Consider the following 288,358-nt stretch of genomic DNA (forward strand, 5'->3'; position numbering starts at 1 on the left):
TCTTCAGTGTAATTATGTGAAAGAACCCATAGGAAATGATGATTGTTTTCCACATATAGACTTTTCACTTCTTATTTATCCAGGAACTAAATAACCACATCAGAAACCACTGTCATGGGGTAGTAATATCCATTGGAGTTCCCTCTAAACCTGACCTTCTAATGACTTCTGAATTGCTTCTGTTGCTTTTTACATTGACCTGCAGCTAGCTGCTCACGCTGTATTATCCAAGCTCTCATTGCTCTATGCATAAAACCTCTCTTTCCTGCTAGCCTCAGTCACGTTCCTGTGTGTGTGAATTATCATTGCAAGGGAAACTTCTCTCAAGAACAGATGCTAAATGTTTTCATTCCTTTATTTTTGTCCATCAAATATGTATTGAGAACATATGAGTTTCCAATGTTCCCTGGTGACTAAATACAGTTTCTGACCTCAGGAATTTATAATACAAGAAAGACAATCACCATTTCACTGTACAAACAATCACTGGAGGTACACTTACCTCAGCAGAGGTAAATACAGGGCAGTAAAGGAGACATATAAGGAAACATTTAGTGCAGGCTGGATGGAATTCTGTTCCATCTCTTTGCATGGGATGCCCTTGATTCTGCCTTATCACTGTTATATATTACATAACTCAGATTACAGAAGACAGTTTCTTGTTGTGAATCTGAGTAAGACAGGAACATTCCTTTGGGATGGTAACACAGCACATACCCATCAGTGTGACTTCACTGAATAAGCTCTACATTTCTCACATATCAGTGGACTTGAGATTGACGTGTTTTCTGAACCAGTCACTCCACTCCAAGAGAAAAAATTATTTCTGTTAATGCTTATAAGAAAATCTGTCTTGTTTAATCTCTCAACAACTATTCATCACTGTATCACATAGTAGGTGTTTCATGAATAGAAGCAGGGGAAGAACTCTAATGAGTGTTTGCTCATTTATTATTCAGATGAAGGAGTTGGATGAGATGGCCATCAATTCTTACATTAACTTGGAAATTCTTTAGTTATGTGTCAAATAAGGCTTTTAATAAGAATAATGTTTTCTCTTCTCTTTGCTTCAATTTGCCCTCAAAGAAGAGGCATAAACAATGTGTTAAGTAAAGGCCATAGAACCAAATGCATGTGGGCCAATGGTGATAAAGAGTAGACATGGGCTTTTGGTCATATGGGATACGTTTCTTGTTCTGATTCTTCCATGTTTTAACTGTGAAGCCCAAGAGTGATTCAATAAATTTCTGGGCTCTGTTTGTATTGACTTCAAAGAGTAGCAATATGTGCATGACATGTTGGAGGCATTCCCTCCGTACATATTTAATCAAAGAATAAACTCACCAGAAACCTACTGGAAATAATCTATCTATTTCACATGGTATGAGTTGTTCAGGTGTTCATTTCCCACTTTCAGACAGTTTATAATTTAATACAATGATAATTCTTATGATTTTGCAAGAAAGTGCATATCTTATGAAATTTTCAAAGAAATAAAATGTTATGACTTCCCTCCTTTTCCCACAGAATTAAAAAAAAAGAAAAAATTAAATGAGCTAAACAATTCATTAAATAATTTATTACTTATTTATTTATTCACTTCACAATGGACTCATATTACATTGTCTTTGAGATCTTTCAAAAAATAAAAATTAATTTCTAAGCCCACAAGTTGTTGGCACATTGATAGACTCCTTAATTACAGGGTCTTTGGTTTAGAAAATAATGATTGATTATTTTAGCCTACATTTCACTTAGTTATGGATGAGACTCTGAATATTTGCACAGAGAAATTATTTCAAAGTTATTATGATTAATAAGTGTTATAGACAGAATGTCTCAGTTATTGCAAAATCTGAGAGAATGAAAATAATATTCTAGAGTGTCTGAAAGATTTGTTCTGAAGTAGGTTATAGGGAATTTGGGAAATGAATTATGTTTCTATTCATTTTTTCACAAATATTTGTATTTGATAATTTCTAAGCACCAGACATAGAGTTGGACACTGTTGATAAAAAGTTAGAAAAGATTACAAGATGGTCACAGGATAATGTAGGAAACCAAGCCTCATATAAACAAATTTGCTATGGTAATAAAGGTGCCTTGTTAGGATTCAGGTAGGAGTCACAAATGTGCAATTTTATCTAATATGCTAAAACAAAAAAAAAACACATAAGCTTTATCCCAGAGGAGATGACATGACCTGAACCTGGATAAATGTACTCATGGATAAGGCAGAGTAACAGGCCAGACTACAGAAATAGACTGAGCAAAATTTTGGAAGATGCAAAGCTTGCATTGTGTTCAGAGACAACTTCCAGGCTCTTGGTCCTAGAGTAGAGGGTCACAGTTGATCAATGGCAAGGGTGAAACTAGTATTGGAGTAGTCCCTCAGGATCAGTAATCAAGCAAGGGAAATAGTTGCAGTCATATTGGAGGAGACCATTTTTGGTGACAACATGGCATCCTAAAGATGACTTATCCTGCATATATGAGGGTTTTTTTTTTGAGAAACAATAGTGTGTGTGTGTGTGTGTGTGTGTGTGTGTGTGTGTGTGTGTGTGTTGTGTGTGTGTGTGTGTGTTGGTGGGGATGGATTCTTAGGTAAAAGGGGGAATATAGTGAAGTCAAGAAAACCCTCAGGAATCCTAATAAAGATATTGGTTGTGGGGTCAAATTTGAGGGTATTCACAGAATGCCCAGAATGTGGTAGAAGTAAGACTTATGGACAGGATCAGTTTCCCAATATGTGAGATCATGGGAAATCTGTAATTCAGGTATTTGTTTTACATTCTTTAGAGATAAATAAGATTTAAGGAAGCATTTGACTAAGAAATTCATTTTACAAAGGAGGATTTGAGACTATCTCAACCCCTTGTTTTAAATCTAAGAAAGGTATAATGTTTTAAACTTTACCTTGTCCATAGAAAAGGAAAGAAGCTAGGTTCACAACAATTTCTGTGGTTGTTATATAAAAGGAAGAAAGACTTAGACTTCATTCACATCAAGAACAACAGGAGACTGTTCAGTTAGACTTGAAGAAAGCTGTAGTGAAGAAATATAGCTTCTCTTAGGATATGTTTAAAACTCATTACAACAGAAACTTTTTTATTTATAGAATAAAATGTAGTGTGTGTTATGAAGTGTCTTCCATCTTTCAGTGGCTAATCCTTGTGATGTGATTGTTCCTATTTGATATGTTCCTTTCTTGCTCCATTTGCATCAGATCTTTGGTAGGAATGTTCAAAGAAATAGCAATGAATAACAAAGATGCTGGATGCCCAAAGAAGAGTATAATGGAGCAAAAAATAGGATAAAGTTAAAAACAAGTTAACTACTATGTGTATGTGCACTATGAATTAGGGCCTATTCCAAGAATTGAAAAAAAAAAATAGCAAAAGCTTAGAGAAGTGAATATCATGCCCTAAGAAGGATGGTACTTCTGTTTTTCATTCTAAACACATGGCACAACCTTAGTCTATATTCCTGGAAAGACAGCTTCATGTTCTTAGACCCTAGAAAGTGAGTAGAATCCAATTCAGCCATTTGCTACCTGTATAGCCTAAGAACAAATTGCTAAGTCTCTCTGATCTTGATTTGCTTAAACACTACTCATTCATTCATGAAGGTGAAATAGCACAATTGTCATTAATTTGGCAGTGCTCCAGTGAAAGAATGAATTCACATTCTGCAGGTAAGGAAATTAAAGGACCAAGAGATACCATGGAATGTTTATAGTGGAAGCTAGATTGGATCTTGCTTCCTGGAAGTTTCCATTGGCCTTTGCCCAAGCAGATGGCAAAGGAATATATAGTTCTGTTTCAGAGGGGAAGGGGACTATGAATCTAACTTGGGTTCCGTGGAATTAGATCAGCACTTTCCCTGTGTCCTTAGATCTGTTTAGGGTAGCAGGGCTTTAGGAATAATATAGGCCAAAATATCTGGATAATTTATCACCCCTCCACTATTTATGCTGCCGGGGGGGGCCAGAAACCAGGAGCCTTGTTCACCAATAAAGTCCATTACTCATTCAGCCCAGTCTTGTCCCCAATCCATAGAAAAAGAGCTGGAGTAGCTATAGGGAAATGTGCTATCATGTAGGGAAGAGTCAGCCCATAAATATGGCCATCTAAGATGCATGCCTTTAAAAAAAAGAAATTGTTCTGCAATAAAGAGAAGTCATGATTATCAGGGCAAGAACCATGAAATAGATTGAAAATATTAAGTCTCCATTTCTATGCTGCAGAAAGGAAAATAAATAACAGACCACAGAGCTGGGGGCTGAGAACATATTGCCAAGGGTGGAGTCTAATGACTTGACTGAAACAAAGGCCCAGCTTTGGAAAGAATTAATATATTGGTGAAATCAGAATAAATTTTCAACTTTTCAACTGACCTGACATGTAATGATTCTTTATTCTTTGACTTTTAAGCTCAAGATGGACCTTTAATATTTTTTTTATCTCTTTTGTCCTAATCTCTCTTGATTTCATTTTAAGAAGTACTTAGCCATTGTTAGGCTCAAATAAATCCTCTGATTCATTAGGATTCATTGAGATTCTATAATATGGTGTTTTAAATAATACCATAATTAACATTCTTTGTGCTCATGCTTTTATTCTCTGTTAATCTCTCTTTTGTTTCACCTCCATGCTCTGCCTTGAAGCTATCAGAGTCAATTTCATAGAATATGTATGCATACATATGTATGTATTTATATGGTAGGCTGTGCTGGCTGAGGTTCTGACTGCTTTTATTTTGTAGGTCACTGCAATGTCACATTCACATGGAAGTCTTTAGTAAACTGTGCTTTTGTGCTAGAAAAGAAGTGTGTTAATTTCGTCTTCTCTTATCGTTTCAAAAAATCCACACACTTCTAGCATCCTGATGAATTTATAAATCAGGCTTTAAGGTTTTATTAAGTTTCAGGTAATAGCAAATTAAAATCTCATTCACAGATGCTCCGTTAATTTCATTTGTTATCAATAAATGCAGTTACATGTCTAGATACATTTGAATGTGTCTTACAAATATGGATTAATAATAAATTCACAGCAAAAAATATAACACATTGTTGTGTAAAGCATATTATAATGACAAGTATTTTTAAAGTATGTGTTTAATACATAATTTGAATTATCAAAATGTGGGTGTATAAATTGTAGCAGGATTTAGAAATGAACTTTCAATTTTGTATATGTAAATTTCTCACAAGAATTGTTCTATTTTTCCCTGTGAATGTGTGGGTTTGAATAATTACTTGATAGACATCCACACATATTAATGGGTTCCAAGCATGCCATAATTAATCTGTCCTCCTAAATATGTTGCAAAGATATTCCTTTATCCTTTAAATAACTGGAACTGCTATAGTAAGTGTCACGACTCATGTTTATCTGATAAGTTTCTTCTTGAATCAATGAGTATTTCCAATGTTGACTATGGTAGGCCATTACTTTTGCTTTTATGCGACTTATGCTTAAAATTGTTCAGTGTGAAATTTTCCCTGAAGGATAAAAATAGCCAGAAATACCTAAACTGCCTTGCTTTCTAGACTAAGGATGTCAAAATAAGAATCTTCAGTAAGAAAGACACTGACCAGCTCTGAGCAGCTGATAACAGCTCACACTAGTCATCAAAATGAAGTCAGAACTGGTGGGTAAGAATAATTTACCCAACTTCATTATGTGTGACCAGCCCAAGTGTCTCACCACGAAAAAGATAGCCTTGGAGGAAAGGAGTTCCCAGCCACTGGTAGCATATATGCAAAACCAAGAAAGTAAATTGGCAAGGAAGGCAGTTTCCTCTATATAATCCCAAAAGTTTCCTTCAGTCTGGACATTTTATAATTTGCTCCCTAGGTTACAAGCTTATAGAAAAATCAGTAGTCCCTGTGAATTTTTAAGACAGTGTGTCAAATCTTTTTGGTCTCTAGGTATTTTCTTTTTTTTTTTTTTTTTTTTTCCTCTATGAATATAACCTACATCATAGTATGTCAAGATCTTAGAACTGTGAAGCTGGAGCAAGTCTGGGCACTTGGGTAGAGAACAATGTCAAGTTACAGAAACCAGCATTGGAGTTAAAATATCAAAAAAGAATTTTATTAAAGTCACATCAGAAAGATAATCAGGCTTCTTATGTATTAAATAGTATTTCTAGAAATTCATATGTAGAATTGTAACATCCGCTATGTCAGATTGCAAACTTATTTCAAATAGGATCATTGTAGAGACAGTCAAGATGAAGTCACTATGGTGGACCTTAACCCTAAATGACCAGTGCCCTTACTCTTAAAAAAAAAAAAAAAAAAAAATATATATATATATATATATATATATATATATATATATATATACATATACATATACATACATACACACACACACACACACACACACACAAACACATAAATTCAACTTTTATTGATCAATTCAAAATGGTCATGCGATTATGCATTCAATTATTTTTAAATTTTTATTGTAGTGCTCCCAAACATTTTTTTATTTATTAAGTAAGAAGTTGTATGAATACATCATCTGTTAGTCCCATCATTTCCATTGTCCCTCCCATTCAGCTGAGGGCCCTCTTCAGTGGGGTTGCAGGTATTCCCCCTAGGTTTGAGGAGTATAGATGTGAGAGCATGTCAGTCATTTTAAGGGTGTAGGGCAATGCCTCTGCACATTCCCTTCCATTCTGTGGCTCTTACATGGTTTCTAGTCTTTCTTCTGCCAACTTCCTTAAGATATTGTGGGTGTGTTTTAAGTCTACTGCTTTCAGCATATCCTTGATTTCTGCTTTGGTGAATTTTTAGTGTCCTTTGTGTCTGTCTCCATGACCCTGGTGCAGTTGACAGTCTTACTATTAAAGCAGCATTCTTGTTTATCTCACCCATTCCTCTGTGGTTTCACCTAGAACCTAGCTGATGTGTGAAGGATGGTTATCTCCTCATTTTTGCTGCCTTCTGAAAAAGAAAACAGATTCTCCAAAAGAGATTGAGGTCAGCATAGGTTCAGTGGGATAAGCATTATTAATTAAGGGAGATTTAGGTGGGTGTAGCCACTTTTTTGGCTAAAGACTAGTGTGAGTTGCTTGTTGGAGTCCATGATTTTGGTCTCTATAGGATTCTGACTCAAATCTCAGGTCCAGGTTAGGATTCTTTTTTACTGAGTGGATCTCTTAGCCAATCAGAGAGCCATTGGTTACCCACCTAGGCTGGGTACCACTACTGCATAGACATGTCCATCTTGTCAGGCTGGTTCCTTTGGTATAGCAGTGTCCCCTGTTACCACACAAGGTTGTTGGCCATTTTCCCTCAGCTCTCCATGTAGACTTTCCAGCACTATACACCATGCCCTTATTCTTTATTCTTTCTTTCTTTCTTCCTTTCTTTCTTTCTTTCTTGCTTTCTTCCTTCCTTCCTTCCTTTCTTTCTTTCTTTCTTTCTTTCTTTCTTTCTTTCTTTCTTTCTTTCTTTCTTTCTTTCTTTCTTTCTCTCTCCCTCTCTCCATGCCCTTATTCTCTCTCTTTCTCTCTCCTTCTCTCTCTCTCTTTCTGTGTGTGTGTGTGTGTGTGTGTGTGTGTGTGTGTGTGTGAAAGAGAGAGAGAGAGAGAGAGAGAGAGAGAGAGAGAGAGAGAGAGAGAGAGAGAATGTGACTTGAAGCAGGTCTTACTCTGTAAAACAGGCCAGCCTTAAACTCATAACAAACATCCTGCATCAGTCTCCCCAATGCTGGGATTACAAGTGTGAGCCATCATGCCCAGAAAAAAAAAAAAAAAGTTTGTGGTTTATTATAGTGATAGTAGTAGTTTGATGTTCTCCTGCTGCCCAGTATGACTTTGAATTCAATATATATAGGTAAGGATAACCTTGAAATCCTGATTCTCCTGCCTGTTCCTCCTAAGTGCTGGAGGTATTACAAGTGTGTGGCAACATACTTGACTCATGTTTTTCATTTTCTAGGCCATGTAGTTTGTGATACTTTCCTGGTGAATCATAGTGGTTAATAGAGGCCTTAAAAAAACAGTCCTGACTCCTGATTATTGCCTATTGCATACTGTCTAAGATGAGATCAAGAGAAAGTCTTATGCTAAAGAAGCAGCTCTTCTTCACTAATTGAATTGAATATGGAGAAGTCAAGCTTTGGGGCCATACAGAGCAAATCCTTACTTCTGTTGCTGCTCCATAATGGAGATTTGCCACTCTGTGGCCAAGCAGGTCTCCTTTCCAAATCAACCCCTGGTCTGAATGTTTAAAAAGTCTGAGGACATCTGCCTCTTGGATCCCATCAACTTTTATTTAAGAAGATTTTGTTTGATTTACTAAACACTTTCATACTTTCAATACCTATCAGTTTCCTCTCTCCAATTGTAGAAAGTTTTCAAGAAGGCTATAAAGTGGAAAGAGTTTGCTTCATTTCAAATGAAGGAATGAAATAAACCATTGAGTAGGGTCCAGGATACTAGGATTTGGCAACAAATTATTTTCATCATGACTTCCGCTAATTCTCTAAGGTTTCTGCTTCCTATGAGATTAGGGAGGCTCAAGTTATATCTGCTTGGAAAATTTAAATATTATGGACTCATCATCTTCTCATTTAGCCATTTAATGCGAATAGGAGGATAATTACATCCACATTTAATCAGATACTAATTTGTTTTTATTGTTCATTTGTTTCTGGTCCAAGGGATTAAACCCAAGGTCTCACACATGCCAGGTAAATGCATTCTGCTGCACCTCACCATAAGTAGATATTTTGTCATTTGTTATTTGGTCCTGAAATACATGGTCCCTTTGATATAAAAATAGTAATATTTCTAGTAGAAATGGCCAGATTCAGGCCACACTCAGCATGTAAGGGTTATGGGGACTGAATGAGAATAATCCTTGATTGTAAACAATTGAGGGTTGAAGACACTTTCTTAGCACAATGCAATTTTAGCCAATCTGACTCATACTGACCTCAAAGAAGTTATTGTTTCCATCCTGCCTCTGGAGTGGAGAAAAAGTTTTATTACTTCAAAATCAATATTGTAAAAATGGATAGTTAATGCATTCCATTTGGGCCCTGTACAGATATTTAATTTATGATGTGCGGTAATATCTTAATACAAATAGATTGAATTCCTGTTTGATAAGAACAAAAATTTACTGAACATATATTATGTTTTTAAGCATTCTGTGCCTTATTATCTGTAATTTGCACATTAGCTTTAAGGGATGAGAGAAGGCATAATTATGAAAATTCTAACAAATCCTTCCTCATCCTGTGCATGCCTTTACAGTGCTACTGTAGATTTTCTATATGAGAAAAGAACCAGGAAATGTTTAAGTAAGCGTTTCCTTCTTTTAAAAATGTAAAACTTAGATCTAAATAAAGAGAAGACACTTATTTAAATGACTTATTTAAAGTTTTTGACAAAGCCTCCACCAGGACCCAGGCACTTTCTGTATCAGTGTTTGCATAGTTGACAGTCTAAAATTTTCTAAAGAGTTGGTGAGATTCTTTTATTTTCTGCTCACCTACAATATTTATCTGCAGTTTTCCTAGGTCTAGAATGTAGATATTCTACTATCATGCATAAAAAAATTTAATTTTGAACCACTTTCATGACTGATATCATCTGGGCTTAAATTGCAGACTGATTTTATGATGTGTAGACAAGAATGGGCTGAGAAGCTTAAGCAAACTGTGGAGTAGAAATGTTAGGCAGAGTGCTCAAGTGAATTCTCAGACATAAGGATTTTTTTTCCGGTTTTTAAAATGACCTTTGGGCTTTTTTAATTTTTTTTATTTTTGTATTTTACATGTGCATTAAAGAAAACTGGCAAACACAAGAAGCAAAACACAAAAGATTGTCATCTATGTCTTCAGATATATGGATACAGATCAGACTTGTGGTACATTAGAATGGAAACACTAGGAGACCCATGGGGTAAAGTCAAATTTAGTAGATTGTCCTGGAGGACAAAGATGGCCAGGATAGCATGTTTTGTTTTGTTTTTCTCTAACTGTCTTCATCTCTGAATGTGGACACTAATGGAATGTATGCCTGTGTCCATCCGGAGTGTGGAGTTGTGTCCTATTTTTTTGTTATTGTTACTTTTATTTACTTGAGAGCGACAGACAGAGTGCGAAAGAGGCAGAGAGAGAGAGAGAATGGGCATGCCAGGGCTTCAGCCCTGCAAACGAACCCCAGATCATGCACCCCCTTGTGCATCTGGCTAACGTGGGTCCTGGGGAATTGAGCCTCGAACCGTGGTCCTTTGGCTTCACAGGCAAGTGCTTAACCACTATGACATCTCTCCAGCCCTTGTGTCCTTCTATTTTTAAGAAGTGAAGCAAAGACTGGAGGCTATAGATTTGTAGTGGCATAAATTTAAAGGTCACTACAAGTGACCTATTGTGATAGATTTGCCACACACAGAAGTCAGTATGAGACATGTCTACAGCCATCACAGTGGACTTTAAAGAGGACTGCGAATGAGACACCCACGTTCTCCACAGAGTAAACAATGCTTGCAGGAAACATGAGGGAACTGTACAGACTCTCTGAGGTCTGCCACCTAGACTTTGCCACATAAATCACTGATAGAGATTTTTTGGGGATGAAAAAGAAAACTTCCAATGTTTCAAAAAGAATGAAAAGAAAATAGCCAATGATCCTCTATATATCGAGGTGAATCAAAGTTAGAAGTTAGGAAAATATAAAAGGAATATAAACATGTTTCTTAAGCTTAAGTACAGAACAGTAAGTGTGTGGTGAGTGACAGAGATAGAGAGGAAAAGAACACAAGTAAGCATGCCTATGAGGGTAGGTTTGCCAGAAGTTGGAGAAGGGATTGAACAGTTAGGCCTATGCCACCTTAATTATAATCACTTGCTTCTGCATCCTTTCTTTTAAAATCATGGTTCTTTCTAGATAAGCCACTAGGGAAGATGTGTATAGTGAGATACACTGAAAAAAGAGGCATTTGCAGGAATCTTTTGAGCCCCCTGTGGCTCTCCATTCTAATGAATCTCACCACATTCCCTAAGTGGAATCCTAATGACCAAAGCCTTTTGACTCTCTCTTTGAACATTTTAAAGCTTTACTGAAGTGTTTGAAATTTCATTATACTTTATTTGACACCCCTCCCCTTTTCTCCAGAAATAAGGAGTCTCCACTGAAACACTGGAATAGATGTGTTTCAAGAATATACCTAGCAAAGTGGAGGAGAAACTGTCAAAATAAAAACCAAAATAAATAAATGATAAAAATAACTAACTAACTAAATAAATAATGCTCCCTGGACAAAAGATAAGCCTGTATGAATGAATAGGTTTTGGAGGCACAAACTTTGAATGTGCTATGTATTCATAAATTGAAGCATATGGTCACACATTTTCTGTTAAGCCTGTACCTTGAAATGAGGTCTACTCATTTTTAAAACTGAAGTGTGCATGTAGCAAACTGCATGGGGAAAACTAAAATAACAAAAGTCAAAAAAAAAGCAATTCAGAAGGGTAACAGAACAGAAAGCTGCAGTTAATTATGATTTATAAACTTATTAACTTGCTAAGCATTGTAATGAACCAAAGAACAAATTTAATTTTAAATAACATTAAGGTAGTAAAGTTGCTTAGATGAAAACATGAGCTTAGGAAATGTATAAAGACTGGGAAATCATATGTTTTAAAGGAAATAGCCTAAATGTCACCTTTTAATTTAGCTCACATTCATTTAACATGAATGCAAGTAGAACTAATACAAAAGCATAACAATTCAACATTTCCCAGATAATTATTAAGTGTAATGTTTATGTTTTTCTTCTTTGACACATTTTGTATATATTTTTAAAGTGTGGTACTGATGTTTACATTTTTGAACTCTAACTTCTTTGTCTACTTGCTCCATGCAGATGATGATCTGTCAATATGTTATACATGTACAATTAAGCAGAAAATGAAATGACCTACCCTGCTTTGATATTTTTAAAAAGCCATGTAGGTATGTTGATTTTTATAAGCATCTGCATAATATGGGATAGCAGAGACATTTGTTTTATTTGATTACACAGTGGTACTTGAATTACAACTCCCTACTTCTCTAGGGTTTGCTCTGGCATGCATTCCAAGGGCGGGGTTGCAGTTGGACAGGACTGTGACGGCTCCTACTCAGCTTCACCCTGTTCAGGAGTGCCTTAGTGTGCAGGTGGCAGCTCTGTTCCTGCGCCAGTCACTCCAGCTGTAAAATGAATTGATGATCACTGACAACAAACAACTGTGCATTTTAAGGGTCTGAAAACTCTCCATACCTTTTACCCTTTTCTTAGTGACAAATTTCTCCCTGGGTTTTAGGCTGACTTTCTTTGTGGTGCTAAGCTCACCAGGCAGAGCTCATCTCTGCCCCTGTAAAATCTTGCCTTTTTCTTTATAAGGAGTATAATAAGCATGCATGTAGTGAGAGCTTCGCACAATGGTTGTGTAAAATGCTTTACAAATAGTATGTGAGCCATCCACTAAAGTAGCATTAACTCCATATCATGGACAGAAGGAGTGATTTTGAAAGTTTTGGAACCCTTCCTAAACTTATCAAGCTGAGCTGGAGATACCTGGACTGGTTCTTAGGCAAGCAGGTTATATAAGGTATCTATTACAGTCAGCTTCCTCATTGCTGGCAGAAAGTACCTGACCAAAAGCAATTTATATAAGGAAAGAGTTTAATCTGGCTTACAGACTTGAGAGGAAGCTCCATCATGACAGGAGAAAATGTGGCATGAGCAGAGGCTGGACATTACCTCCTAGCCAACATCAGGTGGGCAGCAGCAGGAGAGTGTGCCAAACACTGGCAAGTGGAAGCTGGCTATAACATCTATAAGCCCACCCCCCAAAATACATTGCCTCCTGGCTACCCAGGATTCAGAACACACAAGGTTATGGGGGACATCTGAATCAAACCACCATGGTGTCCTTTAGTTTTATAGGTGTTAGTGTTGGTGGAACTGGATTGGTGGGTGGTTGCTGAGCTCCTAGAATTCTGAGTAGGTTAGCTAGTTTGCATAACTTATCCATGGGAGCTTCTCAAATGTAAGATAAACAATTACTCAATTATTCTCGAAGCACTGGTTACATAGTACATCCTATTCATTATTCTGGTAATTGAGTTATAACAAAGACCAAAACAGAAAATATAGCATGGTGTCTTGGAACTCACTTTTTTGAGAGAAGATAAGGCAAATACAAATTAGTATAAAGTGTTCCTGGTTTTATCAAAAGTTTTGTAGAAAGCTAAGCCTGGAAGTAGAATTGGGAAGAGTACTGGTCAGGAAGCAGGAGAGTTATTGCATAAGTAGTGCATAGGAAGGCTTCAAAGGTGATAGCCACTCTAGACAAATGGGCAGACACTGCAGAAACCATTGTGCACAAGCATATGAACTGTGCTGAAAGAAATGCCAGCCAGATCCAGGTGACTGAAGTTGAGTGACAGTCTGTGTGGTGGTACAGGAGAGGTCAGAAAATAAAGTAAAAGAGGTGATAACCCGGCAAACCCTCAGGCTATTTTAATGGTGTCACTTTTGTTGTGTAAAATCTGCAATGGTACTAATTCAGTGATTATATTTTACTTAAAAAAATTGACTTTGACCTTGCATAGGGCACTTCTCACTCCCTGATGTTGGAATCTGTCAACAGGTAAGTGATAGGACTTATGATGGATTTCTTAGCCTCTGCATATCTGATTGTAAGCTTTCTAAATAAATCAATAGAATTATGATATATACATATTCCTTAATGACTTCTTACAATAATAAATTTTAACCAAGGTCACTTAAAACTCTTAAAAAGAGATAACTCCTGCACTGATCCTATATCACTGTGTTTAGGTTGTGACTTTAGAATCTGGCCCTTAATTGGGGTAATTTAAGGTGTTCTGTGTAGAATTAAACCTTATCTGGTAACATAGGCTTATAAGACTGAATAGGGCAAAGAGAGAGACAGGGAAAGAGAAAGGTGGAGAGAGAAAGTAGAAGAGGAAAAGGGAGAAGGGGAAGAGAAAAGGGAGACAAAAGGAGGAAAATTGTGAAAAAAAGGATTGTTCCCAAGAAGAGAATCTGGACTTCAGAATTAGTCAGGTCTGGGTTCCAATCCCAATCTTGGATGTGAGAGATTGGCTTCCTAAACTCAAGTAGTCTGACTCCCCTTCTCCCTTGCTCCACTTGATAATTATCTTCTGAATCATTGTGTCCTCAGGAAATGGAGCTCATCTTGGCTTCATGATCTAAATCTCCCTAGATATAAGGGCATGTCTCCGTCTCCTTCCACCAGTTGCATGGTTCAAAAGCATGAGTGGATCTACAGTCAGGACCTGAAATAGCTTCTCTGATGGTTTTCCTTAATCTTAAAGTGACACAAATTAAATTACTTTAGTTCAGCCTCTAGAGTGAGCCAGTTCCAGGTGCCAGGCTGCCACCTTTGGACAAGCTACAAGTTAAATGGTGCAAAAGGTGAAGGGGATGAAGTTCAAGTTAATGTAAACAACATCATGCAGTTAATCAACCAGCAATGGACCTCAACTATATGTATAATCACTTACATCACCTTAGATGGATTTCTTATCATCTGCAACTGATGCTGCCTAGGAAATCAAATTCTATGCTACGTAATCTCTCTTCACAAAACTGAGAAAACTAGGAACCATGTAGGTACTGAGTGAACAATGCTGATCACATTTCTTAATCTTGCTAAGCTTGAATTTACTTATTTATAAAGTGGTGCTATTAACACTGACCTCAAAATCTTGCCATAGAGATTAAGATATTATTGTTAATTTTGAGCTTTAGGGACCTTAGAAGATTGGCAAAAGGATTATTATTATATTTATAAGTTGAAAAGCTAGGTGGATGCATCTGGCCCTGAATTTGCCTGGAATGCTGACATTGCCCAATAGGCATTTCAAGGACCAGACAATAAGGAGGGTGGGGTGGGAGGCAAGGGTAAGGTGTGTGTGTGGGGGGGGTACAAAAGGACTCAAATGGAAATGGTATCATAAAATTCTATATTCTGAAAAACAGACTAAAGGTTGAATCTTCATCAGGTCCTTAGAAGGAACACCTGAATCAAAGGGCCCTGGAGTGGATATTATGAAGACTAACATTAATCTTCTTCTATTTCTCTCTCCCTACCTCTCTTTTTCTTCCTTCTTTTCCTTTGGTGCTGGCCTATAACACCCAGTACCAGGATGTGGTTAACTTCCACAATGAGCTGTTGACCAGAAAGACCTACAAGGTTTCCCAAAAGAAGACAGATTTCTGTCAGAGCACTTGATTACTGACCAAAGGTTAATGGTAAGGCCAAAATGCCAAAAACGCCATATTCTATCAGTACAGAACATGAAGAGACCTGGCTGGAATCTGGAAGAGAATAAGTACCCAGACAATTAGCTTGTCTAGTGCCAGAAGGTGCTACCTGAGAAACTGGGGGTTAATGACCAACATTTGTCCAAGAAACTCATGGACTAATTTACTCAGCAGCAAACAACCTGTTGTAATGCTCATCCAAATGCAATAGTGGCACACAACCATGGTGGGTAACCAACTGCTCTTGAATTGGCTAATGGTTCCACTCAGTGGAACAGAACCCATAGCTGGTTCTGGGAAACAAGTCAGAACCATATCCAAAAGTCCAGTCCACTCTCCAATATCAAGCTCCCACCAATCTTGGGCTACAAGAGAGCCTACACCTATTAAATTCCCTCTAAAAATAATAATTGTTATTCCATTTATCTGGTGCTGGCTTCACTCTCCATTAGAGTATTTGCTTCTCTTTTTTGATTGGATGCCGAACCTGGGGAGAGATTTAGCCCTTTGCACTTTACCAGGGCCCCAGCTTAAACCACAGAGGAATTGGGGAAATGAGCATGAGTGTTGCTTTCTTGGTGACCCTGGTACCAGCACAAGAGTGAAGGAGATAGACACAGAGAACACTCAACTCCTACCAAACCAGATATCCCGAGTCACAGAGGCTCCCAAGACCTCATCACTGAAGTAGGCTTAAAATGAACCCAACATGGCTCAGGTAAATTGGCAGAAGAGGGGAGGAAAGATTGTTAGAGCCACATGTTGGGACATTATGACAGACATTGCCTCTTCCCCATAACTTATAGCTACCGCCACTATGCATGACCAGCAACCCCCAACAAGGAGGGTCCCTTCAGAGTGGGGAGGACAGGAAGGAGGCTCACAATGGTACTAACATGGCTGTATACACATTGAGTATGTACATAACTAATAAAGAAAAAAAATGATTCTAATATGTTTAGTACATATAAAGTGAACAGTCCACAGAATATCAGTGCTAAGTGAGAATGTCTAAAATATAGATGAGTTTTAGTCTTTTGATTCAAAGAAGTAAGGCAAAGCCATTGCAAGGTCACAGAAAGAATGTATTTCACAATCCAGAACCGAGAAGGCTTTATGATTTATTTCCCTAGAACTAGGGAAAAGAATATAATTTCTCTTAATTCACTGAGAAAATAGAAGCTATATCAGAAGAAAAGCTCCACCTGCGTCCATCACCAAATATGGCTGCATCCCTGCCTCTACATCCATCTGATCTGTATTTGTTCTGATAAATGAATCCACTTATCTACTATGTCTTAGGCCTTTGCTCATGGATGGAAGGGCATTTTATTTTTGTTATTTTTGCTCTTTCTTGCATTATCTAGTTTCTGTAATTTTCTGTAAAATTACCTTTTCATAAAAATGCATTTTATAAAAAGCTCTCCCTTTACAATAGAACTTCCTTAAACCACTGCCCAGAAACTCTGTTTCCTTCAACAATAACAGTCTCAGGTGTGCACTTCTGTCCTGACTTACCCCTTCCACACTGTCATTTGAACTAATTCCAGCTGGATTTTCAACATAACTTCTCCCCTAAAGTTATACTGTCAACAAACTATTATGAAATACAATGCTTATTCATTAGTGGTTCTCACAGGTTTATCAGAAGTAATTGATTAAAGCTCATTTTTCTTTGAGTATTTTATTTGGCCTCTAGAACATTGCACAGTACTCTTATACTCCACTTTGATGTTTCCTTTCTTTCTCCCCAGCTATACACAGCGATGAACCCAGGCCTGAATCCTTCTAATTCCTCCTTTTAAATGTTGAACTTCCATGTTTATCTGTTTATTCAGCCAAACATCTTAATATATCTCAGACTGGAACTTTCTTTTTTTTTTTTTTTTTTTTTTTTTTGTAGCTGTTGTTCCATCAGTTCACCAAATCAGCTTCTTCTACAACTGTCTCTGTGTGAGTAGATGACAACTTAGTTTATCATTGCGTAGAACTGAGAAGCAAGACAAGGCTCTTAGCTTTTCATATGCCACTTCCCATTCATAATTAGATTCGACTCTGAAATACTTAGTACTTAGAAACTAAGTAGCCCTCATTGTTTTCTCTTCTGCTACCTCCTAGTCCAAGCTTCGTGCATTTCTTAGCAGTTTCTGTTTTGCCTGCTCTGCTCCCAATTTCTTCTCACAGCCACCAGAAAGAATGCCTCTTTCAACAAACCATGCCATACCTTTGTTCAGAATCCTCCTTTACCTTTCTGTCTTCTTTAATAAAAGAGCAAGAGACCTAAACAATGCCCATAATGGCACCTGATTGCCCTGGCCACCAGCCCTCTCCGCTGGACAGCTCCTGAGACTACTTGACCCTTCTCACTGCCTTCCTGTCAGGTTTACTTCTTTCTTCCCCCAAACGTTCCAAACCTGCCCCGACCTTTGCGTCTTGAGTTCTCTGCCTGAAGGCTCATCCATAGTTACCAGCTTGGACATAGATAGCTCACCAACTTTCTTTTCAGAGAGGCCTTCCCTAGCCAACCTATATAAAAAGTCCCACTCTTTAACACTTGCTTCCCATATCCTATTCAGTCTCCACAAGAGGTTTTTTTTTTTCAACTTTTTAAAGATGTTATTTCCCCCTTTTTGAAATTTTCATACATGTATAGAATTTATTTTGATCTTATTTCCTTCAATTACTCTTCCTTATCCCAGTCACTTTCATGAACACACTTCATTTTTCCTCATTATTCTCCATCTTATTTCATGCCTTTTTTAAAACCCCAAATGCTAAATTAGGGTTGCTTGCATGATCATGGCTGGAAGGTTATTTATTTTAAGATACCAGTGGCTATACCATTGTTGATCCTGACTCCCACTCTCTTAGCAAATATTAGGTACCATTAGCTACACTGGGAGATAAGAAGTTTAATCCAGTTAAACTCATATGTCCTCACCCATTCTAATATAAGTAGTGGTTGGCCAATTTTATATGCTGGCATACTTGTATCTACAATGATATGGTCTTTTCATACATATCTCCAGGATAACAATAATCAAACAATGTAATAGTGATCTATAGCATAGAGACTCTGTGCCATCAATACTGGGCCACAGAAGAGTATATTTTATTACTCCCATGCATGCATTTCTTTCTGATCTTTTCAACTCACACATATAACTATGTTTGTTTCTCCATCCATTAATCTGTTTATATTCCAATTATTTCAGTTAACATGAAAGCCAAACCACCATTATTAGTTCGAACTTTTCACAAATTAGTCTTTGAATAGTGGCATAAGGGGTTTGGGAATATCTCAACTGAACAGCACTCACCTGGCATGCTTAAGGCTCTGAGTGTGATCCCCAGCACTGAATAAATAAATGAATAACTAAACAAATAACCAATCAAAAATATTCCACCACAAAAATACAGTAAGGATAGCCTTTCTTTACCTACCTATTTGCCTGTGATTGAGTAATTATTTTTTCAACCTTTAATTTACTTACTCTCACTAATAGCACGATAAATCATTTTTGTCATCTTCTTTTACTGTTTCTGATGATGTTCTTATCATAGGAATGAAACAGAATGAGGGTATGGTGATTTCTCTGCATAAGATTGTAAAGACTGTTTACATAACTATGCAGAGGGTGAGTTTCATCACCTGATTTAGACTTTAATATGAATACAGTGTGTTACTCAGATTTCCTTAATTATTAATGAATTCTTCTTATTATTTTTTTCAATTCTAACCATTAATATAAATTCACATTTTAGTCCTATTTTAAATGCTACAAAATTTACTTAGGCTTTTTAGGATCTCATTTTGTATCTTAGGCTTGCCTCACACTTGAGGTCTTTCTGCTTTAACCTCCCACGCTCTGGGATGACAGGGACTTGCCACCCTGCCTAACCAGAACAACACTTTTCGCAAAGGAGCTTGTGGACTCTATGCTGTTGGTCAGGGAGGTTCACACACTCTTTCATGTGGAAAATGCAGACTATGTGCAATTCTTAGGGCTTTACTAGCATAACAGTGTTTCTAGCCTGTAACCATTTCTATTCACCTTTGCATATTATGTTTTTTTTAGTCTGTTTCATCAGTTCACATGGATGTCTATACTGGGTTGTGTCATTAAAAAGAGGTTTCAGGCTGGAGAGATGGGTAAGAAGTTAAGCTAAGCAGTTAAGTGATTAAGCTTTGCCTGCAAAGCCTAAGGACCCATATTTGACTCTCCAGACCCCACATAAACCAGACATACAAAAAGTACAAGATCACACATGCCCACTAGATGGAGCAAGTGTCTGGAGTACGATTGTAGTGGTTGTGAGGCTCTAGGGTGGCCAATTCTCTCTCTCTCTCTCTCTCTCTCTCTCTCTCTCTCTCTCTCTCTAAAATAGTATTTAAAAATTTAAAAGTTTTCATATATGTGTCTGCAGGGGAGCCTGGGAGTCACTATATCATTCTGAGAAAAGCAGTGAGTTGACGAGAAATGGAGTCAAACATCAGCTCTACCACATACCTACTCTGTGATCTCAGACAGGCACCTAAATCAGCTTAAATTCAGCTTCTTCACCTAGAAGAAAAATAGAAGTGCATGTGTCTCAAGGCTGTGGTCAGTATTGAGTTACAAGTAAAAGGGAACAGTATACAATGCTCTAGGGAAATTATGGAGAGGACATCTCTCTTTACCTTCTTTGTCCTTTTAAACTATTCCAGTTCATTGCTGTTACAGTTACAGAGCTCTTCCTAAACGAGAATTATATACACCCACCCTGTTGAAATTGGGAGCAATGTGAATTTTATTTATTTATTTATTTATTTATTGCCCAGGAAATATGAACAAAGTAGTATGGCACTAGTGAGCAGAAGGCACTTTGTTCATCATACAATTCTATACCCAAAGGTCATGACAACCAAAGGACAGTGCCTCAGTTAGCATTGGTCCCAGAGTGAGGATGACAGCAGGTATTTTATAGATGACTTGAAAAGGACATGTAGTATGAGAACAATGTGTCTCTAATTATTTTAGGTCACAAGTACATGGACGATGTTTATTATCACAGGTTGATCTCACCTATCCTGACTAACATTCACTACCCTCTGCCTACCAATGAAAAAGAACCATCTAGCCTGTGCCACTGAAAAACACTAAAAAATCATGCATACTTAGAACCTATTATGGCAAAGGCTCTTTGTGAGTTATTAAAATTATTTATAGATGTTATCTGCCCTAGAAGAGATCACAGTCCATTATCTCAGCATATGTTGTTATAAATTCTCTGTCCAATTCACGAAGATGTTCTGTGACCTGGAAACATGAAGGAGATGTCACAAAATGTCCTTCTGCCAAAAGGGTGTGGAATGAAGAGAAAATTTGCTCATTGTATTGCCATCGTATTCTACATATGTCCCAGAGTGACTAGCTCACAGCAGTGTCTGTTATTGTACAAGGAAAAAAGCAATTCCACAGCTATTTTAGTTCTCCTAATGGAAAAAACTAGATGTGCAGATGAAAGAGTTATTAGAAAAATAAGTCTTAGCTTTGCTATAAAAGCATCCAAAATGTGCTGCACGTCTTGGTCAGTCCATCAGTACCGTGGAGGTGTACATTAACAGACAGGATCTCTAATCAAAATATATCTTACTTTCAAAGACTTTTCCCCTAGAAAGTAACCAAAGAAAAAGAAGGAGATCTAGAAAAGTCTCCCAAAGTTGAACGGATGTTTGTGCCTTATTTTCAATGCTGCTGGTTCCCATGACAGGTAAAAGTCTTGAGGCTAGAGTTCAGGTGTATGACTCATCCATCCTCTGTGTTTGGTCCTCCTTGTCCTGGTTCTGCTCCATTTTCCACTTCTGGTTTTGGCAATGGGCATTTCTGTCTCTGAACTTTTTCATTTAATAAATTTTTAATTTGAAATCTTAATAAATTTAATGAAAAATATTAAATTGTAGAGGACTGGGTGATTGGCTCAGATTCTGAAGTGTTTGGCATTCAAGCATGAGGACTTGAGGTCAATTTCCAGCTCCCAGGTAAAAGGCAGGCATTGTAGCATGCATCAGTAATATCAGTGCTGGGGAGGCAGAGACAAAAGGTTCCTTAGAACTTGCTGGCCAGCAAGTCTAGCTGAATACATGAGCCACAGGTTCAGCTAAAGACCCTCTCAACAACAACAACAACAGCAAAAGATGGTAGCGTGATTGAGGAAGACATTTGACATTTACCTTTGGCCTCCATATCCACCTGCACATACATACATACAAACCTCCATACACACATGTATGCCTATATCAAATACATACATATACAAAATATTACAATTTGGCAGTTCATATATGTATACACACATATATAAATGGTGCTTATGATATTAATCATTTTTAAAGATACACATCTGTAATAAATATATGTATATTGTTGTAAAATCAACCTGAAACTTTGATCTTGCAAATCCCAAATTCTTTACACTTTAATCAACAGTATACTATTTCTCACTTCCACAGTCCCTGAAAGCTATCAAACTTAGTGTTTGTTTCTCTAAGCATGACCATGCTTGATTCCTGAAAGATGTGAAAGTATACAGAACCTGTCCTTCTGTGGCTAGATTATTACTCTGAACATAATGTCCTCAAGGCTGATCAATGTTGCAGAATGTGGTAAAATTTCCTTTACCTATATATGTATACCATACTTCCACTCTTCTAATGATAGGAATTTGGATTGTTTCGACCTTTTAACTGCTGTGAATAATGCAGCTGTAGACTAGGTTGTGTCATTTCTTCTTGATCTTGATTTTGTGCAGAACCTCAGCACAAGAAAAAATATCTTTCTTCTTCCATCTCATTTGCAAATGGGCAGGAATCCAGCTACAGAACTGTAACTGGACAAAGGATATGCTTGCTTGGTTATAAAATTTCAGGGGCACCCCAAAATCTAGAAATCCAATCAAAAATGTTTTGATAGACCATTTTAAAATATCAAAAATTCATGTACAAATTTCATCATAAACAAAATAACATGGTTTTAAAAAAGGAACATTATACAGAGATGTATTTGAGACAAATGAGAAAGAAACAAAATTAGTAATAATGAGACTGCCTTGTTTAGAACAGGACGTTTTACATTTTTAAATGTTGAACTGAAAGATTATTTGTCTTGATTACTGAACCTGTGTGTGTGTGTGTGTGTGTGTGTGTGTGTGTGTGCCTGCGTGTGTTGCTAAGGAAAGAGTTCAGGGCTTTATGCATAGTAGGCAAGCTTTCTAGAACCATTGAGCTGCATCCCAAGTCTCTTGAATTTTGAGCTTGTCTGCACCTCCCGACATGATGCAGCACCTGCTCTAAATGCCTCACTCTTCTTGCTCCAGCACCATCCCTGTCAAACAGATCCCTGTGTTGTGTTTATGTTTCCCACTGGCTTTATAAAATCAGATCAGATCAAGCTACAATTCTGTTATTATTACCTTTCTAAACCTGGGAAGGCCGGGAAACATTCAGCTCAAGTGCTCATCAATCCAGCCCACAATTCCTCCAAATATATCACTCTTTGAAATACCCTTTTTTGTGAAAATAAATTTTTATGACCAAATTAGTTTTGTGGGTGATCAGCAGAACAGAGCTAAGCAGACATTATTTGAGAATGCCTAGGGAAATTCACTGCATAAGCTAATATATACTGATGTGTCAATATATGTTGTGAAAGTCTGAAGTAGGTAAAGCTTGCATTATTTTCATATTGGAGCTAGAAAGCAACTTTTCATATAAGTATACCAGGATAGCATTTCATGCAAAGCATCCAGGGAGATGTCTGTACCATGATGGGGAAGAGGTCTCAATAAAAGGCTCTTAGAGAAGGTTTACATAACTTGTGGAGAGATAAATTGATAATAGGCATGCTGAAACAACCTAAAAACAAACAAAGGAATGGTGTCACAACAGAAAGTTGAAAATAGCTCACTTGCCACTTGAGGGGAAGAGAGTTTATGTTGCATGATTTCACATTCTTATGTTGTTCGATTGCATGTAGGAGAGAGTAGGAGAGATGTGAACTATTGTTCACCACCTTTAATATAGCTGCTAAACTTTCATTGATAGAAAAAATACCATTTTACTAATTTCATTGTAACCTCCAAGAAATAATCATTTAGGGTTGAAAGATAGGGTCAAAGACTTCTTATTAAGGAAGTGGAGAAATGAATTGAAATTGATTAACTTGAAAAAATGGAAGAGAGCTTATCTCTTAGCATATAATGGTGAAATCCATTTCTCTGGATGAGGCAATACAGAGGCATTTCTTTTTTATTACATATTGGCAGATCAGCAGTCTTAAAGACATCCCATTACAAAATGTAGACAAAGTTTATTGGTTGCCCTCTGTATGCCAGAGTCTGCTAAGCATTTATGTGGAGTATTGTTTATGATACTATGATAGGTCATGTGATAGAAACTATAATTACTCCCATTTCATATGAGAAGATATTAGGTTCAGAGAGGTCAAGTCATGCACTAACTCACACACCTAGGAAATGATGAAGTTTGGAGCTGAAGTCAGGTAATTTGACAATAGAGTCTGTCTTAACCACTAGGGGCTAAGACTGAAAACAGACATATATGCAAAATGTGTGCTTTTTAAATTTTGATTTTTACATAAGATAAGGTTTTACTATGTATCTCACAGTGAACCTAGGACCTTCCCAGCTCAGCCTCCAGAGAGTGCTATAGTTAAGGGCCAGCAGCCATGCCCATCCAAACCTTTGCTTTCTGATCATCCAGCTGACAGAAGGTTCCAGTAGGAATTCAAGGCTCTCTGACTGTGATCAGCTTACGTCATGGCAACCCAATGGAATGAAAGAGCAAACCTGTAATGGTTAGCCTTGCCTGACAGCTTCATGCTTCTCATGCCAACTTTACATCAGGTGCATCAAAGGGAAGACCAGTAATGGCATTACAAGGCAACATGGAAAACATTTCAGTGTCAAAGGCAAGGTCAAAGAATCAAGGGTTGTCACTGCAAGAAAGTCATGGCCTCTGGAAGATGACCCAAATTGTAGCTATGATTCTGACATTTCATGGCTAGTTTTTAACCATGCTTTGCACAACCTATCTTGATGCATGGTGACTATCAGGACCAATAAGAACCAGGGTAAAAATATTCAGATGATGGGGCCAAATGAGTCTAGTAATTTTCTATTGATTGGTTATAACACACTTGCAAAGTTATTCTGATCATGAGCAGTTTTGAAAAAATAGTGTTGATTGTAACCCTTATTCCACTTAACTAATGTCTAATCTTCTTCTATTTTTCCTCTCTCTCTCTCTCTCTCTCTCTCTCTCTCTCTCTCTCTCTCTCTCTCTCTCTCTGTGTGTGTGTGTGTGTGTGTGTGTATGTCTTGTCCATATACTCTACAGATATGCAAAGCTTTGGGTATCCTGGTGGAGTGTGGTCAGAAACATGGATTTGACTAACAGTTACTATGTACCCCTGGTGTACATTCAGTTACATTATTTAAGTCTTCTGAGATCATTTATAAAACTGGAGATTAGCACTAAAAACAGTTGCTACTTCTTGGTGTAGAAATGTTCTTATTTTAAAATTTGTAAAATTTTAAAACAGCAATAAGTGTATCTCACGAAATTTATTTATTTTTATAGACAGTCCTTTCATGTAATTCAGGCTTGTTTTGAACTCTCTATCCCCTTTGTTTCAGCCTCTTCCATTTTGGAATTACAGGTATGTACCACCATGCCCAGATTCAATGTTTTATCTTAATAATAATAAATTAGTACCTGTTTTGCAAAGGCATTGTGAAGATGAAACCAAATAACTATGGATACCACTCAGCATAATATCTGGTAAAAGAAAATTCTAATAAAACAATAGCTAGGGCTGGAGAGATGGCTTAGTGGTTAAGCGCTTGCCTGTGAAGCCTAAGTACCCCGGTTTGAGGCTCAATTCCCCTGGACCCATGTTAGCCAGATGCACAAGGGGGCGCACGTGTCTGGAGTTCATTTGCAGTGGCTGGAAGCCTTGGCGTGCCCATTCTCTCTTTCTCTATCTGCCTCTTTCTCTCTCTATCTGTCACTTTCAAATAAATAAATTTTTAAAAATAGCTAATAATATGATTATTTGTGATTATTTATTATGTATAATTATAAGAAACCATCCAAGGTTACAAATACATTCATTCATGGTACATTGAAGAAGCTGGAGGAAAACCAGAGATTATTTAAGGTTGCAAATTATATTTTAAATGTGCATTTCATGTTTAAGTGCAGAAGTTATCTTTATCAAAAGTATTTCAGAAAACAAATTTTATACTTACTCTGAGAGATTCTTGAAGAATGTTTTGGATTCATACCTCAGCTTTCCATAACTCATAATTTTACAAATACTGCATGCTCTAACTCACACTATATATTTTGTTATGCCTTTGCTATAATTAATCAAGCAAAAAATGAGTATTATATTTCCTAATGATGAATTTGTGCCTGCAAAGGAAAACCTTGCCAAAATGCTCACATAGCTATATAGTTGTCTGCATCAAAATGTACAATAGTTAACTCTAATTTTAAGCTTTAATTGCTATAGGCCATAATAACAAAATATTTGTTTTTAACAAATATGCTTTCAGTAAGTTTTCTCTTTGAGCATGCAGCATGAAATAATGATATGTAACACTGGAGAACAACAGAATAAAGAATGCCAGGCATTACAAATGTGTTTGCAAAAAGATGAATTAGCTTGTTAGAAATTGTAATTTACTATAACCTGAGAAAATGCATTTAACAATAATATACTTTAAGAATAAGACAAAGAATTTTATTGTAAGAAATGTGCAAAATATAATATTGATGATTCCATCAGAAATACCACAGGATATAATAGAATGTTAACTGAACCCCTACTGTGTGCTTGGCTCTCTCCTAGAAATTCCTGCTCCCTTATTTTCCATCCTTCTATCTTTGCCCAATTGTTTGTGTGGACTCTGGAGATTCAAATTTAGTTTAAGGCTTCTTCAGGCCCTTATATTTGCCCAAGAAGTATACTTAACCACTGAGCCATCTCTTCTGTCCCCCAATTTCTCATTTTGAAAACATGTACATTTTCATCTACACAAACTGATCTGTTCTCATGCTTTTGCTAAGTAGCCCTTTCTTTGAAGGTCTCAGAAAGAAATGGCTTTATCAGAGAATGAACCAAACAAATAAATCTCCCAATTTTATTGCAAACTATTCAGTTGGCCATGTTTAGTGAGAGATGACAGAGATGACAAAATTTCAGGAAATTGGCTTAAATTTAAAACTATTGTATATTCTTCTTCCATTTTCCCTTCTTGTCCACCTTTCCTATCTTTCTCCCTATCCTCTCTAAAACAGAAATAGAATCAATTTTGTGCTCAAACCCATATTGATTTTGGTGTTACTGTTTGGCTATGAACTCGTAGTTCATTTCCCCTCCCACTGCCTAAGTTCCTTACAACTACAAAATGAGATTGGTGACATCAAGCATTCAGGTTGCTGTACAGGTGAAATAGAATGATGTTTACAAAATTAAAACTGTCAAACAGAAGAAGTATGTACCAGGTACACAGTAGCTACCCTGCAAACATTATTTATTACGTGACTATTAATCATAATTTTAGTAATAGTGATCATGGTAGGCATAAGCGTTTTGAACATTAGTGGGAAATATAAAACCTTTGTATAAAACATATCCTCTAAATATACTTGATGGAATATTCATTAAAATTTATACTTAGAAGAGATCATGATGGACCTTTAATATTGCCACTACCCAATGCAGAATTCCCCTGTGAAATATAACAATACCTATCAAGTGGACATGCAGTCTGAGTCCCCATGCTGAGAGCAAACCAAAGCTCTTTATTCCCAGGAGCACACAATCTAGCAGCAGAGACATTTGTTCCCAGAAATCCTTCCCTAAGCTGAACAGAGTTAACCCTCCCTGAAGTTTCCATCCATTAGTCCCCGTTTTGCACCCCCTGGGGCTGAACAAAATGAATCTAATCACTCTTCTTCATGACAACCCTTTAGATATTTGAACAAAGTGACCATGTCCCCGCAGAGTATTATCTTCTGCAAACTCTACCACCTCCAATCATTTCTCCATGTGACTAGTATTCCAGAAGCTTTCATATTGTGAATTTCAGTATGACACCAAGACTGAAAACTTAAACCAAGACCAGGGCAGAGTACAGAGGATGTAAAGCCATGAATGATATATATTATGCATTTATTGATGAGCTGAATAAGTTGCTAGTTTCTTTGCACTGAATGTTATCAGGTACATGATTCTATAAAATCCCCAGAGCTATGATATGTGTATGTATATGATAAATTGCATTCATATTTCTCTCCCTTCTCCCCTTGCCCCTTTCTCTGCCAAGAAAAGACCTTTGACTATCCATCGGATGTGTCTGCTATGAGAATTAAATAAATCTGCACGTTAACTCTTTAGAACCACACCTGGCCAGTGTAGCCATTAAATGAGTGCTAGTTGTTATTCATGTATCATCCTCCCATGCCTCAAGATAGCCCATTCTTCCAGACCTCTGATAGATCCTAGGGAATATAAATGTATAAAATATGCCCCCCACACTTACTTATTTAAGAACCTTTGGGGAAATAATTGAAATTAATGGAGTTACCTCAGTTAAGTACAGGGTGCACAAAAAAAGGAAATTTTTTGTTTTGTTTTTGGGTTTTGAAGGTAGAGTATCACTCTAGCCTAGGCTGATCTGGAACTCACTATGTAGTCTCAGGGTGGCCTTGAACTCAGCAATCCTCCTACCACTGCCTCCCAAATGTTGGGATTAAAAGCATGGGCCAACATGCCTGCCAAAAAATGGAAATATTTTAAGGAGAAAAAAAAGGAATAGCAAAAAAATATTTTGGGTGATAAGAAAAATAGGAATAGTTTTTTTTTTTTTTTTTTTTTTTTAAGAATAGACTGAAGATTGCAAGAACACAAGGTAAGAAGCTTGTCTGGGGCTAGGAGAACAGTATTGCAATTATGCCCTTGCTGCTCATGGGACTTTGGAGACAACTTCAACCCGGTAGATTTCCAAGATTGTAGGAAATTAAGATACTATAAGATCTAACATGTCTGTATTTCAGATGTTATCATTCTACAGGATTGGATGCTTAGCCACTTAAATTTTTACAGGTATCAGGGAATACTGCATCTGAGTAGATTCCTTTTCTCCTTCATGTCTGCTCTGAGGTTACACTGTAGCTTCTTCAGTAGCAAGTGGATGTGATGATACTCAGGAGTGATACATAGTGAGAATCTCCCTTGTAGGATTTGACCAGGATGCTGACAGTCCAGCTGCCACAGCTATTTCCTGTTTATGATGTAATATTTAAGACAGACTTTGACCACATGAAATACAAATGTTCTAGAAAGCACCTTGTTATCAAAAGTAAAATCAGGCTTTTATCATTAAAAGTGTGATTAAGTGCTGGGCATGAGGACAGGGAGTTAGCTAAAGATTGACAGCTATTTTTGGCTCCACTTGGCTTTGAAGTAATACCTCTTTTGAAGGGATGATTTGTCTAAATTTTTCTATTACCAGAATCTTTAGTAAATAGGAAAACTTTTAACTAAAAAAAGAACAGAACCTCACTTCATTTTATACATCTGCTGAATCCAAAACAGTTTTATCTGATGATTGATTATTTTCTAGCAAATCTTCTGAATGTTTGCTACCATGACTCATCTGACTTAAAGGAATTAGACAGTCTGGGTGCCTCTCCCCCTTCCATTGGAGATGCAAGCAAAACTTAAGGAGCATAGCATTTCAGACTAGAATTATACATGGCTTCTTTCAATAAACATTTCCTGTGCAACCCAGGATTGTTTGTACAAAAGACAAAATGAGAACTGTATGTCACATTGTGGCGAACTTGTAATCTAGTTTGGACTAGTTAACCAATTCTGCATTCACTATTTTTTCTTTATATTCTATAACCAAATCCATTTTTTCCTTTTCTCTACTTATGTCTATCTTTTAGAGTTCCTACTTTCAATAACATTTGGCAGTAAAGGTTAGGAGACATTTATTTAATATCTACTGTATGCCTTCATGCTTGACATATAGCAATAATATTAAAATAATTCCAATAATTACTGACTTCTAGGTATATCTTTCACCAAAGTAGGATGAGACTTTAGCATAAGGGCAATACTCACAGAGAAGACCAAATTATGAACAAGCCTCTGTGGGAAATGAAAACATCAAGTGATAGATTTCTGAAATGTCTAATTCTTAGTTCTATTTTGGAAGATAAAAGAGAACACAGATAAAATGCATGATAGAGTAAAATATAATCACTGGTCAATTACTATAGCCAAGGTATTATATATTTTCATATTTCCAATTCAATAATTCTCAGAATCAACTACCAAAGACATCACCACTTTATAGATGGAGAAAATGGAAGTGCACAAAGAGAACAGTTGGTTAATTGCAAGTCAAGGAACATGGAGAGCTAAAACCAGGAAGCTGCGTGTCATGGAATTCTGTTCTTTCTCCTAATAAAGGCAAAGATAGGGGAGAAGATGGTGGGTTGAGCACAGTTTGAACCCCCACTACCAGCTTGGGGCTATCATCCATAATGAGCTTTGGATCAGAGAAACCTACAAGGTATCCCAAAACAATGACAGACTTCTGTCAGAGTACTTGATGACCCACCAAAGGTCAGTGGTAAGACCCTATTGCTGAAGACTCCATACGCAGCTGACACATAAAATGGAAAGGCATGGCTAGAAGCCAGGAGAGAGTCAGTCCCCAGACAGTCAGCGTGTCTAGTGCCAGAAGGTGCTACAGGGGCGACTGGGGGAAACGACCAATATCTGTCCCAGCAACTCATGGTCTAACCTACTTAGCAACAAATAACCTGGTGTGATGCCCACACAAGTGCAACAGTGGCACACAGCCATGGTGGGGAACCAACTGCTCTTGATTTGGCTATCAGATCCCCTTAGTGGTACGAGACCCATAGCTGGAGCTGGGAAACAAGTCAGAACCATACCCAAACATAAGCCCACTCTCCAATATCAAGGTACCATCAATAATGGGGTACAAAAGGGCCTACACCTATTAAACTCTCTATCAAAAAAGTAAGTGTTATCTCAATTTTCCAGGTGCTAATATAATCCCCGTTGGAGAATCTGCTTCTCTTTTTCAGATAGATGTAGATCCTAAGGAGAGAGCTGCCCCAACATATCTCAAAAGGGGCCCTACTGAAACTAAGGATAAGTGGTGAAACAAGCAAGGGTGCTGTTTTCCTGATGAACCGGATACCAGCAAAAAAGGGAAGGAGACCAACACAGAGAAAAATCAACTCCTACCAAATCAGAGAGCCAGAGCCTCAGAGGCCCCCAACACCTCATCACTGAAGCAGACCAAAAATGAACCCGACATGGCTAAGGGAAATTTTGAGGAAGAGGGGGAGGAAAGAATGTCAGAGTCACATGTTGGGTCATGATATGCAGAGACATTTATCTTACCAATAACTTTGGGCTAACTCCACTAGGCATGAGCCATTTACATCAACAAGGAGGGTTCATTGGGAGGGGTAGATCATGGATTAGCCTAAACAATGGTACCAAACTGCCTTTATTTGCTGAAAAAAAAACTAATAAATTACATTTTTTTAAAATTTTTATTTATTTATTTATTTGAGAGCAACAGACACAGAGAGAAAGACAGATAGAGGGAGAGAGAGAGAATGGGCACGCCAGGGCTTCCAGCCTCTGCAAACGAACTCCAGACGCGTGCGCCCCCTTGTGCATCTGGCTAACGTGGGACCTGGGGAACCGAGCCTCGAACCGGGGTCCTTAGGCTTCACAGGCAAGCTCTTAACCGCTAAGCCATCTCTCCAGCCCCTAATAAATTACATTTTAAAAAGAGAGAGAGAGAGCAGGTGATCACCCTTGGGTGTGGAGAGCAATGTGCCTTTGATTTTAAACACCCTGTGTAGCAACATTAAGGGACCCAGGATACTTGCATTATGTGGTACAAGTGGCAATTCTTTTATTACTCTCCTTAGCCCTGCATTGTCTGTCCTTGTATTATACTGCAAAGTTTATTTATCACCAGCTATACTGATTCTGTTTTAGAGTCTTAACTACTCCACAGGCCATTTTGCCTCAAAACCCTTGCATGCTCTATTTCTTCTGCAGGAAATATTCTGTTCTGCATACATTCTACTCCTCTGAACATTTTAAACTCTCACCTGAAAAATACCATTACAGGGTCCTTACCACTTTTTAAAATATAATTTCAGTCATATAATGTCCAATTACTTCCTGTAATTCTTGGACAATAAAAACAATATCTAATTGCTCATTGATTTAGCAACTGTTGGTTAGACTTTAAACAAAAGTGATCAGTTGTCTGAGCTTTTCTATTCCCACCTCTGAAACGGGCATAATACTTTGTAGAGTAGTAAGAAGTGTTTGAATAAAAACACTAAAACATTATATAACAGCTATTAACATGTTGTTCATGCTCTGGAGGTAGAATGCTTGTCTCACATGCATTGGGCCCTAGGTTCCTCACATGTTCCTTAAGTGTGTGCATGGCTCAAATGCCTCTGCAGTGTGGATTTAGTTATGTTTAACACTCAGGACTAAAGTGACTATCAGTAAGAATAGAGAGACATTTCTGCAATACTGTTTCCATGAAGAAAGGCCTGGAATTACCATTGGTATAAAATGCTCTGATCTTGACCCACCTTGTATTTTTATTTATTTAATTATTTTCATTAAAGAGATACCACTCTTATTAGCTCTTGAGAGTGGCAAGTGAATAAGGACAGGGCAATACATAAAACATCTAGATTAGATGTGGAAATGGTCACCACCTATGCTGAGCATGTCCCATCATTTTAACATTACATTACAGAAGAAAGTTTTATGCTTAAATACCTTTTCTGTTGGATAAGAATGGTTTCTGCCTTTCACTCCCCAATACTGAAAGGTGAAGGCCATGAAAATTGGAACACAGAACTCTCCAAAATCCTGTTGTCAATATGGTGGACAATTTTCCAAGTTAGCCCATCCCACTCTTGAATACACTTCCAGTGTTTCTTCTGGAGAGCAAGCACATTTAAATTCTTCTATTCAGGAGTTTTAAAAAGAATATAAATGCATGCACATATGAACATTTAAATAGCCTTGCATGAGGCATTTCAATAAACCAATCTCACAATCCATACCACAAATAAACTGGAATCAAAAAGCAGTAGAAGAATTGTCATTATGCATACCTGTACATTTCATTTTAGGAAATTCATATGCTCTAGGAAACTTGTCTGTATACCATCATTTTGTAAATTGGATTATATTTTTAAAAGCACTAAAGGAGGTAGCTATTTTAACCAGCTTCCAAATGAAACCTGTGGTAAATTGAAGACTCATTTTTGTAATGCGAATAACTGGAATCATTAAATTCACTTTGTAAACAAGGGACACTTGCACTGTGTTCATATTCAAGCAGATGATCCATCTGCTTTAGGTTTGGGGACTCATTCATTCGGCTAGCATTATTCATGCATTTACTATTCATGAATTCAGTCTGCAAATATTTACTGAGTGCCTACCATATGCCCAGTACTGTGTTACATTTTCAAGTTATAGGAGCGAACAAGAAAGAATATGCATTTTACCTCCTGAAGCTTGTGTCTTAGTGGGGCAAGACAGCCAATAAAAAGAAGTAAATAAAAATATACAATGTGGTTTCTAGCAGATACATATGCATTATGAACAGAAGTAAACCTTGCTCAGGATGAGTGATGATGGTCAAAAGGGGATTGGAGTATTGAGTAGGTGCTGGAGCAAGTCAGAAAAATTCTAAATAAGCAAAGTGAAATTAAGCAAGTGAAATAATAGAAGAAGACAGAACAGCAAATCCAAGCATATTGAATCTAGAGCACTTATGTCCAAACAATTGCAAAAAGGTAAGTGGGTCCTGAATGATCAAGGGGGGAATCTGTGAGTTAGACATTGGCACCTTGCAGGCCATACAAAGGAAGTACATGTGAGGCTATTGTTCTAAGAACCTCTATCTAATTCATGGCCCTCAGAAACACAGATTTCTGCCCTACTTGGAAATGGATGGTTTCCAAATAAAGCTCACTTAAGTATCTTCTTCCTTATATCTTCCTTCTTCTTACCTTCTCGATTACTGTTGTCCTTCCTTCTCTGTCTTCCTTCTTTTCATCTTTTTGATTTTATACTCTTCAGTGAAATTTATTATATACCTACTAGGGGTTAGGCATGGTGCATAGGAATATGAAAGATGCTCTCTTCCTTGGGAGTGTAGCAGAAAACTCTTTCCCTCACTCCTGATTTTATTAAGACTAAAATCCACTGCATGACCTTCTCCATTAAAAATCAGAGGTGCTTATTTGAAAGTAAAATGTACCCCCATAGCCTCATGTATCTGTGTGATTAAGCTTTATACTTTACTCCCAGCTTGGAGATTTGGGAAGTAGAGCCTTGTTGGAGGAGGTGTGTCATCAGGATAAGTCCTTGAGCCATTATATCTCAGCCCATTTGTTGAACTTAAACCACCCTTTCTACATCTTCCCTGATGCTGAGATGTGCTATCCAGCTGTCTGCTTACCCACCATGATGAAATTTCCCCTCAAAACTGTAAGTTGAAAATAAAAACCTGTCCTTCAATAAGCTGCTTTTGGCCAGCTGTTTTTGTCCCAGAAAAGAGAAAGCAACTGCTACAGCTAAGGTGACAACTTGTGAGTCATATACCCATATAATGAAATGCCAGCTCTCCTGCTTACCAGCGGTTTTCAACTGGGCAGTGCATATATTTTCTTTGTCTCAGTTCCCTCATCTGTAAAACAATGACAATAATACATACTTTGAAAAATGTGTTAATGATATTATATACATAATATGTAATATATAATATTATATTTAATTATATACATTTAATGTATATATAATTTTTATAAAACATAAATCAGGTTTAGTAAAAAATATGGTCATTATGATCACATTATTGTTTCAACTTGCTTTTGCCTTTCCATTTTGAACCTTGACAAAAAGAAGGGCAGAATCACAATAATTCTTGGAAACTGAATGGCATTTAGTCATCTGTCTATAAGATGTTAAAAAATTATATCCATGATTATACAAAAATAACTCATGGAATCTTAAAATTAAAGATAGCTTAGAGGGAGAGATGATATGCATCCACTTCTGCCTGTGAGAACATACATCAGTGACCCCTGCACTTCTCTGTGAATGCATGATACCACTCAATGCTGAAGTTCTTTCTACTGAGTAATTAGATTATAGTTTTCCATATATTTATCCATCTGGATTTGGTCAAGAGAGTAAATCAGAAGGGATGCTCTCCAATTCTGAACCTCGGGACTCATGGAAAAATAAATTATATATGTGTGTAGAGGGGTAGGGGGTTTCCATCATCATGTGACCATGTTCACATTGGTCCCGGAAAGAAGATGAAGACAGGCCGACAAACTGGCTTGCCCTAGCTCTGCCCACTTTAGACCAGGTAGCCCCATCTAACTCACAGAAATGAGACTCAATGAATAGTATTTCAATCCATGTACTGCTGAGCTCACTCATAATTTGATATTAGTGTGGTGATGTTTGACTAATACACTGGTTTTAATGCACTCAAAAATATTTATTAGTTCATTCAAAACTGCTCATTGGATTTCTTTTTGATATGTCTGTCAGTAAGCTAGAAGTTAGGGATGCAAATATAAATGAGTAGGGCATAATCTTCGTTTGGGGAAATCTGGCAGTCTTGACAATGGTAAAGACGGACAAAAATATCACTGATACCTGAAAAAGGTTATATTTTGTATATAGGGTTACTACCTTGAGTTAAGATTTAGTCAGAAATGGTGGACTGGTTGCTCCTAGTGGCAGAACGGGGAAATGCATCTTTTATATGTTTTAACTTTAAATTTAAACTGTGGAAGGATCCTCGCCAGAGCACATGTTGAATAAACTCTTCTTTATAGCTAGGGAATTGAAACTTCAATGAAAAGGAATGACACAATATGGCTTAAGGAATTTGTTTCCTAACTAAGGATGCACTCAGGGCCTGTGCCTTCCAAATAAGCCTTAGAACGCCCATACATTTTTGAACTGCCCTAATATTCCAGGTCAGAAGTTTTGTTCCTGATCACATTTAAGACAAGCTCAATCTCCATAATCACTGTAATTGATAATGATCATGTCTTAAGTCTTTCTTGCCCAAGTCAGTTATGGTAGGATAAACATCAGTCTAATAAGAGTAATGAGGAAATTCTGTTTATTTACTTTATGCCCTAGGCACAGTCCATGTGGCTTCAGGCAGGTGGGCACCCTGAATCTCCACAGCAATTAAGAGACAGATGATAACTCCATTTTATAGATTTTCCAACCACACTTAGAGATAGATAATGGGTTACTCAAAGGCTTATGGTTTCCCCATTGCTTTCTGCACACCCCACTGTGGGAATCATCACTTAGAACACTGGCTCAAAATGGTCTCTCCCATTTTGCTTTCTACATGTTGCTGTCTGCTTGGGGAAAGAATGGCTGGAATCTACCACAGTGTGAGGAAAGTCACTCCGTACTTGGGGATCTTGCTTCATTTTTGACACTAGTTAAGTTAGCAATAGAATCCCTCCAGAGCCAGTTTCAATAAGGCCTGAGGCTTCTGTGTGGAAACCAAGCCAGCAACTACAGGCTCTGATTATCTTCAGAATCTAAGGGAAAACTCTTCAAAGAGACCTGCGTGGTCCCTTTGATGAGGGAACTGACAGGAAATTATCAGCTCCGTGACACAGACAGGGACAAAGATAAGAAAAGGTCCATTTTGGCCTCATCTGTGTCTGGATTAGAACCTGCAGGAAGTAGAAGGGGCTATTTCATCCTGGCTCCTGAACAACCATGAGCCCTGGCTTCTTCCTGAGAAGAGTAAGGCAATGGAAAGGTGAAGCGAATTAAGATAAACACCCACACTTTGCCTGTCTGGCTGAGCCGAATCTTCACGTCAGCTGTTAGGGAGTCCCTTCTTTTTCCTTTCTTTCTATTTTTTTTCTTTTTATATTTAAACTGACAACTCACAATATTCCACCCAAGTACTTGATATGGATCTCCAAGACAGATCCTAACATAGTCATAAAATCCCCCCCCCCCCCAAATGTGCACTTTGTACCACGTCTATGTGTAGGTGTGTTTAAAATGTCACGAACTGCAATGCCTAGCTCTAGTTCCCAGGAATTAATCACTTAGGAGAGTGAAAGGGGCAAATTAACTTGCTTTAACACTTCGAAGGCTCTCCAGTGCAGTTGCCAAAATAGAACGAGGCTGAATAGAAGCATGGCTGTCTTTCCAGAAGAACTAGACTTCTTTTTTTTGTTGTTGTTGTTCCTTTTTTTTTTTTTTTTTTTCTCTCTCTCTAAAATTGCCTTGCTTTAAAAAAGTTTCCCTTTGGGGTTTAGCTGCAGGTCATAGATTACTCAAAGAGTGTGTGAAAGAAATACTTCTTGCACTTTTATTACAATTCAATGATTTTTAAAGCCAATTCGCACAACCATCACCAACTGCTCTTTAAGGTTAGAATATTTCCTTACCCCAACAAAAAGCATTCTCATACCCAATCTTGGCGATACCCTTAGTATTGATCTGTTTATTGTGTACAAATTTGCTTTTTCTAGTTTTTACATATTAGTGGAATCGTGCAATATATTGTGTGGCATCTGGCTTGTCACATGTTTGTGAAGTTCATTCGTATCAGAAGCTTCAGGTTGCCTGTCTTTTTTTTTTTTTTTTTTTTTTTTTTTTTTACTGCCAAATAATATTCCCTTGAGTGAATACGCCACCTTTTGCTTATCCACTGATAAGTATCTGGGTTGTTTCCAGATCTAAGCCGTTGTGGCTAACATGTAAATGCAGGGGGTTGCAGGGCGACCATGACCACCGCTAGACGCCAGACTGCTTTGGCTTCAGCGTCAATAGAAACCTACCAGACAATTTTTAACTTAGTTTTTAAAATGTCATGGGACAGGTGGTTTAAAAGCCAATTCCTATTATTTGGTGAATTCTGAACAGAAAATAGAGCAATTTCCCACTAAAATCGAACCACAAGTGTCGAGGCTTTGCCTCAGATGTGCTTGCAAAACTAGATATCGTGAGACTTTGCTCATGGGGCAAGGGGACTCTACCGATTACGCACCTTAAACATCACTCTAGCATGTAATTAGATTGACAAAAAGCTGTTAGTTCTGTCCCTTTGTGACCATATAGAAACGATGGAAGAATCCAATTAACCATTTGTAGCGAGATCAGTACAAAACTTAAGAACTGAGACCTCATTTGTAAAGTGGAAGTGGGACTGGACACCCCACCGCGCCCCTATGCGTGGTTGCAATGGGGACTTCCGGAGCGGTGCTTTGGACTGAAGTTTGCGGGGTTAGGGCCGACACAGTGCTTATTGAAATGAAGAGGCCAAAGAGATCCGGAGGAAGGTAAAGCAGAGCTGTAGAAAGGGCTTAGTTTCCCCAGCGCCGGATGACTGCGCTATCCAGGAAAGCTCCGGGTGGCCTGTCACGTCTGTGGCACTAGACGTGTGTCCCGGTGGTGGGATGTGTTGGTGGCTTGCATCTTGGACACCTATTGAGGTGTGAGGAAAGCGGAGGACTAAGTGAACCGTGTAGCAGGAAGCTTAGCACCCTCCTTTCCCGGAGAAAGGGTGGGCAGTTGAAAGGCTACGTCCGCACGTCCACATGGAGTGACAGGCGCATCCATCCTTCCCGCACAAGATGCAAGCAGGGAAGGTGGCAGACAGAGGTCTGGGAGGTGCCTGGAGCAAGGCACGGACTCCCGCAGCCTCGCCTCGCCCTGGGTTCCCGTTCACTTTCCCAGAGCCCAGTGAGGCCAAGGAAGTTCTGTACGCTTAGGGTCGCTGGGGCTGCTGGCCCAGAACCCGAGCGCAGGGATCAGCCACCCCTCCTGTCCCCCCGTGGGCATTCGTGTTCCTTCCCAGTATGCGGTGAGTTCCAGGCTTTCTCTTCCTTTGGGGCCTCTTCCCTTCTAACTTCAGGTCCCTGCTCTTCCCTTCAAGCTTTTGCGGCCAGCGCCCACCTCAGCACCCGTTTTCCCCCCTGTGGTCGCCACTCCTCCAATTCCGTTCCCAGCCTCTTCCTTCTTCTCCTGCAGAGTCCTTTTTCCTATTTGCATCTCCCTTTCTCTCCACCTCTAGTCTTTCCGCCACCTCCCACCTTGAAAACTTGACCTAGCCACGGAATCCCACAGAGGCATCCTCGGCCCCAGTCATTGTTCCTGGCTCACAGTGCGGGGACCCTCACGGCTCTGGGTGTCACCAACGCCTCGCCGAGTCCCTGGAGTGATTTAGAGACCCGGCCGCTCCTGCCCCTTGTCTCCGTGACTCTGACAGGAGGGCATCTGGCCGTCTTGGTCGGTCTTCCCCCTGGTAGAGTCTTCTGCTGTGCGGGGTGGGCGGGATGCCGAGGCCGGGGCGGCAGTGCCCCGCAGAGGCCCACCCTCCCGCAGAACCGTACTCGCCTTGGGGTTTTGGTCGGTCCGTGGTGACCAGAGTGGGGAGGTAACAAGTGATACTACCCGGGGTAGGGTGTGCTGGTATCAGGATGGGGCACAGACCGTGGAAGCTTCCCAGCGGGGCAAGCCTTGGGGAAGCCTTCCATGCGTCCTCCTCCAGGACCTTGAGTGTGGGGCGAGGAGAGCTGGCAGAAAACCCGAGACCGCGCTCTTCTTCCCAAGTCCCAAGCCCAGATTTCTTCACCTATCGCGCAGCAAGCCGACTTTGCAAGGGAGGAATGTTGGGGGCTTTGAGGAGTTGGGGCTGGGCCCACCAACCTGGAAATATTTTCCGAGGGTGGGGCGGTAAAGTAATAAATAACAGAATGGACTCCCTCATTCCGGATTGCCTGATTGCCTTCCCCACTTGGGCAATGCCATCCACCCAATCTACCATCCCGCCCGCGCAGGCGAGGCGCCAGCTCGGTTAGGCTGGAGCGGATTTGAAGAAAAGGAGGAAAACGGGGGGGGGGGGTGTCTTCTAACCCTTCTCTAGCTCCCCTGTATCGGCCTCCCTCGTGGTGCCCCTCAGAAGCCCAACTTCAGTCACTCCAGACTCTCCCGAGCCCCATGGGAGTCGGAGCCCGGCGACCCGGAGCGGGCGGGGCGGCCCCGGATCCCCGGCTTGACATCTCGCGGTCCCCGGGGGAGGGGCGCGCACAGGGTCGGCCCCCGCCGCCTCGCCGAGGCCCCGCTGGCTCGCTTGCTCGCCGCGTCTCGCAGCCCCGGCTCCTCTCCGCCCCCCGCCCTCTCCTTTCCTCCCGGCGGCGGCCTCCCTCCCCCCCCCCCACGTCCGTCCGCCCGCCACCTCCCCCCGGTTTCTCATTCCTGCCACTAGCGCGCTCGGCGGCTCATTCCGCGGCCGCCGCCAGCCGAGGGGAGCGTCGCGGGCGGAGGCGCAGATGCCGCGGGGGCCGCTCGCAGCCGCCGCCGACTTGTGAATGGGACTCCGACTAGGGCCCGGGCTGACACCGCCGCGCTCGCCCGGTGCCGGTGCCGGGGACCCACCGCCCGGCGGTCACGTCCGCCCAGGTGAGGCGCACAGTCCGCTCCTGGCGCTCGCGGGGATGGGGTTTCTTGGGGTGGGAGGAAGGATCTCTTCTGGAGGAGACTCTGGGGACGCGAGAGGCTGGAGTCTGACCGGAGAAGGGGTTCGCTAATGCAAAGCAGAAGGGCTTGGGGCGGGGGTGGGTAAAAGAAGATTTGTTTTAAAAAATCAGGAAAGGAGAAGGGAGCCAGCTGTGGACGCGGGCAGCGCAGGGGTCAGAGGCGCCAGATGTGCGCTTCCCCTCGCTGTCCCCGGTGCCGGCCTCCTCTGGGGTCTGCGTCCGGGCGGTGGCAGGAGGGGTTTGCTCTCACGATTGGGACCAAAGACTGTAGAGCTGAGCTCGGGACACGCCGACTGCCCCCGGACGTGTCTCTTGGGAAAGTGGCCCACTGCGCTGTGTCCTCCCGAGCTGCGCCTGAGTCCTAAAGCCTCGATCTAATCGCTCTCTGCGGGGTTCCTTGGAGGTCCCCTAGCATCTACGCGGAACGCTCCCCAGGGCTCAGTCCCTCGGGTGCAGACTACAAGGAAAGCCTAGGGTTCAACGAAGTAGCCGGGCTTGGAGCAGTGATACTCCGCACTTTAATAGCCTGGGTTTGGGTCCTCTGACTGCGGCTGCGGGGCGCGCTCCAGCCTCAGGTTCCTCCCGAGATCCCGCCGCCTGGCCCCGATGCCAAGCAGTTGAGGTTGCTTTGAGAGCCGCTCAGACTTGGGCTGGGCTGGGGCTGGGGCTCGGTGAAGCCTGTCGGGGTCAACGTTAACTTTGAGAACCAAACCTTCTCCGAAGCCTGCGCCTCCCCTCCGCGCGCGCCAAGCCTCTCCTGCTCCGGCACGCGCGGCCTCCCTCCCTGAGCTTGGCCCCCAGAACACGAGACTCGAGGTAGGAAGTGCCTGAGAAGGGATCGCTGCAGGAACAGCATCCTTTTCCTCCCTTGCTCCAACCCGGTGGAGTCTCGGCGGGGACGTCTTGAGATGGGAAGCAAAGAGTCACTGGAAAGAGTGGGGTATGGGAGGCCTGCGGGTCCAGCTTCCTGGTCTCTCCCTCTTTCTCTCTCTGCCAAGGCCCTGCTTTCAATCGGGCTCCGCTCGCCTGCATCCCTCGGGTGAAAGGTTTTCTGGCTGTTAGAAGATGCCCTGTTGCTTTCGCAAATAATACAGCAGGAATTTCACAGGGCACAGCACTGCTATGAAGAAATTGCATCTTTTAATTATTTAATAATGCCATTTCTGCATGACGAAGGGTCATCCCTAAGGGGTGGAAGTGGGATTTGTTCCAGAAAGCCTGGTGCTGCAGGGGCGTATAGATTTGCCTAAAAATTTCCCTTCCGCTTTCTATTTTTCCTCAAGAAATCTTGTTCTGGTGGGTGTCTCTCAAATCTTTCCATTTTCTTCTGAAGGTACCTATGGCTTTAATAGGAGGCAGTAAATTTTGGTTTTAGTCACAGGGAAGAAGCGACCCTCTGGCCAGAGAATGTATCAGTTTACTTATAGCTTAGGCTTGCAGCAGACATCCAGGGCTTGGTGGGGTGTCTGGATTTTCTGGGGACGGGGGCTGCAGGTATGTTCTCAGGAACAAGGATCCTGTTGTCTGGGACCAGCATATTTGCCAGGCTGGGTTCTGAGCGCTAGAGCCTTCAACTAAAGAAGAAAAGACAGGGGTCTGACCTTCATTTCAATCATCTTGGAATTATTTTTTTTTTTCCTATAAACAAAAAGTGCACACACTGGAACGCATAAGGAACTGAACCCTCAGCCTCTGGCAATCTAGCCTTTTTCTGTAGGACAAAGGAATAAAAGTTGCAAAACAAAGGGGAATAGTTGTGGCCATTACAGTGAGACCCTGAAGCCACAGTCAATTCTAAAAGTACCTTCGCTATAAGCTCCATGTCCAAGTTTTAAAGTTGGCCAGTTAGGCCCTGGAATCGGAATGCTTTTTGCAAAACTGCAACCTTGCTCAGTACAAAGGAATTTGGCCCATTCTCAGTGGACACCAAGCAAAGGCATCCAGAGCCCAGGAAACTTTGCTGAAGTGAGAAATAACTTTGCATCTTGCTTTTCTGAGACCATACAAATTAATCCATTGACTATATCTGGCAGTGGCATTTTATCATTATTAGCAATGTTTACTGCCATCATTTTAGTTACTTCCAAGTCTGCACACACTGGACAGTTTGTTATACGGTTTGAGGAAAAATAAATCACCTTCCCCACCCTGTGAGGGAGAAGGAGTGAACAAATAAATGCAAGAGAAGGAGAAATGGGGGAGGTCCAGACATGTGGGTTTATTCAAACTGGGTTTATTGCAAGCTAAAGAAATGGGCTTTAAAATAGCTCTAATGGAAGCTGTGGAGCATCTTGATAGCCCTTCAGAACTTTCATTATGCTCTGCATTCTTATCAGAACACCAGACAGGAAAATTACTAGAAACCTAAATTCTATTTTCAATTAAGATGCAATCTTTGGTTAATTTGAAAAAAAAATTAAAAAGTTACAGCTCTTTTCTTTTAAATGCTTCAGAACGTATATATTTCCTCTTTACTGTGGTAGCTTCAGAGGTATAAGTTGGCCTGTTTATTTGTGGGAGGAGGGTGTAGCATCAGACTGTCATTTTTTTGGGGGGAGTACAGATCAATTTCATGCTCCTTTAATTCACATGTCTCCATAATTCATGGTTTTTCTTTCCCTTTGAAGGGAATTACATGGCTGTTTTGTTGAGATTCTGGTTTGGGGACCCTCATATGGGAAATGCCATGACTTTGACTTCATGACCTGATTTACAATGCCAAAAGTACACTCCCATGAGCTTGGTGTGTCCTGGAAACTTGCCCTGTGAATGGCAGTGACTTAGGAAACTGATAGCTCACATAAACTTCTATCTATACTGTTTAAATCTATTTTTCAGAACCATCTAAAGCACATCTGCAAATCTGGTTTGTTTGTGTTCCCAGTACATTCATGTAGCAAGAAGTGTGAGAGGCATAATCATTTAATTTGAGCTTGCTTTCAAAAGTGATTTATTTTTCATTTTGGGTATAGACATACCTATTTATCAGATAATAATAATAATAATAATAATAATAATAATAATAATAATAATGATAGAGGGTGCTTTTTAGAGTTGAAAGTAGACAGTGAAATTTTATCATAAAATTTACAGGATCGCTCTAAATTCCAAAGTCTCTCTTCAGAAAGTGTGAGCATCTGGGTGTATTCACTATTCAGTGATATCAAGGTATCAAAATATATTTGGGATGAATTTCTCCTTTACAAAATTAGTTGCTGTTGCATAAGAAGTTAGCTAATTTGCCAAGTGTTCCCATTCTTTACTTTAAAGAATTGTGAGTTCTTTCCTATCGAAAGTTAATGCTTCTGAAATATATAAATATATCTGGCCTATATATCTGGGGTTTAATTTATTAGGATGAAAGAGAACCAGACATCAACAGGTTTGCTAAAACAAAAATGCTGTAGCGAGTTAACTATCCTGAAACACTGGGAGGAACCTGCTGTTCCGTCAGGATTTCTGGGATGACCATCCAAAGCTTCTTCTGTGAGCAGGAAGGACTGAAGAAAATACTGGAGGAGGATAATTAAACATCTTTCTGCTGTAATTTTACCATGACATCCAGAGCCTTGTGCATTTCTGGAAATGGACTCCTTTGCGGAAGATTGTACTTCTAGCCACTAGAGGGCAATGGCGTTCTTCTCCAGCTTTCTACTTGGGGCCCATCTGCTTTTGAGGGCATCATGAAAAGCGGTTTTGTTACCACCAGGCTTGTCTGGACCTCTGGGGAGAGCCCAAATTCAATCTCGCTGTGGTTCGGGCTCTTGCTCCAGTAGTTTGTCGGCATTAGCATCTTTCTAGTGGGTGGATCCGGTTACCTGCAACCTCTTCTTCCCACCTAGGACTTTGCTAGAAAGTTGGGAGATCTTGTGACTTGGAAAACTGAGCAGAAGCCAGGGTAGGGGGCTGGGCTCCAGGATAAATAAGGTTAGCTTTCACTTAGGCAGCGATTTGCGAGATTTTCTGGATATATTTTTTTCCCTGTCAGGAAGTAAGGAAGAGCCGTTTTCTGACTAACTCCAAGGAGAATAAAATGAATAAAAAGGAGAACTATGAGGGAGACCACGATGATATCATTGCCTCCTCCTTCAAGAGGCTTTAAAGACATTTGCAAGGCATTTCTAATTTGCAGAAAAGAATGGCAGTTTGATTTTCAGTAAACACTTTGGAGTGTGGAGCTTTAGTATAACAGTAAATGTTTTACTATTACCTTTAAGTCATTCTTGACATTGCTATAAAACCCAACTTTAGCAGAGAGTACAGTTCAATGCAAGATTGGTCCTCAATAATCAGAGTTTAATCCTTTGATCTTTTAAAAATTTCTTCAGTGAATGGAAATTCTGGTTTATGATTAAGTCACATTTTTCAAGTTTCATTTTGTTACAATTTTATAGTGTCATTATGAATGCTCAGACAAATGAAAGAATAAATGCTATAATATAATTAAGGAGAAAGTGCTGTTAAAATAAGTACTGTCTTGGACTGGAGATATGGCTTACAGGTTAAGGCTCTTGCCTGTGAAACCTTAGGAACCAGGTTCAATTCCCTAGTATCCACATCAGTCAGATGTACAAGGTGGTGCCTACATCTGGAGTTTGTTTGCAGTGGCTGGAGGCCCTAGCTAGCCCATTCTCTCTCTCCCTCTTCCTCTCTCTCTCTCTGCCTTCTTTTCTTTCTCAATAAATAGATACATAAATAAAATAAAACTATTGTCTTAAGCTTAAGTGGACCTTATTTGTATTCTTATTTATTTATTTTAATGAGTGGAGGAGTTGCCTCCCTGGTGCCTGGTGGTGGTTCAGCAACAGAGGCTTTGTTTGTTTGTTTGTTTGTTGCTTTTTTTTTTTTTTCTTTCGTGGCTTTGAGCTGTGTTGGAATGTGTGGGCAGTTGATGAAGAAAGAATCAATGTAAATGGATTATGGGAGGGCATATTAGGTCAGTTGGTGCAAAGTAAGACAAAGTGTTTTGTAAAGTGATCCTAAACACTGGGCAGTTTATTTAACTTTGAAACACAAAGCAATTTTAAATTCTAAAAGCTTGCGAATTATGTACATTACATAGAACTGTGGCAACATGTCATTGTTTTGCATTTTAATTAGTTAGCAGAAGAGGCAAGTTCTGGGGTTCTTATTGAGATAAAACATTGTTCCTTACTCTGACAGGTTAAGGATTAGGCTCAGGAAGAGAATGTAGTATATCAAGATTCTACATGAGATAGGAGTGTGAGAGAGGAAAAGAAAAGGAGGTTTGATTGGCTGATGACGATGTTTCTAATGTAATCCAATTTCAGGTCCTCACTGCTCTCTCTTTCTCAAACTCCTCTTGAAAGGCATTTGGGGTACTGAGCCTAGGAAGCAGCCGAGAGCAGCTTTATGGATTAGAAAGGGACAACGGCCAGAGACTCACTCTACACCTTCCCTGCCTGACTAGAAACCTTATTTGTGAATGAGCATGGCTCTACCCCAGAAGCTTCCTGGTTACTACAGGGGAAGGAAAGCCTTCAGTGCCTCCATTTCCTGACCTGCTCCGTGAGCTGGAGGGATTTTCTCACATTAAACTTACTTACCTTTCTATATTCGATTCTTCTCGAGAAATTGGCTTCCGGCTTGGTTTTGTCCCCACTATGGAGGTCAGCTAACAAAGCAAGTGGAAAGGTAGGAAGGTCTTAGTTTCATGTGCACAGAGATATTTCTTCAGCCCTTATTAAGCTCCACCAATCAGAGCAAGGAGGAGGAATCTGAGTGGAGTCCCTTCTAACAATCAATGCAAGTTTGTTGTTCTCGATAGGAATAAGCTTAGTAAAAGTAACATGCAGCATGGGGGGGGTGGGGGGCGGGGGTGTTCAGACTGTGGGGATTCACTCCCACTGTGGACTTTGAGAACTTCTTGCGTGGAGACATTGTGTGACATTCAGGCTGGCTCTTGGCACCACTGAGACTTGGACCACTCACTCAAACACGGAGGCAGAGTTCCTTCATTGCACAGCTGTGACAAGTTGAGAGAAGTGACGTCCAGGCAAGCATATGCAGTGTCAGACCACGTCCAAATTGAAAACTTTTACATTTCCTCCTCATAGATGTCCCCCACTAATATGGCTTTAAGATATGGCATTAAATGTTTTCTTCATTGATGAGTTGCATTTGTGTGTGTGTGTGTGTGTGTGTGTGTGTGTGTCTTTTTATTTTGCACTCGTGGAGAGTGCACCACTCACCTTACCCTAATCCCACCTCTGTTCAACACACCTCCTCCATCATTGAAGCTCCTTTTCTTACACAAGGTCTAAGCTACAAAACCACACAGACTCAGAGGCCTCTTCTGCAAAAAATGGGAACTCATTGTCAGAACTGTGTGCTAGGACGGTTATAAAAGTGAAATCAAAATAAGAGTCCAGCCGGGCGTGTTGGAATACACCTTTAATCCCAGCACTTGGGAGGCAGAGGTAGGAGGATCGCCGTGAGTTCAAGGACCCCTGAGCCTGCATAGTGAATTCCAGGTCAGCCTGGACCAGAGTGAGATCCTACCTCAAAACAAAACAAAACAAAACAAAAAAAAACAGTCCAATGCCTAGTTCATGGGAGCATTCAATGCATGCTAAAGTCAATTGCCCTCTCCAAAAACGAGCCTTGGGTCTTAGTTATCTAAACTCATAGTGGCTGCTGATTAAACTCAGATCCATTGTTCTCAATTGGAACATCTCCCAATATGTGATGACATGTTCATTCATGTTTGCCGTTTTTGAATGATTTCACAAGTTTAAGTGATCTATCCCTAATCGATGTGAAGTATTCAAGTGGCTGTAGAGATTTTAAACATAATTGTAGCTTCTGAAGAGAGCCTGCCTCTTTCTGTCCACTGTAAGTTTTGTCCCCTCAGCTCATATAAGAGTTGCTGTGAGAAGTTGCCTGAAGTAATGTCTTACTGGAAAAGCTGGCTGAACATGTGATGTGGTGATATCTGTCAAACGTCTGCTTTCGTGTAAAAGGGACTCATTACTATTCCAGACTAGCTTAAAAGATAATTAGTCTCTTGATAAATTGTCTCAATTTCATGACTGTTCCTGTTTGTTTTTCAGGTAAATGTAGTGTAGTGTTTCAATGGGTTTGAGTAGTGACAGGTTTAATTCATGAAGAGATGTCAGCTGGAGTCCTGTGCCCTGCTGGCTGGTTTCTGACTTTCATGGGGCCAGACAAAAGCACAGTGACTTGACTTCTTAAAAATCATGGGTGTTCACTTTGGGTAATTAGGGAGAGGGAGAACAGAGGTGAAGGACTAAAACCTTTACGGGCTTCTGAAGGTTAAAATAGGGCTTAAGTAGTGGTTGAGAATTGGTTTTTGCAGCTTGGATAATTTATTAAAAGTTGTGACAGACAGTATAAAGAAAGAAACCTTGAAGGTTTCATCTCATGAAACTGTTTATTATTATTATGAGACATCATGTTTATAAAAATTCTATAAATCATTTTGAATACACACACACACACACACACACACACACAAATCATGGGGCCTCATCCTCTCAGGACTCTACTTGCTGGTTTCTCACTAGTTACACTATCTACACATCCCATATGACCTCTACACTGGGCTTTCCAAGACTTCTGTCCTTTCCAATGCCCTGCTGTCTCCCACCTGCAGTCCACTTTCAACACCCATTCTTGCCCTCGGCCAGAGTTCCCTCTGCCCCTGCTGGGCAGTGAAGGAGAACACTGCTTGCATTGTCCTTGGAAAAGGGGTAGGAAAGAGAGGCAATGTTTTGAGATCCTACTGTGTGTTAGATGCTCTCCCCCATCCCTCATTCTTTCTACACACCCCCTCCAGAAGGGAGGACTATCATGTCTATTTACCACAGAGGAGGTGATGCTTAGGAAAAATTCAAGATGCTTGTCTCAGCCCCTGAGTCCGAGATGAAACTGAGCATGCACATCTGTTCTGAATCCCGTTATCTGGGATGTGAGTTACATGCCTGGGCCTTCCTCATACTCAGAGACAGAGTTCATGACAGAAAAGCCCATTTGATCACTCCACCCTAGTTCCTTGTGCAGTACCAGATCTCAGCCAGAAAATGAACTTTCAAGATCTTTCAGTGTAACCCTGATCCCGGCAGGTTTTCTTCTTTCACCAATCATAGCTGTCCAGATGGCAGGCTGATAACTGCTTCTCGGGGAAGCAGGGAAGTGAACCATTGATTCATTACTCCCATTCATGAAAATGTCCCATCTAATGAAGGAGGAGCTAAAACGCCCAAGTTGTATAACTGCACCCCATCACTATTTTTTGCCATTCCTGACACTCCTATAGATTCTAAAAGTTGGAGTTAGATATTTGTTAATATCTAATATGACCTTATAATATTTAATATTTGTTAATATCCAGGATGTATGGAGCATTTAGCTAGTTTCTGGCACTGTACTATACTAAAAATGCTCACTATAATATGCAGTTTATTACCAACAACACTGTGAACTTCTAAGTAACCAGCCAGTATCTTACAAGGGGTGAAAGTAGACATTCCTGATGCCCCACAGCTGATACTGAATAAACCTAGGATTCCATTCTAAACATTTGACATCAAAGCTTAGCTACTACATTAGGATGCTCAGTGCTGTAACTTACCTGAAAAGGTGTGGGTTCCATACTTCTTACCATGCTCATCTCTGTCACCTGCTTCCACTCCTTCCATGAAATCTATCCTATTAACACAAAGGATGCCTAATGAGGCTTCTGTCTGCAGACACTGAGTGGACCCCTGTAATCAAATCTGAGGACTTGACTTTATCCTGTGGAACTCCCATGTGTCCAGTGTATGGAATCACCACATGAATCACTGGTTATTCTAGACAGCCTTCCCATAAAGACTTGGGAACTATAAGTTGTCTAACATTGCATAGTAATTAAGGAATAGATAGGAGAAGAAAAATAAAATTTCTTGGCACTTAGTTCCATTTCTTTTTACTATTCACAAGAAAAACCATGGTGTGTCTACATATTCATGTGTGTGTATGTATGCATAAAAATATTAGCAAAGGCACCTGTGGTATGATTTTTCTTCTTAAACATTGATTAGTTCAAGGGTATATACTCTTCTGTCATCCTCTCAGCCAGTTAAACTGAACCTTATGTGAGGTTTTCTGTGAATTTATTTGAAAATCCATAGTCAATCCAATACTTATTGATAAGCCATTTTTGTAACAGTTTGAAAAGTGTACCACTGACCCTGGCCTTCAGCTCTATCACCCTCTGTGGCGCCTTCCCTGAAAGTCTTCACTCTGAGCTTCTACAAAGGGTGGTGCCAATGCCCGCCAGCTTTCTATCGCCAGAACAAAGTACCTGTGGTACTCGATTTGTAAACAGAAACTACTTATTTGCCTCACAGTTTCTGTCTTTGATTAGCTGTTTTGCCCTAGGCATATGTGGGGAGTAAAATCTACTAATTTATTAGCACTAAGCCAAAAGGTGGAAGAGGAAGAGGCCCAGGCTCTGCAGTTGGCTTTGAGGGCATAACCCTAGTGATCTAGACCTCCCACTAGGCTCTACTTCATGAAGGTCCCGCCACTTCCCAATAGTGCCATTCTAGGGACATTCTAGGTCTTTAACATGTGAGCCATTGGGGATATTCAGCATCCACTCTTACCACAAGCCTTCACATGGCTTCTGGAATATGTTGATTGAAGTTATTATTATTATTTTTTGTCCCTAAAGGCTTTGAGTTGGATACACAGATAATTGAGGGACTTTTTTTTTTTTTTTTTTTTAAATCAGTGAACAGATGACATCAATAGGACAAGCAAGTTTTAGGTCTTGTCTATCAAAACTTAAGGTTGCATGCAGTAAGTGCTGCTAGGAAGTATGAACTCATCGGGCCACAAGAAGGACAAAGCATAGCGGGTCAGTGAGTAAAGATTGTTTGGAGGAGCTCTTATGGAATGTCACTCCTGCACATTAGGTAGGGATCCCAGAGGCCACCTACACCAAGGCACTGTACCAGCAGATGCTCCAGCCATTGTTATGGTACTCTAGAGGTGATTATGGTACCTTTGGTGGTACAGATCTCATTATCCCCTTATGCAAACCATTGGCCCACTGGGAAACTTCACTCTTAGAAATGCTTCCTTAGGCTGACTTCCCAGAGTTGCTCTTTGATTCCCCTGCTGTGCAGAGTAGATGTAATTCTCTCGACATGTTGCAACTGTCTCTCAGAATGGCTTCTCCCCCTTTCTACATGTACAGACTGACCCATTCAGTTTTATTTTCTTTAACCTTCTGCATAGGATATGACTGAGAACAGAAATCTAGGCAGCAAGACTCTAGATTTTCAACTCCCTGCTTTATACTTCTTTTATTATAGCCCGAGGCTACATTACATTAGCTTTTATTGCCAGACACATCACCCAGAGGACTTATGCTCCACAGTTTATTTGTTTATTCGTTTTTACTTATGTGCTGATGTTAAGCCATGTTTTCTCACCTGTCCCTGTGCCCATAAGACCTGATAAGGCACCTGCTGTGGAACACTGGTGCTGGAGTCATATTTCTTTGCTTCAGATCTTGGCCCCAAGGCTTACCAACTCTTCAAGTCTCTTGTTCTTAGTTTACCTACCATGTGGGGAATAAATATCAGCATCTAACTTAAAGAGTGGATATATGCTAAACTACATTAACACATAAAAATTCTTGTAGCAGAGCATGGGATACAGTTGCTGTTATCATTACTTTTATGTTCTACATTGTTAGAGTCAGTATACTGATCTGGTACAACACACTATTTTAAACCTTGAATCTTTATTTTTCTGTGCAGAATAACTTCCATCCCTCTTAACATCATTCTCCAGGTGTTTTATTCAATTACCAACCATGCTTGGCAAAAGGAACTAAACAACAGCAGAAAAATACCCAGGTGCGTGCAGGGGCAGGGTCACATTAAACTGTACAAGATTTCTAGTTGAGTGATTCATGCCAGGGAGATGAAATTCTCTGTGTTGCACTCATGTCCTGGAGTGGACATTTGTCATTTTGTTTGCTTCTTCTTTTGTTGGCCACATGGCATCAAGCCACTTTTTTGTGTTTAGCAACTAAACTTCAGTAAGATTCTCAACAGAAAGAAGAAACTTTCTCTTCCTAAGAGACATGAAGAACCAGAGAGTATTTTCACTAGTTTCTTTGTAAGTTAGGACAATTCAGCACCAACTTCACAGTTTTTAAAATCTGCATTCATTATGTTACACATGTGCAAACATGCTTCCATACATGCACGTATGCATGTACACACACATCGCCATTGGCCATGGAAAGTTCCTCCTGGTCATTGTAGCCATGATTGTACCAGCACCTGATTCCCACAGGTCCTTAAAATTGGTGAAGCCACCATTTTATCGAAGAAATAGGCATGGTGCCTTGACCAGTTGGTTTCTGTGGCTGAATCTGGTCCACTCTTGTTATCCAGCCTTCTGAGATTCCTAGTGGTTTCTGAGATTGTTCTTTAGGCTTCCTACAAGAAATGTGCTACTCAGTCCATTCCTATTGTTTTCACCTAAGAAACCCTAGAAGGTTCATTTCCTCACATACCTTGTACTTATGAGGAATGGGTCCACTGAACTACTGGTTGACGAATTTGGCTTTTACATTCTCTGGAAGGCTTAATAGAATGCTGATAGTATGTGAGGGTGGAGCAGATGTAATCTTTGTTCAACAATGATTACTTCACTTTGGATTAAACATCAGTATGTTAGTCATAGAAGTAATTGTCAGATCCTGGTCAGAAGCAACTTGGTCCATCTCAGCTGATTAGGCAGAATAGGTCGACCTGTGGATGACCAATGGTTTCTTGAAAGTAACAGGAATTGTTATATTAGAAAATGATTCACATATTTAAGCTGTGGGGCTATTGTAGAAAAGTTCCCAAAGCCAGGATTCCCAGAAGGTCTCGAGGAATTAGTGGGCATATGAAGGTGGCCTGACATAAGAACAGAGAGGTAGCTTTAACTCACATTTCAGTTCCTGGAAAGCTCACCATGCACACTTTCCATAATTGGCATTATGTCAATTTATATATTGGTTCTAAACAAGTGAGAATTACCAGTGCATGTATCTGTGAGAATGGGAAGGACACACAAGTGAAAATTTCCTCTGGAGTTGGTCTCATACTATCCCAAGATATCTTTCCTTAGATAGATGAACCACATGAGGACTTTGTATTTCACTGAGAGTGCTTCTTGCCTGAATTTATTCACTTGTTGCTAGACTGCTTGAGGATCTTGGAGCCATGTCTTTCATTTACTATGCAGTACTATCTGGTCGCCATGGACACAGACTACCATCCATGGGTGACTTGTCTAATTTAAGTGAGGCTGGATAAGTAGCTAATATCAAGTTATCAATTTCCACTTATGAAAACAACATATTTAAATTTCTCTTAAAAATATATCTTTAACAGCCATAGCAGAACTAGATTTAAATGTGAAGACAAAATGAAAGATGAAATTGATTCATGATCATCATTTTAATTTATAAGGCCTTTCCCTAAAATATTCCTGGAGCAGAGGGATGCTTGTGTTGTCTTCCTCAGTCTATTCTGTGCTTCAGAGACAGACACAACCATGGTGTGAGGTACTGTTTTCATTTTCATTATGATCTTTGAAGACCTAAAGAGAACTATATCAATGAAGTGTTATATCATCATCATCATGTTTGCAGTGTAGCCCTTAGAGTTGGGCATACTTGCCTTCCAAGTAATGTATTCTTGACTCTTGCATTTTATTTATCACCATTTCTACCACAGACATCCCAGAAAATGTTCAACTTCAGCAACTTTCAGGGGTATGTTTAGGAGTACTAGTTAGGAACTTAATGCAGTTTGACAGACTATGTGTTTGAGTGAAAGATAGATCAGCGCATAGTAAGGGATCATGTGGACTCACTTCCCAGAACCGGCACCCCCTTTGATCCTCACTGTAATCTGCTTTGTTATTTGCAACTGCTTTGCGCAGGCAAAGGGAATCTGTGTGGTGTGTCCTGGCGTTCTTCACAGCTCCTTCTCTAAAATGCTAAGCTGCAAAGGTCAGAAAGAGCCATGTCAAGTGATTTGTGAAGATCAGAGTGCCAGACTATCTTAGAGCTGGAAAAGACCCAAAAGGCCACTTTACAGATGAGGAAACTGAGGTTAATTGGTTTTCTGAGGCCACACAGCTATTTGTCAGCAAGACCTGTTCTGTACCACTGGCCTGCCTAGAGAGAGGGAACCGCAGGGCAGCCTAATAGGGAAAAAAAAAAAAAAAAAGTCAGAAATTGGCCACAAACTCGCTGACACGTGATCTTTGTCCATTTGTGGAAAAAAAAAATAAAAAAGAGCATAAATAATGAAACCAACAAGAACAGAAGGCATGCCTTATTGTTAGTGAGCCTCAGTTATATCTTCCACTTACACAGTGTGGGGTATAATAGTTGTGGGGACAAGGGGGCGAGGCTGCTGAAATGAATACCAACATCACTGCTTTGGACTTAAGTCTTACTTCTAGGATACGGAGCAAGAAAATACCTGACTCTTTCATTAAATGATTTGAGACCAGCAATGAGAGAAATGGAGAAAAAGAGACAAAAATCCTGTAAATAAGTAAACCAGAATGGAGGGGCTCTTAGTGGATATGCCATAGCTAGGACCAGGTTACTGGCATTATTACAATGGTGGATGAGTCTTGAGCAGTCACTGAAAGTACACATTGTGCTCAGCATGTCCCATGAATTATCTCCATCCATCATCTGTACCACCTAAATGACATATAAGCTATAATTACTGACATTTAAAAATGTAGAAACAGGTTGGAGAGATTACTAAATTGTTAAGGAACTTGCCTTCAAATCCTAAGGATCCAGGTTCAACACTCCAGAACCCATGTAAGGTGTCAAATGCATACAAGGTGGCACATGTGTCTGGAATTCGATTGCAGAGGTTAGAGGACTTGGTGCATCACTTTTTTCTTTTTCTCCCTCTTGTTCTCTTTCTCATAAAAAAAAAAAAAAAGTACAAAGATTAAGGATGCTTAGGCAACTTTCCCCTGTGTTGCGTGGTTAAGAAGTGGATACGCAGAGAGAATTCTTGTGTGCTTTGTAGTTCTGTTCTAGATGAACAAAGTGCTTACAGGGGCAGGTTGATGAGATTTACAGTTGAATGCCCATGAGTCCTTGTGAACTCCTTATGCCTGGGACTAAACCTCCTGTATACCACCTCATTTCATCTTTCCAATCCTAGAAATGAAAGTGTGAGATTGTTTATAAATAGTTGGAAAGGATTTGAGTTCAGGACCAAATGATTCACAGAAATTTCCATGTGACTTTTCCACATCCAAGTTTGATGGATTCCTGACTGATCCCCACCCAGGATGTTTTAAAGATGATACCAAGTATTGCTATATCTTTTCAGATGGGTTCCTACTACCTAAATATATAAAAAATAATGTGTTAATAAGAAGTAAGCTATGTTTCTAAGATTCAAATTCTCTCCTGAAGTTTGAGCTCCTGCCAGACCCTATCATAGATATGTGTGTCATATCCCAGCATGCATTGTGTACCCAGGGCTTATAGAATATTTTTAGGGGTTGGTGAGAAAAAACACATATACTTGGTCTTTACCCATAAGTAGGTGCTAAAAACCTATGAAGTAGCACAATGAATTTGTAGGATGTAAGTAACTGATGAGAAAAGAGAGCCACATTCTAGGGGCTTTCTTCACTGTTGATAGAACCAAAGTTTTCTAAGAGATAAAGGGATAATCAAGCCTGGGTTATGCTGCCATGGTATTGTTTTGGGGTTCTACATTTGTATGGAAAACAATTTAATAACTTCCCATCTCAAAGGTGATTTTCTTTTGACATGGTGACGTTGGTCATAGCCGGTAGCCCATGGTGCATGTTTTGTTATACAAGGATGATTTGGATCCAGAGCCAAGCAGAGCTGGAGATAGGAACATCAACTGCTATTGTACCTCCTTTCAAGCCTCTGCTGGGTTTACTGAGGAATGTTGATGATGCCATTCACATGCTCTCAAATGCGAGGCAATTGTGCTAATCTGACTTTAATTTCTCATAACAAATTGAACAAGAAGTGCATTTGTCGGAAATAATTATGTCGACTGCAGAGGTGCCAGGTTGGATGGTTATGGAGATTTAACTGTTGCTCTGTGAGGGGTCCTTCTATAATGGGGTGTCCAGATGGAGGTCTTCTAGTCTGCTGGACCCCATTATTTCCACTGTGGAACTCTCAGGGAACATTTCTGGCTGCAATCTCATCCAGCTAGGAGAATTCCTGATCTCCCTCTCTTTTTGCTGCTACTTCTGTTTAGTTCCTGCTTTCCTGCTAGGATCCTTAGAAAACAAACCAACAAACAAACCAAAACATTTAAATCCGCTAACCTTTATAAAACTCCTTCAATCTTCATGAAATGTATGCTTTAACTTTTATAAAGAAATCACAGCTTTATTGGGTTGTAAAGGTGAGTCCAGGAATCCAAAATAGTTTGGAGGGGAGAACTGGGAATACCCTTAATATCTGTTATATTGAGCATGCATGAATTGATTTTAAGTTATTAGTTAATTTACAAGCCAGAATTTTTTCCCAAAGCTCCATCTCTGAAAATTGCTGTATGGACATTAAGTCTTCAACACTTGAACCTTTGGAAGACATTTCAGATTCAAACAGTATTTATTAAATGGTAGCTATAATCCTCAGATATAAATATATTTAGTATTTCTGTCCATATCTTCTACTCTGGATTGGGTACTCAATCTCAAAGACTCTGGTGCATTTAAATGTTCCTCTCCATGCCCCTCACTTAAGTTCTCTCATCTAGTACCTCTTCCACACTAAACTCCTACCTAGAGTTTAGAAAGCGGTGCTTCCCTTATGTGTAATACTTTCATGCTTTACTTCAAAAAGAAATTGATGTAAATCATGCTTTCACTAAAGCATGAATCATATTTCCATAATGCTCAGAATGTTATAGACTCATCTTTTTCTAAAACGTTTTCTTTAGTTGACAGACACCGAGAGAAAGAGAGTGTGTGTAGGCACGCCAGGGCCTCCTGCCACTGCGGATGAACTCCAGATGTATGTTCCACACTGTGCATCTGGCTTTACATGGGTACTGGAGAGTTGAACCCCAGCAGTTCAAAACCTGGTGTTCAGAGGGAATTGAACCCTGGTGGTTTAAAACCTAGCAGTTAGGCTTTGTAAACAAGTACCCTTAACTACTGAGCAATCTCTCCAGCCCCAGACACATTTTTTTTTTAACCAGTTCCTTTGTTTCTGAGCTTTCATATGTTTGTAATTGAAATTTCCAGTGAAGTCTACCTGGTGCTGCCAATGGAACTCTAGTAGTAGGCAATAATGGAAATCACAAAGGTAATTTAAATATTTCTGGGAAATTTTTTTAAAGTAAAAAAATGTGGCATTAATTTTATTTAAGGTCATATGTAAGTGTTATAACATAATACAACGTATAATATAAATGATGAATTTATAGTCAACATGGTGTTTTCACATGACATTACATTTTTGTTATATCTTTGCATTGTGCTTTATTTTTATAACTCAACTCATTTGGGTTATACACATTTTAAGTGCTAGATAGCGATATGCACTTTGTGGATCCTGTATAGATGGTGTATATCTCGGCAATTCAAGGAGCAATTTATATAACAGTTTTGTTTTTTAAACTTCTCTTGGTGAGGGAGATATTCTGTTGAAAACATTGTCATGTTATCTCATTTCATAGTCAAAACATCTCTGTACTTTCACCTATATCTTTCAGGCAAGGAAACATAAATCTCAGACACCTAAGATCCAGCTCATCACTGTACAAGCTGGTAAGAAACAGTACTTGAATTCAATCTTACATATTTCGTCTCTCTCTGTGCAGATATCTTTCTACCATATTATAACCAGCCAGGAGCAAAGAGGACAATGACAGTAACAATGATGAAGCAACAGTGCTAACATTAACATAACAACACAGGGGATGCATGACATTAGTATGTTCATAACATTTCCTTTCATGCTGTCTCCCATACCGTGGTTTTACTCACATGTCATACCATGCCCTTTAAAATGTCGGCTCATACTCCAAACAAGCTCTTAGCAAGCCACAGTTTTCAAAACTGACTAAGAAGTAAGAAGACATAATAACTCAATAAACTATACTACAAGTTTGTTCAAGAAAGCAGACCTCTCAGAAGGTCAGAGATATTCTCAATGAATCACATGAACTATGAAGCTGAAGGAGGAGTGCTGTGGTACTTGGGACATGCAGTAACTGCCCTTGGGTTGTTTAGAATTTTGTAATTAAGGCACTGTTTCATGGAGAAACCTCATGTCTGTTCCATGTGGTTCCTGTGATGAAGCAGGAGAATCCACTTCTAAAATAGCTCAGGGGAGGAAGACAAGTTAGTGCCCCTTAGTAGCCAAAAGACTGCATGGAACTTGACTAGCATCCCAAGCTCTCACGCCCATGGCCTCTTGGTGACATAAAGAATTTCTAAGAGGAAACATCCGAAGGGTCTAGGTCTAAAACAGAAAAATCCTTCTGTGCAAATCTTCATGGATTGATTTGCTAATGTTTGTCATTATCTTATTGGGCAAAGGCTATCATAAGGTCAAGCCCAGATTCACTGTAGCAAGATGTTGATATAAAGGCATGCATAAATCAAGGAGCTTATGTTTAGTTTGAGGCATCAGATGGCAGCAAACAGACAAGTGACAAAAACAATTTTCAGTAGCCGTAAGTATGATGAGTAAAATGTGACAACAGTATGTTGTTATGAAGGACTCTGACATTTCAGATTGAATGAAAGCCACCATCTCTGTGAGCCCCCACTGAGGAGAACCTTGGCATTCATGTCAGTGCCCATGACAGTGAGGAAGAAAACAGTAATGACATGTACTAATACTGGGGCCCACAAAAGTGAGAATGCAAGAGAGAGGGATGTAGAGAGGGCTTAGCAGTTGAGGTACTTGCAAAGTCAGAGGACCCAGGTTTGATTCCCCTAGACTCATATAACCAGATGCACTGGGTGGTGCATGTGTCTGGAGTTCATTTGCAGTGGCTAGAGGCCCTGGTGCACCCATTCTCTTCTCTCTCTCTCTTTCTTAAGTAAAGAAATAAATGTCTCGAAAGGGGAAAAAAAAAGAGATTTTCTTGAAGGGAGAAACTAGAGAATAAGTAAGCATGGAAAACAGAAAATGAATAACAAGAATGAGGATAAGATAAATTAAGATAAATGCATGGTATTTGTATTGTGGCTCACATTTTCCATGAATTCATAACCTGGAGTCCCCATGGTTGTTTTAAGAGTTGACTCCCCACATGTCAGAAGACAACCCCAGAGGGATCACAGAGGCAGATCAGTGGGTCACAGTGAACTGCATGAGTGTGCTCATCTTTTCTCATGGTTATCTAATTCCTTCATGACTGGAGGTCCACATTCACAGTGATGTATTAGAGAGTCATACACATCTCTTGGTATTCTGAGAGGCCAATGAGAGTGAAAAACAAGTCTATATAAGTAAATAGTTTGAGTGAAAAAAATGTATTAGAATATAGCTCCTCTGAGTAATGGATAACAGCTTTGAGGCGATGCCTGGAAGACTCTAACCTGCACACATTTGAGAGGTTGCTTTGAGGGAAGAAGTTATCAGATTTTCACCTCTGACAATATAAAAAAAGCAAAATGTGAGTCTCAGAGTGAGAAATTTAGATTAAATCTGAACGGCTCCCTTGATAAGAGGTGTTAGCTATAAGTGGAAGGGCATGAAATTGTTTGCTCAGAGGGCATTCAACTCAGCAATCGCTCATCCATCTTGGACATCACTGACGAATGCCATTCTGGTAGGGGGTGCCCCTGGCAGCCTTCTCACTCTAGGTTCCTCAAATGCACTGTATTTTCATTTTTCCTTTCTCAAGAAGATAGACTCTTTCTCAGTGTGTTAGTGAAATGTTTGACATAGGCTGATTATGAGAAAGAGTTTTATCTTGGCTTATGTGTGGCTGTTAGAATCCTATTCAGTCAAACACACACTTTGGATCTCCTGACAAGCTTCATTAAGGCAGGGTCTTATGCCTGTTCTATATGTCTATGTCCACTCAGGAAGGAGACAGAGAGAAGAGAGAGAGACAGAGAGAGAATGATGAGCAGGGGCCTCAGATTCTCTTTTCAGGGCATATCCCTAAATTGCCTAAGAACCTCCAGTTGGTCCCACCTCTTAAAAGTTCTCAATACCATTCAGCCTAAGGACTAAGGTTTTTCATATGGACCGTTGGGGGATACTCATTAAACCTTATTACTTCATTTTTTTTATGGGCTATTCATCTGAATTTATCTTCTTATATAATGGAAATTCTAAGTCCTTTATCTCATACCATTTTCTTCTAGACATCTCTCATTTCAGATTAGCCCTATGGCCAGGGACGACTTAAATTTCTGTCACACTGACCATCCTAATGCTAGCTAATGCTCTGGCTACAAACCCTTAATTAAGATCATATTCTTATATCCACAACCCGATGATGTCAAACATGATCCACCCAGTTACCCATGCACTCAGAAGCAAATGAACAAAACTCAACTTTGGGGACCCATCTTTTAGACCTCACATCCGATCCTTTGTCAGCTACTCTATATTTCTGAAAGTTCTTTCACTATATGAGAACTTTCCTCATCTAGGGACTTTGTCACAGTTCCATTCCTTCTCATTTTATTTTCCTGAGCTTTGTCCTTACATTCTTCTAACTGTTCTCTTTGCCTATGACCTTCAGCTCTAACATTTACTCCACTCTTCTTCATGTGAGTGTGACATGGTAAATCATATCACAGTTGGTAGTGGTGCCAGATTAAATAATCCCAGATCGAAGAAGTTCAAGGAAAAAGGAGACACTTTTCACCTAACTTTGAGTAGCAGATGTGGCCAAGCCACTGGCAATACGGAGTACAGGATTTCAACTTCAGAGTTCTATCCCATGATTACATCTTCATCTATTATCTGTGCTGATTGTCAAGTGCCAACCCCAAACTTAATTGCTCCTGTGTGGTCTTCCCTATGTGACAAAAACAAGGCTATGACCACTGAATGTCTCAGAACATAACTTTTGTGGATGAACATCACCAAAGTAAGAGTAAACTATACTTCTGCCTCTGTGTGAGTAAACCTCAAAGAAGTGAGATTGCCTTGCCTGAGCACACATGTCTAATGTGTTGTGAGTATGCTGGAGGGTCCAAAGTTATGTTTTCATCCTTATAATTAACAGTGAGGTTGGGATATAAAAAAATGCTCAGTTACTACATAGACACTCAAAATGGTTGAAACTATGCATGTATTAACTACTTGCCTTGGCAAGATTCTCCCTGTGTCTTAACTACTCTGTACTCATTTGTATTGTTGTTATTCTATTTTTTATTTATTTATTTTTTTTTTGGTTTTTCGAGGTAGGGTCTCACTCTAGCCCAGGCTGACCTGGAGTTCACTATGGAGTCTCAGGGTGGCCTCGAACTCACAGCAATCCTCCTACCTCTGCCTCCTGAGTACTGGGATTAAAGGTGTGTGCCACCACATCTGGCTTGTATTGTTATTCTTCTTGACTGAGGGAATTCATGCCCCTTTCTATGCAGAATTCATTATGGCACAGGTTCATCAGGTTTTTTGAGTACTATAAGTGCTGAATTAGTATACAAATTTACAATTTGTGCCACCTAATTTTATATCATGGGTGAAAAGTTAGTAGTTGATTGAAAGTATTAATGAGTTCATGCATGAAAAGTGTGAAAGAGTAAGACAATGATTACAGGGAACTTTTCCAATTGTATACACTCTGTTTCAGTAATTGAATTATAATACACCAATATCTGAAAATTACATTGAGGATCATTTTATTTTTACATTTCTCACTATAGTAGATTAGGAGATCTTATTGAGAGAAATTTATAATAACTCAATTTTATCATATGCCTTAATAATACAGAATAAGACATGAACAATTTTGTTTAGTTATTTTATCAGATAGGTTTGTCAATAAGCTGTTCATGTTAGCTTTGATCTCACTATCTACATGCTTTAGTCTCCTGAGAGGCCTTCAAGTATAGCTTTACTAGTACCTATAAATCACTGTGAATCATAAACTTCATTATACAATTCCTTGTCTCAACAAGTTTCTATTAGATAGAAACCTGATAAATCCAAGAACTAAAAAGAAATGCTCTGTAAGATACTAGAAATAAAAAGACTGAACTGTGGTTCAGCAGAAACTCACAAATGATGTGCCAGAGAAAGAGTGTCATACTGGTCAGATGATGCATTTTTTTTTTTCTCTTTCCACAGTAGTACTTAAACTTATCATGAAATTAAACTATGTGTTATTTTACAGATCATCTGAAAACTTTGGCATGGTAGCTTTTAATATCCTAGTACTCTGGGGATTTGAGGATAGCAGAGAGAATTATGTGATAACACCCGAGAGAGTTCAAAGCTAGAAATGCCCCAGTACTCATATTCTCTAAAGGCACCATATTGACAGGGTTGAGGCTTCCTGATCTTACTTTATCTCTCATGGCCTTCTACTTCCCCAGTTCATCCTCTGATACAATGTCTTTACTATGGTGAGCTGAAAAACTGAAATCAGCAGTCAAACAAAACAATTCATGTTGTATCTTATGTTACCTCAATAGTTTAGACAATCTGTATTTGTTAACTTTTGGTTACTATAACAAAATATCTGGTGCAGTCTTCTTCATAAAGAAAGTAAGGACTTTTTTTTTGGGGGGGGGGCATAAGTTTTGGACATAAAAGGCAGGATGGAAGCTGCACACAAGGCTTCTTTGACTTCACCATGCCGTGGTGGGAGCACTTTTATTCCTCTATGTCTGTGTGATATCTTGCCTCTTTATAACACCTCCAGAATTTAATCATGGGGCTCTAACATAAATAGCTAGTCCAATCTAATGCTCTCCATAGGCCACATCTCTAATGAGCATAAGAGAATTCAGCTTCTGCCCAATCCTCAACTGGGTTTGAATGTTTTCCTTGCTCTCTTGTGATGGCTTCTGGGTAGATTATTGTTCTCATAGAGATTTCTTGTTCCAGTTACATCATATAGGAAGCCTGCTTACCAACTCACAATTTGAATTTCCTGTATGTTTAGTTTATGTTGTAATCTTCCAGCCAAGAATCCCCAGTAGTGACTGGAAGGAGGGAGTCACAGACTTCCCATGTGGGGAGGGCGTGATGACAGCGCTGTGCTCTTTGTTACAGGACAGGTTACACAGAGTGTTTCCTTAGTAAAACATATCACAGACATACTTTTCTCCATACATGTTATACTTACAACTTTCAGAAAAATAAAGAGCAAGTAGTACTTGAAATAATTGTACCCTCAAAATACTGGAATGTTTTCCTTCAGGGGACATTTAGAAAGATGTAGAAACCTTTGTTTTGTCATAGCTGTGGGGGGTGGTGCTGCTGGCATCCAGGAGGCAAAATCCAAGGGTTCTGTAAACATGTAAGACATATGACAGCCCTCTACAAAACATTTCCTTACCGAAAGTGTCAATCATTGGGGTTGAGACGCTGGCTCCAGAGAATGAGGATCAAATTGAAAGACTCATTGTTAAGAGACCGTGGCAACTACCACTCACAGAAACATACAGTGCAGACCATGTCTTATTTTCCATGTGAGGAATCTGAAAAGGATGGGTGCTAATTTGTCTCAGGGCATACAGGTAGAGGCTCGGGTCTTCATGAAGCACAAATTCTTTTTTTTTCTTTCTTTTTTTTTTTTTGAGGTAGAGTCTCACTCTAGCACAGGCTGGCCTGGAATTCACTATGGAGTCTCAGGGTGGCCTCGAACTCATGGCAGTCCTCCTACCTTGGCATCCTGATTGCTGGGATTAAAGGTGTACACCACCACGCCTGGCCCAAATTCTTAATCTTTAAAACTAATATAGTATCTTGCCTAGTGTAACTTCTGAAACACAAAGTAGTTTGTTAACTTACAAAGGAAAGTGTTTATGTGTGTTTGTGTGTGTGTGCTTGTGTGTGTGTAAAAGATATCCAGATTAAGGTAATGACCAGAGGAAATTTTACAAAGGTATTAACCGCATGGTCTCCTATGATAATGTCTTTGTTGAAACATAACAATAACATAATAATAAACCACTGTGGATCACTGTTGCCAAGAACTTGTCAAAATCTATAAACTATGGATGGAGGGATGACTTATCAGTTAAGTTTAGCCTGACAAGCTAAAGAACCCAAGTTCCATTCCCCAGGGCCCATGTAAGCGAGATACACAAGGTGGTTCATGCTTCTGAAGTTCATTTCTAGTGGCTGGAGGCCTTGGCATACCCATTATCTTTCTCTATCTGCTTCTTTCTGTCTATCTCTCAAATAAATGAAATAAAATAAAATAAATAACTATAAACTAGAAACCTAGTATTCTCATTATTGAGCTAGTTGAAATTTGACTTTTGGATACAGAAAAATAGCTGTCATTCAGAGAAGTTAAAATGTGTTTCTGGATGCTATCAGGAGACTGGATGGCCTCTTTATGTGTTCTCTAGTTGTTAATTTTCTGAAGTTTCTATTTGAAAATATTGATATATTATTACTATGTTAGTCATGCTTCTAATAATAAGAAGAACCAGTAGGATGCATACATATAAGGATATTTACTTCAAAGAATATGTACATTAAGATTTTCATTGCAAGAAATTGGCTTAAATAACTATGATGTGTCTTATTCCAGTTGGAACATTATAAGAAAATACACCATTCTTGGAAATTTAATAGAAATTTGCTGAGTACTTTTCTATTTCCTGGAAAGTCAAAAAAAAAAAAAAAAAAAAAGGACCAGAAGATTTGGTGTCTAGTGAATGCCTTTTATGCAAAGATGCTTCACATAGTGCAAAAAGACACAAGCATCCTCAGATCTCTTTTATGAAGGCATTAATGTCATGTCTGAGGGCAGAACACTCCTGACTTAATCACTTCCCCAAAGTCATTCCTCTATCACTGCATTATAGAACATTCCAACATATGAATTTATGGGGATCATAAATTTATGGGGCTCAGACCCCAGCATGGAGTTTGGCTAGACAAGTCTAAACTACTTAGGGAAGGTAGGAAGGCATGACTGAAAAGACCTGTAAGGCATGACATCAACCTGCCATCCATGGGAGGAATTTCATCTTTCCCAGAGAAGCCTCACTCTGATCTTATGGCCTTTCAACTGTTAGATAAGAATGCAGATTACCTAAGAGGATTCCTCACTTGACGTAGACTGAGAATGGATGTTTTATGTAGCATGCCTGGATTCATACTTGATTATAACTGACAATGGTAACCAGAAAACTTGACAGATAAAACTGACCATTACTCTTGTTGTGGATGCATAGATCAGTGGCTGAGTGCTTGTCCAGCATACTTGAAGCAATCCCCAGCACTACTGACCAGCATCACACATGGTAAACCTTTGTTCTCTTACCCAAAATTTGTTTAATTTGGTGGAGTATGGTTACAAAAATGCCTAAGTATAAAGTAGGGCACACTATCTCTCAGCAGCATAAAAATATGGTTGGCCATCCCCAGTTAATGTGACCTACTCTTTAGTTTGGAGACATCTGTATGTACAACTAGTTATTTGTGATTTTATCTTTAAGCTTGCTATGGTATCACACTAATTAGCAATGTGACAAACTGGAAAGAGGCCGGCTTGAGGAGGTCCTGGCTATGCTAAGTGAGAATTGTGGCAAAGTATCCAAGACTTAATGGGAGGGAGGTATAAGTACTCTGATAGATGGGTTCTGGTAAGATTTACCCATGAGATGCCAGGAGAGTGTACTAATAAACTAAATACATTTACAGATATGTGTGCAAAACACACATGCACATAGTACTGATTTTATCCAGTACCTGTTTACCCATGCATCTATCTTGCTGTGTTATAGGCAGACTGCTAGAGCCAAGGCCTACAAAGAGAAAATAAACCCAATGTCCAACTGCTACTTGCAAGTCATCTGCAGGATGGTACACTTGAGTTAGGCATTTTGTCCTGGTGCATGCAATAATGCACACATTTGGAGCCATAAAAGGACCTTGTTGAATGTTGAATAACTGAAAACACAATTATTTGGTTCAAAATCTATTTTCTGAATGTGCGCTGCTTGGATGGACTTAGCTACCAACTCGACCTAAGCAAGGAATTGCTGTTTCGGCTTAACTACGTCTCTGCAGGCCCCCCGGGCAAAGAGGACTGGATTGCCAGCAGTTTGCCATGAGAAGAGTTCAAGCATCAAGGTCTATGCATTTGTGTATTTATTTACAGCCTTCTCTGCTCTTAGGAGGAATTGAAGTGCTTTCACAAAACTGGCAATGAGCTGAGACTTCCACAGATGAAATTTTAAAGAAGTCAAGATGAGAGAAAGAGAGAAAAAGTGAAGCTACAAGGTGTATGAAAAGCTTTCAACAGAAAGCAACCCCTTTAGTTATGATATAGAACATTTCTCCTAGTAGCCAATGAAACACCAGTAGTGATAAAACTGCCACAAAATAAAAATGCTTTTGTGTTCAAGTAAATGCTTAGATTCTATCAATGGCAGTAAAGTTTCTCCCATGGGAAATGAGATGTCATGGTCTATAGATAGAAGAGTAGAACTCAGAGGCAGGCCAGGATGCCTTCTCTTCTGGAATCACACATTGGTCAGCTTATTGGACTCAGATCCCCAAGATCCTGAGTCTCAGTACCCTGTTGCCTGTCTCCTCTGATAATTTTAGACACAATCGGGATTTCCCTCTGTTTGCAAGCAGGAATAGTCTGTTTTCCTAAGGCTCTTCAGGTCTAAGAAATAGTAAATATAGCATCCACATTGGCTTTTGGCATTTGGTTTTCTACTCTAACTCCTGAAATTAGTGAAATTTTATGTTTTCTTTTTATAATGACATTTATTTTAACAATTTCAGTTTAACAAATTTTTGTTTTAACAACTTTTGTTTTTTAAAGGTATATCAATCTCTATATAAATTACTTGATACAATCTTATTTTTATTTTATGCTTTTCCTCTGGGTAAAAGTAAAAACAGAGACAGTTATGGGCAATATCTTCCAAGATGAGGGAAGTTTCAGCATCCTAGTGTAGAACCATAGTTAGTGAGTTTGTGCACAGATGAAACAGAGAAGCTAAGATAGCTCAAGAAGCAGAGCTCTGAATTAAGTGAGTGAACACACGGACTGCACTTGATCATTTGTCAGCACACACATTCTTAGGCTCTGTTGTGTCCCAATTGTCCCCATGAATGATTAGAAGACAACACCTGGCCCATCCTGGTTAAGTTTGATATGGGAATGGCCATGTAAACACAGTATTGTGCTTAATAAGGCTGCATAGTGTCAAGAGTACAACCTAGTAAAGAAGTTCCTATCAATTTGGTCCAGAGGGCTCCCCCTGAAAGCCTGCAAGCTCAGTAACCACTGTGGGTAGCTGTGGAAAGGTACACTGCCCTAAGATTCTGGAATTTTGTGTTCTCATTTGGATTCTGTCTTTTTTTTTTTTAATTAAATTTTGATCAGTTCATTGTCTTTTGTGGGACATCTGTTTGAAATAATGGAATTACACTTGTAGCTTCTAAGAACACTTTATAGGGGCCGTAATGCACCAGTCACAGACCATGGGATGGAGGTAAGGCAGACAGCATTGTCACACCCATCTGTGAGCACTGCATTTCCTGGGAAGAGACATTGGTTTATTCCTGACCAGACAATCTCAGAAAATGGAACTTGTTTTAAATGAAATGAGTGGGAGTTAATAGATGAGGGGGGAAATAGCTTTCCGTAGCTAAAGCAGCCCAGATAGACTTCAGTGAGGAGAGGATATGATTTGAGCTTTCTCATCTTCACAGCAAACCAGCTAAAATGCATCTGAAAGAACAGCTTTGTCCTATGTGAAATAGTCTTAGCAGAACCAGACAGAATCAAGTTAGAGAGAGGTTCCCTGCCCTGAATTCTTTGTGGGGGCTGTCTAGGCCTAAATAAAGGAAAAGAAATAGTGAAAAACCTTAGCAATGGCAGCAAGAGACACATTTCTATACTTAGAGCAAGGGTGGGTTTTATTACTACTTTTCAAGGTTCATCGAGTCAGTGACCATTTAGTGAGCATCTACTAAGCACTGACATTAAGTAGGCTAGTTTGCTTAATTATCTAGAATCTTCCTTAAACAAGGCATAGTCTAGAGAGGGCAGAGGCCTACATCAAATAATCACCTCTCTTCTACTGTGACTGAAGGAGTATGGGTAACTCCCTGAGCTATAACACAAGAATGTATTGGAAATGTAAGTGTTTAGGTGAGAAAGAAACTAACAATATTATTGAGAAGTAATAATATTATTTCTGCAGTTACTTTATAACAATAATGCCATGATATCTTGGAATTGACACTAAGCAAATTACTATAAATGTTTATAAAACTAGGTGTCCAAAATATCCATTTAGCCTAAAAAAAAAAAAAGACATGAAAACAAATGTAAATGCCAAATAGAAGACATCAGTTAAATTGTATTCTATTCTTATGACTGACTGTGTCACTGAGTCACTGGAATTACTAAAGACACCTGTGGACATATGCTTAAATGAAAACCTTAAGTAGTATTAAGTAGGACATTGAATCATCTGTTCAATCTGATTCAACTTTATGACTCATTTTTTTTTCTACACACACCAGTACCAAGTACCAGTAGCAATTATGTAGGGGTGACATAACTAATTTTTCCATTTTATTTTAAAATTTTATTATTTCCCATATTTCCATTACTGAATATGAGTGCTCAAGTAGGAAATGTCACTCCAGTCCTGAAGTATTTGGAGAAAATGGAGATATAATCCCTCTCAGTTTTAGTATAATTTTGAGGAATTAATCATGAGGTCATTGGAACTGAAGCTAAACCTTGGATCTATAAAACAAACTTACATTTTGTCTTTAATTTGAAGAATTTGTAGCACTGTCTCTATTTTATTCCCCAAATGAAATAAGAACATAAAGCATGCATTAATTTGGAAAACTTGTTTTTATTGTGTGCTTCTGTAGGCAACTTGGGAAAGGCTGGCTGAGCTGTTGGAAATGAAAGGAGCTCAGAATAGTTCTTTCATAGCTGAGAGCATTATAGAGGAAGGCAGCAGTGGGCTGGGGATATGAGTCAGTAGATAAAATACTCACCATGCAAGCATAAGGACCTGAGTTCAGATCACAAGAATCCACATAAATTCTAGTCAGCTGTGGCAGCACTTAGCAGGCAAAGACAGAAGAACCCTAGGGCAAGTTGACTAGCTGTAGTAGCCAGATTGTGTGCCCTAGGCTCAAGTGAAAGTCTGTGTCACAGTAAATAATGTGTGGTTGAGTAATGTATATGTGTGCCCACAAACATGTAACACTGCATACAAACATGCATGTACCATATGCACACACACACACATACATACACATGAAAGGCAGTGGTTTCCATATAGTTCATGGCTGGCTTGAAGGGACATCAGATATCATCAATATACCTGTGGGGAAAATTCAGATCCATCTTACTTGGTGATTATTGGTGGTAGTCACAACCAGTATTGGTGGTGAGATCAAGGCATAAAAAAGGAATTTGGCTTCTGCCCAGATGGAAAGAAAAATATGGTATATAATATAAATACAGAACCTTCAGACATTCTTTTCCTAACAGAAACACAAAGTCAGTAAGGCAGTCATATCCTCTTTCAGTCATGTGGAATTTATGGTCTAGGTTTAAGTTTTGGTACTCATTGAAAACTTAGAACATGTCAGTTTTCAGAGCAGAAATGTTTATCTCCATATCTGTTTTAAAATTCCTCATGCATATGTTCTGTGATTTAAAAGTAACAGTCTTTCCCATTTTTTCTCATTCGATTGCAAATTGCCATCACACCATGTCATCAAAAAGTTATTTAGTGACAACTTATGGGGAGCCAAAAAGTTTCCTGTAATTTGCATATATTTTCTACATTCAGAATGTTAGTGATTATGATTTTTCCTGTGTTCACTTAAAATAATATATTATTATTGAAAATAAATATAATAATAAATGCAAAATGTTGGCTTTAACGGCATATGCTAAACATTTTCACAGTGCAGCACAGCATATGCTTAGTTCTTCATTAAGAGATTTTAAAATAACTCATATTTAGCAAGAATACATTATCTTTTATTCAGAATTAATTATATGCTGTTTTGTGTACCATAATTTAAAGTGCTACCCACTTCTAATATGTAATCCCCAGAAGAAACTATGGTTACAATTCATTAGAATTGGCTGCTTTCCTTTGCAATTCAGTAGCATAATGAATACATAGAGCTGAAATGCTATTTGTTACTTGAATCAAAAGTTACATGAAGTGCTGATAACTAACAGTTACAAATCTTTTATTATTTTTTTAAGCACAGCATGCCTCAGGAGAATGGGATAAGTCATGAGAGTAATTCCTGCATAATTAGTTCTTTTAGCATTCTTTGATAGTTTTAAGAATGCATTTTCACAAGAACCATTGGAATTCAGGAAGAGAATAACATTTTAAAAACATTTTGCATTGTTCTAACACAAGATGGTATTATATTAGTTCATGTGCTGAGACAGATACTTTGTGGAAAGCAAGCACTAAATTTTGTTAAGACTTTTTTATTATTATTATTAAATCAATGTGGCCTACCTACTGTACAATGAAGGCACTACTCTCAAACAATGACATGGAGATATACCTACTCTCTTTTGGGAATCTTAAATTGATCAGCTCCTACTTGAACAACAATAGAAATAATAATAATTATTATTGTTATTAATATTATTATGTGTTTGTTGGGATTGGGTGTTGTGTGGCACCCCATGTGTTTGCCCATAGTTGGGAATGCTGTCTTAATATGGCCACAGCAGAAAGTCCAGTGTCCTGTCCTTTCTTCTGCCTGATCTTGTTTTATTAACTGGAGTCTCTTTATTAGTTCCACAGCTTGTGGGGCTCCAGTGATTCTTTGGTCTCTGCTCCCCTGTGGGACTGTAGCTATGGGCATACATGGCAATGCCCCCCAGCTGTTTAAGTAGGATATGGAGGTCTCAGGCCCTCATGCTTGTGCAGAAAGCACACTTAACTGCACGCCATTTCTCCAGGCCTACTACTATTATTATTTTTTTAACAGTGAGGCAAGTTATGCCCATGGAAGCTAAAGTAACATAGCACTTGACTGACAACCTGCGTATAGAGTTGAAGGTTTTTTTTTTTTTTTTTTTTTTTTTGATGCAAGCCCAACAGACTGGCCTTTTTATGTGAGAGAATAAGAGGGGGAGAGAGCATTGGAGCACCAGGGCTTCCATCCACTGAAATCAAACTCCAGATGCATGCACTCCCTTGTGCACATGTGCAACCTTGCACACTTGTGTCACTTTGTGCATCTGGCTTATGTGGGACCTGGAGAGTCGAATGTGCGTCCTCAGGCTTCTCAGAAAAGTGATTTAACTGCTAAGCTGTCTCTCCAGCCTTGGCATTCCGTTTTGGCTTATAGTTGAGCTATATCACTTTTGCAGTCAGGTTCACATTGCTAGTAGAAATCACCTGACCAAGAGCAGCTTGTGGGACAAAGAAGTTTATTTTGGTTTACAGCCTCAAAAGGGAAGCTCCATTATGGCAGGGATAGATGATGGCATGAGCAGAGGGTGCACATCACTCCCTGGCCAACATCAGGAGGACAATAGAAACAGGAGAATGTGAAAACACTGGCATGGGAAAACTGGCTATAACACCCATAAGTCTGCTCCTAAAACTACACTCCCTCTAGGAGGCCTTAATTCCCAAATTTCCATCAGCTGGGACCCAGCATTCAGAACACCTAAGTTTATGTGGGACACCTGAATCAAATCACCACATTCCACCCCTGACCCCTATAAACTGTTATCCACACATGATATAAAGTATAATGCATTCAGTCCAACTTAAAAGTCCCCATAGTTTTTACCAATTCCAATGATGTTCATACATCCCCATATCCAAAGTCATTTTTTTTAAAAAAAAATTTTGTTTTATTTATTTATTTGAGAGCAACAGACAGAGAGAGAAAGGCAGAGAGAGAGAGAGAGAGAGAGAGAATGGGCACGCCAGGGCCTCCAGCCACTGAAAATGAACTCCTTACATGTGCGCCCCCATGTACATCTGGCTAATGTGGGTCCTGGGGAATCAAGCCTCAAACCAGGGTCTTTAGGCATCACAGGTAAGTGTTTAACCCCTAAGCCATCTCTCCAGCCCTCCAAGGTCTTTTACTGAGCTATACTATCAAAAAATCCTTCCAAAACCCATAATGGTGCAGAATAAATATTCACCTTGCAAAAGATGGCAGTGGCCATAGCAAAGAAACATTTAGCCAATATAAGATTTAAAATGACCAGGGCAAACATCAAACTCTGTAGCTTCAAGTCCAACAACTCCAGCTAGTGACAACTCTCCAGGAACAAGTCTCTGGTATAACAATTCCACCTCTCCAGCTAGGCTACTCACAGTCCTGGAAAACTTCATTGGGGCCAGCAACTTTCCTTGGCAGCCATCTTGTGGTCCTGGCATTTTCACTGGGTCTCCACTGCAATCCGTGGTTCATCCTCATGGCCCCATGCTTCACAGTGCCCACTGCCATTTCCAAGACACAACACCATGTTGCAAACTCAATGATCCTCTCTTTCCTATATTTTTTATACTCCACGATACCAGGTGTGTTAATTTGTTAATCCATGGGGGAATAAAGCAGACTTTGAAGAACAGGACACTCCTTGAGCACTCAGGCCTCTGCAAAAAAGTCTACATCCTTCCTGTTGCCCCAGTGCAAGTCAGATGGCCCAATCTCACTGGTTTTAATCTCTCAAACAATTTGCAGGTGAATGGGCAGCATCTTAGGCCCAGAGATTTCATTTTTGTTGTTGTTGTTTTGTTGTTTTTGTGCCATATCTTCTGCTCACACCAGTTCATTTCTATGCAATGCAATCCTGCACCACTTCTTAGGACACGGACATAACAGCAAATTTCTCGCACAAACTACTAGCCCAGTCCAAGCAAAGCTCTTTCCCACCCCCATAAGCCAAACCTCACAGTCCACAGCTCTTACTGCATTCAGGTTTTTCACTTCTGACCAGAATAGTCCACCAAGCTTTACTTACGGCACTACAAGTCATCTCTTAGGCCAAGATTTCAAATCCTTCCACATTCCTCTTGAAAATCAGCTCCAAAAGGCCAAAGCCACACAGTTGGGTGTTTAGCAACAATCCCATTACTTGATACCACTTTACTGTTACAGTCAGATTCATGTTGCTGGGAGAAATCACCCAACCAAGAGCACAGCTTGTGGTAAAAGGAGGTTTATTTTGACTTACAGGCTTGAGGGAGAAGCTCCATGATGGCAGGGGAAATGATAGTATAAACAGAGGGGTGGACATCACCACCTGGCCAACATCAGAAGGACAGCTGGAACAGGAGAGTGTGCCAAACACTGGCATGGGGAAACTGACTATAATACCCATAAACCCATTCCCCCAACACTACACTACCTCCAGGGGGCGTTCATTCCCAAATCTCCATCAGCTGGAATCCAGCATTCAGAAAACCTAAGTTTATGGGGGACACCTGAATCAAGCCGCCACCATCATCTTGATCATATTTTCAATTTTCTACTTTAATTATTAGAAGACTCAATGAAAATAGTCCATTGAACACTGTGCTACCTCAACTTAGCAGGAAGAAAACCATGCAGTAAAGTGAGTTAAAAGTGAAAACAAAACTTGTCATGATACTTTCCATTTTTTTGGATTGTATGCTGACATTTTGACTTTTTTATTTTATATACTTTTTTATTGATATTTCCATAATTATAAAAAATATCCCATGGTAATTCCCTTCCCCTGCTTTCCCTTTGACCTTTTTTTTTTTTTTAACTGATTATACTACTAATTGTGACCTGGCCAGAAGTGAGAGGAGTTGCTGATGGAGTCATAAATCAGCACTAGAGGGTATATTGCAGTTTGTCTTGAATCTAAATATATGCAGGTCATTTATCTTAGCTCATTTATTTCTTGTATCTAGGTTTTAAATACTTTATGGAGCACCCAAAGATAGAGACTCATAAATAATATTCATTCATGTAATTTTATGGTTTATAAATTGTACCTCAAAAAAGCTGTTTAAATTGTTCAGCATATGTTTATTTAGTAGGCTTAAAAGTGAATGCACATTAGATGCCTATCCCTTAGAGGAAATCTTTAAATACTAATCGCTCATTTCTACATCAACTTGAGAAGCCATGTTTACAATTATGAAGATACTTTAAGTAATACAGTGAAAAACATATGGTATATATCGATCATAACATGTATGAGGAAACTTGATTCTAAACAATAAAAAGAGTAAAAACTAGCATTTTTAACATGATTAGAAGAGCCAGGCATGGTGGTACACATCTTTAAATCCAGCATTTGCAAGACAGAGGCAGGAGGAAGGAGCCTTTTGACCAGTATGATTTATAACATGAGAATCTATCTGTTGCGTGAACAGTTTTGGTGGGAGAAGCTCTCCATCCCTTGATCATCCACCCTCTGCATGTCCTATCACTACTTAAACAACCAGACCGCATGCATCCTTGCATACAGATGGCACAGGGGTTGCCTGAGATCTCACTTAACAATCTGATGACTCTTCCTGCCCTCTTCTACTAGAGAACATCACCAGGCCCAATCTGGAGAGCCTTTTGTGAGCATTCATAGCTGCTTCTGATGGAGACAGTAACAGCAATTTGACTCTGTAAAGCTTCACAAAACACTATTTCAAAAGACAGAACAACAACAACAACAACAAGAAAATGATTGGGAATAACATACCAGCCTATTAACCATAAGGTGCCATTGTGGGTGGCAGGATTATCGTTCATTACCTACTTGGTCTATAATCCCTGGGCTATTATATAAACATTCCCCAGGGGAAATATGTAAACAGCAGAGAGTTTGTTGGTGATGGTTTCAGAAGCTAGGAGTTGCAAGATCAGGCAAGTTGATATCTGGTACTATATTCCCCATAGATAGCCTCTTTGCAGTCTTTCCTGGTCTCATTGAAAGAGCATGAGTCAACTCCAGAAGTCCTTACTTCTTTATACTATCACATTAAATGTCAGGTCCTAACATCTGAATTTTGGTTGAACACAGAATATTCATACCATAGCACTGATCCTTAGTTTATCTTGTCAGTATTATTTTTGTTTTTCAATATACTCTTTAATTTTGATATTTGGAAAAATAGGAAAGGGAGAAGGAAAAAGAGAGAGAAAGAGAGGGCAAACAGACACATAGAGAGAATGGGTACATCAAAGCCTCCTGCTACTGCAAATGATCTCCAGACACATGTGCCATTTTGTGCCTCTGGCTTTATGTGGGTACTGTGGAATCAAACCTGAGCTTTTAGGCTTTGCAAGCAAGTGCCTTTTACTGTTGAACAATCTCTCTAGCTCTCATGTTTTATTTTCTCCATTATTGCATTTTTGGATCATCCCTCATAATATGCAGAACAAGTTGCATTACAAACAGCTCACCTAATGTAATCCCATTTGATAAATCTTCCTCTTAATATTTAGCACACAGTGGGCTTTTTCATTTCTATTATTTTATGAACATGCATGAAAATGTTAAGAGCAGGGATTTTTCCCACCACAGCTGTACATGGTGGGTGATTTGCATCGTAGTCCAGTTCCTACTGTGTCAACTCTTCTTAGAGTGAGAACCTGGCTTCCTCTCCAGGAGGTGAATATGTTCTCTATAACTTGTTAACTCAATTACATGTTCCTCTGAATTGTAGCAAACATTGCTTATTCAAAGCCACTTGTGTACTCTCCATGGTAGCTGACACTTCCAAATTCCTATGGGGAGGCATGAAAAATTAGACTAAATTTCCTAGATTGAGAAAGAAAAGGAAAGTGATTAAGATGTTGAAATTGCTTGGGTTATATTTCTGCCATTGCTGGAGGAAGTAATACCTCTGTCAGGTGCAAAATTTAATAGCTCTGATTACCTAGTACCTATCTTCTGGGACATTTCTCATTCACACCTAATTCTGAAATCTTTCCTAAATCGAAAGATTCCAGAGAGTGCTGGTGCAGACTTTTTTTTTTTTTTTGTAATTTCCAATGCTATCATTTTTTTCTCATTTAAAATTCACTTTGAAGGTCCTGAAGTTGAATACTTGACTTAGATGTTTCCATGAAAGAAAATTAAGTACATTTATTATTTCTTACCCCCCACTGTAGAATATGTAGGATTATATAATTTTGAGTGTCCAATCTCCTGATGACACCTGAGCCTTCAGAGTGAGACCTGTAGGTCCTATCTCCTTCCACGTCTTGACACTTGTCTTCCATGTATAAGAGGTGGCTCTGCATCATCTGCTTCAGAGCCGATTAGAGACCTTTCTCAAGGAACATGTCTAGATACTTACCCTGCACCTTCTGCATCTGGAATGTTTTCTTAGAACTCACCTTTGGAACATTTTTCAGAATGATGGTGAGGGTCCTTAAATTTGAGAAGTGCTGAATTAATTCTTTTTCATTTTCAAAAACCTTTTACCTTGGTGATCTGCTTTACATCATAACAAATAGTTTTCTTTATAGAATGGCATATTCAAACAACAAGAAAAAAAAAAAGTTAATCAGAGTATCCCTTCAGTGACAGGGTACCCAAGACAACAACTTAACAAATTATAGGATGAAGGATTTGTGTTGACTTTTAGTCTCAAACGATCACAGCCTACACTCAGCTGGCATCACATGTGGAAGGAAAAGTTATGCTAAAAGAAAGTTGCTCACCTTCTGGAAGCCAGGATGCAGAGGCACAACATGGAAGAAGGGAACTGAGAAAACATATAACTTCTAAGAACATTACCCCAGTAACCTTCTTCATTCAACTATACCCTCCCAGTCACCACTTCACCCACCTCATAACTCACAAAAGTCCATTCAACTATAAATCTGTCAGTGGGCTTATCCATTCACTAAGTCAGAGACCGCGTGGCCCAATTACTTCTCAATGATTGGGTTTACCAATAGCGACCAAGCCATTGAGAAAGACTTAACATCTTTTTTTTTTTCCCTCAATTTTTATTAACATTTTCCATGATTATAAAAAATACCCCATGGTAATACCCTCCCCCTCCACTTTCCCCTTTGAAATTCCATTCTCTATCATACCCCTCCCCATCTCAATCAGTCTCTCTTTTATTTTGATGTCATGATCTTTTCCCCCTCTTATGATGGTGTTGTGTACATAGTGTCAGGCACAGTTGGGCCATGGATATGCAGGCCATTTTGTGTCTGGAGGAATATGTTGTAAGGAGTCCTACCCTTCCTTTGGCTCTTGCATTCTTTCTGCCACCTCTTCCGCATTAGACCCTGAGCCTTGGAAGGTGTGAGTGAGATGTTACTCGGCACTCCAGTCACTTCTTTCTAGCACTATGATACCTTCTGAGTGATCCCAAGGTCACTGCCATCTGAAAAGAGAAGATTCTCTACCCAAAGTGAGAGTAGTATTAATATAAGGGCATAAATATTAAGAGAAGTGCTTACTGGACAGTTTGATAAGCATAGTATATACACTTATCCAGACATCAGCAGATGTTACAACCCTAGGGCTCATGACTACCCCTGTTTTAAGTTTTCAGTATCAGGGATGTATTCCCCCCATGGAGCGGGCCTCCAGTCCAACTGGCAGGCAGTTGGTTTCCACCATGACAGATGTGCCACTATTGCACCCATTGGCTCATTTGGGCTGGCTGGCCAATTATAAGGCTTGCAGTATCCACTGTTGAGTATCTTCACTGGTGGTATCTCTTTCTCCCATTGAAATGCATGGTAGAATGGCTTTTACATGTAGTTCAAAGTAAGGTCAGGGGAAGAGATTGAGTAAAGGAAAGGTGGAGGGAGGGCTAATCAAAATCTAAGAGGATGCAAATAAATCATATGGAATCCTCTGGTTTCAGACAATGGAACACCCAGGAGTCATAGATTGTTGTTGGAAAATTTTCAGTGCCAGAGATGGGATACCTCCAGTGAGTTGTTGGCCAGGGAGGTCCTTGATGCCTCCAAAACAGTATAGGCCATTGCCGAGGCCCTTGGTTTCCAACCAGGAATCAATAGTAAGACCCTATTGCTGAAGACTTTACATACTTGGGCTTCAAGGCTACTGAAAAATCCTGCTGGAACTGAGATGGTAACCTCCTCCATGTAGACCAGCTGACAGAAAGCTGGAAGAATCCATTTGACTTAACATCTTAATTGCAGTATAGAGGCACAGTGCACTCTTATATCACAGAACAAATAGAGGTGGCTGTAGATAGGGTCTTCCATATGTACTTCCTAGACAAATAGCACCTAACTTCCCAGGGAATATGTTTAAGCTTATTTCTTAGGTTCATCTTCTGACTTTCTGGGCCAGAAACCCTCGAGGTAGTTTTGCAAAGCCACTCAAGGGATTAGAAATATACCTCAGTCAGTGGTTCAGCACTTGCCTAGCATGTAGGAAGCCCCAGTTTCAATCCTTAGCATCACAAGAAGAAAATCCATCCAAATGACTGACAATTTTTAATGCTTGAAAATGACTAGAATGAAAGATAGTTTTGTAGCCCTTAGTGCTAGCTGCAGGGCTCCATTTATTTGTCTACCTCACCAATTTCTGCAAAGGGAGAGACAGCCCTTTCTTCACACCACAATTCCTGTTAGAGAATCTCCCTGACATACAGCTCCAGGAGAGATTTTAGAATCAATGTCACAAGCAAATAATGCCTTTAAAACAGGTAATGGTCCTACTAGGAAGGTAATGGCTTAGTCTCTTAAAAGCAGCATCAAAATAGCATGACAAGACCCATTGGGTCTCAAATTAGATGACAGGTTTCTCAGTTAAAGCTAATTGAATTGAATCTTGGTTTGACATTTACCAGCTGTGTAGCTTTTAGGAAAGTTAAAGAATATCTGGGAGCCTCACTTTTTATACCTGAAAAGTAATAATACTGGTGTCTTCCTCTCCCATGGTGATTTTGAGCACTAAATGAGACGACAAATGAAAAATGCTCTTTTGAGGACCTGGTAATGAGCAAATGCCCCGTGAATGCTCTAAGACATGTAACCATGGCTATACATTGCAGCTCTGTCACCCTCATTTCCCTCATCTTAATCAGGGAGTAATTGCATGCATAAAAGTGGCAAGATTCAATGCCAAAACAAAGTGGATTTCAATGAGAATAGAATCTGCAGTGTTCTTATGAAAGAGGAAAATATGTATTTCAAATAGCCCTATGCAGAAGGTATGGTCACTTATCTTATTTACAGTGAAGAAAGCTCAAGCTGAAGCAAATTGGTGAAATTGGAATGGGATGACTCATAGGTTATCTGACTTCAGGGCTCCTGAACTTAATTATTTTTTTGATACTGCTCTGACTTCTCAGTGACTTTCCTGCCTGGTTTCTAGCCATAAGCAACAGGGGTAGACAAGGAGAGGAAAAAGTTCTTCAGCAATATGGGGTAAAACAGGAGAAAATTATGCAATTTTATGAATTAGTAATAATTCTGTATTATTTATAATTCTCTACCTATATGCCAATTAGCTCCTAGCCAAAGTAGGAAGAGAATGCTTTATAGTTTGTTGTTAGTAACATTCTAAGCTATCTTTCTGTTGATGATAAATCATGGAAAACCACTGAAACAATTTATAGCTGAATGACTTGTTGCAAATTGAATATGGTTAACTATCCTCAAGCCACCATCACTTTACCAAACATTCAGGACACCTTCATCTCTCCAAGCCTTTTTTTTTTTCCTCCCTCTTGTATGGAAGGGTATTGTATGTAGTATGTTGCATGTATTTTAGACATGCATGTATACAGTTGCTCTTAATTTATGCAAACTCATGCAGAGACCTGAGAAAGAGGTCAGGGTTATCCCTGTATAGGTCTTTTACCTGTTTTCTAAGACAGATTCTCTCACTGAATCAGGACTAAACTTTGGGACTAGCAAGCCCCAGAAATCTTTCAGCCTCTTCCTCCATTAGTGCTGGGGCTGTTGTCATGCATGGCCATGGCCAAACTTTTCTGTGGGTGCTGGTGATTGTACCCAGGACCTCATGCTTGTGAAGCAAGTGCTCTTACCCACTAAATTATCCTGCAATCCCTTACCAAACCTTCTGCACGAGTGACCACTCGTCACCCATATGGGACCATAACTTCCCATGAGTGCTTTCACAAATGCAACAATTCCATCTACTTTTGTTTTAAACTTTTAAGTAGGCCTTTTACATTTTATTTAATTAATCTGTACTCTCATTATCTTCCCTTATTAAAGAAATGAAATCCTTTATGCTATAATACATGTTCTCTCAAATTCAGGATTATTTGCCTTCTGAGCAGGATAATTCTTAATTGGGGAGGTGGTTCTGTGCATTGTAGGATAATTAGTGGCATCTTTGATGTAGTAGTACACCCTTCCTTTGTTTTGATAATCACAAATATCTCCAGACACTACCAAATACCTCCTGGGAAACAAATTTGCTTCCAGTTAAGAACCATTGCTTTAGAGTATCCCTCTGGCCTTCTTAATTTTCTGAAAACTGGAGCACCGATTTACATCTTAATTTAGGTTCAGTTTTTATGTTTACATTATTTATTTATTACTTTATTTATTGCTTTATTTATTATTCCCTAGGTGGTTGTGTGAAATAAGTGGTTACGTGAACTTCCCTCTGGAGGCATATAAATTTGTAATTTCCCCCATTGTCATATAAGCCACCATGGGTACCTGACACTTAGATCTTTTGTAAGAGGATCCTTGGCAAAAAGATGGGTATTCTAGTTTAGTATCCTCTTCCATTGAATTTTTGAGCATCTTTGTATCAACATATCTTATTCGGCTATGTTTTCATAGTCAGAATGGTTTGAATAGAAAGCCATCTTAAAACTTAAGAGCAACTCAAAAATATTTCTCTCTTGTAACTTGAGGACACCCAGAATGTCGATTTGTCTCACTTGGGATGGGGCAGGAAGGACCCACTGCTTGAGAAGAATGAGTTTACAAAGATTGCCAGTTGAGTGAAAGAAATCCCAGGAAATCGGCTTCTTCGATAGGCTGTTGATGTGATCTGTGTGCTCTTGCCAGCTCTCAGACTCTTCATGGCACTGTTTCCAGCCAGTGGTTCACTCTGCTGCAATACAGGGTTACTGAGATATTCAGTCCTTTGAGCATCAGAGTGTTCTGGTCAGGCTTATATACCAGTTGCCTCCTCTCCACTTGCTGGTCACTTGATCATGCATGAACTTTCTATTTGTCATCTGGTAAAGAATGAGCAGAGCTAAGCCCACATGTGACCAGACTTCAAGATATCACTGGCAGACATTTAAACTGTTATAACTTGAAACCAAATCTCTTTCAAAAGATGTAGGTGAGCAAGGGACTACTCTGGGATTTATTTCAGGGTTGGAGGTGGTATCTCTTGATCACAGCCTCTGAGTGGAACTTGAGGCAGATGAGGCAAGTGAGTAGTGTGTGTGTGTGTGTGTGTGTGTGTGTTGAGCTCTGACTAAAATGGATTCTGGGACCTATATAGGAACATTGATAGACACTGAATCAGTCAATGTAGGGTTCCTCTCTCCATGTCTCATCTCCCCTTTGGCATGACATTTTCTCAAATCCATTCAATGTCCACATAACAAGTCACACCTATGCTTGCAACACCAACTGATTTCAGGAAATATCTATCATCCATCTATCTATCTGTCATCTATCTACCTATCTATCTATATTACTATATAGCTATTTTAAATTGACAAGTTTTATGTTAATATAAATTTGGGAGGAAAGCTTTCTATTGATGTGATGTTGTTATGGTTTAGAGAATACAGATAAAGACTCCTCATATTCTGTTTGAGGTGTCCTGAATCGCCTGTTTATAGATTATCATTATCTTTTTACACTAGTTTTCAGAACATGTGGTTTAAATATTTAAGAGAAATGTTGAAATATTAAATATATTCCACATAGTTATATGCACATAAAATATTAAAGAATAATTTACTAATCAGAGAAAGAACTTTGAGGAATTCATTTTAATTTTTAAATGATTATTATTATGATGATGAGAAAGAGATTGTGAAGAAATTTTCATTATAATGGTGGGGGTGTGATAATTAAAACATCATTTCTTGAAAATAATCTTAAATATGCACACAGAGATTTAAAATCCCACCTCTTTTGACCCAGCAATTTTCTTCTAAGCATCTATTCTAAAAGCATAAGCAGGAACATAGACAGAGATTAATGTGCAATTATGTTTGCTATATTGTTACTTATAATAGCAAAATTTTAAAACTACCCAGAAGCCCAGTGGTAGGGGGCTGAATAGTTACATAGTTTGTTATTTGTCCTGGCAGGTAATTAGGCAACCACTAGAAACAAGATTTCCAAAGTCTGTTTAATCCTCTGTGCATGAAAATGCTCAGGGTATATGTTAAGTTAGCTAGAAATAAAGAAGAACAAAAATCAATTGTGATAAAAGTAGGAAAGTAATGTTAATTTTCTCATTTACACATTTTATTTTCTAGAACATTGTACTGCATATGCATTATGTGGTAATCAGAACAATATTTATAAATAAAACCTAAAAATTATATTGATGCTGGTAACACCATGTGAGGTGAGATGTAAACAAAAGGAAGAGATTTACTGGGGATTGATCACTGAATTCTTCCAGATGATCCAGAAAGAAAAAGATAGAGGAAAAAATCTGGATGGATTTTAAAGACAGCACAGAGTTTGCACAATGGACAAGGAACAAAGGTCATGGGAAGGCTGTCAGGAAGATGTCTGATGACAAAGCCCCAGCACCCATGGCATGAGGATAGTGTGACGGAATGGGAACTTCACAGGGAAGTTGCTTCAACTGAGTTAAAAGAGGTAGAGAGACACAGGCTGTGAAAATGTATTTTATTTCCATGGCATGCTAAGAAGTTTAAGTAACAAAACCTAATCAGAGAGTCTGGTCTCATTGCAGAATGCTTATTGGAAAGCATAAACACATGCACGTAGACATCCATGCACACATACACTCACAGGCAAAGTCCAAGATATATTTCATTGCAAAGATCAAAAGGAAATTATCTATCTATCTATCTATCTATCTATCTATCTATCTATCTATCTATCTATCATCTATCTATATAGTTTTCTTAAAAAAACATCTTGAGGGCCAGGGGAGATTTCTCAGTGCTTCTAAAGCCTGCTGGCATCTGGAGTTTGTTTGCAGTGTCAAGAAACACTGACATTGTAATTCTATCTATCTATCTATCTATCTATCTATCTATCTATCTATCTATCTATCTAATCACTCCTCTCTTGTATCTCTCTTCTTCTATCTCTTGTGATTAAAAAATATATCTAAAATATCTTGAGGGGTCAAGAGACTGGGAAGAAAACTGAGTTAGTAAAGTACTTTCTGTGCATGCATGGAATCTGAGTTCAGATATTCATAACTTATATTAAATGTTGTGCCTATAATCCAAGCAACAGGGATGCAGAGACAAAAGGAACCAAGGAATCTGCTACCTAAGTTGTCTAGCAGAATAAATGAGTGTTGAGATTACTAAGAGACCATGTCTTTTAAAATAAGGTAGAGAGAAACTGAGGAAACAACCCATGTTGACCACTGGCTTACACACACACTCACACATGCATTGGCATGCTCACATGAATACATGCACATATTCCACACACCTATCATATTCATTCACATGTGCACAACGACCATCTTGAGAAGGGACTGACAGTGTAATTCTGTGGCAGATTGTTAACTTAGCACTTGGTTCAGTCCCCAGAAACCTATAACCTCACCAATCCGATCCTCATACAAAAAGGAAAATATTATTATTTTTTCTCCATGGCAAAATACAAAGCAAACCATGGTAGAAGGAAAGATACTTCAAAATATGTCTTTCTCAACCACATGAACTCTTTTTTCTCCTTCAAAGATTTTCTTTTCCCCTTTCATATTTGTGCTGGGTAGACTTTTGTTGCAGATTGTCCTTCCACCTGGTATCCCCCAGGAATCACGGTATATTGCATATACCGTGCAGACAAAAACCCACTGTGTGCATTCTTGTGTCCCCAGTACCAGGTATACAGTACATGCTCATTAATAGCTGGTCCTAAAATGGGTTCTCCGATATCTCTGTACATGATAGTCTTTGCCAGAATAAATGATATTAACTTCTTTATTAATTTCCACCATGGCTCAGAACACTCACAGTCTAGGAATCAACACAGGCATATTGTGCTCAGATTTAACTTTTTAAATCCAAATTATATTTAATTTTGACATTGTGGTTAAACTTCAAGTCAAACAACTAAATAGCTGTATTGAACATTGCTTAAGGTGAGGTCACCAGTAGTCCTGGATATTCTCTCTCTCTCTCTCTCTCTCTCTCTCTCTCTATATATATATATATCTATATACATATATATATATATATATATATATATATATATATATATATATATATGGCTTTTGCCTCAGGGTTTTTACACAACATTAATTCTAATTCTGCTTGTTCCCTTCAGTTTTCTCCTGTGAAACAATGAGAATCAGGAATCTATTTGGGTTACTGGCTTTAGGAGCCTATGCCAGGAATTTTCATTTTGAAACCCTTTTTATAATTTCTAGTGAAAATCTAATCTGAAAGTAATATTTCATTGATGCTTGATGACTATATAAGTTACCTTACATTGCTGGGACAAAGTGCCTAACAAAAATCAATTTTAAGGAAGAAGGGCTTATTTCAGCTTACAGTCCAGAGGGTTAGGTCCACCCTAGTGAGGAAGGCATGGGAAGAGCAGGAATTGTCACTTTAGCATGGAGACAGGAGAGCAACTGGGGAATGCTGCTGCTCAGCTAACTCTCTTCTATATAGTCAAGGAACCCAGCCCATGAAATGATGCCAACCAGTTAAGGTGGATCTTCCCATCTTAATTAACCTCATGAATATAATCCTTCACAGATGTACACAGAGGCTAACCTCATGTACATAATCACTCACAGATGATTCTATGTCCCCTCAAGTTGACAGTCAACCTAAGCCATCACAATGACTTATATTTAAAAATAACTACCAGATTATACTTCTTGGTAGTGTCAAATGAAGCTTATGCCATCTTATAGCATTTCTGGAAAGTTCTGTGGTGGAAAGTTAATATAATAGGATGGGAAAAAGAGTTACATTATATTAAATAGATTTCATATTTTATATTTAAATGAGACAGGGTCTCATGTAGTTCAGGCTTGCTTTGAATTTTGTATGCTGCCAAGGATGAGCCCAAACTTCTGATCTCCCTGCCTCCTACTTCTCAAATGATAAGAAGTACCACCATGCCCAATTTATGCAGGGCTCAGGCTCAAATTAGCCCTTATATTCTAGGCCAGTACTCTATTAAGTGAATTGTATCCCCATCCTTCTATATTTTAATGGAAGAAATTTGTTTTCCTCTATGATCTCCATATCTTTTTTGGGGGGGTTATTATTTGTGTTTATTTATTTGAGAGCAATAAACAGACAGACAGAGAGAGAGAGAGATAGATAAAAAGAGAATGGGCATGCCAGGGCCTCCAGCCACTGCAAACGAACTCCAGGTACATGCACCACCTTGTGCATCTGGCTTACATAGGTCCTGGTGAATTGAGCCTCGAACCGAGGTCCTTAGGCTTCATGGGCAAGCACTTAACTGTTAAGACATCTCTCCATACCTTTATTAGGTAATTATATGATACAAAATTCTGTCTTCTCTAATGCAGTTCTTCATGGTATCCTGTTATCACTGATATATTGAGTACACCTGATGCCATTAAGAACACCAATGCATCACACCTCAAGTGGAATACAAAAGACTTTGAGCTCAGTAAATACCTGCATATTTGTTCACTAGAGATCTGTGGATCTCCCCCTTCATGCACACACACAGGAATAGTGTGGAAGGACAAGAAATTTGGGCTGGAGAGATGGCCTAGCGGTTAAGCGCTTGCCTGTGAAGCCTAAGGACCCTGGTTCGAGGCTCGGTTCCCCAGGTCCCACGTTAGCCAGATGCACAAGGGGGCACATGCGTCTGGAGTTCGTTTGCAGAGGCTGGAAGCCCTGGCGCGCCCATTCTCTCTCTCTCCCTCTCTCTGTCTTTCTCTCTGTGTCTGTCACTCTCAAATAAATAAATAAATAAAAATTAAAAAAAAAGAAGGAAACTGTAAAGTCCTTGGACAGGTACTGTCACATATGTAAACCCTCTATATTTCTCTGTCAGCATCAAGGAGAGTTATTTGACTTTTCTCTATTGTTAGAACAAAGGAAAAAAATCTCCAGCACAATGAAGAGGTGATGCATTTCATGGGGTGGGTAGGGCAGTGCCAGAGATAGTGATTATAGTCTGAGAATCAAAGGAGCAACCACATTGCCACTTTTGCTTCAGCCACATGTGGCCTAAGTTTTTCTATGTTTCCACATCTGTGGATGAAGCCAATGTAGGCATTCAGCACTAGGGAATACAGATGCATTTGTGGCTAATACCAATTGAGGTGAAGATATTTGATAAAAAAATAATATCATTTTTATGATTAGCAGGTAATACAGTGAAAAGTTTTGAAGATGAATGGAACAGGACGTGCTAAAATGATGCATCCTGTATCATATCCCAGGAAATATTTGGGGGCGTGATAAGGCTGAGTTCTCTAGTCGTACCTTAATATTTAATTTAAAAGGATTTCCTCCTTTAAGTATATGTGTTGATTGACTGTTAAATCCTAGGTATAATTGCTTTTAAAGTATCTCATAATTCAATTTTTCATTGTCTTGACTAAAAGGAACATATTAGTATATTGTGTGGGTGAGTTATAACACTTGTTAATTTTATTGTTTCTTTTTCTCAGTTGCCATTATATTTTTACATTAGAGTACCAATGTTATAATTGGAAGGGGAAATACTCTCATCATCATTGTTTTAGTTTTTATACATTAAATGTTTAATTTTCTGCCACATATAACTTATAATAAAATAAAAGCTAAGGAAGGACTCTACATTTTATGAGCTTCTAGACAAGGCCCTGCTCTGTGCTCTATTATGGCATTTTATCCATGTGTAATCATTGATAAAGATTCCCATATCATTGTGCTTTTCATGTTTTAGATAAGAAAACTGACATTTAGAGAGATCAAGTGATTTTTAGGTGTTCATATGTTGGCGTGGTCAAACCACAAGTTAGACAGGCCAGTGTCATCACAATTTTGTGACCTTTGCATGCAGCCTTGCTAACAAATGAAAACTGACAGAATTTTATTCCTCTTTTGAAATAACTCCATGCAATGGAAAGTGTCCAGAATGTTCATCTCTCTACCTGCCTTTTGAAGAGTAGAACTCCCTTAGGTCACCATCACTCCTCAGAAAAATGACTTGATCAAATCTCTTTTTCTCATTCTCTATAGGATTAGAAATCCCATATGTCCCCAGCATAAGCTGCACCAGGAAAATATAGATTTGGTCTCTTTTTCTCTCCCAGTCTCCATTTTCCCAGGAGTGTAAGACGAGGTCATTGCTGTTCCATGTAGATACCTCTCTTGAGAAAGAAGTCTTCTTTGTCAGCATCCCTGGCAAAGAGAAAAGTTCCATGCTTTTCATGTAGAATTGCAGGAAATGGATAGACATTTATATGTAAGAGATAAATCAAAGAAACTTCTTTGAAATGGCTTCAAATGAATCATGAGTTTCACAAGTGCTGGAACCGAGAGGAAGAAGCTGTACTGCACATGCTGAAGCTGTTTCCTCCTGTTCAGGCAAATGGGCACATACTAGGGAAGCATAGGTGCACTGACTTCACTCTGCCTGGACCTGCTACTCAGACCCCTCCCAAAGGCAGAGCTCTTAGCCATCAGTTCATGCTCCTTCCTTCTTTCTTTCTCTCTCTCTTTTTTTTTTAATTAAGAAGAAACTTTGTACGGATACATCACATGTCAGTACTATCATTTTCCTCCTCCCTCCCCATTCCACTGAAGACCCCTCTTAGTGGGATCTCTGGTATTCACCATGGAGTTTTGAGTTGTGCGAGCAGCAGTCATTCACTGCATGTGTGTGTGTGTTGGTGGGGGGTGGCAAGGATATTCCCTCCCACTCTGTTGTTCTTCCATTCTTTCCACCCCTCCTCTGCAAAATTCCCTGACCCCTGGTGGATACTTTAAGTCTACTTTAGTGTTGAGCTTTGAGCAGCTTCTGGATTTCTGCTTTGGTGCACTTTGAGTATCCTCAGAGTCTGTCTCCATCACCCTGGTCCAACACTGTCAGGCTCATCACGGCAGCACAATTCTTATTCATCTTGCCAGTTCTTCTGGTTTTACCTAGGCCCTAGCTGCTGTGCAACCGGTGGTTCATTTCTTGCAAGGATGTTGGCTATCCTTGTCTTGTTGATAGATTTTGGTTGTCTTCAATTCTCATTGCTTCATGTTGTTTCTGTCTTGTCATACCTTCTTTGTCAGAAAATAATGGTTCCCCGTATCAAGCCGCACACAGAAATCAGGTGCAAGTCTATTGGGTACATGAGTCCATTGCCAATTTAACCTTCCTGACATCCCAAAGAGAACACTGTCATTTCTCTCTAATAGCTTAGGTGACTTTGCAGAGAAGTTTTTCCACTTCTTGTGTGAGAAAGAGCTGGCTGCTGGTGCTGGCACTCTACCCTGTGCTTTTACTGCCCACGCACGGGCTCCGCAGCATCCTGGGAGCATCGGGCAAAGCTTGCTTCGACATAGAAGATAAATCTTCAGGACTGTGTTGCTTGTCAGAGGTAGATTCTCCTGAAACACTCTTTTGGCTGTCCTGTGAAAGCCAGTGATTCACAGACCCTTGCCAGGGGATCATCATAAATCCTGTTTAGACAGAGAAATCCCTAATGAAAGAAGGGGTCTTTGCAGTCGCCCACAGCCTTGAGCAACAGTGTCAAGAAGAGGACTGTTTGTAACAATGCTTGAGTGGAAGGCTAAGGGCTTGCTTACATGGGCAGGGACACAGATGGCTTTCTAAGGAGGATTTGATGAGAAGAGCTCCCTCACCCCACATGGAGGGTAGGAAAGAGCTTTAGAAAAGGGTCATCTGAGAAGCTACTGCCATGTGTGAATCCTTGTACTCCTCCATCCGAGTTTCTATGCCTTTTCAAAACCAGAACTGTCCGATATTCTCTCTCATTTCATGGTGAAGTTGCAGGCATGCTGTCTGCCATTTTTTCCTGACCTTATTTCTCCCTCTTTCTTCTTTGGTGGGCTGTCCAGACTGCCAGTACTCACTCCCAAATGGAGGAGTAGTGAGCACATTACCAGCCTCAGGAACTCCTGGAAAATAGCCAGTTCAGATTTGCCCAGAACTGACGAGCCATGTTTGGGACACAGTGATGGGCTGGAGGGTGAGGGACTGCATGTGGGACAAGGGGAAGTATGCAAGTGTTCACGTGAGCAGTAAAAAATACATCCTTCCATTTGGATGAATATTTCCAAGTCTATGCATTTTAATTAAAAAAATCATTTCTTCCACTCCAGGATGTTAGATGATTTAACAGTACCCTGATAATGGTTGTGCGACTCTGCACGATAATTAGAAAGGATTTAAAAGAAAAAGGATATTTTTTAAAATATTTTATTTATTTATTTGAGAGAGACAGAGACAGAGAGAAAGCTAGATAGAGGGAGAGAGAGAGAGAATGGGCGCGCCAGGGCTTCCAGCCTCTGCAAACGAACTCCAGACGCGTGCACCCCCTTGTGCATCTGGCTAACGTGGGACCTGGGGAACCGAGCCTTGAACCGGGGTCCTTAGGCTTCACAGGCAAGCGCTTAACTGCTAAGCCATCTCTCCAGCCCAAGGATATTTTAAATAAGAGTATTAATATTCAAACCTTTTATTGTTGTTTCCATTAAATTGATTCCATTTGTTTTTCTTCACTTTTCTGCCTTTTCAACTCTCCCTATGCCCATCTTTTTGAATCTCTGTGCATACACACTCATACTCAATGTGAAAAGATGCTTGGGCCCGACAATAGGGAAAATGACAAACAAGTGTATATCCAGGGCATTTATTTTATACAGTTCATATTATAGGTGATTTTGGGGATGGACTTTGGGAAAGGTGATATACATATATATCACCTTTACATATATATATATATATATATATATATATATATATATATATTTTCAATATAGAGCATACATATAGTATATTCAATATTTATATTTCACACACACACACACACACACACTCATACACACACACATATATATGTATGTATATATTCAGTAATCTTGTGAGGAAGGCACTATTAGGATCACACTCCCACAGCAAACAAATACACCAAGTTTCAGAAATGTTTGCCATGTGTCTGCAAGCAAACGGCTTCCAAGTTCTGAAGCTTTCATCTGAGCACCAAGTTCCTAAGGTGCAAAACTCCTGGAGTTTTCCTGAAGGTCATGGAAAAATAGGTAACTCAGGTATTTTGAACCTGAAGTTTTATTTTTCTCATCCGTAGCTCATTACCTTTGGAGTTTCTGTGGTTTTGCAATGCAAACAGGTGCACACACAGACCCTCCTGTGGCATTTCCACCGCTGCTTCCTCAGCCAGACAAAGGAACAAGGGAAATAGCAAGTTAAATGAACTCCCCAAAAGGCAGTCACCAGGCGTTAATGGGTATTTGCTTTATTCTGTTTGTTTGATTTAGAACAAAACAAAACAACAAATGTTCCCACCTCTGGGTCCAAGTACTTAGCCACAGATTTAACAACAGTGGTTCCATAAATAATGAAAGAGTTTCCATCTTGTTGGAAAACAGCCCTGACATCAAAGAGACACACCAACATGAAGCTCAAGTGTAAACTGTCCCTCTCAGCATGCCAAAAATCAGACTCCTGGAGGTCCCTGCTCCTAGAAGCAATGACTTGGACACAAATGGGACTGCTGGATGTCAGTTTCCTGTCCAGACCTGTTAAGAAAGAACCTGCATTAAAAAAAAAAAAAACTAAAGATTTTATTTTTATTTATTTATTAGAGACAGAGAGAGAATGGCACACCAGGGCCTCTAGCCACTGCAAACAAACTCCAGATGCATGTGCCACCATGTGCATCTGTCTTACTTGGGACCTGGAGAATTGAACCGAAGTCCTTAGGCATCACAGGCATGTGCCTTAAACTCTAAGCCATCTGTCTAGACCAAACCTGCATTTTAATAAGGTCCTCAAGAATAATGACACAGGAAAGAAGCCAGAGACACTCTCAGCAGAGAAGGACCTTGAACCCAAGGCCTGGGCAGTGAGAATAGGTCGAGTGGGTGAGCCACTAGCTGAGCACAACCTTCAAGTAGGTGTTGTAAAGTCAGTCATAGACATGAGCAATAGTGAATGAGACATGTAAAGTATATCCTACCTGTTTAGCAGATTTAGACTTATTTGCTAATACATTAGCAGACACCTACCCCCTCCACCACACACACCCACACACATGCCCACCCCTTGGGCATCTGTAGTCTTCCTTTTTGAAAATTAGAGAGAAAAAGCAGAAGTTGCTGACATTCTGGGAGTTTTGTTTCCTTGTTTTCCCTAATTCCTCTGAATTTTTAGCCTGTGAAACTATATTGAGTTCATCCATTTTTTAAAAAGGTATTTTTATTAATTTGTTTGAAAGAGAAAGGCAGAGAAAGAGAGAGAGTATAGGCATACCAGGGCCAGGACCTCCTGCAATTGTAAATGCACTCCAGACACACATGCCACTTTGTGCATTGGTCTTTACTTGGGTTCTGGGGGATCTAACTGAGGCCATAAAGCTTTGCAAACAAGCACCTTTAACTGCTGATCCTTCTCTCCAGCCTCAGTAGCCTTAGTAAGCTACACACTGGTGCATTGCATGAGTTAACATTGTTCAGTTTCATAAGGAACCCTATGTGGCAGGTGTCATTATAACTTCCAAGTTATAGATGAAGAGATGTTAACTGGTTATCCAACTGGTAACCAGAGAGTGAAGATTCAAACATATGCAATTTCAACACTCCAGAGCCCGCTCTAACCCACAGTTCTTAATCATCTTCAACAGAATCCTGTTAAGTGAATGTAAATTTTATTCAAAACTTTAAATCAAAAAAAAAAAATAAGCATTGGTTTTCCCCTTCAATGTTTGAGTATTAATTTGCTAAGCATCTTTCTTATTCTGAATATTATCCTTTGACATGTTTAGATTAAAATAATCTGTAAAATACTAAAAGGGGAATAATGGGTAATGTAGTTTGCTATTTGGAATTGTGGCTGCCATTTTCCTAATCACTGAGCTAGGAGGGGAGGAAAATACACGTTTTTAGCAAGATGAAAATGGGTATTTTCAGTCATTGCTACTATGTGTGTTGTGGGGGGGTGTAGCCTCTGTGGGATGGCATCCTGGATACCAGGTAAGCCCCACTGCTGCCTGGAGTTTGCTTCTCTGCTGTGCATCTTCTGCCACAGCTTCTGTACTTGGCCTCTGGCTTGTGTCTGTGTGGGGCTCATTAGCAGTGGGTGTGTGTCTCACACAGTGGCTCATTCACAGCCTTGCTAACCGTGCCAGGGACAGGAGCTGCCTCCCAGGCTATCACGAACAAAGCTGAGCTTAGCCCTCTCACAGCCTGTGGCCCTAGGTGTCGGCACATGAAGTCTCCCAATGTCTCAGAGAAGGTGCTTCCTAGGGATGACATCATCATGACTGGATACTGCTTCTGCAGGAAGACTGTTGGTGGCCAGTTCCTGCCTATGACCTTCGTGATGGTGGAGTGAGTAGGCACTGGATTCATCAGGCCTGGCCTCTTCATCTGCCAGCCAAAGTGCAGGTGCCAGTTACTCTGCCCAGCACAGGCAGGCCAGGAATGGAATGGTGGTGTGTATATCCTGGCACAGGAGACTGGCTTTTGTAGAAACAAGCTTTAGTTTGGCAGTGTTGCTTTATTTATGTCCCGCTTGTGCCGTTACAGCTGCCGGCTCTGTGCCTTTGCACTATTTCTGTCCTTTTTGCTTGGGTCATGATCATAGTTTGATTCAGGGTTTGTTTTGTTTCAACCCAGGTGGCTGTAGCCAGAGCTGTTCCTCAATGGCTTGGCCGCGACTGCCGATCCTCAGCTTAGGAGTTTCAGAAAGTTTGGTGTGGCATCTGTGTGAGAGGAATAGTGCAGACTAGGTCCCACTGCCGGCTTGCAGAGTCTGGGGACACGTGCTTGGGGCACTGTTGCCCTCTTCTGTCTTTGGTTGCCTCCTCATTAAATCTTCCTAGGTCTGTGGAGTTGACTACCAATTGGTGTCTGACCTAGTTACAGAGAACCAGTGTGTAACCCCTTACTCATCCTACCAAATGAATAATAATGGTTGGCTCCTGTGATGCAAGTAGACACTATTTCCTTGGAGTTTGTGTACCTGTATGCATGTGAAAATGTGTGTGCATGTGTGTGTGTGTGTGTGTGTGTGTGTGTGTGTGAGAGAGAGAGAGAGAGAGAGAGAGAGAGAGAGAGAGAGAGAGAGAGGTATGACACAATTCCCTAAATGAAGCTAATATTTAATGTTACTATATTGGAACTCTGCTTTGGGGAAATGGGGCTGTGGCTTTGTATGTAATAATTAATGGACTTACTGGTTTATCTGCCTTGACCTGCTTTTATGTTCCACTGGGAACACTTTCTTTTGAGCAATGGTTCTAACATTCTGTGCTCTTAGTGTAAGCTCTGTTTGCCTGTCTTCTGCCAAAGGGAATTCTGTAGTTACTCAAAGGGTCTTTTGGATGGTCTATTTAATTCATGAAGAGTTTAGTTGGGCAAATTGTATGTGTGTGTGCGTGTGTGTGTGTGTGTGAGAGAGAGAGAGAGAGAGAGAGAGAGAGAGAGAGAGAGAGAAAGACAGAAAGAGAGAGAGATGGGGGACAGCATATGGCTCCAGTTGGTCCATTCCACAGCATTGCTGGATCACGTATGACTCAGTCATTTAGCTTTGGCCTCTGCTGATCTCATATGCTAATTGGGAGGTTGGTTGGTTTGGTATATCCCAGCATCTGTGACCTTTTCCATTTTTCCATCACTGTTATTTCATGCTTTGTAAAAATTACTTTCTCCAAGCAAGCTGTATAAAGGAATAACTAATTTATTTTCCCATCTTAAATTAATTTTATGTACCTAATTGCCAATCAAAGCTTCCAATCAGCATGAGGTAATCAGAGTTAGCATTTACTTATTTACTGAGCAATTCCTATGTGCCTGACCTATGGCAGGAGTGAGGAGTGGAAAAATGAAGATTCAGTCTTTATAGGTGCTGCCAATCTTAGTATTGTTAACTCATTTTAATTAGGACAGTTTATAGAAAGCCTACTGGATGTTCAGAGTAGCACCTCAGTATACTTTATTATACTTTCTGCATATTATATTTTCTTGATATTTCTTGACATAAAATTGGTGAGTTAGGCATAAAAGAGAACCTATTGTAGATGTGGAAACTGAAGCTTGAGTTTAGTCATTGTCTCAACACATTCTATGACATGGCAGAGGTCGGGTTTGATTCTCCTACTGTTAGAATGAGAAACTTACCCAAGGATGTTAGTCACCCAATCCCTGTGCTGGTTTCTTTTCTTTGCTACTCGCAGTTGCTTGCTTGTGTTAGCAGTGAGTATGTGCCCCATATTCTTCCCATGTTTTGCGGCTTCTGGGATAGTCTGAAAATTCTGGAAGCAAATGATTTTGTTGCCCCTTATTATAGCAGAGCTTCAAGCTGCCTTAAGCATTTGGCTAATACTATGAGGACACCAAATCTCTGAGTAGCAAAGGGGTTGAGTCTTGGCTGAAGAACTGGGCTTGAGTTCAGCAACACTGACCTACAGGCTGGTGGGTGAGTCACAGTGTTATTCCCTAGTTATTAGCCATTCTGAGATTTGGCCTATTCCGACTGTTCCCAATGGCAATTCTATCAAGGCTGGAGTAAGAGCCGCCACAGGTAGACATGAGTCTTCAAGAACATCCCTCTCATGCTCATGCCGTCAGGATGGTAGCTGCTGACTTCCCTTCCTGGACTCTCCCAACAAACGTCAGAGAACATTTTAGACTCAAATTGATGTATCAATATTTAATTTGACACTTTGATGATTCAGGCACATAGTGTTGTGAACTATTTGCCTGTTACTATTTTGGAATAAATTGGCCTGTGATATTTGGCAGCTCTAGGTGGAGTGCTTCTTCCTGGCCATGTGAGAAAGCAGTGGAAGATGTTTAGTCCTCGGCATCCCCATCCACTGCATATGCTCAGAAATCCACCCTGCAGCGAGATGCTTCAGGTGGCACGATGGCGAATTTGAACATTCCACGTTGCTCTTGCAGGCAGTAATACTTTAGCTTTGAGGAAGAACAAAGGGAAAAAAATCACGCACATTTTATTCACTCTGACTCATAAAGTGTTCTTTTCTTTTTTGTTTCCACTGGTGCACAACTTAGGGATATTTTTACATTAGTCATTGGAGAAGATTTTTTTTTTTTTTCATGATGTGCCATACCAGAAGAGCTCAATGTGTTCTCCATGTTGCTTTCATTTCATAGAATTGCAATATTGGGGAAAGCTTGTTGTTCCATGCAGGGTGCATGGTATACTTTACCTGAATGTTCTCTCCTTACAACAAGGCACTTCTTATTTTATGTGGGTATAAGAATATAATAGTTGTTAGCACTTTTGGTGAAATAGAATGAGATTAATAAAGAATCACAGTATCTATGTGACCCTTAACTTCACATCACTGGCTTTATTCTGAGTCAGACCATCAAAGTATCACTGCTTTATTTCTGTAATCACAAAAAGGTCCTCGAAACATGCAGATGGAAATGCATCAGAACTCATTTTTTTCATATTCTGTAATTTAAATAATTAAGATGGCTTTGAATTCAAGCATCTTTTCCAACTGCGAGGACCATTTTTCTCATTTCTGACAATGGCTAACACTTTAGCTGGAAGCCAAAATAATACACACAGTGAAAAATTAAACAAACTGTATTGCAAAGTTAACCTGGTCTTCAACGTCTCCTTATGAAAAGTGACTGCTTATGTGAATGTCTTTGCTCACTCCCAGGTTAAGCCTGTTATGATGAATCCTCTAATGAGGTGGTAGCATTTTAGGCTATGAGCAAGAGGAAAGGACCTGGTAATGGTCTGGCTTCTAAGAGAAGGTGGAGAGAGCTTTCATTAACTCTGTTTGCATCATAATTTGGCAAGGTCAATGGAGAGAGTCTTCTTAGGCCACTAAAAATAGCAAGTCTCATAGATCCAATCAAGCTGTCATCTCACCTTTCCTTTCCTTTTGTCAAGTCTTATTTATAGTAGTCATTCTCATTCTTTTCTCCACCTGCCCTGGGTAGCTCTATGTGTATTTTGGATAAGACACTGTTTGTGGTGTATTGGCGAAAGGAATGCAGGAAGGACATTTCAGGACCACCTCCCCCACTACTTTACTTTTCAGTCTCTCTCAACATTTTCTCCTACCTGCCATTTCTCATTTTCTTTCTTCCTCATCTCTTTCCCTTTTCTTCTCCCGTCTTTTCTTTCTCCACGTCACCTTCTATGGTCCTTATTCTGTGTTTTCCTTTGCAAAATGACTGTTATACAGAAATACTTCATGTATGCTTATTGGAAAAATCAATAAGGGCATGAATGGATGAGTGATTAAGCAGTGTTGTAGGCAGACAAAATTCCAGTGAATAAATTATTGGCACTGGTAAGCTTTTGCATCACTAGAGAGCCCATCTCTGTTTTACACTGGTGTCCCACTCTCCCATCAGTCATGCTTTCACACCCTCTCTCACCTTCATGTGTGCACTTGTCTTACTTCATGCACTTACTGTTTCCATGCCCCATCATTTTCCTATTACATGCAACTGGTGAGGTGTAAGTATATGTGTTCTATCAGAATGAGGTTTTGTAAAAAACCCAAAGGGATCATTTCACTCCTACATTTATTGCTTCTATTTTCTCTTTTTGATTCCACTGGTTTCTGATGACTTTTATCTGTGTGATCTTACCCAAGGTGATCTGTGATAGAACAAGATTCTAGGACATGGTATGGATGTGCATACTTTTCAAGGGCTCTTTAGAAGGTTTAACATCCAGAATAATTGTGTATTAACAGAAATAGCAAGTAAAGGCAAGGCCATTTGAAGTAGAAGCACAGTGTACTGTATTGTCACCACTGCCTTACCATGCAGCCAAACTGTGACGAACTGAGTGAAATATAGCTAAAAGCCAAGTTGAGAGTGAAAATTAAACAACTCACCCCAAATACTGACATCTACAAACAGGTAATGGAGAGGGCACCTGTGGTTAAGGTAGGAGAAATGGGTGAGTACCTTAGGTTCCCTCAGCCGTCCCAGCCCTACCCCAGCCCCTGCAGTAGCCTGTGGGAAGTACCCAGGCTGCACCAAGCTCAGGTAAAGTGACAGGATTAAGTCATCATGAAGTTGCCATTTGATTCTTACATCCTGTGATTTGTGATGTCTTTGAAATCTGTCTGGATCTCTGTGTTCTTGTCTGCAGCAAATGCAAAGCGTTATGCAATAGATGTTGTGATAGTTAAATAATGCAGAGAGCAGAGCTTCTTCCCATCCCAGGCATGGGGTAGGGGAAGATGGAGTGGGAAAGTGAGATGTTCAAGGACTCAAATGGCCGACTAACGTCGTGTGTGCAGGGCGGGCATCTTTCTACTTAGGAAATAGTGGGATGGGGAAGATCTCATTCCACTATAGTCACTGAAATTCTGTCCCTTGCTGAGGACATGTGTTCTGTCTCAAAGGGGTCATAAAAGAGAAGATATTGTCCACTGTCAGTAAACTTTATTATGTTCTGTATGTCACTGATCACTATGTTATCTAATTTCTGGTTTTTTACCTCATAGAGGAAAACTATGAAGGAAAATTAACCAGTGTCTGACACAAAGTAAATAGGATGAATGTTTGACACAGATTATACATCAGTGATGTGTGTGTGCATGTTTTCATAAATTTCCAAAAATGCTATATCAGGAAGTAACATTGAATCAGCATCTTGAGGGAAAAGAATATTATGAAGAAGAGGAGAGTAGATAGCATTCTTTCTGGAGACAAACATAGGGATGAAGGAAGCAGTGTGAAGCCAGTGATAAATTGAGGAACACTATTGGGTTTCTCTCAGTGTGGCCTCAGGCCACATGGAAGAGCAGATGAAGCTTGCTCAGGGTCTCTCCTGAGAGAGTTGCTGAGGTGTTTACTCAGAACAAAAGCCATGCAGTCATAACTGGGAAAGCAGTGGGCTATGCAACCCTTTCTTTCAGACAGTGACAATCAGTGGCAGGACCAAGAATTGTAAGAGGTGGTGCTGAAGAGATATCAGGAGTTTTGAAAGCAGGCATGATCTAAGCAGTCCTGTGGCTTGAGTGTGCACTGGCTTTTTGAGGAAGGGATCTCTCATGTTCCCCTGAAAGAACACTGCTGCTGAGAACCCTTCCTATTCTTTCCACTATGCTCTCATGTGTTAATTCTGCTGTCCTTTGATAAACATTAACTTGTTATACTTTATAGTGACTATGAGTATATTGCTTATTGCCTCATGCTGTGTTGTCTGTGTGGGAAGGAAGGAGGTAAATAACACTCCCTTACCATCCAGGGTAGCTATAATCTGAGGCATGTATCCCTGTCACTTTGTGTGACACAGCATTTGCAGCTGTGACTTCTAAGCTAGAACTTTGCATAGGAGCCTCCATTCAAATTATATAATGATGTCATTTTTTTTGCTTGTTACATTCATATTATATAAAACAGTACCATATGTTTTTGTAGTGTATGTGCCTTTGTAGGTGGTTTTAAATTCCCTTTAGAATAAAATGGGGGATAGGCAAAATATGCACTGTGGACTTAGGGAAGGTGCTAGGTCAATGCTAGGCCTGGTGAGTTTCAAGCTTAGTTTCTTTTTCTGTAGTGGTTTATGAAGATCCTGTGTCTTGGAGTTGTAGGCCTCTGCTTCCTCCTCTGTGACCACATCAGAATGACATTTATATCTGCTTAGAATTCTTTTTTCTGTTAATGGAAACAAAACTGCCTTCCTTGCTCATGGTTCCCTCACACACCTGACCAGACATGTGTTGCTGAGACCAGACATGAGGCTGAGGCACAGAGATGCTGGGATTCAGGAGGCAGAGCTTCAGCTGCTGAGATGGGTGCACACCCTGCTTTCTGCACACTGCCCCTTCCATTCCTTGGTTTCTGCCCCTTCACATTAAAAAAATGTATATATATTGGTACCATTGTTAGCCTCTTCCCTTTCTTTTTCCCCCAACTTGACTGTATTCACTGAGCACAGAACTAATTAATAAAAAAATTAAATTAAAAAATGAGCAAGAAAACAGAAACAAAAATAAGTATCCATGTTTAGCACTCTTCTGTCATTCACATTTGTCTTTATGATATCTGGGTCTTTTACATTATTTTTTTATCCTTAAACCTTTTGCTAAATATTTTGAAGGAATTTATATTATTGCCATTAGTGGCAAACCAGTACTTCTTGTCATAAAATATGAGGTAACCCAAACCTAGATATAATTCAACTGAAACAATGTGACTGAATCCACTCTGACCTCCAGACTGCCTTCTCTCTTTGTTAAAAATAGTAATTGCCCAGAAATCACTGAAAATAGAGATGGTTTTGCTGAGATCAGGATAAAAAGAATTGTTATCATTTAGTATCAACAATTACTGTAGTGGTTTATGAAGATACCCTTGCTATGTTACTGCATTTGCCTTACCACATCTCTGAGGCTTAATGATACCCATTTTATAAGTAAGGAGTCAGAGTCCCAATGGAAACTTGTCTGCTGGAATAGGAGTTCCTCATACCAGGAGGGTTTCATCTTCTCTAAAGATCTAACACCATAAATCAGGCCCTTTGCTTGCTCTCTGCTTGATGATAGCAAGTCTAATTTTTTTTTCATGTACTATTTTCTTTTCTTTTCTTCTTCTTTTTTTGCCTGATGGGGGTTCTACAGGCTTTCTTTGAGGACGTCATCTCGCCAAAGACCCTAAAATCTGACTGTGCCTACACATTGCCCTAGAAGCTGAACCATACCACCCTGACACCTTGCCATCAAGGTCCTCTGCATGTTCAACATCCCTTTAAACATGATTTTCATTGTTATGTCAGGTTTGACTCATGAATTCCTAGACTCATATTGAACACAAGACAGGCTCAGGCTTGTAAACTCAATTTTTCCTGGAGCATACTGCTGGTCAATTTGGGATATCTTTAGCCAGAGGAACTGACTGGGAACTGAGTAGTAACAAAACTTCCTGTCCAACACACTATCCTGGTATCCAATGCCAAATTGATATTATCAGTTACTGCATTAGGAATATGATTTACATATTTCCAAACATTAGTAAATAAACTTGTGAATATACTTGTGAATGACACTTGTACATGTGTATGTGTAAAAACACCTACAAATTATCTACCTATTTATCCATCCATCTATCCATCCATCCATCATGCACCTATCTCAGAGAGTTACAAATACCAAAGATAAGAAAGCATAAGAAAGGCAGCCTGACTGCCCTTGGTTGAAGCTATGAAATAAAGGGTTAAGTGTACACTTCAGCATCAGAAGTTGAAGAGCCTTCAGGTTTCTGCTTTAAGCACAGCTCTTGGTAGAAGAACAAGATTGCTTTTCTGCCATTTGCACAAAGAAACTCAGCCCTGTCTGATGGGATGACCCCACTTTATACAACTGCTGAGAACGTTTCTGTTCATTTGTTTTTATTTCCCTCTTCATTTTCAGTTCTTCACAATAAACTTGTTCAAAGTAGACACCACTTTAAACTATTCAAAGATTTTTTTAAAAGACAAAAAGAAATGTCAAGTGGACATTTGACAATGCCTATGTATGCACATATGAATACTGGAGGTAAATCTTGGAAGACCAGTGTAGATAAAGCTTCTTATGAGAATATTTCACTTTTTAAAATTGGGATGTGACATTTCCCAGCCCCTTTAAGAACATCAAAATGTGTGCATACCAGTGAAGAATGTTTTTTCACCAATAAAGTGCAGCAAACTGAAACTGAAAGATGTTAATGGCCCTGCTTCTCCCATGGACCCTGAATGAATCCAGTGTGCTTAATGAGGTGTGAGGAGGATGCTGAGCATCCACTGGACTCGTTCCCTGGCTCACGTCAGCCCCTGTGTGGCCAAATTCATAGTTGTGCCTGAAGAAAATTACGTCTTCTCACTTCTGCCCTTCCAAAGCACATGTTCCTCAGTGAGGCTGCAATGTCAGGAACTCCTTTCTTTATCAACTTATTTGCTCAAACATTGTTCTGGAACATTTTGTCAGTGCCTTTGTCAACCTAATATACAGTAAACAATAAAATGTTCAAGCTTTTTGCCCTTGTAGATTTTACAGACAATTGGAGTTTCCATAACTTGCATCTCCAAAATGTTTTAAAGAGATAATTAACAATACACCCACTTTCTTCTTCATTTTACATTGCAAAAGAAGAGCCCCATTTAATTTTGAGAACCTTCATTATGTTTCTTTCTAAGCATGATGGCTGCAGAGGGAACTCTGTTCCAGTGTATCTTGTGAGTCACATCACTGTGGATGGTGCACCTTTCGTACCCTGAGAGGGTGGTGACAGGTTGCGGTCACTTGAGCACATAGCACACGGTGTGGCCATGTATGTATTCGCAGTACTTCTCTAACTGTGGATATTTCAATCTGCATTCTCTAGAGGTTTGGAAATGATGTGAGTTTTAATTGTGTGGATATTGTCCATACTGGACTGGATGTTAACTAGATGTTAAGCATGGTTAAAAATCTCTTCTTTGTTCTGGGATGCTTTCTCTATGTATTTCAGCAACCTGGAAAAAAAATGATGCAATTCTTACTTATTTCTTACATCATTGAACTCCTTCTCTGAATTGCTGCCCTAATTCATATCAGATGAATACTATTAGATATAACAACTAAGTGAATTGCTATAGATTAAAGCAACCTATGTCTGGATCCTGCTCACTAGTTATTGGCTTAATGATTGATGGAATTTCTTTGTACCTCAATTTCCTAGTTGCAAAATAAATAAAAACATAGTACCTGGCTTAAGGCTTGTTAGAAGATGAAATTATGTATTATAAGAAAGTACTTCGTACAGTATTTGGTGTATTGCAATCGTTCAATGAATGTTAGTAATCGTCACTGCCTATTTGGGTTTAAGTTGTATCTAAATAAGACACAGCTCCAAGGAATGTAGAGTTTCTGGGAGAATTCTTATTATGTATGCGTGACTGTGATCATGTCTTAAACTACGAAAGTTGGTAAGATGCTTCATTTGTCATATGTATGAACTATTAACAATACTTTTCTAAACTCAATACTGACACACACACATAAATTTAATGCCTGTCAGAAAATACCTGTTGTTTGCCTATATTTTCTTGCTAAAAGCTGATTGTTTTGCCAAATGATAACATACTTCACTGGTTTCAATTATTTTAGGAAACAAACAAAGGATGCCACATTGTATTATCAAGGCTGAATAATTTGGGACAAGTGAGTACATTATTGCTTTCCTTGAAAACAAATCCAGAATTATATCCATCATTTGACTTCAAATAGTTAAAGTGGCATTATATAGCTTCACTATTAAATTTTATGTACACACAGGTTTTTGTGGTCATTCCTCTTTTTAATTATTGTCATTCATCAATTAGCACAATAAACCAACCCAGGAAGAAGGTTAGCAGTCTCCTGATCTAGATTAATAAAAATGAATGTCAGATGGACTTCAATCCTCAGGTAGGTCATAGCTTACCTAGGTGCAAAGATGGGAGAGGAATAAAGCTATAATAACACAGAGCTTTTTCCATGAAAGGAGTCAAATGCAAGAAAGTATAGTAAGGGAATCCCACATGATATACTTAGGATATGCTAAAGCCATCTGAGTGAATATAGGATAAGAATATTTATATATATATAAGAAGCTCCAAGGTGGTTATATACCCAGAGAGTAAAAAGGTTGAAAGGATGAAACAGTCTGTGGAAAGAGTCACAGAAGCACTCCACCTGCCAGATCAGTGAATGACAAGGATTCCTGGGGCAGGAGATAGAAAGTACAGTGGATAGCGAAGGGTGAACAGGCTGAGATGGCATGAATGTGCTGTATTAATGACCTCATCCAAAACCACAGTTTTAATAATACTTTACTTCTCATTGTGGTCATATGTCAAGCAGGAAGTGTCTGTTCTCCCATGTTATGTTTTCAAATATTTTTTTTCATGACAAATAAATGAATAAGCAAAGAATAAGATGAAACAAATCATACATAAAAGGTAAATGTTATCCCGGAGGATACATGATTATATTCTATATGATTATCTCAGTAATTCTTCATAAAACCTTAAAAATCTACTGTATGGGTCACCTAAATACTTTCCTATAATTTGCTTTTATTACTTGTTGACTTTTAGCCTCCATGCACACTTATAAAAAATGCTAGCATTTTAGAGCGAAAATAAATCACATGCTTTTAGACAAAGGCATTTAATTTTCATTCTAGAGTAGATGTGCTCAGGTTAATGGTCTCCACTTTGGGCAACTTTAACAAGGTGATGCTCAGATTCAGTGCACCTACCTACTGTGAGTTTCTCTTCAATTTTTATTTAGTAGAGAAGTTGTTAGGGCACAGTTAGAGATCAGGGTCTTTGGAGCCAGGGAAACATATACTGGAATTCCCATTGAGCTAACTAGTTATCTGGGGCAAATTCTTGAACTTCTCTGAAGTCTATGACCTTCCTCTTTTGGGATGTTAGGGTGGGATAAACAAAGCCCCTCCCCTTTCTCTTGGGAAAATTAACTAAACACAAATGCACACAGAGGCTCCAAGACAATAATATCAGTGATATGTAGTAGATGGCAAATAAAACCATACCTTCTGGTGTCATAGTTGTTAATATGGTAAAGAGAGAAAGGGAAACTCCACAATTTGGACAAGAAGTTGGGATAAAATGTAGAGTAGCAGGAGGCTTCCTCATATGCTACATGACCGTTTGTTTATTCACTTTCCAAAGATATTACAAAGCCTGTGAATATTTATTTAGTTCTGCTCCCAATAGCCCTTCTAATAGGGAATTATTTGGGTACAATGAAAGACATTTGTAAATGCGGCTGATAAGACTGCCATTGGACAAGGAGTGTTTTGTTGGACACAAGAATTCTATTATCCCTGGCTGCAGTTGTCAAGTGCCCGGGGAACCCAGAATTTATGGTGGCAGCACAATGGGCCTTTCAGGACCCAGCGAAAGAGCTGTGAGATCCTGCTCCCCGGCTTTTCAGGGCTTCTAATCTTTTTATCAGGCCAGGACAATGCCGGATTCAGCTGCTGCCTCAGCCTTCTGACTGTCCATTGGCCGTCAGGTATTGTGTAGTAATTACCATGGTGACAATGGACTCTCTCTATGCCCATCCACCGACGCCTTGGAAAACGGCAAAGGTTGTCACTTTGTATTAGGTGCCTCTAAAGGCATGGCTTACTTAGGAAAATGACTAAAAGGACATAAAGATAACCGTGTTAAGAGTTTCATTTTAAAGGCCACTATGTCAAATCCATCTGGAGGCCAGGAGCTCTTTATGGATGTTTTCTTGTAATTACAGTTAGACTCTGGGCATCATCCCCTGTTCAGGCAGCGAGAAGCCAGTCTGCAAGGCTTTTCAGGGGAATATGAGCTTTGGCCTGCTGGAAGCCCTTGACCATACAGTGGGAACAGAGGTCTAATCTGAAACAGTGAACGTCCAAGCACCTCTAAACTTCTTTGAAACTCAATTTCCTCATATAAAATGACACAGAAAATACTTGTAGATAAATACTAGGTATTGCATAATTGCATATTAGTGTAAGCAAATCTATATAAATCCTTACACATCTACCATTGGGTTTTATAAAAAGCAAACATAGAAGGAAAAATAAAAGATTCATTGGGCTGGAGAGATGGTTCAGCCATTAAGGCATCTGCCTACAAAGCCTAAGAATCCAAGTTCAGTTCCCCAGTGCCCATATAAAGCCAGATATACAAGGTGGCACATGCATCTGAAGTTCATTTGCAATGGCTAGATGACTTGGCATGCCCATTCTCTCTCTCTTTTTTCTCAAATAAATAAATAAAATATTTAAATAAAACATATCAGGGGATTCTATTACAAGGAGCTGGAGATGGGGGGATAAAATGCAGAATCACACACAATGCATATCTTGTAATAATCATGTTCAGTAATCTCAATTAGGCTTTGCATTTAATTGTCACTATTTTTTATAGTAACCTTCCAAAATTGTTATTATCTCTATCTTATAGAAAGGAAAGACTATCAGAAAATTCCTGCTTGTGCAAAGTCAATCTAGTTTAGGAGAAGAAAGGCCTGAGTTTAAATACTGTTCTCTCTCACATTGCTTTTCTCATTCTTTTATAAATTCATAATCTATAAACTTATTTTACAAAATATGGTTCACCATATGGTTTTGGAAGTTTGGCAATAACAGGAAAGAAAAACACCCAGTAATGATTATTAATTGAGCTTAATCATCACTTTGACAGTGTTGGGAACATGTAACACCCCAAAAAGCTGTAAGCTCCCATCTGTGGACACCCAGGGTGTGCTTTGCACATCTACCCCCTTCTGCGGCTTGCAGAGCAATAAAAATTACAGAGCAATATCAATAGTATTTTTACTTAGGGCTTCTAAACCATCAGAAATACAGATAGCCATTGATCAAGATCTGCAAAGAGAAAGAAAACTCTCAAAGACATAGATATAATTCTGTATATACCAAGTCTTCTGATGGTCTACAGAGGGGAGCTATCCAAGTCTAACCTGGCTCCTTATTGTGATTTATTTGCTATGAACTTGAGACAGAATATCATTCTGTAGCCCACACTTATGATCTTACTACTTCAGCCTCAGAGTGTTGGGATTTCAGACATGCAGCATATGAGTATACTAGGTAGCTTTGATTTTTGCATGTGCAACATTTTCACCATTTAGCTTTATGCCTTGGGCCTTGTATCTTGTTCCTGATTTCTTAGTAGCTTTGAAGTAATGTATGACATTGAATATCTTTGTCCCCAAAAAGTTTAGTCTTCTGGGTGTCCGTGTTTAGCAATGGAAGGGGCTGCTTGGATGCCAGGCCATTGCACTGGAAGAGGCTCATGATGGCACATAGACCTTACAGTAGGGAAGGAGTGGACAGGCAAGGTTGGTTTCCTGGCTCAGACAGGCACATGTGATTAAAGGTCAACATGTAGCAACATGGGTGCAAATGAACAGTCTAACCAAGAAGGCTTGAGCAGAGAAAGATGACCAATGAACTGTACAGGCCTCTCAGACTCAGCAACTTTGCTAAAAGCACTAAGAACAGCTTAGAATGCTTATATTTATCTTCTTCTTTTCCAAGATTAATTTATAAAGGCCAACATATTCCTCCAAACTCATACCTACTATTTTACTTATTTGCAAAATTTTAGAAAACAGAATACACAGGTAATTTGCCTCTTAAAAAACAGTAACAACAACACAGTCTTTTCTTCCCAGACAATTCCTCTACAACGTTTAGGTGAACGAAACTTAGAAAACATTTTGCTGTGAAGGAAAGTGAGGGCTCTGGTTTGCTTTTTATAGATTCAAAGTAAACTTTTACAAATATGCCTGCCAGAAACATAGTTGAATCATTGATATTATTAATCTAAAGGAGGAAAAGCAAGAAATATGTGCTTTGAAGTCTGATAGATTTTAACCCTATTGTGAGTGTTATTGGGTGGGTGTATATGCTTTCAGCAAGAGTTTTATCCTTTTGGGTTGTGAATGTGTATAATGGGGAGAGGGTTCATGATACCTACGGTGTTTATGTGAAGAGAATACATTGTAGCAGTTCCTAGATAATGTTTCATTCATCCTTTTCTACAACATTCTAGTGATCTACTGGAACAACTGGAGATAGAAGTGCTCTTGCCTCCCCCACTCATCTCCCTTCTCTCCTTTCTCTTTGTCTCTTCCCCCTCCTTCCCTTCTCCCTCTCATCCTCCGCTTCATTCCTCCATGTTTCTCTTCTCCATCTGGCTAGTTGAATCTTCCTCGTAGTGTTACATTGCAGAGTGATTAAACTTCCAACATCTTGATAAATTGCCCAAAAAAGGCAAGGTTTCTGTGTTATCTTAGGCAGAAATGGAAAAGTGCCACAAGATGAGCAGATTAAACAATAGATATTTCTCTCACAGTTCTGGAGGCTGAAAATGTCAAGGTTAAGATGCTAGCTGGTTTGGTTTCTGGTGTGCCCATTTTCTAGATTGTAGATGGTCATGTTTCATCTTTCGCTATTTCTTTACATAGTAGTGGTTCAGAGAAAGAAAGAAAATAGAGACAAAAGAAAAGAGATATATACATGCAGAGAAAGATAGATAGATAGATAGATAGATAGATAGATAGATAGATAGATAGATAGATAGAGAAAGTCAGAGAGAGAGAGGGAGACAGAGAGAAAGTGAGAGAGACAGAGACACAGAGAGAGAACAGACTGCTTTTTCTTCTTATGTGGATGCTAGTGCCCTCACAGAGTCCTCATCTTTCACCTAGTTACATTGCAGGTGCCTCAGTTTCCAAAGGCTAGGAATTCAACATATGAAATACAGGGGTCATAACCATTCCACCCACATCTCACTCTGCCCATCCAATTCATGACACCTTTATATGAAAAATATAGCATTTCCATCTACTCAACCTCCCAAATCTTATTTTAACATTAAGTTTGAAGTTCAGAGTCTCATCAAAATATCATTGGAATCAGTATAGACAAGGCTAAAACTATGATTCATCCTGAAACCAAATCTCCTGTAGCTATATAAACTTGCAGAAGCAGATAGATTATATGGTTTCACAGCATAATACTGGCTGGATGTAGGGTGGACAAGAATTCCTATTTTCTGGATGGAGAGATGGCTTAGCAGTTAAGGGACTTGCCTGCAAAGCCTAAGTGCCCACATTTGTCTCTTCAGATCCCACATTAGCCCAACGCATAAAAGTGAGTCAAATGCAAGGTCACATATAATCACTGGGTAGTGCAAGCATCTGAAGTTCAATTGTGGTGACTGAGGCCCTGGTGCGCAAATTCTCTCTGCGTGTCACTCTCTCAAAATAAAATAAAATAAAATAAAAAATAATACAAAAATAATTCCTGCCAGGTGTGGTGGCACACTCCCTTAATCCCAGTACCTGAGCAGCAGAAGTAGGAAGATCGCTGTGAGTTTGAGTCCACCCTGAGACTACATAATGAATTGCAGGTCAGCCTTGGCTAGAGTGAGCCTCTACCTTGAAAAAAAAAAATTCCTAATTTCAAAGAAAGGAAGGGGTCATGGGCCCCACTTAAACAAGTCTAAATCTAGCAAGGCAAATGAATTATATGTGAAGGCACGATAATAATTCAGTTTAGTTTGAAGCTGTGACCTTTCAGACCAACTGTAGCAAAGGTCCCTCTCGAATCTCATGTAATGTCACTTATGCTACATCTCATTTGTCATCCAGTGCTAAGATTCACATGGTTTGACACCAGGTTTTGAGGCTTTAAGTGTGTTGTTTACAGGTGGATCCTTTTTTTTTTTTTTTTTTGCTGACTGGCTACAATGTGTCAGGTGGTTGCCTCATTAGCTCTGTACTATGTGAACAGCTCCATGGGTATTGGGTCATAATCCTAAATAAGTGGTTTTGGTATCTTGGAAATAAGCAATTTTGCTGTTCTCATTATTACTGCCTCTGGAAGACATTTCAGAAGATTTAAATATCATCTTCAGCCTTTAAAGAGATTATCTATTTGCTTACTTACCTTTTTCTTATTGTCATCATTTGTTTTATTTTACTTTGAGATGATACTGTGCTGAGGACCCATTGGGTAGAAGTAAGATGAGGCAAGAAAAAGTAGATTTTGAAAAACACAAAGTGCTAATGCAGTATTAATAAAGTTAGTGAAAGATATCAATCACACCTTTTCTTCAGGCTGCTGGCCTAAGAAGGATGGTAGGTACCACAGAGATGAAGGTTGTACAAGAACTTTGTGAAGCTGCTGTTTTAGAGATTCTTTGCCAGATGGCACCTTCTTTGGTTCAGTGCCTCCATTTTTAAAGACTACAGCTGTTTAGACACTCCATATACTTCATTCATTCAACAAATATATGAACAGCTGCTCTGGCTATGGAACGTGTGAGACACTTCAGGAGACTTGAAGTTGAATCAGACTGAAATCCCGGCAGAACACAGAACCCCACACAGAAAATCCAGACTGCGTGTAGTGGCAGCAGTCAGGGGTGAGGGTGGGGGCAGTAATGCAAGCTTGATGAAGACTTACAGCTTTGTCAGTTTGACACTCTGGTGTTCTGGAATGGGGATGACATCTCCTTTCACTACCACCAGTGTTTCTTGAAACTATCCTTTAACAAGATTTTGTTAGCTACAGAGCTTCATTTCTTACTTTAGGAGAGGATGCATGGCTTGGATTCAGAATATCATGTCTTTCAAGACTTACTGTTTCTCATGGCAGGTATATTATTATTTCTAGAGCAAATAGATATGAAATTCACAGCTTAAGCACTTGGATATTAGGCTGATTTTACTTTTGTTATCAAAATACGATGTCTTATATTGTTAGTAAACTATTGTGGCACTTCTAGATCTACAAGGTTTTTTTGTTTTGCAGCTTTTCACACTGTTGTAATAATTTGCTTATATTTTTCTTTGCATACCTAGGCTGCTATCTTCTAAGAGAAAATTCTGTCTTATGCAACGATGTCTCCTATGTGTCAAACAGTGAGTCAGTTTACTGATTCACAGCATATCTAAGTTACTAATGATCCTTTCTTGTTTTGCAGAAATCACCGTGCTTTTGGCTTAGTGACCCTGTGACTACAGTAATTCCTGTTGTCTTTTGCTGAATGATCAATCAGATGGGTGGAGTGTGTTACAGAAATTGGCAGCAAGTGTCCAATGGGTGAAGAAGGTAAGATGGCTCGGTGTTCCTCAGCAATTACCATGTTACTGTGCATGTGAAGACAGAACTATGCTGACTGTGTCCATACCTCAAATCTGACTTGATAGGAATTTTGTTTTTCAAATTTAAAGTGTAATATGACAATAAACTAAGGCTCAAATCCTAGGACTCAAATAAAGTTGGTTATTCTATGTTGTTATTATTGAGTTCTTTTTTATCATATACTTAGGAAGTGCCAGGCATGGAATGCAATATTTCGGACTAAGTCAAATAAGGAGGAGAGAGGAGACAATAGAAGAGACTGTGATTTTTGATAAGGAATGTCATCTTGACAGATTGAGGATCCCAGTGCTTCTTTTTTCTCCTTTCTTTCTTTTGAAAATAATTCTTAAATTCAGAACAAGATTGTTCATATCCCATAAGGAAAAGAGATTATTAGGAGGCTAGAACTTATAGACCCCAGAAGATGGGCACCTTGATCAGGATCCAGGAGGTCTGATTTTAGCCCACGGCCCAGCTCAGCCTTTCCCTGACTGTGTGCCCTTTAGGTTAATGAGCTCTTTTCAGAGCCACAAGGGTGATTGAAGCCAGGGTTACTAACAGCTCTTTAAGTTTCAGAATGCTTCAGATTCATTTACCTTCTTCCTATCTATCCAGTGGTAACTGACACCATCATTACATGTAATCTAAATATTCAGCTAGAAGTTTTAGCTTTAATTCTACTGGTATGACTTTCATACACTTTTGGATTCCAGATCTTCTCATCTAAGTGTCTGTGGCTCCTGCTCACATGTACATACAGCAGGTTTTATGAGAGCACAGGCCAAATACAAACCATTATCTGCCTTCTAAACACTACTTTCAATGGTGATATAACAGTTTGTCCAGACCAGAAGCACAAGAGTTTCCCTCATGACTCTCAGTTCCCCATTTCCTGTAGACATTGATTCTTATAGCTTCCTTTTGAATGCACTTTCAGTTATCTCTGAGGTACTTTGGTCCATCTACTCCTTCTGAAATTATTCAATGTAAACTAACCATTTTTCTAATATTACTGAAATTTGCAGTGAACAAGCCTTTTGTCTTGCATGGCTATTTTCCCTTCAGCTACATTCATTCACAGGGCAGTATCACTGAATCCCTGAATCCTATTACTCTTGTAATTCATCTTTACTAATGATAGAGACCTGAATTCTGTGACAAGCTCCTTAGGACCTTTAATGAGGGATCTACTGTTTTACTGGCCATACTTGCTCCTCAGGTACCCTTCCATACATACATTTATTATTACATGTCCATTGTGGAATGTACCCATTGAGATTCAGATTCATTTCAACAAAACCACGTGATTTTCTTTTGTTAATTTTATGTTAATCTTGGACATCACCATCTCTAACAGTTCTTTCTGATTCTGTAAGACTAAGCTATGGTTGTTTCCTTGGTAACATGTTATCAGTCAGGAATTATACTATTAAACTGTTTTCCACATTGTGTCATATTTATCTTTATATTACCTACTTTTCTCATTACTTTGACCAAATACCTGACAGAAGCAACTTACTGGAGGAATGATTTATTTGGTCTTATGGTTTGGGGAAATTTAGTGTATCATGATGAGAAAGGTATGGTGTAGCAGGCTTATGACAGCAGGAACATGTAGCAGAGCTCTTCACAATTGTGACCAGACCAGGCAGCTGATACCTCTAGGAGAACCAGGGACAGATGAGACCCTTAAGGCCTGCCCTCAGAAGTCCACTCCTGTCAACTCACCACAGGGTCCAAAGGGTCCACAGCCTCTACAAGCATACCGTGCTTTTGGCTTAATGGCCCTGTGACTACAGTAATTCCCGTTGTCTTTTGCTGAATGATCAATCAGATGGGTGGAGTGTGTTATAGAAATTGGCAGCAAGTGTCCAATGGGTGAAGAAGGTAAGATGGCTCGGTGTTCCTCAGCAATTACCATGTTACTGTGCATGTGAAGACAGAACTATGCTGACTGTGTCCATACCTCAGATATAACTTGATATGGATTTTTTCCAAATCCAAAGTGTAATATGACAATAAACTAAGGCTCATATCCTAGGACTTAAGTAAAGTTGGTTATTCTATGTTGTTATTATTGAGTTCTTTTTTATCATATACCTAGGAAGTGCCAGGCATGGAATGCAATATTTCGGACTAAGTCAAATAAGGATGAGAGAGGAGACAATAGAAGAGATTGTGATTTTTGATAAGGAATGTCATCTTGACAGACTGAAGATCCCTTTATGAGTCTGTGTGGGACAAGGTGTCATCAAACCCTGGGTCTATCTAATGTCTCTTTCCAGCTAAAACTCTAGGTTCTTGGGAACATGATTTATTTTTGCATCATCATGTTCTCTATTGTAAGCACTCTCTCTGATTGCATTCAATGGGTACTTATTAAACAAATAAATACAGTTTATTTTTAACGGAAGATGAAGAAAGGAGGCTAACATGGCCACAGAGAGACAAAGCATAAGAAGATCGGCTGGCATGCATTGCGTGTTCACAATGTCAGCCTGACACAGTCTGTTATGGAAAGTGTCACCACCCTTCATCCTCGGAAAAAGCTTTGTTATAGGTGCTGCTATTACTCCAAGTTTCCAAGCGAGAAAAGTCAAACTTAGAGAAGATAAGTTGCCTGTGGCAATATGCTATAATTGTTAATCTTTTGAGTTTGATTCAGTGGAAAGTATGGCCTTTTCTAAAACTGTGTCTTTTACCAGTTTCCTCTTCTGCCTTTCCCCTGAATGAATCTGCTAAATTATGGACAAAAATATTTCTTTCACTTAGGGCTTCTTTTACAGCCTTCAGAAACTATTTTCATAAAGATAGTCATCCATTCCCCATGACTGGAACTTATAATTTTTGGAGATTTCACTGAGATTTGATTCTTTGTCTGTTTAGGGAGGGAATTTCAATTTGGGAAGTTCCTAACTTTGTCCTTCTGTACTCTGGTCAATGCTTATTAGGAAAACAAAACAAACAAAAAGCAAACAAACAAAACCAGAATATTTCTTGGAAACTTCCTGAGGAGAAGCAAAGCTATCTTCTCTGCAGATGTCTTAGCCTGACTTGAGAATTGCGCAACTGGGAGTGGGTACTCTCTTGCTCACGCTTTGTATTCATTTGCTCTGAAGCCTGGTTCCATGGCGGAGGTATGTTTCACGGGTGGATATGCATGTGAATGATGATCATCTCATTTCTGTCAAGCCGAATGGACCTCTTCATTTCACCAGCTCTTTGAATTCTTTAATAAGATGCACGAGTGATATTTCCTATTTTTCTCGATAATAGGGGCAATTAGAAAGAGGCATCAGTAAAACAGAGTCAAAAGTTAAATAAAAGCACTTAAGTTTAATTTCACTTCTAGTAAATCTATTAGCTTTTTTTTCCCACCTAGAAATAAAGAATAATCTTTCTTTTTTTATTTCACATTTTTTTGTGTGTATATAATGCATTCTAATCATAATTCCTTCCCATTACCTTCTCTTGACTCCTTCCCATCCTCCTTCTGCTGAACCCCCTCCTTCTTCCCAACTAGTCTGTCTGCTGGTTTTCTCCCTGTGTCTTCTCTTATATGTGAGTATATCCTATTGAGCTTACTTGGCTTTGCCTGCATGGGCACAGGTGAGAGATTGTTTACCACAGCATGTTGGGCTTATCAGTGGATTCTTTAAGAGTTTTACATAGCTTTTATTCCAAGGAGAGAGATTAAAATATTCCTATGTTTGCAGTATAATCAGTGTGGTCAGGAACTGCTAGTCACCATTAAAAATAAACAAACAAACTAGTACTGCTAGTCACCATTAAAAATAAACAAACAAACAAAACAAAGCAGAATAAAACAAAACAGAAAACATGATTCAGCTGTAACAATCCTTTATAATTCAGGATAGGATTTTTTGTTTGCTTGTTTATTTGTTTTGGGTCTATTATTATTATTATTATTATTATTTGAGGTAGCTCATTCTGATTGTGATTTTAACAAGAGAAATTTCACCTCTGGTGGAGGAAGCAGCTTATCAATGTAAGATGTGGGAAGAACAAATCAGAAACTTTGACCTCACTTCTTAATCTCTGATCACTTCAGATCTTGGAGTTTCTTGACTGTGTACCTATGACATGCCACAGCCACAGCTGGAGATGAAAACACTTTCCTTCTTCTACGCATGCTTTATAATCAAGTAGGTGTGCACACAACAGTCACAATCTGAGTGGGAAGGAAGAGGGGGAGATTTTAAGCAGATGATTGTACAGGGGCCTGAGTTCACTGGAATAGCTCTGTGGCTAACTTCCAATAAAATAGATTTGAGTTTGAGCTTCCACTTCTGGCCTAACTGTCTAACTTAGATACTTCTCAAATCAGGGGAAGAATTACCTGGGTGGCTGCTGGAGAGATCTGAGCCCTGTGACCATGCTGGGCATTGAATAGGGCAGGGAGACTGAAAATGAATGTCTTAGAGAAGGGAAAAGGATGTGCCCTTTGCAAAAGAAGAACCTACATGCACTGATACCCGCTGGGTCATAATCAGCAGGGGCTGCTGGTCACGGGTCACCCAAGTATCTCTCATTTGCATAGAAGTCAATCCCAGAAAGATGCTTGGAGGCCAGCTCACCTGTGCTAGCCAATTCACCAGGCTTTGCATTATCCCTGACAGTTTAAGATGTTAGCAGTCTGCTGCTGAACTCTCTGGGCCTGCTGGAGGTATCTGAGAATACTCACTTCCTATTTTGGGGTATACACCACTGTGGAGGAGGACATGTGTCTGTTGGTCCTGGAATCACACACAGATATTCTACTAACTTGTTGACCATACACTGTGCCCTTTATGTATGATGTGATGGCCTCTCTTGCATTTAATGCATGATTCCATGCAGCTCTTATACCCTCTCCTCAAACAGTACTGAAGGATAAAGTTTAAGGAACTTTGTTGTAATTTGGTCTTGCCTTATTTTACTGATGATACACAAAGAAGACAGGCTAGTCCCAATGGCAGCAAGGATAGCTGATAGTTACAGAGCATGGCTACTTGGTAGGTACTATGTTATGTGCTTTGTTATCCTGTTTAACATCACTGAAATTTTGATCGCTGTGTGTAAGGGGCATAGATGTCTTGTAGATGGGGACACTGAGGTTCATAGCAGCTAAAGAACTTGCTCATGGCCTGGAGATTTTCAGTGGATAGAAAGAGGCTCTGCTCCTCAGCACAGCAGTGTAGCACCTCCTATTGGTCATGAGCCTGTTCCAATTCATTAAGGTTTGGTCTTAATTGAGTAAGATGAGAGAGAAATTTCAGGCATTTTATTACTATTACTATTGTTTTTGACATGGCCATGTTTCATATATCCATTTGAGACTAAAAGGCTCTAGAGTGGCTTCAGACTAAGGCACCAGTGTGCAGCTTTTTACTTTGGAGTCAGACGCGCTGCCGTTGCGCAACGAGGCCGGCCCAGCTTTTTACTTTGAATGAAAGGTAAAGAAAGGTGCTGGCATGTGTTCCCTCTTCAACCATGTCTTAGAAACCAGGCTTTTTTTTTTTTTTTTCTTTTATATTTTAAGCTCCAAACTGGGGATGCAGTCAGTCAAATGCTGAAAATATAGCAAGGAAAGTAAAGCTGTGTCTTTGAAAAACTCCCTCCCTCCCACCCTTTCTGGTGATGGAGCCATACTTGTAGCATACAGCCATGGTAGAGTCACTTCTAGGACAACTCCACAGATCCACAGGAATAAGGAAGGAGTGAGGCTGCCAGAAGAGATCACACAATTTGGAAAGACATCATCGGGTTTACATTTGAGCATGGGTGGGACAAAGAGATGAGGAAGAGTGTTTGAAGCAGAGGGACTGGAATAGGACTTCTTCAGCCATCTGTGCTACGACTCATATAAAGTATGATAAAATGCTTGTTCATCTCTAGGAAAGGCAATTAAATATAAATGATTCAAACTTAGGGCTGGAGATATGGCTTAGTGGTTAAGGCACTTGACTGTAAAGCCAAAGGACCAAGGTTCAATGTAAGGTTTCAATGTAAGCCAGACACACAAGGGGGTGCATATGTCTGGAGTTTGTTTTCAGTGGCCCATTTTCTCTCTCTTTCTCTCTCTCCCCTCTCTCTCTCTCTTTCTCTCTGCTTGCAAATAAACACATAAATAAATGATTCAAAATTAAAATGTGAAAAATAGTCTACAGAAATGTTTTATTTTACAACCCCCTTCCCTAAATCTTCCCTCAAGATAACCTCTTCCTTCTTCTCTCCTTCCCTTCTTCTTTCTTTTCTCTTCCTTTCCTTTCTTTTCTCCTTCCTTCCTTATTTTCTTTTTTTTCCTCTCTCTCTCTCTTTCTTTCTCTCTTTTTTCTTTTCCTGTGTGACTTTCCAGGGAATGTCTAGGCAGTTACAGAACCATATATTCAAATATCCTCTTTGCTCTTTGTTTTTGGAAATGGAGACACTAAACTATAAAAAAAAAAAAAGTTCTGTATACAGTTATATACCTCAATTAAAAATATAAATGAAGTTTCTCCCCTTGTTTTTCTTCTACCTGATTGAGTTATAACATTTCTTTGCCTTTAAAACATTGCAAACCCACAGAAGAATTTTTTTTAATAAAGTGAATCTTTATGAACTCTTCCTCTGCAGTGAGTGTATTAAAAAAAAATTATATGGCTTAGGAGATGGCTCAGCAGTTAAAGGTGCTTCTTTACCAAACCTACTCACCTGGCTTCAATTCTTCAATACTAGTGAAAAGCCACATGCACGAAGTGACACATGCCTTTGGAGTTCATTTTCATTTGTGCCCCTGCTCTCAAATAAATAAATACATATATGTTTAAAAAGCCCATCATATTCTGTGCAATGATGGTGTGAATTGTCACCTATAATCAAAGCACAGCTAGCATAGTGCTTAATTAAAGAACCAAGCAGGTTTCTTATTCCCACTTATTCGGGGAGATAACCAGATGTATTGTCAACTGAGAACACATTCCTTTCAGAATCAGTTTCTTGAAATGCCAAACTTAGCTTACCCATCTGAGGCAGGAGGAGGCCATCTTTGGTTCAGTTGACCTTTGAGAAAGGATTTGACCCTGTCTTCACTGCTCAGCAAGAATAAGCACTTTAGGTAAGACCCCATGGTCCCTATGCTTATCCAGTGTCCAGTGTTCACAGTAGCCAGACAGTTCAGCAGAAATCCTGGCACTTCATTTCCGGCCATTTAGATGGCATTACCTCTTCTGCTCTGCTTGTCAGAATCAACAAGACATCTCAAAGGCTGGTGTAGGATTCCCTCCTTTTTAAAGATCAAAGTGCTTCAGTGCTGCTCAAGTTATCTGTGCACTTCCTCTATGTACACATGACAAGGGATAGTGTGTTCTCAGAGTGAGAGGGACTTTGATTACTGGGACAGGCAGGAAGTAATCTAATAAGACAGTGTGATCAGGTTTTGCAGTCATATGTTTTGGGTCTAAAACGACGGTTCCCAGGTGCTCATTCATTCTATCTCTCACCAAACAGTTCCTGAATGTCTCCAGAGCACTCTTCCATGCTCTGTGCCAAGACATGTCCATACTTTCTGCAGCTGAGTCTTTAGGACCTATGAGGTGAGAACAAATAGAAATATCTCAGCTGAAAAACAGCAATTGAAGCTGAACATGATGAGATGAGATTTCAAATGGATGATTTCTTAGGTATTCCTTCATTAGTTAATTCATTTATATATTAGATACATATTAATTGTGTAACTGATCTGTATTTAACATATGTGCCTACCAAGAAGACCCTTGCAGATTTTAGTCTTATGGAATTAGGTGTCATGGAATTCATATGTTGCTGAGGGTACTTTTGAACGTCTTTCAAGTTTAGCCAAGTTGGACCCATTGGGAAGTTTTAGCTCTCTCCAGAGTGGTATAGGGGAAAATCAGACCATTGTCGATCTGTTCCTCCTGACCCTACATGATTCTTAAACCTCAGGATTTCCATTTCCTTTGGAGGTTAACAAACCAAATTTCCCTATTCCCTTTAGGGAACTTGTAGCTCAAGGTAATGAAAGAATAGGGAGCAAGAAAAGAGAGGTAACAAGCCATCTTCAAATCTTCCACCAGCTTACTGTGTCTGCTGAGCACCTAAGAGGTTACAACCAGACGCCTGGCAGATGCCTCCATTTGGAAGCTTTTGAGAAATTGTGAAGAGGCCAGTGAGTTCATGTCTTTGAGAGGCTATGAATTTTATTATCTAAGTACCATGCCAAATGCTTTATGTTACCATAGCAACAGTTCCTATGCTTCTTATTTCAAAGTAAAAGAATTTTTAAAATATTGGTCACATACGTGCCAAGGCTAGTGAGTAGGTACTTCTCTATATGAATGTCTAGCAAGTTTCCAATTTATTGAGTATCATAGTTCTGCCTATAGCAGACACTATATAGAATCTTTAAACATTCCTAAGAACATCACATGATTTGCACCAGAGGCTGGGGATATAGCTCAGTGCTGGAGTACTTGCCTAGCATGTGCACAAAGGAAAAGTATGCATCATTCTTGAGCAATGAAATAAAAGGCCTTTGGCTTTCATGATTTCACCCTCATCAGGGCTTTGCAGTGGAACACCTGCCCTGTGCAAACCCCTTTACACCTGGAGCAAGCAGCTTGTGTTCACTCAGAGCAAGCCTGGATGGCTCATTTTCAAGGTCATGAGAGCATGGCCCTCCTTCAGTCCATCTCTTCTCAGCCACAGCACATTTACTTTATTAATCCATATTGTATCAAGTGGCCTCTGTTCAGTCTGGGACTTAAGCTTCAGAGCTTTGCAGTCATATATAGAATGCATTGCCCAGTCTTACCTAGCTTCATAGATTGCCTTTATCCTGCAGTCACTTTCTCTTCAGAGAGCATTCTTCCTATCATTTTACTCCCTCTTCATAATGTGTTCCTGGCAGTTCCTGAGACATATGATGCTTTGCACCCGATTCTTTCACACACAGCTTTAGTCTCTGACCTCAGTCTAGATTGGCACACAGAAATCCTCTCCTCCAGGGAGGGACTGCTTATCTCATGAGACAGCAGATCAATTCTCTCTGTTCACAAAGACCTTTTTCCTCAGGGTTTCACTAAAACTTCCATAGACCCCATGCACTTTTTTTTTAACTTTATGGGCATTTTATTCAATTAATATATTGAAAGATTAAAGTTGCAATTTATAACTATTCATATATTATAATCTTCCACTCTGAGAGTTCATTTTTCCTTCTGACTTTAAAGAAGTTGAAACTTTCTTGTGAGTTCTCTAAAATGATCATGAGCCCCAGGCATTGTGCTTTCTGTGCCTAATGGAAAAGTTAGTGCTTATGTGTTTATGTTCAGACATTTTATCATTTATTTCTCTTCAAGTCTGCAAGATATGAAAGAAGAGGTTTTAAGTGTCAAATGGCATGTAATCTCCTACAGTGGGGATATATGTATGTTTATACACACATATGTATACATATAAATATATGTATATATATGTGTATATATATGTGTGTATGTGTATATACACACACATATATACACATATATATACATATATTTATATGTATATATGAGAGAGAGAGAAAGAGAGAGAAAGAAGATTTCACAGGGATGATATATGATCATCATCTACCTACCCTTTCAGTACTGAGAGTTTTGGCAGACTCTTCCTGTTAGACTAATAGTTTCAATTTCATTTACAAAAAGAATATTCCCCCCTCCCAATATTTGAGAGTATCTTCAGAGATATTCTGTTAATTATCTACTCTGATTCCTTGAGGTATACATACATTTTTTTCCCATTACATGGAGGAATAAACTGAAGCTCAAAGAGGTTATACAGAAACTACAACATAGAAGTTCCTCTGCCCAGGGAAAAACAATATAACGCAAAGCCAGAATCATGGTTTTACCCCTACCACTTTCCAAATAACAATGGTATTTCCATCAGATCATAGAGCAACTAAGTTAAATCAAAGCAGGAGTTGTTTTATGTTCCTCTACATATGTTGTAAGTTTGAAGAACTTTAAGAATTAGTATATTGCAAACTGGCAAGTTTGCTTCTAAACTAAACAGCAGATGTGTTAGCTTTACTTTGCTGTTACAGATACCTGAGCTAAATCAACTAAAACATGGATGGTTTATTTCCCTCACAGATTCATAGGTTACATTCCAGTCCCTGGCCAGCTGGCTCCATTGTTTTCATACCTATGGTGAAGCAGAGCATTTTGATGGAGACTCACAGTGGAGCAAAGCTCTTGGCCTCATGGTGGCTGGGAACAAAAAGCGAGAAAGGGGGAAATGAAATCCAGGCATAAACAAACTCTTGGTGACCTATCTTCTTATCATAAGTCCTACCTCCAAAAAGTTCCATTACTTCCCTATAATGCTCAGCTTTTAGCATGAGAGCTGTTGCACTCAGGTTTGCATTGCTGGCAGAAATCACCTAAGAGCAGCTTTGGGAAAAAGGGGCTTATTTTGGCTTACAGATTTGAGGGGAAGCTCCATGATAGCAGGGAAAGCAATGGAATGAGAAGAGGGTGGACATCACCCCCTGGTCAACATAAGGTGGATAATAGCAGCAGGAGAGTGTGCCAAACACTAGCAAGGGGGATCTAGCTCTAACACCCATAAGCCCGCCCCTAACAATACACGGCCTCCCAAGGGGTGTTAATTCCCAAATGTCTATCAGCTGGGAACCTAGCATTCAGAACACCTAAGTTTATGGGGGACACCTGAATCAAACCACCACATTCTGACCCTGGTCCCCACAAACTGATAACCATACATGATGTAAATTACAATAAATTCATCCAACTTTAAAAGTCCCCATATTTTTTATCAATTCCAATGGTGTTCATACATCCCACAATCCAAGGTCCTTTTTTTTTTAAATATTTTTTTTTTAATTTTTATTTATTTATTTATTTGAGAGCGACAGACACAGAGAGAAAGACAGATAGAGGGAGAGAGAGAGAAGGGGCGCGCCAGGGCTTCCAGCCTCTGCAAACGAACTCCAGACGCGTGCGCCCCCTTGTGCATCTGGCTAACGTGGGACCTGGAGAACCGAGCCTCGAACTGGGGTCCTTAGGCTTCACAGGCAAGCGCTTAACCGCTAAGCCATCTCTCCAGCCCAATCCAAGGTCTTTTAACTGAGCCATAATAACCAAAAAATGACCTCAAAAAACCCATAATGGCCCAGAATAAACATTTAAACTACAAAAGATGGCATTGGGCATAGCAAGGACATGCTCAAGCAATACATGATTTAAACAGGGCAAACATCAAACTCTGTAATTCCATGTCCAGCAACTCTAGTCAGTAACAAATCTCCAAGTCAGATAATTCTAATCAGCAACAAGTCTCTGGAGTTCCAGTTCCAACCCTCCAGCTAAGCTACTCACAGTCCTGCCCATGGTCATTTCCAAGACACAAGACAGTGCTGCAAACTCAATGACCCTTTCTTTCCTGTATTTCTTATACTGCACAATATCAGGTAGGATGCCAATTTGTCTATGGCAGAATAAAGCAGACTTTGAATAACAGGACACTCCTTGAGCACTCAGGCCCCTTCAAAAAGAGTCTACATTCCTCCTGTTGCCCCAGTGAAGGTCAGATGACCCAATCTCAATGGCTATAATCTATCATACAATTGCAGCTGAACAGGCAGAAGCTTCAGCCCAAAGATTTCTTTCTGTGCCATATCACTCTGAACAAACCAGTCCATTTCTATGCAATGCAATCCTGCACAACTTCTCAGGACATGGACATAACAGCAAGTCTTTCACACAAACTGCTTGTAGACCAGTTCAGGAATGCTCTTTCTAATCCTCATAAGCGAAACCTCACAGTCCATAGTACTTACTGCATTCAAGTCTTTCAACTCTGACCAAAATAGCCCATCAATCTGTACTTACAGCACTGCAAGATATCTCTTAGGCCAAGGATTCAAATCCTTCTACATTCCTCTTGAAAATAAGCTCCAAAAGGTCAAAGCCATACAGTTAGGTGTCTAGCAGCAATCCAACTCCTCTGGTACAAACATTACTATTGTGGTCAGGTCATATTGCTGGCAGAAATCACCTGATCAAGAGCAGCTTTTGGGATAAAAGAAATAAAAAAGGTTTATTTTGGCTTACAGACTCAAAGGAATGCTCCACAATGGCAGGAGAAATCTATAGCATGAGCAGAGGGTGGACATCACCCCCTGGCCCACATAAGGTAGACAACAGAAACAAGAGAGTGTGCCAAACACTGTCAAGGGGAAACTGGCTGTAACACCCATAAGCCTGCCCCCAACAATACACTGCCTCCTGGAGGTGTTAATTCCCAAATCTTCATCAGCTGGGAACCTAGCATTCAGAACACCTAAGTTTATGGGGACACCTGAATCAAACCTCCACAAGGGCCTTTGAGATCACACTGAGATCCAAAACCAGTACAACATTTTCTAATACCGTCTTCACTGTCAGATTCATGGTCTGCTATTTTGGGAATGCTATTGGCAGATAACCTTCAACTTGGCCATTCAAAATTTGCTTCATTGTCAGCTTCCACCTTATTTAAAGACATGCTATTTCCATTTCCTGAATCAGCCCTACTTGGGATGGCTTTGCAGAATAGTCTCTAGCCTAGAAGACTATACTGGGTGGTCTGAGCTATTGTTGGACTACTTATATTTCACTTTGTCTTTAACAGTACTTCTACTTCTCTTACCTTTCCTTCCCTGGATGTTGTTCTGAAGGGCACTTTCTAAGATTGCCCCCCTCTGCCAAACTCCATTTCAGAGTTGGCATCCCGGAAAATCCAACCTGTGACATCTCTACTGAGTCTTTTGCAAAATGCCTCTGTGTGTTTACATGAATACGATAGATTCACTTGATCCTCTTAATTTTCACTTAATGCCTGTTCATCAGATGCTTAGCAGTATGCTGGTACCAAGATACAGTAGTGAATATGATAAAAAGAACCTCTGATCACATGCAGTTTACAGCCCATCTACTTAGAACATAGATTTTTAATTCTGCTTATACACTATGTGCCTCCTAGAGCATTCTGGCTACTCAGATTTTTGATGAGAGGTTAAGAGAGATCTCCCATTATCTGGGCCCTAGTAATTGTTTCACAGACTAAATGCTGCTTTGAAAAGATTGGTAGCCATGTCTGAATAACCTTTCCCTGGACTATTCTCTGTTATCCCTACCTGCAGGTCCAGAGTGGGGTCTAGGTTGCAAGGGACTTGGGCTGGCACGGGAGCATGTAGACTGGGACAGTTGCCCAGAACATGTTTGAAGAGGCATGGCTGAAGTACGGATGAGATGCCCAATGGGAACCATTTGCCAGAGTTAAAAGTTTAATTGAAAAGATAGAATTGAAGAGCAGCTTTTGACTCATTATGTAGCCGTATGGAACAAGAGGTGGGATGTGAAGCAGATCATTCCTTGCTATTGTCACAGTCCTTATACAAAGCACATAATCACATACTTTTAAGTCAGAGCAAAACCCAGCCCCTTGCTATGCCGCTGGTGCAGTCCTTATCGTGGCTCCCCCTTGCCTGTTGCTATCATCCACGCACCTTTGAGGATCAGTGCTGCTTCATAGCCGATCCAGTTTCTTCATGGCTGGATTCTACTTTTCCTGAACCCTTAGTTTTGGCAGACTCCTGCCCTGGCTTCTTGCCACTATTTAGGAATCTGCTTAAATGTTTCCACTTAAGAATCTTTGTCTGGCCTCACAGTTAAAAAAAAAACAAAAAAAAACATCCTTTACCTACCCTACAGGTCCACTTTTCACTGTTTGGTCTAATTCTTCAGAGCATTTACCACATTTGTGAATATGATGTCTGTATCATTTCATGGATGACTTATATATTGCCCATATTCCCTATGAGATTGGAAGCCCCAGAGGTTCTGGGAAGATTTGGAATTTGTCTTGTCCTTCTCTATGTCCCAGGGGCCAAAAACAATGGCATCCACAGTAGTAGTAGGTTGGCAAATACCCTTTCAGTGAATGACAATACATGCTAAGCTTGGAATGTTTCCCTTCTCAGTGTACAGGAATAAGTGACTGGGCTGGCTCACTTAGGAAAAGGCCCAGAGCTCGTGTTCTTCCATACTGCTGGCAGGAATAGCATCTTCAGACATCTCCATCTTTCGGTTCCTCCTCAGACATCACTCAGCTTTGAGTAGCACCCGTTCCAAGAACATTCCACTTTCAGGAAGCTGACAGCTGCATAATGGTTTCCCTGTGTGCAACTGCGTATTAATACAGCCTTTTGGGCCTGTTGTGGCTTGCCTGACCCATCTTCCTGCAGGAAAAACTGCATCTGTAATACTGTGGAAAATTGGGACTGACATGTAGCATGGTACCAAAGTGGTTTCACTCAGACAAACAGAGAATAATAGCCATGCACTTAAATGCTTGAGTAGGTATCAATCAGAAGGACGTTCCTATAATCCATGTTTGTAAAGCCTATTAGCATGAATTTTTGAAGTAGCACTTATTCCACTTTATTCTTGACAAATGGTGTTTGTAGCCATTGAGATATTTTATTTCAATTATGTGCTAGTGTTTTAGAAAGAAGGTTTCTAACAATAGCAAGCCATAACCATTTTTATTGTACTTCTATCACAATTCACATTGCTAAACTCAACTGGACAGTTCATTAAGATGAAAAATTAACTGCACATGTTTTGGGGAGAATAATCATGGAACATGACAGCTTGTGAAAACTACAGCATTCAGGGAAGCAGACGGATGGCAAACGTGCTGGTCTTCAGGAGAAGTGGCATTTGTCCAGTCACTCCTTACCCATGTACTTACACCAAGCACTTACTTGTCTGTTCAACATGGAGATCAGGTGCTGAGGAATATACAGGAAAAATAATCATTGCCAAGAACCTCTCATCTCTTCGGCAAGGCTGGAGAAATTATATCTGTCAATCTGGGAGACCTAGAAGGGTATATAATAAGTGCCTTACATTTTGGACCAAGTGTATGGTAAGGAGAGATAATTTGGCCTGGACTTCAGAGGAAACTTTTTAGACATTGATTAGTAAAATATCTTCTAAAAATAGTAACTGTTAATGGCTATTCCATGCTGCTTTCAAAGGAGGATGAAATGTTCTTCTAGAGTTCAACAGTGAGAGATCTATATGATACTTGAAAATGTACTGCCAAACACCATGCTTTCAAAGGGCAGACTCTGTGATGTTTGAATTACCTCTTAATTAAATACTATTTTAAAGTATGATGCACACTATCGTACTGGTAAATACAATTAAGCTTATATGAGCAAAAGGAACAAAGCAGACTAAGTTCAGCTGAGGACTTCCCTCAGGTAGCAAATAGAGAGGGACTTAGATGGTTTGTGCAGGGGAGAACATCAAAAGTGATGTCAGCTTATGCCTCGCCCAAGAAGCCACAGAGAAGGAACATATTTCTAGCCTCTGTGGTTCTAATGTTCAGGTGCCTTGTAGCCCACCCTACTGGCTCCTGGAGAAGATAGATCCTTGGTAATAGGAACATGGATGACCACAGCAGTAACAGGATTTGCCTGTGCAGAGTATTTTAACCTTTAGGAAATTCTCTCACCTCTCTCCTCTCTTCTTTTCATATAATACCTCTGTGAGATAGGTGTATATACCCCTGCAAAGATGAGGTTTTCTCAGCTGTAAAGATGATGAAAGGAAAGGTGAATACTTTTCTAGGCTGTGTAAAAGATGTTACAGTGTTTTTGCCAGACATGCAAGTGTCTTGCGTGTGTTTTTTAACTCCCCTTTCAATGCAGTTTCTCTCTAAACGTTTCTATGTATCCTATTTCTCCAAGGCAAAATAAACTTTCAAGTGAAACCCTAGAGATGTGGGACCCATAGCTATTGAGAATCAAGAGTCAGGATTGGATGCACTGGTCTTTGACTGTGGAAGCAAATGCTGCTTATTTCCCCCCTTTATGAAAGGAGAAAATACATGTCAAATACATTGTCAACCGTGTGTTTAGATTAAAGCCACTTAAAATATTATCTCCCCTGTGTTCATGTGAGGGTTTCTGATGTTATTCTCAGCTTACTAGCATTGATAATAGGTCATATTCCCATCCTGTGTGACAGGATGGAAATCTGACTCAGGATTTGTATACGGCTGCATTTCGTTTTCTGTTACAGGGGCATTTTCTTCCCCAGCAGACAGTAGACTAGCAGCATCCCTGGAAACAGCTGAGGAGTCAGGATGCATTAGCCTAAGCAATGAGATCAGAACAAAAGCTCTGTTTGCGGTCCATCAGAGCCCAGTTGAGATAGCCCCTGCTGGTTGGTTGTATTCAGGAAGCATAAATAAAATTAGATCTTCCAAAGTGAAAAGGATGTGGACTTAGGAAATGGAAATTTTAGGCATGGATAGCCTCTTTGCCATTTCTTTGGTTAGCTTTAAAGAGTTAAATGTTATATACATGATTCCTGAAATAAATCCTGGTAATTATGGAGTATCCACACTACAGAATTTGGACATGGGTTGTGATACTGGCTTCTAATCTTTATCATACCAAAGAGGTAATGGTTACTTTGTGTTTCCTCTGCTCATTTATTAAATGAGGTCCACACTGGGGTGAATTATAGTCATCCAATCATCAGTGTCTACACCGTCAGGATTTTGTGACTGTTCAAAGAGGTGTGGCCTCTGATGTACCTAAACCAATTTTATCACATAGGAAGGCTCCCTGACCTGGGGCAGAGTGACAGTCATTGCAAAACAAGAATTTGTGTAGAAAACGGTCAGGTCAACTCACTGAAGTTGTGTCAAGGCTGGTTTTGCTTTCACAATTTGTGATGGATTGAATGGCAGGTGCTCCCCACCACACATTGATGTCTGCAGCTCCACACACTGAGTGTCATGGGAAGATTGGCTGAGAAAATACCCACAGAATTCAGAAACAGAATTGTGTATGGGAACAGCAAGGAACTGTGGAAAGAGCCAGTGGACCTGAACAGTAATTTCATGTGTGTATCTCACAAGTAAGATTTTGGACACACTGCTAGCTCTCTGGAAACCGTGTTTTCATTTTGGGTAAAGAGACAGGAGGAAGTAATGATGGGCTTCCCCACCTAGTAGGGCTGAGGACAGGTTTGCAATTTTTACACTGTGACACTGAGTTTATGTTCCTCATTCCCCAAGCACATGATATACTCATAGGAGGGTGAGCCATGGAACACACTGCCATCATGCCAGTTTCTTTGTGACTTCAGCCCAGCAATGGAATCCCATGGAGTTCCATTTGTCTTGTCTTTGGAAAGGCTGTATTATTTTCTATTTGTTACAGTAGCAGACTATCACATCTTAGTTTATCTTAACTTTATGTTACTATTGGTGGTATTTGATGGGTCATTGGTGCTAAAACCAAGTAGTAGGCAGTGCTCTAGGGCTGTGTCCCTTCTGGGAACCTTAGGAGAGAATCTATCATTATGATCTTATCCCTTTCATATCTTACAGCCCCCACCCCAACCTAGGCTTATGATTTCTCCCTGTCTTCAGAGTGTATTACTCTAAACTCTCTTCTATCATCAGCCCTCTGCCTCTGATCCTCCTGCCTCCCTCTTGTAAGGATCCTTGTGATCACATTGAGTCTGCCAGGCTAAATCAAGAGAATCTTTCCATCTGTAGATGCATTTAGTTTTCTTGAGATAAGGTCTTAATGTGTAGCCCCCAGTTTGAATTCAAACTATCTCTATCTTCCAAGTGCTGAGATTCCCATATTGACGACCCTTTATTCAACCCTACGGACAATGTCTTCCATTTCAGGGAACATACTCAGAGGTTCTGGGAATTTGTTGTTGAATATCTTTTGGTTGTCACTATTATTTCTAAAATGGGAACATAATAGTACCAACATATGGGCCTGCTGCAAGGTTCAAATGAGATATTGCACACACAGTACCTGGCACAGTTCACTGGCACATCATAACCACACAGTAAATGGCTATTCCCCTGGGGAGATTAGTGAAGATGGCATTTGCTTGCAAGCTCACTATAAGCCTCTGCTCTGGCAGGACTGTGATCCTGTTCAGCAATGACTGGAGGTTTCCATTCATTTCAGTCCTGGTGGGAAGCTGGTCCACAGAGAGGATGTTGTCTGAATGAGTCTCCACTCACAGTGTCAGCTTTGCCAAGTGTTCCCTCCTTTCTGCATCCCAGCTTTCTTATTTGTCAACCAGGGGAAACTGGGAGGAGGGCCTCTAGTTTGTTTTTTTTTTTCCCCCCTTCCATTGAAATATCTTTGAACTATATAGTATGTGATACCAAGTGAATCAAAGGATGTGTGCGTTGGTTTTATGTCATGCTGACTGGCTTCCTATCACAAAATAATGACAAGAGCATATCAAGAACAACTGTTTCCCTAGTCACCCACTTGGAGAGTTATTAATAGAGTTCCTAATCACAACAGTTTCTTTCTTCAGGCCAATCTAGGCAATAACCTGCAAGGGAGGCTAGGATTGGGTATAATTTTGCATAGTGTTGGTCAAAAGACAGTTGAGGTGATGAACTCAGGATTCTAAAGTCAAGGTCAAAGCTGGATTCTTCTACTCCAAATGATATTGGGCATAAATGAATAATTAAATAGGAAATGGGAAAGAAACTTAATCATGTGTCTAACATATGCTGGATCCTGTACTTATATTATTTGATTCCTACAATTTTGCCTTGTGTAAGCGGGGCATGTAAAGAAAGATTCCACCATTTGCCTGAATATCCACAGCTGGTGAATGACACCAGAAGGAATTTGAACTGATACTTCACAGCCAACATAGAGCTCCTTCGATCTCACAGTGAGACTTGCCTCAGTTCATGCTTTCATGCTTTCTTCCTGATAGGATGATACATATAGCTAGTGACTATGATTGAGCTCAGCTGGGCCTTGTGAAGATCTCTTCTTTCTTCAAAACTGGTTGAGACTCAGCACATAGTGCATTCCATTGCAAAATTTATTTTACTTTTTAAAAATAATATGTTTTGTTTTTATTTATTTTTATTTTTTTTAATTTTTATTTATTTATTTGAGAGTGACAGACACAGAGAGAAAGACAGATAGAGGGAGAGAGAATGGGCGCGCCAGGGCTTCCAGCCTCTGCAAACGAACTCCAGACGCGTGCGCCCCCTTGTGTATCTGGCTAACGTGGGACCTGGGGAACCGAGCCTTGAACCAGGGTCCTTAGGCTTCACAGGCAAGCGCTTAACTGCTACGCCATCTCTCCAGCCCTATGTTTTGTTTTTAATATTTGCAAGGAGAGAGAGAGAGAGAGAGAAGAGGGGATTAATGCACCAAGGCCTCCTGCCAGTGTGAATGAACTCAGTGCATGGGCCAATTTGTGCTGGCTTTACATGTGTACTGGAGAACTGAACCCATGTTTTTAGGGTTTGTATGCAAGTTCCTTTAACCACTGAGCAATCTATTCTGCCCCAAATTTTCTTCTTCATTCAGATTTTCTAGAAAACATCTTCATTTGCTCTGCTGTCTTCTTCTTGCCCTTTGTCTTTACATCTTAAATTTCTTTTTGTTTTCCATAAGTTGTTCCAAGCAGAGTCAAAAGTAGGGTGTCTGCAACAAAAGACAATGATTTAAGCACCTACATGTCCCTTGTTGCCTTCAAGATCCAACTGCTGATGAGGGTAGTCAGTACCTGGCATATGACCTTGACAATGAACACTGTTTGGGGTCTGCCATTTTAAATAATTAAGGAATGGAGAATACACAAAGATCCTGATGATACCAGGGATCAACAGGGATGCATGATCCAAAATTGTGCCAGTTAACATGGGTCATGGTGAGCAGTTGTCCTTTACTCTGATGAGGAGGGCCTAAATGTTCTTTGTCACTTGGAAGGTGTTTCCATTGGGATATGTGAATATATGGTTTCCTTCACACCTATAGTCTGAGTCAAGAAGGAACATGGCCAGCACCTCCTCCTAGCACTGGCGGCAGTACCAATTCTGGTGCCTCTAGATTCCAAAGCATTCAAGAGCCAGTGCTCTGGATCAAATCACAAATCATATTTCTGACGTGGCACAATCCACAAAGATAGTCACAGGACCCTGAAAGCAGACAGCGTGGAAGGAAGAGCACAGTGTGAAGGAGGCCCGTAGCAGGGGGAGCACAGCGCGAAGGAGACCCATAGCAGGGGGAGCACAGCGCGAAGGAGACCCGTAGCAGGGGGAGCACAGCGCGAAGGAGACCCGTAGCAGGGGGAGCACAATGTGAAGGAGGCCCGTAGCAGGGGGAGCACAATGTGAAGGAGACCCGTAGCAGGGGGAGCACAGCGCGAAGGAGACCCGTAGCAGGGGGAGTACAATGTGAAGGAGACCCGTAGCAGGGGGAGCACTGCGCGAAGGAGACCCGTAGCAGGGGGAGCACAGCTCGAAGGAGACCCGTAGCAGAGGGAGCACAGCATGAAGGAGCCTGTGTAGCTTGAGCCTCCTGCCTTAGAGCTGACTCACTACAAAGGAAAGCTCTAAGACCAGCTGATGAAGGTCAGTGTTACCACCTGATCTTAGGTGAGTGATTCCAACCCTTAGAACTTCAATTCTTTCATAGAGATTAAAATCCTGCAAAGCATGTGCCCATCAATGAAAGCCATGCATTGGGTACTCAGCCCAGCACTGAGTACAGGGTGCCTTGGTAACTTTAAAATGCTATCACCACTAGCTATGGCCTTCTGGGGAAGAAGCATGGGAGAAACTGGAAACTGAACTGAGACTGTGTCTTGAACTGAGTAACTACACATGGAAACTTTAAATGCATCTGGGATGTGTTTTCCTGGGACAGAACTTCCAGTCTCAGCTCCATTCTTAAATAGAAATTGTCACCTTCAGTAATATCTGAATACTCAAGACCATGTCTGGCTTTTTCCTTCATTTGTCATTAATAAAATGAGGATAATCATAACCCTCACCTTTATCAGTCAACTGATGTATTAAATGAGCTAATGTTCATAAAAAGCCCTTTGTAAATTACAAAGCACTTTACAAGCATGAATTATTATCATAATTGCTCTACTGAAGGTATTCCATAAACAATGCAGAAAATTAAATGCTGATAGGTACTACTGGTATTCAAAAAGCATTTATGCCTTTTTCAGCATTTAGCTATAAACTGTCAGCAGATGGGGCTGGTAATGCAGTCCACAGATTTCAGCATCGGTATTTGTCCATCAAGAGATACTTTCTATCAGTGACCAGGCTGTGGATTCCTTAGCAGAGCATGGGTTACAGTGGTTAACTGGGGCATCCTATGATTCTGCTGGGTTAGCCGTCCAACTATTGATGTGCTTTGTGAATTTGAGAATCTATGAAGAGTAAAAAAGATACTGATCACACATTGCCTAGTGCAGGGGACAGGAAAACTATCCAATTATAACCCAGTGGCTTCTGTGATTGGCAGATATTCTCTCCTTTTAGGCCAGTTAGTGAGACTCTAATCAGGGTTAGAACCTTCCCCTTCAGCTGGATTCTCAGGAATCTAAAGGTTATAGACCTTCAAGTTTTGTAGCCCCACTCCCAGAAACTGACTGGCTCTGCAGTGATCCCTTAGGTCTCCAGGATTAATTTCAACATAATGAGATATTTGGAGATTCTATTGGCTTTTCTTGATATATTGGGGAATGAAGAAGAGAATGAGAATGGAAGAGAAATGGAGCAAAGGCTGTCTGCATTCTGCACTGTAGTATTTATTCCTCAGAGGATGAGCCTACCTTGACTCTACTGCCTTGACTAGCCAGTTCCTTCTATGTACCCTAGGTACAGCCACATCCGTGTTATTGGGATGACTAGGCACATTAGAAAGATGTAACACCACTAAATTTTAGAGGCCAATGAACAGCATTTGTTGAGTACTTCCTAAACACTATACAAAATATTTAGCATATTAAAAAGAATTGCCTTATTTATTTCTCATATCTGCTCAAGTAGAAATATACTTAATTATTATCCACAGTTTTCAAATGAGGCCACATGATAAGGAAGAAAAAAGTAGGTTAAGAACCTAGGACTCTTGGCTGGAACACTTCCAGTCAGGTTGCAGGAAGTGAGTGTCCTCTGTGCAGAACAGGACATAACTGGCATCAGGGCACGAGGCTGTTCTGCAGTTTAACTCAGTCTGCACTTTGGCCTTCCCTGCTTTAGTGTCTTATGGTTACCATAGTAACAAGATCTCTGCTTAAACAACAGGGAAATGAACTGGCTCCCAGCTGTGAATGGTAGAACTACAAGATCAAGGTCTGGACAGAGATGGTTCTTTCTGTCGACTTTGAGGAGGGTCTGCTCCTTCCTCCTCACTTCTGGCAGACTTTGCCCCATGTCACAACTTCTTCTTTCTAGCAGTTATGTTGAATTAGAGCCCTTCTTAAAAGCTTTATCTTGACATGACCATCTGAAAAGATCTTATTCCCAAATAAGTTCACCCTTATAGATATTAACATCTTTGGAGAAGAATTTAACCTGTAATGGCATCCAAGCCAATTTCTAGGATATCCCTTCAGTCACAAATGAGTTCTATTATGTCTTTTTTTTTCACACAGTTGTTCAATGAGGACTTTGTGGAATGGTGTTTATATGCTCAAACTACCTACTGAAACCAAGACATGCCCAATACCTTTCTGATACATATCTTTGTGGAGCAACTGATGCACTCAGAGGATTTTAAATTGATCATAGTTCTATAGCAACACCTTTTATCATTAATTCTAAGTGGCTTGTTTTAAGGGGAAAAGTAAATGTAGCTTCGTTGTTCTGAGTAAATCTTAAGTGAGAATAACCAGAAGACAAATATTAATATTTGATTAACTTTATTTGCATGTGCACAGCTCCAATTCTTCCATGAATTTGCAGTGTCTTGGTACTTCTCAAAATCTACATGTGTTTTTCTCTAGTTTACTGGTGGGGTGTCATCACAGATCTCTCAGAGCATACCTTGCATGCAGGGTGATTTTAACCAGGGTGAATCACTTATTAGATGGAAGAGTGATTAGCTTGTGCTCTGCTTAATTAAGCCTCACTTAATGGGCAAATGTTTCATTTAACAGGCTTGCTGTCACTTCATCAGTTATTTAAGGCAGTTCATTTCACAGCAGGGGGGAAAAAGTAAGGGGAAATATTCTCATTTGCTCAAACTCAATTGGTCTGAGGAAAGCGTGGTTGTCTAGAAGGTGCCTAATTGCTGCTGTGATGGTGTGCTTATTCTCTGTTTAGTCTCAGCCTTCTTATTGAAATGCTAATCAGGCTTAGGTCACACCTCTTGATGAATGATTTTGTAAAAACTTGATATTCCTCATCTTAGTTAGGAATGTCTGCATGCAAGTCTAATGCCACTGGGACTGAATGGAAAGATAACTAATGCCCTTAACTTTGCAAAGAGACCCATGATTTGGAACATATAGTGTATATCAGGGGAAATCAAAATGAAATTAATTTCCTTCTTTGCATATGCATAACCTCTGTTCTAATAAGAACTATTTTATTTGGCTGTGTTTTCAAAAGATTCGAAGAACGCTTGGCAAATATGTGTGTGGGCTGATTACTTGTCATGGGGTCAATTTTAGGTTATGCTCTTTTATGCTATATTAGAAGTTGAACTTAAAGTTCTCTAATTTTCTCATATTTTGAGTTAGGGATAATGATCCCTCTCTCCCAAGATTGCAAGGGTTGAGTACAGACTGATAGCTCAGGGTCTAACATTCTAACATAATGGGTATACAATATAATGCATTTCTCTTCTCTCCCCTTTGTTCCCTATCTACTCTTCCTACAACTCACAAAGGTAGGACAGAGTTTTTTTTATTTTTTATTTATTTATTTTTTTAATATTGGAGTGGTTTGAATAGAATGTCTCATACCCTCGGGTGTTTGTGATTAGGTTTCTTACTTAGCCCACACCTTAGAAGAGTCTTTTACAGATGGAAGCCTGCTGGAGGAAGTGTTTTACTAAGGGCTGATTTTGAGTAAAGACCAGCCCTGTGTTCAAACTCAGCTCACATTTGTCGATGCTCACTGTTGTAGCTTTACTATGAGGAAGTAAGCCAGCTTTCTCCATCAGGATGAAGCTGCCCCTGTAATGCTGAAATAAAACTTTTCTCCGATAAGCTGTTTCTGGTTGACTGTACCAGCAGCGAGAGGGTAAGTACAACAGTGATTCTAAAACAGTCACAGATCCATCATAAATTTGAGATATTGGTGTTGTGTTCATTCTAAATTCTAAGGGCTAAATCCACCCAAATAGAAGGTGACTGATTAAACCAGGCTTCCACTCCATTTGCCTGGGGACACCCAAGTGATGGACATTTGACTTTTTCTGCATGTTTATCCAATGCATTTCTGACATTCCGTCTTTAGGAAGCTTTGGCAGCAATATGAAGCTAAACATTTTGTTCATTTATATTGGACAGACGGTTAAGACCCTCAATGTTAGAATTTTACTCATCATTTTATTATTCATGCACATGTATTCTGAGGATGTGTTCTACTGCCCATCAGCACACTCTGTTTTCACCCCTTGCCTCTTTCTTGAGCCGTCAGTCCTGGTGTTCTCATAGCCCCAAACTCCCATGATTCCTGGACACAGGATCTCTTTTCATATCTTAGGTATGTGCTCATGTTGTTTGCTTTGTCTGTGTTACTGTTCTTAAGCTTGAGCATTTGTTTTATTCATATATCAAACATTAATTCAAACTTCCTGGTCTCTTTCCTGACTAAACACCTATTAGTATCCTGGCTTGCATGACTCTCCTCTGAAGCCCGTCATCTCTAACATTGCCCTTTTTGCACTAGGTTTACATTTACCTATGTTCTGGGCTGCCTCCCAGCCTGCAAATGCCCCCACTAGTCTATCTTCTTAATACCATGAAAAGATCTCTGCTTAACACCATGCTAGGTTCTCAGTCTAGTAGCCCAAGCTTGATGCAAGTTTAGTGAATATGTTTTCACTAATTTTCAGATTCTGTGAACAAATGTCTGTGAGTGCTGCCTTCTGAAAATGTCTTGAAAGTTTTCACTAATCCATCATGTTGCATGTTGCATGTAAATGAGTCTGACTCCAAATTCCCAGCATCAGTTGTTTTCTCAACGATGGTGTCAACTCAAATGAAAGAGAACATTAGCCCTAATTGTTCAACCAATTAGCATCACAGATAATCTTTTCATCCTTAGGCCTTTTACATTGTAGGTCACCTGTCAATATTGAAGTGCTATTCTACTTTCCCTGGGGAAATCAGAGATTCTAACCAGATCTCTCTGACCTCAGTTATGTGGATGTGAAAGTTCCCAAACTGTCAGCATTTCTCCATGTGTGATCACTTCTGAGCAGCAGGCTTTCTCTTTGGAGATTACACAATCAATCTAAGTTCACAGAGGTGAGAGCTGGAAAGAAAGTGTCTAGGATTTAGGACTGTAGTAATATGGAGCCTGGTGGCTGACTTACATAGTTCAGATCACTATTTATCAACAGATTAGTCTCCAATAAAGTTACTGGACAAAAGACATGGTTCTCTTAACATTTGAATTCCATATGGAATTCAATAATAATAAATGTTTTTTTTGAAAATAAGTCCTCCAAATTGTATGAGGTATAGGGAATTACAAATATAACAATAAAACACTATTAATTCTTACCTGAAATCCAGGTTTTATTAGAGGTAATACATCTAAATTTCCTAAAACTTGTTCTTCTAACTCCCACATACTTAAACATATACCTTTTCTTGTGAGAGTTTTCTTGATGTATGTAAGATTATGGAAGAGTTTGAACTATTACAAGCTTTCCAAGCCTCAAGCTAGCCACTATGTATTGTTAAAGCCTCGTAATTAGGAGTGCAAGTTTCTCCACCCCAGTACAAAATGCTTTCTTCAAGTTTATGGTCACAGCTGCTAGAAATCCCTTTTATGTTTAGCAAAATAAGAGTTGTTTAATGTGATGCCCAACTCTAGAGAAGTGAGCCATACTAAGACAGTTTTGCATCCAGAATATTTATGACATTATTGTATCAGCAATTCTAAGTGCAAAAGTCAGGGGCATTTGTTTGGGGAGAGTCCCTCTTTTAAAGTAATATTGGGGTTTTTTGTTGTGAAGAACACTGAACCAAACAGAGGAAAGATACTGAGGATAACTAAAGTCACAAAGCATGGTAAGAACACACTATCACTCTAAGTTTGCCCACTAAATAGTGGTTTAAATATTCTTTAGTCAACTGTGTGTGTGTGTGTTATGTATATATGCATGTTTGAATATATCTGGGCACAAGATGTGAACATGTTTGGAGGTCAACATCAGGTGTCTTCCTCAATCACCACCTTATTTTGTTTTGAGATAGGGTCCCTCACTGACCCTGGGATTCATTGATTTGGCTAGTCAGCAATTTGCAGAGACTCAGTGTCTCTGCCTCCCCAGCACTGGGATTTCAGGGGCCCATCACCATGGCTGGCTTTGCATGTGTGGGGAATCTGATCTCAGGTTCTCATGCTTAACAGCTGGCACTTTCCTGACTGAGTCATCTCCCCAGCCATATTCTTACATGCTTTTCGTTGATAATTGAAAGCATTGTCAGTATTTTTCTGTGTTCCAAATATCTCCTCCTCATTCTTTCCTTGTCCCTGGGTGGTTTTATTATAGGAGTTTGGAGGCTTGGGAATCACATTGCTGTAGCAATATTTTATTAGTCTTTTACAGATTTTTTTTCATCTTTTCTTGTTTGCCTGAATAAAACTCAATGTCACTGACAAGGTTTTTATTTGTGCTTACATAAAAAGGATTTTGCTTCTTTTAAATATGTTCAACAATGTGTCTGCCTGAGTTTGCTTCTGTTCCCAGGAACATTTCCTCTGGTTTGGGCTTATATTTAACACTGAGTTTGCTCAGTTTCACCTCTATCCCCTTCATTCTCTGCTCACTTTCTGGCATTTAAGATCTTGTGTAATACTCATGCTTTTCTTTCTCAGCATGGAGGAAGCCCCAAAAAGATGTCTTGGTCTCATGGTATCCTCTAAAATGTTTTCCTTTTATAAAAAGTGTTTTGTTCTGTAAGAACACTTAACATTAGCTCCAGATTATTACAGTTTATTTTGCATGTGCACAGTACATGAGTTGTGGCCTGTGTCTGTCATTATGCACACACATGTACCAGTAAAGCGTTCCTTGCACTTGCCTGCAGTGCACTGTGGACTTACCTGTGCTGACTAGAGAACACAAGGTGTGCCTTTCTGCCTGTTTTTCCTTGCAATGAGGTCTCCTACTGATTCTTCAGCTTGACTTTCACAAGCTCCAATGATTCTCAGGTCTCTACTCCTCACAGAACTGGTGTTAACAGAAGTGAGTAGCCACACCCCAATATTTATGTAAGTTCTGGAGATTCCAACTCCAGTGGCCCTCATGCTTGAGCCGGAAGTACTCTTAACCACTGAGCCATTACTGTAGCCTTTACTGCTTTTTCAGCTGTACAATGTAGTATTGTTATATTCTCTATGGTCAGCAGATGTCTAGAATGTATTCATCTTGTCCAACTGAAACTTTGTACAATTAGTGGCTCTCCGTGCCTCTGTCTTCTGTTCCTAGAAATTGTCATTCTTTGATCTTTTCAATGTGAATATTTTGGATACTTTATAGATGTGGGATCTTGTAGTGCTTGTCTTTGTTTTACTGACTTATTTCATTTCCCACCATGAACTTAGGCTTGCCTATTTTGTTGCATATTCTGCAGGAAGATACAAAAGGTTACTAAAGCAATGAGAGCTAGGCATCTGTTTTAGGGCTTTATTCAAGCTGGGAAAATACTGACAGAAGAACAGCACTGAGATTGCATGGCTATAGAATGTTCAGTTAATTCTGTGCAGTACAAAGTGAGATTCAATAACAGAATACAAAGATTCAGCTCTAGAGTGAGCTGACGAATTAGGGAAGAGAAAGAAGATGAGGCATAGACAAGTGTATGTTTATGTTTATGTTTAAGGGGATGTACAGGTATAAAAACTATAAAGCTATAAATTCTATTACAATCCAAGAGTCCTTTATCTGGGTTAGTCTATGCAATGTTACATTATGCCTAACCATACTGAAGGTATATAGATAGAGATAAGAAGCTGTCTCCTTTACCATCTCCTCATGTCCAGAGAGAAATGTCACTTTATGCCACAGGTAAAATACACCAGAGGTAGGGACTGATTCCAGGAAGAAAGGCTTGGCATATCTTAAGCAGAGTGCTAACCTTCAGAGGGATAAGCATTATAACTGGGCTTCTCAGCAGAACAGCAGTCACAGTGAGGACCAGGCTGTGAATTTCCCAGGAAAGAAAATATGAACTTGTGATAAGGGAAGGATGGCCATAGATGAGAATTTGAAGGTGAGTCTTCCTTTTCTATCTTGCAAAAGTCTACCTCTGTTTACCAGATTTGGATTGTATCTCTTCATGATATGACCATTCCATCCTCATGTTTCTAATGCTTATATGTGATCTTCGCTTCAATGGAGTGCAGTGCCTTTCTCTGGAGCTGATAGTCATTTCCTCCATGTGTATATTTGTCAAATCAACTATCTTTCAATTATTAAATTTCTTTTCCCTTTATGAATAAATGTTGTCTGAGATACATTAGAATTTTGGGGTTAAAATCAAGGAGACATCCTGAAATCATGAGGAATGGAGGAGATACAAGTTGTGCCTTGGGTGTCAAGGTCAATATAATGGTTACATTCAGAAGTAGGAATTGTCTCTGAACCATGAGACCAAGACATATATTTAGTGGTGCTTAGGGTAGCCATCAGTGAGATACAAAGGTGGGCATTTCTACTATGGATGTTTTATCAGCAAGTCAGCAAGTCCTGGTTGGCAGAATTTGTTGTTTATTGACCTTTCTTAATCTTCTCTCTGGTTGACTAGGACATGTTTGGTTCTCAGTTTTCCTTTAGGGAATAATGCCAAAGGGTACTTTCTACTCCAATAAATGGTACCCAGGACTCTAGAAGAAGATACAAATGACCAACGATATATAAGACTCTTAAAATCAAAACCTAAACTTATCCCTGGCTGAAAATACTTTTCCTAGGACGATACTATGCTTCTCACACCAGCTAACTACTTCTTCTTGAGTAACATACTCAGTCTCTCTGTCAATGATTAGCTCATGATGTCTCACAGAGTTGTTTCTTCTTGTGCCTCCAGCTCCACTTGCTAAAAGGTATTTATCATCTGGCTGCCTTCCTACAGTTCTTTGTACCACTTGCATTTCATTACTCATTCGTGCCTTCTTTAGAGACTTGGGCAGTGGAGGATGCACAGTAAAATTTTGTTCTAATATGAAAATGGTATGGGAGAGACTGAAAACCATGATTCACTCATTGAGAAACTATTTGAAAGAGAGGGCTAGGATGAAGAGCATCTAGGGAAGAATGGGGAATTCCTGTAAACACGTGTGGTATGGCTTAATGTGGAAAATGTTAGAGCCTTACAGAAATACTGACTGCCTAAATTTTCTTGGAACTTATAAGCTTCTTGATCACAAAAATGTTTCACTATATTCTTAGCACCTAACTATTGCAGAAATCATGTTCATTGATACTTATTAAGTATATAAAAAAGCTAGCTGTGTTCTGTGCACCTTCAGTACAGAATACTTTAGAATTACTAAGAAATAGATCTTAACAACATCTCAAAGAGTAAATGGGAAAGAGCTTCCAAGCATAATGTATATAGCTTTAAGTCCCATTTTTGTACACTAGCTAGCCATAAACTGGATAGAAACTGAGTTCTCCATGTCCTTGTTTCCACATGTCGGTGTTGGAGGAATTGGTATTAATTTCATAATGAAGCTGGAGAGAAACAGTTCATCAAAAATGTATGCAAAGCATGTGGCACAGTGACTAGTACATAGCAGATACCTAGTAGAAACAAAGCTAATTGGTATATGATAATGTCCTAACAGAAGTGCCCACCAATAGATAGTGCTGTTTCACACAAAGGTTTGATAGAGAATGAGTGATTTGACAAGATGACCTTATCAGGACCCAGAACTTACCTGGCTGACTATTAAACACGCCGAAAGTATGAGAGGAGTTTAATAAACTGGCACAGAAAAAAAAAGTTGAAAGAAATAAGTCCCAAAAGATTTTGTAGTAAAAGACAAATTCATGCATTCAAGAAGCTCAGTGAAATAGATTAGTATAGATTAACTACACATAATATATTATAGTTGAATTGCTAAAGCTAAAATGGCATATTACATTCAGAGAACATGAAATCAAAAGACTGCTGACTTCTCATGAGAAAAATTTGAGGCCAGAGATAATAGAATCATATCTTTAAAATGCTGAAAATTAAAAAAAAACAAAACATACACTAAAAACTAAAAATTCTACACTCAGGGAAAATGTTCAGAAAAGAAGGTGAAATACAGATGTTTTCAGTTCATAGAAATTAAGAAAATTTCCTGCCAGCAGACTTGCAGCACAAGAAATGTGCAGACAGGAGTTCAGATTGAAGGACCTGAAGGAAGATAAAAATGAACATGTGTAGAAAGAAGTGGATGGAATGAGGACTAAATGTAGGGACAGATGTAGAATAAAAGACAAGTTTTTCCTTTCAGTTTCCTTAGGGTATATAGACTACTTGTAGCAAAAGTTATAATACTGTCAAGTCTCTACTGTGTGCATACATGGTAAAAATGATAAGTATTTTAACATGATGAGCTGCATTATAAAATAGATCAATGCTGGGGCATGTCTTATATGTGATATACTGTGCATCATGTTTGAACTATTCTAGAATTTTTGTTACATAACATAACTAAAACTTTAAAATATAAACATTGAAATGTAGGAAGATGGCTGGAATGTCACTCAGTTGGTAGGGTGCATGCATAATATGCACTAAGTCCTGAATTTGAGCCCTAGAGCTCATACACTGGGCACAGCAGCACATGGCTGTAATCCTGGTGCTTGGGAGATAGAGGCAGGAGAATCCAAAGTCATTTTTCTGTTATATGGTGAGCTGGAGGCTAAACTAAAACAAAAGCCCTACATCTGGCCAAGATAGCTCATGCCATCATCTGTTTTGTGCACCCGACTCATGACTTCTCCATTTTCATCCCATACATATCATGGGAAAATGGAGTGGCCCAGAGTTCTGCAGTGTAACTTCTGATCTGTATCATCACCTAGTCCGTGACTCAGGTATCACAATTTTCCTTGCTGGGATTAGATCTCCACCCTGTATCCACCTCATACAGCATTTCCTGCCAAGAAGTTGAGGTCAGAATATGTGGATTCTACAGAGTCCCCTTGAAACAAAAAATGTATTCTACTGAAAGAGACCCACTTGCATCATCTGGCTGATTATATATCCCTGCCAGATAAAATCAAAGAATCACATAACTTTACTGTAATAATAAAAACCTAATTTACATTTATCTTAAACTCAAAATACTGAAGGTTAAGAGTCAAAGCTTTTAAAATCAGCTAAAGCAGCCTAAGTTGCAATTATTTTTGGCCTTTCTTCCTCCTTATCCTAACTTTATAGAGCCCATATTATGCTTTCATAAAAAGCTTCCCAAACCATTATTTCATTTGACCCTCAAATTAACTTGGAAGCAAGCAAGATCAGGTACCATTCATCTTGCTCTTCGTGAGAAAAAACAGACTCAGGAGAGGCAGAGTGAATTGTCAGTTGTCAGTGTTCCACACTCTTCTGAGTGACATCTTCCTTATGCCAGGAGATTATGGGCATTGAAGCAGGAATTTACTAACATATGGTTAGGCTCAGAAGAGTTAGGTATCAAGACATCATAGGTAGTTTTGCTTTTCTCTGTTTTTTATTATTTATTTTTTAAATACAGCAGAACTACTATTTCAAAGAGAAATGTTATTCTAGCTTTCTGAACTCTTCATATGTAAGGTCAGTGGGCTCAGACATCCCCAACCTCCTGCAGCCCTTCCTCCCTGGGTTTTTCAGGGTGTTCCTCTGATTCCCGTTGGAGACCCACCCACTGAGGATTTTATACAAGACACAGTGACTTAGTGGTAGACCATGGATGCTGAGTGCAGAGTTATCTGTGCATCTTCATTCAGAAATAGATGTGGCATGATTCTGAGGGTGACTTTTGTCACCTCAGTTAGACAATGGCTGATCAGACATTTTCAGTGACTGAAGTGAAAATGCATGTGTACACTGAGAACATGACATAGAATTAATATATCAAGATGCTTCCTACTAAAAAATGTAAATCTTAAAAGCTACATATGTCTATTTGCTATCCAATTGGCTAGCAAAAAGCTAAACTACTATATCTCAATTATGGGCATACAATAGAATTATCTGAGATATTAAAATATATATGCTAAGGTTGGCTTGTACTTGATTTAGGGTAAGGATGACAGAATTTTAAAGATTTCCAGCTAATTCTAATGTCCATTCAAAGTTGAGCCACATGAGTTTAGATACTCAATCCCATGAGGTAGAAGAGACCTCAGCTATACATTCCATTGTATCTAGTAACAAGGAATGTGATGAGCAATTGACCACTATATACACTTCTTGAGAATTCAAACTTACCTAGGGAAGAGGAAAATGCATGTTAGGGAAGAGAAGTACAGAAAGTACTCTGTTAAATTTTATAAGTGGAGAGTGTGATCAAAAGGAAAGAAGATAGTCTAGTCACTTGTACCAAAGTGGTTATATTCCAGCAGAAAGACAGGGGAGATATCTTTGTGTGTGTGTGTATATATATATATGTATATATATATATACATACATATACACACACACATATATATATATTTATATTTCAGAAATGCATTTCAAACAATGGATGATTCTTTCAGACAAGTCAAAATTCACATCAGTAATTCCAATGGGGATTAACCTGGGATTATGGAACCTGTAATTAAGTGAATCTTATCATCTGTGATCCACAAAGAATGTTTCACATTGCCTTTGACAGTCCTTCCTCACTGGAAGGGCTAAGCCTTATTGGCTAGTTTGCAATATCCCATTGCTTTATTTTTACTGTGTTAAAAATCACATTCCTATACATAAATCACATTATTCCATTAAAAAGAGAGAAATTTTCTTTTTTCCTAAAACAGCCCTTCTGTTGAGGCTAGAAACAGCCCTTTCCTCCTCTCCTTCTCCTGTCTCAGTACCTCGTCCTTTATTTGTTGAGCTCATGAAGCTCTCCACAGCTACATAGTTTCTAGAAAGGACCCACAACCCTAATCTTTGGGTTCACCATTCTTCTCAGTTGGACTAGTCCCTTGTCTCCAGAACATCTCTCTTGGCTACACTTATTCCTCCATCAAGAACTTTAAGGTTCTCTGATTCTTCATCATCCACCCATGGTGACTAAGCTCTTGAAGTATGGCTATTCTGAGCTGTGTTTTAAGAATGAAATAAATATGGATTCAAAATTTGATTTATTGAAATAACACTGAAGTAATTATGAAATTTTATTTAAAAAATAACAGCAGAGGGCAGGTAACACATCCTCAGTAACATATGTTGATATATAGGAAAGCCATTTAAACATGTGGCAGGGTTTATTCTCTGTGCTCCTGGAATGATGGTGTGGACCCAGGGAGGAATGCTAAGAAAGAGACCTCCAGAGTAGCCCACACACACTTTGGTGAAATTCAGTCTTACTGAATGCAGCTTGACTGGATTCCTCAGTCCTCTTCAGGGTGATCCACACACACTCTATCAGTAGGAGTCAAGGAATGTGCTTATCTGAGTCCTACAGGCTCGGGGCACTGGTGATTTCAGGCACCCTCTTCCCTGAGATTAGCAATCAATTCAAGAGACTACATCAAGCATTTTCGGTGATTAAGGCCACTTTGAAACAGACCCTTCTCCCACTGTTTATATGTAAAAAATAGCCTGTCTGACAATGACTGTCTCTGCAGGACCTCATAGGCAGGGAGAATTTGTAAATTAGTGTCTCTAGTCCCTTTATTCTCTGACAGTCTTGAAAGCTCCAAGTTCTCAGGTTACTTATGAATAATTCTCCTCTTATAAACCTGGGCCAGTTGTTTGTGTGTAAGTAGCTTCAGAGGAAGACATCTTTAAAGCCACATTTGGGGAAGAGAGGAAAAAGTGGATGCTGTGAAAACCATCTTTTTAAAAAAAAAAATTGGGGTTTATTTTTACTTATTTATTTGAGAGCGACAGAGAACGAGGCAGAGAGAGAGAGAAAGAGAGAGAGAGAGAGAGAGAGAGAGAGAGAGAGAGAGAGAGAGAGAGAGAATGGGCGCGTCAGGGCTTCCAGCCACTGCAGATGAATTCCAGATGTGAGTGCCCCCTGTGCATTTGGCTAATGTGGGTCCTGGGGAATCGAGCCTCAAACCGGCGTCCTTAGGATTCACAGGCAAGCGCTTAACTGCTAAGCCATCTCTCCAGCCCAATGTAAATCATCTTTTATCTCATGATATTTCTGCCTTTCCTTTCACTTCTACTTTATGACCTAAGTAGTTGAGGTTTTGTTTACTTTGTCTAGTTCTGGGTAAGTTAATTATCATCTCTTTGTCTCAGTTTTCCCCTGTCTTATGTTTATCACCCAAAGCCTCTACCTCATTGTCCAATTCTGAAAGTCTAGAATTTAATAAAATAAAAAGAAAAAAATTCCTAAGCCTGAAGCAGAAAGGGCTGCATTGGTTATACCCCTGGAAAAGCTTTGGGGCCTACCTTGGCTCCAGAAAATTATAATGCTGGCTGGGCATGGTGGTGCACGCAGCACTCAGGAGACAGAGACAGGAGGATCACATATGTTCAAGGCCACCCTGAGACTACATTGTGAATTCCAGGTCAGCCTGAGCTAAAGAGAGACCCTACCTTGAAAAAAAAGAAAAGATGCTTAAAGCCTCAATTAAGTGTTTTTTTTTTTTTGTTTTTTTTTTGTTTTTTTTTTTTGTCCAAATAAGCCCTTCTGTTGAGGCTAGAATCAGCCCTTTCCTCCTCTCCATCTGCTTTCTCAGTGCTTTGTCCTTAATCTATTGAGTTCCTCAGGCTCTTTCAAGTTGCACAGTTTCTAGAAATGACCCTAAACCTTAATATTCTGTCTCACCATTCTTCTCAGTTGGACAAGTGCCTTGTCTCCAGGACATATTTATAGTAACACACATTCCTCCATCAAGAATATTAAGGTCTCCTGTTTCGGCACCGTCCACCCATGGTGACTAAGCTCTTGAAGTGTGGCTACTCTGAACTGTGCTTTAAGACTGAAATAGGCTGGAGAGATGTCTCAGGGGTCAAGGAGCTTGCTTACAAAGCCTAAGGGCCTGAGTTTGATTCTTAAAATTGCCAGATGCACAAAGTGGCACATATATCTCAACTCCATTTACAAGGGCTCGAAGACCTGGCATGCTAATTCTCTCTGTTCATCTCTGTGCCTGCAAATAATAAAAAATTTAAAAAAATGCATTGGACCCAAAACTAAACAAATAATGCATCAAGATACTTCAATAATCTATATATTGAGTGCATGTTAAGCATGATCCAATTTGGGATTTTAAGTTTAAAAATGTGTCTCAGAAAATTCAAAACAACCCATACAATTTGTTATATCAGTTATGTTCTCATTGCTGGAGCAAAATACCTGAGCAAAAGCAACTTATTTAATTTGACTTACAGTTCCAGAAGGTAGAATTCATCATGGCTATGAAGACGTCTCTGGGGCAGGAAGCCTATGTCACACAATCATCTTAGCAGAGAGGAAATAAAATGAAACAGAGAACAGCAAGCAAGACCAGGCTGAAACCTCAAGGCCTGTCCCCAGTGGTGCAGCTCCTCCAGCTCCACCTCCTAAAGGTTCTACAGTCTCCCCAAACGCCACCACAATGCTGGAACTTAGTGCTCAGATGCATGAGTCTACAGGGGTGTCCCATATTTTCACCACCGTTGTGTGCTGTTTCTTTTGGAGTTTGCTCATCTATTTTAATCTCACCTTTGCACGATAAATTAACATTTAGCAATGCCTGTTAGAAGTATTGGCTGCTTGCTCCTGTTTAATGTACAGTGAGCTCCTGCCACTCTTCACGAGGTGAGCATCATTTTGTATCACTGTGCTACCGCTGGGACTTACCAAGCGCATTTGCTTTCTTGTAGAAGGAGCCAGATCCTTAATTGCTTTTATTCACTTGTTCTGGCCTGTGACTGTGTTCTGGTGGAGAACAGCAATAAGAGGCCCCTTGTCTTCACAGACTTTGTGTATATATATTTGTTATTTGCCCGAGGTAAGGTCTCACTCTAGCTGTACTTACTTTTATTATTATTATTATTATTGATCATCCTATGGTGTGTGCCATACAAAGTTCTTTTGATATAATTAAATTTTTATTTTTCTTTTTGTCTTGGCGCCCTTCTCACACCCCATTGAAACTGGCCCTGTTTATTATGCTTTCCAGTTTCAACAAATGACATGAGGGTTCACAGTAAGCACCACTTCATCTCCAGTCCTCCCACCCCTCGGAGAACTCGCACTCTTAACAGCTGCGCCACCAGCTTCCACACCGTACTTCAGGTTCTCCAAACACCTCTGACACTTCGGATTCTCATCAATCTGATGACTGGAAGCCATTGGTGGATTCCCACTGCCCTTAGGGAAATCCTTATTGCTAATGTGATTCAAGGTGTTGCTAGTGGGCTTCAGCTTTGCATAGCGCCGAGGGCGCAGTGCCCATTGGTCTCTTAAGGAAGCCTCATGGAGTTTCGCAGAGAGGTAGCAGCCTTAAGTAGACAGTGGCGATGAGAATGAAGCCCACATCCAGGCAAAACTGCCCTGTGTCAGTACAGCAAGTACGGACAGACTTCTGCCGACAGGAATATTTCAGCCCGGTTTTACAGAAGGAAAACCTTGGTCACAAGGAAGAGGTCTTTGAAAGAACTTGTCCACGTCTTCTGTCATTTGTTTAGCTCGGGGACAGATGCCACATTCTTTATCTTCGGTTTGTAACTTGTTTGTGCATGGCTTGATTTCAGGGATTGGGTTGTCGAATTGCACTTAGTGGCTGCTTTGCCCCTTAGGTGCCGGATAACCTGTCTGTTCTAGGTCCCTCGCTAACCACAAAGGCTTTCTGCTTCCTCTCATTCAGTTCCTAAGAAAATTTCCTTTCCCCTGGCTTATCCTGGGGAGCCAGTTCAACATGCATTGTAAAAATCCATGGTCAGTTTATGATTTGGTTGTCATAAGAGTGAGAGTGTTTCAATCAGCCCTGGTTCAGAGTGTGAATGGAGGCTATGGGTAAGGGAGTTAACTTGGAAGAAGTGGGGATGGCAAGGATCTCCAAGCATGGCTAAGATATTACTAGTTCATCTGCACAGATAGTCACAGGTTCTCTGTGATTTAAACACCATGCACTGAGTTCATCATACATTGCTCATGTGCATTTACCAAGGATTCATCATTGTTTCAGGACAGTCTAGAGATCAGGGCTGCATTTATATCTATGTATCCTCAATGTCTCACCAAAGTCTGGTACTTTGAGAAAGTATTGCTGAATGAAGGAAGGAGCAAATAAAGAAATTTATACATATATATATATATATATATGTATATATATATATATATATATATATATATATATATATATATATATATTGCTTAGAGACAGAGGTTTATACACATGCCTTTCATATCACAAACGATGTTACATTATATTAAACATCTGCTTATCATTGCCACTTTGCCCTGATTTTCCCTCAGGTAGTTTAGAGCTTGCAAAAGAAAAATTGAAATTGAAATCCATCTCTTTTCGCACATTCATCGAGAACATTTATTCATAGTGTGATATGGTACTGCTGACAGTGTTGTTTCCTGTATGTGCTGATAGATTTTATTCATCTTAATGATTATAACATCTAAAATATTACAGTGAGAATAAAGACTGTCTTGGACTGAAGAGAGTATGAATAATAAATTCTTCATATGCTTATACATAGTTACCTTATCACTCAAAGATGACTTAATTATTGAAAAGATTAAGAAAAATCACTGAATGATTCTGCAAGTATGAGGCCTAGGGTTTTGACCTGACTCCTGTAATATCCTGAGGCCACAAACCCCCCATAGAAGAGAAGCTCATGGTACAGAATTAGAGGATAAATGGAATTCACACTAACAAATTATTTTCAATGTCATGTAAAATTTTATATGATCACTAGAGATGGGTTATTGGAAAATTAGGAACATTGACTCTCAGAGCTTAGGAACCAGATAAAATATTCAAGAGCAAAGTATGGGAATTTGTGATCATGCAACTTGGAATTTCAATAACAATGTTACCAATGATTCATTTCTTTCAAAATACTAAGTTATGATAAAACTGTAGTGAAAGGGTGGGTCCCAAGCTCTTAGACTGTTGCCTAATGTTACAAAAACCAGATGATGTAAATAGCAGTAAGGATACTGCTATTATTATTAGTTACTTACATGTAATTTCTAACTGATGGAACTAGAATTCAGACCAAGCTTTGCATGCCATGAAGCTCAGCAAATGATATTCCTACTTCCAAAACTGGGCTCCTGTGGTTAAGTATTTCTGCCAAAGTAAAGAATCAGACTTCTTCTAGGAGCATTGTAAAATTTCCAGTCACCTGCATAAAATATCCTATTCACTGATAATTTGCTACATACTATTTGAATTTGGCACTAGAAAGTGGAGAATATATATATATAGTTTCATGACACTTTTGTCGTCTTTACACTTGAGAAATAATTACTCTAAGCTTATGCCTTGCTCCATAAGTAGAAATCAGGGAAGAAGAAATGTGACTCAGTAATTCTTGAAATACTTCCTTTCCCCTTTCTCTCTGATTTTCACAGACAAGGCATAATTTCTGTGATTTGATTTGAAATGAGAGACCAGCTTAGTGCTGAGTGATGAAATCTGAACGGGGAATAAAATATGCTTGAATTAATTTGCATAATAGAATCCAATCGGTTACAAAGCTGTGTTTGTTGAAGGGGAGTCCAGAGCCCCTGAACTCACCAACAAGAGAACATTGCAGACATAGAAATAGGATTTTGGGTTCTGGTGGGAGCTCTGATAACATCCTTAATGTAATGATACCCTGTCTTGAGCTGTAAATTAGCTACCTGGAAATGAACAGGTCAGCCTGTCTGATCCTTCCAGCTCTGTGGGGAGGAGAAAGCTAAAAATCCAAATGTGCTTGCTTTCTGCTAAGCATTTTCGTTTTTGTTTCTCTACCCGATAACAATTTCTAACATGAGTCCAAATATACTTAAACACCCATATATGTCATTTTCTTTTACGGAGACAAAAGCAGACACAGCAAGAGAGTTTTGCTCTCAAGGCATAGTAGCTTATGATGGACTATCTGCTCTCAGGATAGAGGAGTGAGCCTTCCACTTAGAGCTGGCGGTTTTGCAAATCAATTTTCCTGTCATGTCATCACTCCTATGACTTTCCACAACATTTACTTTTCCCTTCCAGCAATGCGCTCCCACCATAAAATAAAGTCTTCTTATATGTGTAAGTGGAACCCCTTTGCTTAGGCATCCAGTCATGGTGCTGGCAAGGGCTTGAGGGGAGGGTTGCTGAGGAACTGCCTTGGGGGTCTTTATTAAAACTAATTAGAATGTTGATATATTTCCCTAATTATAGGAGACATCAGGGTCTCCATAGGAGGGCAGCTTCCTATTAATTTCCATATGTTATTCTTGTAAAATCTTTACACTGGATAGATACATCAATCAATCAGTTCTCTAGATTCTAGAGGTATATCATAAAAGAAAAACTAAGTAAATATCTCTAAACACATCACTTAACTTATAGATGTAGAGCTGAAATGAGATTTAATGATTTAGTACAAAACTTAACTATATCACATGGTTATGTTGCTTACCTCTAATTCATCTTCAATTTTATCATGGCTAGGAAATGTTTTAACTTTCCTTCTGCTTTGTTTAATAATTTTTTTCACAGTACATCTACTCATCCCATGTTATCAATACTGAAATTTTATCATGATGAGGTGATTATGCAGAAATGGGAATATGTGTCTATAATTTGACCTTTGGCCTTCTCTTGGAGAAGTCAGAGCAGGTAGCATGCTATGTGCTAGGGATGCATGTTATGGAACCACAGCCACTGTGTTCAGTCTTGGCTCCTCCACTAGCTGGCTCTAAAACCTTGAGCTAGTTATGTAGGCTTGATGTGCCTCACACTATGTACTTATACAGCAGAGTTGACAGTATTACTATGCTGTAGGGTACTTGTATTGATTGATCAACTCATGGAAAGCTTTCCAAGAATCTTTGGTAAATAACACCGACAAGTCTAGCAATCATTATTTTCATCATAGACATGTTTCTATATCCCATAGTCCACTGTTGGCTTACATATCACATTCAGGTAACTACTATGCTACCTTTTTTTTTTGTAAATCATAGTGTCTGCATCATTTCTTTACGTATTTCACAAACAACAAAAAGCAAGAGATAGCATTGTTCATTGGTTCAGACTAGACCTTACATCCAGAGGACTGGGTTCAAGTCTCAGCTTTACTATTCCCAGAATTATATCCTAGTTGGTTTTGGGGACCTCAATTTTTCTTACCCATTCATAAGTAAGAATATTCATGGTTCTTATTCATAAGATTATAATATTAATCAATGTGACTTAATTATTACAAGTTGTTTTAAACAGTGGCTACAAAAACCAGTTTGCTAAAAGAACTTTTTATTCTAAAAGTGAATAAGTAGATGTAATAAAATTTAACTTATATAAAACAAAGATTAATCATTAAAAGAACTTGTAGATGGCATTTGTTCATAAAAGCATATAAAATCAGGAACCAATTAATTTCTTCTAAAAGAAAGTAGGTTTTGCTCTTCTTTTCAAGAGAAAAATCTATGTCATCTCTTTAACAAAAGGTAAGACTTATTGTTTATTGGTCACATGGAAACTTCCTCATTAGTATTAAGCTAGATTTTTTTTTTTTTATAAGGAGGGAAAGTTGTCATGATGTTTCAACACTTTAGTGTCAGAAATAATTGTGCTTTACAGCAAAATGGCAGCCAGAAAAAAAGAGGTGCAGAAATATCAACTTTAATTAAACCCTCTCTTTCAAATACACTTCACAGTTTATATGCGGGAATAATTTAGCACCGTGTGAATGAACACTTAATACTTGGCATGGTACAAAATGGGCTGGGATCCTGTACCATATGTTGTTTCCTTTTTTTACTTCTAGAATCTCCACGAGAGAAGAATTAAGTCTGAAATTCAAGTGTGTTTTAAATTATATATTTAGATTTATGGATGGCCTACTCTGAACGTAGGTCCTAGACATACATAATGAACAAGTGAGGCTACAAGCTTAGCTTTATAGCATCTGAATCATAAGAAATGTGCTGCACCTTCTCACAAGAACTCCAGCCACGGATATGAAATGAGAATCCATGGTTAGTCAAAAATTTCATTTTACACTGAATGAGGCAGAGTCACACCGAGGGAAACTGAAGAGGTTCCATGACAAATTAGTAATGCCTTTTTAAGAGTAAATTTCAGGCCTCCTCAGTTGAGCCAAAGGTCTTCCTGTTGCTTTTTATATTTAGTTTTTGGATCTTCTCTCTCCTGTTGGGGGGAGGGAGTGTCTGTACTTTTTCCACTCAGCCCATTTAACTTTCTGGAAACAGCATTTGATGTATTATTAAAATAATGAATGGTGAGGAGGAAGCTGGGAAATGACAACACTTCCTTTATCCTCTTCCTCCCACATAGCCTTTTACACATTCCAAGGTATCCATAAACAAATTCAGAAGGTTCAACTCCCTAGTCTTTGAGAACAGACTAACATAATATTACAAAATGTTATTTGGATGGTAGTGGACAGATGGATTTAACTATGCAACTGTAGCCTCTCCACAGACCATTTTCCACATTACAAAGAAACTAAAGGCTTGGCTGATCAAAGGCTCATAGAAAGGAGTTTGCCTCAAATTTTACCAGTTTCTTTATTTCTTAGGCAATTGAAGCCAAATGGCTGCTGCAGCAACCCCAGGAATTCTTTGTACTCAGCTCCTCTCTTAGAGAAAACACCTCATCTTCTTTAGGGCAGCTCTATCTTCAAGGAAGAGCCATTCCAGTGTGGTAATTGAAACCTACAAGCTTTGATTTTAGCAGTCAATGGAAAAGAGTAAGAAACCCATATACCACACCTCTGCAAACCGTGCTTTTCCCTGTGTGGATGCACTAATTCTGTTCATTTACCAGAAATCACAGAGCCCTTGAGTGGATGACATGAGGAACATGAGGACTGCAAGATATGTACATGAAGGTTTATCTGCTAAGTCAGATTAAATCAAGTTACCTTCCAGGTTGCCAAGATCCATATTGTCACTTTTCTGCCCTTGTTTTCCCTTCCCACTTCATACAAAATTTAGATAAAATAAGTGATATTAGTTATTTCTTCAGTGTCAAGTCAACTGGAAAGAAATGTCACCTTCATTGCCTATGCATACTGCTCCTTGCACAATGGCATTCTGAGATCCCTGAGGCTGGTGGGAGGGATGATCATATGCTTACCTTTTTCTGAAAGCTTAGTGGTGCCTCACCTGGGGTCAGGGTGTCCTCCACAAGGAGAGGAGGTTTTGCCACAAGAAGAAGTGGACTTTGAAAGAGAAGCAATCAAGAGAAGTTCCTAAGGGAGAAAATAGGTTTCTGGTACCAGAAATACTAAGACCAGTGTAGAAACTGGAGGGATTGGAGGTCAAATGTTTGCAAGGAATTTCAAAAGGTGAATGACTGATGTGGATTTTCATGATGGCTGGGAGTTAGAAGCAACACTGGGCCAGTCACAGGACCTACTGTTTTGTTTTGCATCTTCTGTTTAGAAAGAACTGGTAAAGTATCCCATATAAAACTATCCAGCCTCCTGAATTGATGCTGTAACTGATTTCTGTAACCTTATATGTGGTTTGATGGAAATCTTTTCTATCATTTGGCACTGTTGTATTAGTCACTGTAACTTTAATAGAGCCACTAATATCTCAGTGAAAACTTGACTTATTTTTCTTGCTTCTCATTTATTATTATTTATTGTGTGTGTGCATATGTGTAATAGATGTGGTGTGGGGGATATATGCAGGGAGCAGAAGAGAATGTCAGATGCCACTCCATTGCTCATAAGCTGTTATCTGGGAGACAGTCTCTCACTGATTTCAGAGCTCTGGAGGTTCTGTGAAGCTCAGCGATTCTCAATTCTTATCCTCACAGGACTTGGGTTACAAATGTGAAAATTATTATTGTAGGTTTTGAGGAATAGAACTCAGCAGTTCCAGTCCCCTTCAGGCCTTTTTGTTTGCACAGGAGTCATAATATCTGAGCCATTTATCCAACCCCTTGACCTATTAATTTTTCTTCCTTTTTCTATCCCTTTATTTCCTTTATTTTTTTTCCTTTGTGAGAAAGGGTCTCCTCTGTCCCTGCCTGACCCTGGAACTTGCTGGTATTGGTCAGGTTAGACTAGAACTTGTGGCAATTCTCCTGTCTCCTTAGCGCTGGGATTACAGACATATACCACCACGCCTGGTTGGAATTTTCATTTCTGCAATGACTATTTCAGGGACACATATAGTTCCCTGGGATCTGTAGTCTTCTCCCTTCTCTAGCAGGGTCTTTCACATACCTTCCATTCATGCTAAAGTCTTGGCACATGCTGTGGTTATGACCCCTTCTAGTGTTTGAGATACTTTGTTTCCTCTGTGTGGGAACCCATCAGCTTCCTTCTTAGCAAAGTAACTCTAACTTCAAGATTAAGCCCCACCTCACACTCTTTAAGATGTCTCTCTTAATTTTCTCGTCCTCTCCTATCCCACTGTGGAATTTCTGTTTCTCTCTCGGGCTTTCTTAGTAGCCCAAGTATCTTTGCTATATGAACATAGCCAAACATGTCTTTGATCAATTATAGCAGGTAATTGTAGACTATTTTTCATATTCTAGGCATCATGTTAAGAGACTTACATTCATTTTTCATTTAATTCTTGGACAACTTTGTAATGGATACTATTTTTATCCCCTGTTCAGAAATGAGCAGTATGAGATCACGGAAATCAATTAGCTTTCCTGAAGCTGACAAATGGTAAACTGATGATCAAACCCAGGGATTTACTAAGTGGAAATGAAACGATGTAAGAATGAAGTTTCCAACTAACTCGAACTCTCCCTTTGTTTGCAGAAGCTGACTGGGGAAGGCGACAACCCCGATGTGATGTGCTCAGCGAGTGAAGACATTCTGCTTCTGGGGAGGTCTGCTTGACACATCTGGGGGCCACCGACAGAAATACTGTGACTTAGCTGGTGTAAGGGGCGACAGCTGCATTCTCCTGTGCCTACCCCATAACCAAAAATGAAGGAGAACTACTGTTTACAAGCTGCCCTGGTGTGTCTGAGCATTCTGTGCCACAGTCAGACATCCGCCCTGGAGCGGCGAAGCCACCTGCACCCCTCGTTCCACGGAATCCATGAGAAGGGCAAGGAGGGGCAGGTGCTGCAACGCTCCAAGAGAGGCTGGGTCTGGAACCAATTCTTTGTGATAGAGGAGTATACTGGGCCTGACCCTGTACTCGTGGGCAGGGTAAGGCTGCTTTCACTCAATACTTATCTGTGTTTCTCCACCCTTCGAAGAGTAGAACAACAACAACAAAAATAAGTAAAATCAGCAAGGCAAATCAAAGAAGAAATACTATAATTGTGTACCATCAGCTAGGACACAACCTTACTGTACATGTAACATTATATTGTTTCCCCACTCTCTCTTAGAGTTATTAATGCTGAGAATACTTCTACTTTCAACTTGCTATGCCATAAAACGTCACCTATGATGATTGTTTAATAGTCTAGTGAAGGGAAAATGACATAAATTTGTTTGATCATTGAACTGGAGGAATTTCTCTCACTACACCCTAACCCAATTTTGACAGTCTCTACTTTCTATCTCTGCACCATTTTGTCATAACTTTCTTTTTGTTTTATACATACCTATTTGCTTGTCTCCCTCACTAGACCCTACACTTATTTGCTTCAGGTACAGGGTCACTCTTATATGGCCTTGGTCTTGGTAACAAGGTCAGCTATGAACAGATGAGTGGAAGACTATGATAAGCATGGGGGTGATTTTATCCCTGTCGATTTCAGGATGGTAAAAACCAAGCGAGGTTTCTCTCTATCCCTACTTATATTCAGGTTCAGCATTCTTTGTGCAATCACATTAAAAAAAGTTGTAAGCATAGAGATCCAAAAATCATAATTGGAAAACTGATTTCCCACTTCCATTTGTGATAAAACATGCAGCTATCTTCTAGAGGATACTGACATAAACTACTTGGAAATAACACTTTATACACACTAAATTAAACTGTATTATATGAAACTACAGTGCTAGGTAGATGGTTAATCAGGTTATAATAATCCTGAAAATGTTCATAGTAAAGGGGAAAGAGACAGACCTATGCAATTAAAAAAAAAAAAAACATGAAGAAAACAATATTCAATTCAAATGCTGTGAATTTGCATGCTAACAGTTAGGGCAAATTAAACCATATATCATGGAGAATATAATAATCACTATGCTCTGAAAGATCAGCTGGGAGGAAAGGTAAGACTAGATGAAGGTACTCACTTCCAAACTCTATGGATGCTAACAAGGTTGTTTCAGTTGTTCCTTAACATGCAAACAGCACTCTGTGTTTGTTATATTTAGAAAGAATATCCACACTAGTCTTAACAATAAGGTTTAGGGAAGGAAACAAGTATTCTGGAAAAGATTTACCACAGAAAGCCATGGGAGAAGTCTTGGGAACATGGACAGTGGTCGACCATCAGATTTTCCTAACTAGAAGGAACGAGAGATGTGTACAGGGAGAAAGACACTTCATGCAGCCAGGGACAGTTATACATGAAAATCTTTGCACAAAAAATCCTTTTCTTTGTGACTTTCTTTATTAGGGAACAGCATGCTTGTTCGACTAGAAGTTTGCAGAGTAGACAGGATCTAAAAAAACAAAACAGTTTGTCGTCTCTCTGGATCAAGTATTAATTGCCATGCCTCGGAAAGGGACTGTAGGAGTAGGGTGTGATGGAGGAAAAGCCTAGCCTTTTGAAGTGTGACCTTGAAACAAAATAGGCTGCTGGAAATGAGTCTTGGGTTGAATGTGGGATGGGGATGGGCTATTTGGGTCCTGTGGGCTTTCCTTTTGAAACAATTCTGAAACAGTTCCCCCTTAAGAAGGAGAAATAGTTGACTTGTTCTCTAAAACCTTTCATTTAATTACATTCAAGGTTGAATGCTTTAAAGTTCCCCCAAAATGTAGAACTTGGCAAAGTATGGACTTTCAGATTTCTTGTAGAAAATATGAAGTGTGTCTTGCTGTGTTACACAGGAGGAGAAGCCATCCATCCTTGGAATTAGGGATTGGCTGGGCATGCCTCAGCAACTGGATGTCTGATAGCTTTGAATGGTTTCCAAACTGCTTGGTCATGGAGCCCAGTGCATAGCATTGTCAGTGCTACCGATCATGTTTTAAAGGTCAAGAAAGGGAACTTATAGCCTAATATTAAATATTCAAACAAAGCAGAAAAGAACATGTGAATGGTTGGTAAATGCTCAGTTATTTGATGGGTCATGAAACAATTAATTTTTACGTGTCTGGTCCATATGTAGCATATGGAGACTAAAAAACACTCAGTTTCCCGGCATTCTTATTTACTTTATCATTCCTCATCTGTAGAACTAGGTCTGTTAAGTTTTGACAGGTGTGGAGCAGGGAAGGTAAACACAGTAATTTCAGAAAGGTCAGAGTGGGAGACAGGACTTCAACTCTATTGCAGAAACTTATAAAAAAGTTGGGATAAGCAGCTGAGCATGGTGGCATACACCTTTAATACCAGCACTTGGAAGGCAAAGGTAAGAAGACTGCTATAAATTCAAGACAGCTCAGCTTGAGACTATGCAATGAATTCCAGGTCAGCCTGAGCTAGAGAAAGGCACTATCTCAAAACACAATGAAACAAAAAGTTGGGATAATTCTAGTTGTCCAATGAAAGTCATTAAACAACTTTATATTTCCTATCACCACTGGGCTTCTTCTTAAGAAATATATCAGCTATATTTCATGAAAAACATGAGTTGTTGTGAATAACAAATTATGAAAGAAAACATATCAACCCCCCTGCAGTGTGAAGCTCTGTGATGCTCAAATAAAATGACCCATAAAATTTATATATATGTATCTCTCTGAGCTGAAATATTTTGTGTTTTGACAAAGCACTACAAATCAATTAGATATCTTTTGGGAAATTGAAACAATACAATCATTTAAGAAAGCAGCATGTTCAGTCTTGTTTGGTAACTATGGGCAAAATTTCATAACATATATGAATTTAATAATGGTAATAATAAAATGACATCTGCAATATTAATGTTATAAATATGTGAAATCAATAATTATTTTTATTATGTTAAATATTTGAATGAACTGTTCATTAGTTTGCAGTTGGTTTTCTTATGTAACAAGTAAAATCAATGGGTTTTTTATTTTATCACTTGGCTACTTTTCAGTGATACCATAACAGTGGAAGTAACATTTATCTTTTCCCACCTAAAGGGATAACAGCAGCCAAGAAAATTAGAACAAGATGATAATTGCAGGGCTGAGGAGAGAACTCGGTCAGAAAAGTGAGACTTTGCATGCGTGAGGACTGGAGTTCAAGCCTCAGTACTTATAAAGTTAAAAAAAAAAACACAAAAAACCAATCTGAGCATGGTGGCAAGCACTTCTGATCCCAGCACTGAGGACACAGCAACAGCTGAATTCCAGCACTCACTGTCTAGACAGTGTAGCCTAATTGATGATCTCCAGGTCTATGAATGGTCCAGACTCAAGAAAGGTAGATGGTATGTGAAGAAGAATACCTGTGGCTGTCCTCTGGACTCTATATGCATATGCACACACATATGCGTACGTATGCATTTACGTGCACATTGAACACGTGCATACCCATAGACATGCCATGAAAACTATAGAAAATTCAGATTGGGTAACAAGGTAGGGTAAGTTCTTAGCCACAAGAGAATCAGAAAGGTGGCTACAGTGAGTTCTGAAATGGAGCATCATTAGTACATAAAAAACACAGAAATGGTAGTTAGGCCCAAGCCCAGCAAGTGTGTACTTAGATAAGTGTCACAGGTTTTCTGAAGATGTGAAAAATGTAATAATTCTAAGGATTCTTCAAGGGTCTGGGGATTGTACACCTGTCACCCTGCCCCGCCCACCCTGTCCTTCATGAACAGAATGGGCTCTTCTTCCAGGCAGATCAGAGCCCCAGGTAATAGACATTGTGTACTATGTAGTAGGGTTTCTGGAAAACTCTGAGAGTTGAACTGCTTATACTAACAAAAATCTGGAAATAACTGAAGTGTCCTTTGGAAAGAAAAAAAAAAACCTGCTGGAAAAACAGATAATAATTTCCAGATGGTGGATGAGGGTGGGCCTACATGCACAAATGTGGAAGAAGTGCTTGGATTTACTGTCAGAAGAAAGAAAGTGGCAATGTAAACAATGACATATAATTTATGGTCATGGATTATGTAAAAGTAAACTGAAGGCACTTATGAATCTGGGTACATATGATTGCAGATGTGTAGGAGAGAATAACTCTTAGAGTAGTCACAAAAATGTTAAAAAGTATTATTATTTAAATGTGAAGATATGTATATGTATATATATATGTATATATATATATATATGTGTGTGTATATATATACATATATGTGTGTGTGTGTGTGTGTGTGTGTGTGTGTGTGTGTGTGTGTACACATATATATGAGAGAGAGAGAGACAGATAGAGAGAGAGAGAGAGAGAGGGAGAAGAACCATGAATCTTAGAATTCAAACATTGTTCGTTTTGTATGATTAGTACCCTGATGTCTAAATATCTAACCTTAGCTATGATAATGATCTCAGATTCTATGTATCCACTTGTTAAATGATGATGAAAATGTTTCCATCTCATGATGTGTGTGGAAGACAGTGTGTGCATTTACATTATGTAACAATCTGCCTGTAAGTTTTACAAATTTTAATTTCTCTTTTTCCAGCTGCATTCCGATATTGACTCTGGTGATGGGAACATTAAATACATTCTCTCAGGTGAAGGAGCTGGAACCATTTTTGTGATTGATGACAAATCAGGGAACATTCATGCCACCAAGACACTGGACCGAGAGGAGCGAGCTCAGTACACATTGATGGCTCAGGCTGTGGACAGGGACACCAACCGACCACTGGAGCCACCGTCAGAATTCATCGTTAAGGTCCAGGACATTAATGACAACCCTCCAGAGTTTCTGCATGAGACCTATCATGCCAACGTGCCAGAGAGGTCTAATGTGGGTGCGTAGATGGGGAACACCTGCTTACTTCTGGCCTGGGGTCTGCAGACGGACAGGCTGTTACCTGTCCTCCTGATTCAGAATGTAGAATTTATACTGCATCATCTATAGTACATAAACAAAGAAAAACAATCACATTGGCTTAGCTGGTGTTTCGTAATATTTATGACAGATTTGAAATTGTTTGCCCAAAGCATGTAGATTATGAAGAAGAGTGAAGAGGAAGTGGGGAGAATGTGATTCAAGTTTGGATAAGCCCATCTTTGTACTGTCAGCATGACTTGGAAACTATTTTACTTCGTTTTTTTTTTATTTTGGATTTTTGAGATAGGATCTCACTCTAGCCCAGGCTGACCTGAAATTCACTCTGTAGTCTCAGGGTAGCCTTGAACTCACAGCGATCCTCTTACTTCTGCCTCCCGAGTGCTGGGATTAAAGGCATGTGCCACCACACCTGGCTAGGAAACTGTTTTCTTAAACACAGTTTATATCTAACTCTGCTTTTCCAAGAGTAGTGATAGTATGCACCCAGTCATTAAGGCATACTGATGTTCAATAAGGAACAGCCATGATGTTGCTTTGTGCTAATTGCATATTTACATGCCCCATTTTATTTAATTTTATTACAATTAAACTTTGCAATGAAGTAGATCCAATGGCCATATTACAGATAGGAACTCAATCCCTAAACATGTTAACTATTTGCCTAAAATCATTTGTATGATTAAGTAGAGCCAGTGTATACACATATACCATACACATACAGCATACCACCATAGCAGTGAGGCATTATCTGTTGATGCTGAAGCTGGGGTGACTTCTCCATGCACTTTCAGACACTTACACTGCTAAAGAATAAGCCTGTGATAATGTTCTTCAACTAGTCATCTCCTAAAAGTCCCTAACACTTGGATTTCTAGAACATGCATCATTGTGATCTTTTGAGAGACACGCCTCCTATTTAAAGTCCTAGTCTTCCACATGGTCGGTGGGAATGCCTCAGACCAGAGAGTGTATCTGATCAGTCCCTCTCTAAGGACCATTGTTCATTTTACAAATAACAGAATGAATCACTAGGTATGAAGACCATCTTATGCAAGAAAGTCAACAGTATCCCTGAAACCCTGAGGTCCTTCCATTCTGCAGATGGAGCTTCTTATGCTAGAAATTATGTCACTGTCCCCAAATAAAGTCCAGGTCTTCTCTCACTCTATGAAAGCCAGGCTAGCCATTTCCTCTCCCTCCTTTCTCTTTCTCCTTCCAACTCCTTTATTTTCTGCATACTACCATGTGAGATATAATGAGAAATAGCAAATAGGAAATAAAACCATATAACTCGAGGATGGCAGGAACTGAGTGAGGTAGGTGGCATGGCCAATGATCTACAATAAGAATCCAAGGGAATTTTATGATCTCTCCTAAGGGGTTTTGCTATTTATGTACAACACACAGACTTTCCATTGTGGTAGGTAAATATATAGTTTTCAACATATGGTACTGGACCTGAGTCATTGCTATACCTCTCACAAGCCATGTGAACCCAGGTTACTTCTTCCATCTGTCTAGGTTATCATATTGTTATTTATATGAAATAATGAGGCTACTGTTCACCATGCTGAGGATTATGTAAAATGGATACAAAATATGATCAGTTGTAAAGTACTTAAGCAGAATTCTGAAAATGAATAACCTCTTTGTCATACCAAGTTAACTTTCTCCTTTATGCATCTGTTTCCTACAAAAGTACCTGGTCTGTGGAGAGGAACTCAAAAAAGAATAATAGCTTACAAAAAACAATGATTTTCAGAAGAGCAGTTAGGAAACAGTGATATTTGTCTGCACACCCAGTGGACGTCACAGATGATACTGTAAACTAAAGAGTAGTTTCTTAGGGCTGTGGAAAGGGTCACAGTGACTCTCATGTGGAACTCTGCCTCTCTGCTGAAAATGTCACAGGAGGAATTTGTGTTTCATTGCTTTCTGGATAAGGATTAGACTCTTGATGCTGGCAATAAAACACTTTATGAAAGAGACTTCAAAATGTCATGTTTCGCACACCACATTTTCCACAAGTTAAATTAATGTGGGAAATGTTCTGCAGAGAGCTATTGGCTGTGTACATGGAAGGTGTCCCAAACATACCTAGCACAAAGAAACCAGGAAATTATTGCCATTCTCCCTGCAAAGGTTCTCCTTTGTCTGAGGCCCAAAGTGGCATGACCCATATACTTAGCACTTGTGGCCCACCAGGAAATTTTTTTGTTGTTGTTGTTTATTTTTAAAGAAAAAATGGAATTCTTTTCTCCTTTAATTCCCAAGGTCACAATGTGTGCATATCTTAGATCCCTTCCATGCTTACTAGTACTTCCTTTTACATGGTTACTGGATCCACTGGAGACGGGAAGATGCAATTTTCATGCCAGTAGAGATAACATTCTGTATAGTATTTATAGCCATAAATAAAATGCAGTATTACCAGCAAGTTTATTACATTCAAAGCAGCAATAAAATGATGTATTTATTGCCCTACTACAGATGGGAGATTGCTCACTGTCCTTTCCTAAGAAGCAGTTCATCATTAATTATCATTTATTATACTTTTTGGGAAGATTTTTATTTAATTATTTGATATTCTGAACACTTCCATCACATAGGTCTTAGAATGTCTTGGAAATTATGTTCATATTATTATTTTAGCTATCAAGTTTAGCAGGATGCATTAGAAGTATAGAAAGTTTAGCTTTAAACTATGATAATTAAAAGAAAAAAACAAAGAAATAAAGAAGAAAGGAATGGAAGAAGAGTTTTACATCTCAACTGTAGGAAGGTGAGAACATACTGAATACTTATAACACTCTTCTTAGAGATTAATTTAGAAATGGGCCTTTGTAAACAACAAAGCAGTTTGTGGGCTGGAGAGATTGCTTAGTGGTTAAGGCATTGCAAAACCTAAGGATCTATGTTTGACTCCACAAATTCCACATAAGGCAGATGCACAAAGTGAAGCATACACAAGGTCACACATCAGCACAAGGTAGCATATGCAACTGTAGTTCAATTTCAGTGGCTTGAGGCCTTTTAGCACCAACTGTATCTCTATTTCTTCCTCTTTCTCTGTCATAAAAATAATTAGAAAATGAAAGTAATGTGAAAAGCTGAAGGGGTATTGCTAATAAATTTATTCTCCTTTTCAGGAACGTCAGTAATCCAGGTGACAGCCTCAGATGCAGATGACCCCACCTATGGAAATAGTGCTAAATTAGTGTACAGTATCTTGGAGGGACAACCCTACTTCTCAGTGGAGGCACAGACAGGTAGGGTGCAATGTCTTTGCCATTGTCATTATCACTGTGAGTGGTGACACCTTGTTAGTAGGGAGTCCATGCCTACTCACTTACCCAATTTGACACTTCATCTCCTCAAATATAAAGAGGGAATGAAGAGAGCCAATACAGAGGCTTAGGATGAGAATCAAACACCCTATGCATGCATTGGGCATATGGCTGGCATGCAGTGATATCTATTTCTGCTCATATTTTCCAAGGCCACAATAACAAGTATCTTTAAAATTTACTTGAATATCCAAAAAGTCTTGAACTGGGGATCCAAATTAAAAGACCCAAGAATTTGATGTCTGTTATAATATGATCAACTTTCAAAGCCTACTTGGGAGGCCACTAAGTAAGCTCAGGGGTATCAGGGTATACATTAATATTCATGTTGTTGTAGAAGGCAGCACATTACCAACCTCTCCTGCTGTGCTCCTGAGTTCCCAATGGACATTATAAAATAAAGAGCAAAAAGTGTGGATCAATATAACAACAAAAACCACACCATGTTTCACTTCATTTATACCAAATGTGACTCTCAGTAAGAATAAACACTAAAATCCTATGAAACTGCTCATCCATAGTATTATCTCGGGGACCATTTTGCTTTTTCACAGGAGTTTCCATAGATGTTTACAAATAATTTAAAGTTATTGTTATTAAAATTTCATATTTGTGTGTATATACAGTGTTCCAGTTGTATATTTTGCTCATTTACATGATGTGACCTCCATTTATCTATGTGTTCATTTGTTTGTAACCACCTTGTTTCACAGTATGAAGTCACTTTCTGATTTAAACAAAGGAATTTGTCATTAGTCTTTCAGTTTAACCAAAGATGAATGTGGGATTTTTATCTAGGCTTTAAAGGTGTTAAAATTCTCAGCCTTATTTGTCTCAAAGAATGATGACTACTTAAGCTTACCAAATTATCTAATAGAGAAGAAAAAGAGGCTTTCATGAGTTCCACGGTATTGTAAAGAAAGAGATTAAACACTGTGTGTCTGTGTGTGTCCATGCATGATCAGTGGAAGGGTTGAAGAGGGTTGATTCCCAATTTCTAGTACAAATAATCCCTTATCTACCAAGAAAAAACACTTCCGTATGATCCTCACATTTAAGTGAGTATAGCTTTTATTCTTTATAATGTTCCAATGTGCAGAGATGAGGAAGAATTCAGTCATTAATTTATCATTGTTGCCAATGATAGGTGATAGGAGAAAGTGAATCATTGTACAAGCATCATGCATGTTTCTAATTCATCAGCTCCTGCTTTAAAAAAAAAAAAAATAACAGAGCCGGGTGTGGTGGCATACACCTTTAATCCCAGAATTCAGGAGGCAGAGAGGTAGGAGGATTACTGTGACTTTGAGGCCACTCTGAAAATACAGTGAATTCCTGGTCAGCCTGAGCTAGAGTGAGACCCTACCTTGGAAAACAAACAAACAAAAACTTAACTGTTTAATGCATTGCACGATATATGTTTCCTACTTTAAGTTTAACATTAACTATGAAAATGTTTCTAGTAGTTGAATGTAGGAATGCATTTCTAAAGGTTCTGCTAGAAGTCTGAGTGCAGTTTTAACGAGGACTATCCACCAGTGAACACTCAGATCTTTCAGTGTTTAGGATCCCTGTACATGAAGAATGAGTGTATGACTTGCATGAACAGTGAAAAGTATAATGCAAAATCAATGCCGTGAAAGTAGCTTTTATGATTTTGTTGAAGCTACAGTAATGCTTTACATATGGTTTCTTTTAGTTAAAAATCATCATATTGAAATGGCTTCTTTGAGGAAACAGGCCATTCTGTTCATTTTTTTCTTCCCTAGCACCCAAAGCACTTTCTTTTGATGTCATAAATTAATATTTGTGATGCTTTCCTGCCACCTGTTTAGGGATCATCAGAACAGCTCTTCCCAACATGGACAGGGAAGCTAAGGAAGAGTACCATGTGGTGATCCAGGCCAAGGACATGGGTGGACACATGGGTGGACTCTCGGGGACAACCAAAGTGACGATCACATTGACTGATGTCAATGATAACCCACCAAAGTTTCCACAGAGTAAGTAGATGGAGGGCTGGGCCTTCACCAGTCATCATAGAGTAAGTAGACAGAGGGCTGATCTTCACAAATCACCACAGAGCAAGTAGTGGGAGGGCTGGTGTTCACGAATAACCACAGAGTAAGTAGTGGGAGGGCTGGTCTTCACGAATCACCACAGAGTTAAGTAGCAACAAAAAAGTTTTGTTTGGCATACAGAAAGGGAAGATCAAGAAGCATTATTTATTAGTGGATTGTCTTTAATGCTCTTGCTCATAATAAATCATTTAGTAAGGTTATATCACTTCTTGAACTGGTTTTATTCAGGCATTCTCTGTGAATTATGAAGTCATGTGTTCTGAATTCTTAGTTCCTAGTTTATGGCAGTTTGGGAGGTGGAGCCTTGCTGAAGTAGTTGTGTTGCTAGGGAGGACCTTGAGATGCATTAGCCCTAGATTGCCAATGTTAGTTGTCCTACTGTTGTCTACGCAATGTTAGCTGGAAGATGATGCCCAACCTCTGCTCTTGTCATGATTTCACCTGCCATCAACGAGCTTTCCCTTGAAATTGTAAACCGAAATTAATAATAATAATAATAATAATAATAATTGGACTGGAGAAATAGCTTAGCAGTTAAGGCATTTGCCTTTGAAGCCTAAGGACCCAGTTTCAACTCCCAGAACCCACCTAAGCCAGATGCATAAGGTGGCACTTGTGCCTGGAGTTGGTTTGCTGTGGCTGGAGGACCTGGTTTGCCCATTCTCTCTCTCTCACTCTAGAACTCTCTCTCTCTCTCATAAATAAATTACAAAACAAACAAACAAACAAACACAAAAACACTTTCTTCCCATTAGCTACTCTCAATTGGGTGCTTAGTCCCAGCCTTGAGATAGTTACTACAACACTAAGGTTCTGGTTTTACCAGTTTCATAGCCTTGAATTTGAGTGACATTAGGAAAATAAAAATAACAACAACAAAAAAAAACCTTAAAACAGGTTTTCTAAGCCTTTTTATATACCTAGCTTTATGTGGGTATTGGGGAATTGAACCTGGGTCGTTGGGCTTTGTAGGCAAGCACATTAAAACTGAGTAATCTCTTCAGCTTTTAATTTATTTTTAGTTAACATTTAGAGTTTTAAGTGTTATTATGGCATTTTCAAATACAATTTGCTTCATCAGTTCTCCCTTCATCTTCACTCCATTCCCCTCTCACCACCTACCCCGATATATTCTCTCCTATTCATTAGTATGTTGTTGCAGTCAGGTTTACACTGCTGGCAGAAAACACCCGACCAAGAGCAACTTGGGGGGGGGGTGTTATTTTGGTGTATACACTAGAGAGGAAGCTCCATGATAGAAGGGTAAAACGATGGCATGGGTTGAGGATGGACATCACCTCCTCACCAACATAAGGTGGACAAAAGCCACAGGAGAGTGTGCCGAACACTGGCAAGAGGAAAGTGGCTATAATATCCATAATCCTGTCCCAAAAATGCAGTGCCTCCAGGAGGCATTACTTCCCAAATCTCCATCAGCTGGGGACCTAGCATTTAGCATACCCAAGTTTATGGGGGACACCTGAATCAAACTCCCACACATATCACGTGTGTTTCATTTTACCCTTTCTCCCTTTCCTAGTCATCTCTTTGAACAGGTACTACTTTACCATTCTAGCTTTTAAGGTTGTACACACATAATGCAATTATTTCCAGATCCATATCACTAGGGGAAAAATCCTTTGGAAACTTATTTCAGAAAGGGAGCTAATAAGCAGAATTTATAACAAATTATAAAAATGGGATACTAAAGAAATGACTAAAACTGGCAATCACCAAGTGAGCTACAATGAGAGAAAAGACAGATAACAAAACAGAAACACAACTGGTCAATAAATGATTTTAAAAGTGTTCAGTATTCCCAGTCATTGGGGATATGCAAATTAAAATCACTTTGAGATACAGTCTCATTCCAGTCAGAATATATACCATAAAGAAATTGGACAGCAAATGCTGATGAGGATGTGGTGAGAGAGGAACTTTTATTTACATGTTTATTTACATGTTACAACCTAGTACAGCCATTGTGAAAATTGTTATAGAATTTACTCTAAAACTTAGAAATAAAACTGCTATACAATCCAGTTACACCTCTTCTGGGCCTATACCCCAAGGACTCCACACATTACTACAAAGATACTTGCACATTCATGCATATGGCTGCTCTATTTACAGTGGCTAAGACATGGAATCAGTGTAGATGCCCATAGAGAGATGAGGGAATAATGAAAATGTATATATACACAATGGAATTCCATTCATCAGTAAAGAAAAATGAAGATATACTGCCTAATTTTAGGATATTCATACTGGTGGAATTTTTTTTTTTTTTTTTTTTTTACATTTTCTATTCCTAGCCCTTTAAACGTTATTCCTGTTTTAAAAGACAACTTTCAGTGTTGTTTGGATTCCTTCTAAAGGAGATCTTGTCTTACCAGCCTACTCAAACATAATGTTTTTCTGCACCTTATCCACAACTATTTATCAGAAACATGCCCATCCATTAACATTCATTCATTCATACACACAAACACACACACACATACACAGAAAAACACACAAATATGTGTCTTACAGTTTATATAGCACTCCCTCATGGACAACGTGTTCATATCCATAATCTCACATTCAACCTTTCACACCAACTTATACAATTCAGACACTTATTCACACACACCACCACAAACACACACTCATACACATATACAACCAACCACACTCTCATTTTTTCCCTTGACCTCTTAACATAACTCATTATTTGGATCTATAACAACAAAAATGGGTTGTATATCTGTGGGTATTTCCTTTTTTCTTTTCCAAGTTGCTATTAATCTTGTCTGTTTTGCTTCTGTTGATATCTTGGTGCTACAACAGTATGTGGTATATATTAGGTCCCCCCCAAAAAACATTACATCAACATAAACACAGAGGAACCATACTGTGGGAAAGCTTCCAGAAAATTCTATATTGACCTAGTTGGAAGTAAGTAAAATTAAAGAAAGTAGATAAATATAGAGCTAGAAAAGACATGCCTTTAAATTATAAAATTTGTAGTTAACCCTAAAATAAATATGGTGATCTAGAAGAGGTTTAAATAGAGAAGTGTGATTTTTCCCCCTTGGCAATTAGCAGTGTTTTAAGGAAGCCCTGAAATTAGCTTCCAGACCATTCTGATAGCATGAATATATTTGGCTCTTTGTATGAACATCTGCATGCTCTTCATAACTCTCTAGGTTGAAAAATGTAACTGGGTCCCATTTTCTCATATGGCAGGTGATACCAGCATCTCATCTAGCACCCCAATATTATTTTAGTATCTTTTATGAATGCAACATTTTGGCAAGCAGACCATCTCAAACCATTCACTTGCCCTATGTTTTCAACCAATAGAATGTTCAGTTTCAATTTACAGGGAATGATTGAAATTTGAAATATTACAGCTGTCAAATAAGAAGGGAAATAAAATTACCATGTCTTCTTCTTCCAGGCGTGTATCAGATGTCTGTGTCAGAGGCAGCTGTCCCTGGGGAGGAAGTTGGAAGAGTAAAGGCTAAAGACCCAGACATTGGAGAAAATGGCTTAGTCACTTATAATATTGTTGATGGAGATGGTATGGAATTGTTCGAAATCACTACAGACTATGAAACACAGGAGGGTGTAGTAAAGCTGAAAAAGGTGAGTTGGAGCCATGATATGTGCCAATGGTATGGCTTGATTTACCAACAACTATGCAAGAGAAAGGGAGTTACACATAAGAAATGAGAGTATGAGCAGCAGGAGGATTTACTCACTTTACAGCCAAAGTAGGAGCTAATCTGTTTTGGAACAATTCTCTGAAGAAAAACTAAATCAAGCAAATAAGCCTTGATTTTTCAGGCACATCCCCTAGATTCTTGAGCTCTGCTTAGTACACTCTGTTATTCAGACTATGTCGAGATGCTCAGAAACTTTTCTTTATCTCACCTATACACAGTATTTGTTTTGAGACCCTCTGTGAAACTTGAACCAGTCCTTTCACTTTTTTCCCTACACTGAACCTGCAGAAACAATGAAGAAACCCCTCTTATTCAGACCTTTTGATTAATTCACTGTAAGCAAGACCTTCTTTATCTTCTTCTCTTGTTGTATAAATTCCATATTTAGTCAGGACTAATGATTAGTCAGAGATAGTCATCCTCCCATTTATTTTATACATGAAATAGTCCTATGAATATAATATTGTTCCAATGCACAATGAGATCTCAACTTAATTTTGAGACTGAGCCTCAGAGACACTCAGGAGATGATTCTCCAAAATGCAAATGGAATTCAAACACAGACTGTCTTGGAGATACTTCCTTCTGAAGACATTTTGGAAATAACTTAGCTAGCATGTCAGATGAAATTCACTGTCAAGTGAAGAAATAGTTACGGTATTTTTCTAAAGCAGTTTCCCCCCTGATTTACCACTTGAGAAATCAACGTCTCTCCATCATCACAGTGTATAGAGCGTGAAATGTGAATTGAATGATGGGATTACCTTGGTTTTAATCAAGCATTCATTTTCTACTTGGATTTGTAGCATGAATATTAAGTTGCTTGGCATGATGAGAAAGATTAGACTGTAACCCTGATTAAAAAAAAAATTAAATTGAAGAATCAATACAGAAGCCAGTAGCTGGAGGGGAGGAGGTATTGGAGTAGGGAAAGATATCCTGGAGGAATCTTTCAGCAAGGGCAGCATGAAGTGATGCGCCCTGAGAAAATGGCCTTTCATTGCACTGGAAAGCATATTGTATTGAGGGAAAATATGTAAGGGATACAAAGCAAAGAAAGGAGAGGAAATGACTATCCTAAAACTAAAGAAAAGGAGGGGTGTAAAAGTCAGGGTGAGCCTTGGGTACATGGTGCAAAAGTCTCTAGTGGTGACGATGGATTGGATGACCAAAGAAACCTCATTATCAGTCACAGGAGGATGAATCCTATTCCTTCTGGTGCCTCCTTTGAAAAGTAGCTCTGTGAACTATATGTAGCCTTATGATATCAATTTACTTTGTTATTCAATATGACTATTCCTCCTGCTTGACATTAACACATAAACACTGACATTAGCAATTCTGCCTCCCATATTCTCACTGCTCAAGTAATTGGATAGTGGATTATGCTAAGGTTGTCACCTATTATCAGGGCATAAACACACACTCATATCTAAAATCCTGAAACATTTATATCACTCCTGAAACTCACACATGGCAAATGAGCTCTCTGCATATGATTAATTTGGGTACTTTCCTCCAATTCACTGTTTATTATAGGCAATGGAATAATCCTCTTCAATGAACTGACATTTAGCTTTAAAACAATGTGCAGTATTATTTAATTTGGAAGTAAACACTTGCCTTTACTTATGACACAGTATTTCAAATGTTCACCAGGAAAAAAAAAAAAAACAATCAAAATAGAATTAACAGATTGAAAATATGAGTCTTTGTTGAAACTAATTATATACAACTTAATGATATAAAAGCATGTACAAAGAGCTTGGAAGTATCTTTTTTTTTAAGTTATTCTTTAATACAGGGTTTTCATTATTGTAGTTCTTGAGTTCTAATTATTTGTCAGGCAGGCTGTTAGAGAAAGCTGGGGCTCTAAACTATAGGATATTATATATATATATATATATATATATACACTAATATATTATATATATATATATACACTAATATATTTTATATATATATATACATATACACTAATACAGGAGATCGCAGCCTAACAGGAAATCCCAGTGAAAATATAGTCATAGTAGTGGGGTTTTCCCCAGCTTTCCAATGATGATGTTTCCAGCTGGACAATATGCACAAGGGGTTTCAAAGTATCTAGACATGTTAGATCCATGTTCAATCACTGCGCCTCATCTCATTGTCATGATTACAGTTAAAAAATATAGCTCTACTTATTGACAAAAATCCTTGGAATGATTGGGAGCCAATTCACTCTTGATTTTAAAATAGGTGTATCGTTGTAATGAAGTGTCACTGCATACGGACCATGAATGACTTTTCATAGGAGCTGATCTTAAGTTGAGTCTTGTTAGTTTAACAGGACTTTTCATGACAGACAAGGAGAACAAAAGAACGAAAGACAGGAAATCAAGTCCAGAAAGTGCTTTATATCAGTAAAAACAGAATGTGATGGAAAGACTGTAAAACTTTCAGACCTTAGAGTTCTGAAAATGTTTAGTAAGGCCTGTTGAGAGAGTGTTGTTGGAATTCAAGGGACACATTTAGAAGAACTGAAAGGCAAGATACTTGGGGAGGTAGTGGGGAGGAATAATTCAAGATATAACTTGTAGACAGATTCATTCAGATTTTGAATACTTTGTAAAATATTTTTTGACTTCTGGAGTTAGGTCAGAATTTCATAGCAAACAAGAAAGATTCTGCTTTCAGAGTATGAAACCAATGTATATGCAGTTAGCTAAATAACAATGTAAAATAAAGGTGAGACCTTGGATGTCTTGGTAACAGTAGGGGAGAAAAAAAATGTGTCCATTGCAACATCATCAATTTCTCAGAACTCTGAGCATACTACTTCCAAAATAGTGCAAAAACAACCTTATGAGACATTTGCTTGTTTTAATGAAACTAATTTATATTTGATATTTTAATATTTTGTCTATATATATGGATGTGACAACATAATGTTTAGTATAGTTATAATCATTGGGTGATCTGATTTGTTAACTTAATGTCATATCATAAGCATTTTACATGCTGTTATATAATATACATAATCATTTTTAATGACTACATAGCATCCTGTCTTATTGAAAGACCATTATTTCCTTAATAAAATCTCACAGTTGGAATTTCTGCTTCGTGTGTGCATTTTCCCAGATTAGATATAACCCTCTATTATATCTAACAAATCTTATGCATTTTTGAATATTGTTTGTGTGGCTTTTCTGTTGAATGAATCCCTCAGGGAGAAATTTCAGAGGTGGGGATTAGTGAGTAAGGGGCATTGAGATTTTTATGGCTAGTGCTGTATGTTGCCTCATTTAGCTTTATTTCAACTGTTCATAACATGGATATAAATGCCCACATGGGGAACTACCTCAAATCCTTTTTGGAAGGAAAAAAGGAATAAATTGTAAATAAATGCTAAAATGTTAGCCATTCATCAGCACTACTGTCCATTCAATCAAAATGATTGATTCACACAGTCACACAGAACTGTCATTCCTCGGTATTAGAGGGATATAGATTGACAAAGATCAGGAAGACACAGAATATTCTTTGGGGATGTTCTGCTCCATCACAGAAGAGCAGCTAATGGGGCCCTATATACCTGCTTGGAGCAGTCGAAGAGGCAATGAGGCTGAGAACACTTAGTAGAATCTCACCAGTGTGGGAAAAGAAGTCGTAGACAAACATTGTAAGCACCTGTAGATCTTAGCTTGTCATGATATACATTAAATATTTCAGTGAGACTATAGCATGGCCACACAATTCCCAACATCCATGATGCTTTCCAGTGGGAACATCGCTCTGGGTCCTTACATGTAGGCCTCTGTCAATTTCAAAATATTCTGCTCTGGGAATGTCATTAGGCTGAGAAAATCTCTCTTTTCTTGTTTGCACATTAGTTGGTTTCAGAATCACGATAATTCAGTTTATTCTTTATAGAAATTACAGAGATTTCTGAGAAGTCATAGTGGTCTTATATTTCCATTCTATAAATATCATCCCTTCCTGCTTTTCAGCAACACACAGTCAAGGACAAGGGAACATTTGGATCTTATCCAATATGATAGATGTTGGGGAGGCTCAAGAAAAGTTTAGCTTAAGGAAAAAGAAGTGTTTTTTTTTTTTTTTTTTTTTTCAGGGCAATGGAGGTGAGAAAATGACATAAAAAGTATTAAGGGTGCATAACAGGTTTAACTGTTCTGTTCTGAAATTGTGTTTGTCTATGGTCTGGAGCTATGAAGAAGTAGGTCAGCCCTTTCATTGTGTGCCCATTCACAATACATCTGTGTTAGGCGAGTGGCAACAGTCTGGCCTGCAGATGCCTACCTTAAAAGATGAAGTTTTGGGCTGGAGAGATGGCTTGGCGGTTAAGCGCTTGCCTGTAAAGCCTAAGGACCCTGGTTCGAGGCTGGATTCCCCAGGACCCACGTTAACCAGATGCACAAGGTGGCACACGCATCTGGAGTTCGTTTGCAGTGGCTGGAAGCTCTGGCACGTCCATTCTCTCTGTCTCTATCTGCTTCTTCCTCTCTCTGTCTGTCACTCTCAAATAAATAAATAAAAATGAGCAAAAATTTAAAAAAATATGCTTGTTTTCAAGGAAGACTTAAAAAAAAAGATGAAGTTTCCTTCAAACATTTAGTGCTTAGCATCATACACATGCTGATTTGAAAGTTGTGTCCTAGGCACAGACTCTTTTCTCTGTTACAGTTCACTTTCTCCTTTGCTGACTAACTCCTTGTGTTTCTTTTTCTTATTCAAAATTAAAGGGTACTTGCCATCAATTTTCCTGTAATTGTAGCAATTCAAATGTTACTTCTTCTGTGACATGTTTCATATTTTTGTAAAAACCTATACTACTTATACTTATTATTCCTTAAATCACCCAATATTCATACATGTATTCTTTAAAAAAGGAAGCACTGTTTTCATTGCCTTAGCACATACCTCTAAGAGTATGCAACTTAGAAAATGAATGTAGTCAGAAAAAAAAAAAAAAAGCAACTATGTCATTACATTTTACTTAGGGAGTATGACAGATCTCTCTCTCTCTCTCTCTCTCTCTCTCTCTCTCTCTCTCTCTCTCATACATACACACACACACACACACACACACACACACACACATACATACACACACACACACACACACACTGCGATGTTCAGGACTGAGAGAATTAGAAAAAGAATAATTATACCAATAAAGAAGTTAGTGTTATTTAACAACCTCCCCTACCAAAATGTGTTCATAAGCTATAGTAAGTAATCTCTTGCATTTGCTAGTAAAGGGTACTGTCACAGATTTGGGAAATAGAATATAGTCAGAAACTTTAACAATAAAGGTGAAAATGTCATGAAGATAGATGCATAGTATGTTTGTGGCTAGAAGCAGGGGCCATCATCAAATAAGGAACATCTTTTGTCTTTGACTCAAATTCAATGGATGTTCTTACTATCAAGAATTTTAGTACTTTACAGAATAGGCCAAACTAATAATCTATTATTTTTGTTCCCTTCTTTAGATAGATTTTATTGACTGATTTAGGCAACCTTAGGACACTGAATAGAATAAGGTTTGTTTAGTGGCAGGGGCTGGCTTTGTCCTGTCATTTTTCTAGAATTACCCATGAAGCCCCATCTACAGTCCAATAATTGATTTGTCTGAATTTCTGGCCAAATGACTTGTGTAACTAGATATTGAAGAGACACTAATTTTCCCTCTTTAAGAAACTATTTATGTTGCCTTATGAAATGATCAAGTCTTTGTTTTCATTAGTCTTTCAAGGAATCAGTTGTCAATCTTCTCTCCATTCTTATCAGCCTGTAGATTTTGAAACCAAACGAGCATATAGCTTGAAGGTAGAGGCTGCCAATGTGCACATCGACCCGAAGTTCATTAGCAATGGACCTTTCAAGGACACTGTGACAGTCAAAATAGCAGTAGAAGATGCTGACGAGCCTCCTATGTTCTTGGCTCCAAGTTACATCCATGAAGTCCAGGAAAATGCAGCTGCTGGTACTGTGGTTGGGAGAGTACATGCCAAAGACCCCGATGCTGCCAACAGCCCCATAAGGTACAAATGGATGTACTGTAAGAACTTGGTTAGCAACTTTTGAGACAAAAGATTTTGGAAGAGTCTTGTGGAACCAGAAGCTTCTGTGTCAAAGTGGGTCCAACCTTATCAGGTTCAATAAAATTCAAAGTTAAGATTTTTAACACATGAGTTCCACTTTATCTCTGTTATTAACTTTTGGAATAGACTGGCTCAAACTATGTTACTTCCCTATGCAAATAATTTCCTATTGTATATTAGATGATATAACCATTAGCCAGCATTGTCCTGTCTACCTTAAGAGCTATGATAAGGAATAAATAATGGTTATAAAATAATTATAGTAATTATAATTTGTTGAATATCTTTCTATGTTTCAGTCACTCTTGTAGGTGTGTTAGATATATGATCTAAATTATTCCCTTAACTTCATTGTTCTGTGAACTGTTATCACTGAAACTGTGAGAAAGTTGGGATCAGGAAGTAGAATGTATAGTTTGAGATAGCTGGTCTGTCTGAACACTTTGACAAAGGCAGCAGCATGTAATGGGGTTTTATTATGATTAGTTTTTGTTGCACAGAAAAGCAATTAAGAAGGCCTGATACCATACTCTCATTCCTGATCTTGTGTTAGTTAGTGAGTGGTGAGGCTGATAACAAATGGGACTGAGTGATGAGATGAGGCTGGGAAGGGACTGGACCACAAATTTAAGATTTTTTAGAGTGGCGATTTCTAGTTATCGGAAACCCAGTTCCATAGACCTGATTATTATTTTTTGTCCTTGTTTTTGTTTTGTTTTCCTCCCTGTGGCCATTTCCCTAATTCCTCTCTTCCTCCCATCTACCTTGCTGGGGTCTCCCTGCTTGCCATCTCCCAACTACCGTAGTACCATCAAACTTGTCACAAAAATGACTATTTTTTTAAATAAAATGTATACCCAAAGATAACACCATAGCTCCATTAAAAAAAAAAAAAACAAATTCAATGATTAATTTATCTTCTATTAATCTTCCTGTGAAAAATAAAAATAATATCCTTGACTTAGTTTAAAGAACTTCTTTAATCCCGCCCTCAAATCCAGTCACATTCTGTGAAGTCCATGTCTATTCTCACTCACTCTCACTCCTCACTCATCGTGTCTTCTATTTTCATGTTGCAGCCCTGCTGTTTCACATGGCTATACAGCATTTGCTTGCTCTTTGTCTCATTTGGGGGTCACTTCCTTTAAGAATTCTTTCATAGCTCTCTGAAGTTGGAGCAGATGTCCTTCTCACTGGCTCTCATCTAACCCCAGTTCACCATGCTACATCATGGCGACAACTTGGGATGTACATTGTTATCACTGGATGACCCACTCGAAGCCAAATGGGGATATGTCTGTCTCATCCAGGGGCTGACAAGTGTAAACCTGGAGGTCAAATCCAATCAAAACCTCCTCTTTCTCTCCATCCTCCCTCCCTTTCCGTATTCTCTTTCGTCCTTTTCCATGAAAATTACCAAAGCATATAAAATTCATTCTTTCAAAGAAAGCAGTTCTTTACTTTCAGTCAAATGGACTAATGCCTTATGGAACTGAAGTTTTCCATGTAGTATGTTGTTGAATTTCAGTGCTGCTATAGGATGCACCTGCATTTCATTTTTATTGCCAAATATCTTCTCATTATACAGCTGAAAACTACCTTGTGCACCCATGTGCCATTTGCATGCATACTTGGGTTCTTCTGGCTGTGGGCTTTTACAGATAATGCTGTGTAGATGCAGCTACATACAATTTACCTACATGGGTTTTCCTTTGCCTTAGAGATATAACCGCAGGTAAAATTGCTGAGTCATATAGTATCCTTGTGTTTAACTTTCTGAGGAAATTGCCAAAAGGTTTTGGCAATAGCTATAACATTTTATAATTTTGTCAGCAGTTTTTGAGGTTCTAGTTTCCTCACATTCTCATCAAAATATGTTGTCAGTGATGTTTTATCTTATTATAGCCATTCAAGTAGTAATAGATAGAAAAAGATGTGCCATTATGGTTTCTGCCTGTGTCAGTAATAACTTTTGACAAAAAGTATCTTTACAGGTGTTTATTGACTATCTGTACATCTTCTTGGTGGAAATGTCTGTACATATCCTTTGTCACTTCTGTACTTGGGCACTCTGTCTTCTTATTGTGGAATTATAAGTGTCAATTATATATTCTAAAGCTAAACCCTTATCAGAACAATGGTCTGTAATTTTTTCTCAATCTATAAATTATCTTTTTATTTTTTTGGATAGTATCCTTTGATGCACAAAGGTCTATTTATTTATTTATTTATTTATAAGGTGGGGGAAATGAGTGTGCCATGGCCCCCAGCCACTGCAAACAAACTTCAGACATATGCACATTCTGTGTATCTTGCTTACATGCATTTTGTGTGATCCAATCAAATCCAAATCCTTTGGATTTGAGGCAAGTGTCTTAAATACTAAGCCATCTCTCCAGCCTCACAAAAGTTTTTAATTTTGATTATGTCCACTGGTTTTCCCTTTATTTGCATATTTTAGAAATAATTGCTTAGTCTGCACAAACTCATGAATATTTATACATTTTCTTTTGAGAAATGTTATGCTTTAGATATTTTATTTAGGTCCTCAGTTTAACTCAAATTGATTTTTGTATGTGTTGTGAGGGAGGAGCTCATAGTAATTACTTTGTATGAGGATATTAAGCTGATCACAGAAATCTTGTATTATTATTTCTGGACACTGAATTTCAAACATTGATCTATATGTCAGTATCATAGAGTTTTGATTACAGTAACTTTGTAGTAAGTTTTGCAGTTAGCAATGATGAGTCTCCAAACTTTTTAAAAAATATATTTTATTTATTTATTTATTTGAAAGAGAGAGAAAGAGGGAGGGAGGGAGAAAGAAGAGACACAGGGAAAGAATGGGCCTGCCAGGGCCTCCAGCCACTGCAAATGAACTCCAGATGCATGTGCCCCCTGTGCATCTGGCTTACGTGGGTCCTGGAGTGTTAAACCTGGATCCTTTGGCTTTGTAGGTAGATGCCTTAGCTGCTAAGCTATCTCTCCAGCCCCCCACTTTGTTTTTACTAAGTTTTTTTTTAACATTAAGTTTTATAGGATGGTGGCAGAGACATTCATTTCTGTGGTCTGTGGATACTTTCCTTTTTATATTTTTAAAATTTCATCAGCATACAAAGAATTATTTTTCATTCTGGCATTTTCTTTTTATTTTTTCAGGTAAGGTCTTGCTCTAGCCCAGGTTGATCTGGAATTCATTATGTAGTCTCAGGGTGGCCTCAAACTCATAGTGATTCTTATAGTTCTGCCTCCCTAGTGCTAGGATTAAAGGCGTGCCCAACCACTCCTGGCCATTATGATATTTTCAAAAACATTTTTTAATTATTTTTCCCTTCCCCTCCTTCCACGCTACAAACAGAGCTTAGGTTATTTTGACAGAGACCTTATATCCTCCACAGCCTACAATGTTTATTAACTATCCTTTGGCATGAGATGCTTGCTGAATCCTCTTCTAGCTCATTACTAAATCCTTACACTAAATACAGTACATACCCATAGCAGATGTCTAATAAATATTTATTGAATGAATAAATATCACAGCACTGACTTGGCTTAAAAATTCAGGCTTACAAATTTGTTGTAAAAGGTCTGGAAGTAATGTCATCTCATTCAGGCATTTATCCCTCAAACCTTTCCCACTGAGGATTCCTCATCTATAAGGGAAGAGAAATGCTTATAAAAAGACCTGGATAGATGTTTTTTCCATTGAAAATATACAGGCAGCCAATATCTACTTAAACTTTGTATAACATTGTTAACCATCAGGGAAGTGAAAATCAAAACAACAATGAAAGTTATCCTCCTTCCAGTTATAAAGCCTATTACCAACAAGACAAAAGTAAGAAATGCCAAGAAGGATGTGGGGGATAAAAAAACGAAATGGTGCACATTGTTGGTAGAAATTTAGGTTAATATGTTCATGTGGAAAATTGTACAGAGAGTTTCATAGTATACAAAAAATCCGCCACATGACCCAGCAATCTTGCTCTTATGTGTATACCTTAAGAAACAAAGTCCATGAATAGGATGTCTACCCTCCTATGTTTATTGCAGCACTACTCACAATGAAATTGAAAATAAATAGAACCATACTAAGTGTCCATCCACAGATGAATGGATAAAGAGAATGTGATTACATCCACAAAGCAATACTATTCAGCAATTAAAAAACATGAAATCTGTCATTTGTAGCATATGGATTGACCTGGAGGAAATAAGCCAACCCAAAAATAAAATAAAAAAAAAATCAGAAAACAACAACAAGAAAGCATAGAGCATGATTTCACTCATATGTAGTCTTAAAAAACAAAATGTCTGGGGAGATAGCTCAGTTGATAACGTGGTTGCCATGTAAACATGAGGACTCCATATTAATCCCCAGGGCCCCTATAAGACAAAGCTGGGCATGGAGGACATCTTGTAACCCTGGTGCTGAGAAAGTGGAGACAGGTTAATTTCTGAGGCTTGCTGAGCTAATCTAGTCTACTTTGCATGTTCTAGGCCAGTGACAGATCCTGTGTCAAAAACAGTGTGTTTGTTCTTGACGAATGACACCTGATGTTGACCTCCTGCAACACACACACACACACACACACACACACACCCTAACACATACAAGTAAATAAATAAATAAGAGCTGATCTTATAAAAGTTGAAAATGGAATGGTAGTTACCATACATTGGGGAAAGTAGAAGGGCTGAGAACACGAGGAAAGGTTGGCCAATAGATTTAACATTAGCGTTAGATATAAAGAGTAAATTGTAATGTCCTGTTTCATAGTACTGTGTCTGCAGCTAACAGTAAGATAGTGTATATTTGGGGTAGCTCCATAAAAAAGTACTGGATGTTCTCACCACAAAGAAATGGTAAATTTTGAGAGAATGGGTATAACTCTACTTTGAAAATTGTGTAATAGAAACATTTACTGAAGCTTCATACTATCTATCTATCTGTCTATCTAATTTCATTAATAATCATATATTTATTCAGTTGCATATGTGAGGGCCGGGGTAGTGCCAGGACCTCTTGCTGAAAGCAAACACAGAACACAAAGTACCACTATTTGTATCCAGCTTCATGTGGGTGGCTTGGAAATTGGACCTAGGTTGGCAAGTTTGCAAGCAAGTGTGTGTAACCATTGAGCAATCTTTGCAGTCCTCTATGCATATACTTATATGAGAACAAAAATAAATTTTTTAGTTGTAGTCATAGGAAAAAATAACTAAGAGCAAGGTCTGAGGAGATGATTAAGCTGGTAAATAGCTTGTCACACAGGTGTAATGACCTCAGTTTGGATCCCTAGATCACATACAGTGCTTGGCATGGTGTTGTGTTCCTTTAATCCTAGTACTTGATTGGAAGGAAGAGGAAAATCCTTCAGGCTAATTAGCTAGCTAGCATAGCCAAACCAGTGAGCTCGGGATTCAGAGAGACACTACCTCCAGTAACTGAGGCTTGTGTGATAAAAGGAGATACCTGAAATTAATCTCTAGCCTTCACAGGCACATATGAACATACACACTTGCATGACATAAGCATATACATAAAAAAGAGCTGTAAAGACAAAAAGATTACTTTAGGCATGGAATATAGAGTCTATTCATTTCTACCTAGAAGGGTGGTAGGGCAGATGGAATACCAATCTCAGAGAGGTGATGTGACGTCCTCAAGGCTGCCTGACTAGCATTGGAGACTGGATTTTAGCTCAGATTACCTTTAGGCCCACTATAACTCAATGGTAACTACTAGAAACATTTCTCCAGGAAGGATTGACTCTCCTAATGTTATTTGTGTGGGGAGAGCCATTAGGTAAAGACGGGGGATACTTGTAATTCCATTAAACTACTTAAAAATATTCATGGTGTAAATTTTATATGACATACCTGATGTGAATGTAATATGATTTATATTTCATGTACAATATCAAAGTGCATTACAGACTTTTTAGAGTAGCAATGACATAAAGACACTTTGGAGTGACTCTTATTTTCCTCTGCACTTTATTGTCTCCAAGGGGCCACATCTGAAATTAATGTATCTGAGTCATATTTTCAGTGGTAGGTAGTTTTATTTTTCTGTGCATGTAGGCAACTTTCAAGTCTGTAATTGTCTATGAATATTCAATATCCTACTAAAGCCACCAGCACCCTCTTGAGTGCCTGTTCTTAAAATTGTCAGACAAACTATAAACCACAACTTCTTATTCTCACTGTCTAATTTCCTGATCATCACTTTAAGGCAATTTATGACTTTGGACATGTATGGAAGGCCGTATACTATAAAAATTTAGCTGCTCAGATATTTTCATATCTCTCTTCTTGAAATCCATATCACTTGCATATTTTGTATTGCTTAGCAATTACATCTTTCTTAAATCTACTCTCCCCTTGGTTTCCTGAATACTTATTTATCCTGTCTCCTACCTGCTGTCTTGTTAGGTCTTTGATGACCATTCAAATACTGGAGGCTCCCTGAGACTGTGTTTTGACTTCCAACTGTGTGTGCTTATAGGGGTTTCTGTCATGCTACTATTGGAATGTCTTGATGATGCACTCTCTCCCTCTAGGAGAAATTTCCTCCCTATTCCTGTCTGTCTGTCTGATATTGTGTGCTGTGCAGTCTTGTCCCTTCATTGCTGTTTCCTTCGCTGGCTCACTCATTCACTCTAAAGATATTTGTGGGTTGGAGATGTAGCTCGGTGGTAGAGAGCCTGATGAGCATGAGACTCTGAGTCCATGGCCTTTACTGAAAAATAATAAAAATATGGTATTTGTGAGCTCATATTTAATGTCACATACTTTAAAAATAGTTAATTATATCTTGTCTACCACATAAAGTTTTGCTCCCTCAATATTGCAGCATACGCAAAGTTGAATTTCAACCTTTCCTGTCTGCTAAGTTAAATTTACTTTGTGTCTCCCCATATCTCCCACTCAGACACTCAGGCTACTAACTACCTAGTACGCTCATGACCTTTCGTGGATATCCAGTGATTCACTAAATCATGTTGGTACTTTCTCTTGGGGGTGTATATCTGCATATTCATATGTGTGAATGTGGGCACACATGCCACAGCATGCTTACAGAGGTCAGAGGACTTCACTTTGCTGGCCCTCACCTATCTCCTTGCTTTAGGCAGGGTCTTTCATTGCATTGTTCAGCACTGCGCTCTCCAGGCTGACAGGCATGTGTGCTTTCAGGTGATTCTCCTGTTTCTGTCTCCATTATTTTTTCCTCTTCGCCACATTTTAATTTATTTATTTTCAAGCTGAGAGAGAAGAGAGACAGAGAGAAAATGGGTGTGTTAGAGCCTTAGCTGCTGAAAGCAAACTCAAGATGCATGTGCCACTTTATGCTTCTGGCTCTATGTGGACACTGGGAAATAGAATCCAGGTCATTAAGTTTTGTAGGCAAATGCCTACAAAACTGCTGAGCCATCTCTCCAGCCCCATCTGTCTTCCTTCTTGCTCCAAGAATATTCAGATTACAGGCGCTAGTGATATAGCATCTGACTCTTTACGTGGGTGTTGGACATCCAAATCCAGGTGCTTGTTTGTCAAGATTTTGTCTACTAAACTATTTTCTTAGTCCTTTCCCTTCCCTTCCAAAACTGACACTTGTTATCACATGGTTTTCTCTCTCTGGAACTCTAAAATCTACATTTTTTTTTTTTTTAGAAAAAAACTACACCTTGCTTTTAAACTTTTGCTCAGACCATCTTTCTACCCTACCTTATTAATTATTTGCTTCTCTCCTCAAAGATCTTCCATTATTAGCATTTGGCCACAGGATAAAGGTCACCCACAGTCATTTGAGGGCTTCTATAATTTGTCCTCAGCATAATAACGGCAGGATCAATGCCAAAAGTGATAGTCATTTTTGTTGAGGGGGGGTATTTTTTTAATGTGTGAGGCATGAGATAACATGTTAAACATCTATTGCTTCATTTAGTTCTCAGATAACATACAAGTAAGATACAATTACCATTCCAGTTTAAAATATAAGTATGCTGAGATCCACAGATTGTAAGTGGCTTTTACAATAAAATATAATTCAGCTGATATATAATAGAACATTACAATATCTAGAATTTTCCAAAATCAAGACTTTACAAACTTCACATCTATAGAGTATCTTTAGTTATCTTTCTTACTATGGATGTGTTATGTTGTCAACTAAAGAGCAAGCTCACTTCTGGCAGGAAATAAGCCTTCCATTATTTTTCTATATCGTACTGTTAGCTGAAATCTCAGTCAATGAGCCTCTACTGACATTGATGAGATGTGCAAGCAAGTTCAGGGTCATGACTGGGCAGTGGGAGAGCCATGTAGTCAAGAGTCCAGTTTGGATGACCCCAGGCTTTGAATAATTTAAAATACTGATATATGGATGGTCTCTTTTTCCTAGAAAGGACATGACTTGAGATTGGAAGATCTGGCCTTCAACATTAGATTCCCTGGAAATAAACAATGTACCTTTTAAAAATTCCCATCTTATTTACATCAAGGAGAATAAGTTCCATGGTATCCAGGGTTTTTACTACCTGTTATTCTTTTATTTGTTAATTATCAATAAATGCCTTTAAATTTGTGCATTCTACAAGTTTTAGGAAAATACTAACAAGACCTCGCAGAACTGGAAACTATCCACTTTTGGATCACAGCATATGTGAATTAATACGACTCATCTTTTTTCTTCCACGTTATAGAGTTGGTAGAGTGAAGTGGTAGCAGCTTTTGAGCTCACTATTAAACCAAGGCTCCATTGCTTTCCAGCTCTGAGTACCCTGTCCAAATCATCTCACCTTGCTCTCCCTTAGTTAGAGGCCACACTTCTTTCCTCATCTCCAATCTGCTCATGCTATTGTGTTTGTTTCTACTATGCCATGAAACCCAGCCTGAAATGAGTAATGTATGGGCAGAATGAGCTACAAAGGCAAGTCTGCTTTGCAGTGACACCTTGGAATTCAGTAACAAGGAACCTCTTCATCCCCAAAACAATTATAATTTAAAAATCCACTAAAATCTTGTTCATGCTCTTCTTTAAATACAGAGATTTCTGATGTGTAGGGCTGTAAATGGTTTTGATGATGAGTTTAGATAAACTTGAAAGTTTAATATTTCATACATAAAAATTTGGCAAATGTTTGATACATGTGTGACTTTCTGAGTAATTTAGGAGCAAGACAAAAATCACTCCCCAAATGCAAATTCACAAATATTCAAATGCTGGGTTATGGTAGTAAATATGCAAAAATATGGAACTCATTATTATACTTCTCAATCAAATATGCTAAACAGCATTTTTATTCATTGTACTGAAGAAGGAATCCCTATGTAGGAAAATGTTTTCTATAAAAAATTCATGTACAATGTTCAAAAAATAAATTTGATTAAAAAGAAAACCTAACTCAAGTGATTGGTTGAAAAAAACATGTAACATGGAGAAAAATATTGAAATACTAAGCTGCTCTGTACGTCTTGGTCTAATTGCCTTATTTACATTCTGCTTAGGTATTCAATTGATCGTCATACTGACCTCGACAGGTTTTTCACAATTAACCCAGAGGACGGTTTTATTAAAACCACAAAACCTCTAGATAGAGAGGAAACCTCCTGGCTCAACATCTCTGTATTTGCAGCAGAAATTCGTAAGTAGTCTCCTAAGGGCTTTGATTCTACTTTAACAAATATTAATTCTTGAGGCTCTATATTCTGAAAAAATGAAATTGCTAAGAGAGACTTTTTATTTTGGTCTTAAGGATATTTTTTCAGTCTTTAAAAATGAGAGATGGCTTAGTAGATAAAGAATCCCCAGCTGAAATTAGATTATCTGAGTTCAATCCCTGGGCCCCAAGTTAAAAACAGTAAGTCAGAAGAAATAGCAACTTTCTGTTACCCCATTGTGCTGACACTGGTATCAAAATGGGAGGCAAAGTCAGGAGAGGTATCTGGGAGCACAGGATGTGGCAGAATGTAGACAGAAACCCCTTCTCTGAAATCTTGCTCCAAATGAGGTGTACAGGTATGAACCAGCCCACAGTTGTCTTCTGACCTCCTCATGCCATGGTATTCATGCATGTGCCCACAGTCACACTGTGCATGAGTACAGTACACTGCACTACACACACACACACACATATGCATGCACACAAATAATAAGCAAAAAATTATAGGACATAAAAATATTACTTTCCTTTATCTGCCTATGATGTTACATAGACAAATGAGGTTGTTTTCAGTTTCTTTGGAGGATTTGGGTACATGCTCACCAAGATGGCTTGTACCCCTCATCAGTTCAAAACTCATGATCATCATATAGTATAAAAATAGCATACCCATAGACAAGATTTTGGGATTTTGCTTACCTAGAAACCATTAGTTCTTGAACTTGGCCATCAAGGCCTGCTTGTATCTCAGGGATGGCTTATTATATCAAAGACCCCTAGACCCATTCTCAGAGCCCGAACCAGTAGATTTGGAGTATAGCTAAGAATTATATATGCTACAAAATCTAGATGGGTCTGACACTACTCAGGACCTTGCTTTGAGAACCACTATGATCACCTGGTCTATGGGTAGGCTACACTCCATTACAAACCCTTAGAATTAAAATAAACCTCAGCATCAGTCAGCAAATGTGAAAACGTAGTTAACTTCTTACCTAAGAGAGACACATTAGGGACTCCCCCTGCACTGAATTTAGCACACATCACATCCACGAAAGGTGTTGTGCCACCATTGCTGAGGTTAGTCAGCTCTCCATCACTGTGACACGTACCTGAGAGAATAGGTAAGGGAATAACACAAGTTCAAGGTTGCAGTCCATGACTGGTTTTCTCTGTTACTGTGGCCTTATGATGGGGTCAGACAATCATGGAGGGGAACACATGGTACAAAGCAGCTTATTTCCTGAAAGATAGGAAGACAGGAAGGAAAGGAGAGAGAGAGAGACAAAGAGAAGGCAGGATGTATCTTTACCTCATTCCAGGACATGTGCCCAGCAACTCCCTTCCTTAACCTGGTCCCACCTCCTATTTTTTCACTGCTTCCCAATAGTACACTAATGTTGTGAATTCATCAATTGATTAGTCTATTTATGAGGTCAGAAGCCTTTGGATTCACTCACTTGCTAGAGCTCATCAGCTGTGAATAGAATCAACCTCCCCCACAAAAGCACAACCCAAGGGATACTTTCCTATTCAGACCATGACCGTGCTTTCCCCTGAGCTACCCACATGGGGTGGCGGGTGCTGAAAGTTATTCTTTCCCAAATTTTACACTGGACCAATGTATATTCCTACAAGACATTCATTTACTGTCTTCATTTTCTCCTTCCAGACAACAGGCATCAGGAAGCCAAAGTCCCTGTGGCCATTAGGGTCCTCGATGTCAATGATAATGCCCCTAAGTTTGCTGCTCCTTATGAAGGCTTCATCTGTGAGAGTGATCAAACCAAGCCACTTTCTAATCAGGTAAGGTCACTTTGCTCTGCCCAGGCTGTAAGCAGTGCCTTTGGAAATAGAGTTTGTTTTTTAAAGCATTTCCTGGAAATCTCTCCTGCTGCCCAAGGAAGCTCCTGCCCTAATTTTGCTCTGAAGCTTTGTTCTTATTGAAACTAGCTAGGAAATCCTGAATAAATGAAATGCCAATGTCATTATGATTTGTTTATGGGCCACCTTTCTCTTTCAGCCAATTGTTACAATTAGTGCAGATGACAAGGATGATACAGCCAATGGACCAAGATTTATCTTCAGCCTTCCTCCTGATATCATTCACAACCCGAACTTCACGGTCAGAGACAACCGAGGTTTGTACTAGTGTTCCCATGCAGTCAGAGAAGTAGAAATGGAAAACAAGTGGGTTTTCTATTGCGCAGTGCATGCACTTTCATTAATCTAATAGTGCCTCTCTTTAAAGAATAAACAAGAGATAATAATGCCACCTCCATTTTGACACATTGGTTCATTTGGCACATATGCATAACAGAGTCTAGTTTTCTTTATTTTATTTTTTCTTTCTTTTTTTGTATTGGCTTTGCTATTCATTAAACTGGGCAAGCTAATTAGGAAAACTTACAGGGTCAGTATGCAAAAAATAAAAAAGCCCTTCATTTATCCTTTTGAAAAGAGATTGATAAGCCCTTGGGGGAGAAGAATATGAATAATGATATCAAGTAAAGAGATTAGTTCAACTTTGTAAGGCAATATAATCTTTGAGACACAGGCCTCCTTTCCCAGTATAACTGTAATGCAGTGCCAGTGAGAGTAGACACTTCATATCTAAAAATACCTACAGAATGGTTGTTTACAGGAATTAAAATAAGTCACTGTTTGTCCATTGTTAAATGAAGTCTAGCAAAATTTACTATGAATCTTGCTTATTGTTTTATCAGCAAAGGAGGTTGCAGACTTGCAGGATATTAGATGTTTTGTTGGCATGGCCTTACGGTGATGCCATCCCAGACAAAGTTGGTGTCACAACCAGAGGCCAAGGACGATCTTTTGACTCCCAGCTATTTGTCTCAAAGCATTTCTCCTTAGTGCAAACTGTGCATATAAACCTGTGGCAGTAAAGGTCTGAAAACAGGAAACTATCACCATCATCTAGAATGGGAACAAAAAGTAGACCATCTGAAAATACATGTTTTCATTAGTCCCAATTCCAAAGTTATAGATGGTTGCTTTCCTAGTGACTGAAAGAAAGCTTATGGGATCATTAACATAATAAATATTTTCTCTCCTCTATCACTGCTATGACTATCACCAATACCATAAATTCTAGTAGCTACAATTCAAACATCATGCTAAGATTCCTCACCTGTTCTAATCAATTTTCTTGTCCCACCACATGGGGTGTTACTACTATTACCTTTCCCATTTTACAATTGGGAAAAATAAGGCATTAAAGCATTAAGTGCCTTAAAATCAAGTAACCAAAAAGAATTTAAAGCTGTGTTTTCAACCCAAGCACTCTGAAGCTTGATGTTATTGCCTAAACTTAATGCTATATAGATTTTGAGTGAATGTGATTCAAATTTGTCTAGTATACATGAGGCCCTAGGTTTAATCCCGAGTAATGAAAGAGAGGTTAGTTCACTAAATTGTGTGGGAGTTCTCTGCCAAGAGTACACACACTTCGGGTGGTACACATATTTAACATAGGACTTTCTTTCATCATGTTATGTTTACCTGAAACAGGGAACCTGGTATGTGGACAAACATTTACTGCTTTGATAATAGTTGAATTGAACAAGGTATATGTGAAGATTTTGTAAGGCTTTCTGCAATAGGTGTGTATCTGTATTTTAGCCCATCAGAATCCTTGCAAATAGAGCTCTTAAGGTTTTCTGTCTTCCCAAATTCACTTCAGTTTCCACCCTGGATATACAGCCCTGTCTATTGCTCCAGCCTAGGTTTACATCAGTTTTCTGATGAACAAATCCTCACAAAAATGTATGTGTTAATATATTTATCTTCATCTATATTGAGGAAACTTGTTCAATTGTCCACAAAATTTTGGGGATCTCTTACGTTTACTATGCTACTATTTCTTTTATTATCTGCTTTCTTAAATATATGTACTCACTGCTTTTTATTTTTTTTTTGTCTCTCTTTGTTGACATAATTCCAAAATTCCATTTAATGTCTGATTCATGGTTCAGTTCTGATCATAATCACTGCTTGTGGAACCCCTCCTGCAAATAGCAGGCTATTCCAGGCTGTTCTCAGTGGGCCAACTGCATCTCCATCACCTGCCCTCTTTTTTTATTTTTTTAATATATAGTCATCATTAGTCGCCTTAGCCTATAACCATCCAACTACTTGTTATTCACTAAGGGTTTCTAAGTATTTATCTTTATCTCAATACTTCTCTGATGCTGGCTGCATTGTCACAGAATTTTTATGACCACAGATGAGCCGACCAAACAACCACCCAATTCCTCTCCCTTCCCCTCCCCTCTCTATTAAGAGACTAATCATACTGTTGAGCTATACTTTTCCAGAGAATTGCTTCTTTTCAAGAAAAATTACTTTATTAACTATGGCAAATAGTTAATGAAAACTCCCATGTTTAGAGCTATTATAGAACCTTAAAGCAAATACAGTCCTATAATTATCATTTAATAGAGTTTCTTTCTACTAGCTCCTAGAAGTAATTACATATTGAAGTAATCCAAAAGGAATAATCACATTCTACATCCTATTAATAGCCGACTGAGTTACCAAATTTCTCGGCCGAGACTGTTTTCCATAGAAAACATGAGATAATGGTTTATATCATGCTGAGTAAAAGCATCAAGTTGCTTTCTCCTTGAGTGTTTACTTCCATTATGCCATGTAAATAATCACTATTGTGTTTGCCTACACTCAGCATAAGCATTCCGTGTCTTTAGAAATAATAAGAGAAAAAGACATCTTAATACTAATCAGCCTTGTATTGCATTTTATCTTCCTCCATGGTACAGTCTGTGCTTCAAAGCTGCCTCAGCAGGTAGCAAGAAAGTAGAACACTGGATGACTCCTGGACATTTAATTCCATCTTGGCTTATTAATATCAGGACTGGTGCTGTTTGGACAGATATAGAGCTGTTCTGTCCAGGTTTTGTGATGCATTTACTTTGAAAATATTCGACTTGTGACATCTCTAAAATCACAAGAAATGTGTAATGGATAAGAAAAGTGCAGGGGAGGGAAAAGACCAAGAATAATCCCTCTCATCTATCCAGCTCTTTGCTGGCTTATAAAATCTTTTCAGAACTAGTTCTACTTGGTTCTTCAAAGAGCCCATATGGTATATATGTTGTATATTTTTATCCCAATTTCAAACATGAGACTTTGCATTTGAAAAGTCAATAAGCTGTCCAATGTCACATTTCCAATAAATGAAAAAACCTAAGTCTGAATGTTTAGGGTCTTATTTGGTACATGAAACATGCTATAAGCTGAATGTGAATCTCATGTACTTTATAGTTAATTCTTTTTGTCGTTTTTTGAAGTAGGTTTTCACTTTAGTCCAGGCTGACCTAGAATTCACCATGTAGTCTTAGGCTGGCATTGAACTCATGGTGATCTTTCTACATCTGGCTCCTGAGTGCTGAGATTAAAGGCAAATCACCATGCCTGGGAGGCTATTTCTTTGTAAGCAGTCTTTGTTTACTGCATACATGGTTAAATAAAAATAATACTCATAGAGGAATAGTTTCAATTCACCTTACCAACCTAGGATTTGGAAAAGGTATGAACAGAAATTGAAAAACTGCTTCAATTTCCATTTTAATCACAGCCATAATAATAGTACTAAATATAGTTGTAAATTTCTTTATAATTTTCTTCTATTGAATAATTGCTACATATCCTCTATAGTAGGAAAATTAGAGCACAAACAAGTAGAAACAAGATTGTTTTAAAAAACTAATAAAATAACTTGATAATGTATTGCCCAGAAATCATCAGTTATTTTGTTTTTCTATCCAGAATTTTTTGCATATAATTTTTAAAGGAAAGAAATTTTAAGCTATATGTCCATTTTCCCACTTAGTCTGTGATATACATTATTCTGCATCAATATACTGATGTCATTACCTTCTATTTATCATTCTAACTTTGAACAGACAATATCAGTTTACATTTGTCTTTATAAATATATTGCTTTCATACATCATTGCCAATTATGTGATTATTATTCTGGGACAAATTCCCAAAATGTAATTACTAGATCAGAAGCTTAGAAAGATTCTGTCACAGTCAGCCTCACCTTGCTGGGATAAAGTTTCAAGTCAGGCACAGTTTATGGAAGGAATGGTGTTTATTTGAAGTTTACAGATCCAGGGGAAGTTTCATATGGCAGAAGAAGCTGCCCCCTCTGTCAGATCACCAACAACATAAGCAAGCACACTCCAGAAATCCCAGGTAGAGCTCAAATACTCTGAATGTCTTTGGTGCAAATTCAGATCTACCCCCAAACACACCTTAAGGCTGGACTCTAGGATCCACCCACAGTGACATCATGTTAATAACTTTAATAAAACTACTGAATCTATCACAGGACATCCATTCAAACTACCATAGGCTCCCTCACCCAGCCCAAAGTAATATCAGCATTCATTTATCTTTCCTTCTTCCTTAAGTATCATCTTTCTCTTTCAGCCATTCATTCATGTGAATCATACCAACTACCACATTTTTCAGGTATCCTCTAAGTATTACATGGGAAGAAATCAGCCATTCCCAAATACTTTAGAAAGCTGTCATCATTGTCTTCTACATTATGTGTGATTAGGAGTTTGGGAGCTTCCTATTCTTTTCATTCTTTTGATTTACTCGAGTTCTAATACATTTTTCCTTAATGGATAAATACATTCACCTGCTGAAACTTGACAGATAATGTCTGCACACTACTGTTATTTTATTGCTATTTTATAAATTTTGGTTTACATATTCCTAGAGAACTAATATAGAATTATTTTTTCAGGTGCCTCATGAATACATTTATGAACTTTATAGCATTCATTCTACATTTATGGATTAATTTACGGACTAAAATGCTAAAATATTCTTCCATCCAGAAATTTGGTCTGCCTTTTTGCTGAAATAATTCTTTTATTATCTTTGAATGGATTTGAGGTTTAGATTTGAGGTTTAATTAATTTTGTTGTATGAATTTCTTAAGTTTATGGCTAGTTATTTTATATTTTGGATGCTGTTGAAAAATCCATGTTTAGGTTATATTTTCAATTCCTTTTCCGGATTTTGTGTTGTCAGTTTATTCTTTTATATGATCTCATCTTTTCCTCCTTTTTTGTTTGTTGTTTTTCAAGCAGGATCTGTCTCTAGAACAGATTGGCCTGGAATTCACTGTGTAGTATCAAGGTGGACTCGAAGTCACAGTGATCCTCCTACCTCTGTGCTAGGATTAAAGGTGCATGCCACCACTCCCAGCTGCTTATATCATTTTACTTTATTTTAAATATTTTCCACTAAGTTTGAAATAGACATATACAATAAATCCAACTTCGTTTTCAAATAATACCTCATAGTTTTATAAGTTAAGTTTAAGCATCTTATAATAGCAAAAGTATCCTAGCTCCTTTTTTCTATTCTTGGTACCATTGAGATAATTCATTTCTTTTGTATATAAGCATGCATGTGATGTGATAAAATAATTAAACCGAAATATCCTAACTCTGTGGCTCACAATTTTACATTTCAAATCTCTTGTTCCAAATAGTGATCATTTGAGAAAGGGTAAAGACCAAGCTTTGGGGATTAAATTCTTGCCTTTGCTATTCATCCCTGAAAAAATAGCAATATCACAGTAATACCTGAGTGTTTTACACATAATCCTGTTCATACTCTAGGAAATGTCATCAGTTGTTATACCATACCAAATTTATAAATTAAGCTGCTATTCTGGGAAATAAAAACACTGATATACCAGGTGCTGAGAACAAAATTACAGTATATCTCATCCTAGATCCTCAAGAGTGCAGGCTTGGCAATGGGCAGATTCAACTAAAATTGAATTTTATCACATCATAAGGAATATTTGATTTAGTAATTGTTGATTTATGAATAGTGGTACATGCCTGTAACACTACTAAATTGGGAGGCTGACAGAGGAAGAGTTCTAGAGCCACGAGTTTGAGCCAAGCCTGGGCAACATTCTGAGATGTCATTGCAAGCTAGAGAAAAGGAAATGTACATTTTTTGGTCATTTGTGCAGTGGAAGGAAATTTCACGATCTTATAGTAAGTTTCTATAAGAAGAACCATGCATATTTGCAGGATTTTTCAGGTGAAGCAATAGAAAGGGTAGATCATTGTGCTTTACAAAGTGCCATCCCTCTTCTATTTTGATTCCCACTGTAGCTGATGTTTCTTGCAGTTTGCCTTTGTGGCTTTTATTAAAACTAAGCATTTACAATCTTCACAATCCTAATCCTTTTTTCTATCCTTTCATAATCATAAAAGATGAGCTGTTCTCATATCTTTTGTTCAGGAACTATCCAAAGAGTAGGCCTACATAATAATGAGTAAGTAAAATTTTGGTGTCAAGGAGTCTCCTAAAGTACATCCAGAAAAATTAATTCTATAATAAATGTGAACCTTATTTAGACATACGTGTGTTCATCAACTTTCTAAGTTACTATAAGAAAATAACTGGTTTACTGACCTTTACAGTAAGACAGGTTATTTTGGCTCACAGTTTTGGAGCTTTAGGTCAATGGTCAGTTGGTCTATTGTTTTTGGGCCTCTTAGGATGCAGCACTTCCTATCTGGAAACATCTGTTAGAACAAAGCTGCTTACCTCCTGACTTACAGGTAATGAAACAATGTATTTCAAGGACAATTCCCCAATAGTCCAACTTTCTTTCTTTACACTCCATCTCTTAAGTGCTCTGCCACCTTCCGATAAAGCCAAACTGAGCATTAAGACTTTAACGCATAGGACTCGGGGACATTCTAGGTAGAAACTATAGCAAATGGCTTTGCTAGAATTATTTACAGAGGAACTATGACTATATGATGTTCTCCAGATTGTTCTGACTACAGCATTGCCTTTGCTTTACTAATAATGACACCTCCCAATTGCTGACTGTCGTTTTTATGTTTATTATTTTATTATTATTAACAATATATTTTACATGGATACATCATATATTGGTACACACTTTTCCCTCATACTTGCCCCATTCTTTTGGGAACCCTGCTCAGTGGGGTTGCAGGTATTCTCCATGGGGTTGTGGTTTATACATTATGGGAGCAACAGTCAGTTATTTTGGGGGATAGGCAATGCCTCTGGACATGATAACTCAACCTGTGGCTTTCACAATCTTTCTGTCCCTCTTCAAAAAATTTCCCAGTGCCATGGTGGGTGAGTCTTAAGTCTACTTCAGTGATGAGCTCTTACAACCCTCTGGATCTCTGTTTTGGTAGGTGTTGAGTATCCTCAGGGTCTTTCTCCTACACCCTGGTGCTGGTTATAAGGTTCAACATGGAAGCAACACTCATGCTTATCTCCCCAATTCCTTTGTGGTTTTCAGCTATGGCTTGGCTGGAGTGCAAGGGGTAGTTTATCTCCTTCAGTCTCACTACCTTCTGAAAAAGAAGAACAGATTCTCCAACAGAGAGTGAAGTCAGCATAGTTTAAATGGGATAAGCATTATTAATTTAGGGAGAATTTGATGTATGTAACTTACTTTTTAGCCAAAGACTAGAGAGAGCTTGACACTGGAGAACATAATCTTTATCTTCATAAGATTCTGATCTGGTTCCCAATTCCAGATATGTGCTTCTTTACCCTGAGCAGATCTTTTAGCCAAGCACAAAACTATTGGTTACCCACTGAGGCTGTGTGCCACTATTGCACTGCTGTGTACAGTGTATCAGGTTGTTTGCTTTTGAGTATCTTAGACCTCTGGTTGCTCAGACCAATGGTGGCCATTTTCCCCCAGTAGCTTATGCAGTGCTTTCCACACTAGAGGAACTAACTGTGTAGGGGATGGCTTTCTTATGAATTCTAGCCAGGTCTCTCTGTACTCTGTGTCAGTAGCATATGATGTCAGCAATAGGGTTTTAGCTTCTGCCTCAGGTGGGTAATCAAGTGCTTTGACCGAAAGTTGTCTTAATTTGGAGACCACATAGGTCTCTCCAATCAACAGCTCAATGTCGGTAGCAACCAATCTCTGGTACTGGGAGTTACAGGCCAAAGACAGGAAAAAAAAAAATCTTTTAAGCTCAGGCTTCATCCCACACTTACCAGGGCCCTACTTCTCAGGTGCTCCCCATTTACTCCTGTTGAGGGTTATATCTTTTAGGCTATCTCCAAAGATAAAGGTTTCTATGGTATCAGCTCATTTTGGATTTAATTTAGTGTTACTTTCTCTCTTCCTCCTCTTCCCTTCCCCCCTCTCAAACCCTTCCATTCCTATCGTCTGGGCCTTGAGTTGCCTATCAGGTATGTCATCAACTCGAGCAGGTCCAAGTTTGGAATGGCAGATACTTGACAGCATGTTGTGTTTGTCTTTCAATGATTATTTGAGTTCACTGAGTAGGATCCGCTCTCTGTCATTTAAATCTTTTCTCTGAGTTCTTCTATTCTCTTAAACTGTAGTAAAACTTCAAAGCACAGAGAACCAGACATTCCATGGCTACTTCATGTGCAGTTTGAGTACATCATTGTCTTTCTTTCACTTACTTTGGCCTTAAACACTGGGAACTTCAAATCATTGTCTAGCCAAGGAGGTGATGATGCTCTCACATGCTCAAGCCTTCCCATAGCCTAAGGTGAACTTCCCTTCCCTGTTTCTCCTTTATTTATTTGTTTATTTACTTATTTATTTATTTATTTGAGAGTGACAGACAAAGAAATAGGCAGAGGGAGAGAGAGAAAGAGAGAAATTGGGCATGCCAGGGCCTCCAACCACTGCAAACAAACTCCAGATGCATGCGCCCCCTTGTGCATCTGGGTAACGTAGGTCCTGGGAAATCGAGCCTTGAACCAGGGTCCTTAGACTTCACAGGCAAGTGCTGAACTGCTTTAAGCCTGACATTTAATGATGGATTCTCATAGATGAAGCTTTCTAGTCATCTCAGCCACAATGGGTTTTTCCTGCTGTGTGTTCTTGGCACACTGTGCTAATTATTTTTTCTAATTCTTCATTCTAATTATGTATTTCTTTTTTTTTTGCAATAATATATGAGCTTTCTTGTGCTGTGACTGGGCAATGCCTCACAGTATACTTTCACATCCTGTGGCTTTTATGTTCTTTTTGGCTCCTCTTGCACAATGTTTCCTAAGCCTAGGGGTATATTAGCATTCTTCTTTGGTATTGTGCTTTCTGATTTTATGTTTGGATGAGTTTTCAGTCTCCTCAGTATCTACCATCATGTGCAGAAAGTTCTATGGGTAGAACTGACTGGTGCATTCATAACCCCACTGTGATATGGATATCCTCAGTAATGAAGGCATCAGTGCAATGGGGGTGAGGAAGAGGAGATATAAGAGGCTAGCCTGATGGGGATAGGATCGCTTTGTAATACGTTCATATTTTAAACTTTAAAAACATAAATATAGGGCTGGAGAGATGGGTTAGCGGTTAAGCACTTGCCTGTGAAGCCTAACAGCCCCTGTTTGAGGCTCAATTCCCCAGTACCCATGTTAGCCTTTGGGGCACATGCATCTGGAGTTCATTTGCAGTGGCTGGAAGCCCTGGTGTGCCTATGCTGTCTCTCTCCCTCTTTCTCTCTCTGTAGCTCTCAAATACATAAAAATAAACATTTTTTTTTAAAAATAACATAAATATAGGGGTGGAGGGATGGCTTAGTACTTAAGGCATTTGCCTGCAAAGCCAAAGGACCCAGGTTCCAATCCCCAGGACCCATGTTAGCCAGATGTACAAGTGGGCACACATGTCTGGAGTTCATCTGCAGTGGCTCGAGGCCTTGGCACTCCCATTCTCTCTTCTCTCTCTCTCTTTCCCTCTCTCTCTCTCTCTCTCTCTCTCTCTCTCATCCCCTGCCTCTCAAATAAATAAATAAATAAAAATAAAATAAAAACATGAATATGTACATCCATGTATACCATCCTCAGTTACTTTGCAGCGGTTTCATGCCCTAATGTACCCATATTTATTCTGTGTGTGTGTGTGTGTCTGTCTGTCTGTCTCTCAAATATATATATTTTTAAATATGGACTTTTTGAGGGCATCATCTCAACTTTTAAGAAAAGTACATTGATGGATTGCATGAACTATATAACAAGTTAATGGAAAAACATTTTAGAATATGTAATATTTTGTGTAATAAAAATATGTAAAACCAGGAATTTCAGGGATTAGTTATCATGGAAAATGATAATATTATAAAATAAGCTTCAATCAATGAAAGACACCATTTTTGGTTGTAAGAATTTCTAACGAATTCACTATCACATAACTCAACATTTTCATCTATTTATTTGTCTGTTTTTCCACAAAGTGCTATCTGACACTTAGGATTTGGAGCCAAGAAGACATATCTTTAAGTTTCTTTATTTGCAATTGCAATGTTATCTAAGATAGATCGTGTTACACTTCAAATGAGCCCTGACACTTTCAGAGTTAAGTTTTCATTGCTTAAGCAACAAAACCAAACAAACAAAAACTTTCTGCATGGAAAGCAGGGTTTTCTGAGTAATATAGCTAAGATTGATTCTCCATAGATAATCCCTTCCTTTCTTTCCATTTTGATTAAAACTAAGGACTTGTTTTTATGAGCAGCACCAACTATTATACAATTAGATAGCCAAATAAATTTTTGTGGAAAGTATTTTCCCTTTAATTGGTCAAATATGGAAGATGATCTTTTGGCAGATCAAAATGGCAGATGTCTTTTAATGCCTTGCCATTTTCACTTGTGTAAATAATTATGTTCTTTTCCTGCCTAAAATTCATGCTGTACTTTGTTCCATGCAGAGAAATTTACTGGTGCTTATTGCTTTCTCAACCCAATAACAGCAAAGGTAGTAGGTGCTCTTTGTGGGCTAGACATACTATTGTTTCAAAATTCCTTCTTGCTCCTGGTTTTAATTTGCTTGCAGTATCTATATGCTTACATATGTCTATGTCCCAGTGAAATCCTCATCACTATCCTTATGATAATCACAGAGAAATGCATATATATAGCATGTTATTTTCTCTATTTATACCTTTTTCCAATTAGAAAGTTCAAGTTATAAGGGGTTTAACCACAAGGGATGTAATAAGCTGCAACAATTCAAGCCCTATCAATGGTACCAAACAATTCACACTTACATGTTCTTATATACATGCTGAATTTCACAAATACAAATAGGCAGTTATTACTGCATGTATTTTTTGTTGCATTTTTTATTTTGCAATCCACAGCATAATTCCCCAGTTGCATGTTATTTCTTGTTTTACCTAGAAGATAATAGTTGTTGGTGAAACAATCTTTTAGACTAGTATTTTAAGGTTCATCTTTTTTAGAATTCAGTTCATGGTAACATTTCCTTCACTCAAAAACATTAGGGAAGCAACATTTCTCTCCTTTTTCGTTAAGGGACCTGCATGTATGTGTCTGTGTGTTTCTGAGCAGGCTATGGGAACAAAAGAATTAAATGAGTGTGCTTGATTCTTTGTGAGTTTCCCTACCACAAGAATCCTAGATGTCTAAGAGCTATTCTTTTTTTTTTTTTTTCTAGAATCTGAGATTCTTTCATTCTATGAGTAAATGGAGTTCACCTAATTTAACCATGTGGGAACACTTGGTTAAAAAGAGCTATCTTAATTGGCATGCAATGATATCAGCATTCTGGGATTAGCTGTGTGCAAATAAAATTCAGTGAAGCCTAGAGAGCTTAAATCCTAATTCAATTTCTATTTCCTGTGTTACTGTGTGAAAATTGCTTCTTACTTTGTTTCTCAGCCCTCTTTCCTTATAAAAAAGATAAATTCTATATTCTAATATATTTTTTTTTAAAAAAAAAAAGGTCTAGAGAGATACTCAGAGGTTGAAGGTGCTTGTCTGATGGCCTAGGTTAGATTTCCCCAATATACACGTAAAGCCAGGTGCACAAAGTGGCACTTGCACCTGTAGTTTTTTTACCCTGAACTACCCAGTACCTGTCTCTCATTCTCATTCTCTTACTCTCTTTTCACCCCCTCTGCTTGAAAAAAAAGACTGCTAGAAAGAAACCCTGTATTCTGCACATAATTTGAAATCTTCTTTTATAACATGTGAATGCAACGTGGCACAGAGTTTGCCCATATTAAAAGCTCAAATAATATTGTGTATGTGATTCTAATGCAATACAAGTAAGAAAAATAAAATCAAGATATGATACTTATCAAAGTCAATATGTACAACTGAGCATAGTGATACAAGCATATAAGCTCAGCACCTGAAAGTGTGCATAAGGAGGATTGCCATGAGTTCAAAGCCATCCTGGTCTGCACAGTGAGTTCTAGATTTCAGAGGGGTACCTTGTCTCAAAAATAATTATTATAAGAGCTGGAGAGATGGCTTATTGGTTATGGTGCTTGCCTGTGAAGCCTAAGGACCCAGGTTTGATTCCTCAGTACCCATATAAGACAGATATACAAGGAGGCTAGGGTTTTTTGCACACCTTCTCAACCCCCCATCTCTGTATCTACTTTTTTATCTCTCTTCTTTCAGATAAATCAACAAATAAAATATTTAAGTTAATGATACTTATAAAAGTAAAGAAAAAGAAAGAACTAAACAAAAGGAACAGTATCTGCCTAAAATTCGCAGGTTGGATTTCAAACTATACAGGGTGGGAAGATAGAACGGAGACTAGAAAGTTGATGCAAGCTAATGCATCAGGAAAAGGTCACTGTGAAAGAAAAGCTAGATTGATGTGAGATACATTCATCCTGCCCACACACAAAATGTGGCAGATACACAAGGATGGCAGAAGACAAGGCCCCTGTGCTCATAGAGGTGGCTGTTTTGTGGAGAGGATGGACATTCACAGAGTTCCTGAGGGGTTTGAAGGGTAAAATGGCTACTTGTAGGTGAATAATTCCTAGTGTATTTGGAAAGTCAAGTAGCATTTTAGCAATGACTTTATAATTCTGTATCATAAAACAAGAAATTATTGACAATTAAAAATTTCTCGAAGACTTTTTTCAAATACATCACATATATCAAACATATCTTTATATATATATACACACATATATTTATATATTTGAGAGACAGACAGAGGCAGAGAGAAAAAGAGGGAGAGAGAGAGACAAAGAGAGAATGGGTGTGTCAGGAACTCCTAATGTGCCACCTTCAGTATCTGGCTTATGTGGATCCTAGGGAATTAAACCTGTATCCATTGGCTATGCAGGCAAGCACCTTAAAAGCTAAGCCATGTCTCTAGCCTTGAAACACATCCTAATATGCATTTTCTATTACATTAACAGAGCTATTGCAACATTCCTGGAAATTGGAGTGAGCATAAAGGGATATAATAAAATAAAGATTTGTTGATGACTGGATAACTAACTGTGTTCAAGGGTGGAGGGGATTTTGCTGAGGTCTCTGAAGTTGTGAGACAGTGGAAGACTAGCTGTATTTAAGCGAGAATTTAAGGGAATATCTTCCAAGGAGCAAGTCTTGTCTGATACTATCCACATCTTACACACTCTCAAGACAGAAGACCCCGACTAGTGCACCTAATGAATTCTGTAAGCTGACTTAGGTGGCTCTGATTAGGAATGTGAAGAAGCACACTTTCAGGCCAGATGGACAGAGGACAATGGTTTGCAGGAAAGTACAGCCCAAGGAGAGATATTCAACTGCTGGAGTAACTGATTCCCACAGTTTTGATGACTCCTCTCCTATCATTGTAATGATAGCAGAATGTTCTAGTCCTTTGCTATAGGGCTTCCATTTTTATTGTACTTCAACATACAGGAACTAGGTTTATTTTCCCTGTAAAAACATTTTTATGCTAATGCAAAGTTAGCACCAAGTGCAGTGCAATTATCAAGGACTGATTCTCCATCACAATTTACCCTTTTAGTATCGGATTTTATCTATGTCTTTGTTGGGCTCCATCATGGCAAGCCTTATATTTGCATCACCAACCTGGTGCCATGGAGACCATCATTGTTAGAAACCTTTGTATTTTGTTACCATAGTGAAAAAAAAAAAAATATATGGCTAACAGCAACATGTGATTAGGCGTCCAAATTTTAGGCACAGAATAATTGAAACCTGAATTCATTTTTCCACTAATAGAAACACTACCATCTGTGCATCTACACTAGTAATTAAGGGCTCCATTTGCAAGTTTTGCCTATGTGGGGGAAAAAAATAGAACCAGTCTGTGTTCAGAGATGAAAACCTAGTGTATCCAGACAAAATCCCAAAGTGCTTGAGAGACATTTTTAATCATGGCAAATACGTAGTTTAGGAAGAAAGAGTGTGAACTATGTTCTTACTTCTGGATTATTCATGATTCTATGTAGGCAATTGCATCTGGAAACTTGATAACATTGTCCAAAAATTCACTTTCCTCTCCTTGCCAATGATATTCTCTTCCTCATTAGCATCTTGCTCAGATGGGAGAGTTTCCAGACAATAATTAATATTTGCAAGGAATCTCCCACAGGCTGGCTCCTAGACAAGAGTGTGTAAGATGTGATTCCCTTTGTGAATGGAAGCAAATTTAACCCTAATATATGTCTCATGTATGAAATTAGGCAGTTTAATATGCAGAAGATCCAAGATGCAAACCACTTGCATTTGACCCTCAAGAAAGTAGTGGTTTTCTCTTTAAAGGCTTTTAGTTAGAAGAGCTGAGATGTCTCTTGATGCAAATCATAATAAAATATTCACCTTGTTCCTTGTTATTCTGTGTACCGTGGAGTAAATTTAATGCTTTCCTGTAAATATGGCTACATTGAGTCTTTTATTTTCTTTTACTCACAAGCCCTAGTCATGTGAATATACAACCTAAAGAACTCTCAAAGACAGATTAGGGAGTGGCCAGCTACTTAGGATAATTTACATGAAAGGGAACTGTCACACTTAGGATGTAAACTCTTTCCAGACAAAGGATTGTGCTATTGTCAATTTGCTTGTTTACCCACTTGTGTGTTTACATTTCTTTTTCCCTTAATTCTGAACATGACTGTCTTGATCAATGTTCCAGATGAATCACACGGATGATGTTGATAGGCTATGATGCCAGTGCAAAGAACTGCCTCTCCTGGAAAAAGCTCACACTCTCACTGTTCATAAGGCAAAGACCGAGATTAAAAAAAGAAAAAAAATAAATCTAAATACTGTATTGATTCAAGCAGCAAGGCCACCTAGGTATTAGGCCAAATAGATAGACAAATCTCCTATCAATCACTTTGAGCTTCCATCAAAGGCCCTGGAACTATTCATTACTGCCAGTTGTCTTGTTTTTGGCTTTCTTTTCTTTTGTTTTCTTCTTTCCCCTCCTTCCTTTCTCCTCTCTTTCTTGCTTTAGTGAGCACGTGTGGTGGCCATAGGACAACCTGAGGCTCCTTCAACCTTTTTTTTTTTTTTTGTTACACAAGAGTCTCATTGGCCTGGAGTTTGTCAAACAGGCTGACCATTGGGCTCCAGGGATCCATCTATTTCTACGTCTCCAGTGGTATGCGTACAAGCATGTGTCACAATACTTTCTGTTCTACATGGATACTAGGGGATAAAACTCAGGTTTTTACACTTGCAGTAGAACCAAATGAGCCCTCTCTTCAGCCCAGGGGGTTACATTTTTCTGATAGATGAATTCTGTGGAGGCAAATCTCAAAAGACAATCACTGGAACTTGGCTTGTTAATAAGTACCAGTTAAGACCTCTATTTTGCCAGTTTTAAAGATAAGCAAGAAAGACTAAAGACAGAGAAAAAATGAAAAGGATTCATTGTTCAAGCCTGTAGATAGTAATTTTGGAAAAGACCAATAGTCCATTACTTTTTCATCTCTTGATCTTAAAGTCTATATAAAAACTTGTTTGGGGCTGGAGATTTGTCTTTGAGGTTAAGACACTTGTCTGGGAAGCCTAAGGACCTAGTACCCATGTAAACCAGGTCCAAGTTGGCACATGGGTCCAAAGTTTATTTGCAGTGGATAGAAGCCCTGGCATGCCCCACTTTCTATCTGCCTCTCTCTCTCTCTTTCTCTGTGCTTCTTTCTCTATTAAATAAATAAATAAATAAATAAAATCTATAAAAAATCATGTTTTATCAGAAGATACTTTTAAGATTTTTTCTTAAGATTCTACTGCTCTATCATTGAAACTACAAATGGTCCTGTCAGCCAAGTACTTTGATAAGTTTTTCTGGAATAATTTCCATGTGTCTGAGAAGGTGTGGTCTTGGGAAAAATGAAGCATATTCAGTTCACATACTGCTGGCAGGTTCTGATGTATTTTTGTATGAGTACATAAATTATCACTGCCTTAATGTGAAATCCTTCCTACTATAATCTGGAAATGTAATCTTAAATAGATGGCTCATTTATGAATTAAATCATGGCTTCCATAGCTTCATAAACAAATACTGCGCTTCCATTACCTTCAACCGTGATACCATAGGTACCAGAGTAGGATTTACTAAATAAACTAACTGAATGCTCCACTGTGGAGTTCATTCTTATTATCGTAATGTTTGACTAAGGAACCTAATTTATTTTAATAAATTTTAATATTTATTTTATTCATAATGGCCTTAATGCCATTTAATGCCATTAATATGGAGTAAATGTTATAACTTTCAAGATGTGAAAGTCTTATCTAAATGCAAAAATTGGGAAAGGATTGATACTATATTATTAAATAATTTATTATAGGTACATGACTTTAATTTCTAAGTGAGGGATAGTGGCAGCATCAAAATTACAAGATATAGTGGTCTACTGACTAAATTTTATTTGACTAGTGTACTTTTCTCTCTACTTTCTGACACACACACACTGTGTATGTATGTATGTATGTATGTATGTATGTATGTATGTATGTATGTGTGTAGGGTTGAGAATCTGTCATTGTAAAGATTGCCAAGTCACTGAATACATAGGGCTAACCATCTGAGTTATTTAGAATATTTGGTCAATCTTACATATATTATCAAGAATCTCAAGAAAAATAAATTGCATTTTCTTTTACCTAAAGTATATCAATTTCATTTTGAATGTGTAGTATATTTTTTTTCTTACTACTGCAACACATTTATGGCATTATCAACCTACTTTAAGCCTACCAGCTGTTGGGCATTGATGTTGGCTATAGCATTCATTTAGCTATAAATTATTCGTTCTTATCCCACAAATATGCAGGGCTTACCAGAGGATAAGTGTGTGTGTGTGTGTGTGTGTGTGTGTGTGTGTGTGTGTGTCTATGTTTGTGTATAATTTGATATAGCATGTTAAAATTTTCCATTGTTTCAGTTTATCAGCGTTGTCCTTCTAGAAAAATGCATCCTGAAAAATATTTTTATGTTGTAGAGAAAGTATGAGGAAGAAGCATTTGGGGAGCAGAGGTTGTAAAACATGGACAAATATATGAAAGCCAACATCTGGTATTCTGGTTCTACTTTTCCCAGAACATAGTTATACCATTTGTTCAACAAATATTTATTGAATGTCTACTGTGTGTCAGGCACTAGGGGGCCTGAGATGAATCAGATAAAATCCCCTGATCTTTAAGTTTCCCAATCTCATTGAGGTTAAAATAGATATGTTAAGAAAATCATGAAAAATAAGTGTGATAGCCATTTCTGTAGGACGAGGAAGATGTAGTGTGATGTGTCACAAAGGATGTGGATCATGAAGAGGTCTGGGAGGACTCCTTGAAGAGATGAGTTTGGAATTTAATTTTGAGCTCTGAGAAGTCAACCTGACATGACAAAAGAAATAGCTACTTGGAGCAAGGGATGAAAAGCTAGGTCAGGTGGAAAGACAATGTGTGCTTTGGAAAAATAAGTGAGTTCTCCACTTCAGGCTGAACTGGCTCATGTGGAAGAAGGCAGGAAAAAAGCTGGAACACAAGGTCAAGTCTAGGTGAAGAAAGCAACTGATGGCTCACTGTGTTGATTTGGGCTGTGTTATGTGGGCAACTGGGAAAACAAAACTGTTTTAAGCATGAAGGGTTGAAAAGTTCAATGGGGTGTTTAAGGATGCTTGTTTGAATTTCAAAGAAACATGAATATGCTGTAAGGTCAATCAAGTATTTCCTTTAAAAAGAAGATATTTTCATTTGAAACATGACTGGAGCAATATTTGGGCAAGGTTTGAGAGGGGATGTAGACTGTCTTACTAAAAATATTAACACTGGTTTGTGCCAAAGTAAGAAAACCATTAACATTGCTGTGTTTGCACTCATTTAAATCTTTCTTATATGCTAGACTGAGAAAATCTATAGCTGAAATATATTATTATGAATGGTCCTGATGAATGTGGGCAGCACCTAGAATATGGTATGGTTAAGTTGCCAAGGGAGTCATTTAATATAGAACAAACAAGAAAGAGCTAAATTTTTTAGCTTTTTTCCAAAATGCATAGATATTGTTCTGTGATCCTATTGTGGCAATGACCTCAGCTTCTGTAGATACCCAGATTAAAAAAAAAAAACAAAAACAAAAAACAGGTGGCAAAGATTCAGGTTGCTGAACCCAGCACTGATTCAAATGACCTTGGTATGACAGCACTCCTTGTTTGTCCTGTCCACAGATAACACTGCAGGAGTATATGCGCGTCGTGGAGGGTTCAGCCGGCAGAAGCAGGATCTTTACCTCCTACCCATTGTGATCAGTGATGGTGGTATCCCACCTATGAGTAGCACGAACACCCTCACTATCAAGGTCTGTGGGTGCGACGTGAATGGGGCTCTGCTCTCGTGTAATGCTGAGGCCTACATCCTGAACGCTGGTTTGAGCACAGGGGCACTCATAGCCATCCTGGCCTGCATCGTCATTCTCCTTGGTAAGGAATGCCCTGGCACCTGGGACAGCCAATGCACATCCTTGGAAGAGGCTTTTCAGTACAGGCAGGGTATAAGAACCATACTGGATATTGTGCACGAAGCTTATCAAACGAGATACGAGGAGGGGGACGTGGATTCCAGCTCTCACAAGTTCTGTGGAACAGTGGTTGGAGGGAACAACTTAATGAGCAATGCTAGAAGAATCAGGGAAGTTTATGATGAACATTTTACATGATATCACAGCCCTAGAGAGCAGAAGCCATCTGGGGACGAGCAGGAAACTACCAAAGACTTTGCAGATGACTTTTGGCAGGAATCTGGTATATAGAAGAGGTTTAACTCACAACAAGAAGGTGAAGGATTAGGGGCAGAAGGAGTAGCAATAGTAACAGTGAGGTAATGGACCCACAAAGGAACAGGAAGTGTATCAACTAGTTGAAGCTGGAACTTGACCTTTCTCTTAGCTAGTATCTGACATATCCATCTGAGTGACTCAGCTTTAGGGACCCAATGAGCTTCTGCGGCATTTGTCAGCATGTGGTCAGTCCCCCACTTCTGCACATATCCTGATATCTCAGAATCAGTTAATGACTAAACCAAGCATTCCTGACACCAAATTTATACTTTTTCCAAGATATTTAGTTCTCCATTGATCCAATTAACAGGACTTACTCCATAAGAAAGCTGTAGTGAGTTAAGGTTCAACAGTTATTCAGTGAAGTATAAAGAAAAGAATTATATGGATTGTGCAGATAGCTAAGTGGGTAAAGGGGTTGCTGTGCAAGAAGTGCAGACATAAATTTATATCCATAGAACTCACATACAGCTACACATAGCACATCTATCATCCCTGAACTCCCACAGTGAGATTAGAGATAGAAGACAAATGACAAGAGCTGTGTTTCTTACTTGGTTCCTAATCTTATCAGGTGGATGACAGAAAATAACCACATCGGGTAGTGTGAACACAGTAGGAAGTGCCAGACATTGCCTGAGAAGGTCACCTGTTCCCAGAGGATCTGTATAAATGTTGGATGCAGAGAGAGCATTCTAGTTTGTGAAAGAGGCTGAACCAAGTTGGTAATTCAAAGACAGGGAACAGGATAAGGGGATCCCTACAGAATTAATGCTAGAGAAGACAGATGTATAAACAAAAATGCAATGGTCAATATCATGATGTTGGTATGAAGTAAGGCCATGAGAGTTCATGGAGGAAGTGTCAGGATGAGACACTAAGAAATACTTTTGTACTGAATGATTAAAAGAGAAGAGCCAAGCAAAGAAAGTAGAAAAGAATTGTTTAGGACTGTGTGAAGGGGCTGCAAAGGACCAGCCACAAAGCTCTGGGACTCCACAAAGTGCAAGACAAGGGTAGTTTCTTCTCCGCATCGCAGAGTGATAAGGATGTAGAACTCTGGATCCTCTTGCCAAGTGAGGCCACACACATTGTTCACAGCATTTCTGTCGTGTGAGATGGTCTTCAAATAAAGCATGGTAGAAGCCTCCTGGTGGGGTAGAAAGAAGGACACAAGGAATGGAAAAAAAAAAAAAAAGCAGTGTCTCTTTTGCCTTATAAGTGACTCTGCTCACTCCTCCAAACTGCCCAAGTAGAGTGAATATCTTCTGTAGAACACACACACACACACACACACACACGATTGCTTCATTTCAGAGGACACTCTTGTTTATGTTTAAACAGATAGTATATTTTGCTTTCTTCTGTGGGTTTGTATTCTTTTTCTGCCCTCAACCTTATGATAAAGTCTGGGTAGGGTCTAGTTTTCACTTCCTAAGGGAAGGTAGGTTCTGAGTTCTCTGAATGTCCTCACTCTTAAATCTGAGAAAGGCAGCTGCTTTCCCTTGGAAGAAGAAACAGATATTGTTTTCTTTTAAAAAACTGCAGACCAACACATTTGGAGACTTTGGGATTATTAGAATATTATTAGAATAAGGTTCCCAAATACATTGGTATTAATTAAGAAAATGTTCAAAATAGCTCAAACCTACCAAGTTTTTGGATTTGAGGCTCCCATGATAAAGTCTTTAGAGTAATGAACATAACAATTTAAGCATTTTTTGTGGATTCTGAACAAGATTTCAAACTCCCAGGTATGAAGCATTTTCAACATTGACTGGAAGTAGAGTTCCTCTGGGACGAGATTCCAGGGAGTCTGGGCTTATGCTTAACTATGTTCTCCTTCCTTCCTTCCTTCTTTCCTTCCTTCCTCCCTTCTTTTCTTTCTCTCTCTTTCCTTCCTTCCTTCTTCCTTCCTTCTTTCCTTCCTTCCTTCTTTCCCTCTTCCCTTCCTTCCTTTCTTTCTCTCACTCTTTCCATCCTTCCTTCCTTTCTTTTTCTCTTTTCTTCCTTCCCCCTCTCTCCCTCCCTCCTTGCTTTCTGTTTCTCTCTCTTTTCTTTCTTTCTGGCAAGCCTAACAGACTTGCCCCCTTTTTATAGGAGTAAGAAAGGGAAAGAAAGAGAGCCAGATAGGGCAGGGGAGAGAATTGGTATGCCAAGGTCTCTAAAAACATGCACCATCTTGTGTGTACGTGTGACTTTGTTTGCTTGCGATGTGTGTATGGTTTATGTGGGACCTGGAGAGCAGAACATGTGTCCTCAGCCTTGTCAGCCAAGTACCTTAACCACTAAGCCATATCTTTAGCCCTTAACTTTCTTTTTCTTTCTCTGTAGTCATCGTGGTATTGTTTGTGACATTGAGGAGGCAAAAGAAAGAGCCACTGATTGTGTTTGAAGAAGAAGATGTCCGTGAGAACATTATCACCTATGATGATGAAGGGGGTGGGGAGGAAGACACAGAAGCCTTTGACATTGCAACCCTGCAAAATCCCGATGGAATCAATGGATTTATCCCTCGCAAAGACATCAAACCTGAATATCAGTATATGCCTAGACCTGGGCTGCGGCCAGCACCCAACAGTGTGGATGTGGATGACTTCATCAACACAAGGATACAGGAGGCGGATAATGACCCCACTGCCCCTCCCTATGACTCCATCCAAATCTATGGATATGAAGGCAGGGGTTCAGTGGCGGGGTCCCTGAGTTCCCTAGAGTCCGCCACCACAGATTCAGACTTGGACTATGACTATCTACAGAACTGGGGACCTCGTTTTAAGAAATTAGCAGACTTGTACGGTTCCAAAGACACTTTTGATGATGATTCTTAACAATAACGATACAAATTTGGCCTTAAGAACTGTGTCTGGCATTCTCAAGAATCTAGAAGATGTGTAAACAGGTATTTTTTTAAATCAAGGAAAGGCTCATTTAAAACAAGCAAAGTTTTACAGAGAGGATACATTTAATAAAACTTCAAGGACAACAAAGTGGTAAATACTGTGAAGTACCTTTTCCCACAAAAAGGCAAATTCTGAAGTTGTTTATCAACTTCTCTAAAGAAAAACCACTTGGCATACAAAATATTTAAGTGGAGAAGTCTACAGTGAACTCAAAGTGAAGGGAAATCCTTTATGTGTTATGAACATCTAAGTCTTTCTTCTTTTGTTTTTTAATTTGTCAAAGAAGCTTCCATAAAATTAGAGAGGACAACAGTTCTGAGCTGTAATTTCGCCTTAAACTATGGACACTCTATATGTAGTGCATTTTTAAACTTGAAATATATACTATTCAGCCAGCTTCAACCCATATGATGTATGTACAATACAATGTACAGTTACGTCTCTTGAGCATCAATCTTGTTACTGCTGATCCTTGTAAATCTTTTTGCTTCTACTTTCATCTTACACTAATACGTGCCAGATATAACTGTCTTGTTTCAGTGAGAAGCACCCTATTTCTATGTCATTTTTAATGTATCTATTTGTACAATTTTAAAGTTCTTATTTTAGTATACATACAAATATCAGTATTCTGACATGTAAGAAAATGTTACAGCATCACACTTATATTTTATGAACATTGTACTGTTGCTTTAATATGAGCTTCAATATAAGAAGCAACCTTTGAAATAAAAAATAAGATTCTTTTTTAGTTCTGGGTTTGATTCTTAACATTGAAAATCATTAAGGATTTATAATGATCCATTTATATTTTAAGTTTAATTGTGATCTTTTAATAACCCTATTTATGATATGTTACAGTATGTCTGTTGCTTTTAATGTTTATTTATAGTCAAATATGCCTTTTTTAGATCAGATTCTGTAAGATCATGTAAAACTTTTTCTATATGTCCTAGTGTAAGCCTCCTGGCTTCTCTCCACATGTCTTCTAAGGAAGGGCACTAGAAAACAAGGTCAGTTATGATTCTGCAACATGTGTTACATAATATGAATTTACATTGTATAGCAGTAATCTCATAGTTATGGAGATAAATCCATGAGGGAATGAAATTGATCAGGACCCTTAATGTTCTAGATAGAGATTACATGCCTGATCCTTAGCATTGTGGAGTTGGAGGACTGAAGAATCAAATTTAAGTTTGCCCAAGATTCCAATGCTCTTCTACTTTTCTTTATGGAGTTTTTATCAAGGAGAAATAAGTCATAGACAGCTGAAACTGCTTATTATTTTTCTTCAGGTAATTTTATTTTATACTGAAAAGAATGTGGCATCTTAGTTTCAAATGTAAAAGGGCAATTCACTTGAAAACTTTTAGGACATGTGTTAGACCATATGCTCATGGAGAGAGCAGGGACCACATTGAATACTGAGGGATTTTGTCATTTGATCTGTGAGTATGCAGATAGCTGACTTTGAACTTCCTGAAGACTATGTGTTCTGTGAAAGACATTGCACTTGTATGGATGGGCCAAAGGTCAAAATGAAGCAATACTTGGGGAAAGACCACATAAAGTTATGCTGCAAACACTTTCCCTCTTTATACCTAAACACAGGGTACATCATTTATCTTGAATTGCAGACAAATTTTAGATTATTATTTCTCTTATTTTATTGTGAAAGTTGATTTCAAGCATTTCTTGATATCCTGTTATGCTATTTGTATGACTCAGTCAAAATGCACACAAAGAGAAATGTCTTTATGAAGTGTTCACTCCCATTTTACTTTGCATTGAAATCAAATTGGCTGAACACTTCAATAGAATAAATTCTGTGGACAATGTCACTTTAGAATCTTTCATTCTGGGGAAGAATTGCACATTCTCAACACTTCCATAATTGCAGGTTGTGTTCATTTCTCTATGGTTTTTGTAATCCAAAGAATATTTTGCTAGATTTGAACAGGTCTCCAATTGAATTTGAATTGAAGAAATAACTTAAAAGGATATGAATAGTACTTAAACAACTATACAGCTGTAAGTAACCCAATCACAGTGAACGATCCTTTTTCTAGAAATGGATTGGGAATAGAGTTGAAAACTACATTTTCACATTTTCATGTAGGAGATTTTTTTCAAGGCTGTCTACTTTTCAATAGTTGAAAACACTCATTATTTTTTTTTGTTTAACCCTCTTATTTTCCTTTTCTTCTTTATTTTTTGAAACTTTAAGGCCCTATTGTTTGTAGAACCTTCATAGAACCTTGAAAATAAAGTCTTTTTCCCAACTACACTAGTGGAGTCCTTTTTTATTTGGAAAATGTTGCTTTAAAAGCAACTTAATTTTTTTTTAATAAAGTAACCATTGCATTATGATATCGGTGTATGCACAAATAAGGAATAACACTGAGTTCTTCTTGTTATTTAATAATGGGGGTGGTAAATGTTCACCATTGATTTTTATATTCATTAAAATGTTTATTTATCAAAATCTTCCTTTGCAAACCCTGAAGAAACTGCTTGGGGATAAGAATGGCTTGTTCTCCCTTCTTTGCCATGGTTCATTCTTCCCAAATCCATAACAAAATATCTATTTCATTGTCTTGCATTCACCTGTTTGCCTGTGTGCCCACCTTGGCCCCAAATGATTCAAGAAGGATCATAAAAATAAACAACATGAAAGGCATAATAGTAGAAGTAAGGCATTGGGCAAAGATGGAGTATGAGTCTGTTCTAAGCAGAGTTTGTGATTAGTTAAGTTGCATCCCCAGGATTTCTGAAAATGATGGGGAAGATGATAGAAGATAATCTGCATTGCGTGGAGAATGTATTAAAAATGCTCTTTTGTGGTTGCTAGAAATTATGGCTCTGTGGGTCAGGTCTGACCTGGTAAGGAGTATTTGAAGTTACTCCTTAGTATTTTGCTACCTCCTTCAACCATTTAGAGAACATGTACAGCTCTGTCAGATGGAGCTTGGAGAGACCAGGTCTGTGATCAGAAGTGTGAGAAACCATTTTGGGCAGGAAGCACAGGACAGGTTACAAGAATATAAGCCTAGAGATGAGCCAGGAGAGATTTTGTGAAGATGACATTGAAATATTATGAGAACCTGAGATCATTCAGTAAATGCAAGGAAAGCTTCCTTGCTTCTTCCCAGCCACCAGACTGCTCTGGGCCACTGCCCTCTGTGGTCTACAAGACTGAAACACTCTACTTGTAGTTCTAAACCTCCTAATTCATTTTTTTTTTCCAATAAAGAAACCAGACATGCATTTTTAGAAAACAAATAATGTCCTATGGTTCCATAATTTAAACCTTTGTTTTTTGCATTCCCAATGAAATAAGATAAATTTTGACTAGTTTTCTCTATTAGGTTAAATGACCACATCCCTGAAAACCTGTGCAATTTAAGCTTACTTTATACTGCCATTCTTTAAAAAAAAATTTTTTTTTGTTTATTTCAATTTATTTGTTTGAGAGCAACAGACAGAGAAAGAGGCAGATAGACAGAGAGAGAGAGACATGCAGAGAGAGAGAATGGTCGGGCCAGAGTCTCTGGCCACTATAAACAAACTCCAGACGCATGCACCCTCTTGTGCATCTGGCTAATGTGAGTCCTGGAGAATTGGGCCTTGAACCGAAGTCCTTAGGCTTCACAGGCAAGAGCTTAACCACTGAGTTGTCTCTCCAGCCCTATCCTGCCATTCTTTACAATGCATCAACCATATTATCCATATTTTATTCCCTTGTATCATGAAATATGTCATTTTTATAGCTAAGCTGGCTGGTTTCCTTTGCATGAATGATCATTGGTTGAAGTTATTTTACTTGCTAGCTTTTTAGATCAGGGAGGGTGTCTGATCACCCTATCAGAATGTAAGCTCCAAGAGGGTGAGGCCTTGTTACCTTGTTCTGAAAAAGACAGTAAATATTTGTTGCCTGGATGCAAACATACTGACATGACAGTTTTTTTTTTTTTAATGTTTTTATTCATTTTTATTTATTTGTTTGAGAATGACACAGAGAGAGAGAGAGGCAGATAGACAGAGAGAAAGAATGGGTGCACCTGGGCCTCCAGCCACTGCAAAAGAACTCCAGACCGGTGTGCCCCTTGTGCATCTGGCTAACATGGGTCCTGGGGAATTGAGCCTCAAACAGGGATCCTTAGGCTTCACAGGCAAGCGCTTAACCGCTAAGCCATCTCTCCAGCCCCTGACATGACAGGTTTTGATGGCTACTTAAAGTACAACATGGTGATTATAAACTTCCTTTTCTAAGAAATTGGGCCTACTGATCTTGGTACCAATTACATCACTGGAAAGATAAACTGGATGAGATAAAAGAAGATAAATTAAATTTATGGAATTATATCATTTAGAGATCTCTGTGTTACAGCCAAGTCACTCCCCAGTAGGAAATCCTAAGTACAGCCTTGCAACTAGCTTTCTGGAGAAATATGATCAGAAATGTAAAATGGGAGTAACTAAGTGGGCTCTGAGCCTTCTAATGGTGTTTTCATTGTTCACTCTCAACTTTAAAAGAGCATTTCAATTGGGAATTCCCTCTGGTGTTGAAGAGTAAGACCCACTTTAGGCTTATTAAGGATAATTACTTAGCATAAAATTTATCCTTGGATGCCAGCTGCTTTGAAACCTAGGAAAAGAATTTAATTAATTCAATAAATGTCTTAAATTTTTGAGACTTTTTTGAAGTTCATACTGTATGGAAGGCACATAAATCCCATTCCTGTGAGAAGATAGAATACGTGTCATAATTTCTGTAATATAAGGATGGATGTTACAAACCAGAAGGGCTAAGTACTTCTTCAAAGAATGCACAGAAAATGATTTGAGTTGGATGGAAATGATTCCATTTCCCCCACTTGGATCTTATCTTCTAAGCATAGGATGAAGAAGCCAGTGGGAGGTGACTACGTATCATCATCAGTGTGATAGCAGAAATCTGAGAAGGGAGAAATTTGGGGAGGATGGAAGCATCCCTGCCTCCCTATTGCCAGTTTATGACTTTGAGGACCTTGTTGTCAGAGGCTCAGCTGACATCCAAGTCCAAAATGACATAGGAGACAGAATAACAAATCTTATTGCTGGAGCTTACATCTTTCTACATTATAAATTTTGAAAATCAAAGAAGACGTAAACCAAATGGAAATTTTGTAGAGATGTTTGATATATCACTCTCTTGGTGGTATTGAAAACGTATATATACAAAATAGATCACTGAGTCAGGCTTTCTTGAGTTCTCAGTGGGTAGTGAGTAAACATTGAACTTCTTAAAGTTCATTTGTCTCCTTAAATAATACTTTGTAGTTGTTGGTGGTTTAAGAATGACTTTATTATTCTTCATAACTACAAGAAATTATTGGCCAGAATTTGGCCATCCCTCATGCATTCAGAGAGACAATATTACATAATGCTCAATATGTACAGAACTCAATTCTTCAGTTCATATATACAAATGATACATCCCATATTGAGTGTGGCATTCAATGTATTCCTTTTCATCAATGTGTGATACAACATTTACTAGATGTTTAAGTTTAAGAAGGATCTTGAACCTTATGAATGTCATCTTCATCTATGTGCAACTGTGCAATGTGAATAACCCCACTTTGTCAGAAGTGATAAAGACTGTTATAATTCATGTTTGTAGAACCACAAAGAGTTAGTAGGAATTCCTGGAAGACAGCATTTTATTCTTGCTGCTCATATTGTATTCCCAATCCCAGGCTCCATAACAATGTGATGGATATTAACACCTCATGCCTCAGGTTTGCCCATGTCTTCACAAATCAGTTCATTCTTTCTTCCTCTCTCCTGATCTCAAACTGAAGTCAGAAGTCTTATTGCACTATTTCTTGGTTTAAACAGAAACCTGACTGTCATTTTTCCTTCCTACAAAGATTAAAAGGAAACATAATTATTTGATCAGTAAATTTATAGGAGTTTGTGGAAACTATGTAGCCTATAACTGGCATAGCCAGATGAAAAGAAGCTATTTTTTTCAGAATACAAATAAACTTACATGATTATGAATTAAATAATATTAGTGTGTTAATTTTTTTATTGCTAAGAAAAAAATACTCAGTAGAAACAATTCAGGAGAAGGGAGATTGATTTTTCGCATGGTTTCAGAGAGTCCAATCTATCACCCAGAGAGGGTGTGGTGGGAAGAACAGTTTACATCACAACAGGGAGAAAGCAAAGCAGAAGCTCCTGTGGAGATGATTCATTGGATAAAGAACTTGCTGTGCAAGTGTGAGTTCCTGAGTTTGGATCTCCAGAATTCATGTCAAATGTTTTACTGGTTTTCTATAATACTGGTATGTTTATGGAAAAAAAAAAAAATGGAGGTTGAAAAAATAGAATCTTCTGGAAGCATCCAAGACAATTAGCCTGGTGAATTGGACAGCAAACCATAAAAGACCTTTAAAGATGAGGTAGAAGTTAAGAACTGACACTCAAGAGCTGTCTTCTGACTTCCACATGCACACTGTGGCATGAACACACACACATACCATACACATACTCCATTTACTCCCAGAGATGCACTTCACTAATCCCCTAAGAATATTTTAGACCGAATTAAAATGACAATCAAGATTAGTCATTGCAATTTGATTGAAATTACGGATAAAGTTATATCTGAAATTTGAAGGAGCATTTCAAGAATTGCACACATTTTTATTTATTTATTTTTAATTTTTTAATTTTTATTAACATTTTCCATGATTATAAAATATATCCCATGTTAATTCCCTCCCTCCCCACCCCCACACTTTCCCATTTGAAATTCCATTCTCCATCATATTACCTCCCCATTACAATCATTGTAATTACATATATACAATATCAACCTATTAAGTATCCTCCTCCCTTTTTTTCTCTTCCCTTTATGTCTCCTTTTTAACTTACTGACCTCTGCTACTAAGTATTTTCCTTCTCACGCAGAAGCCCAATCATCTGTATCTAGGATCCACATATGAGAGAGAACATGTGGCGCTTGGCTTTCTGGGCCTGGGTTACCTCATTTAGTATAATCCTTTCCAGGTCCATCCATTTTTCTGTAAATTTCATAACTTCATTTTTCTTTACTGCTGAGTAGAACTCCATTGTATAAATGTGCCGCATGTTCATTATCCACTCATCAGTTGAGGGACATGTAGGCTGGTTCCATTTCCCAGCTATTATAAATTGAACAGCAATAAACATGGTTGAGCACGTACTTCTAAGGAAATGAGATGAGTCCTTTGGATATATGCCTAGGAGTGCTATAGCTGGGTCATATGGTAGATCAATCTTTAGCTGTTTTAGAAACCTCCACACTGTTTTCCACAATGGCTGGACCAGATAGCATTCCCACCAGCAGTGTAGAAGGGTTCCTTTTTTTCCACATCCCCGCCAACATTTATGATCATTTGTTTTCATGATGGTGGCCAATCTGACAGGAGTGAGATGGAATCTCAATGTAGTTTTAATCTTCATTTCCCTGATGACTAGTGACGTAGAACATTTTTTTAGATGCTTATATGCCATTCGTATTTCTTCCTTTGAGAATGCTCTATTTAGCTCCATAGCCCATTTTTTGATTGGCTTGTTTGATTCCTTATTATTTAACTTTTTGAGTTCTTTGTATATCCTAGATATTAATCCTCTATCAGATATATAGCTGGTGAAGATTTTTTCCCATTCTGTAGGTTGCCTCTTTGCTTTTTTCACTGTGTCCTTTGCAGTACAAAATGTTTGTGATTTCATGAGGTCCCAGTGATTAATCTGTGGTTTTATTGCCTGAGAAATTGGGGTTGTATTCAGAAAGTCTTTGCCAAGACCAATATGTTGAAGGGTTTCCCCTACTTTTTCCTCTCGCAGTTTCAGAGTTTCAGGTCTGATGTTAAGGTCTTTAATCCATTTGGACTTAATTCTTGTGCATGGCGAGAGAGAAGAATCTATTTTCATCCTTCTGCAGATATATATCCAGTTTTCAAAACAACATTTGCTGAAGAGGCTGTCTCTTCTCCAATGAGTATTTTTCTGGGTTCTCTATTCTGTTCCACTGATCTACATGTCTGTTTTTGTGCCAGTACCATGCTGTTTTTGTTACTATGGCTCTGAAGTATAGGTTAAAATCAGGTATGGTGATACCACCAGCCTCATTTTTGTTGCTCAGTATTATTTTAGATATTCGAGGTTTTTTGTGATTTAAAATGAATTTTGGATTGTTTTTTCTATTTCCATGAAGAAAGCCTTTGGAATTTTGATAGGGATTGCATTAAATGTGTAGATTGCTTTAGGTAACATTGCCATTTTCACAATATTGATTCTTCCAATCCAGGAACAAGTGATGTTTCTCCACTTTCTAGCGTCTTCTGCAATTTCTCGCATGAGTGTTTTAAAGTTCTCATTGTAGAGATTCTTTACTTCCGTGGTTAGTTTTATTCCAAGGTACTTTATTTTTTTTTTGATGCAATTGTGAATGGGAATGATTCTCTGATTTCATCCTCTGTGTGTTTGTTGTTAGCATATATGAAGGCTACTGATTTCTGTATATTTATTTTGTATCCTGCTACATTGCTGTAGGTTTTGATCAGCTCTAACAGTTTGCTAGTAGAGTCTTTAGGGTCCTTTATGTATAGAATCATGTCATTTGCAAATAATGATAACTTGATCTCTTCCTTTCCAATTTGTATCCCTTTTATGTGTGTCTCTTGCCTTATTGCTATGGCTAAGACGTCCAAAACTATATTACATAAAAGTGGGGACAGTGGACACCCTTGTCTTGTTCCTGATTTTAGTCGGAACGCTTCCAGTTTTTCCCCATGTAGTAATATGATGGCTGTAGGCTTGTCATAAATAGCCTTTATTATATTGAGATATGTTCCTTCTATTCCCAGTATCTGTAGGACTTTTATCATGAAGGGATGTTGGATTTTGTCAAATGCTTTCACAGCGTCTCATGAGATGATCATGGGATTTTGGTCCTTCAACCCGTTTATGTAATGTATTATATTTATAGATTTGCATATGTTGAACCATCCCTGCATCTCTGGGATAAAGCCTACTTGGTCAGGGTGTATGATCTTTTTGATATACTCTTGTATTCTGTTTGCCAATATTTTGTTGAGAATTTTTCATCTATGTTCATGAGGGAGATTGGTCTGTAATTTTCTTTTTTTTTTGTTCTATCTTTGCCTGGTTTTGGTATCATGGTGATGCTGGCCTCATAGAAGGAGTTCGGTAGAATTCCTTCTTTTTCTATTTCCTGGAAAAGCTTAAGAAGCAATGGTGTTAGCTCTTCCTTAAATGTCTGGTAATATTCAGCAGTGAATCCATCTGGGCCTGGGCTTTTTTTAGTTGGGAGATTGTTGATAACTGTTTGGATCTCTATGTTTGTTATAGGTCTATTTAAGTGATTAATCTCATTTTGATTTAATTTAGTTGGTCATATAGATCAAGGAAATCATCCATTTCTTTCAGATTTTCATACTTTGTGGAGTATATGCTTTTATAGTATGTCCCTATGATTTTTTGAATTTCTCTGGAATCTGTTGTGATGTTACCTTGTTCATCTCTGATTTTATTAATTTGTGTCTCTTCTCTCTTTCTTTTGGTCAGATTTGCTAAGGGTTTATCAATCTTGTTTATCCTTTCAAAGAACCAACTCTTTGTTTCATTAATTCTTTGGATTGTTCTTTTTGTTTCTATTTCATTAATTTCTGCCCTAGTCTTTATTATTTCTTCCCGTCTACTGATTTTTGGTTTGCCTTGTTCTTCTTTTTCCAAGACTTTAAGGCGAATCATTAGGTCGTTTACTTGCGACCTTTCTAATTTCTTAATATAGGCACTTAAGGCTATAAATTTACCTCTTATAACTGCCTTCATTGTGTTCCAGAGATATTGGTATGTTGTGTTCTTATTATTATTTGACTCTATAAAGTTTTTGATTTCCTTGTTGATTTCTTCATTGACCCTTTCATCATTTAGTAGTGTATTGTTTAGTTTCCATGATTTTGTGTATGCTCTATAGCCTTTCTTGCTACTGATTTGTAGTTTAATTCCATTGTGGTCAGATAGAATGCAAGGAATTATTTCAATTTTCCTGAATTTGTTAAGATTTGCTTTGTGTCCTAATATATGGTCTATTTTAGAGAATGTTCCATGTGCTGCTGAAAAGAATGTATATTCTTCAGCCTTTGCATGAAATGTCCTGTATATATCTATTAAGTCCATTCCTTCTATGACCTCATTTATTCCAGTTGCCTCTCTGTTTATTTTTTCCTGGGATGACCTGTCAATTGTTGAGAGTGGGGTGTTAAAGTCACCCACCACCACTGTGTTTGGTGTTATCTGTGACCTTAGTTCTAATAGTGTTTGTTTGACGAATTTGGGAGCCCCCATGTTAGGTGCATATATGTTTAGGATTGTAATGTCTTCCTGCTGGAGTGTGCCCTTAATCAATATAAAGTGACCTTCCTTATCTTTCTTTACTAACGTTGGACTAAAGTCTACCTTGTCTGATATTAGGATAGCAACCCCTGCTTGTTTTCTAGGCCCATTTGCTTGATACACCGTCTTCCAACCTTTCACCCTAAGATAATATCTATCCTTTGTAGAAAGGTGAGTTTCTTGGAGACAACAAATTGTAGGATCCTACTTTTTAACCCAGTCTGCAAACGTATGCCTTTTTGTTGGGGCATTGAGGCCATTGATATTAAGAGATATTATTGAAAAGTGTGTATTTATGTTTGCCATTTTTTTTTTGTGTGTGTGTGGTTCTGGTTCTACCTGTGCTCTCTTCTGTTAACTAGTTTTTGAGTATTGTTTGTTTTTTCTAGGTTCCTTATATGTGTGCTTTTCCTTTTCTTCAGCATGGAGGATTCTATCAAGTATTTTCTGTAGAGCTGGTTTTATCTTCAAATACTCCTTTAACCTGCTTTTGTCATGGAATGTCCTTATTTCTCCATCTATTTGAAAGGATAACTTTGCAGGATAAAGCAACCTTGGTTGACAGTTGTTATCTTTCATAACTTGGAATATATCACTCCAAGCCCTTCTGGCTTTAAAAGTTTGTGTTGAATAATCTGCTGTAATCCTGATGGGCTTGCTTTTGTAGGTAACTTGATTTTTCTCTCTAACTGCTTTCAATATTTTTTCTGTGGTGTGTGTGTGTTTGGAAGTTTGATTATAATATGGCGAGGAGAGGTTCTTTCCCGGTTTTGTCTGGCTGGGGTTCTAAAGGCTTCCTGTATCTGCATTGGCACCTTTTTCCCAATTTGGGGAAAATTTTCTTCTATGATTTTGTTGAAGACCCCTACTATGCCTTTGGAGTGGAATTCTTCTCCTTCTACTATGCCCTGAATTCTTATATTGGATCTTTTCATAGTGTCCCGAATATCTTGAAAATCCCACTCATACTTTTCTATAAGTTTGTCTTTCTCTTTGTTGGCCTGTATTAGATCTGCCACCTGGTCTTCTAGCTTAGATATTCTGTCCTCTCCTTCATCTATCCTACTGGTGAGATTTTCTACAGAGTTTTTTTTTTTTTTTTTTTTTTTATTTCATTAACTGTGTTCTTCATTGCTAGTAATTTTGACTGTTTTTTCTTTATTATTTCTATTTCCTTACTTAGGTCTTGTATTGCCTTCTTTATTTCATTAAATTGGTGTCCTGCATCTTCTTTGATTCCTTTGATTTCCTCTTTGATTTCTTCATTGATTCTTTTTATTTGTTCTTTGACCTCTTTGAACATATTTATAATCATTCTATTGAACTCTTTCTCAGGCATTTCCTCTAACTCGTTCTCAGTGGAGGACATTTCTGATGCATTAATACTTTTAGTTGGATTTATATCGTCTTGCTTTTTAGTGTTTCTTGTGTTATAATGTATATATTTTTGCATCTTGGATTAAGTTAATGCTTGGATTTTCTAGCTAGCTGGGTATTCTTAGCTGTATCAATTGATTTGATGTAATGTATTTTCATGGTAGGAGCTTAAGGTGTTAGGTGTGGCTCTTAAGACTCTCAGAGTATCTACATAGATGTTCTTAGGGGTTGAGTCTCCCTGCTATAGGAGTATTCAAGCAGGCTGAGTGGAATAAAATACTGGTAGATTCTAAAATTTAACTAAACACTGTACACATTCAATCAAAAACAGCCCCGAGTATGTATGCAAGAGTAGTTATTATAACGACCAGATCCTCTATCAACAAAGAGGTTAAGATTTCTGGTCTGTTGAGGGATCCAAGTTAGCTTGCGACCAAGTGAGACCCTTCCCTGGTGCAATCCCAGTTACCTTGGATGATTTTGGTCTCATTCAAGTTGCTGCCTGGGTTGTCGGGCTGCTGTTCTGATTTCTGGAGCTGGGCACTGGCTTTTCCTGTGGGGCAAACTGAGCCTGGCAAGTGTGGCCTTGCAGATCAGCATCCCTGTTGCTGGAACTGCTGCAACTCAAGCTGCTGCTGCTGGGTCTGTAGCCGCTGCTGCTGAAGGTGCTGCTGCTGGACCCACCACTGCTGCTGCCTCTGCTGCTATTGTAGCTTCCACTGCTGGAGCCACCACTGCTGCTGAAGCTGCTGCTGCTGTGTCCACTGCTGCTGCTGCCACTTAAGCTGCTGCTGCTGGGTCTGCTGCTGCTGCTGCAACTGGATCTGCTACTGCTGGGGCTGCTGTTACCGGTGCCGGAGCCACTGATGTTGCTGCCAAACTCTGCTCCTGCTTGGGTCCCACCGTTGGCTCAAGTTAGTGTTGCCGGGTCCCAGGACACTGCTCTGTTCGCCAGAGCTGGGCTCAGGCAGTGGGGGAGGGGAGGGAGCCGCAGCTGCTCTGGTTCTCTCGCTGCTCCACGTGTTCTTCTATCTTGCGGTCTGCTCCTCCGTTGCTCACTGCCGCTCTCCCTTCACGTTTCCTGAGCTGCGGAGAGTGCCGGTGTGAGGGGAAGCTCCCGCACCTGGCTTTTCCAGCGGCTGAAGCTGAGTCTGGCCGCTTTATGGTGCACCGCTGCGGCAGTTGCCGGAGCTGCCGGAGCCACTTTTGCCGGTCTGTGCGGGCTCTGGATGCTCTGGATCTCTCCTACTTCTCCGCTGCCACTTCAATTTCCTATACACCTCACTTTTTAGTAAAAGTTTGTATTTTGTTTTTTTGGTCTTTTTCCCCCCTAGGCTGCTTTGGTGTGGTACCTACGCTGCCATCTTAACCGGAAGTCAAGAATTGCACAAATTTTGACAGATGTGATATAATTAATTTCAATGTGGCCTCATTATTTAAAAGTATTTCTCTTTTAAGAGAACTATCGTTTGCTGAAAATATTTAGACATGCAATTAGAATACTATTTTTTTAAATATTTTATTTATTTATTTGCAAAGAGAAGGAGGGACTACAGATGGGTTAACCAGGGTCTCTAGCTATCATAAATGACTTCCAGATGCATGCACCAGCTTGCTCATTTGGCTTTATGTGGTTACTGAGAAATCAAACCCAATTCACTAGGCTTTGTAGATAAAACCCTTAACAACTGAGGCCAACTCCCCAGGCTCTAGATTGCTATTTTTATAATAATTCTAATGATTTTTACTATAATATTTATATCATCTCAACACTCAGGAAGTAGGAATTTATTTTATGCCATAGTAATACCCCTCTTCTCCTTATTCCCTATTCTAACTCAGATAAGAAAAATATAGCTGTGCTTAGAACAATAATACTCAAATTAATTTCTTTTATCAGTTTTTAAAGCTTGTCATTTTGATAATGTTGAGCTAATGACATATTTGAATGTGTCAAGATTTAGCAATGGCTTCTCTTCAAACATACATCTTTTGCTTTTTTGCATGTGCATAGTATAGTGTATGTATGTGTGTTGTTCATGGTCTATGTGCCAGTGCAGTGCCCTGTCCAAGCACCTGTGGAAGTCAGAGAAGAAAATTAGAGGAGAAGGTTATATAACCCCCTATCACTCACCCACCTATTTGTCCTTGAGAGAAACTTGCAGTTTGTGCCAGAGTAATTTTCTGGTCTTTGCTCCATACAGAAGTGGGTTATACAATGGCCCTTCCTAGCTGTTTATCTGGGAGCTGGGGGAATTGAACTCAGTGGTCGCAGGCTCTTTCAGGTCCTCATGTTTGAATAAGAAGTGTGCTTAGCTGCTGAGCCAACTCTCTAGCCTGTCACATTCATTTACACTTTAGATTACTGACATGGAACAAGTGCCGAGTAAATATTAGAGAGAAGAATTGAGGGATGGATGGATAAAGGGAAATAGGAAATGAGTTACTTGTTCCATGATCTAGGTATTATAGCATTCCCAGCTGCTAGATATGTCTGCTGATGAATTACCTTCCCTCCTCTCCCTCTCTTATTTTGTTAGCACCGTTATAATGCCTTCTTTAGATTTGACACAAGTAAACATCCTTCTTGGATATTTACTCAACATACCCTCAGAGGAAATGAGACGCAATGCATTGAGCAGATCCATGATTTGGCATTGAATAGTCTCTGTAACTTGCAGCCAATGAGAAAGTCACCATTTTTGTGGGTCACCATTTCTATGGGGTGATATGATCTCTGTCTGGAATGCTTCAAGGAATTTTAAAAAATATTAACAGGAAATAAAATTAATTATATTACTATTTGTAGTGATTTGAGTATGAAATGTCCTCCATGGGCTCAAGTGTTTGTGATTAAATTTCCCAGTTTGGGGGAGCCTTTTTATGTCACTGGGTATTCAGAGCTGGCTCGCTCCACAGAATAGGTTCTGCCCTGCATCTGATGTGTGACAAGATGTGAGCCAGTTGACATGTTTTCTTTTGCCACGATGAAACTGCCCCTTGAAGCTATAATCCTGATATAAAAGCTCCCCTCCCGTAAATTGCTTCTGGTGTAGTGGTAAAGCTAATTGTTACACTAACGAGTTATTGTTCAGCTATTACATGGGGTTTTTCCTGCTGTAAACCAGGTTTTTCAAGAATCTTCCAAGGGTTCAGATTCTCGTGTACTGATGAGGGACATCCATCCAGCTTCTCTTTTGAATGCTTTGATCCAGTAGTCCTAGGGGAGGCTTTCAGCAGCCTTGGGAGTAGGAGACTTCCATCTTGCTGTGTGAGGATGTTGATTCCAGCAGTTCTCTCAGCCCAACTCCATTCCTTCTCATCTTCAGCACTGAAATTGGTTTCCCAGGTCTAGGCTGGGGGGAAGGAATCTCAATCCTGTGGTTCAGTGTTTTTCAAGTTTGGAAAGTATCTACATCACTGATGGGAGAAATAGTTTCAAGTCACATTTCACATTATTGAGAAAGAAAATATATCTCCTTTTGATTACTAAGCAGGTAATTGCACACAGCTCTTCCTCCTGTGGAGGCTGCATCCCCTTGTGCTGGTTCTGCTCTGACCACCCAGTCCAAGCAGCCCTCTAATCATCACAATGTCTTCTTACAATTTTCTGGAGAGTACAAAACTGTCTCTAAATCTTTTTTTTTTTTAATTTGTTTTGTTTTTATTTATTTATTCAAGAGCCACAGACAGAGAGAGAAAGAAGCAGAGAGAGAGAGAGTGAGAGAGAATGGGCGCTCCAGGGCCTCCAGCCACTGCAAACGAACTCCAGATGCGTGCGCCCCCTTGTGCATCTGGCTAACATGGGTCCTGGGGAATCGAGCCTCGAACCAGAGTCCATAGGCTTCACAGGCAAGCACTTAACTGCTAAGCCATCTCTCCAGCCCTCTCTAAATCTTTTTAATGTTTCTTTTTGTTCATGTTCAATCGCATCTCCAGGACATAAGCAAAGATTTTAAAATTGGACCAAAGACTGATTCTTTTCACAATGTAATCTGGAACCTAGAACAGAATCTGGTGGATTGTAGATGCTCAGTGAGTAATTATTGGCCACTTATGGATATTGGTAAAATTTTCATTGGTCCTTCTGATTGGGTAAGTCTGGATGTACTGCCATCTATATAACTACTATAACAGCCTCTTTCTGAGGAAGGGGGGTAAGGATTTATACTTAAAAAATTCAGTAATAAACATGTACAAAAGGAATTCATTAACATTATTTTCTTTCCATATTTATCCAGTTACTTTCCATGTTGTGTGAAAGCCTTCCATCCACAGAAATAACAGCTATGGGGTGATCTATGACCTTGAACTCTTTATCCTTCTGCCTCCAACTCCAAGGCACTGTAATGATGACAGACTATGTTACTATGCCTGGCATAAGCTGACTGAAATTCACATGCCACACCCATGCCTCAGTGCATGTGTGAAGGTTGGAACACAACCTAGGAATAATGATCCTTGCTTTCTACCTTAAGACAAATTCTGTCAATGTTTACCTTCTTGAAAATGCCAAGCTAACTGGCTAATTAGGCTCCAGGATTTGCCCAATTCTACCTCCTATTGCCATAGATAGGTGTTTTGAGATGACAGATATGTGTGTAAGATTGTATCTAACTTTACTGGGCTCTGGAGATATAAACTCTGTGAGTTATGTTTTCACAGCAAGGGCCTTTAACCACTGAGCCATATTCCCATTTCCCACTGCTTTTTCTGTTCATATGTCTACTAGAAGCAACTTGGAGCAGGGTACTTCTTATAGGTATTGTCAGTTTCCATGAAGATCAGATCACATATTTTATTTTTTTCCTGTGTCTACAAGTCCTGTCCTATGTGTGGTTTTAGACTAATTTATAATATTGTTACTCTTTTCCTCCAAAATAACCCATTACAGATAAAAATTACAATAGTTGTCCTACTGAGTACTAGGTTTCCAGTGGTCCATGGAAACATTACTCATGACTTCACAAAGGTGATTTGCCTCCCCTAAGATGGAAGGAAAAGGCTTTAGAAACCTTAATCTTAGGAAAATAATCTACCATATATCAAATTTGTCCCCTCTTTGCAGCTTTAAATTTTAGTGCTGATTTTAAAACGAGTTAAGCCACCTTCCTGAGACATATTGATATTAAAAATAAGAAATATATGTTGTGTCCATATTCCTTACACATTTTTATTTTTTGTATATTACATTCTGCATGAGTATGCTGAGTATTAAAAACTAATTTTTAACCCTTAATTAAATTGCTGCCTAGTACTACAATGTGTGGATGAATCATTGCTTATTTGATTATAGAATTACTAATTGTGTATGAAATAAAGATTGGGTTTGTAATAAGCTGTATTCTAGTTAAGGGGCAGGGAAATAGTAACAACTTGAATCAACTCCTTCTTTTATATGAATTAAGTTCTAGTGGGATGTCCAGATAGAAAATTAAGTACTGACACAGGTATACGACTAAAACCAGTAATCATGAAGGACACAGAAGGAAACAGTTATCATTATAATAGAAATTAGACTGCTTCCTGGTAGTGCTGTATATAACATTTAAATTAATATATCTGTACATAGAGCAATGTGTTCAGCTCTGATTATTTCCTTTGGATGAGTTCCAAGAAGTGAGATTCTGAGAGGCAGAGTTGGGAATCAGAGCATATGAGCATCATTGTTTTTAGAGCTTTTACATATATTTTCAATGTCTTTATAGAAAAAAAAAAACTGTTCCCATTTATAATCTCACAGCAACACATATGAATGACTATATTAAGGAAGTCATATTTTATCTTTCCCATTTTTAAGTATATATTTTTATTTATTTGATTTCTAGTGAAACTTCATATTTATCATGTTTATTCACATTCTTCAGTTATCTTCTGTGAGATAACACCTTGTAAGTTATCTTTGATGAAATCTCACCTTGTAAGTAATTTCTGTGAGGTGTCAGATTATCTTATGGGAGCTATCACCTTGTACTGTTGTCTGATCATTTTGATGTATGGTAGGTTATTTTTCTTTTAGCTTTATGAGAATAACTTCTGTTAATATTATGGAAATTATGTCTGACATTTGATAAAAATGTTTTCCAGTTTTTATGTTTAAAATTAAACCTGTGTTCTTTTAATAACATATACTAAGAACTATGCCATGGAACTACTTGTGATGTGTCCTTTTTGATTTGCCCATTGATTCTACATTAAACACTTCATGTATTTTTGTGTGTGGTGTGACATGAAAGTCAGAATCTTCTCATGCAAATATTCACTTAGTGAAATCCATTTACTGAAAATACTTGGAAAAGTTATACTTAGTAAGGATTGCATTTAAATACTGTCTCTTCATTACCTAATAAGTGTGAAATCTTCATTGACAATGAATATGTTTGTGGATTTATCTATTCTATGTTGTTCATTTTTTATTAGTTATGGACATACTTAGTATGTAACCAGCATATGTTGGTACCATCCTTTCTCTCATCCCAAACCCCTTTCCGAAAAGAACACTCTTCATTGGGGATGAAGGTCATCCCCATGGGGATTGTGGGGCAGCCATCAGTTATGGGGAAGAGTCAATATCTCTGTGCATGATGTCCCTACCTGTGGCTCTAACAATCTTCCCACCCACTCTTCCATGAATTTCCCTGAGCCATATTGGGTGCATGTCAAGTTTACATTAGTGATGATCACTTAAGAGCCTCTGGATCTCTACTGTGGTAGGTATTGAGTGTCCTCAGTGTCTATCGTCTTCACCATTAGGTTTACCAAGAAAGCAGCACTCTTGCTCATTTCCCCAGTTCCTCTATGGTTTCAGCTGGGGCCCTGGTGAAGTGAGATGGGTTGTTCTCTCCTCTGGTCCTGCTCCCATCTGGAAAAGAGAAGCAGATTCTCCAAAGGAGTGTCAAGTCAGCACTGATTAACTGGGATAAAATTTGAAAAAAAATTCTGATGAGGTGTAATGTGTGTAATGTGTTGTTTCTCTATGGCTGCTTTTAGGACTTTTTCTTAGTTTTCATTGTATAGAAGAGCTGTTGTAGTCTAGTTCACATTGCTGGCATGAATCACCTAGCCAAGAGCAGCTTGTGTGTTCCAAAAACTGGCAAGGGGAAACTGACTATAATACCCATAAACCCACCCTCAACAATACTCTGCCTCCAGCAGCTGGGATCCTGGCATTCAGAACACCTAAGATGATGGAGGACACATGAATCAAACAACCAGAAAAGTCTTAATGATAATATGTTTCAGAGAGTTTCTCCTTTGGTCCAGTCTGTTTGGAGTTCTCTTCGCTTCTTCTATCTTGATCAAATCTCTTTTGAGAGCGTGGGAAAGTTTTCTTTGATAATTTTGTTGAATAGGTTCCCCATGCCTTTGGTCTGAATGTCTTCCCCTTCTGGTATACCCATTATCAGAATGTTGGGACATTTAAGGTATCCAACAGTTCCCTCATATTCTGTTCACAAAATATTTTGAGCTTATTTAAGCATTTGGACTTGCCAACTGCTTCTTCAGTCTCGTCTTCCAGTCCTAAGGCTCTGTCCTCCACATGACTGACTCTGTTATTGAGGTGTTCTAGAGAGGTTTGGACTTGTTCAATTTGGTTCATATTTTCTATTGCCTTTTTCTGTATAGTAGCCAACACTCTGTCAAGTTCTGTTTCCACATAAGTTTTGGATTTTCTTAATGCTGCTTGGAATTAATCCTTTCATTTATTTATGTTTTCATTGAGCTTACACAGCTTATTATTGAGGTCTTTTGTATTTTGGCTTTCCTTCAGATCATTTAACTCTCTTTTGAAGACTTTCTGTTTTTTTTTGTTGTTGTTGTTGTTTGTTTGTTTGTTTGTTTTTTCCCCTTATTAGGTCCAACCTATCAAGGAGAACATTCACACAATTGTTGGTCTTTTGCTGATTTTCTGCAAGTTCTGCCAACTACTTGGTCAAGGCCACATATCTTGTGTCTTCATTTGGGGTTCTGATCCTGTTGTCTCATTTATGTTTTGATTGGAGACTATCCTAACCTTTTTGGGGTCCCTTCCATTTGATGTTTCATGTTGTTCCTTTTATGCTGTTGTCTGCCCATCACAGTGTGGGAATCTTATTTAATTCAGGAGGAAGCTGTAGTTTATCCTTGAAGTATCTTCAATGATCATTCCCTTTTACATTTGACTATATTAAGCTTATGATGAGATGGGAGTGAGGCTCTGGTGGGAGGAGTGGGTATGGCACCAGTGGGCACCCAGACACCCAGTGGCCTGGGGAGGAGAGGAGAGAGAGAGCAGTATGGCACCAGTGGCAGGTGGCAGGACTGGGAAAGGGAACAGTGAGGACCTGGTGGTATGGCAGGATTGGGAGAGAGAGTGGTGCTGATCCAGTTGTGTGGTAAAGTAGGGAACCCAGTGGTGAGGAGAGGGAGGAGGAAGGGAGGAAATGCATGGGAGGGAGGGGAGAGACCAGGTTGGCAGGAGGAAAGGTGAGAGGAGCTTAGCCCCAATCTTAGGCACATACAAGTAGCACAGCAGAGAACCTGGGAGGGGCTGGCAACTGGGACAGATGCTTGAGGGCCTGGGGGAATAGTGGGCTACCTGAGAACATGGGTATCAGTAGATTCCCTCAGTAGATTCCCTACTGTGGTCCTTTACACCCTCTCACAATGGGTTGACAAGGACCTGCTAACCCTGGAACCACACAGACCTTGCCTAGTATTACCCTAGGAGCTGAAACATGGTTACACCATCTTGACTAGATACCATCTTGACCAGAAGTCCTGTGTTGTTCATATTTGTCTGGAATATTATCTTGATAATTACACTTTATACAGTTTTGTTGTTAAGCAGTGTTATGAGTTAATGATAGGAGACAAAAATTGGCTATGTGGCTTAGGGGTGATAAACCTCAAAGTTAATGGCTTTCTTTTGGCTAAATTCTGGAATTGTCCTTGGGTCTGTAGAGAAAATCTAGGTCAGCACACTTCACTACAGGTCAGAAACATCAGAAGAATCTGGCTTTTTCTTATTTCTTTCCCCTTAAGGGGTGCTTTCACTCCCTAAAGAACTAACAGAATTCCTGGGAATTAGTGACCTTTTCCAGAGATCTTTACTGCAGATTCCTGATGCCAGGACTAGATTAGCTAAGCCATATGCCCATTTGTGGCTCACAAAAATACCCAACCTGAGTCTCCTGGGAAGCTTCACAAAGCCTTTCTTGCCTCCCTGGCAAGAGCTTTCCTTGTGTTAAGTGTGGGACTTCTCAAGACCTCTTTTGACACCATGAGAAAAAGCTCTGCCTTGCTTCTTTCTCTTAAATTTAGGACTTTCCAAATTCATCTTGTCTTCTTGACCAAGAGCTGTCCTCCTTCTTTTCCTTAAACCTTACTTCTGTTAAAGCTCTCCCTCCTTACATCTCTGAGCTATAATAAATCTTTCTGAATCTTATTCTCTGGTCTGTGGATTTTATACATCAAATTCATAATACAAGGACCCAGGAACACCCTAAATATCAGTGCATTAGTGCATTTGTACATTAGCATAGGAACCCCAAAATGTCTGCATCATTACTTTCCTCATTGTATGAAAAAATACCTGATAAAAGCAACTTAAAGAAGAAAGGGTTTATTCTGGCTCACAGTTTTAAGTCACAGTCTTATCATGGCAGAGATCACTTGGTGTCAAGAGCCTGAAGCAGGTGGTTATATTGTATCTGCAATCAGAAAGCAGAGAAAGATGAAAACTCATCCTCATCTCTCTTTCTCCTTTTATCTTGCATGGCGCTTTGGCTCAAGGAATGGTATGGCTCACAGTGTATGGAACTTTCTCTCTTATTTATATATTCTCAACCAAAGACAGACAAACACACACACACACACATACACACACACACACAGAGAGAGAGAGAGAGAGAGAGAGAGAGAGAGAGAGAGAGAGAGAGAGAGAGAGAGGGAGGGAGGAGAGAGAGTGAGAATGGGCATGCCATGGCCTCCAGCCACCACATATGAACTCCAGACATGTGTGCCACTTTATATATCTGGCTTTACCTGGGTACTGGGGAATCAAACCTGGGTCATTAGGCTTTGCAGGCAAGCACCTTAATCACTTTGCCATCTCTCCTGCCCATGAGTAGATTTTTCTATCTCAATTAAGTAGCATTCTATCACTAAGGTATACCTGTCTCTTCTTGAGTTTTAGTTTATTTTCATTGTGGCCACAGACAATACTTTGTGTGAACTTTAAGTTAAGAATTTGTTGGAAATATGTACCAATATTACTCTACTGTAGTCCATTGGTACATACTGCGCTTGTGCCCAGGAGCATGCGGTACTACCATCAGTGGTGGATATTAGACATATGAAATTAACTAAAATTGGGAGAAAATTTCCAAGTCTCCTATTTCCTGCTTAATACTGTCATCAATTATTGAAGTGAGATAGTGGAGTTCAGGAGGGGTCTCCAAAGCTTGTGAACCACACTTTTTGGCCCATATCCTGTTTATGAAAAGTTTGATAAAATTGACGCAAGAAGGATAAGTTATGAATTATTGCATTTATTTGCAGAGAGATCATAATTCATGAGGTTTATTTAGGGGAAATTGATATCTAGGAAAAGTCTGGACAGTTACACACACACACACACACACACACCAGATTGGTCAGAGAATCCCCTTCAAATAACAGACCAGAGACATTTAAGAAATAGTGAAGGACTCAGAGATTAAAGAAAAAAATTTCACATATGATCAAAGTGAAAGGTACACCCAAAGCATGACACAGTAGACAATATATATATATACATCTCCAAGCTAAGAATTCTCCCCCTCCCATCCCATGTGTGTGTGTATCTATCTATATATATATATATGCATCCCATGTATGTATGTATGTATGTATGTATGTGTGTGTGTATATATATATATATATATATATATATGTGTGTGTGTATATATCTATATCTATATCTATATCTATATCTATATCTATATCTATATCTATATCTATCTATATCTATATCTATATCTATATCTATCTATATCTATATCTATATCTATATCTATATCTATATCTATATCTATATCTATATCTATATCTATATCTATATCTATATCTATCTATATCTATATATACACACACACATCTCCAAGCTAAGAATTCTCCCCCTCCCATCCAGCCTTGTCTGGGTACTAGAGACACGACTCACCAGGTGCTCAGGCAAATTTGAGGTATACATGCTTAGGATAGTTATATATTTTCTTAGCCCTTTTAGTAGTCTATACTCTGAAGTATAATTTTTCTAAGGTTAATGTAGTCAGCTTTTACTCTTTGTGCCATACAGCATTTTGCATAATGTTTCATTCTTTAATTTTTCGTCACCTTGACACAGACACAGTTTATGAGAAGAAGGGACTTATTTGAAGCTTACAGATTCAGGGGGAGATCACTGAAGGCAGAAGGAGCCAGTTCTCTTTCACAGGTCCAAGCAGAGAGACAACCACACACCAGCACTGCAGACAAGCATAAAACTCAGAGAACTCAGGCAGAAGACACTCTGGATACCTTAGGCTAGAATGCAGATATCCATCCCATGACAATCCCCCACCCCCACAGCAGGAGTCTGCCTGCCAGTGGCAGAAGCTACAAGCTCAATTTTAATACCTGAGACTATTGTGAGACAAATATTCAAACTACCACACCTGGTGACCCTGCTTTCCTAGCCAGTCACAGTCAAATTTCTGTTTTTAATCAGTGAGCCAACGCCAGTGATTCTCAGTTTTCATTTGCCTTAGAATGCTTTTTTTCAGTATTAAAAATGATGAACCTGGACAAGCTCTTGTATCTGTTACATATGGATTTTTTAATATATTTTTTATAAAAATAAATTTGATTTTAATTATTAATTTTAGAAAAATGTGGTTTAAATCCTTATATACCTCATACTAAAATATTTTGAATTTACTAATGATGTCTAAGGACCTTACCTTATTATTATAATGAAATATTCTTGTCAAGCCCATGTTTAGGGAAGGAGTCTCACAGAGGCTAATACAGAGCATCCTCTCTCAAGTTCAAACCAATTTAGCCCACTTCACTAGCATAGTTCCAGTTCCTTCAGACTCAACCGAAGTCTAACCTTTGATCAGCTACCTCAATTGGACAATACACCTCTCTGCCTTAGCCAAGAGTAAAACTGGAACATTAAATGTCTTCCCATTCACTAGTATTACCTCTTCCTTGGCTTTAATCTTGCAATGGAAGCCTTTGAAAAGCTATTTGACTTTAGGCTATGACTACTTTGTGGAGGGCAAATACCCTCAAGGCTAGATACTGAAAATATCCTGGCAGCCTTCTGAAAATGGAAGATACTGAAAGAGAACACATAGGAAAAATCATCTTAACAAAAATATCATATCATCTGGTGGGAGACAACAGTTATGTAAACATATATAGAGTGCTAGTTAAAATTATATGTAGTCTAATGTAATGGTCGTTAGTAAATAGGACATTTAAAACAGTTAAAGTGGAAAGAGACTATCAGGGAGAATGCGCTCATGTTTTATATAGTTCTCCCAAAGAATACTTCCATATTTGGAGGAACATAGGCCCCAAACAGGCTTCTAGAGAAAGAAAATCTCAAGAAAGAGGAACAGTAAGGATAAATGTAAGTTAACTAAAAACATGCAATATATAAATTCAATGCAATTCAAATCAAAATCCCTGGAACAACCTAATAGAGTTAAGAAACAAGTCTCAAACTTCATATGGGGGCTAGAGAGATGGCTTAGTGGTTAAGGCGCTTGCCTTTAAAGTCAAAGGACCAAGGTTGATTCCTCATGACCTATATAAGCCAGATGTACAAGGTGGTACATGTGTCTGGAGTTCCTTTGCAATGGCTAGAAGCCTTGGAACATCCATTTATTCATATTCTCTCTCTCTCTCTCTCTCTAATAAATAAAAATAAAATATTTTCATCTGGGCATGATGATACACACCTTTAATCCCAGCACTTGGGAGGAAGAGGTAGGAGGGTCGTCATGAGTTCATGGCCACCCTGAAACTGCTGAGTGAATTCTAGGTCAGCTTGGGCTAGAGCAAGACCCTACTTTGGAAAAAAAAAAAAGCCTCAAAATTCATATGGAAGCATACACAAAAGGTGTTGACTAGACAAATATGTACTCAACAACAGCAACAAAAATACCTGTGGTGGTATCACCGTACCTGATTTGAAGTTATACTAAAAGCATGGAAATAAAAAAGGTATGGTACTGGAATAAAAACAGGCACATGTATCAATGGAATAGAATTGGAGATCCAGTATGATTTTGAATAACAATAGGTACCTAATATTTGACAAAGAGCCCCAAAATGGGCACTGGAGCAAAAATAGCATCTTAAGAAAATGGTCCTGAAGAAGTTGGATAACCACATGTACAAGATCAAATTTAGACTTCCACCTTTCACCTCACCCAAAAATCAACTCCAAATGGATCAAGGACCTCAATATATTCCCCAAAACTCTGGAATGACTATAGTAAGATAAAGGCATAGGGAAATTAATAAGATCCCAGTAGGCCAGGGAATTATGTGCACACTCAACAACTAGGACCTCATGAAGTTAAAAAGCTATTCTACAGATAAGCAAATCATCATCAATGGGGTCAATAGACAACCTACTGAATGGTAGGAAATCTTCAACAGCTAAATCTCCAACAAAGGTCTAATATCTAGACTCAACAATGAACTTAGAAACATAACAAAAAATAATCAATCACTGCACTCAAAAAAAGGGACAGGTTATTGAACAGAGAGTTCTCAAAAGAAGAAATAAAAATGGCATGACCATTAGACACCTAAAGGAATGTCCAACATTTCTATTCATCAAGGAAATTCAAATTAAAATGACCGCGAAATTCCATCTCACTGAAGTCAGAATGGCAGCCATCAAATCGTCAAATGACAACACATGCTGGCAAGGGTGTGGTGAAAGAGAAACCCTCATCTACTACTGGTGGGAGTGAAAACTCGCACAGCCACTATGAATATCAGTATGGAAATTCCTCAGAATTCTGAAAATAGGGCTGGAGAGATGGCTTAGCACTTAAGGCACTTCCTTGCAAAGCCAGTGTACCAAGGTTTGATACCCCAGTACCCATGTAAGCCAGGTGCACAAGGCTATGATGCACCTGAGCTTATTTGTAGTGTCTGGAGGCCCTGGCACATCCATTCTCTCTCTACATGTCTGCCTGTCTCTCAAAATAAATAAATAAAAATTTTAATAAGTTTAAAACAATCTGGAAATACAATTATGATAAGATCAAGTGATATTTCTTTTGGGAATATACCCTAAATGCTACTATGTGCCACAGAAACACATGCTCAACCATTTTTATTGCTGTCCTATTCACAATGGCCAGGAAATTAAATCAGTTCAGATGCCCATCAACAAAGTAATAGGGAATGAAGACGTGGTGATACACACATTGGTATTCAAGTAAATTGTAAGGGAAAATGAAACCATTAAATATGCCAGAAAATGGAGGGACTTGGAAATTACATGCTAAGTGAGGTCACACAAGTTCAGAAAGACAAATGTTGCTATCTGTCTTTCATATGTGGTTCCTAACCTGCAAGAGCTTCAGTTAATTGTATGGTAGAACAAGTATCCAAGTATAGTCATGGTACTAGAATGAAGCTCAAAAAAAGGGACATACAGAAAAAGGGGGAAGAAGTGCTACTTAACAACAAGTCAATGCTCAACAAAAAGAAGAGAGATATGGAGAGATGGAAAAGAGAATGAAGAATTATTGGGGATAGAGGGAGGGTGGTGGCTAGGAACAAGGGATACACAAAACCGATGGCAATGAGTCAATTCTATCGAAACCTTTCTCCTGGAGAACCTACATGTAATTACCCTCAACAAGGGGAAGGAGGACCTGAACCATGGGCTCTGGCTGGTAAATCCCAGGGCCAGAACTTGGTTTCCTCCCACAGTGAGATATTGGTCAGGGGGACACATGAGGCATCCCCAAATTATACAGGCCATTGCCAAAAGATTTGGGTACCTACAAGAACTAAAAAATAAGACCCTATTGCTAAAGACACCTCAGTCTGTGGCCCTAGGACATCAAATACATTTTCTGGAAGTGAGAGGGAATCCATTTCCTTCCTGGCTAGCTCTCATGGTGTTGGGAAATGCTATGAGACCTGCTGGAGAATGCCAGTTGCCAGCAGAGTGAATAAGCAGGAGATCCATTCAGACATGAAATCAACCAGCCAAGCAAAAAGCACACCCTTGTGCAACAGTGGCACATACCTCATGCAAGTGACAAAGTGCTCCCAGATTGGACATGAGATGTTATCTGTGAGAAAGAACTCATATCTAGTTCCAAGAACCAAGCCATACTACCTAGGACAGGTAATCAATAGGCTCCACAGAGAACCCCCATTGCTCTTGGACTGAAAAGAGTGGACATATATAGCTATAAGTCTAAGAACTAGGATCATCCCCTTAAATTCAAACTACTCTTACTTTTGGGTGGAGAATCTTTGCTATATTACAGATGCTGGAGAATACTGGCGAGGTCCAGAATACACCAATTTATCAATAGAGAGCTGACTCTCTAAGATGACGTGGGTCAGCTCCATCTCATCTGCCCAGGCCCAGAAGTCATTACAGAGAAAGTGATGGCATGAATACTGCTCTTGCTCCTAGCTTGAAAACCTGTTCCAGGAAGATGGTAACAGACACTGTGGTAACTCAAATATCATCATAACAGAGAACCAGAGGCCACACTAAATTAGACTTGATCACTAAATAGCAAGGAACATTGTGGAATAGGGGATGGAAAGATTGTAAGATCCTCAGGGTGGGTGGAAATATCCAGAGCCACTGTGCTTCCCGTTTCCCACCTCCTTCTGCTAGAGACTGACTGAGGCCTCTTGGTCCCCACAATGAATACCAATAGCACCACCAAAGAAGACCCTCAACAGAATTGATGTGGGGGTGAAGAGTTATAAGATTAAAACCTATGTTTTACATTAAAAAATAAATGAAGAAAATTAAAAAATAAAAAATGATAGAAGAACAATATTTGCATAAAATAGAGTAGGAAAAGAGATTCTAAGCAACAAGAAATATGTTATATATGTACAATAAATATATTGAACTAAGGTATCATTTCAACTGACATAATGAAACAATATAAACAAAATAAATAAAAAAATACACTTAAAATTATGATAGTTGTCCTGGCTGGCAGGAATTCAGAGGAAAAAAAAAAAAAAACACTTTATTTACTCTTTTGGTGTCAGAATGGTAAATTAGCATATTTGTTTAGAAAAGCAATTTGACAATGTGCGTGAACAGCCAAATTATTTCAAGCAATCATTATACCTCTAAGACTGTATGTATTCAGGAATGTGATCCAAATATACAATAATACCTATGTGTCTGCATTCACAAGAGTGTCCAGGGATATAGAATGTAAGTTAAATATTCAGTATCATGATGCCACTGAAATAATTGTAACATATGCTTTCTTACCTTTGATTCATATGTAGTTATTGAGTGATGAGTCAAAATAATTTAGTAACATGGTAGCATAGAAAATGATCCTAACATGTTATATCAATATATAATATATAATATATATATATATATATATATATATATATATATATGTGTGTGTGTGTGTGTGTGTGTGTGTGTGTGTGTGTGTGTGTATGTATAAGTGTTTGAGTTCAAGCTCAATTTTATAAACTTGTTTCATATGTACATCTTCATATTTCTGCCCTTATGTGTGATTAGTTTTTTCCTGTTTGGAAGAAATGATGACCTCTGTGAATGTGTGCATGTGTGTGTGCTCACGCATGCATGTGTCTGTTTGTGTGTGTGTATACCTATAAGTATATTATAAATATATGCACATATTTCTCCATCTCTGAGAAAGAGAAAGAGAGAGGAGAAGAAAGATTAATTAGCTTGTTAGGTTATGGAAGTCTAAAACCTCCTGGGTAAGCTGGCTGGCTGGTTATCTAGGTACAAATTTAAATTCAAGTGCAAAGGCAGACTGGTTGAAGAAAACTTTATTTTCCAAGGAAGATTTTGATTCTAATTAAAATCTTCAATTGTTTATATGTAATTTGCTTTATTCAGATTTTAAAGATTTATGATTTTCATTTATTAACCTATTTGTTTCTTTTCAGTTTTATACATTTTTTTATATTTTCCTTTTCAATAATTAATTTTTAACATAGGTTGCAGTATGTCCCCTTTCCCCAGACCTCCTTTCCCTAAGGGCCCTTTTCAGTAGGGTTACCGGTGTTCATTGTGGGGTAATTAAACCCTCTGTCTCTGAGAAAAGCTGTTCCATAGGGTGTTTCACCCTGCCTGGTGGTTCTTACAATCTTCCCGCCTCCTCTTCCACTACAGTCTCTGAGCCTTTTCAGGTGTGTTATTGGTTAATGTTGACTTCTCTGCAGCCTCTGTATTTCTTATACGATGTGTTGATATGCTTTGGTTCACCACCATGTTAAGATTCTGTTTTCCTGGATATGGATGGAGGGCTAGTATTGGGACCTATACTCATGGTGCTGCTTCCTCTGCACCTCTTCTGGACCCTGGTAAATATGGTAGAGATGGCATATCACAAGGCTACTATTTTGCTCTCTTTCCTTGTGTTGATGGATCTTGGATCTCCCAGTACTGTCTGCCATCTGTAAGATAAAACAGATTCTTGGACCAAGGGTGAGAGAAGCTTTGACTAAAGGCAATATGCCTAGCAGTTTGAAAGACATTATGATGAAGATATTTACTCAATTTATACAGGAAGCTAGGAATACTGGGAGTTTCACTCTGGGTATGGGGATTGTCCTGATTATGGAGTTGTGACTCAGTTCCCAGTACAGGTTATGAGTTCTCGTCCACTGAGAAGGCCTCATGATCTATTGGAAGGCAGTTGGCTGTGTGTCACTATTGCACAAGTGAATAGTTCTTGCCCAGCTGGTGGATTGTGTGGCGTACAGGATCTCCTGCATATTCCTGCTGTTGGTGACCATTGTCACCCTGTAGCTCCCCACAGCACTTTCTAGTACCACAAAGGTTTTCCACATGAGAACTGTTTTCCCTTTAGGTTCGCACATAGTCTGACAGTGTCCTGAGATTGCACCCTGTGATGTCTTTAGCAATAGGGTTTTATATTTTAGCTCTTCCCCTGGACAACTGCTCACTGTGGGGTTAACCCATGTCTGGTCCTGAGATCCATAAACCAGAGCTCATGGTTTAACGATTAAGCTTTCTCCATCTCCTCCTGGGCATTTTGGTCTGGTTCATCCATCTCCCTTAATTTTGCATAGTGCTTTCCAGGAGAAAGGCTCCTATTGTACTGACTATGTTAGTCTTTGGCTTCATGTTGTTCCTTTTCCCATTCACCCTTTACTTGAATGCTCCTTTCACCTCCCCCCGCCCCCAATATTCTTTCCCTCTACTGGTTTGTATGATAAACCCTTCCTTCATCTTTCCCTGTTCCCATAGTCCTAATGGTTACTCCCTTTTAAACTTCCTTTCCACTGGTCCAGTTTAGGAGCCACATATGAGAGAAAACATGTCATTTCCCTTCCTTAGTCTGTGACCTCACTTAGGATGGTATTTTATAAGAACATCCATTGTCCTATGAAATTCTTTATTTCATTTTTCTTTACTTATGAGTAGAATTTCATTGTGAATATGTACCACATCTTTATTATCCATTCATCAGTTGATGAGCAACTTGATTGATTCCAATTCTTAGCTATAGTGAATAGAGCAGTGATGAACATAGTTGAGCAAGTATCTCTGAAGTAGAGAATGGAGTCTTTAGGGTAGTTACTGGGGATTGAAATAGCTGAGTAAGATGGTGAACAAATTTTCATCATTTTCAGGAGTTTCCATACTGATTTCCATAGTGGTACAAATTGGCATTCCCACCAGCAGTGAATAAGAGTTGTTTTCCCACAGCCTTGCCAGTGTTTTTGTTAATGGTTGCTATCCTAACTGTAGTAAATGAGATATCAAAGTTGGTTTGAATTCACATATCCCTTATGGCTAAGGATGTTCAACAATTCTTTAAGTGAGTATTGGTCATTTGTATTCACTTTTTTTTCAGAATTGGATTGTTTGATTTTTTTATTGCTCAGTAATTTGAGTTCTTCATAGAATCTATATATTAGGCCTCTGTCAGAGGTAGAGCTAGCAAAGATTTTCTCCCATTATGTGGGTTGTCTGTTGACTCTGATTATGGTATCCTTATCTGTACAGAAGCTTTTTAGCTTCATGAGGTCCCACTGGTTGAGCATTTGTTTAGTTTTGTGATCTCCTTGAGTCATATTCACAAAATTCTTCTCCACTCCTATATCTTGGACTGTACTCTATATTTTATTTTGCCCTATTGATTTTAGATTTTCAGGTTTTATATTGTGGTCCTTAATCCATTTGGAGTTGATTTTGGTGCATGGTGACAGCAGTGGATCTATTTTCATTTTTATACATGTGGATGTCCAATTTTTCCAACACCATTTTTTGAAAGTGCTGTCTTTTTTCCAGTGTGCATTTTTGGCTCCTTTGTCAAAGATCAGGTAGCTGTAGTTATGTGAACTAAGGCTTGAATCTTCTAGCCTGTTTCATTGATCTAAATGCCTGTTTTTGTGTCAGTGACATTCTCTTTTTATTACTATTGCTGAGGAATATATTTTGAGATTAGGTATGGTGATACCTCCTGAAGTGTTTCTTTAGTTGAGTATAGTTTTAAATATCTGAGACCTTCTGTATTTCCATATGAATTTTGAGACTATTTTTCATATCTCTGTGAAGAAGGTTGCTGGAATTATTATAGGTATTGCATTGAATTTTTAATTTGCTTTTGTTAGAATGCACATTTTTATGATGTCAATTCTTCCAGTCCCATGAGCATGGGAGATTTTCTATCTTCTCTATCCTCCTCAATTCCTTTTTTCAGTGTTTTTATGTTTTCATTGTATCAATCCTGGGTCAGTGAAATTCCAAGATATTTAATTTGGTGGTGGTGGGAGGAGCTATGGAAAATGGGACAGATTTGCTGATCTCTTTCTCCATGTGATTGTCTTTTGCATATAGGGAGGACACTGATATTTGTGTGTTGACTTTATATCCTTCGATTTTGCTGAAATAGTTAATCACCTGTAGAAATTTAGTGGAGTCATTGCGATTAGTTATACATAAAATCTTGTCATCTGAAAATAGGGATGATTTTGACTTCTTTCCAATTTGGATCCCTTTTATTTCTTTCTCTTTTCTTATTGTTTGTGATAGGACTTCTAGCAATATGTTGAAGAGCAGTGGTCAGAGAGGGCACGATTCGAGTTTTCCCCCATTTAGTATAATTTGGGCCCTTGTTGTATGTTGAGATACTGTCTTCTCATCCTAGTCACTTTGCATTTTGCTCAGGAAAGTATGCTTTATTTTGCCAAAGGCCTTCTTGGAATCAATTGAAATGATTATATGGTTTTGTGTTTAAGTTTATTTATGTGGGTTATTATGTTTATCAATTTATGTGTGCTGAACTACCCCTACATTCCTGGAATTAAATCTACTTAATTGAGGTGGAGAATGCTTTTGATGTGTTCTGGAATTCAGTTTGCAAGGATTTTGTTGATAACTTTTGCACTTAGATTCATCAGGGATATTGGTCTACATTTTTTTTTTCCCCTTGCTGTCTCTCTCTCTCTGGCTCTGGTATAAGAGTTATATGGGCTTCATAAGAGGAATTCGAGAGGATTCCCTCTTTGCTAATTGTGTGAAATAACTTGAAAAAATGTGCTTTTAGTTCTTTGATGAACTTTCAGTAAAATTCAGCTGAGAATCCATCAGGTCCTGGACTTTTTTGGATTGTGAGATTAAAAAATAACATGCTCAATTTCATTCGATGTGATAGGCTTGCTTAGGACGTTTATCTCCTGTGTCTTCAGTTTTGATAGGTGATATGTGTCTAAAAAATCATCCATTTTTTCCAGATTATACATTTTGGGGGGAATATAGGTTTATAAAGTAAGTCCTCATGATTTTTCCAATTTCCTTGGTGTCAGTTGTAACCTCCCTGTTTTCATCTCTGTTCTTGTTAATTTGAGACTTCTGTATTTTTCTTTTGATCACATTAGCCAGGATTTTTATCTATCTTGTTTCGTTTTATTTAACAAGTCTTTTTTTCATTCAATCTATTAAATTGTTTTCTTAATTTCCAATACATTAATTTATTCTCTGATCATCATTATTTCTTTCCATCTAGAGGTCTTGGAATTGTAATGTTCCTATTTTTCCAATGACTTTTGGTGGTTATTAAGTTGAAATCTTTCCATCTTTGATATAAAGGCATTTAGTACTATGAATGGTTCCCTTAGGATTTCCTTCGTTTTGTCCCATAAATTCTGGTAAGATGTATTTTTACTATCATTCATTTCTAGAGATTTTTACAATTTTCTTTTAGATTTCTTCCACAACCCATATATTATTTAACAGTGAGTTGCTCAGTCTGTAGGAACTAGTGTGTTTTCTGATGTTTTTCTTGTTGATTTCTAGCTTTAATGCCCTGTGGTTTGAGGGTAATGTCAATTTTCCTGAATTTGTAGAGACTTGCTTTATTCCCTAATATATGATCTATTTTAGAGAAGGTTCCATGAGCTGCTGAGAAGTAAATATTCTTTAGAATTAGGTGAAATGTTCTGTGTATGTCTGTTTGGTCTGGTGGATTCATGGCATTAAGATTGCCCTGCTGATTTTCTGCTTACCTGATCTACATTGGGGTATTGAAGTCCCCTATTATGATGGTATTGGGATTCTATTCTGGTGTGTTACCAAATAGATTTTGCTTTATGAAAGGTAGTGCTCTTGTGTTTGGTGGATATAAGTTTATGATTGTACTATCCTCTAGTTGGATCATCCTCTTTATAAGTAAGAAATGGCCGTCTATGTCTCTTTGATTATTTTTGTTTTAAAGTCTATTTTCTTACATATCAGTGTAGCCACATATGCTTCTTTCTTATATTTGTTGTTTGGAATGTTGTTTTTCATCTTTTCACTCTGAGGGGCTGTTTATTCTCAACAATGAGATGTGTTTCTTGTAGATAGGAGATAGATGGAGCGGTTCTTCTTTTCCAGCCAATTATGCTTGTTTTTTTTGATTGGTGAATTGAGACCATTGAAGGTCAGAGTTACAATTATGGGGATCAATTTAATACCTGTCATACAGAAGATTTTGCAAGTTTTACTGCTTTGTTGAGTTTTATACATTTTCTCATGAGTTCCAAGTTTGTTTGTTTTTTTTTTCCTCTTGGGGGGTCCTTGAGGTTGGTTTTTAAACTTTTCTATGTGGAATGTTTCCTGTAGAATTCTCTGTAGGGTTGGATTTGCATTCACATATTCATAGAACTTGGTTTTAACATGGAAGTGTTCTTCTCACTTTCTATTTTGGGAGATACTTTTGCTGGGTTTACCCTGTTTTGTCTTTGCGTCCTGAAGTTCTGTCCACAACATGATTTAATCTGCTTGTAAGGCTTTCTAGGGCTGTTTTAAGAGGGCTATTTGATTTTTGTTCTCTGTTGTATTTCTCTGAATCATTTTCAGTTCTTAGTTTGATGTTTTTTATTGTTTATTGGAATTTATGCCTGGATTTTATTGTTTCCTCAGTAGACTTAATTCACTGGTTGCTAAGGTCATCTATTTACTGACTCCATTTCAAATGGTTTATCTGTACAAAGAATTCTCTGATCTCTCTGAGGGCTGTGTGTTGTTGATGGGTCTCTTGGATTTCATTTATGCGATTATTGGTTCTTTGATGATTTTCTTCTAAATCTGCATTCCATTGATTCATGATATTATTAATTTTACTTATTATATTTAGCATTTATTCATTATGGCATTCTATGTCTGAGTATTCATTGGAGGCTTCCATTAAGAGGTTAGGCATTCTTAGTTGGGATCTGTTGATTTGAAGTCTTTCATTGTTTATTTTGCATTAGGGTTTGCCCATCTTGTTGTTTGGAGAATGTAATATTTGTTCCTCTTGTGGCTCCGGAGTTTTATTTCCAGGTTAGCTTTTGTTAATATGGGAATGTGGGGAGTTTGTTTGCCCAGTTTCTTGGGCTGGGTGACCTTGGAACTTAATGGGGTCCTCCTTGTGTCTGTTGCATCCAGGTGGATATGAGTGTGACCCTACCTTGTTTGGTTTGCTTACTGCCCAGGCAGTGTGCTATAACCTTGTCAGAGTATTGCTCCAAATATGCTGGCACTCCTCATGCCTCACTTTCCTCCAGTGAGCTTCCAACACCCTGGTGTTTCTCATCTGCCTCCAACCCTGTCTCCAAGCACACCTCCAGTTCTACCTCTCCTCCATCACAGCTCAGAGCACTTCTTACTGTCTCCCAGTGCAGGTCTAAGCTCATCACTACTCTTCACCATTCCCCAAAACAGCCTATACATTTTATTTGATCATATAATATCCATCCTGGTTATCTAGAATATGTAAAGAAGTAAAAAATGTAAACAACAAGAAAATAAATAATCCAGTCACAAAGTGAGATATGGAACTGAACAGAGATTTCTTACACAGCCTATACATTTTATGTTGATCATAAAGTATCCATTCTGATTATCAAGAATATTTCTTAGAAGAAATACAAATGGGACTTCCAGTCAAGATGGCATCTTCTTAACCGCACTACTACACTAACTACACCTCCCAGGGAAAGAAAGGCAAGACATTAAGGGTTCATTGGGTATTCTAGGGGAGAGCAGTCTAATAGACCTCCAGTGGGATAGTGCAGAGGGTCAAAAAAGGGAATTGGCTGATTCCCACTCTCTTGGGTAGCCTACCAGTATCCCAACCATAGTCCTAGACAGAACCTGTGCTAATTGCAGGCAAGGGGACATAGGCCAGTGTTGCTCCACCTAAACCACTGCGAATGGGCGATTGCTCCGAAAGTCATCCACTTCCCCTGCCAGCCCCAGGTGAAACCTGCCCCAAGCAAAGGCCACCTGCTCCCACCTGCCCCAATCGAAACTCGCCCTGGTCCCCGGCCCCTTACAAAACCATTTCTGCTCCCCCAGCCCCTTGTGAAACCCACCCCATTGCCCCCACCCCTTGCCAAACCCATCTCTCTCCCCCTTTGCAAAACATATCCCAATCACCCTGCCCCTCCTGAAAGCCACTCCATTCCCTCCTCATGAAAGACACCCCATCCCCCAGCCTCTGCCCTGGATGAAAGCAACCCTGCTCTGCTCCCTCTGCCATGCAAAAAAAGCCAGCCCTTTCCCCCACCCTGCCCATTGCAACCACCCATTGCAACCATAGTCCCACTCTCCCTGCCCATACACTGTGATGGGCAGACCACAGTGCAAAAGGAATAAAATAAAAAATCAAATGCATGTAAATCCAATAAGATTTCCCAGTCCCACAATGGATGTCTCTAATCAAAAAATTGAAGAGAAATTAGGATCAGAAACCCCAAATTAAGTTATGAACAATGCAACCCTGACCAAGCTAATAGCAAAACTTGCAGAAAAGCAACAATGGGCTGATAATTGTGTGGATGCTTTCCACACTAGAGTAGACCTAATAGATAAGACAATGGAAAGGGTCAAAAGACAGTTAAAGGATATGAAGGAGAGAAAATAAAAAGGACCTCAAAAACCGGTTGGCTAAGCTAAATGAAGACATAAAGAAATGCAAGAATGAATTACAAGAAGCATGAAAAAAGAAATCAGAAAGATTAGATCTCAAAATTCCTTTGCAGATAGGAATAGTGGCTAGGCTTCACCCTTCTGGAGGAGGTAATGATAATTAATAGTGGTTGGGGTTAGAGAAGTCATTCTCTTCCATGATGTAGACATGGGAAAATACTGAAAAGGTGCTCATTAGGAATATTTTTTCTTTGTTAAAAATATTGTAAGCATTTATGTTATAGAACATTATGTTTTGATGGGTATATACATAGGTCAATATTACTATATTCAAACAAATTTACTTATTCACCACCTTTATCTGCGAGGTGGTAGTAGTAACACCTATGATCTATTACATTAGAAAATTCTCAGTACATAATGCAATATTATTAATTATAGTACTCATGTTGTGCATTGTACTTCTGGAGTTACTAATTCTACTTGATGCAAATTCTCATTACTTGACCTGCTTCTTCCTGCTTCCTTCCCTTTACACACCTGATAACTGCCCTTCCATTACATTCCTATTTATTTCATTTTTTAGATTCCACTAATAACATTCAATGGTTTTCATTTCATTGTTTTATTTTGATTTTTATTCGTGTGTGTGTGTGTGTGTGTGTGTGTGTGTATGAGAGTGAGGGAGAAGGGGGTAGGGAGGAAGAGAGAATGGGTGCACCAGAGCTTCCAGACACTGCAAATGAACTCCAGATGCATGGGCCACCTTGTGCATCTGGCTTATATGGGTCCTATGAAATTGAACCTGGGTCCTTTGGTTTTGCAGGCAAGTGCCTTAACCAGTAAGCCATCTCTCCAGTCAGGTTTTCATTTTTAAATCAAATTTAATTTACAATAATATTCATACAGGTTAACCCATCTTGTCATAAAATGTCAGTCTCTATTTTAAAGTCTGCATAATAGTCAGTGTTGGCCTAGGCCACATTTTCTTCTCCACTTATCAGTGAGTGCATGGTTAATTTGTTTCTACATTTTGGCTCTTGTGAACAATGGCAATGAAAATGAACCTGTAGATATTTCCATGAAGTTCTGATGTAATTTCCTCTTGGAATATGAACAGCAGACATGGAAAGGTCATGTGGAGGTCATAATGTTAATAATTTGAGGATTCTTCATACCATTTTCCACAATGACTGCAGCAATTCATATCACTGCCACCAGTGTTGTTTCTTTTTCTCCACATCCAAGACGACACTTATCTTTCATCCTTTTGCTAATACACTTTGTAATAGTCATGTGATATTATTTTGTCATTTTAAGTTGCATTTTCTAATTATGTTGGAATATTAGTTGTGCTTTTTGAGAAATGTCTGTTATCGTCCTTTTTTCCTTTGATTACCACTTATTTTCTTGCTTTTGAGTTGGCTATTTTTTATGTATTTTGAATATTAACCACTTATTAGATTTGTAAGTACATATAGTTTCAATTATTTTCTCTAAATTGTAGACTGACTCTGCATCATTTACTTTTAAATTTTCTTATGGAAAAAGATTTGATGTGTTTTATATTTGCTTATTTTTGTTTGTATTGCCTGAACTGTTAGTACACTGTCCAGAACCACAATGCAAGGTCAATGTCAAGCAGCCTTTCCTTGATGTCTTCTCCTGGGAGTTTTGCAGTTTCATTCATATTAAGTAGATTTTCATGTGTGGAAAAAGATAAGGGCTTAGTTACCTTCCTTTGAATGCTTTCCCATTATCACTTATGGAAGATATTATCCTACCTCCCCTACATCTTGTTGGGCTTCTGGAAAATTAGTTGATGATGTATTTTGGGGATTACATCAGAGATCTCTACTCTGTTCCATTGATTTCTATTTCAATTTTTAATGCTAGCATTGTGCTGGTTCATTGTACAGTATTTATATATCTTATTAGTAAGCCTTTATAATACAATCTCTAGTTAAGAAGGACCATGCTTCCAACTTAGTTTTCTTTCTGAAGTTTGTTTTAGATTTACAGGGTGAGAGATGCTAGTGTTTCTGTTTGTTTACATCTATAAAAATGCCATTAGAATTTTGAGATTAAACACACAATTTATGTTGTGTACGTAGCCTTGGTTAGCTTATATATACCTCCACAATGAAGACAATATGAACATAAATATTCTCCTATTTATTAGTTTTATTCAATTTCTTTTATCAACATTTTATAATTTGCATTGCACAATCTTTCCTAGTTAGACCTGTTAGCATATATTTTTATTTTCATGCTATTATAGATACTTTTCCATTTCATTTTCAGATAAGGCTCCATTCAACTAATTAAATTATCTGCCAGTTAAAAAAAACAACAAAAAAAAAAAACTTCAGAGAAACATCTAGTCTATATTTTGATTAAATATGTGACTACCATGCCATAGTCATGTCAACACATCAAACTATGACTGCTCTATATTTACATAATTCTGCAAGTGAAAGACACAGAGAATAATAGCACCTCTCTCTTGGAGGTTCCAGAAAGTTCCAGGAAAAGCTTGGCCTGGATTAGAGTCCTGAAATCTCTTAGACAAACCTGAGAAAGGATGTGAGTGTTATAGTGGGGCCAGCCTAAATTACAGAAAGGGAGAGACAGGGGCATGTACAGTTGGACCATGAACATAAGTGTCTTAGGAAAAAGGGATACAAGAAGAAAGCAAAACAGATATGTTTAGTACACAAAAGTTCCAGCAATGCTGTATTATAGATATTATACTAGCCAACTTATGCAGAGCTTGAAGGATGTGTTAGTATTGTACCTATATAATCTCTCTTTCCAAGCACATAATATTTTATGTATAATAATAAAATGAAAAACAAAATTTTTGTCCTCCCTAGTCAACCATAATATTAGACATTTTTTCACTAAATATAAATACACCATTTTTCAAAAACACTGCAACATTGGAGTTTGACTAAATAGCAACAAGATTTTTAAAACTACTAAGACCTAAAGGTAAAGGTCTTGTGGCTCATAGAGTAAAATTGTCTGAACACACTCAAATCTTATGGATAAAATGTAGTAATAAGAAAAAGAAAAAAAAAAGACTTCAGTACAAAAAGAAAAGAAAAAGAAAAAGAAAGGCTAAGAGGTTTACATTTATGAAAGACAAGTTCACCAAAACACAGAATTTGAGTTGATTGAGTAGATAGCAACATTGACTTAGGGTGCCATATTATTTGTATATAATGGACATGAGACTAGATTCTAAGAATACATTCAATTTTTCTTCTAAATTATCTTGAAAAACCCAAGAAAGCTTATGTTTCATGAGACAGTAAAGGAATAAGTACCCATTTTTTCTCATTAAAACAATGGCTATGACAAAGTTTTGTGAAAATATAGCGTTTTTTTCCTGCTGAAGTATAAATGTGGGACTATAGCACAATACTTGCTACACAGATGTTAGTTCTCTTGAAGATCATATTTCATTACTCAATCTTTCATTTGCAAAAGGTAATGCTTATTTCTTTTTACAAAGGGGGAAATTTGAAAGTTAACTTCAAATGGGTTTTACAAGTATGGCCTAAACCTACTGCTGATTAATGACTTCATTTTCTAGATATTTGGGGGAAAATATAACACTTTTATGTAGTTGACCTAAATTTCAGATTTATTTTTTATCTATTCTTGCAAACTATATGCCTCTAAGTCTTAGAATTTAAGTGATAAAATCATACTTTTGTTTGAGAATGAGATCTGTGAGGCAAGTTAGTATTTGAGGGAAAAAGAAGACAAAAATCAAGTTGTAGCATATTTGGAGAACTGTTAAAAATCAATTTGACAAAAGGGGCCTCTCAGCTTTAAAAAAGTATTATAGTTATAAAACTCTCACCACAAAACTAAGATCTTCCTTTTATATTAGTTATGTACACAGTGTGTATACAACCATGTTGGCACCACTATTAGCCTCTCCCCTGTCTTTCCCCCTCACAGGGACTCTTTTTGTTGGGGAATGTGGGTCAGGCACTGTGGGGATAACCATCATTTATGGGTAAGAGGTAATGTCTATTTGTATAATGTCCCAACATGTGGCTGTAACAGTCTTTCCACCCCTTCTTTTGAAAATTTCCTTGAGCCACGTTGGGTTCATTTTAGGTCTACTTCTGTGATGCCATCTTGGGAACCTCTGTGTCTCTGGATATCTGGTTTGGTAGGAGTTGAGTGTTCTTTGTGTCTATCTCCTTCACCCTTTTGCTGGTACCAGGTTCACCAAGAAAGCAGCACTCTTGCTTATTTTCCCAGTTACTCTGTTGAAATGCCATGGGCTAAGTTTCTCATCAGGATATGTGTCCATGTGAACAAGAGAAGCAAATTTCCTAATGGAGAGTGAAGAGAGCACCAGATAAATGGGGGATAACCATTATTATTTTAGAGAGAATTTAATAGGTGTAGGCCCTCTTGTAGTCCATGATTGATGGGAGCTTGACAATAGATAGCAGGCTTGTTTATTGGATATGGTTGACTTGTTTCCCAGATCCAGCTATGGGTTTCATTCCACTGAGTGGATCAATCAACAAAATAAAGAGAAGTTTGTTACCCACCATGGTTGTGTGCCACTATTGCACTTGTGTGAGCATCATGTAAGATTGTTTGCTGCTGAGTAGCTTAGACCACAAGTTGCTTAGACAGATGTTGGTTATTTCCCCTCCATTACACATGTAGCACCTTGTGGCACTAGACAAGCCAACTGTCTGGGGACTACTCTCTTCCAGATTCCATCCAGGTCACTCCATGTTCCATACCAACAGCATATGGTATCTTCAGCAGTGGTGCCATACCACTAAACTCTGGTGGGTCATCAAGTATTCTGACAGAAGTTTGTTTCCCTTGGGAAACCTTATAGCTGGTATTGGGCCATCTCCAAGGAAAAGAAAGAAGAAAAAGGTAGGTAAGATAAAAGAGATAGAAGATGGAGAGAGAGACAGACAGAGAGAAAGAGAGAGAAAGGGAAAGGGAAAGGAAAAGGGAAAGGGAAAGGAAAAGAAACAGGAGAATATTAAGGTTAGTCTTTATCATAATTTCTCCAGAGCCCTGTGATTCAGGCATTCCCTCTAAGGACCTGATGAAGGTTCAACCATTTAGTCTGCCTTTTAGGATGTAGAATTTTATGGTACCATTGCCATTTGGGTCCAGTTTTGTGTCCCCCACTTCCACCCTTACCCTCCCTTCCCAGCCCACTCTCTGGTTCTCTAGATGTTTAGGTATGTCAGCATCTTGGGCAGAGTCAGATTAGGTGACACAGATGAGTGAGACCATGTGACAATTTTCTTTCTATGATTGTGTGAGTACACTGAGAATGATTTGGAAACAAGATTGATAAACCATGGCCAATTTGATCAAGTGATAGAAAGAGACACTTCAAATTAACAAAATTACAAATGAAAAATGAAAGATCACAACAGACATAGGTGAAATTAGGAGAATCATAAGGACTTACTTCAAAAATCTCTACTCCGCAAAACTGAATAATATGGAGGAAACGAATGAATTCCTGGATAAATATCACCTACCAAAGCTAAATTCAGACCAGATAATCTCCTAAACTAACCTATCATACCCATTGAGATTAAAAAGGTAATCAAAAACCTTCCCAAAAAGAAAAGTTCAGAACCAGAGTGATTCTCAGCTGAATTCTATTAAACCATCATTCATGAGATTGAATTTTACCCCAATCAGATAGTAAACATTAAAAAAAAAAAAATGAAAACAAATGATGGTGAGAATTTGGAGAAATAGGAACCCTCATTCACTGTTGATGAGAATGTAAGATGGTACAACCACTATGGAAAGCAATATGGAGACTCCTAAAAAGGTTTATTATAGAGTTACCAACAGACCCAGTTATTCCCTCACTGAGCATTTACACTAATAGTTCCATGCCTCTGTTATGAGAGATTTGTTCAATCATGTTTATAGCTGCTCTATTCATAGTAGCTAAGAGCTGGAATCAAACCTGATGTCCATCATTAATGAACGGATACCAAGATGTTGTATATCCACATGATGGAATTCTACACAGCAGCAGGGAAAAATGACACAATGACATTTGATGAAAATGGTAGAACCTGGAACAGATCATTCTCAGTGAATTCACACAATCACAGAAAGAACTTATTTTCAAAAGAAGTGAGTAAAAGGCAAAGGAAAAAGCCAATAGCAGAGAAAAAAAAAAAAATGACTCTCTCACATATTTTATAAAAGCCTTGTATCCAAAAATCACAAAAATCCCTTAAAATTCCAAACTTTAAATTCAGTTCACATGCTTCAAAGTAACAAAATTACCAAGGTGTGAAGAGCAATTGTCTTTCAAGACATGCTCCTCCACCTGATCTTTCAGCTCACAATACAGCCAGAAGTAGGCATTCATGTGACCACACATAAGCTTTGTAAGTTTTTATGAAAATCTTGAAGCAGCAATCACCACTTCTGGTCATCTGAAGTCACAAAATACCTGAGTTTGTTTGTTTTTTCTTTGTTTTTCAATTTCTAATCAGATGCCTTCTCACTCCCTGCTCATTTCTCACTGTTGTATGACTTAGCATTGATGATGCTATCATTGAGGCTACCAGTGACTATATTTTCAGACCAATGGATACTTTCTTGTCTTGCTATGCATTATAGCATATGAAATATTAACCACTCCCTCATTTAAAATATTCTCTCTTTTGGCTGGTACTTGCTTATTTTGCTTAAGCTTACCTCATTCTCTGGGTCCATTTCCTCATCTGGAACCTTCAATGCTGTTTCCCAAAGCTTTAACTTTGGTCTCATACCGTGTTCTTTCCTATCTTTATGAACCATATAAATCATCATCATTTATATTCGTATTACTCCCAAACTACGTTTATCCAAAAATCTCTTTTCTACACACATGCATATGTTATTGTCTCTCAATTGTGCCACCTGTATGTCCTGTAAACAATTTACTAGGTCCTATCTGGGTCAGTGAAGTAATCTTCAGTTTCACCAAGTTCTCTAGGATTTTCTTTCTGTACGCCACTGACAGATTCAATTACATTCTACAAAGCACAAATCCAGGTCTGGAGAGATGGCTAAACAGTAAAGGTATTTTCCTGCAAAGGCTGATAACCCCGGTTCTATTCCCCAGCACCCATATAAAACAGATGAACAAAGTGGAGCATGCATTTGGAGTTCATTTGCAGCAGATTGATGACCTAGTGAGCTCAATCTTTCTCTCTCTCCTTCTCTCTCCCCTTGCAAATAAATAAATAAAATATTTTTAGAAATAAAATCTAATTGGGTCATTCTCCAGCTCAAAATTACTTAGTCACTTTTTGTCATGATATGATTAGGTGATAAATTGATAAGGGGTGAATTTGTGAAGGATTATGCTGATTGTCAACTTGACAGGACTTACAATTAGGTCACATTGGGAAGAATCTTGGATTGCTTAACTGAATTAAAAAAAAAAATCACTGGCTAGGAAGCTTTTCTTTTCTCCGTGATCCTTTAGTGTGGAATAAATATGACCAAGTCCACTTTAAACTCCTGATAACAAATCTTCCCCATCATGGGAGACTATAACATAGAACTGTAAAATAAAATAACTTTTTTCTCTTAAGCTGATTGTTTTATCAGATATTTTGCCCCAGTAAGAAGAAAGTAACTGATAACACTATGCAAACATGAGGGCCTAAGTGTGATCCTTGGCAACCATGTGAAAACCCAAGCATGCCAGCAACCTCAGCACTGAGGGGCACAGGGACCGGGTGATTGCTGGCCTTCTTGGTCAGTTGGTCCAATCAAAAAGCAGTTCCAAGTTTAGTTAGAAATTTTGTCTCTAGGATACAAGGGAGACAAGTGAGGGAGGAAGATTGCTGAAATCTTTCTCTGGCCTCTCATGTTTCACAGGGCATGTGCATCTTCACACACATATGTGTATATGCCACATACAAAAGAAGGAAGAAAGAAGAAAAAAAAAGAAAGAAAAAAGAAAGCAAGAAAACGGATGGAGGGAGGGAAGGAAGAAGAAAAGGTATGAAAGGAGAAAAGAAGGAAGGAGGAAGAGAAGAAAAGAAGGACAGGAAGAAAGGAGAAGGGACGGGGTCATTAGACACAGGCCTATGAAGATTATACCTAGTTTTTCAAGCCAGATGTTTTTGCTTTCTTGTACCCTGATGTAAGCAGTCCTATCCACACACTCTCACCGCCAAGAACCCTCCCATGCTTTCTCTACTTTGATGCACTAAAGCTCCTATAGTCATGAGCCAACATAATTCTTCATTACCTTAAGTGGCTTCTGGCCGGTGTGTTGTCACAACGATGAGAAAAGCACCTAATGCAGACAATAAGCAAAGCAGTGTTTTCCAATTATTGTCCATACCTAAATACAAGGGATTTCTCTCTTTAATGTTGATTAAGGTGGCAGTTTTGTGATTGTGTATATGGCTTAGCCTTCCTTAAAAAAACATAGAAGGGGCTGGAGGGATTGCTTAGTGGTTAAGGCATTTGCCCATAAAGCCAAGGGATGCTAGTTCGATTCGATTCCCCAGGACCCACGTAAGCCAGAAGCACAAAAGGAGCGTACATTTGCAGTGGTTGGAGGCCCTGGTAAGGCCATCCACTCTCTCTCTCTCTCTTCTCTTAAATAAATAAATAAGTAAAAAAAAATATATATTTTTTCAAAAAAACATAGAAGAAAAGAAATAAGTCCCATATCTACTTGGCATCTGTACACTACAGCATCACCATCCCAAGCCATCACCACAGTCATGCTCCTGGTGTACTATGAAATTCCAGAAGGTGTGGACTAAGCCACTTGGCATGCCTATATGTGCTTAACATAGGGTGGGCCTCCTGCCAATGCCAGGCAGCTTCTCAAGCTGCCAAGATATATTCCTCAACTCCTATTAATCCCATTAAGAATGAGCCAATGACTTTAATTTGGACTCCTGATTGAACTGTAAACTGTGCTCCATCTGCTTCATAGTCTAAGCGACAGAGAAGCCAACAGTTCCTGGAGTGAAATTTGCTTAAATATTCAAACAGAAGGAAATGGGCAGCTGAAGAAACTGGTGCCAACGTTCTGGTCATAAGGAATGTCACCTTTGGTCTGAGTGTGAGAGAAGGCCTTTCCTTGACGTTTTAGTTCATCCATTGTTTGTCCATGAGGCATTTTTGGAGGGAACAGGCAACTGCATTTATTTGGCTAAAACATGCATTGCCATCTTCTGTTTGTTTAGGCCCACTCAAGTTCAGAGAGCTAAGCAAAAAAAGCATGTTTTCCAATAGAAGGGCAGAAGCTCTCATATCTTTGTAGTGACTTTTTCTAAATTTAAGCAAACACATTGTCCTATATGGTTGGTGATTTGCTTATGATTAATTGAACTGGGAGCATTGTGAGCCTTCTGAACACAGATCAGATCCAAGGAAGAGGAAACAGATGAAGTCTAAAATCTAGAAACCTGTATGGTGAGATTATCAAAGTGACTGTCCCCAGCTGAAGATTCTGCCAGGCATGCTCACCTTCTTCACTTTCATTACCGGTCAGAAAAAAGCTTGCATGGTCATCCTGTTCTTTAGAGCATGTAGGGTATAAAATCAAGAAACGTATGGGAAGTGGAAAAGAAATGAGGCTTAGGGGACAAAATAAATAGAAAAAAAATAGAGGGTTGAAGTAAGGAAGGGAGCAGTTATTCTATATAAAACAAGTAGAAATATAATTTTTATTTTTTTCTTTTCTATTTGAATTTTTAAAAAAAATTATTAATTTTCTATTCAGCAAATACAGGCACTTTGGTACCATTATTAGGCTCATCCGTGACCTAGCCCCTCCCCAATGGCCCCTCCTTGTTGATGTATATGGGTCGTGCATTGTGGAGTTAGCCCATACTTATTGGTACGATAAATGTCTCTGCATATCATGACCCAACATGTGGCTCTGATATACTTTCCGCCCCTTCTTCTGCAAAACTTCCCTGAGCTATGTTGGGTTCATTTTTGGTCTGTTAAGTGATGAGGTGTTGGGGGCCTCTGAGGCTCTGGGTCTCTGATTAGGTAGGAGTTGATTTTTTTGTAAATGATTTTGTTATGATATAACATTCAAGATATGTCAGGAAGAATTTGGTTTACTTTATTAAGGCTACTTAAATTTTGACATTCTTTCTTACTTAGTTATCATCATTATTAATGGTAAGACTATGGATCACAGTACTCATGAACTTTTACTTAGAGTACTTACTTAGTAACCTTGCGTTTTCCCTATTTCTTATTTCTATACATGGATTCACCTGCTACATCTCTGATTCTTTTCCATAGCAACCATCAATCAGTTTATGTTAAGGGTCTTTCAAAACACCCTGGTTAATTGTTTACTTATGGTCTATCCTTGCTAATCATTTCTCCAAACTATTCCAAGGAAATCCTTTGGAAATTCAAATTCAACCAGTTTCCCATAGTTTAGTGCTTTTACTAACTCTTCACACATCATGGAATAAGCCGAATGCCCTTAAAAAAGTATTCATGACTATCTACCTCTACTATTCAGTCTTATCTGTCCTTGTTTCCAACAAGGTAACAGGAGTCAACTATCATTTAAAATGCCCAAAATTTGGGAAGACTTTTATTTTCTGCACCTCATTGTCTTTATGTATGAAAGACTTTATGTGAAATGCTGCCCATATTATTCTGAGATTGTATTTTATGTTAAAAACATATCTTTACATGGTAATGGTTGACTTTATAAGTAATTATGTCTTTCATTACTAATCTGTCTTCATTTACCCAATGAACTATGTTAGCTACCTTATCACGCAGAGTGCAAGGTGTAGCTAGCTTATTACTTGCAACATTATTGATATGTCAATCATAACATACACCTATTCAAAGTAGTCACCCAATGTCTTTTTAGAATATGCAAATATGTAGAAGATGTTGGTACCAAGTAATTTTATAGCATTTCTTACCTCTCCTTGGACAAATTAGTGTGCCTATTAGCCTCCACTGTGTATTGATTCTGATACCAACCCATTGTATGTCTCCCACTATCTTCTTTCTGTCTCTATGAGTTTTCCCAATTTGATCATTTTGTATAAATGGAATTGTTCAATATATGGGGTTACATGTCAGTTACACGTCACATATCATTGTATGTGGCTAAAAGAACACATTTTAGATAACATGATATCAATAATTTGTTTCTTTAATGTGATAAAATTTTATTGAATTCTGGGTTGATTAGATGATATGCCATACTTAAGTTTGGATACAGATACTGCTACGAGGTTTTGCTACTGGTGTTTGCTTGCTATATTATCTGTTCTGTACTTTGGATGAACTAATTCTGTAAAGTCTATTTGACTGGAAGTGTGCAAGCTCTGATGTTCCTCTCATAAATTTTCTGTGTTTATATTTAGACCAGTACCTTGGGTTTTCTTCTAGGTAATGATAAGTTGCATACTGATCAAAGACCATACTTAAGCTTTTGACACTTTACCATTGTGTGTGTGTGTGTGTGTGTGTGTGTGTGTGTGTGTGATGTTGCATTTAGGAAGGATTGTTACAGACTGAGGAGTTATAAAACAGTCCATGGCATGTTCCTTCTCTAATTTTCCCTGAGTTGATAAAGTGTTGGACATGCAAATAGCCTTCTAGAACAACTGACCTTCTCCTCATGGAAATCAGTGTATGCCAAGATGTACTGATGCCTCTAGTGCTATGGAGGCTTCTGTTCCAGGTTCACATGTCTGTGTGGGAAAGGACTGAATTCATATGCTCATGAACTTGCTTCTGAGTAGATTTTGCCTTGCACATGGGCACATCCTTCCTGATTCTTGGCATTGACAATGGTCACACTAAGGATCCCTTCATTTTTTCCATTTTCTTGGTTTTTGTCCATTAGACTTATTTTGGCTCTGCCACTCTCCCAAACACAAATAGACCTGAAGTTCTCTACACTCTATTCAAATAAATCAGTTTTCTGAAATACAGGTTGAGAGTTCTTTTCCAAATGGCTGGCTCTACTTCTTTGGCCACAATACTTCACTGTATCACTGGAACTTGAAGTGAGATTTATTTATTTCAGAGCAACACAACACAGGTGACCCAGAAGTGGGCACTTATGGCAGTAGAATCCTTTGCATCTTTCAGCTTTTATTCTCTTGGAACGTGTAAGCAATGTGATGCTGGGATGGGGGTTTGAGAGGTGATGTTTGCCCTTACTTATTTGGCTTTCCTCCTTTGTAGAGCTTGCTCCCTACAAGAGAAAGGTGGATGAATAAACAGTGTCACACACCTCTGCTCGAATGACTGGTACAGAGGCTCTGTAGCATGGCCCTGAGAAAAGCAGACAGCTTGTTCCTTTTTCAATGAGAATTTTAATACATGAGCTTACTGTTATCTGATCACAACCCTCTCCTATTAACCTCATCATTCCCCCTCCACCATCTTAATCCCAGTGAATTTGCTCCTCTTTCTGCATCCTTCTCCTATTATGATGATTTATTTTAAGGTATAAATTTAACCCCAGACTCTGACTATTTACTTCATGAACTCAGACTCTTGGTGGTATTTGCTCACAAGAAGGTCATGGATCTTATGACAATGACTCTCAGCTTTCACACAAATTTGAATGTGGTTCTTGAATGAATATTCTTCTATTAGAATATTTCCTTGGGAGTCATTTGGTAAACTACATAATTGTTGAGTTTACCAGTTGTCAACTTTTTTTCTGGCAAAAATATCCACCTACTTGTTTCTCTACCAATTGAGAAATCTTGGAAGTCTTTCCTTTTTTTTTTTGAATTCTTATGCTTTATTTCTTCATAGTTTTTTTTTAAATATTTTATTTATGTATTTGAGAGCAACAGAGACAGAGAGAAAGACAGATAGAGGAAGAGAGAGAGAATGGGCGCACCAGGGCTTCCAGCCTCTGCAAACGAACTCCAGACGCGTGCGCCCCCTTGTGCATCTGGCTAACGTGGGACCTGGGGAACCCAGCCTAGAACCGGGGTCCTTATGCTTCACAGGCGAGCGCTTAACTGCTAAGCCATCTCTCCAGCCCTCTTCATAGTGTTTTAAATGTCTTGAAATTCCCATTCATATCTTCCTGGTTAGTTTGTCTTTCTCTTTATTGTATTTAACTAGGTCAACAACCATGTCTTCTAAATTAGGTATTCTGTCCTCTCCTTGATCCATTATACTGGTCAGACAGAGTTTTCTATTTGGCTTACTCCATCTTGAATTTCTGATATTTCTGACTGGTATTTTTTCATTATTTCTATTTCCTTACTCGAGTCTTATATTGACCTCCTCATTTAATTAAGTTGGTTTCCTGTGTTCTTGGATTTCTTCAAGAGTTTGTTTTCACTTTTTTAAAAAAATTTAATTTATTAGTTTTCATTTCAGTGAATACAAGCAGTTTGGTACCATTATTTAGGCTCATCTGTGATCTACCCCCTCCCATTAGACCCTCCTTGTTAATGAAAATGGGTCGTGCATTGTGGAGGAAACACCTGAACCACAAGACACTGGAGAGGGTAGGATCAAGACTGACCTAAATCTCCTACATCTTCCCTCCCTCCCTCTCCCCCTCTCCCCTCTATCTCTCTCCTCTCTAACTCTTGTATATTAGTTGGAAGTCTTTCCTATGTGTACAAGGTACATTGAACCAAAGAATGGACCTATTCCTGTATTCTTAGCTTTCAAACTTTATTGGTACAAACTTCCTTCTACATTTTAAACTCACGTCCACATTCTCCTACTCCCACAGTTTTCAGTTATCTTTATGTGATTTCTGCAAAAATAAATGCAGTAGAAAATATTATAATGTACATTTGACTCTTTAGCTTTATTACTCTGTAGGAGAGTTTTGTATATTCAGTATAAGGTAGAGGTTTTATAAATTTTAGTTTCTTTCTCTTTTCTACAACATCGCTTAATATGTTTGCCTTTGTTTTATATGGTAACTAGACATGCACTTTTCCTTTGATAGAGGGTTAATGCTCCTTTCGAATTCCCATGGAGGTTGCAAAAAAACTTTTCAAGTGGCAGATACTCAATATATGTCTGTGAATTAATTGTGCAAAGTGAAATGGTCTATGTTGAAGTTCTTCCAGAAGGAGATGGAAAGAAATGGACTAAAATCTTATATGTGTCAGCAGCAGCCTAATCTGTACATGAGCTTTCTGGCCCATCTCCCTGATTTATGGGCTTTGAATCTCATGCTGGAGGGTCAGGGGTGCATGTGATGTGGGTATAGGGTATCTATCATCATAAAATGTGAGAAATAGCCCATAAAGGCCAGAAGAGTGTGCAGGCACTTCAATAATGGACTGTAGGAAGTTATGAAAGTCTTGCTGCAGAACTTCTCTGGGATACCAGAAGGCTTACAGGGCAAGGTACACAGTTAACCCCCAGAGAACTTATATCATAAGTTGCGGGCCATAGACATGTCGAGAGAGAGAGAGAGAGAGAGAGAGAGAGAGAGAGAGAGAGAGAGAGAGAGAGAGGGAGAGGGAGAGGGACAGACTAACAGACAAAGAGAAAGGCAGACAGGGTATGAGGAGTAGCTGGATTAAAAAAAAAAAGTTTTATTCAAGAACTCAGAAGGCTTTTTTCAGTGCAATATAAGTCACAGGCACCAGATACGTTGCAGAAATATGTATGTTTATTCTATCTTAAAGTACTCAGACTCTGTGCTCTGTGGGTGGGCTTCATGGAAATGACCCTTAGAGGGAGGAAAAGGGTCAGTTGCCTCTCTGTCTGATGTCACATATGTGGGCTGAGATGTTCCAAACAGGAGAAATTTATGAGGTCTCAAATCTGTTACTGAAGGAAGGCAAATGGAGCTATCTGAGCTATATGCCTCTACACAGAACATCAGCTGGCATGGTGAGAAAAATGATTCAAAGGTACTTTATATATTAACTCCAAATATTATGTGTTAAAGAAAAAATATCAATTAAGAGCACCTCTAATACTCACTGACATAGAACAGAGTTAAAGTCATATACAGAGTCTTGTGGAAACATTTCCCCTCCTTCTCCCCAGCCTATTTCTTTTCTGTATAGCCTAATTTTTATGCAAGTTGCACATGGATGTGATAATATTCTATGAACAATTCTTTACCTTGCTTCTTTCCTTCATAGCCCATATATGTATGTATGTATGTATGTATGTATATATATATATATTTATGTTACCCATTTTCCATCAGCATCATTTTTTTTTTTTTTTTGGTTTTTCGAGGTAGGGTCTCACTGTAGCCCAGGCTGACCTGGAATTCACTATGGAGTCTCAGGGTGGCCTCGAACTCACAATCCTCCCACCTCTGCCTCCCGAGTGCTGGGATTAAAGGCATGCGCCACCACGCCCGGCTCATCAGCATCATTTTAATGGCTGCATAAGAGTACATCATATGGTTATGCTATCATTTAATAATTTATTTTATTATCTGTTTAGTTTTTATCATATCAACAGAATAGGGAACTATGGTGTGATAAATATATTTCTACAAATATATTTATATGCGTTTGTTTTCCCCTATGTATTAGGTTATTTCATTTGGATAGATTTCTGGGAGTGGAATTGCTAGATCATAACCCTGCATGAGAATTTTTAAGACTCTTGATCCATTAATGCTAAATTGTTTTGCAAGACTGTTGCATCAATTTGCACTCTTATGCAGTATATGTGAGTTCGTAGAAAGGTAAATGCTAAGACACAGAGGAAGATATGATGTTACAGACTCTATGTAAGAACTAATTAAATGAACTGAAGGCTAACACTCAATAGATGAAAGGAAATAAAATCTTATCAATGATATGCAACCGGTGAGCTTTCTTACCATATGTTGTGGTTACCTTCATTTTGCTGGGGAAAAACACCCAACCAAAAGCACTGGATAGGAGGAAAGGATTTATTCTCACTTATGCTCTCATCTGATTTAAAACCCCACATTTGATCTTGTATGGGTTAAATCTTTCATTGTTATCTCCAATGCCATTTTTGGTGATGTGGCTATATACTCTGTGCTATTATGTGTCTGTGGTGTCTTGGTTTACAGGCTCACAGTTAAAAGACTTTGGACCATAGGAATGTTTCAACAGTACTTGGATTGGTAAAAAGTTTTGGGACTTTTAAAATGGGAATGAATGCATTTTTACATCAAGAGTCTATGGCAGTGGCGATAAGATGTTCCTCATAAACCTATAAGCTCTGAATGCTTGGTTTTATGTGGTCACAGTTTGGGAAGTGGAACATTGCTGGAGAAGGTGTGATCTTGGAGACATTATAGCTTGCATTTCCCTGCTGCTGTTTCCCATCTGCTGTGACAGACTGTCATGTCCAGTCTCTGCTCTGTCCACTTCCCCCTGCCATTAGGAATATTCTCCTACAGAGTATAAGCCAAAATACATGATTTACTCTTTGGTGAGTATGCTTTGGGTGAGCATAAAGGTAATAAGTGAGAACTTGTTCTCGACAGTGCCCATCCCATTCCACCATTTTCACATGCCTTCCTGCTTCGCTGCAGTTAAAATTGGAAATGGAAAGGGACTCTTCACATATATACTACCACTATCTCCTGTCATCAGTGCTGACTCTCACTATGACAAATTTCAATATAGCATGCTTTATTTTATGTGCATGCACAAAGATCATGGGGATATGCAAAGAAAGTGGGCTGAAGGAAGGTAAGCTGAGGATCCTTACTGGGCCAGGGAAAATGGATGATTTCGGAATTCAGTTTACAATGTAAGCTCTGCTTTCTCTTTAACCATGAGTTAGAGGTAATTATATTGGAAAATTTAATGAAGTCCTTAATAGGAGATTAAAGAGGTATGGTACAGCCCAAACTACACAAGACTGACATCATGCATCCATCAAACTGGTATGCAAGATTGAGACACTGATAATTTGAGAGAGGTGCTGGAATGTGTGTACTGTTGTAGGGTCACGGATGGACTTCATTGCTAGATCATACTTATGCAGGTAGAACTTGGATGAAATACAGTGTTTCTTAGAAAGATTCTAGCTGTCAATCATCCTGAGAAGAAGTCATGTTGGAAAGGTTTTCAGAAAGTCCTATCTCCTTCTGGTGTGATGAAACATCCAGCACGGTCTTCATGTGCATTGCATCTTATGAAATCTCAGGGAAATGGCCTATCTCAGGACTGGAGGAATAGAATCCTTGGCTAGAGAAGAAGGATGGCATACAGTCATGAAGTAGTTCTTCCTGGGCAAATGGGGACTTCTTAAGGCTACTCAATGCAAGAGAGTGAGCGGAGGTCAATAAAATGATGCAACATAAATAAAATGAGGAGGCCATGAATCTGATCCTGAAGCAACACATTACAGACTTCTGATGAATCATTTCTGTTGACCTGAGTCATGGCCACTTCCCATTGAGAAAGGATGGGAAGACCTGTGATTCCTGTACTACATTAAGTAGCCATCCAACATGCCTGAGGTAATGGTTTTCTATTCTTTTTCCTATAGGGCTCTGACATAGACACACATAGTAATTTCTTGGGGCCATATTGAAGATTCTCTGCATATTCATAACTTGATCATGTAAAGAAAGCATTTGCAGATAATTTATATTAAAATAGGTATTCCATCCTGGCTAGATCCTGGTAGAACTTGAGCTTCTTTATGAAAAAGTTAAAAACAAATAAGAATCAAAAATCTCAAAGATGGATAAATTGATGACAACCCTTATCTGTTGTTAAAAAAATAAATAAATAAAACATAAAACCAAGGAACAAAGATGCTGGAAATGTGTTCAGTTGTGAGAAATCTAAACACATTAAGCAAAGTGAAAATGATTTATTAAAAGGTTTAGAAAAGTCTTTGGTTGTGGATGATAGGATTTAAGGTGATTACATCATTTTTGTTGAATATTGATTTGATAAATTCATTGCTAATTAAATATGTTGAAAATTAAATCAATTTATCCCTGTATAGAAACACAAAGGGAAACTTGGAGAACAAAGGCATTTTTCATTGACACAATTGAAAGAACAATTGTCTTCTTTAATAGTTAATTTTTTAAGTTAACATGCAAAATAGTGAGGTTCATTTTGCCATGTTCATGCATTCATATAATTATACTTTTTTCTTATTTGTTCCCATCGACCCTGGTCCCTTTATCCAAATAACTCCATCTCTGCTTCCTGTGTCATGGAACAAGTATCTTAAGTGTGGTTAAGAAAGGAAAAAGTGACCGATTTGGAGGGGAAGGATGCATCTTGTGAAGACTAGGAAGAAAATACTTTGAGGGAAAATGACACTGAAATAATGCAGATTTCAGAAACAAATTGGTAACCAACATCTGTTCTTTAGTTTATGTTGCTGAGAGAAGTTGAAATGTGCAGCGTTGTCCGGGCATGACATGGCCATGGGATTCATAACCTGAAAGTGACTGGTATAATCTGAACAAGACCCTCACAATACTGGGATTATCAACATTCTTTCATGGATAATGGAAGAGGGTTCGAAGTCACTCTCTTTCTCTGAAGAGTTATAGGCAGCTAAATTTTCTGCAGTGGTATAACTATTGGTAGTCTCATATATGCTGATAGACAATTTTCCACCCATACCAACATAGGCAACTGAAATTAAACCAAACTAATTGCCACACACAGAAAAGGAGAAAGAGGGAGAGACAAGTCAAAATAGAAGAAGGGGATTAACTGGCAAGAAGATGGGGTTAAGCAGAAAGAGCATGAGGAGGGATGTCAAGAGTAAGTAATGGAAGGTTATTATGTTCAAAATATGTTTTATGTATACATAAACATTGTCAATAAATAAAAAGACAAAAATAGACTTCTAGCTAAGGTAATAAGGAGGCACTTAAATGTAAAAAGTTATACAATTATTCTAAGGTTCAATAACAAAGTTGCTGTCAGTGTTAATATCATTTGGACAAACTTACTACCAGATGGGCTGTCCTTCTATTAGGCTACTGCCCTCCACTTCTGCATGCATAAAAGCTACCAAGCTCTGTTATGCTCCAAATAAAAGCTCCTCTTTTCTGATCAGCAGTGTCTTATGTTTCCATGTCACTTGGCAGTTAATTATAATAGTTTCTTTTAAACAAAAACAGTGTCTCCTCTGGAGGCCCCTGTTTTAGTATTTTTTTATGGATAGTGAATATTTAGTAAACAAGACCATATGAAAGGAGAGATTTTTTTTTTTGTCATTTCACAGCATTCTTTATGAATGTAAGCTTTAGAAATGCATTGGTTATGAAAGCTTCATTTTCAAATTTATACTAAAATGGAATTACCTTTGTCCCCTTCAACTTCAATATTTGATAGCCCTGTGAATCAAGCTGAAAATAAATAGCCCCACTGGTGAGCTTTGATTGACATAGCCCATCTATTCCCGGCAAAGTTCTGTGCTCAGCATGGGGATGGCTGAATCAATAGAACACTACAGCCTCAAACCCATCTTGGAGATGTTTGAATGCCCAAATGGAAATGTTGACCTTTTCTTGTTGGAAACTCAGTCCTCCGTTTAATGAAGTTGCAGCTGAAAAGAAAAGTGCATGGTCAGCTAGAGTCAGAAAATAATTTTCCCCTGATTGGATGTTGATAGTTCCTGACATCAAATCCCTTACTGCAGTCCTGTTGAAGGCAGAACCTTGAATGGCTGTGTCCCTCACTCCTCTTTAAGGCAAATCCACGACAAATGAGATTTTGAGAAGACCTGCTAAAGATGATTCACTCACCCATTCTCTCAGGGACTGAGAAGTGGATCAAACAAGACTTTGAAAAGCTATAATACAAGAGGTTGCAAAAGAGATAAAATGATTTGAGAAATATGGCTCCCTGCCACTTTCCAAGAAACAGAAAGATGGCATGTTCCTGGGACACTCTGGGGTTAGAAATGGATGCTGAAGGCAAAGGTTCTGCTGAGCTCAGGAGGCGGACCCAGGGATTTGTCAATGAAGGCGGTGATGGAGGGAAAACAATTGTCCTATCACTTCCAGTACTAGAACATGTAATGCTTTGTGAGAGACAGTATTTTTTTTTTTTAATTCTACCTGCCATTTGTCAATTGGTAGGACAAGTTACTTCTCCAGTTCTTTCAGACTGTTTCTTAGCAATGAAATGATATCTTTTCTCCCTAATTTCAGAGTGCTGAAGTAGGAACCTAATTCATAAATGACAAAGAATTGGGATCTAGCTGGATGTATGGATGCTATTTTCTCTTTGTCATTGGTCAGACCAGAGGAATCTAGTAACTAAGATGTTTTGAAGCATTCCATCTTCACAGAATTCCAGGAATGTGTCCAGAGTACTTTCTTTGGAAGATAATGAAGAAATTAAAGAGTTACCAGGTGTTGTCAGCAGATAACAGGTCCTGTGCAACACACTTCAAACTTCAGTGTCTGAGACTTAATTGCACCACCTGTAAAATGGGAATTTAGACACATTTCTCCCTAGTAAAATATATACTGGGATGGAACATAGTAGCCTGTGCCCAGCCCAGCACCTCATGTTTTGGAGGAGCTCATTACAAATTAGTTATTTTTAAGTAAACAATGCTGCTCTAGCAGAAGCATTGCTGTCTCCAGAGTTCTGAGTAAAGTTTAAATATGTATCATGCTCCAACGTATCTATTTAGAATATCTCAGGAAAGAGAAGTTTTCATAACTATGCATGCTTACAATTGTTGATATGCTGACATTTAAAAGCAATCATATTTAAACTGAGCAAGGAGAAATGCTGGCACACCAATGTGACTGCTCTGCATGATCACCTGGGCCCTGTTCTTGTTCACAAGACAAGATTATGTACCAAGCTCAGATGGGCACTGCTTGCTTTGTTTGCAAATTAAAGTTGAATCCAATGCTGGTCATTGATTTTCTATTTTACTCTTAGCTTGATAGCACTTAAGAATGTTGAATTAAAGTTGGGGGATATTCTCTATAACTCTCAGATCCCTCATTGGAAGGAACCACCCTAAAGAGGCACTGTCAAAAGCAAGTAAACAACAAACAAAAAGTCCTTCATAGAAACAAACAAGTCCATCACTATTGCTTTAGTCCATAAAGGGTGGTTGTATTATGAAATTTCAATTTGTAAAAAAAAAAAAAAGTCAGATATATATGTTTTACACACTTCTTTTTTTAAAACTTTTGTTGTTGTTTATTCTTATTTATTTGAGTGTGACAGAGAAAGAGGCAGATAAAGAGAGAGACAGAGAGACAGAATGGGCATGCCAGGACATCCAGCCACTGCAAACAAACTCCAGAGGCATGCACTCTGTTGTGCATGTGGCTAAAGTGGGTCCTGGGGAAACTAGCCTCGAACCAGGGTCCTTAGGCTTCACAGGCAAGAGCTTAACTGCTAAGCCATCCCTCCAGCCCAAACACACTTCTTATACATAAATGAATGCATGTATTTTATTTAAGCATAGATAAACTATCAAAATGCCCTATTGTAAACATACACAAAATTGCTTAGGTTAAATATACATGCACATATAAATGTGAAGTAACATTGTTAATAATTAAGGGATATGAACATATATTACTGTAGCAGTAGAAATTAACACAGCATGGTAATTGCACAAAATTAGATAGGTGGGTCAATGATATAGAAGGGAAATCCTATTTGTTCTTTTGTACATATGACTTCAAACTACTATTGTGTAATTGGTGGGAAGGGCTTATTATATAGATGACATTTGTGAAATTAGCCAATTTTGTAATGAAAATTTCAATAACTCCTTCAAATATACATAATAATATAAATCCCTGATGGATAAATAGTGTATATATACATACATATCTATATATCTATATTATATCTATATCTATATCTATCTATCTATCTATCTAAAATCTAAGCACAAAAATTAAAATAGAATAAACACTTCATTTTTAGAGGAGAAAACACTTGGAAGTTTTAAAGTGATAATTTTTAATCTTACAATTTTATATCCCATAAAATATAAAGCCTCTCTATAGTAAAATAAAACAAAATAAAATAAAAGCAAGCATAGGTAAAAAAAAAAAAAAAAAAGTTCTTGAAATCCTCATGGAGTTGATTTTGACTAAAATACTTACAATGTGTTATCTATTTATTATAATAAAATTATTCCAGATTATAATGAGTGCATTAACAAAGAAAAAATTCAGGCAGGGGAAAGTTAAATCAGATGTGAGGAATTAGATGTAGTTTTCATTTGCTTTAGTCACCAAAGACAGGGGAAAAATTGATGAGCTTAATTTGTGGAGAGCTGGTAAATTGCTATGTATCAGGGACAATGAAAAGCAGTAGGAGGCTTTTAGAAATATATATGAAATATCAAGAGTCATAAAAATATTCAATTCCTTTGAAGCACTAATCAAAAAATCCATATCAAAGAAGATATTCAATGAATTAAAATTCTAAGAACTTCAGATGCCCTTTGGAGCACAGTCTGAAACTTGAACAGTAAGGTAATGGGTAACACTGATACAAATGTAGGCTTTCCTCTAGGCTGGAGGTAGGCTCACTCAGGCACCTGAAGGCTTTGAGTACAGCAGCTGTCCTGGGGAATCTTTCCTCACACAGGCCCTTCGAAATGCTCATCCACATTTTTAGAGAAACTTGGGAATGGAAATGAGGATTTTCAGCCCTGTGTACATATCCATGCTAAATAAAGTTTAAGATTATATTGAAACCAAGGTTGGCACATGCCTCCTGCATATAATTGAGTCAGAATTCTGAAGGCTAATGGGCAGGCCTGAAACTTTCTGGAATACTTCAAGGACTCAAAATGCATAGCCAAGTTTGAGATCTAATGTCAAAAAATAACACACACACACACACACACACACACACACACACACACACACACGAGATTCTTGAAGAGACAAGGATAAAGTTTTAGTACATACAGTTTCTTTGGGTAGATTTGTATGCATATTTTACACATTTGCATATGTTTTCTAGGTGCTGGGGTTTAGCTCAATGATGCAACACTTATCTTGCATGGACAAAGCTCTGGCGTCTATTCCCAGTAGTGGAAAAAAAAAAATTAGTACATTTCTTTCATCAGCTCTTTTATTTTTATTTCCTCTTATTAATAAGAAACATGAATAAAACATTTTCTTTTGAATTATTTGCTAAAGATGTTAAAAAAGGTTTGTTAGGTTGGCTGGGTTTTAGTGCTTGTTTGCTAGTTTTGAAACAAGAACTTGCTGTGCATCGTAGGCTACTATTGAAATCATGATCCTCTTGCCTCAGCAACTCAAGTGCGGTTATTATAGTGTGCATAGAATTTCTATCTTAAATTTTTGTCTGTAAGGAGCGAATAATGAAGTTTTCTGAGTTATATATGTTGCATATAAGCATTAACAATAATATTTATATACTTATTAAATATTTATTTATGTCAGAGAGAATGGGCATGCCAGGGTCTTGTGCTGCTACAAACATACCCCAGATGAATGTACATCTGGTTTTACGTGGGTACTGGAGAGTTGAACATGAGCTATCAGGCTTTTCAAGTAAGTGCCTTTAACCTCTGACCTGAGCTATCCCTTCAGCCCAGTGATAATATTCACTATACTTGTCTGCCCAGAGCTATAAGCCTCAAGTAAGATAATGTGGACAATTTTAAACATGGTATTTGTCATGTTGTAGCAGCCAGATGAATGATCACCTTTTCATTTATCTCTTTTCTCAATAATCCTTTTTAAAATTTTCAGTTGCACTTATTTTAAGGTTTATATGAAAAGTAAATGATTATGCATATTAAAAGGTACATTGTGATGTTTTAATTCACATGTACACTGCACACTTGTTTAATCTGGTTAACCATCTCCTCATTTATCATTGATTTATGATGAAAGTATCCAATTTTTTTCTCCTAGCTTTGTGAAATATGCACTACATCATTGTTCTGTATGCTCACTCCACTGTGCAGTAGCACATCAGAACTTCTTAACTGCTGCACACCTCACAAGGACTCACTGATCTTCCTTTTCCACCCTTCATTCTGTGTCTTGTAACTACCATTCTACTGCCAAGTTCTGTAAGATAAATTAACTTGTAGTTTCTTTTTTCAGTTTTAAAAAGTCATTCTATTTTTATGGTATAAATTGTATACATCTATTTCAAATTCTGAAATATTAAAAAGCCTTCAAAAATGACTTATGATTCTACATCATTCAGAGTGAATTGTGATACATATTTTGGTTGTATGTCTTGGCACATTTGTATTAGGCAGGTAAACTAGACAATAGTATCAATAGCTTGCTGCAAATGGGAAAGGCCTAAAATTTCTAATGTCTACATATTTACCCAATGACTCTTTTACTATAAATCCTTATAGGTGAAAAATATGGTATGCACTTTTTAAAAATTTTTGAATGTACTTTAACTTGGTTAATTTTTCCTACATTATCTATGAAATAGTGTTTCCTTGCACTCTTGCTACAACTGAGTATTATACCCTTATTCATGTATCATTATTTATTCATTCATATTTGCCAAACTGAGAATAAATTCAGATCTCACATTAATTTTCATTACCTTGATTTCCTGGGGAGCACATAATGATTCCATAGGCATGTTGTCCAGTGAGCTTTCCTTTCATGCACAGAGTGTCTGTACTTCCCAAACCAGTCCATGTCATTTACAAAATGCTTAATTTCTCACTTCTTTTTCTACCAGGATCCCAGACTTTGTGTTCACAATGGCATTGAGAGCTCTCATATGTACCTATAGAAGGAGAGATGAGTGTCTGAAAATACTTCCAAGCAGACAGGAAACCAGGAATAGTCAAGTCTGGTGCTTAGTTCTGTGCGAGTCTCTGAAGCTAGAGAGCTAAATTTCTTCAGAAGAGAAAGCCACCCTGTGGTGTTTACTGTTTGATAGCCATGTGAACCATCAGTTCAGCATCCTCAGAGCTCCCTTAGTATTGACACTCCTCTTTTCCTTCCTGTTCCCATTTCTAGGGGAGGACAGTCTGCAAGAGAATACTGGACCACCCTGTTTCAGGAGGACAAGTGAGTCAGATGAGAATGAAAACCGGGATACAGGGCTTATCCTGTTTGAGTAGGAGACGATATCTTCAAGAGTATTGATATCAGTCAGGGTGAGATATTACCCCACCAGAAGGAAACCTGGTCAGCCTTTGCAGTGAGTGATGTGTGTTTATATAGACCTTCATTTTACATGTTTCAGTGGTTGGCAAGAGGTGTATTACAGTCCACTATTTATTCACTATGTATCTGAGCCTCCAGATCACCTGTTTCTTTTGAACATATATGCCTGTGGCTTTCTAGGATTTGAGGTTCCCTTTGTACCAGATAACAGCCAGGTAGCAGCCCTGTTATGAATTCACAGGTGTCTTTTGCTCATGTATGAGAGAGCACCTGCATCCTTACTCATGCACACCTCGGGGCTGGGAAACTGGAGTCTTCTCATGTCAGAAGAACTAAAATTATGGGATGTTTGGGGGCTGGAAACCACATTAGTTTTGTGGCTTCCTTAACAGGATCTTTCAGAAAAGCTCACCCATTCATTCAGTGAAGTTCAATGGTTGAACACCATAAGCTTGTTTTCCTTAAGCTTTCATCTTCTTTGTGGTGTTTTTCTTAAGTGTTTTTCAGTTTTATTTTAAGCCTACACTTCACTAGTGTATATGGTATACACAACATTCAATTGTAGATGGCTTAGCTGGTACCACAAGCTTGGCAGAATGGGTTTTCCCTTCCCTACCCACTCATGAGCCCTGGGAAATTTGCCTGGAATAAGTCATAATTAAGAGGCATTCCACTGTTTGCTTTAAACTATTACTGCAATTTATTTTCCAAAACATTAATCCTTAAAATTAATTTTTGCATTATCTCATTTTCCATTTGCCATACACAAGATAGTATGTTCTAGGGGTTTCTTTCAGGAGGAGGAGGAGGAGGCTCAGGACCTCCCCTCCATGATAAAAGTCATTCCCGGGTTGGAGAGATGGCTTAGCACTTAAGGTGTTTGCCTGGAAAGCCAAAGGACCTCGGTTTGATACCCCAGGATCCACATAAGCCAGATGCACAAGGTGGTGCATGCATATGGACTTCATTTTCAGTGGCTGGAGTCCCTGGTAAACCCATTCTCTTTCCCACTCTTGCTCTGTCAAATAAATAAATATATATATATTTTCTAAAGTCACACCTTTTTCATTGGCATTTTCACACTTGCCCAAATGTTTCAAGGAATTGGGAGTTCTTCAGTCCAGACACTACACTCATTTCATGATTGGAATGCCAACATCACACAGTGCCAAACTTGTAAATACATAATAATTGAGTAGTGAATAAATGAGTGAGTAAAGAGGCATTGCTCAAGTACTCCTGTAACAGTTAAGGTAAGGGCCACTATTCTCTCTCATTAACAATTAAAAAACCTTAATAAAATAGACAAAAGGTAAGTGTAGTTGGTACCAAGGAAGGACTTTTAAGAAGCCTGTGATCAGAGAGACATGATGGCTCACACCTTTAATCCCAGCACTCAGGAGGCAGAGGGAGGAGGATCACTGTGAGTTCGAGGTCACCCTGAGAATTCATAGTGAATTCCAGATAAGCTGGAGCTAGAGTGAGACCCTATTTTGAAAAATCTCACTCTCTCAATCTCTCTCTATCTATCTATCTATCTATCTATCTATCTATCTATCTATCTATCTATATATATATATATACAAACACACACACACATACACACACACACACAAACACACAAACACACACACACACACATGTGCCAATGATCAGATCAGACACTTAAATAGATCAAAAAGAAGCATCTAAAGTTATGTAGTGCACTTTGCACTATAGCAACAATGGGTGAGAGGTGGGTGTCTGCGTGCACGCATTCATACATACTCACTCTGCAGTACAGCAATAATGGGTGAGGGGTGGGAGGCTGTGTGCAAGCATTCATACATACTCACTCTGCACAACAGCAATAATGTGTGAGGGGTGGGAGGCTGTGAGCACGCAGTCACACATACTCACAATGCACTACAGCAATAATGGGTGAGGGGTGGGAGGCTGTGTGCACGCATTCATACATACTCACTCTGCACTACAGCAATAATGGGTGAGGGGTGGGAGGCTGTGAGCACGCATTCATACATACTCACAATGCACTACAGCAATAATGGGTGAGGGGTGGGTGGCTGTGTGCACGCATTCATACATACTCACCCTGCACTACAGCATTAATGGGTGAGGGGTGGGTGGCTGTGTGCACGCATTCATACATACTCACTCTGCACTACGGCAATAATGGGTGAGAGGTGGGTGGCTGTGAGCACGCATTCACACGTACTCACTCTGCACTACAGCAATAACGGGTGAGGGGTGGGTGGCTGTGTGCACGCATTCACACATACTCACTCTGCACTACAGCAATAATGGGTGAGGGGTGGATGGCTGTTTGCACACATTCATACATACTCACTCTGCACTACAGCAATAATGGGTGAGGGGTGGGAGGCTGTGTGCACGCATTCACACATACTCACTCTGCACTACAGCAATAATGGGTGAGGGGTGGGTGGCTGTGTGCACGCATTCACACATACTCACTCTGCACTACAGCAATAATGGGTAAGGGGTGGATGGCTGTTTGCACACATTCATACATACTCACTCTGCACTACAGCAATAATGGGTGAGGGGTGGGAGGCTGTGTGCACGCATTCACACATACTCACTCTGCACTACAGCAATAATGGGTGAGGGGTGGGTGGCTGTGTGCACGCATTCACACATACTCACTCTGCACTACAGCAATAATGGGTGAGGGGTGGGAGGCTGTGTGCACACATTCATACATACTCACTCTGCACTACAGCAATAATGGGTGAGGGGTGGGTGGCTGTGTGCACGCATTCATACATACTCACTCTGCAGTACAGCAATAATGGGTGAGGGGTGGGAGGCTGTGGGCACGCATTCACACATACTCACTCCGCACTACAGCAATAATGGGTGAGGGGTGGGAGGCTGTGTGCACGCATTCATACATACTCACTCTGCACTACAGCAATAATGGGTGAGGGGTGGGAGGCTGTGTGCACGCATTCATACATACTCACCCTGCACTACAGCAATAATGGGTGAGGGGTGGGTGGCTGTGAGCACGCATTCATACATACTCACTCTGCAGTACAGCAATAATGGGTGAGCGGTGGGAGTCTGTGTGCACGCATTAACACATACTCACAATGCAGTACAGCAATAATGGGTGAGGGGTGGATGGCTGTGTGCACACATTCATACATACTAACAATGCAGTACATCAATAATGGGTGAGGGGTGGGTGGCTGTGTGCACGCATTCATACATACTCACAATGCACTACAGCAATAATGGGTGAGGGGTGGGAGGCTGGTGCACACATTCATACATACTCACTCTGCACTACAGCAATAATAGCTGAGGGGTGGGTGGCTGTGTGCACGCAGTCACACATACTCACTCTGCACTACAGCAATCGTGGGTGAGGGGTGGGTGGCTGTGTGTACGCATTCACACATACTCACAATGCACTACAGCAATAATTGGTGAGGGGTGGGTGGCTGTGTGCACGCATTCACACATACAATGCACTACAGCAATAATGGGTGAGGTGTGGGTGGCTGTGAGCACACATTCACACATACTCACAATGCACTATAGCAATAATGGGTGAGGGGTGGGAGGCTGTGTGCACGCATTCACACATACTCACCCTGCACTACAGCATTAATGGGTGAGGGGTGGGTGGCTGTGAGCACACATTCATACATACTCACAATGCAGTACAGCAATAATTGGTGAGGGGTGTGTGGCTGTGTGCACGCATTCATACATACTCACTCTGCACTACAGCAGTCGTGGGTGAGGGGTGGGTGGCTGTGTGCACGCATTCACACATACTCACAATGCACTACAGCAATAATGGGTGAGGGGTGGGAGGCTGCGTGCACGCATTCATACATATGCACATACATATAATTTCACAGATGACACGTCTACACGTCTATGCTTACATGCATACGCAAGTGTACACATATTTTTATGTACATATGCATAAATATAATCTCCAGTCCTATGAGAGCATGCCTGATTTTTGTCAAACATGACCACATGAGTGACAAATGCTGACTGGATCATGCGCTTCCTCTATTCCCTCCTCCGTCACAATATCCACTTTGCCAGCCTGTGAGATGACTTATTTCAGAGGCTAGATATGAGAGCACTAGGAAGATTTCACAGAGGCTAGTCAGAACCTTTCCTGAGAACTTTAAATGAACTTGATGAAGTCCCTGTTGAAGTTTGTGGAAAGAAGGGCTGTGATTGGAGAGACATTTAGGAGGTAAAACCTGGAAGACATATTGTTCCTCCTAATGTGGAAATTTCCTACACACCGGTTATCCAGTGATTTCACTGGAAGCTTCAGGAATATTCTTGAACGCAAAGCTGATGACCCGTCCCTTAGTATAAATATATGCTGCTATTTGCAGCTTCCCTGAATTACAGAAGATTCCTCCCTTAAGTGAGCCTCTTGAGTGGCTGATAACCCATAGCAGTCTTTTCCCTGGTAAAATAATAAGATTCCAGCAGAAATCCCAAGGGCCTTCTGTCTCAGTTGTCTGTGGATTTTTCCTGTTTTCTCTGGCCTCCCCTTCACACCATCTGTCTTGGTTCTTGTTTGTCTTCTAGCATGACACCATGAACTTTTGCTCTCCTCCTGGCCTTTGCAGGCTGACAGACTGCCCCAGATGAAACTGTGTCCTGTGTTTCTGGGCACATTTCCCAATGATTGTGACCTTGACCTCATTTCTCTCAAGCAGGGCTTTCTGGCAGGTATGGGCAGGCTCTTATCTCTCCCATCCGCACAAGGGTGTCAGACTCTCTCAGAGAATCATTAATCAAGGCCCCTGTGTCCTGACATCAGCTCTTTAGAAGCTCCTGGGTGCCTTGAGTGCTTATGGATATCTGAGCAGACTGCACTGGGTGGCTTTTATCTACAGGTCCATTCCTTTAAGAGTGAACTGACTGACGGCAAAAATGGGGAATTAAACATTCATGCATGGGAGAGCAAAGAGGTAGAGGAAGCAAGCAGTTTAAGTGCATAGGCTTGCAGCAGGCGAACCATCCTTGTCAGCACTGTGGTTCCTCTAAGGCCCATTTCTCTTCACTGTGAGCCTGTACAGAAAATCACTTTCATGGAGCATGTGTCCTTAGACCCAGACATCATTCTAGGTTGTTGAGTGGCTTCCAATCCAAAGTGACAAAACAAAACAAAACAACAGCAACAACAACAACAACAACAACAACAAACTTATGATTAGTCTCTCCTCTAATGTTTGTTGAAGTGGTGTATTTTCTGAAGCTTTCTCCCACTATAATAACTGATGAATTATTTTCCCCTTGAAGCTGTTACCTACGAACAGAGTAATTATTAGGTGTTTTTGTAGTGTGTGTGTTTGTGTGTGGTGGGGGAGTGAGTGGTGGGGGAGTGAGTCACTGGAATTTGGAAAATTTTCCACATTTTCTTACAGAACATGTAACAAGATTGAGGGATCCCACTCCTTCTGGGCAAGATTAGAAATAGGTGAGGTGATACTCTTCTCAATATAAGCAAGAAGTTTCTATCATAGCTGCATGTATCAAGTTACATGTGCTCTTTTGAGAGGTATTGGGTCTTCTTTATTTAAGAAAATGCTAGAAATCTCCTTAGTAACAATGAGAGAAGGCTTCTTTTGAAGCACAGGGAATTTTTAAAGGCTGGAAAACTAAAAATTTGGCAGCCTCTTCTGCATTCTTCACATCTCAGACTTTCTCCCAATTATATGCTAAAGTTAATTCTCAAAGGTGTGTTAGGCTTACACTTCAAACATGGCAAATGATTCCTTCATGGGTAGTGATTCCATCATGACCATATTTCCCACTAAATAACATATTTCTATACTGTACAATAAGAGTTTGTTTTTATTCCTCAATCATCTGAACTAAGACTTCCATAAAATTTAGATAACTAAAATGCTCCGTTTTTTAAGCTGCTCTTTAGAATGCTTCCTGCAAAGTTAAGTAGATGCATTTTTCTAAGTAAATAAATAGCTTATATAATTTTTATAATGACTTGCTTGCTAAAATGTGCAAATATTTTTCTAGTTGTCTCAATCTGTTGCTGCTGTGGATGGGTGCTTACCTGTAGATCCCTCAGGAACTGCTGCCCAATCTCAATTCTGTCCATCCCTCTGTTTTATTCTGTCACTCCCCTTTGTAGATCGGACTTCTTCATATGTGGCACAAGTGCAGATGTTGTGAGAAGCAAACATGCCCCATGATGACACGGCAAGAACCAAGTAGAAAACCCTTGGGAACTCTTGGAGACTGAGAACTTCAAATAGTGCTTCTGCACAGGCTTGGGAGATTGGTGAAAATTAAGTTTTGAATCTGGCTTGACCTCCACAGCTCAAATTCTGATACCTCATTAATAAAGTGGGAAAATAAATCATACCAGCTTTTAACATTCACTAATACCAACAGAAACCAATAATAATACTCTCTTAGTCTTTTCTTACTAATTTAACAAAATCTCATAGAATATGTACGTTACAAACAATAGAAATATGTCTCACATAGTTCTGGTGACTTCAAAGTCCAATTTCAGGCATTACTATCTAGGCAGGTCATATTCTGGTCCTGGGAGGCATTTTTTCTCACTGTGTTCTCACATGAGGAAAAGAGAACAATCTACTTTAGATTTCTCACTTTTTTAAAAAAAAAAAAATATTTATTTGAGAGCAACAGACACAGAGAGAAAGACAGATAGAGGGAGAGAGAGAGAATGGGCGTGCCAGGGCTTCCAGACTCTGCAAACGTACTCCAGACGCGTGTGCCCCCTTGTGCATCTGGCTAACGTGGGACCTGGGGAACTGAGCCTCGAACCAGGGTCCTTAGGCTACAAAGGCAAGCGCTTAACCGCTAAGCCATCTCTCCAGCCCTAGATTTCTTTTATAAAACCAATAATCCCACCCATGAGGATGTCCCCCTATTGTATTGCCTCTTGTCAGTCAAAATTCTGAATGCTTCTAAGATAATCAGCTGCTAAAATCTACTTCATAGTACTATCACAGGAGGTACCATGCACAAAAGATGAATGGAAGTGCATAACCATTAAATTATTTTAAAGAGTAAACAAAAAAGTACAGATGATATTTTTCTCAGGGCTAAGTAGTCCCATAAATGTTATTGAGTAATGAACTAGTTCAAATCAGCTAGGCTCGTAGGACTGACATACACATAGGTAGAATATACCCTTGGGTTTTGTAGTGCAGCAATTTTTGGGGATGGACATGGTGACCTGGAACTGATACCATGAAAATGCCAGAAAGAAACCAAATTCTTTGTATTCTAATAATGTTTTTAATTAAAAAAAAAAACTTATTGTACAAGATTGAGTGGAATTACTTCTTGATGGAATGACTTTCTATGTATTTTGAATGTCATAAATTTCAGAATATGTTGGCAACTTATCTTCTTTTGGAGACATACCCATGTTTACAGGGTTAGTTTCATCATGTAGCTAAGTTGCTTGGGAGGTTCAGGGACCTTAGATAGCAGGTTAAATAAATGATATTTGTCTTATGCTATGTATGAGACACTGTGTTTGAGTCATATACATATTTCTTTGTATACTCACAGGTGCCATTATCTATTTTCACAAAGTTTCACATTTTAGAGTAGGAATTTCCTCAGAATTTACTGTCTGATTTTTTTTTTTGTAACATGCCTTCCTTTTAATCTCTCTAAAAATACTTCCATTGAGTACCGCTTTGTGAATGCACTGACATTTGGCTTATAGTGATGATAACGAGTGATTTTACCATCTTCTTCATTCTTTGCTTTTATAAGTTAAATTTCATTATTCCTATCATATATGTGAAGGTACCAATCTTATAGAGCTAATCACATTACATCATCATTGTTACTTTATGTTTGTACCCATTGAGACCATAAAAAATGTCTTAATCATCTTTGCTTACCAAACATGTAGCACAGTTGTTACACAGAGAGCATATCCAATAGATGAATACATGAATGCATGAATATATAAGTGGATTTATAAATGGATTATAACTTCTCTCTTTGGATCTTCTTAGAAATGATAGTTTAAGGGGTCGAGCATATGCAATATTAGGACAGGAATAACCCAAGTACTAAGTCCACTATTCTACATTAGTGAGAGAAGATTGTCTTGATCATTTAAAAATCTTTTTAAAGAAGCAATTACCTACAAGATGGAATTCTACTCAGCAGTAAAAGAAAAAAAATGACACATTGAAATTTGTAGAAAAATGGTTGAACTTGGAACAGATCATTCTAAATGAACTCACACAATCACAAAAAGCCAACTGCTGCATTATCTCACTCATCTGCAGCTCCTAACCTGGATCAGCCCAAGTTGCTGACATATGGAATAGCATATTGAGGCTTGGGGGAAGGGAAAGGGTGTGTGGGGGGGGGGGAGACACAAAACCGAACCCACATTGAGTTGTAACCATAGAATTTTTTATCCTGGAAGTCTGACTAATAGGTGGATCCCTCAAAAGGACTTTGAGGGAGCACTTGAATAGAGGGTTCATGGAGAGGGTGAGATGAAACCTAACCTCAAATTTCTCCTGTTTCTTTCTTCTCTGTCCTTTACTTTTTTTCTTTTCCCTTGGTGCTGGCCTATAATCCCCTATACCAGGATTTGGTCTATATCCACAATTAGCTTCTGATCAGAGAGACCTGCTAGATCTCCCAAAACAGTCAAGACAGATTTCTGTCAGAGATTACCCACCATTGGTTAATGATAAGACCCTACTGCTGAAGACATCAAATGATGTTGACATGGACTGTAGAGAGACCTGGTTGGAATCTGGAACAGAGCCAGTCCCCAGACAATTAGCCCATCTAGTGCGGAAGCAGCTACACAAACTTATGGGGGAAAGTGGCCAACATCTGTCTAACCAACTCAAAGTCTAAGCCACTCAGCTGCAAACAACTTGACATGATGCTCACACAAGTGCAATAGTGACACACAGCCATAGTGGATAACCAACTGTTCTTGGGTTGGCTAACATATCTGCTCAGTGGAAAGGAAACCATATTTGGAACTGGGAAACAAGTCAGAATCATATCCAGATAGTGATTCTTCTAGTGTCAAGCTCCCACTAATCTTAGATTAAAAGAGATCTATACCTTTTTAATTCTCTCTAAATTAATAATGGTTATTCTATTTAACTGATGCTGACTTCAATCTCCATTGGAGAATCTGCTTCTCTTTTGCAGAGACCTGGACCTGAAAAGATAAACAACACAGTGTATGCCTTCCTGCCCCTAGCTGAAACCACATAGGAAATGGAGAAATGTGCAAGAGTGCAGCTTTCTCAGTGAATCTGATATCAGCACAAGGGTGATGGGGATAGGCACTGAGGACACTCAATACCCACCAAATCAGACATCCAGAGGCTCCTAAGAGCCCACCACTGAAGTAAACTTAAAATCCTCTCAGCATGACTCAGTGAATTTTGTGGAAGTGGGTGCGGAAAGAATGCTAGAGCCATGTATTGGGACATTTTGCACAGAGACATTCCCTCTCCCCAGACCCATAATGCATGACCCACAACCTGATTGGATTGACTTGCATCTGCAAGGAGGAAGACCTCTTCAGAAAAGGGGCAGGAAGGAGGAAAAGAATGGTACCAGCATGTGTTGTTTACATACAAAATATGTTCATATCTAATGTTAAAAACATCAAAGAAATACATGTACAACATTAAAACAAAATATAATGAAAATTGTAAAGGAAGCAATTCCATATTAAAAGGATAATTTTCTGTTATCTTACATACAACATAAAAAAGAGCAATTTTAATTTTTCATCCAAGTTGCTAGCGAACAAGAAAGCTCTCGTTGAGAATAATGAGTATAGAAGGCACGGGGAAACTGGGTTTCTAAAACTCTGATTTTCTCTAGCGTAAAGTACCACCCTTCTTGGAAACTCCATCAATGGCATTACCATGGGGTCCCCTGGAGACATACCCCTACTCACACACATACATGATGAAGGGTCTATTCCACTATGTTGTCAGGTGGGCTGGCAGCCATTTCTGTCTTAGTGATGTCACATACAAATAGCTACTTATGTTGGGCTTTCCACTGTGTATCAAACCACACTCCACAGAGATTTCTCATTGGGTTTTAATGTATTATCGAAAGCAAAAGGTATCACATGGCACAGGAATTTTCTCTTCTTAAGCTGCCTTCTGTCATAATATATCGACTTTCTTTTACTACACATCAATCTACTTATATGCATATGATGGTATTGTATTAGCATTTATCATTCTTGAAGAGTTCTGAAATGACTGATACATTTGGAAAAGCCTGTTTTTTTTTTCTTTTATTTCTTTTAAGTTTCAGATTTGAAAGACAGGAGCCTGGGTAACAGGAATTAGTAGCAGTTTTCTTTCTTTTCTTACAATGGACATTTCCATGTCAGAATCATAAGTGTGGTTCATGCAGATGATGAGTTTTGTAGTCTAGCTTATTCCTGACATTCAATTTTATCTCTGTCTATAATGTTACCTTGAATGTGTGTTCAGTAGGAAATTAATGTTTTTATCAGCAATGCCCAGGACACTTAAATGCTTGGTGGCATGGCCATGTCTATGAACCATCATATATTCTCCTGACTTATATACTTGCCCTTCTTGGAATAATTCTCTACTTGTAGTTCATTTCTGCTATTGTGCCATAGCCAAGTTCTTGGAATCATGTTTCACATTTTAGTGGAAAGCCTCTTCTATGCTATTTTGCTACCTGTTTAAGTTTTCACTATCAATCATGAATTTCTGTCCAGTGACATAGACTACTATGTTTTTAGGCAAGATAATATTTGATAATTTATTTAATGCCCCTTTGGTGGTTTGAATGTTAAATGTCCCCCAGAGCCTCATGTGTTTAGAATACCTGGTCCCTAACTTGTGTAAATTTGGGAGGATTCTGGAGTTTTTGGGAAGTGAAGCATTACTGGTGGGGATATTTCACTGGGGGTGGACCTTAAAGTTTATTAGTCTAGCCCATTGGGTATTCAGAGATAGCTCACTCAGACAATTATGTCCCTGTGGTTGTGACAAGATGTTCCATCTCAGCTGCCATGATCTCCCTTCCATGATAAAATTTTCCTTCCAAACTGCAAGCTTGAATAAACTCTTTCCTCTAGTAATCTGCTTCTGGTTGGGTGTTTTGTCCTAGCAACAAGAAGGAAATGGCTAAAGTGCCCAAGCCTCTTTGCTTGTAAAGTGACAGTAGTTAGGGTAACCAGTTTCAGGTTGTTAGAAAACTGCTTGAATACATACATACATACAATGTGTGTATGATTATGTGAAGCTTATCTAAATTGAAGAGAGAAAAGCTAGACAGGGGACAAACCAAACCAGATGAAGCCAAATAGACACAGTTAAAGCCCAGGCCAAGCAGTGATAGCAATGAACACACCTAAGATGCACTGCCTTCTTACTGGATGTTTGGTCCAACACTGAACTTTTACTTGAATTGCCACTTTTAATCTTTGTCAGAAATAGCAGTTGTAGTAACTCTAATTGTAAACATGGTGAGATTAAGATTCAGAGAGACAAGACTGGAGAGATGGTTTAGCGGTTAAACGCTTGCCTGTAAAGCCTAAGGACCCTGGTTCCAGGCTCGGTTCCCCAGGTCCCACGTTAGCCAGATGCACAAGGGGGCACACGCGTCTGGAGTTCGTTTGCAAAGGCTGGAAGCCCTGGCGCTCCCATTCTCTCTCTCTCCTTCTATCTGTCTTTCTCTCTGTGTCTGTTGCTCTCAAATAAATAAATAAATAAATAAATAAATAAATAATTTTTTAAAAACGATTCAGAGAGACATATCCAAACCAAAATTCCTTTCAGATGCATAGATCCAAGTTTGAATCAAAGTCTATAAAAAACAAAAGCACTAGCCTGATTTTGAAGCACAGAAAAAAAAAAAAAAAAACAAACAGATAAAAGTAGTTTACATCATATTTGTAGCTTAAAAAATGTTTGGAAACCTATGTCTACTTCACTTCCAAATCATACAGTAAACTCATAAAGAAACATATTGAATATATGATAAAAATAGGGGTACTATGATTTAAGTAGATAAAGAACATAAAACCAGATAAAATATTATACTCATTCAATGAAATACCATATGATGATGACATAAATGATGAGCAAAGCAATGATGACAAAAGCCCACTTTGGCATTGGAACATGCCAAACTTCTAACTTCGTTGAGGGATCCAGGTGAGTTAGCATGGTGTGTCTGGCACTCCTGAAGGAGTGAACATTACTTCCATAGTCATAAAAGGAAACCTAATTGTGTCCCATGAATGTTGAAAATCAGCATAAATTCCTTTCCACAGATGTGTCCAAACAATGATAGTCTTCCTTTGTTATTAGTAAGGTCTATGTCATTCTTTCATGTTGTCCCCATACCTAAGCACAAGAACTGGCATAGAGTGTATTTGTAAAAGAAAGGAGTTTGTTCAGCTGTGTCCCTTCTGGACATGTGGCTGTGTATACAACATACCGTGCATCAGATGCCCCATTATTTAGATCACACCATCCTCCTGTTTCTCACCTGCAAAGTGCCAGTAAAGAGCATTTTATTTTCTAGTCTGCAGTCTTTGGAAAATGTTTGATCACATGTTAATTATTTGACACTGGATGGAAGTTTTTGGAATGAATAAATGACAGAAATCACGCTGAATACTGTGTTCCCATCGACTTGCTGCCACAGATAAGATGCCCTGCTACAGCCATGCCAGTCCAGGCACTAGAGTAAAAGTGTACATCACTTTGGAGATGAGAATGATCATCTTCTCCCCTTGCTTTCTGTTTGCGATGACATGGTCCCAGGATTCCCTGCTCTCAGTTGTCAGAGCTGTCTTACTCCACTGTGTCCTTCCTTGCTATTTACTGACAGGAGGCCTTCCTCCTTAAACATCCCTTTGACCCATCTACCCTCTAATTCCAAAGAAAGTTAGAATAGACTTTGTTTGAGCTGACCTTAAGCAATTTTGTTGTCTGATAACAACTTGAGGAAAAGCATTCGAAAGAGATACAAAAAGATAAGCGTCAAGCTCTGAGAAAGCTTTTATTGAAGGTTGCTTATGACAGTGAAATAGAGGGGGTATGGGAACCCGAATCCTGAAATAAAATACGAATTCCTCTCTTATACAAGTTGTTAGTGAGACCACACACATATGTGAAAGGTAGTGTACACACACACACACAGAGTCAGACAGACAGAGAGAGGTGGGGGGAGAGAGACAGTTCATCAGCTGATAGAAAGAATGAGAAACATCATGTGGATTAAGTCAACAGAAATAATATACCAGAGAAATGGAAAATTTTGAAGTAAGAATCATTATACTTCCAGGGAATGTCTGTTTGACTCTATCAGGAGTCAAACATTTGATACATTCAAGGATTCCAATAAAACAAGATGAATTAAGGGCAGACAAAGTCATTCTCTGTCTCTCCATCTCTGTCTCTCTCTCTTTTACCCGAATACATTGTGGTAAACACACCTTCCTCCAGAAATGCACTTCAGGAATGTCAACCACCCTAAAGCAGAGACTTAAGTATTGGTGTTCAGCTCTCACTTCTCACTTCATCCTTTGCTGAGTTGCAGAAGAAAAAAATAGTGTTGTGCCACAAAATCCTGTGCTTCTAAAATACTCTTTCCTCTGTATTTCAAGTCACCATCTTGAAGACCCACATTAGTTTTGCTCTTGAGATCAAAGTTTACCAGGAATGACATACATGCCATGTTGTGGTTTGTCCTAGAACTTTATCATAATCATTGCTAAGTTTTCAGATGCCAGTTTAGAGGCATTCATTAGTAATATTAACAGACAGTAGCGTTTTATTGACCCCAAAATCATATTTAAATAATCTTCAATAGATCTACAAATTACCAAACCATACATTAGGCTGTCATTCTAGAAGCATCTCCACTTTGACATCTCTCTTGCCCCTTCATTACTGTGCTTTTCTGCATTATTGTCACCCAATTGTTGGCCCTGGGATGTTCTTTTTTAGAGGAAAACATTAACTTACAGTTTCAACCTCTTGACAAATGTTTATGAAATTTAACAAATTGGAGGAAATAAGTGCCCAAACAAGAAACATCTAAAAAGTCTTCCCAGAGCCATTTGTCATTGTGGGCTAAAGGTGGAATTGGCAGGATAACTATATTTTAATCATGTTTGTCATTCTGTCCTGATCCCTCACTCATTTTCTTTTCTTTTTCCTTTCACTTCTAGCTTTTTAATTGCCATGCTGAAAGTTATGCAATTTCATTTCATTGGCTTTGAAGAAGTTTTCATTTTTATTTCACTGTTAAATGAGTACCATGGATATTTAAGGTAATATCACTTAATGATCTTTGTAAACATAAGATAACAGAAAACTTTTAATTTTATAATTCATCATTATTGATCTAGCTGTTTCCTTTATCAATACTCTTTTCCCTTTATGTAATATGACATGCAACTAAAATAGCCAAAAAGATAGGAATGTAATAAACCATATTTCTTTTCCCTCCATAGTACTGTTTATTTTAATTGACCCTAAGTAATATAGTTTAGTGTGTAGTAAAATAACATATGGAAAATTTATACTGCTGTAATCATCATACCAATAGAGAAGCATTTTTAATATTTTGAATTTTTTAAAATTGATATTGACAAATTTTATACTTACAGACAATAAACCATGATATTTCTCTCCCCTATTTTCCCCTTCACAACTGTGCTCTCCATCATATCCCCTCCTTCCCTCTAATAGTCTCTCTTTTATTTTGATGTCACTGTCTTTTTCTCCTATTATGAGGATATTATGAAGCTATTGCTAGGCCCTGTGAGGTCATGGATATTGAGGCCAATTTCTGTCTGGACAGTTGCATTGTATGGAGTGGTACTCTTCCCTTGGCTCTAACATTCTTTCTGCCACCTCTTCCACAATGGATCCTGAGCCTTGGAGGATATGATAGAGATATTTCAGTGCTTGACACTCCTCTGTCACTTCTTCTAAGCACTATGATGGCTTTTGGGTCATCCCAGTGGTCACTGCCATCTGAAAAGAGAAACTTCTCTAACCAAAAGATAGAGTACAATTAATATATGAATATGAACATTAAGTGTAGTGCTTTCAGGATAGTTTGGTGAGAATAATGTAGGCATTTAGCCAGACAAGAGCAGGCTTTATACCCCTGAGGCTCATGACCTCCTCTGTGATAGGCTTTTGATTAGATTTTCAGTACCAAGAAGATATTCTCTCCCATAGAGCAGGCCTCTAGTCCATTTAGAGCACCATTGGTTTCTCCCAGAGCAGACGTGCCACTATTGCACTAATTTGGTCATTCAGCCTGTCTGGACAAACTTGAGGCTTCCATTGTCCACTGTTTTCACCACTAATGACTTCTGTCTCCCATAGGGCTGTATGCAGTACAGCTTTTTCCAGCTTACTGTTGGCTGGTCTACAGGGAGAAGGTTTTCAGCTTAGCACTAGCTTGATTTTTCTGTGATCTTGTTGACCATGCATATGAAGTCCTTAACAATAGGGTCTTACCATCTTGTTCTCAAGGGACACGACAATAGCTTGTAATGCTTTGGAGGAAATAGGAAACTCCCTGGCCAACAACTCACTGGAAGTTATTCCATCCCTGGAACTGAAAATTTTCTAGTAGCTCTTTATGGCTTTTGGTGTGCCATTATTCAAAGAAGTAATCTCTCATGTGTCTTATTCAGTAGGCCATTACACTCTTTGTAATCTGTTCTTATAGTTACATATATACAATACCATCCCCTAAATTCCTTCCTTCTCTGCCCTCACTTATAGCCTTTTTCTAGCTTACTAGCCTCTGCTATTGATTTTTGGTTCCTTCTCACAAAAAACTCTAAACATTTGTAGCTAAGATCCACAATTGAGTACAATATTTGGCTTTCTGGGCCTAGGTTACCTCACTTAGTATAATCCTTTCCAGATCCATCCATTTCCCTGCAAATTTCATAATTTTATTTTGTTTGCTACTGAATATAACTCCATTGTGTAAATGTATCACATCTTTACTATCCATTAATTTATTGAGGGACATCTAAACTGGCTCCATTTGCTAGCTATTATGAATACAGCAGCAATAAACATAGTTGTGCAAGTATCTCTAAGGTAGAGAGAAGAGTCATTAGGATATATACCTAGGTATGCTATAGCTGGATCATACTGTAAACTATTTTTACCTGCTCAAGAACCTCAACACTGGTTTCCACAATGGCTGTACCAGATTATATTCCCACCAACAGTATAGAACTGATTCTATTTTCTGCATTTTCACCAGCATTTATTGTCATTTGTTTTCTTGATGGTAGCCATTCTGACAGGAGCGAGATGGAATCTCAAAGTAGTTTTAATTGGCATTTCCCTGCTGGCTAAAGATGTAGAATTTTTTTTTTTTTTTTAGATATTTATATGCCATGCATATTTCCTCCTTTGAGAACACTGTTTAGTTCCATAGCCCATTTTTTAAATTGGTTGCTTGATTATTTTTGTTTGTTTGTTTGTTCTTTATATATCCTGGATATTAATCCTCTGTCAGATGTATAGCTGCCAAATATTTTCTCCCATTCTGTAGGTTGCCTGTTTGCTCTATCCACAGTGTCCTTTGCTGTACAAAGCTTTATAATTTCATGAGATCCAAGTGGTTGATTAGTGCTTTTATTTCCTGAGCAATTGGGGTTATATTCAGAAAGTCATTGCCTATGCCAATATGTTGAAGTGGTTCCTCTACCTTTCCTCTAGCAATTTCAGAGTTTCATGTCTGATATTAAGGTCTCTGATCCACTTGGATTTGATGCTTGTGAATGAATAGAGACAAGGATCTATTTTCATCCTTGCACATGTAGATATCGAGTTTTACCAGCACCACTTGTTGAAGAGGCTGTCATTTCTACAATGAGTGTTTTTGACATTTTTCTCAAAAATCATTTGGCTTTAAATGCCTGGATTAAAATCTGGGTCTTCAGGTTCACTGATCTACGTGTCTGTCTTTGTGTCAGTACCATGTTGTTTTGTTATTATGTCTTTGTAATGTAGCTTAAAGTCAGGGTTGGTGATACCACCAGCCCTAATTTTGTTGCTCAAAATTATTTTAGCTATTTGAGGGGTTTGTTTTGTGCTTCGAAATGAATTTTACATTTTTTCCCTATTTCTGTGAAGAATTCCATTGGAATTTCAATGGGGATAACATTAAATGTGTAGATTGCTTTTGGTAAGATTGTCATTTTTACAATATTGATTCTTCCAATCCAGGAACACGGGATGTCTTTCCATTTCCTAGCATCTTCTGCAATTTCTTGCTTGAGTATTTTAAAGTTCTCATTGTAGTGATCCTTCACTTCCTTGTCTAAGCTTATTCTAAGGATTATTTTGTATTTGTATTTAATGAAGAGATACACAGAAAGAGAGAGAGAGAGAGAAAAGAATAGGCATGCTGCAGCCTCTAGCCACAGCAAAAGAACTTCAGATGTATATGCCACTTTGTGTATCTAGTTTACATGGGAATTGGGTAATTGAGCCTGGGTCATTAGGCTTTGCAGGTTATCACTAACCACTGAGCCATCTCTGATGCCCGATATATGATTTGTAAACTTGAGTGGATGTAACTGGAAAAATGGATCAGTGGGTAAGATCTTTGTCACACAAGTGTGAGGACTTGTGTTCAGACACCATCACCTACCTACAATGCAAGGCACAGTGGTAATGCCAATCATGACAAGGTATAAACAAGTTATCTCTGAACTGACTGGCTCACTAGTTTAGTTGAGTCAGTAAACTCAAGGTTCATAAAGGCCTTTTCTCAATGAATAATATGAAAGGAAGACATGTCACCTGCTGGCTTTCATGTATATGTATTCTATGTTCACATAGATATGAACATGCACAATCATTATATACACATATACATATGTAAAAGAAATGATGGACATTGTTAGATTCCATATTTTCCCTATTCAAGTTGATGTAGAAATCTTCCTTGTAAAGAAAACATACTCCTTTAATTCTTTGCAAAGAGCCTAGGATTCTAAATCTAAACTAAGCTTGGTCAGGAGACCTTATTTTTGAAATAGCAGCTGGGCAAGTGAATGAAGAAAATTCACTGGGGCATAATGACTGGGGTAAATTATCAGCCTTTTTTTTTTCAAAACTGAAATTTAAGTCATATGAGTGGTGCCCTTTTTTAGACTTTCTCAAATTACCCCATGAGCCCTAGACTGCAGTTTTGTGTTCTGAAATAGAAAACATCAGCAGACAGTGTTAGAATATCATTTGGATAAGTTATTTATTTACATGTTTATTTATTTTCATTGTATCTGCAGTAGTTTAGCTGCTAAATACTCATATAATGGTTAATTAAAATAGCTTTTAGATATTACATTTTTCAATTATGAGGCAATTTACTAAACCAATCAATTACCAGTTATTATAGCATTTCAAAGGTGACTTTAAAAATGTAATAGCCTAGAATTAAGAAAATGTAATTTACTCGAATGGGTTAGCTTCACTTTAAAGTGTCAACAAGCAAACTGGATAGGATCTCCAGAAAATATACAGTGCCCACTCTCCCCACCACTCCATGTATGACTAATGCATTAAAATATATTAAGAGGACAATTTTGACATACTCCTCTGAAGTTGTCCCCACACCATTAAATCAGAGACAACGAATCATACTTATTACGCTAACTTGCCAGTGATTTATTTTACCCTTGAGATAAAAGCAAATTGAGAACAGCTAATGTCCCTTTTTGGAAAGGAAATGTGTGCCATTATGGAAGACTGCTCTTCTTTTGGCTCTGTTAATACACCTCTGGATATACCCAGACATGAAGCCATGTTTTCTTCTGGTGAATTCTTTTCTTGCCAGTAGCTCCTAGTGGGAAAACTTCCATTAGGCTCCAGTTGTGGGTATCATTAAAAGGGAGCAAGATTAGAATTGACTGTGGGAAGCAAAG

The 288,358-nt window shown here is 38.7% G+C and overlaps 1 protein-coding gene across 4 annotated transcripts; it reads left to right on the forward strand.

The window, feature by feature from the left end:
• The first annotated feature begins 39,858 nt into the window (after positions 1-39,858).
• Positions 39,859-208,490, forward strand: Cdh11 (cadherin 11). 4 transcript variants are annotated; one of them, XM_045142398.1, is made up of 14 exons: positions 39,862-39,987; positions 56,864-56,918; positions 109,147-109,274; positions 153,494-153,892; positions 158,414-158,708; positions 161,902-162,021; positions 163,935-164,102; positions 167,626-167,813; positions 173,690-173,943; positions 183,520-183,656; positions 185,347-185,480; positions 185,698-185,815; positions 204,229-204,480; positions 207,171-208,490. In XM_045142398.1, the coding sequence occupies exons 4-14, from the start codon at positions 153,665-153,667 to the stop codon at positions 207,665-207,667; spliced, it is 2,391 nt and encodes a 796-aa protein (XP_044998333.1). In that variant the 5' UTR covers positions 39,862-39,987; positions 56,864-56,918; positions 109,147-109,274; positions 153,494-153,664; the 3' UTR covers positions 207,668-208,490. The 4 variants fall into 4 exon arrangements, with proteins under 4 accessions (XP_004663541.2, XP_044998333.1, XP_044998334.1 ...); XM_004663484.3 differs by lacking the exon at positions 56,864-56,918 and having other exon boundaries at positions 39,859-39,987; XM_045142399.1 differs by lacking the exons at positions 39,862-39,987; positions 56,864-56,918 and adding an exon at positions 101,744-101,797.
• Positions 208,491-288,358: the final 79,868 nt, after the last annotated feature.

Source organism: Jaculus jaculus, chromosome 1 (assembly GCF_020740685.1).
Source record: "Jaculus jaculus isolate mJacJac1 chromosome 1, mJacJac1.mat.Y.cur, whole genome shotgun sequence".
Taxonomy (NCBI): Eukaryota; Metazoa; Chordata; class Mammalia; order Rodentia; family Dipodidae; genus Jaculus; species Jaculus jaculus.

Coding starts and splice junctions, on each gene's coding strand:
- Cdh11 (XM_004663484.3), top strand. CDS start 153,665: ATGAAGGAGAACTACTGTTTACAAGCTGCCCTGGTGTGTCTGAGCATT. Junction 162,022..163,934: donor CTCAGTGGAGGCACAGACAG/GTAGGGTGCAAT, acceptor CCACCTGTTTAG/GGATCATCAGAACAGCTCTT. Junction 204,481..207,170: donor CTGCATCGTCATTCTCCTTG/GTAAGGAATGCC, acceptor CTTTCTCTGTAG/TCATCGTGGTATTGTTTGTG.